Consider the following 288,358-nt stretch of genomic DNA (forward strand, 5'->3'; position numbering starts at 1 on the left):
AATGGGAGAGAAACGTAGATCAGCTGCCTCCTGCACATCTCCTACTGGGGATGTGCCCACAACCAAGGTACATGCCCTTGACCAGAATCAAACCTGGGACTCTTCAGTCCACAGGCTGACGCTCTATCCACTTAGCCAAACTAGTTAGGGCAAATATAAATGTTTTTAAGTGAGATATGAGCTTTCTTACTGTTCTTTATCTAAATAAGTTAAAGGTTGAACCAATGTAATCTAGAATCAGCAAGATGGGGGAAAAACATGGTAAACAAGGTTACTTGTCAGCAAAGAAGAATTCAAACTAAAGTCAGTTAGATAAAGAGAATCACCAAACCATCTGGAAAAGGCTTTATATTAGACTAGAAGCCTGGTGCATGAAAATTCATGCACTCAGGGGGGTGGAGGGGGGGGGTTGTTCCTCAGCTGGGTCTGGGACCTCTCGCAGTCTGGGACCCCTGAGGAGCCTAAGCTGGCAGTCTGACATCCCTTTGGCAACCCGGGAGCCCTCAGGGGATGTCTGACTAACGGCTTAGGCCCGCTCCCCAAGCCGTAAGTGGGATATCCTTAGTGCTACTGAGGAGGTGGGAAAGGCTCCTGCCATGGCTGCTGCATTGTCCAGCCATGAGTCAGCTTCTGGCTGAGCGGCGCTCCCTCTGTGGAAGCGCACTGACCACCAGGGGGCAGATCCTGCATTGAGTGTCTGCCCCCTGGTGGTCAGTGCACATCATAGCCACCGGTCGTTCCATCATTAGGGTCAATTTGCATATTACCCTTTTATTATATAGGATGTAAAATACAATTACGACTCAGTAAAAACTTCAATATTGAAAAGCAAATATGAGTGATCCTGTGATGCTGGTGGTCAGAAAAGATTGTGGGGGACAAAATTGGCCCCAGTCACTGCTGGATTACCCTATAGGCATAAATAAACATTAGGAAATTCCACTTTAATGAAGTCATCCAGCAGTTTATAATCAAGCAACCATGGAGAAAAACAAACTTGTTCTGCTATCATCATATTTATAAATGTTATGCTATTTTATTTTTAATATATATTTTTATTGATTTCAAAGAGGAAGGAGGAGAGAGAGAGAGAGAGGGAGAGAGAGAAAGAGAGAGAGAGAGAGAGAGAGAGAGAGAGAGAGAGAGAGAGAGCTCAATGATGGGAGAGAATGACTGATTGACTTCCTCCTACACACCCCCTACTGGGGATTGAGCCCACAACCCAGGCATGTGCCCTGACCGGGAATGGAACTGTGACCTTCTGGTTTATAGATCGACACTCAACCACTGAGCCATGCTGGCCAGACTGTTATTTTAAAAAATAATGTTGTATTTTTGTTCTTGTGCTTAAGGGCTAGGGGCTCTAAAAGTCTTATTCTGGCCCTGGCAAAAATTCAGGCGGATACGGAATGGAAATGAAGACATGTGCCAGGTAACTTCCCAGACTCCAGTATGTTCTGGACAAGACAGGGTTTCTTAGAGGAGGGTAGGCTTGCTTAAGGGTCTGGAAAGTTCTCAAACGGTGGCTTCTGGGGGCTGTGTGCACTCTTCAGCCACAGTAGAGGTGTGTCTTCACACACCTTTCCGAACAGCATGCCGTCATCTGGACATCAGCCCTCAGCTCCTGGGCAGCGGCTGGTTTAATGGAGGCCTGTGCCACTTACATGAGGAAGCATTTTAATTGCGGTTGGTTTTGTACCATTTACACTGTTGAAGGTGTTTGACTCCTGGCTCCTGAAGTACTGTCTTAAGAAACTGAATATGAAAATGTGCTCCAGACTGCTGTCAACCTGTGAATGATGGCAGCATCATATGATCAAAATAGGTATGATGACAGAGTCATTTGATCTACAAACAATCTTCTTAAGTCTGTAATGACAACAAAATGAACTGTCCTCAACTGAAAGGAGCCAATAACTCTCATTTTAAAATCTACAGAAACACACCTGTGTTTCCCACCACTGGAATAGGACTCTGACTTTTAAGTTTGCAAAATAGTGCAAGAAGCAGAAAATCCGTCTCTATCTTAAACTTCAGATCACTGGGCACTTGGAGACAGATCAAAAGAGCCCTTCGAGTCTCTATATTTCAGTTTTTGGTGCTTACCACGCACTCCTCACATAACAAGCTTAGTTCCATGAGTCACCTCCTGGACCAAAAGATAAGACTTCCTTTCCCCTCAAATCACATTTTCTCAAGTCATTTTCAATACTGAGGTATAAACGTTTTAATAGAATTATGCAAATTATGCCCTAACTCCAAATGTTTTCAGAACTAAATACCGCTTTGAAGAGTTGCTGTGTTTGCAATGTCCACATTAGGAAAGGGAAGCTCGGACTGCGCGCAATGAGGACACCCCAAACTGGGTTTTATTTATCCCCAAGGTTATTTTGTGCAAACTTAAAGCAACCTCTGCTTCTGAAAGGTCAGACTCGCTGGGATGAAAATGCTGACCGTTGGTCATTAGGGGATTATCCTCCTGGCAGAGTCGAAGCCCAGCTCAAATGCACCTCATTCCTGATTTGAACTGTCCGGATACTGGGACAAAAACACCGAGGGTACAAGCCAGGACAATAAACAGTGAGGCAAAGAAACTTACCTCACTCCTAAATCTGAGATGCAAACGTACATTTGATAAAAGGCCATGGCTCCGTGTGAAAGAAATTTTTTGTTTCCTAGTTTTTTGCTTGAAATAAAGGAAAACATTTTCTTTTAAATGATACTCAGGAAGAGATAACAGTAAACGATTTCTTCCAGTGTGACACAGGCTTGCCATGTCAGACCAGGTAAGACTCCTTGTTTAACGGAAGAAGAATAAGTAGATTCGTGGATGGAAGATATATTGTAGAGAGGCACACCGACTGTTCTGATTCTGCAATTCTTGAGCCTTCTGCAGAGGGGTAACAAAATCCATATTAGAAACAGCCACAGGCCCAGGTGCTGTCTTATGATTAAACTAACCCGTTACAACTAAATGGGTGACGAAAGCAGTGATTTAATTAATTAATTAATTTGTTTGTTTGTTTGTTTGTTTGTTTGTTTGTTTGCTTTAGTAATGTAGCAGCAAGGAGAGGATGTTTCCGTTTAAAGCAGAGTGTCCCTGTTCTGCACTAAAGGATGCAGATTTTAGGCCCCGAGGCATGGCTCCAAAGCAGCGTGGAGCCCCAGCCGCCCTCTGCACTGTCCTTTCCCTCAGCTGTTCCCTCTTCAAGGTGAAGCACCTCTTCTCCTAAAAGCGGTGCTTGAGGGTGGAGTGCCTGGCAAAGCGGCCTCAGGACAAGGGAAGGACGCAGAGAAGGGCAGCACAGGGAGCCGTTGCCAAGGGATGGTTTCTGAGGTCACAAGCTACGGATGACATTGATTGCCAGGCATTTCCTAAGAACGAGGCTTCAGCTGGAACTCCAACTCCAATCAACTTTCAAAAATTCACTTTTATATTTAAAAACACATGACAATGGAAAAACAAACAAACACCCAAACTCCAGTCATTTCTCTCTGCAAGCGTCATGCCTGCCTGCCCGGGCACCGTCCCTATAGTATGCCCTTCAAAGCAACCCTGTGCCTGCAGCTGGGAGGTGAGTTACCTGCCCAGGGGCTGTGTGCTGCCATCTGGCTCTGCGATGTGCACAGTCAGCTCACATCTCTGCCAAGGAGCTAAATTCTGGAACGTCGGCAGTCTCAAGTATGTAATCTGGATTTCCAAATAAAGTTCCTGCACTTCCAACTACCCCTGCCAGCAGGGGCTGGAGCAGGGGGGGGGGGGGGGGGGGGTTACTGTCACTCTCAGCTGCTGTGTAACTTCTCTTGCAGGTCGCTTGATATTCACCTGGCTTTAAAACTGACATCTCTAGGTCGGCAGAAGGGGAGAGTTTCTGTCTTGATTTATTTTTCTCGTTCATTTTCAATAATGATCAGAAGCCACCTCTACACAATTGCACTGCATTTGCTTCTAGGATTTCTTCTAATAGCACTGTTCAGTGGAATAACATTAATATTACGAAAATGGAATCAGTTTTTACCATTTAGCATGAAGCGGATGGTGTTCTTTTATTAAAAATTGCTGAAGGCTGCCATTTGTAGGTAATTAGGTAATCCGTGTGAGGTTTAACTTTCGCGTGTATGTCCCCCCAGAGGAAACTTTTTTTATAAGCAGAAAGTCAACTGTGAGAAATTAAATCAAACCAAAAACACACCTCCTAAACTAATTCTGATCGGAATACCAACGTCCTCTCTGCTGCGGATATATTTCTGAAGAAAACATGACTCCCCATTTTGGTCTGAAATGATCACAGGTTATGCAAAGAAAACGTATAGATGTTGGTAGGTTATTTTGGTTTTGTTTATTCACCACCACCCCACTCCCTAAACTAACAAGGACATCATAGGCAGATAAACTTCATGTTATTTTCCAAGCAATTTATGCAGCAGTTTTTTTAGATGGGGTCATATGACAGCTCTAAAGACGAATAACACAGCAGAATGCTGTTTTGGCTGGTACATGTGGGTATTAGTTTGCAGGCTTGAAGCTAACTGAATATCCATAGACTCTGGGTGGAGTCCAGAGAAGGCTCTGATCCTCTATCCGGTTCAAACTGGTTTGGTGCTAAAAGGGGACAACAAACAAACCCCTTGATTGGCTGCTTTTCTGAGCAGCATTACCTAGGGTGCAGTTGTGAGAGAAGGTCAGGAATGACGAGGAGACAGGACTGTGTCTCAGGAGAAAAAAGATCAATCATGACCATATAGGCTGACTATACTGTAAACCTGACCACACATGTATGTGATTTAAGTAAATCAGTTTCTGGTTTTGCAGTTTTCAGAATTTATAATTCAGCGCTGTAGATTTAGGATAAACCATTTTGCATTGTTCTTTATCATCTTCTAATATGCCATTTGATATGGGAACAACACTAGATATTAGCTCTTACGTTATTTTTCTTTCCTTCCTGCTAGAGTATAAATGCTAAGGAACTTTTGCTTTATTTACTCCTCTAGATCTAACTCAATGCCAGGGACAATAGTCAGTGCTCAATAAATGTATCTATATATCAGTATATAAAAGTCTAATATGCAAATTGTCAGGAGTTCGACCGGGAGACCAGGAGTTCGATCACTCGCTATGATGTGTGCTGACCACCAGGGGGCAGTGTGAAACATGGCAGGTGTCGGTGACATGACGAGAGCGGGAAGGGGGATGGTGGAGCCAGTGAGCAGGCAGTGCCAGGCCAAGGCGGGGTGCCAGGCAGGGCTGCCCAGGTGAGATGGGGCCAGACACTCCCTGAAGCCCTCCCTCTATCCCTCCCCGGCCAGCTGGCCCCAATTATACCTCTGCAGCCAAAAGAAGGCAGCAGAAGAATATGTCTGAAAAACTGTCATCAAAAAGTACTACCAATACTGGTAGGAACTGCCTTCACAACGAAAGTGTAGTAAATGAGGATGCAATTATTGAACATAGTTATGGTGGAATGACTGTTACGTGCTAATTTTGCCTATCACTAAATTTCTCCGATGAAAAACCATCTGATGGAAAATTTACTTGATGTTTCAGCAAAGGTAAAGTTTGTCCAAATGAAATAAATTTTCCAGAATACCTGGCATATTTTTAAAAATGAATAATAAATGAAGATTCTGACAGTAAAAATTTTATGGAAAACTAGAGGCCTGGTGCATGATAATTCGTGCACTCAGGGGGGGTCCCTCAGCCTGGCCTGCACCCTCTCACAATCTGGGACCCCTCGGGTAGGGTCCCTAGGCCTGGCCTGAGATCAGGGCCTACCAGGGCTTTCCTTCCCCATGCTGCAGGCAGCTGGTCCCACCCCCACCGCTGCCACTGCTTGCCATCTGTGCAGCACTGCCCCCTATCTCCTGCCACCGGTGGCCTCCCTCTGCAGGTGACAGGCTGGGGTACAATGGCTTGGCTGGCCTGGGCCTCCCTTTCTCTTTGCTGGGGGGCGGGTCCAGCCCTGCAAGGGGCTGTCTGCCTACCTGATCGCCCCTAACCACTTGCCTACCTACCTGATCACCCCTAACCGCTAGTCTGCCTACCTGATCACCCCTAACCACTCTGCCTGCCTGCCTCATTGCCCCTAACCACTTTCTTGGGGGCGGGGCCAGCCCTGCGAGGGGCTGTCTGCCTAACTGATCACCCCTAACCACTGGCCTGCCTACCTGATCACCCCTAATCACTCTGCCTGCCTGCCTGATTGCCCCTAACTGCTTGCTTTGGGGTGGGGCCAGCCCGGCAAGGGGCTGTCTGCCTACCTGATCTCCCCTAACCACTTGCCTGCCTACTTGATCACTCCTAACCTCTGGCCTGCCTACCTGATCTCCCCTAACCACTGGTCTGCCTACCTGATCACTGCTAACCGCTGGTCTGCCTACCTGATCACCTCTAACCCTTCTGCTTGCCTGCCTAATTGCCCCTAACCACTTGCTTGGGGGAGGGGCTAGCCCTTCAAGGAGCTGTCTGCCTACCTGATCACCCCTAACCACTTGCCTGCCTATCTGATCATCCTGAGCTGCTGGTCTACCTACCTGATCACCCCTAACCACTCTACCTGCCTGCCTGATTGCCCCTAACGCTTGCTTGGGGGCGGGGCCATCCCCGTGAGGGGCCTTCTGCCTACCTGATCTCCCCTAACTGCTGGTCTGCCTACCTGATCACCCCTAACCGCTGGTCTGCCTACCTGATCACTCCTAACCCCTCTGCCTGCCTGCCTGATTTCCCCTTACCGCTTGCTTGGGGGCAGGGCCAGCACTGACTTCTGGTTGGTCAGCCTCTGGTTGTTACTGGTCGTTACGACCCAGGGTTTTTATATATTAGGATATTCGTTCCATAAATAGTTCTTTTGCTTTTGCTTCAATGGGTGCAAATATCTCTTCATCATCAGGATATTGGCCATACTGTTTTAGAATACACGGTCAAGTTTATCGCCGTACTGGAACTTTACATCCTTCAGATGGTGTTTCTCGGAAGTTTGCTCAACTCTATATTATAGACACAGCTGAAGCAACAAGTAAAAGATTAGCAATGCCAGAAAACCAAGGTTGCTCAGAAAGACTCATGATCAACATCAACAACCTCATGCATGAAATAAACGAATTAACAAAATCATACAAGATACTACATGAGATAGAAAAGGAAGCCCAAGCTGAAGCAGCAGCGAAAGGTATTGCTCCCACGGAAGTAACAATGGTGATTAAATATAATCGTAATAGTGATCGAGGTAGATATAATTATCCCTGTGTAACCGAAGTTGCTATCATATTCAGAAATGAAGATGGAGAACCTCCTTTTGAAAGGGACCTGCTCATTCATTGTAAACCAGATCTCAATAATCTGAATGCCACTAAAATGAAACAAATCAGTATCCTATTTCCTACATTAGATGCAATGACGTATCCTATTCTTTTTCCACATGGTGAAAAAGGCTGGGAAACAGATATTGCATTAAGACTCAGAGAGGACAGTTTAATCTATAATAATACTAGATTCAACGATGATGCCGAAAAGGAAAATTTTCCCATCAAATTTCTTAAAAGTATTACTCCTTTGGGAATGCTGTGTCGTAAATTAGATTTGAAAGTAGGTGCAATCATCATGCTAGTGAGAAATCTTAATAGTAAATGGGGTCTTTGTAATGGTACTAGATTTATTATCAAAAGATTGTGATCTAACAAAACTGAAGCTGAAATATTAACAGAATCTGTGGAGGAGAGGTTGTTCTGATTCCAAGAATTGATTTGTCCCCATCTGACACTGGCCTCAGTGTTAGAATAAGTTTAATCAATTTATCAGTCATTGTTTTTATCAATGCTGTTTTTATATCATATTTTTGTTCTTTTTATATCACATCTTTGTTGTTGTTATATCATGTTGTTATTGTTTATTTATTAATCCATTTACATATTATTTTTATATACATTTTACTAATTTTCTTTCATCTCTGACACTTCTATTATAGAGAAAGGGTGAATAGCGATATTAAAATATTTCTTCTAATTAATTTTCTTTCAATGTACATGAATTCGTGCACTGGGCCACTAGTATTAAATAAATGTATATTTCTGATTAATCTCTTTTAGTTCTGTGTTCCATAAAGCTGATTGAAAATATGCTTATAGCTTCTGAAATATCATTACATTATTCCATACTCACTTTTTAGCAAAAGCAAAACCTCTACTTTTTTTAATTTAAGGTAAAATACAGACTGCTAATACCTAGAAAAATGTAATATTGCTTGAAATGAGTTGAGGCCTCTTTATTTGGAGAATTACTGGTTGGTTTTCAATTTAACTGCTATGGATTGCTTGTTTCTTGAGTGGAGGCCAGTATAACACAGGAATAGAATACACTTTTCAAAGTTCTCTTACAAATGCACCACCCAATGAGAGAAAGCTGAGAAAACATTACTTCAAAGTGATTTCAAGAAAGTGAAGTCAAATTTGTACACCAATGGTGTGCTGCTTTTATTTCACATAAGCACAGATAATAGAATGTTGATAGAGATATCTTGTTGCTGTTGGAAAAAAATGAAGAACAAATGTTCTCTTACAACTCCCAAACTTCAGGCACTATGTTCTGGGTTCTTGCAGTGGGCCTATGTCTGGGCTGATGAGCTTTCCAAAGAAGGCACATTCCTGGGCCCCACCCTGGAACTTCTGATTCATTAGGTAAAAGTGAGGTGCAGAAATCAGAAATATTTATAACCAGCCATGTAATTTGTATGCAAATTGTCTACAGACTTCACCTTGAGAAAAATAGAAAAAAACAAAACAAACAACAACAACACTAATATGGGGAAAATCCTGTAAGATCTAGGCTTCCTTTTGAGCTCAACTCTCACCAGATTGTACTTCAAGTATCTGGCTGTCAGATTAATACCCATATGTATTGATTATTAGAAAAGTAAAATGGCCAAGAGACTATTAGAACATGCTTATACAGTTCTAAAAATGTTTATCTTTTCTATTCTTCAATAGACGGAGGCTTCTGTTTAGGTTGATGCTACAAATGTTGCCAAAGTCAAGTGAAAAAAAAAACGAACAACTTTATAAAAATGCTTATTCTTCACTTGACAAACCACAAAATATTTTCTCACATATTATCTAATTTGATTCTTAGAGTAACTGTGAGGGAGTCAGGATAGGAGTGTGTTAATCTAATTTTGCACATGAGCAAATGTAGGTCCAAAGAGGTTTTCACTAACCCAAAGCCAGAGAAGTAGAAATAATCAGCAGAGTGGGCATTCTTCATGCCTAGTTTAGTGTTTGTTCACCTACCCTTTAAGGTCCCCTGTAGATATCAAAATATATTTTCTAATTGTCTTTCTTTCTTGACTCCTTCATTTCCATAGACATTGCCTGGGGATCTCTTAGCACAGTGACCATCTCATGATAACAGAAAGAAAGAAAGAAGAAAGAAAGAAAGAAAGAAAGAAAGAAAGAAAGAAAGAAAGAAAGAAAGAAAGAAAGAAAGAAAGAAAGGTTGGTTGAATGTTATTGTTGATATTAGTATTAAATGAGATAATGTGTGTGAAAAGTGCTTTGTAAGTTATACAACATTACATAATACATATACATATATTATTATTTTTTTTATTTTTAATATATTTTATTGATTTTTTACAGAGAGGAAGGGAGAGGGATAGAAAGCTAGAAACATCGATGAGAGAGAAACATCGACCAGCTGCCTCCTGCACACCCCCTACCGGGGATGTGCCCGCAACCAAGGTACATGCCCTTGACCAGAATCGAACCCGGGACCCTTCAGTCCGCAGGCCGACGCTCTATCCACTGAGCCAAACCGGTTTTGGTCATATATTATTGTATGCATATATGTATGTATTATCACCATCATTATTATTGCTTATCTTTTCTTAAGTATTAAGGCTTCAAAAGGGAAACTTGAAAGAAAAAAATGGAGGAAGAAATATATGTAGAAAAAAAATAATACTTAAAAAGAAAGCAAGAAGCTACTTAGGGTATGCTGAACTTTGAGTAATTGCTCAAATGTGATTGCAGTTGAATTGTGGGAGGAGATATATGACTTGCATCTAAAACATCACAAAAGGGTACGTAAGTATACATAGCTTATAATTTCTCATTTCCTTTTCTCAGAAAAATTCTTGAGTCTGCCTGAGATGTTGAGCACTTTAAAGGTTGAGCACTTTAGAACTACACAGGTTGAGGCCTGTGCTGTGAAGTATCCTGACTTGACCAGGTCTGAAAGTATCTTTCATTCATACATGTATGTATTTATTTATTCATTCGTTTGTTTTAAAGTGTTTTATTTTTTATTTTATCTTATTGGTTTTGCAAGAGAGAGAGAAGCATTGATCTGGTGTTATATCCTGAAAACAAGGAGGTATTTTTTTAGCAGGATCTTAGCCTGATTCACAGCCTGATAAGGCAGTGTAATGCAGACTGTCTCACTGCCTTGTTATTTTTGTCGCTTAATGTTTCTTGGTCTCTGCACTTCATCTCTTTGCCCAGAACTTCCTATTGCTAGTTGTAATCAAATTCCATCTTGAAAATGTCAGAAGAGCAGGAAGAGTGCAGTCATTCCAACAGCTGTTGCTCTGGCCTTTTCTGCTGTGTGACAGTGAGAGGTATAGTGAGACATTATGTTGAATTATCAGAGTCCTTTCCATCAAACAAACACTACCTAGTCCTGGCATAAATAAGTGGGGTGATTACTTGATCTAGTCAATTGTCCTGAACAGCAATGAAGTAAATATCAACTTATCACAAGGTCATGTCTATGTGTACATCTGAATACTTTGTGTAAAGGTCTGAGGGGCTTAAATGACCTTTTTTTTTTTTTTTTTTATTTTTCCTAAATGGATTTTATTTAATGATCAACTTTTTTTTTCTTTTTAAATTTCTTTATTGATTAAGGTGTCACATATTTGTCCTCATCCCCCCATTCCCATCCCCCCCCCCTCCCCACGCATGCCCCAACTCCCTGTTGAACTTAACCGTTGGATAGGATCATATGCATGCATACAAGTCCTTTGGTTGAACTCTCCCCCTCCCCCCACCCTCCCCTATCCTCCCTCTGAGGCCCGATAGTCCGATCGATGCCTCCTTGCTTCTGGTTCTGTTCTTGTTCCTCAGTCTATGTTGTTCATCATTTCCCCTAGATGAGCGAGATCATATGTCACTAGATATATACTTATGAGAACTGAATGTGAGAGAAGCAATAATAGTTATGCTGACAGGCAAATGAATCAGTCTGTAGTGAGTTTCTTTCTGGACCAACAGTTCTTTTGAGACCCAATTTCAATGTCCACCAGTTCCTTATGTGTACATGTCAGCACTGACCCCTCAGCTCTGGATGGTGGACAAATGGTGGTAACGGAGGTCCGACTCCCTCTGGTTTGGTCTCGGCCGGACCCAGGGGCACGGCTTCACCCGGACTAAGGGGCACGTGGCCTCACCCGGATCTAGGGACACATGGTCTCACCCGGACCCAGGGACACTTGGCCTCTCCCAGACCCAGGGGCACGTGGCCTCACCCGGGCCTCGGTGCACGAGGCCTCACCCGGATCCAGGGACACATGGTCTCACCCGGACCTAGGGATGCTTGGCCTCTCCCAGACCCAGGGGCACGTGGCCTCACCCGGGCCTAGGTGCACGAGGCCTCACCCGGATCCAGGGACACATGGTCTCACCCGGACCCAGGGACACTTGGCCTCTCCCAGACCCAGGGGCACTTGGCCTCACCCGGGCCTAGGTTAAATGACCTTTAATGACCCTTTTCTCATCTAGTTGAACTTAAAAGAAAAGAAACAAAAGAAATCATCACTGCTCACAGTTTCATAAAATCATACATCTTGCAACAAATTCAGATTCATATTATTATTCAGACCCTTCACACATTTGTAGTAGGATTGGCTCTAACTTAAACCAGAGTCTGGATCAGATAATACCTGGTATATTCACTCAACTTGTTAGGGGCACTGACTGTCAATGATTCAATGGTCCCAACCAAAACTGCCAATTCAACAACCTCATAAATCTTAGCCCGCTCTAGAAGCTCATCAATCTCCATTATCCAACCGCACCTGACATCACATACTTGATGGGTATGTTCAAACAGTATTTGGAAAACAAAATTCAACATGTTACTCTAGGAGTTCCCACTCTTAGTTATTTAAGGGAAATTTAAAAGTTGCTTTGAAATGAGTGTTCTTCCACCTTCTTGATCCTTGTGAGGAGTTTGAAAGCAAAAGGCATTTTTTCTGTGACATATCTTCCTAAGAGATATGGATACATACATTTAAGATGTTCAGAAGACACAAGAAACTTGGTCTCTTCCATTAACCTGGGCCTTTGAAAGAGAAAAACATCAAAATATTTTACATCCTTTACAGACCCATCAACCTTCGAGACAAGCACTTTCCATTCTCTCCTCTTCCTTCCTTTGCTTTACTCCCACATCTGAATAATCTATAGGATGAAAGGCATCTGTCCACAGTAAGACCTCTATACCATAGACCAGGAGCTCACAAACTTGACCTCATTTGGAATGTTCAATCCCTAGAGGTATTCTTTACTCATCTTGCAGATAACGAAATGAGGGTCAGAAAAGGTAGGTAATTGGCTTAAGGCAATAAAAGAGCAGACAAAAATATTTCTGTATTTGTGCATCTGCACATGTATGATTTGTTGTACAAAGATACTAAGTTTCTCTTTGATTCAGAGTACTCACTAGTTAGTTGACCATGAGCAAGTCACTTAACTTTCTAAAAGTTCATTTTCTTTGATTGAAAAATGGAAATGACAATTCTTATCCCTTACAGTTCATAGAATTGTTGACGTGAAATGAGGTAATTTATAAATTGAGCTTTTTTTATACATACAAGCACTAAGATGTTTTCAAGTCAGAGATGTGCATTAGTTAGGGTTAGGTTTGGCTACACAACAGAAAAATCCAAAATGATTGTGACATACCTGAGAAAAAAATTGATTTCTCTCTCATATGAAAGATGATCTGAGATAAGCTGTCCAAGCAAAACATAGCAGGCTCCCAATGCCCAGCACCCATGTCGCTCAGTCATGCTGCTTCCTTTCTGAGTACATCACCTCATGTGACCAGATGGCCCCAGCCACATGGACTATGCTCAGCAGATAAAAAGGAAAGCCAAAAGAAAGATGTACCTCCTCCCTCAAAGGTTTTTTTCCCAGAAGTGGCACACATTTCTTTATTCTGTTTTCCCATAATCTTAGACTATCCAATAAAGCATATAGAGATATGTAACTTATGCTGATAAAGTGAGAAGAATAAGGCTAATTTAGATGCCATGTGTCATTTTTTTCCTCTGAGAGCATAAATGATGCTTTTAGAGTATTTCTAAGGAAGATACTAATCAGATATTACCCTCATTTAACAGGTTGCATATATGAAACACAGAGTGGCTCTAGGGCTTGTTTAAAGTCACACAATTGGTATATGAATAAAATATCAATAAAGACATTTTATAGTTGTACCTTCAACATAATATTCTGTGCAAAACACTAGACATCAAGTATAAAATTCACCCAAACAGCCAAGTGTTGGAAGACAAAGAATCCAAACATCCCGAAGTATGACTTGAATTTGGCTTTGAGAAAACATAACTAAAACCAGGGTTCTTTTCATCGATCCAGAATGCTATAGCTCAAGATCCAGTACTTGAAAACTTGGAAGGAAAGGAGTAATAAAAAATCTAGCTAGGCACTCCCTCACCTCTGCCTTTTATTTTCATTTTCTGTTTAACAACAACAACATAAAAAAAAAGTAGTTCCTAGTTACTGACTCTGCTACAAGCCCTGCTCCTTTCTGTAGAAGGTTAGCAACTTGACCAATGATTACCACTACAAAATGCTTCCTCACGATTGTGAGATATGACAAGGTCACATAGCTCAATCATGGTTATAACAAATTATTTTAAAAGTAAAGTGTATACATTATACTGTAGAGTAAAACACTGTGCATGGAATTTAGTCTAAAACACAAACTCCAAGACAATGGCATCTAGGCTACACCATGTGGACAGCAGGGGAACCTCACTCTCCTCTCACTGAGATGCCTTCAATATTAACTAGAGTACCATCTCCATGACTGCCTCCCATACCTCATCCGGGCCTCTACTCAAATGTCACCTCATTAGCTTTGATTTTCACCCACCCACTCTCTCTCCCTCACCTGTTTCAATTTTCCTCCTGGAACTTATTTACTACCTGGCACTTGCTATGTGTGTTTCTCTCTTTCTTGTCTGTCCCCAAATTAAATGTGGCCTCCACATTTGGCCTGTCTAAGCAGCAGAGGAACTAAGCAACATTCAGAGCTGCTGCAGGAGAGCGGAGCGCCAGGCTTGGAGGCATGCAGCTAGGAGCACCGCCCACAGGCTGCTCCGGAGAAGCCTCCAGGGCCACGGCCACAGGGCAGGGCCAACCCCAGTCCAGGCTGACACTGGACACCGGAAGCTGTGCCCCTGCTGCCAAAGCTCCAGCTGTCACTGTCACCCTCTCCAGAAAAAGTATAAATAAAGTATTTCACAAGTTCCTGCTTCTCACCTCCCTCTTCTGATAAGGGGCACCTGATGGGCAGATCCTGCTCACAGGCTGCAGAAGAGCCTGCTGGTTTGTGGGGCTCTGGTTTCTAGCTTGAGAATTTGAGAGCATAAGCCCCCGGACAGGCTAATCATAAAGGGCTTGACCACCAGCCAACATGGCAAGCATCCTGAGGTATTCTCTCAATCATTACTTTGCTCATTACTAAATGATCTGTGCACATTTTCTTGCAAGAGATATGATTTTTTTTCTCTACCTTCAACTCTAGACCAGGTTGCTTGTGGAATGTGTGCCCGGCCCTATTCCAGGCCAGGTAAAGGCCTGAAGCAGGGTGATGATAACTATATTTGTTTGAGGAATAGTTCTGTGGAAAAAATGAGAAGATTCTTGAGGCAGAGGAGGGAATATACACCAAATAACCGATGAATAAATAATTAAAATTGCTTAGGTTGATATTAACAAAATTGAAATTTGAGAAGACATGGTCTAGTGTTCCTTAACAATAATCATCATTATCAGATAATTAGTCACTACATTGTCATCATTTATTGGAGAGGTCACCAATGCTACACTAACTGCTCTTGTGTAGAACGCTTACTTTTAACCTCTCATTTGACTCTCACAATAGCCCCATTAGGCAGAAATAAGCTTAGAGAGCTTAAATACCTGTCTAACTAGCAAGTGACACAATTCCAATATCCTAAACTCTTAGCTACAAAGTTATATACCTTCATTTCATCCTAAGGAGACATGGTATCAAGTAAAGACCCGGCAGACCCACAACATAACAATCTGCCTCAAATAATCTCGTTAAATGTGTATTTTTTAGTTTTGTTTGTCAAGTATCATTAAAATGGTCCCCTGGGTCTTCATTGCTAGGAATTTATCTTTATTTACAAAAACACACCTCAATGTGCAAAGGCATTAATTCCAGTTTTCTTTGTAAGAGAAAAAAGAAACCTGAATATTTCATGTTGTCAGGAACCTCATTGATAAATTGTGACATAGCTATACAATAGCTTGAATTTTTTAAAAGCATGGGGAAATCTTTAAGACAGACTTTTAAGTGAAGTATCGAGATGGAAATTAGAAGATACAGTGTGATCCTACTTAGAAAGCTATGCACACAGGTTTGTATGCTTGTAGGTGCATAAAGCATTTCCAGACGGATGCACAAACTAGCGGGAGGAGGGGAAAGGGATTTGTAAAGGGTGAGGGAGACCTTTCCCTTTCAGTGTATGCCTTTCCCTAGGCTTTCTGTTATCTTCTTTGTACACAGATAACTTTTATATTTCCTGAAAGTGTTTTCAATAAGTTCTGTGCCTTTGGAATATTGTTGAGCCTTTTGAAGAAGCTATTTTAAGCCTTCATATACTTCATCTTAAAATTAGGAAACTGTAGGGAAGTTTTATTGTTTTAACCTTCATAGCAAATGTTTTTATTAGGCTTGATTTTTTTTTCCAGTCTTTAGTTCTAAAGCAAATTGTATAGTGTTCCTATGCTGACACTTGCCATATATGGTCAGCATTTCCCTCTAAATACAAACAATAGCTAAACATGGTTAAAATGCTATGTATATTTTACCACAATTTTTAAAAATACAGAACTTCATAACATGAAGACTTGAATGAAAATGTAGTAACCGCAGCTAAGACTTGTGTGAGACTTGCCCCATGCAGGGCTCTGTGAAAAGCATGCTATCCACTTATCTCCCTAAATCTCCAGATTTCTGTCATCTTGGTGCTTTTCCTGCTCCTTTTCCAGAGGACTTTGAAGGAAATTGTTTGCCCAAGGGCGTGGCAGCTGGCAAGAGGTGAACTCAGGGGGAGTCCAGCAATTCTGAGCCCAGACACAGGAGCGCATGTGACATTCCCTTACTCTTCACTGGCTCTGGGACATAGAACTGTGATGTGCCCAAAGGAACCTGACTCACTCTGCCTTACACATACGTAGTATGATGTGAAGCTTAAAATCATAAAAAGTATTTAATACTAGGATCTAGGAAATTTAGGGTTATATATTCTAAAATATATAATATTTAATTTTGACAGCAGTATTTGGTATTCATGGTATGGTTACTAATTTATAAGTAGAATTATCCATATACCATAAGTAACTGGAGCACGCTGGATGATTCCATGTTCTGGCTATATAAGTGAGGAATATAAAACTTCTTTTGTTTTCCTCTTTATTACTGAAAATATTTCTGAGATATATTAGTATACCTTATTTTCTAAGTAGAATAGCAATAGGATCTTCTTCTGATGAAAGAATTTCTTATGCAATCACTATAAATGTTGTACCGATGATCACTGTTTAAAAATATGTTAAGCTGAATTTATATTGAAACTGTGCTGTGTCCCGGAAAATGTCCTTTCTTGGAACTAAATCATCAGTATGGGTTTGTTTTAGGTAATTGCCCCATGTTTTCTAAAAATAGAGTTTTCGAAATGATTCTGGCTGAATGGACTTCAGCTAATAGGGGTCTAGCCACACACTACTGCTTCAAACAGCTTCACAAATGCATAATTCTCAAATTGCTGGCTTGGAGAGAGCTCTGGAGTGAAATAGACTAAATGCAGGATAAACACTGAAAGTGCTGTGTGTAAAAGCTAGGAGACTGTACTTTTGCAGAGTACCCATGCCTGCCACCTCTCCCCCCCTCTCCTCCAGATATGCCCTTGGAGAAGAAAGGCAGGTGTGATTCTGGTCTCCTTGCCCCTTACACACCCATTTTAATTATCCATTTAAGCCCACTCATTAGAGAGAGAGAGAAAGAGAGAGTGTGTGTATGTGTGACTCTCCCTCAGTCAGTTAATCAAATTTCTTATCTAGTGTAGACATGCCTTTGGCAGCATTCCTGACAGGCCACAATTCAGTCTGAATGTTAATTATTTTGGTTATAAGGACCTCTATGTCATGAGACATTCTTTTTTTGTCAGAGAATTCTAATTGCTATAATCCTTCTGACACCCAAATAATCAACAATTGATCCTAGTTCTGGCACCCGGAGAAGCTCAGCTTATGAACACCCACTCTTCCACAAAACTCATTCTTCCCAAGGTTTTGCCTAAGACCTTTCTCTAACCCGTTAGGGAGTTATCAAAAATGACAAAGCCAGAGGCTGTAGTGTACAAGGCTCCTTATAACCTCTGGACAAAATAACTATTGGAATGTATTGCCTTGTCTTACATGATGGAGCATTCTTGACTGAATTTATTTTTAACATGGATGGAAATAATGCTTTTAAAAAAAAAATTTTTTTTAGAGAGAGAGAAAAGGAGAGGGAGAGAGGGAGATAGAAACATCAATGTGAGAGAGAAACATTGATTCACTGCCTCCTGCATGCCCCCTACCAAGAATCAAGCCCTTTACTCAGGCATGTGCCCTGACCGGGAATCAACAGGCAACCTTTTCGTGAACACGACAACACCCAACCAACTGAGCCACACTGGCCAGGGTTGAAGTAATGCGTTTTGCATTATGTAATTGAACAGTAAGAATGGACTGTTCTCAGGTCTCTACAGCCAATGGAGCTGTATTAGAAGCCACACAAAATTCATTTTGGAACAGACAACATTCCATTTCTCCTTGTAGAGTGCCTAGCAGAGTCCTCAACTCACAAGATGAATAAATGAAGACTGAATGGCATGCAAAAAAAAAAAAAAATCTACACACACAATTATCAACATACTAAAAGGCAGCAAGGTAACTAGAGCCCAAGATAATAAATGGGTAACAATTTGCATAATTCGGTCTTAGAATTTCTTTAGTTGTGACATATGTGTGATTCACTTGGTGATTCTGGATGTACTAGTAGGTTAGGAAATGCTCACCTCTCTTAAACCTGTAGCCTGGGCACATGTTTTGCCAATCCCCTAGGTGTTTGCACTGCTGGGTATTATTAACCAACTGGTTTATCAGGAGCTCTTTGTTTTTTGCACTGATGTGATTGGTTTTCTGAAGTGCCTGAACAAACAGGTTGTTTAGGCCATTGTACAGGGAAGCCTGGAGGTGGTTTTTGGAGAAGATAGAACTCTTTTCCAAAGAAGGACTATTACACGGTTGCAGTAACTGATGAGACTTGATTCTCTTGATACCCACATGTCAGTGAAGACACTGGAGGGTGGAGAAGCAACCCTTCAGATTTCTGTGAATGTTAGAGCATAACTCAAAGAACCAGTTTCCCCTGAACAAATTCTCAACCAGCCATTTCCAAACCACTCTTCTCCCTCATGTATCCCGAATAGAAGGGGAGTGGTTTATACTGGAACCTTTGGTGCTTATGATGAAGATACCAAAAATATTTTATTTGTGGCCAGTGAAATGAAGTAAGAAACCAGGCTGCCTGTGGGGAAAGCATCAGCCTTCGAATGATCAAAGTTGGAATCCATTCCTAGCTCTGCCATCATGTAGCTTCATGACCTCAGACTCTCTTTGAGTCTCAGTCCTTAATTATAAAGTACTGTTGTGACATTTAAATAACTTACAGACCAGCAACATTAGCATTACCTGAGAACTTGTTAGAAATGCAAATTCCCAGCCCACCCCAGACCTAATAAATGAGAGGGGAAAGGCAGGAGGCAGCAGCAATCTGTTTTGAACAAGGCTTCCAGGTGATTCTGATGCACAAAAAATCCTGAGGACCACTGTCCTGGCAAATGAAAGTCCCTCAGAAAGTGGCAGCTCTTACATACTTCATACTAGTCTAGTACTTTACAGCTTACAAAGTTGCTCTTTCACCCCAAATACCATCTACATTGCTCAAGTTTGCATTCCCTTTGAGTCAGTATTTGCACTTTGAAACCTTTTCCAGAGGAAATGATCAGAGATGTTTAGAAAGATTTACATAGTAGGTTATTCATTTATCATGCAAGTGGAAATTGGAAACTAGAGCTAAACAAAGAGTATGGGATTGGTTTAATAAATTCTGACACATCTACTTAATGGAAGACAGTGCAGCAATTAAAAATCATGTAGATCTTGTTTGTCAGAGCAAGCCCTGAGAATTACCTAGGATGCTTTCAAATGCAAATATTTGGTCCCCATCTCAGATCTATGAGTTAGAGTTTGTGAGTGCAGGACCTTAGAATCTTTATTTCTCACATGCTCCCAGGTGATTCTTACACACCCAAGAGTTTGAAAATTATGTTTTAGATCAATAATTAATAACATGGCAGATATTTCTGGTATGTTATTGAGTGGATAAAAGCATATCACAAAGCAAATATTTATAGTGTCTCAATAATATGGGCACCATAGACATATATGTATAAAGAAGACCAAAAACACATTTGTTAAAATGTTAAGTAATTGTTTCTGGATGGATGGAAAATGGAAATTCTGGTGGTGTCTTAAATTCTTCTGTTCTAAATTTTTTACATTTTTTGTAATGTGTGTAACTTCAATGAGAAAAGCAATGTTATTTTTAAAAGCCATATATACTGTATAATGCATGTGTCATTATATATGTGGCTTTGAAGTAGGGACTTCATATTTATACCTGTGGATAGAAAACTCTGGTGTAGATATATAAATTGTCAGCTATAAAAACAGTCACAGGCATATAAAGTACAGCATAAGGAATATAGTCAATAACATTGTAATAATTATGTAAGGTGTCACTTTGTAAGTTATATAAATGTCTGATCACTATGTTGTACACCCCAAACTAATATAATATTCTATATCAATTGTAATTGTAAAATTTTCAAAAGATTAAAAAAATCCATCTAATCTAAAAAAAATAATAAATAATATGATTATAGACACATGTGAACAAGAAGTAGAAGACTAAAAATAGTAAAATCAAGACATGAATAAAACAAATATTAGTCTACTTGTGTCTCAAAAAAGAACATTTAAGTCTGCTTGAGGAGTGGATGCCAAGATGAATTTGAGATTCAGCTGGAAACCATTCTCTGCTCTTCTGCCATCCCCAGATGTGCCCAAGAAATACAGAGCCAGTCTGTCATCCCTTAGGCAACGCAGATGGCCCGGCAAACTGCTGGCTCTGTATGTTCCTGATGGTCACAGGAGACAGAAAGAAAGGAAACCACAGGATATTAACCTGGCACAGAAGTTGTGGACCCTTCGATGAAGTTCTTTTATAATAGAAGAGTTGCCCATCTTACAGTGGTGATGAAGGTATGTCACTTTCTGAAGTCAGAGCCATGGTGCAAATTACAAATGAATGTCTTGACCAGATCCCTTGTTTTCCCAATGGTGGGTGCTGACAGGGAAGCAATGGGAGAATCTGCAGGAGACAGTCTCATGGAAAATGCTACCTCACCCCAACTGACCAGAGCAACTTGAAGTTCAAGAACTGCTTTCAGCAAGTGCATATTAACTCTCTATCCTAAGCCCACCACCACCTAAGCTGGGCCCTAGAGAAGAGATCGAGGACATAAAGGATGAGGCCCACCAGTGCAGCTCCAGGATCAAGAAGGGACCCTACACTTGGGGCTTAATGCTCTGCTGTCACCTCTTGAAATTCTTAATAATTTTATCTTTGAATTCGTGTTTTAGAAGTGAAGTCCAAAGGGACAACAGAGCATAGAGAGTCAGAAGGAGCTTGGCTATCCCCAATTGCCTCCCACCTCCCACTGGTTATTGGTCTCCTGCTCCCCACTGTCATCCAGTGTCCACAGTCATTGGGGAAGGCAGAGGCCTGGACACAGGTACAGCGAGGCTGGAAGTCAGGTGTGCATACCTCGTACACCATGTTGCTGGACAGGCCCCGGGGCACCTTGGCGGCTCTGAACTCACCCTGTAAGTATCCTTGTGCTCAAGGAAGCACAATGTTAAAAGCAGATAAAAACCATGTGACAGGTCAAGAGAGAGACAGAGGGAAAAAAGGGAAGTGATTTTTCCTGCTTTTTGAAGAGACCCTGTGGGGTTTTCATCTGGGAGTTGGTCCTGATGAGGACTTACAGGGGCAGGAGGAATCAAGCAACAAATATGGTATAAATGAAAAGGGAGGATTTATTGGAAGAAACTCCTCCCTTAATGAGCATTTCTGGTTTGTCTGAGAAAACTAATTCACCCAGGAAGGGTGTACCCCTTGAAAGCATCACACTATAGAGCAAATTGTGAGGTTGAGTAAGAAGAGCATTTTCCCAGAAGCGTCTCTAGTGATTACAGACCAGGACACAGCCCTGCTTAATTATATGAAGTACCAGCAATTATTCTAAATAGTCTCTCTCCCTATATATATATCCAGGACTAATAAAGAAAGTACTGGGAGTCCTGCAGACAAGTTCTTTGGCTTTTGCTAAACAATGTCAGAAAGAAAAACACAATTATAAAAATGCATTCAGTTCAACTTTCTTCCTAGAAATTATCTTTCCAACTACTTCTATTGTTCTCCTTTTGAGAAAAGAGCTAATTGTTTTAAATGAAAGTGTGTTTTTTAGAAAACATGCTCATACTTTGTTTATTAGCATTCTGGGGAGTAGAGGGCACACATTCACAAACAAATCACAATGCAAATGCTTATTAGTGCAGAATATACTCTATGCATGTTTATAAAAATCAATTATATTTTACAACCATTTCTAAATTACCCTCATAGAATTAAAAACCACTTTAGATACTCAACAAAGGGAGAAAGATCCATTAAACTGCTGAGTCCTGCTGATTGTCTCAGTGAGAGAAAACGAGAGCTTAGTAATTACATGTGGAAGAAAGAGTGTGTGTTCTAAGGTGGTTCCTTCAGACCTAAACCTTGGCCCAGTTTACTCCAAGTCACACGAGTCACATAGACCTCTTCCCTTCCTCTAACAAGAGAAATAGCCAGGATCCTCTTACTTATTTGCATGTCTCAGAGACACATATAAAATGTGTCCTGTACTGCAGAGAAAAGGGTGTAGGTAAGAGGGTGGTTTAAGACAGAGCTCAGCTTCCTGTCAGTGGTAAGACATATCTCCCTGGTGATATCTGTCTGGAAGACCAGTGGGATAGGATGTCCAGGAAGTTCTGTCCTTAGTCCTAAGCAATTGGGCCCCAACTTGAGGTGCATGTTTTAGTTTAAGAGGAGATAAATACATGAAGTCAAAGGCTTGTACCCACCTTGAGCCAATATATTTCCTTCTAGTCCATGCCTTAGATACCTGAGTCCCCAAATGTTCTTCCTAAATGTCTAAACCTGCTCCCAGAACTTGTATGGACCAATTTTTCCAGTCACAGCATCAGAGCTATTAACTGCATCCCTAGCCTGGTGATGGCCAAGGGCAGCTCCTTATAGGCCCCTGTGTTTGAGCTGGGACATCCATATACCTATGTGTGTGTGAGGACCCTGATGTTGCAAGCCTAAGCAGATACTAGAGAAGCAAAAGGGGCAGGCTACAGTTGGAGGGGTGGGACCTTCATTTGTACGCTTGCCCAAGTCTGCAAATGTTAGGGTTGGGTGTGCTTCCAGACCAGAAGCATAGGGTTCTGAAGAGCCATCTAGGCAGAAAACATCCTAAAGACAGAGAGAGTGAGGGACAGAAGGTTGACCTTATATTGGGGCCTCATTCTCTAGCTGAAAGGAAATTGTGAGGACTGCATAGGCTCCATCCCTTAAATTTATCATTTAGAGTGATGAGAAACTCCGCTGAGTTGAAAGTAAAACTTACTGAAGAGCATAGGAAATGCTCACTAAGCTATTCAAAGTTCCCTGGAGTTTTACATATAATTTAGCCTCCTGCGGAGTCCTCCTGTTGGCCTGGCTAACTGAGGCAGACAGAATCTTGTGCTAAGGACTAAGAGTACATCTTTTTTTTTTTCTTTGTATGTTGAAGATTTTATTTTTTGCACCCTTTAGAAGAATCAATTCCACTTAATAAACCTTTGTAAATGCCACAGAAGCCAAGGGGCACAGGGGTCAGCCATGCTTTTAAGAATTGACCCTCTTCAGATTGAGTCATGTTGGTAGATTCCTTGGAATTTACAAAGAGACAGTTCTATCAGATGAAACTTTGAAAAGCCAATCTTGTTCCTATTTTTAGACTTGGGCCTGTTTTTCTTTTTCTTTTCTTTCTTTCCTTCTTTTTTTTTTTTTCCTCTCATATATGAGTTGAACTTTTTCTCCATTTAAAACAAAACAAAATTCATCTTAAAGAATTAAAATGCAGGGAACAGCTTCTGTGGGAGGAAATCTTGACTTAGGGCCACACCACCTGAGACATAAGCATGCCTGACTCTGCCTGCTCAGGACAGACAAAAGGAGAAGCCAAACATTTCTCTGGACAGAAGTGCTGCCCACAGTGTTTTGCAGTTGTCAAGAGAGCAGGAAGTACAGACCAAAAAAAAAAAAAGTGAAATTACGGATGTTCGTAATGGCCCATCATAGATGGTAGACTTGCAAATGGAAAAGGCTGGTTTCAAGCATATCATTGACATACACAAGAAGTCTGCATGTGTCTAAGGATACCTCTCTGCCTGCCTGAAGCCTGAAAATTTGCTTGTCAATTGAACTGATAGCCACTGAGATAGGGGACCCCGCATACTAAGCTCTGGTTGCACTTCTCAGAAGCAGTGAGAAGGGCAGCCATAGGCATCGAGAAACAATGGTACAAAATGTCACCAGGGCACAGGTTACCTGCAGAGCACTAGAAACTAAAGGGCAGGGAAGTCCCAGAAAGGAGACACGAAGGCCTGAGACAACCAGGCCCCCTTCAGACTGGCTCACAGTCTGTGTAGTTTCAGTTCAGGTTTACTTGCTTTAAGTGGCTGAAAACTGAGGCTACCTATATAGAAGCAACAACAAACTCAAACATTTTCAGTCGATTAAAATTTTCACCATATTGAAATCGGCTCCTTTAATGGTTTCTTTTGAAAACTTTTGCAGGATTTGGGAGATACATCTCAGAGTCATTTATGTGATAATATAACTTTTATGTTAAAAGCCATTTGACTCCAAAAGTAATCTTTTATTATTTTTAATTGAAATTCACATGCCATAAAATTCACCCTAAAAAACTATAACATTCAGTAGTGTACAGTACATTCAAAAAATTGTATAACCGTCATCACTATCTAATTTCAGAAAAATTTTATCATCCCAAAAAAGAAACCTCATTATCTATTAGTCTTCATCCCATTCTCAATCTTCTCTCTGCCACTGAAACTACTCATCTACTTTTTATCACTATGGAGTTGCCTATTCTGGACATTTCATATAAAATAAAAATCATACAATTTGTGGCCTTTTGTGTCTAACTTCTCTCACTTAGAATAAAGTTTTCAAGGTTCATTCACATTGTGGAATAAACCAGTACTTCCTTTTTCTGCTGCATAATACTTCATTGTATACATATGCCATAATTTTATCCATTCATTAGTTGATGTAAATTTGGGTTATTTCCACTTTGCAGCTGCTATTAATATTCATCTGAGTTTTTGTGTGGACATATATTTTCAATTCTCCTGGGTATATGCCTAGGAGAATTGTTGGGTTATGAGTGTATCTATTTATGCCTTTTAAATCTTAAATAAAATGGAAGTTGGTGCTTCAAATGTTAACCTGAATCTTGAGTTTTCCACACTCCACCCAAGAGTTGTACAGTGTGAGTATAGATTTTAACTAATCTATTCTGTCTATTCCTTCTCCTCTTGGCCACCAAAAGTCTTACAACTCATAGAAACCATTGGTTGTTGAAACGAGCATAGGAGATAAAATTCTCTGTAGTACTTTCCCCAGCTTGCTCACTATGGAGCACTTTTATACAACAACTAGAGGCCCGGTGCACAAATTCGTACACTGGTGGGGTCTGGCTGGCCTGCCCCAATTGGGGCAAATCAGGACAGACCAGCAGGGGGGAGGGGCCAAGAGTGGTTGGCTGGGGGGGCAGGGCCGGCTGGCCAACTGCCCAAAGCCCCTCCTCCTGGCTGGCCCCTCCCCCTAGTTCAACTCCTGGTTGAACTCCCAGTCGAGGGGACAATTTGCATATTAGCCTTTTATTATATAGGAAATTTCTACTTTCAGAATCCTTCCTTCTAAAAAGTAGTATAAACTAATAACATCTGAAACATTCCATGTGGAAACATGACATTGTATCTGGTCTGGCTTTTTATGAATCTCTTCTTAGAACTATAAAGCCATGAAGACCAGAATAACACAATGACTTGGAAGATGAGCACAGTGACTTAGCAGGTGTAGGTGAACACATTTTTCCTGAAAGGATTCGTCACCCCTTCTAAATAAGGATCAAGAATGGAGAAATAAATAAACCATAAGATTGGTTAATATGATGTGCATCATATTTTTTACCCAGGTTGACAGCTGATCTGACTATACACCAACTTGTGGAAAGTGAAAAATTTAATCACATGGACCATTTAGTATCAGTTCATTTAAAAATAATACCCCAGTGTTATTTTTTTCTTTTCTTTTTTTTTCTTTTTATAACCCAGTGTTATTTTTGGTAGTTTTCTCTTCTCAAATTTGTTTTGCTTTTAGATGTAGCTATGATTTGAAGAACAGAATGTGTACTCAGAAATATGCTACATTGGTCAATTGTGCCATGAAAAGAGACCGAATTTGTTTTTGACTTTTTAATTTGACTGCTACAATTTGCATTTTTTACTTTCCATGTGTGCTTTTTTCCCCAGTAGATTTTTCAATTCTCTCACCCTGTTCCTTTGTGTTTTCTTCATTTTTGACCCCAGAATTCATGAATCACCATTTTGCCACTTGTGATTGTTTTCAAACTAATGTGTTTCACACATACATTTCAGGGATACATCCATCAGTAGAAAATTGCAAGTGCCAATAAAAATTGTCTCTCTAATTTGTTAATGCATGTCTGAAAAATACAGAATGTGTCAGATCAGTACAAAAAATAACTTAAAACAGAAGGCTTAGAAGTGGGAAGGAGAATAAATGTGCATAATAAGTAGTTTATTAACTCCCCCCATACACTACCCACATGGCACTGCCTGCTATGGGGATTGCCTAGGACCTATGCTTTAAGCATCCTGTAGAGTTCCAGGCCCCTGACTCTCAGAGTTCATGTTTGTCAGTGGTAATTCAAGCATCTAGCTTGTTCCTTTCCTGGCTACTCTTCTAAGAGATGCAATGTTGTAGCTTCATTCTAATCACCAGGTTCTTAGGAAAATCTCTTGAATGCTGTACAAGCCACTCAAATCCAATCTTTCACTAGAGATCACTGAAATATACAAGGCCCACAATTATGATTTGTATTTGGGGTCCTTGTGATTTGTATTAGCAGCAGTCTTCCAAAGTGTCAGAAAGAGTTCACTGCACACACAAAGGCACCAAAGATAGTAAGGGTTTGTGCTGCTTGCAGAGCCCACATGCACATGCTGTCCTGCAGAGTGGAGAATAGTGGCACAGCCTATGTGTGTCGTGTGTCTCAGTTCAGCTTCATAAGGCAATTACTTGGCATAGCACTGTCCTCCATGCAGAGGGAATTGCAAGAGTACCATATTCTTTTCTTTTTGATATATTTTTATTGATTCCAGAGAAGAAGGGAGAAGGAGAGAGAGACAGAAAAACCAATGATGAGAGAGAATCATTGATCTGCTGCCTCCTGCACGTCCCACACTGGGGATCGAGCCGCAACCCAGGCATGTGCCCTGACCAGGAATCGAACTGTGACCTCATGTTTCATAGGTTGATGCTCAACCACTGAGCCATGCTGGTCGTGCAAGAGTAACTTATTCTTAAGGAGCTCAGGAGATAAGCTATGGTAGAACAATAGAAAGACAAACACGTGCTGCCATGATAGGAAATGTGCGAACAAATGCTTAGAAAATGAGCTAATCATTATGTGGAAATAATCTCAGCAGACTTCATTATGGTGTTAATTACTAATCAGATCACTATAGGAACTCTAAGATTTAGTTTGGCAAAGTAGAAGGAGAATGCCTTTTGAGTTGTGGAGGAAGAATGAAAATAAAAGAGTAGAAAGCAAAAAGCTCCAGTAATGTCATTTGAAATTTAAAACTCACCTCTTCCACAAATCCCTTCTAGTTAAAGGTGGCCATGTGACCTGGTCCTGGCCAACAAGTCCGCAGAATTCTGCTGGGTGCCAGAGTGAGAAAGCTTTGCTTATCTCAATGCAAAGAGGCTGACACAGCCCGCGCCAACCTTCCCCACCTCACTCTTGCCTGGGAAGATAAGGTGTCTGATGCTGCAGCAGCATCTTCCAACACGAAGGAAAGGCCAGAGAATCACAAGATATTGGAGTTGGCATCTCTGGGTCCTTCCTTTTAATGTGGGAAAAACAACTCCTGTAGGTTACAAGTCAAGTTTTCTATTATTTGTAGCTGAGCATATTCCCAACTGATATTCTTAAGTAGATTATTGGCCAGAAAGAAGTTGCCCATATTTTAGTTGCATTTGGTAAAGCTAATTTTAAAATTAAAATGCTTATGATCATAGGATTACTTCATGACAAAATGATTGTTTTATATCTTACAAGTTTACTTAATAACAAACCCTATCTAATAAAAGAGTAATATGCAAATTAACCATCACTCCGCTATACCACAAGCCATGCCCACCAGCCACGCCCACCAGCCAATCAGGAGCAAATATGCAAATAAACCTAACCAAGATGGCTACGGCCACAGAGAGCAGGAGGGAGGCTTGGGTTTCCCCGGCAATGGAGGAAGCCAAGCTTTCTGCCTGCCCTTGCCGGCCTAGGCCTCCACTCAAGGCTACAAAGTTTCAATGATAGAAGATACATAAATCCAAACAGAAATGGCAGCAGCCACGGAGCTGGAAAGAGAGGGAGGCTAGGGTTGCCCCCGGCGATGGAGGAAGCCAAGCTTTCCGCACACCCTGGCCAGCCCAGGCCACCACTTAAGGCTACAAAGTTTCAATTACAGAAGATACATAAATCCCAAGAGAAATGTCTGCTGCCATGGAGCAAGCAGAAGGCTTGGCTCCACTCCAGGCTACAAAGTTTCAATTGTAGAAGATAAATAAACCCCAGACACCAGAGCCTCCATTTGGGTCACCAGGGGGTGTGGCCGGCCTGCAAACCACCACAGGCCCCTTGCCCAGGCCACCCCACACCTCAAGGGAACCCCCACCCTGATCCGGGACACCCTTCAGGGCAAACCAGCCAACCCCCACCCGTGCACCAGGCCTGTATCCTATCTAATAAAAGAGTAATATGCAGATTGACCATCACTCCAACACACAAGATGGCTGCCCCCATATGGTCAAAGATCCTGCCCCCATGTGGACACAAGATGGCCACTACAAGATGGCCAGCAGGGGAGGGCAGTTGGGAGGGACCAGGCTTGCAAGGGAGGGCAGTTGGGGGCAATCAAGCCTGCAGGGAAGGGAAGTTAGGGGTGACCAAGCTGGCAGAGGAGGGAAGTTGGGGGCGACCAGGCCTGCAGGGAAGGGCAATTGGGAGGAACCCAGGCCTGCAGGGGAGAGCAGTTGGGAGGGACCAGGTCTGCAGGGGAGGGCAGTTAGGGCTGACCAGGCCTGTAGGGGAGGGCAGTTAGGGGTGACCAAGCCTGCAGGGGAGGACAGTTAGGGGCAAACAGGCTGGCAGGGGAGCAGTTAAGCATCAATCAGGCTGGCAGGGGAGTGGTTGGGGGTGATCAGGCTGGCAGGCAGAAGCTGTTAGGGGCAATCAGGAAGGCAGGAAGGCAAGCAGTTGGGAGCCAGCAGTCCTGGATTGTGAGAGGGATGTCCAACTGCCCGTTTAGGCCCGATCCCGGTGGATCAGGCCTTAACAGGCAGTTGGACATCCCTTGAGGGTTCCCAGACTGGAGAGGGTGCAGACTGGGCTGAGGGACACCCCTCATGCATGAATTTCATGCACCGGGTCTCTAGTAATTATATATATATGGTGGAGCAAAAATAAGTTTACAATTGTTTGTATGGAAAATAATACAATAATAAATAATAATATAAGCATAAACTCTGTGTTTCTTGTACTCACAGCTGTAAACCTACGTTAGCCCCACCCTGTATATAATTTATATATACATATATGAATGTATGTATATCCATTTCATAATTTGTAGCTAAAAGCAGCCTTCCTGAGCTTTCCACCAATGTAGTGTATTAAGCCTCACTATCTCAGATGCACACATCTAAAATCCTCTGCAGGGCCAGCCATGAATTTAATAAGTCAGCTAGGATTTCATGGGACATATACAATTACAGTGTCATTTATTTTCTTTTAGTTTCTGTTCCAACTCTATGAAGTAATCTGTCTCTGCTGGCATTTTTTCATATTTAGAAGATGGTTGTATCAACTGCAAAATCTAATCTTTTTACAGTGCCTTCTCATATTTCATGAAATAAATGTGGTTTAAAAGTCCATAGTCCCTATGCCCTTCAAGAGTTGCTTTTTCACCAGCTTTTGTAACTGTCAGCAGAGTGATTGGACAGGGTAGGAACCGCAAATCTGGAAGGCAAGCAACTTTCCACAGACTACAAAACAGGAAGGGACCATCTGGGCTAGGGGATCCCATCACTGGTTGATCTTTAAGATCTTCTGGGGGGCTTCTTAAAATTTTCTCAGATTCATCCCCAGAAATCAGAAATCTTGATTCAATGGATCAGGAATGAAGGTCAGAAATACTTTTTTTTTTTTTTTTTTGGAATCTCTCCAAATACTCAGTCAGCTTTGGGAACTATTAAACCTAGTTAGCCTAGTGCTTCTCCATGTATGTACACAACACAACTAGGGATCTCATTATAAGGCAGTTTCTGTTTCAGTGACACTCAGCTTGGCCCGAGATTTTGCTGCCCTAACAAGCCCCCAGTGATGCTCATGCTGATGGCTCACGAACCACACTTTGAGTAAGAAGAATCGAAGTCAGCTTCCAACTTTTGTCCTACAGGCAAGAAAATGGGAGAATGAGAGTGTTTGTCCAGATCACATAGACATGCAGTGGTAACATGAGGACCCGAACCCAGCTCCTTCAAGTCCCAGTCCCGTGCTCCTCTGCAATGTTGCACTGACTCCGGGAAAGAGCCATCTGCCCCTGAGACCTGTTGGTGTTGATGAGGACCTGAGAATATGAAGCCAATTTGGTTCACTCTTGTTTTATGATGGAACCTTTAAATAGTTTGTGATCTCATTCTCCACCTATCTTCAACCTCTCTCTCCACCTCATATCCAACCAGTGGTGTGCTGGTGAATGTTTAACTACTGTATTTCTTGGTGGGGGGTGGGGGTGGGGGGACAAAAGCCCCAATTTGTAATGTTTGTTGATTACTGTGGAGTAAACACTCCTGGCATGGCCGATTTGAAGTTACCCGCCTGACAGTACTGAACATGGAGCTGGCAGAGATGCATGCAGCCAGCTCTCGTGAGCTAGTGAGACCCAGTTCCAGCATTCCATTCGTCCAGGTTTCCTCTAATCCAGAGGGGCTAAGGCCACAGGACAGGGCAGCAGCTGTGGTCCCAGCCAGGCTGCCAGGATTTGATAAAGCAGGTCCTCAAATGACATCGTTTCATTCAGCATTATCTTACCTTATAATAGAGAAACATGCAAATTGACCGCACCTCCGCTATGCCCATGATTGGGCCTGCCAGAGGCTGGGGGCGGGACTCCGGGTGGCCCATCCGGCCGTTGGGAAGACCAAGATGGCTGCGCCCAATCCTGTAAGTTCCGGGGATCCGCATGGCGATCGCCACCCCGGGGGCGTGTCCGGGGGCGATCGCCACCCGGGGGACGTTTCCGGGCCGAGCCCAGCGCTCCCCGGGTGTCCCGGGGGCGATCGCCACCCCGGGGGCGTGTCCGGGCCGAGCCCGGCGCTCCGTGGGTGTCCTGGGGGCGATCGCCACCCGGGGACATGTCCTGGCCGAGCCAGGCGCTCCCCGGGTGTCAGCATGGCGATCGCCACCCGGGGGGCTGTCCGGGCCGAGCCCGGCGCTCCGTGGGTGTCCCGGGGGCGATCGCCACCCGGGGGACATGTCCTGGCCGAGCCCGGCGCTCCCCGGGTGTCAGCATGGCGATCGCCACCCGGGGGCGTGTCCGGCGCTCCATGGGTGTCCCGGGGGCGATCGCCACCCGGGGGACATGCCCTGGCCGAGCCCGGCGCTCCCCGGGTGTCAGCATGGCGATCGCCACCCGGGGGGCTGTCCGGGCCGAGCCCGGCGCTCCATGGGTGTCCCGGGGGCGATCGCCACTCGGGGGACATGTCCTGGCCAAGCCCGGCGCTCCCCGGATGTCAGCATGGCGATCGCCACCCGGGGGGCGTGTCCGGGGTGAGCCCGGCGCTCCCCGGGTGTCAGCATGGCGATCGCCACCCGGGGGCGTGTCCGGCGCTCCGTGGGTGTCCCGGGGGCGATCGCCACCCGGGGGACATGCCCTGGCCGAGCCCGGCGCTCCCCGGGTGTCAGCATGGCGATTGCCACCCGAGGGGCGTGTCAGGGCCGAGCCTGGCGCTCCGTGGGTGTCCCGGGGGGCGATCGCCACCCCCGGGGCGTGTCCGGGCGGAGCCCGGCGCTCCCCATGTGTCAGCATGGCGATCGCCACCCGGGGGGCGTGTCCGGCCGAGCCCGGCGCTCCCCGGGTGTCAGCATGGCGATCGCCACCCGGGGGGCGTGTCCGGGCCGAGCCTGGCGCTCCGTGGGTGTCCCAGGGGCGATCGCCACCCCGGGGGACATGTCCTGGCCGAGCCCGGTGCTCCGTGGGTGTCCCGGGGGCGTGTCCGGGCCGAGCCCGGCGCTCCCCGGGTGTCAGCATGGCGATCGCCACCAGGGGGGCGTGTCCGGGGCGAGCCCGGCGCTCCCCGGGTGTCAGCATGGCGATCGCCACCCGGGGTGTGTGTCCGGCCGAGCCCGGCGCTCCCCGGGTGTCCGCCTGGCGATCGCCACCCGGGGGGCCTGTCTGGGCCTAGCCAGGCGCTCCGAGGGTGTCCCGGGGGCGATCGCCACCCGGGGGACATGTCCTGGCCGAGCCCGGTGCTCCGTGGGTGTCCCGGGGGCGATCGCCACCCCGGGGTCGTGTCCGGGCCGAGCCCGGCGCTCCCCGGGTGTCAGCATGGCGATCGCCACCCGGGGGGCGTGTCCTGGCCGAGCCCGGCGCTCCATGGGTGTCCCGGGGGCGATCGCCACCCGGGGGACATGTCCTGGCCGAGCCCGGTGCTCCCCGGGTGTCAGCATGGCGATCGCCACCCGGGGGGCGTGTCCGGCGCTCCGTGGGTGTCCTGGGGGCGATCGCCACCCGGGGGACATGTCCTGGCCGAGCCCGGCGCTTCCCGGGTGTCAGCATGGCGATCGCCACCCGGGGGCGTGTCCGGCGCTCCATGGGTGTCCCGGGGGCGATCGCCACCCGGGGGACATGCCCTGGCCGAGCCCGGCGCTCCCCGGGTGTCAGCATGGCGATCGCCACCGGGGGGCGTGTCCGGGGCGAGCCCGGCGCTCCCCGGGTGTCAGCATGGCGATCGCCACCAGGGGGGCGTGTCCGGGCCGAGCCTGGCGCTCCGTGGGTGTCCCGGGGGCGTTCGCCACCCCGGGGGCGTGTCCGGGCCGAGCCCGGCGCTCCCCGGGTGTCAGCATGGCGATCGCCACCCGGGGGGCGTGTCCTGGCCGAGCCCGGCGCTCCCCGGGTGTCAGCATGGCGATCGCCACCCGGGGGCGTGTCCGGCGCTCCGTGGGTGTCCTGGGGGCGATCGCCACCCGGGGGACATGCCCTGGCCGAGCCCGGCGCTCCCCGGGTGTCAGCATGGTGATCGCCACCCGGGGGGCGTGTCCGGGCCGAGCCCGGCGCTCCGTGGGTGTCTGCCTTGACAAAAGCTTTCCACATCTCTGTTTATTCTTTTGAATCCATAAAACGACCTTTAAAAAAGCATGGGGGCCAGCTAAGAAAGAATGCACTTTCTGGCCAGAGCACGCAGGATTCTTTTGCCCAACAGGTTAAAGGGAGCAGAGCTGGCACAGTGGGAATGGCCCTGGTGCCCTATGAGGAGACCGGGGGAATGGGGTTGCCGAAATTCCCTAAGCCTCTTGCCACCTTCTCCTTTGCAAACCACACCATCCAGATCCACCAGGACTGGAGGCAACTGGGAATCACAGCCGTGATTTGGGACATGGTAAGCAAATCTTGAGGGGCCTCTGAAAACACCTGCAACTGATTATAAGACTGGTCTTTATTTAAAAAGAAATAAAAGAACAGCTTTGTTGAGATATAACCCATATACTGTACATGTCACCTAAAGTGTACAATGAACTGGTTTTTTAAAGTAAATTCAGAGTGGTACAACCATCACCATGCTCAATTTTTAAATATCTTCGTGACCCATCCCCTCCAAAAAAAACTTCTACCCACTGGAATCACTTTCCTGATCATCTTCCCCAAAATAGATTGCACTTTAAAGGTGGGTAAAGGAAAGTTGAGGGAAGTTAAAACACTGCACAAAGGATATTGTAAGATGACAAAGCCCAAAGTGAAGATCATGTGTTTTCTTTAAAATATATATATATTTTTAAAATTTCAGAAAGGGAGAGGGAGAGAGAGATAGAAACATCAATGATAAGAATCACTGATCAGCCGAAACTGGTTTGGCTCAGTGGATAAAGCGTCGGTCTGTAGACTGGAAGGTCCCAGGTTCGATTCCGGTTAAGGGCATGTACATTGGTTGAGGGCACATACCCCGGTGGGGGGTGTGCAGGAAGCAGCTGGTAGATGTTTCTCTCTCATCGATGTTTCTAGCTCTCTATCCCTCTCCCTTCCTCTCTGTGAAAAATCAATAAAATATATTAAAAAAAAAAAAAAAAAAGAATCACTGATCAGCTGCCGCCCACAGGCCCCTTACTGGGGATTGAGCCCGAAACCCAGGCATGTGTGCCCCTGATCAGAATCAAACCTGGACTCTTCAGTCCACAGGCCGATGCTCTCTCCATTAAGCCAAACTGACCAGGGCCATGTGTTTTCTTCAAGTTCTGCGTGGTTGTAATGGTCCCCAAATCTATACTAATAAAAGGGTAATATGCTAATTAGAGTGGTTGTCTTCTGGACATCTTTCCAGACAAAGCCGCAGTGGCTACAGAGGCCAAGGCTCAGGCAGCCATAACCACCTGCAGTGGCAGCAGCATTGGGGTTATGGGGGTGGTGCCTCCAGAGGGAGGCCAGACGGGGGGCCAAGGCACAGGCAGTTTGGGGTGATCAGGCTGTTAGGGGAGGGCAAGGTAGGGGCAATCAGGCTGGCAGGAGATCAAGGTAGGGGCGAGCAGGCAGGCAGGCAGTGGGGTTAGGGACAATCAGGCAGGCAGGCAGGTGAGTGGTTAGGAGCCAGCGGTTCCAGATTGTGAGAGGGATGTCCGACTGCTGGAAATTGGACATCCCCTGAGGGGTTCCAGATTGAAGAGGGTGCAGATTGGGCTGAGGGGCACACACCCCCTACCCCCCCCTCCCACCAGTGCACGAATTTCGTGCACCGGGCCCCTAGTTTCATTATAACATTGAAAAGATGCCAAAGAAATCTAACTCTTGTTTATAGCAACTAGCCTATGGTAAATTGGTTTTACTATGTCGTTTTGCTTAAAGTTGCAGAGCTATAAACAACATTAAGTGAGGACTTACTGTACCTGGCTAAGTTTTAGGAGAAGGAATAACATGATTGCTTTTTAAACAAGTTAACCTCTGGTGCCACTGGTAAAGTGTATTGATTGTGTATTAACAATGAAAATGTCTTAGGAAAGCTAATACCAAGAAGAGAGGAAAGATAATAGGAAAAGAATCAACTTATAAAAGAACTGAAACAGCCCTAGCCCGGTTTGGCTTAGTGGATAGAGCATTGGCCTGTCCCAGGTTTGATTCCTGTCAAGGGCACATGCGCAGATTGTGGTCTTGATCCCCAGTATGGGAAGCACAGGAGGCAGCCAATCAATGATTCTCTCTCATCATTGATGTTTCTCTCTCTCTCCCTCCCTCTCCCTTCCTTTCGGAAATCAATAATATTTTTTAAAAAAGAACCGAAATATTTAGAGATGGAAAACAAGCAGAATAAATAAACTGACTAACCCAAAATTGGACAAGCCTAAAGATAAGTACTTTTATTTAATCAAAGTAGAACCCCAAAAATAATAAAAGAAAGCACTGGATCAATTTTCAGTTCAAGTCAACAGTATTGACTGAGTGCCTCCTGTGATTAGGACATTGTGCTAGGTTCTTGCAGCTTAGGTTTTCATTTCATGTGATCCTATTGGAATTTTGTTTTCTTTTTCCTAATAAAATCACTTCTGCTAGAAGTCTGACTACAGAAGACAAGACAAACAGTCTCCTACGCCATGCAGGGGGTACTACTGTACTTCATTTGCTACTAGCCACCAGATAATTTCTAAAATTTGGAAAAATAAAGACTGTGTATTAAAAGAGATTATATTATGCAGTTTATACAGTACTAGTGCAAGACTGTGTATTAAAAGAGATTATATTATGCAGTTTATACAGTACTAGTGCAAGACTACACTGTCATGCAGAACAGATACCATTGTACTGAATAATAACTAGTGCATATACCAAACATTTATGTTGTTTAACATAGCCATACAAAATAGTGCGACCGTCGGCAGGTATAGCTCAGCGGTAGAGCATCGACCCAGGAACCGCTGTTGTTTATTTTGGTTTTTGGTCATATGGCCTTGTTTCCTTTTAGGCTTGATTATTTTTAACTGGGTGGTACACATTAAATATGAAGACTTTTGGAAGATATTTGAAGCTCTTAATGATATCATCTTTCTCTAAGGATGCTTCTATCAAGTAGCTAGGCTTGAAGCACTAGCTATCTAAAATTACTATAAATCCAATTATGGATTAAAATGTTTCAGAGATAAGATTCAGTCTCTATGAAGACTTATCTAGTATTGGAATTGTCAATCATCTTAAGGAAAAGTAGACTCTAATATCAAGTTTAATTATCTGGCTTCTTTCGTCTTTCAGTTTTTGTCCCACAATGCCTTGCTGAATTGTTATTGCTCCAGAATAAAACCAGTAAGTTTTAAAATATTCTTCTGGCCCATCTGTGTAGCTTAGCTGGTTGAGTGTTGTCCCATGCACCAGGAGGTTGCTGGTTCGATTCTCTGTCAGGGCATATGCCGGGGTTTCAGGTTTGTTCCCCAGTAGGGGGCATGCAGGAGGCAACTGGTCAATGTTTCTTTCTCTCTCTCCTCTTCCTTACTGTCTCTGAAATCAATTAAAATATATATTTAATATATTATTCCGAATGCCCACAATTGCAAACAATTTAGTGTCAAGCACTACCTGAAAAAACAACAACATTTAATTTGATAGATTTTGTGTGATTTTCAAAACATCTTGAGCCATGTAATTAAAATGGGAAATTTGAATAGGCCTTAGTCTACTTTTCCACATCATTCTTCATAATTTTTAACAATTTCATATCTGGCAAACCTGAGACAATCTTTCATGAAATTTAAAGCCTTTGAGACTTTTATAGTATCACTGCCCACAGGAGATTTATTGTGCTCTGTTAACCTGCTATCTTGATCCTATATTTCTCCTTCCCAGACTCCTCTGTTATTTCCTCTCTTGGGCATCTCTCAGTTGTACGTAATTCTGCTAAGATATGGTGAAATAACTAGAAAAGACTAACTTCCTGAATACTTTAGAAATCATTAATCATTACCCTTTATTAATCCCCTGTTGGCATACACAAGGGTTCATTTTTTAATTTTTATGTTTAATACAGATGTCCTCCAGAGGAGTTGAAAGAGATTTCCAAGTCTTATATTACAAATTAGAATGTAGATAGACATTTTTAACCTGATAAGAAAGCAAAAATACAGAGGAAATAAATGACAGATCAATGTCCAAACTGGCAGTACTAGGCAGACCTGCTGATTTTTACCTTAGAATGTACCCATAAGCGGGTAAATATGTTTAAGTAAAATGACCAGCTAATTATATCATTCCCATTTTTTAAAGTTTTTTTTCTCATTGTTTCAGTTACTTGGATAGCATGACTTTTCCCCATTTTGCAAACATGGGCAGAAATGGTTCATATTTTCATTTTGTCTTTAATGCTAAACTGGGAACCTCCATCAATGAAGTTCAGTTCCCTCTCTCAATCCCAGGTTCCTACCACAGTGACTGGCAACTACAATCAATAATCATGTGAAGGCTGAACATTCCCTTAAATATTTTATTTATTTGGATTATAATTTGAAAATTTTATATAATCCTTGCAAGGTGACATAAAAGTTCTTTGTGGAAGGTGTAATCCTTGTTCATCGTGTTTTCTTACCCATAACCTTTCCGTGTGATATTTCTCTCTAGTACTCTCCTTCCTTCCTCCACCCTTCCCTTTCCTTCTATTCCTGTTCTAGAAATCCGGTTACCCTAATTATGAGCTATCTAACATAGAAGGAGAATTTTTTAAATGTATTTTTATTGATTTCAGGGAGGAAGGGGGGAGAGAGAGAGAGAGAGAGAGAGAGAGAGAGAGAGAGAGAGAGAAAGAAACATCAATGATAAAAAAGAATCATTGATCACTGCCTTCCTCACATCCCACACTGGGGATCAAGTCCACAACCCAGGCATGTGCCCTGACCATGAGTCAAACCGTGACCTCCTGGTTCACAGGTCAACACTCAACCACTGAAGCACACCGGCCGGCAAGAAGGAGAATTATTTTAATGAAGTATTAATTTTAATGCCTTGTCTTCATCCCAGAATTTGCAACAATGGCAGGATTCTTAATAGAGGCAGCGACCACCACATCTATTTCTATAAGGAGAATACTGAAGCCAAAGAGCAGCATCTAACATGGAGAAAGGCCAACAGGGCAGAATATTCCCCAAATACAAGTCATCAGAAGTATGGAAGGTGGAGGGGACTCTCAGAGCCTGGCATATTGTGTCAGTGTTTAAGTGCCAAATCATGCTTGTGGGTATCAGAGGTCACTTCTTTATTTGTAGCTAAGAAGTGAAGATTATTCTTATGTCTTTGCTATTGATGTAAACAAAATGTCACGGAGGGAGGCAGAGGAGGGACTGAGTAGGTTGGTAAAAAGTCACTCTCCCAGCCTCCTCTTCTTCCCAACTTGTGCCCAAGCTCAGCTTTGTGAGGTGCCCAAGGACGTGGACTTACTTCACAGCAGGTGCAAACATTCAAGATTACAGTGAGACCTTAAATAGTTCAGGGGGCCAATCTAAATTCTACAATCTGTCAACCTGACCTTGTCCTTTCCTCAGCTGTGTATGTGCTCCTGGAAAGGGAACTATTTCCATTACACAAAAGAAATTACAAAAATAATGTACCCAAACCCCATAGCATAATTATAATACTGCATATTTTTTTTTTTTTTGCTATGTTTTAACAATGTTAGAGCAGCATAAAATATTGGCCAGAGACAGGGATTGAAAAATATTTAATGTGAGCATTTATTTAGTTAGTTAATGTTATTTAGTTAATTCCATTGAAAATCTCTATGTCATTGGTGCTTTTAGGTACATCATCATTATATGTATGTTTGGAGATGACTTCTAAGACAGTAACCTATGGAAAAGAAGCCTTTGCACCCCGTTGTGACATTTGATATATACCTATATTCTGTAGATATTATACGACAACTGACTGCTGCTCTATCTGGTTTGTATGATGGAATAAGTTATTTTTAAAGGCACATCTGTTATTTGTAATTAAACCTAATTTGGGTTTCTTCTTTCCAGCTCATATCTACTCTAACCCTTGTTATATTTGTAATAGAAAAACAAATGGTTTGAAAGGCAAGACTGTCACTTGAGAATGTATGAATGCTCCCTGTGATCTATCATTCCTTTGACGATAGGAGATGTTCTCTCATTCTCAGAAGGTTCTCTCGGGAGGCCTGTCATTCACAGCTACCTGGACAGCATGGAGCAAGGCACCTACACTGTGACACAGACTATGTAGGAAAAAATAACTAGGATTGAGCATGCAATGCCAGCACTTAAAGCATCTCAGAATGTCAAAATGTTGTAGCAAAAAGTTTAAACCTAATTCTCAGTAGTCACTGTAGCGGTGCTTGTTTTGTTTTTTAAACCAAGTCATTATTGGTGCCCACTTCTGAGTAACACATAACTTACTGTAAATATCCGCAGGCTTAATCACATGGCCCGCCCTCCTTTGAATGTGCATTTCAGTAGGACAAGGGGTGTGTCTGCCGTGTTTACTACTGAGTCACTGTTGCCCTGACATTCTGTGAGCAATCAGTGACCAGTGACCAGGAAGATGACTGCATTCCGTCATTGTTGTGGTTTCAGAAACTAGGAAACACTGAAAACTTATTTTAGCTACAAATAAAACCAGAACATTTTACATTTCTTTTTCTTCTTGAAGATGTATATATGTGGGTGTAACTGTACTCTTACTTAAGGACACATACATCTAACAATTCAAATTGGTACGGTGAGACTCAAGAGAGGCGTCCTCTTAAGATATAAGTAGGAATACGTAGGAGTTACTAGATAAGTTCCATTGCCAAGGAAACCGGAGTGGGAAGTAGTTGAAAATCTGCCCACTGATTGCTTTGTAAGACCCTTAGTTTGCTCACTTCAATTAAAGGATGCCCTGTGGCCTTATCATCTCTTAGTCATGCTTCTTCAAATATAGTATTTTTAATAACTCATGGTTTTATATGATGACGGAATGAGAATTATAGATATAAAAATTAGATGTACAAAAATTATTTAGAATTCTTCTGCAGAAAAGATTTAATTATTCTCTCCTATCTATCTATTCACTAATTTGCTTGTTTGTTTAGATCAGTATAGACATGTAGATATTTATTTTATACTTTGAGTTATAATCCAATACTGCTTTATTCATTTTCTTGCTCAAATTGTTCCAGCTTTGGCTATTAGGAGCCTTTGACATATCCCCATATTTGTGGGGGGTTTTCTTACTTTCCAGCACTCTAAGATGTCTCAGGCTCATCTTGTATATTTCCTACCCAGTCCTAAAGTCAGCCATTTCTTCAAAACATCTTGGTTCCTTTTGTTGGAGAATGTTGTTAGAAACCTGTATCTCCTTGCTCCTGAGGTGTTGTTGTTTTAAGGGCTTCTCAGTTGACAAATCAAAGATATGAGTGTGTGTGCACGAACCAGTATATGTACACATATCTATAAATATTTCCATATGTATTTATTTGTATCTATATTAAGCTAAACATGAACACATGTGTCCAATTCAGTACCATATGGATCGTTCTGTTCCAGGGCCACATGGATCATTCTAACCTTTCCCTTTTGCTTGCCTGTAAACTTCCACTTCAACAGTGAGAAATCAGGCTCCCAACATCCACCATCCATTGACTTACTGTTCAATTCTGTTACACATGCACAGTGGTTTCAAAATTAACCCACACTCCCCTGAGATACTAGAGTACAGTGTTTATGTGCAGTTCCTTTGTCTTTAGTCTTACAGTCTCCATTTATTTCCAAAGTCACTTGGAGGTCAACAATCTTTCCTCCACTCCCTTTGCTAAGATTATTTTATCCATTTACAATACAGGTAAATTATTTTATCATAGCTGGCATTCCACCCTGAGATATCACAATCACCTAAATAATTTCTTAAAATTTACATACATTTTAAAAAATATATAATGTTAGCAGTTATTTATCTCTTTTAGTACCTCAGCCTGACTCCAAGGTAGGCTAACATACTTGTTCATAAACCTTCCCAAAGTCAGCAGGGACCATAATGATGCTTCTTGGACTTGGGACCAGGACTTTTTTTACTGTATTTTTTGGAAAATACTGTATTTCTTTATTGCAGTAAAATACTTATAAATTAAAATTTTTCATTTTAACCTCTTTAAGTGTACAATTCAGTGGCATTAATTACACTCACAATGTTATGAAACCATCACTAGTATCTGTTTCAAAAACTTTTTTTTTTAAATATATTTTATTGATTTTTTACAGAGAGGAAGAGAGAGGGATAGAGAGTCAGAAACATCGATGAGAGAGAAACATCGATCAGCTGCCTCCTGCACACCCCCTACTGGGGATGTGCCCGCAACCAAGGTACGTGCCCTTGACCGGAATCGAACCTGGGACCCTTGAGTCCTCAGGTCGACGCTCTATCCACTGAGCCAAACCGGTCTCGGCCTGTTTCAAAAACTTTTTCTCAGAACAGAAACTCTGTATCCATTAAAAAAAATAACTTCCTATTTTTTCCTCTTGTCAGCCCCTAGTAACCTCTGATCTAATTTCTGCCTCTATGAAGTTGCCTATCTTAGTCATTTTGTGTAAGTGGAATCATACAATATTGGTCTTTTTGTGTCTAACTGATTTTACTTAGCATAATATTTGTAATATTCATCCATGTTATAGCACTATCAGAACTTGATTCCCTTTTATGGCTGAATAATATTCTATTGTATGTATATACCATGTTTCATTTATTCATTCTTCCATTGATGGACATTAGGGTTATCCCCATCTACTAGCTATTCTACACAACAGGTTTTATAAGTGTAAGTCTTTTACAAAGAAAAGAAAGCTTGTTGGGAACTTTCCTGGAATTAAAAACTTGGCTGAAGTTTACTTAGCATTGGTGTGTGGCATTTGATGCCAAATGATAAGGAAATGTGCTGGAAATGAAGCACTTCATTTAGTGTCACTGGCATCTAGAGGCCCCAGACCAAAGTCTTACCTGAACAGGCAGCATTCTTTCTGAAAGCCTTGCTTCTGTTGTTTGTTTATTTGTTTATGATTGTTTTTCTACAACTCTTTTGAATGGTATACCCTTGTCTTATTCCCTTTTCTTTCTCCATTTCTTTAACTTTTTAAAAAATATTTTTTATTGATTTCAGAGATGAATGGAGAGGGAGAGAGAGCTAGAAGCATCAATGATGAGAGAGAATCATTGATTGGCTACTTCCTGCACACCTCCTACTGAGGGATTGAGTCCACAACCCCGGCATTTGCCCCAACAAGAATCGAACTGTGACCTCCTGGTTCATAGGTCGATGCTCAACCACTGAGCCACATCGGCCAGGCTCTTTCTCCATTTTTTCATGACTATACTGTTGTTAATAAACTTGGGTAATTCAGATTTCAATTGATGTATGTAAATTACTAATTAGCACACCAACTACAACCATAACTTATAAACCAACTTCTGCTAGCTGACATAATTATTATAGAAAGGGCATGTCTATTTACTTTTGAAAGACACCATCCACATTCACAGAGTTTCTTGAGATGATAGCTGAAAGTACATCAGTATACTGAAGAATCGAGCCAAGAAAGGAGGTAGAATGCAAAGATGCCAGAAAGGAAGATGTCAGGAGGCAAAACCTTACCTCCATCTTCTTAGGGTTTGTGGCCCAAAAGGGCCTGAGAATTCAACTGACACGAGAGGAAAAGGGCACAGATTTATTTTATTTAAGTTCCCTGGGACTCGGAGAGTCCTCCTAAGGAAACCAGAGAATACATGACAGAAACATGAGCTTGAGGAGTTGTGATTGATAGCATTTACCTTTGGAATTTGTGTGCCCCAAACCCAGCTTCTCTTTTCCCCTAAAATAGAAGCTCTCTTAGTTAGTAATATTACTATTCACCTAATCACCCAGGACAGACCCCACAACAGCTGCTCTTTCTCCCTCCCTACTACAAATCTGATAGATTTTGCCTCTGCCAGTATTTATGAAATTTTTCCCTACCCTCTATCCCTTTATGCCAGCTTGCACAGCTATAATGAAAACCCTCATCACTCTTTGCAATACCTCCTGGAGATTTAGACAGGAGGGACCCTTCCCCTGGGTGCTGTGCTATAGGGGACATGCTTCTCACAAACACAAAAACTTGTTGAAGGACACGGTGACTGTCATACCGGATGTGGTGCTCAGCATTGGCAATAGTCAACCTGCAATCCCAAACATCCACTCACATGACTAACACTGTTCAAGCCCCAGGGAAACACTTTTTATCTCCTCTCCACATCTCTTTTGCCCAAACAAAAGGCAGTATCTGAATGCCACTAAAGATGACAGTTGTGTCATCACCTATCTAAGAGAAAAACACAGTTTCCTTCACATTGCTGAGGAATTTAAGTGAGAAGGTACTTAGGTAAAAGGGCAGACTAGCTAATAAGTTAGCTGTTGTGGGCTGAAATGTGTCCCCCTTCTAAAATTTATATGGTGAACAACTCGTCCCCAGTGCCTAGAATTTGCTATATTTGGAGATAAAGTCTTTAAAGACATAATTAAATTAAAATAGGATAATGGGTGAGCCCCAATCCAATACAACTGTTGTCCTTATAAGAAGAGGCAATTTGGATACACACACACACACACACACACACACACACACACACACACGCATGTGATCATGTGAAGACATAGGAAGAAGACAGCCACCTAAAAGCCAACCAGAGGGGCCTTAGAAGGAACTAACAGTGCCTATACCTTAATCTTGGACTTCTATCCTCCAGAACTATGAGAAAATAATTTCTGTTGTCTAAGCCACCCAGGCTGTGGTACTTTATTATGGCAATTCTAGCAAGCCAATATACGTGCCATGGTTCTTCCTCTCAGAAGAGTAACAAAATAACGGTTCCCAGTAGTGCCATTTTCCTGCTTCTCCTTGCACCCATTTATGTTCTAATCTATGGTTCCTGTAGCCCCTTTAGGGTCTGGCCCTGGACCTGTATTTTAAAGGGCTCTGCCCTGGTCTTCCCTTGCCTGTGCCCTTCCTCACAGGCCTCATAGTACAGAGGGCCTAAATGTGCCTACCTGGAACCTGTGCATCCTTCCACTTCAGAATTCCCTGTTGTCCAAATAGCTCTGAGCCCATTAGCAGGGACTGAGCTGGCCTCCTTCCTGAATCTTTCCTCATGAACATGGACAGTGTCACAGTTATGCACACTCCTAAGCCTAAAAGATGGCCCAGAGCACTGTCTGTGGTGATGTGACCAGGGCTATAGATATAGACTGGTATGCCCATGTGTGAGTGTGCAAGGCCCACATGGTCCGGGAGGGAGCTGGGAGGTGGTAAGAGAAGGGGGTGAAGTGTGGGGCTGGAGGCTGCAGCTGAGGCCAGCCTTACCTGACCCGAGATCTTCTGCATGGTTCTCTGAGAAGTCTAGAAGTTCTTGAACCTGTGTTTCCAGGTCCTTAAGAGGATACACTAATCAAGATCAGGGACTAGGTTGTGTTTCATTTTGTGGTTTGTTAATATGATTTATAGCCTTTATATATTTAGATCTATGATGCATAGGTCTTCATATCTTGCTTCAAACCCCACAAATATTAGGAATGGACTTGGTGGCTCTGGAGGGACTCACAGATTAGAGCAATATTTGCCACTGCTGCACACAAAGACAGGAAAGATTTTTTTACTACTCTTAAATTAGTCTCTCTATATATGTAGCAAGCCAATATACTTGTCATACAGGATGTGGTGCTCAGCATTGACAATAGTCAGCCTGCACTCCCCAATGTGGTAGCCACTGACCATAGATGGCTATTGAGAACTTGGAATGTGGCTAGTCTGATTTAAGACACATTATAAGTATAAAACACACTGTATTTTAAGAATTTAACATAAAAAGAGAATGTAAACTACCTCAATAATTTTTATATATTAAACACATTTTGAAATGATAATATTTTCGATATATTGGGCTAAATGAAGTATATTGCTAAAATTAAATTTACCTGGTTCTCTTTACTTTTGTAAATTTATTTTTCAATCTCAGTGGCATAGAGTATTATATTAATCTCAAGTGTAGAGCATAGTGATTACACATTTTTATAACTTATGAAGTGATTCCCCCATAAGTCTAGTACCCACCTGACACCATACATAGTTATTACAATACTAGAGGCCCGGTGCACAGATTCATGCACATTGAAAGGAAATTAATTAGAAGGTGGATGGCAGGGTGGGACTGGGCAAGACAGGCTGGCCACGCCCTGGAGCCAACCTCCCACAGTCCCTTCCTGGCCAGCCGCACCTGGGGTGGCACCAAGACTCGAGGGTGTCTGCAGAATGAGTGGTGGTCCCTCCAGCAGGTGGGGTCTCTCGGCCTGGTCTGCAGGGATCAGGCCGAAACCAGCAGTCCAACATCCCCCGAGGGATCCCAGAGTGTGAGAGAGCACTCTGCAAAGTTGCTGTTGCTTGGCAGCTCCTGCATGAGCGTCTGCCTCCTGGTGGTCAGTGTGTGTCATACCTACCGGTGGGTGGGCCAATTGCTTAGCCTTTTTATATATATAGATTATTGACTCTATTCCCAATGCTATACTTTGTATCCCCATGATTATTTTGTAACTGCCAATTTGTACTTTTTCACCTTTTTCTCAAATCTCCCACCCTCCTCTTTCCTGGTGACCATCAATTTGTTCTTTGTATCTATGAGATTGTTTCTGTTTTATTTGTTCATCTTGTTTTTTATATTCCTCAGATAAGTGAGATTATATGGTATTTGTCTTTCTTGGTCTAACTTATTTTAATTAGCATAATACCTTCTAGGTCAATCCATGTTGTCACAAATGGTAAAATTTCATTATTTTATGGCTGAGTAATATCATATTATATATAGGTACTACAACTTCTTTATCCATTCATCTATCAATGGACACTTAGGTCACTTCCATATCTTGGCTGTTGTAAATAATACTCAAATGAACATAAGGTTGCATCTATTCTTTTAAATCAGTGTTTTGGATTTCTTCAGATAAATTCCTAACAAGTGGAACTTCTGGGTCATATAGTTCTATGTTTTTTGAGGAACATCCATATTGTTTTTCCATAGGGCTGTATTTGGATCTCTTCTGGATTTTATTAGATAGGAAGACAATATGTCCACATTATACTATTGTCCTTCTTTCCTGGACCCTTCAATTTATGTAGGACAAGATAAATTAAAATTACATACAAATATCTGAAGTATAAAAAATACACCTCCCCACCCCATTGGCCAAGTGCCATACTACATCCACCGGGAGATACAAAAATCCCTGTTTCTCAAGACTTTACGATTTAGTGTCAGGGACAGAACTGATAGATGTATGCAAAGATAAATGTAGAAGAAAGAATGGATGCTCTACAGCCTCATAACACATCCGCTTTTTAATGAGATGACCTAGGTGATGTGAAGGCTAACTCTCCTGCATCTTTCTCACGTCCATTTATTTACAGTTTCAGGAAAGACACACAAAGATACCACTGTGATATCTATGTAGCTATTACTGCGAAGAGCAGAGCCTGATCCAAGAAGAAGGGGAAAAAAGCAGTTTAATCATCTTGAGGACTGAGCCTCTTAACACTTCTGCAAGTTTTTCCTGCTAATGATGAAAAATCCAGTCTGAGGATGGCTGAAGGCAGGAAGTACGGTGGTCTTAGTGGACAGAGTGGCGGGACATGAGGTGGAGTTTAGATTCTTATGCCAGGCAGAATCTGGCCCATCCTGAAAGTGAAGGAGAAACATAAATCTCTGAGCAGTAAAGACACAGAATATACTTCTGAGCCTTGAGAGTGGTATCTATAGGAGGTGTGGAGTAGAACAACCCATTAGCTCTATATCAATTCACCTATTATTTTAAATGAGCTGTTGTGGCCTGGCCTGGGGATCCTCACTATTTGCAACATCGTTGCAATGTATGGGGTCATGAACCTCTGGATTCTTGTTAAAAAAATACAGAAATCTCCCAAGTATTGAGAAGAACAAACAAAGCAACATTGCCTTATTTCTGAAGAGAACAAAAGGTCAGCCAGAAGTCTTGTCCTAAAGTCAGTGTTATTTAGGTTCATTTTCATGTGCTATCCTCTAATGGTGAAATTAGCATGGTACAGTCATTCATCCTGGAGCTGTGCCTCCAACATGTATTGATTGAAGCCTATGTGCCAGGCCTTATGCTAAGTTCTTTATTCATGTTATTTGATTTATCCTTTACAGTCCTCTAAAGTAGGTATTACCACCACCCACCCCCCTTTTCAGATGTGGAAATTGAAGCTCAGAGGGTTGGCTGATTTTATCAGAAACACACAGCAAGTAAGCAGAACCAGAGGTAGAACTCAGATCTGTCTGAACCCAAAGCCAGGGCACTCGACCACTGCCCTGTGTGCTCTATGGATAAATCCATCCTTAACCCCTTTTTATTTGGTCTCCGTCTTGTAGAAACAGGTCCCATTTAATTCAATGACTGGCTCGGGTAACAGTGTGTTTAATCTGTGCTATTTATTCAAATTGCTCCCACCCCTTCCATGAGAATCTTGTTCCAACACTCAAATAGGATATTTTCTGCATCCTTTTCAAATGTATCATTTTCCATATTCAAAATCTCGCAATAGCACTCGGCAGTAAGTTCTAGAAAGAAGATGAGTGACAGGTTCTGGATGTAGCAGAGTTGAGAGGGGCATCAGCAAAACCGATAACTTGTAGGCTGATGAGTGCACAGGAAGAACTCTCCCACCTGTAGTGGCAGCCAGGACTTTGAGACCTAAAGGTGATTTCTTGACTAATGAATTTGATTCCTTTCTCCTTTTTTTTTTTTTTTACCACCGAATCACAAACATAAAAAAAGTTTCATTTGTGAGTCCTCAGAGATTTATAATCTCTTCCTGGGTGTCTTTCGGTGACAAATATCAGAATCATCAACAATGTGTTTTCTAGGTCAGAACAACACCCCGTATCCAATTAGTCCCAATTAAGGAATTCCATTCAGTCCAACTGAGGCTCCATCAGGCAAGTAAGGGACCTTGCAGAGGAAATGAATGGGGAAGGAGGATAGAACAATCACTGCATACTTCCTTGGATCCCTCTTTTGAGGTGCGGCCCTTCTAGCCAATCTGCATAAAATCATGAGGCTGTGGGAGCTCTGAATAGAGATGTTTTCACCATATCACAGCATTACAACATGTCAATAAAAGGCAAAAAGAAACAACCAAAATTCTATTGAACCACAGATGTATAAATAGAAGTGTCCCCAGATGCCTTGCTTTGTAACATTTTTCATATGCATTAGAAAAACAAACAAAACACATAATGTTCTTGTGCAGCATTCCCTAGGTGGTTCCAAATTGATGTTTGATTACGTACTTACATACATATGTAAATATAATGCATATCAACACACACACAAGACATTTACCATTTGTTAGACGCTGTCCTAAGTGCTAGAAACACATTACTCCAGTGAAAGCTTATAACCACATTCTAGCATATAAGTGGTGCCCCTACACATGAGACAACTGAGGCAGAGGCCAGTGTCAAGGGCAGTTGGGAAGTAGGGAGGCAGGGTTCAAGTGTGACTCACTCTTAACCATCACACTGTACTGATGACAGCTCTTGTGAAAAAAAAAAAGACCAACTCTTTGATAAAATCTCTGCTGCCAAGAAGTTTGGCCTTCTGATTTCATCTTTTTTACTGACCAAATGAGATTACTTCTTTAATCCAAATGATCTTGCATGAGTGACCACATAGAAAGTAGGCAACAGGATGAATGATTCCAGGAAAACACTCTTGCCCAAATTATCTTCAATACATATCTTGGGCTGATGTCCAAAATTCCACTGTTATAACCTCAGTTCTGTGTGGTAATACTCTTCATCCCCATCCTTTTTTCCCGTAAGAATACAAAAGAACAAGTGCTGCCCATTCGGCATGGCTCCTTGGTTGAGCATCAACCTATGACCCAGGAGATCACAGTTCAATTTCTGGTTAGGGCACATGCCCGGGTTATGAGTTCCATCCCCAGTGTGGAGTGTGCAGGAGCAGCCAATTAATGATTCTCTCTCATCGGTGGTGTTTCTATCTCTTTCTCCCTCTCCCTTCCTCTCTAAGTCAATAAAAATATATATTTTAAAAAGAACAAATGTTATAAATCTGATCCCCAAACAAGAACTAAAGAATTATCACTTGAAAAATCAAACATGTACTTCAAACTACTTATGTTGATAATAAGTTGCATCTGATTAATACCCAGGGGAAAGTTGCCACTCTGGTGGGACTAGCACTTCCTATAGTCCTTCTTTCCACTTTTGGATATTTTTCTTTCCTCCCCTTTATACCACAGATTCCACAACCATTTGGAATTTCTAACTCCCCCTCTGCTATTTCTGCCTTTCTTTTCCCCATCATCCAGGGTCCATGTGGCCATAGATTCACAGGCCTCAGAGAGAAGCTTATTATACTGCAGTCCTCTGTGTGCTCAAAGATCCAGTGGTGTAGACCTTTTTGGTGTGGACAGAATCTAAGCAAAAGAGAGAAGTAACTAAGAGAGAAGCTTTTAAAATGCCTTTTCTATCACCCTAAAGTGGCAGATAATCCTTTAGAGGAGTTCAAATTTCAACTCTATCTTTTACCAACTCTGTGCCTTTAAATGATCTCAGCCCTGTGTTCACATTTTCAAAATGAAAACAATAATTCCTAGCTCTTCAAGTGACATTCAATGAGATAATCATGTCAGTGCTTAATACGTGGTATTTCTAGGAACAGTAACAGCTCCAAAGGACTGAATACTTGCTCAAAGGAGAGGCTTTGCTCATAGAGGCTAAGCAAGAAGCTGAGGCTAGGGTCCCCTCTGCAGAGGACAAGAGAAGACAGCATACCCAGTCAGACACAGTAGGAAGGGGAGAGAGTTTACTGACAGGAAGTCCTGAGCTTCCCACTGTCTGGCATAGTTTTTGAGAAGAGAGCAACTGGCTTTGAGGACATCCTATCTAATAAAAGAGAAACATGCAAATTGACCATACCTCTGCTATACCCACAAGCCACGCCCACCAGCCAATCAGGAGTGAGTATGCAAATTAACCCAACCAAAATTATGGTTAATTTGCATATCCAGGTGCAGAGCAAAGACTGAAGACAGTGTAGAAGGAAGCCAAGCACTGCAGAAGGGAGCGAAGCTGTGGAGAAGCAAGCAGGGCAGCGGAGAAGGGAGGGAAGCAGGCGGGGCAGCAGAAATGGCCGCAGGAAGCCCTATTCTTGCAGGAATAGGACCGAGGAAGCCCTATTCTTACAGGAATCTTCCTGCAATGGGCCTCTAGTCATACATAAGATTTCATCTGGTGAGGAATCTGCTTTCCCTCTGAACTGGAAAGGGCAACCTAAAATTGGGTCAGATGCCCTTATTTCATAAATAAGGGACTCTGCCCCAAGAATGCCTCCTTTCCCAGTGAGCTAGTGGCTGAGCCAAGACCAGTACTGATGTTTCTGATTTCATCAGGGCCCCAGTCTTCTCCAAGGCCCTGCGAAAGTGGGGGTTGGGTGAAAATGGGGTCATGACAAGCTGTATCCATCTGCTTTCCCTCATCAGCAGCAACCTCCCCAGGCAACTTGCAAGGTGAAGCTAAAGGTTACACAGGCAGCATAACAGAAAATACAAGCCTTCAAAAGAAGGGAGAGAGAGCAGGTGGCAGCAGGTGCAGGGAAATTAAGGGCACTGCAGAGCCCTGACACGTAATGATCATGTAGGTGTCTGCTTTCTCTCTGCTATGGAACACTATGAGAAATCATTAATAGATGGTGTGTGCAAATGGTGATGGAAAAGAGAATAGTTTTTGCCTAACAGACTTAAGCAAATGGGAGGCAAGGGGCTTTTGCTTTCCAGTCTGAATTTAAAACATATATTAAGAGCAAATATGTAAGGGGTACCTCTGCTCTTCATAAAGGGGGCAAAAGGTCAAAGATGGTATCAGAGCAAATATCCCTAAGTAAACTTAGCTTCCAAGAATGGTGTTCTTTATATTTAGCCCCACACCCCTCCTCAACTTCAATCCTTGAAGATAAGTTTTACATTTTAAGACTAGAGATAGTTCATTCAAAGAGTCTCTTTATGTTTAGAATAATGGGTTTCTATTCTTAGATTATCTGACTTGGACTCAGGGGGACAGACAATATTAGATTCATTTCATCTAGAGTGTGTTTCAGTGTTTTGAATTTTGCTATATTTATTTTAAACATGTTGTATTTAGTCCATTATTTTTTTAACTAGAGGCCTGGTGCACAAAATTCATGCACGGGGGGGGGGGGTCCCCCTCAGTCCAGCCTGCACCCTTTCGCAATCCAGAACCACTGGCTCCTAACTGCTCACCTGCCTGCCTGCCTAGTTGCCCCTAAGTGCTCTGCCCAGCCGGACTGATTGCCCTAACTGCCTAACTGCTCTCCCCTGCCAAGCTGATCCCTCTAACTGCTCTCCCCTGCCGGCCTGATCACCCTAACTGCTCTCCCCTGCCGGCCTTATCACCCTAACTGCTCTCCCTGCCAGCCTGATCACCCCTAACTGCCTCTACCTTGGCCCCACCACCATAGCTTTGTCCAGAAGGACATCCAGAAGACGTCCAGTCTAATTAGTATATTACCCTTTTATTAGTATAGATGGTCAAAAATAAAAATTTACATTTCAGATCCTGGCGTTATAAGAGACATTAGATCAGGAAGTTTAGGGCACATACTCCTAAGTAACACTGAATCAAGAGGAGCTGCCTAACTCCCTGTGATTTGTGCCCGTGGAGGCAGCAGTGGAAGCCAGGGGTGGGAGGAGAGGGAGATTCAGGCGTTACTTCTGCAGCTTCCTCCCCACCAGGTTGCTGTGGATTTGCCACTTCTCACACAGAAGCCCATAGCTCCCATGGGGCAGCCTTCTCCAAGCAGCTCCACTCTGTGGGTTCCCACCCTGGGGTCCCACTCTTTCTAGCACCAGGGTTCTACACCATCCTGTGTGGTTTCCTTAGGCTCTGGCCATACTTGATTGAACTCTCCTGAAATACCCGGTGGGCTGCGGAGGCTCTTTTCCACCAGGACCCTGAATGATAGTTGTGTGAGCACCTGGTTCCATACTTAGAGGCTCAGCAGATGGGGATGATGTTCACAGACTCTGTAATCAGGGTCAGCTTTCGACAGTGTGTTGGGTGGCCCTGTTTCTTGCTCCGAAGGGGAAATAACCTGTAAAAAGGTGATTCTGTATCTATCACTACAAATTGTTTTGGAAGTGAAATGCATGAATGAATTCAGTCAAATACCCACTATATAAAAACCACTTTCATCAGGCTAGACATGACCTCATAAGCTGAACAGACCTGGAAAAATCAGCAGCCCTGGTACCATGGATCAGGTTGGCTTCCTGGGGGATGGAATCAGCCCAAGCTTCTGGGGGAGGAACATGTATTCTAACGATTGGTTAGTGGGCTTGTGGTGGTTCTCAATGTGCTGGACTCAGCATTGCCTGGGAACAAGTAAGAAATGCAGACTCCCTGGCCCCACCCCAGGCCTGCAGAACCAGAAAATCGGAGTTGGAGCCCAGCAATCTGTGTTTTAGCAGGAACTCCAAGAGATTCTGATGTACACTGAAGTTTCAGAACCACTGGACCTGGGTAGTTACTAGGAGTAAGCAAAAGCCAACAGGCAGGAGTCTAGGTAAGCTGGTGGCCCAGCCAGCAGTAAAGGCTTGCTTGGGGGACTCTGTCAATAGGGAGTGGAATCAGTTCAGAGCAGGATCCATTTCCCACATGCAATGAAAGTACCATCGAGGCAGCACCCAATATCACAGGGGCTGAGGGCAAAGTGGATTAGAAAGCAGAGACCTGGACTGAAAATAAATGCAGGGCCCTTGTGAGAACCGGGACTCTCGGCAGCCTGGTTCTGCCTTCAGCCTGAAATAGCCCGAAGCCCCATTATCCACACTGGACTCAAGATCAGGACTAGGGAAGCATGGGGAGTGACTCAATGCCTTGGACTTGAGTGTTACCTCCCTCCCTCCGTGGACACTTCGTATATAATGCAGTCACCCAGGGCTTTCTACATCCCTCTTGCTTCAGAGCCACAGTACAGCTGTTTTTTTCTGGTGACAACAGGAAGTTTGGCTGTGGGAAGGGGATGAGTGCAGTGATCTCCAGGCAGGACCACCACCCCTCCATGCCAGCCACATGCTGGCCAGCAGGCTTTCTGACTCAGTTCATCACTTTCACACTAACTAATGTATGTATTCCTGTGGTTTTCAGGCCTCAGCGTGTGGCAGCATACATTGTTGAGGTATTACTCTGTGTTCTCTGCTTTTTCCCCTTCCTTTGTTCCTAGTAGTTAGCCAGGCTCCTGGCATGGCCTCACTGTTGTGGGGCTGAGAACAAAAGCAACATCTGTCTGACATCTGGGAAAGCTGACGTTTATTGAAGGGCAGGGGGAGAGAGAGCAGAGAAGACGGGGAGTGGGCACAATGGGCATGGGCTGTGGCTTCATAAGCAATGAGATGGGAGGAAGAGAATGTGGCAGAGTGAGGGAACCCACAGCAGCATCTTCTCTAGCAGTGCCAGGAGGTGGCAGGACCCCGAGGGGAAGGCCCAACATGCACAGAGCGACCACTGTACCTGCAGGCCTTGGGGTTCTTGGTTTCTCGAGAGAGTTCTTTACCCCCTCCCCCCAAATATGGACAGGAATCAAAGCTCTGGACCTGAAGGACACTTTATTCCAGGGCAGTAGGAGATTCATATAAACCAGAGGCTTCTCCTGGGCAGAAAAATCACCTGTTGAAAAGTATCCTACTGACTGAGTAGTAGCTCCGGGGAGGAGCTCAGACATCTGCACCATAACAGATGCAGGACTCCACTCAGGAACATTGGAAAAGGTGAAGCAAAGTCCAGGAGGGTCTTTTCCTTGCAAATAAGCATAATAGAAACTTTATTTCTAAAAATAAGCAATCCTAGCCCTAACCGGTTTGGCTCAGTGGATAGTGTCAGCCTGCGGACTCAATGGTCCCAGGTTCGATTCCAGTCAAGGGCATGTACCTTGGTTGCGGGCACATACCCAGTAGGGAGTGTGCAGGAGGCAGCTGATTGATGTTTTTCTCTCATCAATGTTTCTAACTCTCTATCCCTCTCCCTTCCTCTCTTTAAAAAAAAAAATCAATAAAATATATTTTAAAAAATAAAAATAAGCAATCCTAGTTTTTTGCATCTTTAAAGCCCAGCAATTCCTGTCCCAAGGAGCAACCCTGAGAAAAATTTTTCTGTCGCTCTCTGAACCCATGATTTCTCTCCCTGCCCTTTATGAAAAAATCTTATAGCTGGTGAAAATTAAAGCAGATCCATCAATTTCACAGGGCATACAAACCATTAATCAATGACTCAATATCCAGGTGCATCATGCTGCTACCCTGTCCGCATTAGAAATGTTTCCTCCAAGTGAGTTTTTAGTGTGTACTCTTGCAAACGTAACTACTAAGTGGGGCAGTATTGGGGTGAGTCAGTTGTCAACATGCCACTTTGCTTGGCAGATGTGAATCCACACCTCCCTCCCTCCGTGGACACTTCGTATATAATGCAGTCACCATCCGGCTTTGTGGTTGCATCATCTTTATGTAATAGTATTTGTTTCCATAGAAGAGATCATAATAATACACTGTCACCCCACAGGTTACCTCTAAGGCTTGTCAGGATCCATGAGCCTTCAGCCTAAATGGGGGAAACACTGACGATCTGTAACAGTAGTCGGCACACTCGAGCCAGAGATCAAATCTGGCCCACCACCTGTTTGTGTACATACAGACTTTTTTTTTTTGAGCCAAAAGTGGCTTTTTACCTTTTTTAAGTGTTGAGAAAATATTTTAAAGAAATATTTTGTAAACATTAACATTATATGAAAATAAAATGCCAGTGTCCATAAAAAGTGTTATTGGTACCTACCCACCCTCATTTGCTTCTGTGTTATTGTCTCTGGTGGTCTTCTCAGTATAACAGATCTGAGAAGCTGGGACAGAGATCACGTGGCCTGTACTAATAAAACCAAAAATATTTACTCTATGGCTCTTTACAAGAAATGTTTTTGTTTGTTTACTGTTGTTGTTCTTTTACCAATTCCTGATCTACAAATTTGGAGTTTGCATGTTTTAAAGTTTCTGAATGAGGACAACATAACAATGGGAAGTCTAACAAAGACCTTTGGAGAGTTTGACCTTTTATTTATAGGATGCACAGCAGGGTTTGTGTGTCTGAGGTCAGTATGTAAATAGGTACAGCAAGGGAGATTCTTGTCTTTTGGAGTGTTAATATTTGGTGTGTTTCCAATAGTATAGTGGTTACCAGAGGGAAAAGAGAGTGGGGAGGAAAAAGAGGGTAAAGTGGGTCAAATATATGGTGATGGAAAGAGACTTGACTTTGGGTAGTGAACACACAAATGTACAGATGATATATCATAGAATTTTACAGTTAAAACCTATATAATCTTATTAACCAATGTCACCCCAATAGATTTAATAAAATTAAAAAATATTTGGTGTGCTTTCTTTTTTTCATATGCAACATATTTCTTACCTAACTGGTATCATAACATAACGTACAGGTATATGTAGACTCCATAAGTGCAACAGTGTATCTATCTTTTAGTAATTTAATTAAATGAATAGTTTTCATGCCAATAAATATCCCTTGAAAACATGTTTAAATGGCTGTATATATGAGAAGAAGCATCTTAAGTTCTCTATTCAGTAAGACAATTTCTATAAAAGACTAATCAGGATAATTACTTTGTCCACTGAACATCTCTTCCTTGGAGTAGAAACCACAAATGGGCACCTGCAGAGGTCAGGCAGGTAATGTAAATGTGAGAAGGAGGTCAGCTCAAAGAATAATGCACTCTCTTGAAATGTATAACCTTCTCAGTGCATATTTCATTTCTTTACTTTTTATGGAGACATATAAAAAATTCATGTTTCTCAGTTATAAGAAAAGCAACAGCACAAGGTAGATGATAAATGGCAACTGAAATTGAACTCAGTAACAGTTAAGACAATAGATAGTGATACAGATTGTGACATATTGGATACTATATTTTTCACCCTAAAGCATAGATGTCATGTGGCAATATCCAGCATTTCTAGATTATGCAGCATTATCAAAAGTATTATCAAAAGAGTTGGACATGTTTAGTTTTGTAATTTCTGTGTTTTAAATGCAAATAGCAATATTAAAATATTTCCTCTAATTAATTCCCTTTTAATGTGCACAGATTTCATGCACCAGGTCACTAGTTTATTATAAGTTGAGATGAATTATAATACTAAACAGTTAAAAAAAAAAGGGTGGCTTTGGGGATTTAAAAAATGGCAGTGAAGTGGGACAACTATCTATATATCTAATCTAATAATAGACAAATATTCAAATTGACCGCACCTTCGCTACACCTAAGCCACGCCCACCAGCCAAGCCACGCCCACCAACCAATCAGGATGAGTATGCAAATTACCCCAACAAAGATGGCGGCTAATTTGCATATCAAGACAGCGTCCAAAGAAGCCAAGAGCTGCAGAAGGGAGTAAAGCTTCGAAGAAGCAAGCAAGCCAGGGAAGAGGAGAAGGGCGGGGTGGAGGCGGGGCCAGGGGCGAAGGGAAACTCAGGCGGGCTGGAGGAGAAGGTGAGGCGGGGGACAAGGGAGGAACGGAGGCGGGGTAGAGTGCAGCAGGAAATCCTATTGCAGGATTTTTCCTGCAACGGGAAAGCTAGTATATATATATAAAGAGCCAGGGTCTGTAACGTCCAAAACAACCGAAGGGACAACCAAACACTATGCTGCGCACGCAGCAGGCTCGGTTGGGCAGGGACTGGTGAGCGGGCTGAACTGCTGACCTCTCAGAGAAAGAGAGGCAGGGCTGATCAGCAGCTGCCACGGCTGTTGGTGAGGCCCAGAGAGAAAAGCAGGGTCTGATCTGCAGCCTCCGTGGCAGCTGCTGATCAGTCCCTGCCTCTTTCTCTCTCTGGGCCTTGCCAGCAGCCGCACCTCTCTCTCTCTCCAAGAGGTCAGCAGTTCAGTTGGCTTGCCAGCAGCCTGGGGCAGCTGCTGATCAGCCTTCTCTCTCTGATCAGGCCTGGTGATAGGCCTAGAGACTCTGACTGGCATAGAAACCGATCAATCAGAACCTAATCTGGGTGAACTGAGAAGGCAGAACCTAAAGTGGGGCTGAGGAGGAGTTTTAAGGGCAACAGCTGTTTGGTGTAAGGTGTAAGAAAGTGGTTCAATTTTTTAATGACTGGTTTGGCAGTATATTGCATATGGCTGGCTATCAGTCCAGATATAGGGATTATGTATTTTTGTCTGTCAAGAGCATCTCCTCCTGCTGAGAAAGGCTCCCTCCTCCCCCATTTAAGCAATCCTATCCTATATAATCTATCTATACAAATAAAAGGGTAATGTGCTAATTAGACCAGGTCAACCGGCCATCTTCCAGACATCGGACTTCCTTCCGGACAAAGCCATGGTGGTGGGGGCCGAGGCAGAGGCAGTTTAGGGGCGATCAGGCCAGCAGGGGAAGGCAGTTGGGGGCGAGATTAGGCTGGCAGGGGAGGGCAGTTGGGGGTGAGATCAGGCCAGCAGGGGAGGGCAGTTGGGGGTGAGATCAGGCCAGCAGGGGAGGGCAGTTGGGGGTGAGATCAGGCCAGCAGGGGAGGGCAGTTAGGGGCGATCAGGCAAGCAGGCAGAGGCAGTTAGGGGCAATCAGGCAGGCAGGCAGAGAGATTATGGGTGATCAGGCAGGCAGACAGAGGGGTTAGGGGCAATCAGGCAGGCAGAAGCAGTTAGGGGTGATCAGGCAGGCAGGCAGGTGAGCGGGTAGAGCCAGCTGTCCCAGATTGTGAGAGGGATGTCTGACTGCCTGTGGGATCAGGCCTAAACCGGCAGTTGGACATCCCCCAAGGGGTCCCCGATTGGAGAGAGTGCAGGCTGGGCTGAGGGACCTCCCCCACCCCCATGCATGAATTTCGTGCACCGGGCCACTAGTATGCAATAAGAATACTGATTACTATATTGAATTGCCCATTTGAAGCATTCTTCAAGCCTTTAAAATTATTAAGATAAGGGAAATGGATAGTACTACATTTCTTCTGAATTTCTCTAGAGTCCATGGAAAGAGACTGGATTTTAAAAAAAGGAAGGGTTAAAAACAGCTCAAAATAATAAAGCTTGGATTATCGGATCATCAATGCTCATTTCACATTTTCTGTTTTTTTCTGTCTAAGGATTACTGGTTTGATGTCCCTATTCCCTCGTACATTGTAAACTCCATAAGAACAGGAGCCATGCTGTTTAGTCAACACTTTTTGTGTGATACCTAGCATACTACGGCTTATAGTAGATGCACAATAAAATTGTGTGACTGTTTAAAGAGGTAGAGGCAGGTAATGAGCATTTCAAGGTAGGATGTGTATCTGTTGGTATTATTAATAGTTACTGTTTATCAAGCAACTCCTAAGAGAATTTCCTTCATTTTACACATAAAAAAATTAAGCCTCAAATAAATGAAGTAAGAGTTGTAGCTAAGGATTGTGCTTTTATTTAAACTCTGATTTCAAAGCCCATGGTGTGGTTTCTATTATTCCTCACATGTTCAGTTTTAGAGACTCGGGGTCTTTTCAGGTAGCTATGGATCTCCTCAGAGTGACTCAATCATAGAGGAAACCCAGAGCGTCTACAACACCTTCTTGAGTCCATAGGAAATCCTTGTAAGAAGATCCCTAGCATTTGGATGCATCTATGTATGAAAATACCTTTTCTTGTAGGGAGTTTCTCCTTTCCAGTCATAGGGTCATACCTGGAAGTAGGGAGACCTACCCACACGTGTCCTACCAGAGGCTAAGGGGCAAGTTGCCTTTACTCTCAGAAGGCCTTAGTGGTTCTGCCAACCAAACTCTGAGGACACCAACGTTAATTTTCTCTGCAGCAATTCTTACTGAGAGAACTTATTTTGCCCAGGGATTATTTCTGTAGTAGAGTCATATTGACCTTGAGAGTGCTTTTGGATTCAACTTAAAAACCCCCTTTAAAAGCCAATGTGACACAGAAGGAACTTGGTTAGTTCTGTCACACTTTATTATGTATGTATATATTCATACATTCATTCAACAAACAGGTGTATAGCCTCGACTACCTGTAAGACACTGTGTCAGGAGCTCCATTTAAATGTAATCATTTTATCTCTCCAATCACTACAATAAAACTAGGAAGGTTGAAACATGCCACTTTGCAGTAAACACTCAAGTTGTTTTCATCTTTGGAAACCTTGAATCCTGCTTGACTGTAAGAAGCAGTTTCTTTCTTGTAGAAACATTGGGACAAAGCTTAGTCATAGACACACATATACCTTAAACTTGAATGTGACTCATCACCATCCAAATTTATCTGTAAGTGTCATATGAAGTCACACTAGTTCAAAAACATCCCCACGTTATCCAAAATACAATCTAGTAATTAAAATGTAATTTATTGTCTCTTCGATTTCTGGGGTTTCTTAGATCCTTAGATCTCATTATATTAAAAAATTTTTGCTTCTCTCCTGCCCTGCTCATCAGAATGCAGGCACTGATATAAAGAAAAGAAAATGCCAACCTCCAGCAGATTTTAAATGAGGTATTTTTGCTGGAGCCACTTTAAACAAAGACCAATTTCCCCTGACCTTTTCGCCCAGCTGTCCTCCTGAGATGGCAACTTGGACTCCAGCTGATGATTCATTATAGATTCAAGTCCAGGTATAGAACACACTCAAGCAAGGGATCAAAGCTCATTATGGTTATACCTGCAAAAGAAAGTTACTGCAGTTCAAGGTCTATTGGAAAGGTTATAATTTGCCCATAAAAAATTAGCTTTGGGCTAAAATATGGCATATGAGTTTCTAGTCCAGAAGTACCTTAAAATCAGAAAACTCAGTTAGGTACTCCTAAATTAAATGACTGTTAATTGGCAGAGAATTGAATTTTGATGTTTTAAAACTTCTTGCCAAAAGCTTAAGAGACACGTTAATGTTTGAAAATATAGTGTAGTAATTAAAGTAAGAAATCTGAAAGTCAAAAATTCATATTTGGCTTCCTGCCATCACCCCTTCCCACCTCCCTAACTTTGGAAGACACTTCTTAAATACCTCTTTCTGCCTTAATGTTTCTCTAAATGAAAAACGGCAATATTTACCTTTTCCTAGAAAGTGTCAGGGAGCCAAATTAATAGCTCTAATCCTCTTTTCAAGTTCAATAATACACTCTTCTAAGGAGGGAGGCCAGCACAGTCTCCCATCTCCCAGGTCCTCAACGGTCACTGAGCAAGGCACACCCACCCCTTGGGAAAACAGGAAGCCGCCATGCTACTCCCAGTCTGTCTGGAGAAAGAGAGGATGTTTTCCTTCTGCGAATTCCCAGCAAAGAGGGGTTTGCGCCACAGAGAGAATAAAGAATTTAAGGGTTTTACCAGCCCAAGTTTGGAATTTAGCTACCGCTTTCTAGATGTGTGGACTGTCTTCTGGCTTGTGAAGTCGGGACTGCTCTTTGTGAGGAATGAACAAGCTAGCAGATGTGAGGTGCACAGGGCAAGTGGACAATCAATGGCAGGTACAACAGGGAGCACCCAGTGAAGAGTCCACCCCGGTAACAATCCACCTGCCAGACTTGCAGGTCATCCTAGCCCTTGGGGAGGCCTCCCGAGCCAGGAAAATCAAGTTCATGCAGGCAGTGGACTTTCCCCTTATGCAGAGAAGCAAAAGGAGTGATTTGGTTTGGGGAAAATATACTCAGACATTGCTTTGGGGAGGATGCACCAGGAATGAAGGGTATTTTTCATATCCTGGGAAGATAATATCAAGCTTTCTCAACCAGTAGCATGACTTCCCTGTTCCTAAATTATTTGTTTCAATAGTGATTTCTAATATAAATTTGTTTACTTAATGGGCATACAATCTGCAATTCTTGGTTTCTTATTAATACTCTAAGGAACAATAATAGTCAAAGTTTGGAAAGCTTATTAAGACTAATACTCAAATGAGGTTAAATGCATTAAGGAGCCTTAGTAAAGAATATGCAGCATCGATCCCATTCATCATCTTGGCTTTTGCAGAGGGTCCATTAGGGCACAGCTTGTTGTCAATGCAAATTAGTCCCCAATGTGCAGCTCGCTTCCATCTTAAAACGAGGTGGCAGGAAACTGAAGCTGAAATAGTCTAGAAATTGCTGAATAATTATAGCCTTTTTTCTTCTTTCCACGTTTTATATAGTTTACTTACTTAAGAGTTTTAATATTTAGTGTCTTGTGTGCAAACAGCACTTTTCCAAATTGGTTAAAGGATATAATAAAACATTTTTTTCATATAGCTCAAAATATTACTTTATTTTCCTTCCTAGTGGCCCAATGAAGATAAATGATAGACCCCAGGACAAGTTAGATATAAATAAAGTTTACTTTATTACTGAATCCTCATGGTCCAACATGTTGTTTATCAAGAAAACTTCTGGACTATTCATGTATATTATAAGAACCCATATCTCTCACTAATTAATTATAAGTTTATTCCCTAATGAGCAACCCATCCAAATATTATTAAGCATTTTCTGCTACAGAGCACTCAATAAGGTTTGTTTTTCTTTCTCAGTAGATTTTTTAAATTGAGGTGCAATCTATGGAACACAAAATTAGTCATTGTAGAGTGTACAATTCAGTGGCATTTAGTATATTCACTTGTTATCACCTCTACCTAATTCCAAAACATTCTCATCACCCCTAAAGAAAACCCCTGTACACGTTAAGCAGTTATGCCCTATCCCCTGACCCTCACCCACCCAGTCCCTAGCCTCTGGTGACCACCAAGATTTTAGTGTTTTAAGGCTGCTTTTGGCCAATTAAAATAAGAATGTTCCTTGTCTTTATCATAAAAACAATAGTAGTGACCTGGAGCACCTAGTAAATATAGAGATTCCTGAGGGATATCCAGTTCAGTCATTCTGGACAGTCATTCTGACTATCAGCCTGGAGACCATTTCTCCAGACCTCTGAGCATACTAGGGAGTTTCTCTGCCCCTATTACCTACCTTCAGCCTAACAGGGTGATAGAGATGTAAAGAGAAAGCCCCTTTAAGAAGTTTCCTCTGAATCTTGGAGGGAAGATGGGGAAGGTTGGGTGGGTGGGAGGTAATCAACCAAAGATCTTGTATGCATATATGCATAACCCATGGACCCAGACAGTGAGGTGGTAAGGACCTGGGGGTAGGGCAGTGGCGGCGGGAGGGGGTTGATGGGGGGAAAAAGGGGATATATGTAATACTTTCAACAAAAAGTTTTTTGTTTGTTTGTTTTTAAGAAATTTCCTCTGATGGAAATAGCAAGACAGGGTGCAGGGGGAAGTCAGGTTGGGTCAGGGAGGGTTTGGAGGAGGGTAGTATGTCTATATGCTGGAGTAGAGATGTGTGTAGTGAGGAAGCTTCTGCTGAAGTGTCACACTGTCACACGGAGAAGGAAGAAGAGAGGAAAGGAGAGAGGGAGGGAGGGAGGGAGGCAGGAAGGAAAGGAGGGAGAAAATAAGGGAGGGAGGGAGGATGGAGGCATTCAGGGTACCTGTGATCAACTTTGGGCAGGAGAGCTGCCTGCTCATTTGTATCAGGAGGAAGAAGGAGAAGGCAGGTGCAAACGCAAGCAGTTTGTGGATGTGGAGGTAGGAAGGTAAGGTGTTTCTTAATTGATGTCTTCAGCTTTCTCTCCGCAGCATAATGCAGGAGTTATTGCTGAGAGTGGGTGGGAGTGTGTGTGGTTCTTTAGAGGAGAGTGAAAAAGGTATGAAGTTGCAGAAAATGAGGGCAAGCTCTCTGGAGAAGCTGAGTAAGTGTGCAAGGCTGTGCTGAGAGTGCAGCTGAGGGTGTAAGTGTGAGTGCACAGTAATTCCAATTGCACTGGTTGTGGAATTTTCTAGGTAGGCTCATCTCCTCAGTGTGGTCGAGGCAAAGCAAATGTGGAAGCCCATCCTTGGTTCAGGCTCACCAGGAAGAGAGAGGACTGAGGGTGGGAAGACATTTGTAAAAAAAAGTTTAGACTCTCTCAAGAGCACATTGAACTTATGAATTAAAGCTTTTCGTCATGGGTGAAAATGATAGGAAGCAATTAAGTGTTTTCCCCATCCTCACCTAAAGCTCTTTCTCTAAATCACTCCCTACCCAGCCCCATGACACATATTTCTTTCCCATGGGGTACATTTGTAATGGGCTTTTTAAAAATGACTTATGAAAAGACAATTTACATAAGAACTAATGCAATTTGATAACAAAAATGTGAAAAACTGCTTCAGCCTCACTAACAAAGAAATGAAAACATATTTTCTAAAATACAACTAGCTTTATTTGTTTCTTAAAAAGGAGATGTGTTGTTTTTACATGCCCAGCCTCCCTCTCCCCATTTTACAACTGACAACTGACTCTGCTTCCCTATCCATAGACCCGAGGGCTTCCAGGTCCCTGCTGCAGGGTTCCATGTGGAGAGACTTCCATGCCGGGAACACCCTCTGTCCTTCCTCCTACCACCTCTCTCTCCTCCTGACGCAGGGGAATGAGGGACTTATCTGATAAAACTGAGCTTTCCCACTTTAGACTCTTTTTCTCTCTTGCCTGTTTTTATGAGCCAACCTACCTGCTCTCAGTCTCAAGGCCGGTGGCTCAGTTGGTTGGGGCAGCCTCCAGTACCCCAAAAGGCTATGATTTGAATCCCAGTCAAGGCACAGTCCTAGGTTGTGGTCCGGCGCATATGGGATTTAACTGATGTTTCTCTCTCACTCTTCCTCCCTTCCTCTCACTCTAAAATCAATGGGTGAGGATGAAAAATAAAATAAATAATAAAATGTATTTTCTCCATAAGGCATGTCACAGACTTCTTCCACTTCAGAACACCAGGCAGCACTTTAGCACCAAGCATCAGGGATATTTCAAACAGCAAAATCAACAAAAAGCACAAAAATGTAAAATATGTGTCACTAAGTAGACTGCAAAACAGACAATTGTTCACAGCATGAGAGCTGAAATGAGAATGCAGAGCCTTGCCTCCATCAGCTGGGAGCACGCATGTTGGGCAACTCAGTTTTTTTCGCTGCTCTGTCCATGAATCACTGCAAAAGTGCTGCAAACGTTGATTTTGGAGTCACAAATAAATTTTAGTGAGTAGGCAAATCCACAAATACAGAATTCACAAATAAGGAGGATTCATTTTTGTTATACTTTCTGCAATTTGTTAAGACTTCTGTGTCTATCCACACAAACATTTCCTCCAGCAGAATTCCTCTGCTGTCTGGTGGAGTTGGACTAGCTACATGGATTTTTGTGGGTCTAGCTAAAGGAAAGTTCAGAGTGTTTTATTCATCCCAGTTATCAATAAAAATTTTTTTTCAATTAAACATACTAGGAGATTGGATAACCTTTCTATTTTATTCATGAAAAATTATCTTTAAAAGTCATTATAATATGAGAAGAAAAATCAAGAGTATGAAGCTAAAATATAGAAAGAAAGTACTATAGAGATGTGTCAGTTAATTAATATTACATTGTTTTCTGGATTCTGTTATGTTTGTGATACTTGTATTTTTAAATTATAATTTGTTGAGAATTCTTTTCTAATTCTAAATAAGTATTTTCATAATCACTTTCATATGCTGATTCTTAAAGAAGATCTACAGAATTGTATAATCCTAAGGTTCCACGAAACCTGAATCCATTTCTGATGTGAAAGATGCCTTTAAAAAGTATCTTTACTGCAACGTTTCTAGAAGGGTAAGTAGAAAGGATTCTAATACCTTTATCTCCTGCAACCTTTACTCTGCAAACAGGTTATGAAATAACATATCAGAGAAGTCACCACCCATGATATACCAGTGAACCAGACCTAGGCAGAGACTTCAGCAAAACTAAGTGCAGGTGGTATCACTGGGCTCCAGCTAGGTGCTTGCCCTGAGGACCCAGCATTCCAAACTAACATCACTCTGTTCTTTACTCTCTCTAAACAATCTGGAAGGTAATTTTACAATTGATTTTTAAAAAAAGGAATAAACACACTTCTTTAAAATATGCTCTCTGCATGAAAACAATGAGTCACAGTTGCCCAGAAGCTGTTATTTACATAGATAAGTAGGTAAGTGGCTGGATAGATAGATGGTTGGATGGATAAGTTTAGATAGGTAGGTAGATAGATAGATAGATAGATAGATAGATAGATAGATGATGATAGATAGATAGATAGATAGATAGATGATAGAAAGATAGATAGATAGATAGATAGATAGATAGATAGATGATAGACAGGCACTAGAGAGAACTTGGACAGATGTTGAATGTCTTTGTCCTATATGGAAATCAACATTTTTCCAAATGTGTCCTGATGCCACAGCCCTCCTGACTGTACTCTGTGTGCCTCAAATACTCCACCTGCCGTATCCAATTTTAGGTGCTAGAGAAATGCCTTTATATGCTGTGGGAATACAAACAATTGCTATTAACCTTTACTTGCTTCATTAAGTTACAAAAAACCTACCGGACTGAGTAACAGTCCCAGAATTTACTGTCACTCTACTCACACAAGTAAAAGCTTTCAGAGAAGACAGGGGAAAATATTCCTTGGGAGGAGCGTGGATGGGGAGAAGTGAAGAACAAGGGGAAATGACAATGGCTAGAGAAATAGCTTCCTCTGAGGAAGAGTGGTGAATACAGAACAGCAATGGCTAAGCTTGGAGAACCCTTGGGAAGATGTTGATTGATGAACCAACCCGGGAGAGCAACCACTGTCAGCCTAACCTCAGAGACCCGGGCCTCAGTGGGTTCCATCTGAACTAAACATGAAGCCCCAGAAGGAATAGCTCAACCCTGTGTCATCATCCAGAGAATTTCTAGAGGCTGAAGCAGGAGACAGTACAGAGTGAGCTGTTTCAGTGCCTTTTGATCCAGGATACTTTGGCTAAATCAACCACTGTGTGGCCTCAGAATCTATTGTTCTTTCTACTCTCTAGTCTACTTGGCACCTTCCTATCGGTGACTAAGGAAAAATCAGAAAAAGTGGCAAGGTCTATCTATCAGTATGATTCTACCCCAGGAAGAATTGTAGTAGCGCTCTCATCACTCCTGTGCTCAAAAGCACATGGACCAGGGTTCCTAGAACTGGGAGAGTGTGGTGGAGATAGGGCCACCTTGAGAAGAGCAGTGAACTTTCATTAAGGAACATTGTCAGCACAACTTGACCTCACAGGGAGGGAGCCAGCTTTATTTTCTTCTCTCTGCTCAGTTTCCTTCAGGGGCTCCCCATTGACTAGATCCAGGCAGAAGCCAGCAGGTGAGGGAACATATTCATGTAATTCATGTTGTGGGCCTCGTAGGGCACAGAGTAAATACAAAAGGGTAGAGGGTGGGTCTGAAGGAATAACTCATGACATTCAACACACTGGCCTCTATGACAAGCTACAAGAGAAGGCAGCCTAAGATTGAAGCTATCACCATAGAAGTCAGAAGACAAAGTACCGAAGTGACATAATAAGCAACCATGGAGTCTTCCCTATCACTGCACTTTCTGCTCTATAAGACAACAAGTTTCCATGTAGGACAAGCTTTTTAATTCACAGTGTAACAGTGGGGAATTGTAGCCCACCCTTCTATTCCATTGACATTGTTTCCGTAAATAGTGACTCTGACTAATATGTAGCTTGTAGACAAATGGCATGTTTGTATAAGAATCCTAAGAACTAACTTCAGAAGGTATAGACTCTGACCTTCAATCATCCCAGTTTTGGGAGATTTGCTGAACTTCAACTGTATAACCAGGATGACATAGAACCAGGATAACAAAGACCAGGATGATGCACAATAGACCATCACTTGGCCAGTTTTGAGGTCCTTATCAGAATGGGCTGTGCTGGTCTGCATGTGGAGAACTTTTCAATCCCTTCCCCTTTATTTCTTTGTTCTGCTTTCCCCCCACCTCCTTATAAAAATGTCTGCTTTCACTGAGATGCTGAGAAGGACTTTGTGACAAGAGTCCCCCATTTTCTTAGGTGTCTGGCACTTTAATGAGCCACTTTCCTTTTTCACCAGCATCTGTCTCATGAGTTTGGCTTGCATGGCAGCAGGTAGCCAAACTTTGGTTCCAGTTCCAATATGAGCTGTAACCTGCAGCAGAAACTATCTTGACTCATTGCTTTTTCAAACTACAAGTGATAACATATTAGTTAGTTGTGAAACCAGTTTAGTAGGTTAAAACCAACACATTAAAAATAAAGGCAAAAAAAAACAAAACAGAAAGATTAGAGTAGAACATATGAGAGCATTATACAATAAAAAAATAAGTATCTTTATATGAAACTTTTAATCCTGTGTGTACACCTACACATGTACACTTATACAAGGCATGTTCATTTATTTCTGCGAGTCACAGTGAAGAAAAAAAAATGAAGGTCACTAACAAAGAATGCTCCCCCTCAGAAACTTTTTCATATGGATATTATGCATTCCGGAAATCTTCCTAGTATTGAAAGCCTGCAGGACATCTCAATAGTACAGCAGTCCTTATGGTCACAGTTTCTACAATTCTCTGTCTGTGGAAAAAAGGCCACATGATTCAAGAGACTATAGTTATCTCTATAATAATAAAATCTTTCTCAATTATTTTTATTCTTTAATATCCAATGTATTTTCAAAGTTGTGCCCCTTTCTATGCAAACAAATGCCCCACTCCTAAAGTGCAGATACTAAAGGATGATTTTAGTTCCAAGTTAACAGTAACTGATTTATCCTGTTTCTGAAATTCTAAGAGGACTTTTTAGTGTTTCCATCACAGGGCATATCACAGGCCCTTGTAAAATTCCTTCTGCCATCCCAGCTTGCTATATTAGCAGGAATTTACCCTGACAGTTCCAGCAAATACAAGCAGCCCTCTGATAGCTGGCAGTAAACACGGTAAGTAGAATTTTGAGCTCATTTTTGAAAGATTATATTTGTAGGGCTTTCCCACCTCTCTTCACCTTATTGTTAGATAATAATACTTTGGTCTGGTGACTTAAAGTATTTAAAATTAAGGAGTTTAGAGAAGTTGTATAAGTGTTAATGCCCTTAGTAACCAAAATGAATGAAGACATTTAATTCCCTCAGCTAACAAATTATCCTTAGGAAGGTAGTTGTTGTTCCATTTTGAGGGGGGTAGCTAAAAGTGACCTTTAGAATTCAGTCTCTTTTTATATTTCAACTCTGCCATCTTTAGTACATTGGCTTTTTATTAAATCATCTTGTGACTTAGTGGTTACAGAATAGGTGATGTAGATACAAGCAAGTTGTCCTCTCTTAGCTACTTTCAAGACAAGAAGAAAGGTTTAGCCCTACTGGTGTGGGTTAGTTGTTGAGTGTCAACCTATGAACCAGGAGTTCACAGTTCAATTCCTGGTCAGAGCACACACAGGTTGTGGGCTCAATCTCCAGTGGGGGGCGTGCAGGAGGCAGCTGATCAATGATTCTCTCTCATCATTGATGTTTCTATCTCTCCTCCCTTCCTCTCTGAAATAAATAAAAATATTTTTTAAGAAGAATAAGAAAGGTTTAGAGTCAAAGGCCCTTCTCATAAATCTCTATATTTTTAACCAGGAAGAAAATCTGTTCTAGAATTCCTCCCACCACAACAGATTCCCTTACATCTTTTCTGTTGGAAGTTGGTTACAGTAGACCAAATACTAGCAAATGGGGAAACAAATTACCATGACTGGCTAAGACTTACAAGATGTGATGCCCTAGAGATCACCACCTTGCCTTGAGATTTAGGAATCTGCATGAAGTCATAATTCTGTTGGTTTGCAATGAGGAAATGGTTGTTGGACAAGTACCCTTCACAATACCTTTCTCCTCTCATTGTGCTAGCAAAACTGGACTGCCTCATCAGAGCGGGCTAAATTACTTTTGTGAAATTAGCTCATTCAGAAGGCTCTTGGGAAAACAGATCACCATGTGCTTTCTTCACATTGGGTAAAATTTTAAAAGCTGAGGAAGCAGAGACAAATGACCTGACACTCTTAAATGTTAGCTTCAAAAAAAAAAAAAACTTTAACTAAAGAGTGTTTATGCCAAATGCCTACTAGAGTGAGACCAATGCTGTACAAACCTCTAAGCCTTCAGGCACATGAGTCAATTAGAACAAATAGCTGAGGACATCTCAGGTTTTTTAAAATTTTCTGCACATCTATATTCTACAAAAGCTTAAGAACAATTAGAGTGGCTTTGTTGTGTGTCCATGTGTACATCCATGTTAAAAATATATGTACAGTAAAGACTAAATTAATCATTTGCTTGGTTGGCATAAATCTAAAAATGTTATCCACTAGATTACTTCATAATTTAGAATGAAATACCATAAATTTCTGGAGAAATTCAAAACTTCTCATTTGCAAAGTAAAAAATCTTGTTTAAATGCTCTTATTCAAACAAGCAAGTTCCTTTTTTTTTTTTTTTTTTTGGTGGGTTAAATCTATTTTTTTTAACTGAAAGCCAATTTGATTAGTGTCCCACTAAAATGTTCACATTACCAGTTTTTTAGTGTAAATAGAACTATCCAGCAGTCATTCCTGCATTGCCAAAAACTCAGAGAAGTTGCTATATGACAAACTATTAACATAACTCATTTAATGTTTGAACTTGCCTGGGACTAAGATGTTCAAGTTTATAGACCCTAGTGGTGGTAAGGACCAATAGAATTGATTGCTTACTTTAGGGGGCACTGTGCAAGACATCTTCTAGACAGGTTCTCATTTAATTCTCACAAATCCGGAAAGTAGGCCTTATTTTCAAATTTTACATATAACTTCTTAGAAATATTAAGTAGTATTTCACAGTTACCAAAATAATATTTTTTAACTGTCAAGTATTTTGAAGTCATTATTATAAAGCTGTTAGGTTGAACCAAACATTTTACATTTGCTGAAGTCTGTGAAGGTTAGAGTTATGATTTACTTTATTTAGAATATTCAAGTTCTTTGGTCACAAACAAGGAAAAGAGATTCTGGTTAACCCAAGTAAAACTGAAACTTATTGGAAGGGTATGCAGAAGCTCACAGAATCAAAATTTTACCAACTGGATCATTGGAAGAATATGAAATAAAAAAAAATTCCAAGCCATCTAAGTAGCAGGAACTAATGGGCCAGTTTCTTCAGGAAAACACCCTAGAGATGATCAGCTCTGCTCAGTTCCTGTTGGTATGGCTCACAGTTTGAATTTCTGTGAGGTTGAATTTGTTTGGCCCATCTTGGATCACATGCCTTCCTATTTTGTAGGGGAAGGGCAGGGACTTTTATTATTAACACAAAATAGAGGAAGAGAAGTTCCTTAAGGGAAAAGGAAGGTGGTATTTTCAGAAGATGGAGGAGGGGATGCTGGGCTGGCAAAAAACACAAAATGTCCACAATAATACATGACAGAGCTGGAGTTTAACCCTCAAACTACTCCAAATATTTTGTTTTTAACAATCTTCCTATATTTTTTTCTATAACTCATTAGTAAAATAATCTCAGTGGAGCAAAATGAGATAAATATATGATAATGATCACAGAGGGCTTGGCACTGCTATGTACAATTTCAGTGATAATACCAGCACTCACAGCAAGGTCTTCAGGGGTCCAATGGCAGGTCTTGCTGATGGCTTTGTCATCTTGTCTGTTGGTCTCCATTGTTCCATGGCCTACTTGTTAGGAAGCTCTGTTAGCAGCCAGACTGGTCTAGTTAAGCAAACCTGGGATTCCTGAGTTGTTTCAGTTGTCAGTTCAATTGCAGAAGTGTATACTTCCTATTTCCAACAGGCTGACCTCAGAAAGTTACCATTATTGCTTCTCTAATGGCATCCAGCAGTTTCATTCTGGTTTACTGTTTCAGTATCAGCTCTGGGAAACAAATGTCAACTTACAGTTTTTAAATTTCCAAGTTCTTTTCTAAAGGAAAGATTTATTTTTCCATAAAATTTCCATGGTTTTATGAATGCATAAAGAGACAGCTAAGGTTATAAAAATCTTGCTTTTTAAGTTAAAAGTGTGTTTCACGTTGTAAAGTAGCCACCTGAAAGTCCCTTTGATATGTTTAAATTCTCACCACTCAATATCTTTATTCTTTGAAGTTGTAATGCGTATTGTTTTGAGATGCCTGCAGGCTTTATTGGCACTATGAAACTAGGCTTCTTTTCTTCTCTTGAAATAGTATACGTGTTTTAGTCCAACTTGGTGCTGGTGAGTAAAATCAAGCAACTAAGTGTTAGTAAAACAAAGGAAGGGAGGGAAGAAGGGAGGGAAGAAGGACAAAGACTCGAAAAGAGAAGAAAAGAAAAAAGAAAATAAATAATGTAAGAATAATTCTCACTACTACCATTTTCATTGCAAGTACGACCAGTGTTTTTAAAAATTGTTTTCTTTAAGTAGAAAAGGTGAAATCAAGTAGAACAGGACCTTTCCATTTTGACAATCAAAATCAAAAGGAAAAAACAACAACAACTGGCCAGATCACAGAAGAGTTGAAAAAATCTGAAGTTCATTAGGAGTACTTGTAGGGAAAGGCAAATAATGTGGGACTCAGATTCAAGTGTGTGTTTAGATATTAACTACAAAGCAATAACTGCCTGATCTTACGTAAGCAACTTAATGTCTATAATGTTTAATTCTTCATTTATAAATTAAGGCTGGTTGAAGTATGGAAAATAAGTGAAGTATGTAAAGAGTTACACACACAGTACCCATTCAATAATGATATCTTTATCTTACAAAGCCATTAATACATCATCTTCATTACTTATTAAATAAAAAATGAGAGTATTTGTACATAGCTTCCTGCCATAAACTGGAATTTAAGTAAACTCGTGAATGTAATAAATAACTCAATAATGTGTATTTGTTTTATTGTGTTTGAGTCCAAAGGGCAAGAGTGGGCTCTATTTTTTTAAGAGATTATTTCTACCTGGTCTTTATTATAACTACTATCCACATGATTAAATAATAATAATAATAATAATAATAATAATAATAATAATAAGCAAACCAAGACTCATTTTTTTAAGAAAAAGATGACTTAGTTCTTTAAAATAAAAACAAACCGAAGTAACAGTAATTATATTATTTACTGGGCATCTAACTCAGTGGGTATAGAATAAGGTTTGTGATTCTGTTTCTAACAAGCTTCCAATAGGTGCTGATGCTACTGGTCCATGAACCACTCTTTGAGTAGCTGACTCTGAAAGGGTTCTGGGCATAACAGTGTATCTGGTCTGAATGCTCCCATATTACAGGGGACACAAATTGGATAAAAATGTTTCATAAACTCAGTCCCCATTCCACCCACCAACCCAATCTTGTTTTTCATGTTTATAAGCTAAAGCTCATTTCCTTCCTGCTGACTTGCTCTCTAAAGTCCACCTCCTTCTGGTAAATTGCTACTTATCCTCTGAAGTTTATCTCCAAAGCTAGGTCTTCTGGGACTAGACCTGCCCAGTGCATGCAGGTGGCCAGGTCCCTAAACAAACCTCTGTAGGCTGAATGGGACATTTCTGCTCCCACTGGCTCCTCTGCCCATCCTTATTTGACTCAGCTGCTCAGTACCCATCAAAAGGTCCTTGATGCCCTAACCGGTTTGGCTCAGTGGATGGATTGGCCTGCAGACTGAAGGGTCCCAGGTTCGATTCCGGTCAAGGGCATGTACCTTGGTTGTGGGCACATCCCCAGTAGGGGGTGTGCAGGAGGCAGCTGATTGATGTTTCTCTCTCATCGATGTTTCTAACTCTCTATCCCTCTCCCTTCCTCTCTGTGAAAAATCAATAAAATATATTTAAAAACAAACAAACAAACAAAAAAAAAAACAAAGGGCCCTTGAGAGAACTTTATCTCCAGCAGAATGCCCTTTTAGGCATATTCTTCTCATCAGACACTTCCCCAGATTCTGCAGATCTTTAGGACACTAGTCTACCCGGACAAGAGGGGTCAATGGCTTTTTTGCCCTTGAACTTTAGCAAGATCTTTTGAGCTCCTTGAGGGGCAGATACTATAAAAAATACAAGGTGATATACAAATACCAAAATAACACAGTAGCATTTAATAATAAGAGTTGTTTTCTTTATTAAAAAATATTTCTGTGCCACTGATCCTCTTTTCCATCTGGCAAAGGCAAATGCAAACTCTGTGCCAGGAAGGTAAAATAAGTGAGTGAAGGCGGTCAGTTAGGGTCAGCGTCCTGGCAAGCCCATGACTCATCTGAGCAGGGCAGTATCCAGCCACAGTCCCACATTGGAATGACACCCAGGGCTGCCAGATCGCTCGAATGCCAGAAACTAGGATTTTTACATGAAATCTCCCACATCCACAAATCCAATTTTTGGTTGTTGCTGTTGTTTAAATACTGTGAAAGCCAAACCAAACAAATCTAAGGGCCAGATGCAGCTGGTTGGGGGAAGACAGAGTGGAACATATGATTTTTTGCATTAGATTTAAAGTAACTCTGTGTTTAAGATAATTTTCACTTCTAGCCTGTTGAAATCAATCAGGGCCAAGTGTATGCTTACCAGTGCCTGACATCGTCTTTGCTCAGCAACGGCTTCACTCTTCAGCTGAAATGTGGCAATAATGTTGAGCTTGCTCAAGGCGCTCTGAGTTCCCATATATTTAAACTTACAGACATAGCCAGGAACACCCAGAAGCATCTGGAAAGTCTGATTCTGGAGTATTGTTTTTCCTGGGCTTCTTTTCAGAAAAGAGCTGCCATGAAACATGAGGATTCAAGAGAGCTGGGTGAGCACATCTGGCTCTGACCAATGTCTATATGGACCGAGCAGCATCTGATTCTGATTCGGAGGTGCAGCAACTTCTCCGGTCTGGCAGGTGATGGAAAAGGCTCTAGATTTTTAGGTTTAAAATGCCAAAAAGAAATCTATGAAACTTGCCCAGGTCGAACAGCATGTGGGAAGGAGAAAATTATGAGTGTGCCAGCAAAACATTCCATATCACCTTTAACCAATAGTATCCTGCAAATCAAATTCTACACCTATAAAAATATTATAAAAATATTATACTTAATATAATACATTGTCTTTATTGCTCCCATTTCTGCATTCTCCCTTCTCATTTTATTTTTTTTTTTTCAGATGGGAGAACAAGCACCAATATATCTGAAATAATAGCTTCGTGTCTCATGTTTTATACACCTTGGAATCCTCCTTGCAACTCAATAGAACTTCAATTAATATTTGTCGATTGAACAAATAGATGAATACATTATAATCACAGAGGCTAGGACAATGACCTTTTCACTCTGTCCTATGTACTAGACAACAAATCAGAGGTGCCCACTTATTGCTCAGTTAACAGTGAATAACAACGAATAAACAAGAGGCTTAGTAGCTTCTTCTGATGACTAATATGGGCAATGTAAAATTTCCACTATAACAAGTATTATGAGAACATACACTAGAAGGATTTGATCTAATCAGAGATATCAGTGAAGGCTGCCTTGGGGAAGAGATAAAGGATTTATAGGACTGTTTATTAGGGTTGAAAAAGTGTAGAAAGAACATTCTGCACCAGGAGTCAGCAAAATATGACCAATGGTTCAAATCCAGCTCAACACATGCTTTTATAAATAAAATTTGATTGGTTCACAGCCACACCCATTTATTTACATATTGTTTAAGGCTGCCGTGGCACTAAGATGGCAGATTCAAGTAGTTGGCTGGAACATATGCCATATGGTTTGCAAAGTCTAAAATATTTACCACTTTATCATTTAAAGAAAAATATTTTATTGGCCTGTATTCTAAGCAGAAGAAACAGGATATGTAAAAAGCCCTGTGGCCAGAAAGAGGACAAAATGGGGACTACTTGAGAAGGCTTATATATTCAAAGTGGGGAGAGTAAGGTGAAAGATGGTGAGACCTGGTAAACATGATGAGAGATGAAGGTAGAGAGAGAGGCAGGCCCAAATCATTGAGATTTGTATTAAGGAGTTTTAGCTTTATCCTAGAAGAAATCTGAATTTTAGGCTTGATGAAGACACGAAGGAGGTGGCAGAGTTGACATGGTTAGTTCATAGGAGAAGACCACTGTAGCCACACTATGAAGAATGGATTGAAGGAAGGCAAAATGGGATTCAAATGCACACTTAGGAAACTGTTGAAGGAGACCAACATTTGGGGGTAGGAAAAATACTTTAAGAACCAAAATTTCAAAGACTTACCATAATAAAGGAGAATTCCATGCTCACGTCACAGCACAGTGTGGGCTGACAGTTGACCATCAGTGTTCTCGCCTTTCCAAGCAGCATTTGTGGGAAGAGGGCCAGGCTGTGGTGGAAGGTTTATATGGGCCAAGCCTGGAAGGGACACACATCCCTTCCACTTACATTCTTGGACAAAGCTCAGTCACATAACCACATCTAATTGCCATGGAAAGTGGTCTAACTATATGCCCAGAAAGAAGAGAAAAGCCTGGATATTGATGAGCATCTTAATCTCTGAAAAAGCTGAGTCTGTGCTGTGCAAACAAGAAACAGCAATGAGAGAGACTATCTCAGTGAGTTTCCCAGGGAGTGTCAGTGGACGAAGAGCAATCAAACCTTACAATGACACTTCTTCCTCCCAGGTCAGCACAGTGTCTCAGGCCAACCAGTCAGTCACAGTGGAGCTTTTGTCCACAGTCCCACCCTTCTCCCTGTCTTCATTTCAATGCCCAAAGCCCACACTGGGAGAGGGGCATGGAAAGAAGGGGCTCCTGTTTCTCCAAGTCAGATCAGATAAACCCACTCTCAGCAAAAACTCTGGGGTCCAGAGAAAGCCACTATCAAAGAATAGTCTTTGCAAGGGACAATAATGGCTCCTGGCCTAAGCCTTTATTGCCTATCAAAAAGGATCAATATTGTTGCTGATTTTAAAAAGCAAATATCCACAGTAGAGTTGCTTCATTATAACATGGTTCATTGATACTTAGATGTATCTATTCTGAGGTCAATCATATATATTAGTATATAGTATATAGTATATAGTATATAGTATATAGTATATAGTATATAGTATATAGTATATAGTATATAGTATATAGTATATAGTATATAGTATATAGTATATAGTATATAGTATATAGTATATAGTATATAGTATATAGCATATAGTATATATATATGAGCTTGATAGTATATTTTTGGCTTCAAACAACATTTTTCAAACTGCAGGTCACTGTCCATTAGTGGGTCACAGATCAACTTACTGAATTACAGCCATCATTTAAAAAAATTAAAATAGATATTTAAAAAAAACAAAAACATCAGAGCAGCCTGGCCAGTGTGGCTCAGTGGTTGAGTGTCAACCTATGAACCAGGAGGTCATGGTTCGATTTCCAGTCAGGGCACATGCCCGAGTTTTGGGGACATGCAAGAGGCAGCCAATCAATGATTCTCATCTTTGATATTTCTTTTTTAAAAAAATATTTTTTATTAATTTTTTACAAAGAGGAAGGGAGAGGGATAGAAAGTTAGAAACACCAATGAGAGAGAAACATCGATCAGCTGCCTCTTGTACACCCCCCACTGGGGATGTGCCTGCAACCAAGGTACATGCCCTTGACCAGAATCAAACCTGGGACCCTTCAGTCCACAGGCCGACATTCTATCCACTGAGCCAAACCAGTTAGGGCTCATCATTGAGATTTCTATCTTTCTCTCCCTCTATCTTTCCCTCTAAAATTAATAAAAATATGGTATTTTTATAAAAACATCAGAGCACATCACACACAGTAAGAAAATCTATTAGTTAGTGAAACCTTTCTTCAGATACACCACATATACTGGATCACAATGAGAAATATGTGTTTCTTATTGTGGGTTTTGGTCAAAAAGCCTCATAAGATAAATTGATACTCCTGTTACTAAATGCCAGTCTTAAAGTAGAGTTTCCAGGTAGTTTTTTTATCCATAGATAATCTATGCATTGCCTCGATTGATCTGCTCTAATTTTTATGTTTGTTAAGATCAATGTTGTATTTTTGAAGATGAACACTTTGTGACATTCACTTCTTATTTGCTCAGAAAACAAAATAAGCATATTCAGTGCATAATCAATAACTACATGTAGTGAAAGATAGCTCCCAAATCTAAAAAACAAAACAAAAGAAAATCAATTGGAAAAAAAATTAACAACAGACACAAACCAATTGACAAAAAGAACCCATCACCAAATTCTATTTCCACTGACAGAAATTTAAAAGCCAGACCTGCTATTTCTATATCTGAGTAATAGTTTCCAAATAGTACCCTGATGACAGTCAATTTGGTTTTGGGGAAACAAAACAAATTCCTATTCAGTTAAACAACTTAGTTCCTGCACCTTATCCATTGTTCATCTTAAGTGATTTTAATACACACACACACACACACACACACACACACACACACACACTCACACACAGCTTACAGGTACACATAAATGATTAAAGCTAAGCAACCAGAGACTTGATCTTGCCAGTCATTGCTGGGATCCAATTCACTTGAGCCCACCAAGATCACAAGAGTCATCAAAATTTTTGTTTGTTCAGTCATTAGAATAAATACTAAGTAGCTAGTTTACCATCAGGAAACATCTCTCACTGTTGTTTTATGATTACTCTACCATAACAGAGGAAGAAAGTGTGGATCGTACTGTTTGAAGCATCCCGTTTGCAAAGGCATGGCTGAGGTGAGCCTGTATATATTTTTCAAATATGTGATTGCCTCAGGCAATACTACACTGAAGGGTTTTAGGGCTGGAAGGAATGTGCAGGCCCCATAATTTGAACTTTTCATCTTACTGATGAGAAAAAATGTGGTGAAGTGACCTGCTGGGGTTCAACCCAAATTTTCGTCCATCAATCAAGTGTACTTTGTTATTGTAGGAAGTGAAGCCCTGAGTTTTATAGGGTCTTCGATTCTAATTTTCTGGGAGATGGAAAAAAGAAATCTAAGCAGCTGTGACTCTGCCTCTCATCAGGCCTGCTGTTTGGGGGCAGACTGAGCAGACATCCCACTTCATGCTGCAGACTTCCCATTTCACAAGCAAGGCAGCTCAGCAGGTGACCCAAACAGATGGCCCCTGATACTTTATTTCCTCGCTCATCCAAGGGCAATCTGAATCTCCACTCCTGCACTGTCAGGAGAAGCTGTCCTTGCCTTGTATGCACTGTTTGCATACAGGCATGTGCTTTCATTTATTCATGAAGCATTCACAACATACTGAGCACATGCTGTGTGCCAGGCATAGTGCTAGGCCCTTCAGCGAGAACAATCATAGCAAAGGGCATCGTAGAATAAGTGACACCCTAAAGGCACTTACCTAAAGTTAAAATTAAATTACATGTATTGCATCCACATATTATGTAGGTCTTGCAACTACATTCAAAGACTTTGTAGATTCACACAAAAACGATCACCAGCCAACTGAATTTTCACCAGCTTCTCCCATGTTTTCCAGTCACAAAGATGTCATCGGAAGCAACTGGAAAGACTTTAAAAACCTGGCTTGGTGCCCCCTTTTCCTATTTACTAGCTGAATGACCTTGAGCAAATTTCCTAATCTCCCTGATCACGAATTGCTCTTCCCTTCAGCAAGCCTGATAGAATCTATCTTATAGCTTTGTCAGAAGGACTAAGATGATGCATGAGTGGAGAGTGGCTAAAAAGCAAGTGACTTCCTCTCTCTGGGCTCACTGTCTTTGCTTATAAAATTAGGACAGTAGAATCCATTTCATGCAATTGCTGTGAAAATTAAATAAGAAAATGACACATTCAATACTAAATACATTCATGTTGTTCTATGAACATATCATATGAACTATAAAATGTTAGATAAAAGTAAAATACTATTAACTGTTACAGTTAAGCTCAGTAAAAAAAAAAAGAGAGAGAGAGAGTATTGGACCACAGTGATTCCAAGGTGGTACCTTTATATCTCAAGCTTTTAGGCTCAATGCTATTTTGAAAGTTCAAATAAATGGTTCGCTTTGGCTGTACTGCCATATTCCTCACAAGCTGAACGGATGTTTTGGAAACCCTCCTCTCATCTTCTCCTTCTTTTTAGATCACTTCTCAAAACATAATTCTTTTAAGGACCAGCTCTAAATATTTATGTTAGTCCTGCGTGTATATAGAAAAAGAAAGGAAATGACGCCAAATGTTTCCATGTTGGTATATGCTTATTCTCATACTCTTTAAACAGTCAGAATAATATTTCCCATCCTTGAAACATCACGTCCTCAAGATTAGTTAGGGAATCTGGAAACTGAAGGATTATCTAGGTAGAGGAGAATTACCTACCAAAATTTAACATTACAAAAAGAAGACGCAATACTGTTTTCTTTGGGTTTGAATGAACCCACTATTTATGGGTGCTGAAAAATTCCTGCTCCATTGGAAATTGAATGTTAAGATATCTCTAGACCCACTTTTTGGTTCAATTCAGGTAAAAAATCCATTGACTATTTTATTTCATTCATTCAAGTTACTATTTTCAAAACAACCAGGTGTTTCGTTGTTAGAATTTACTCAGTTTCTGTTTATACAATAGTTTGCATGTGGAGACAAAACTTAATGTCTCATTTGGTGGGAGAAAATGAATCTGACTAAAATATGAGCCTTTTTCTAATCCAGACTTGCTCAGTCTATAGTAAGCAAGAGTGTGTGTGAAGCATAGGCATTTAGCTTAAATCTGCATGAAGAAAATGACTATCCATTCTTTTAAAGTATTGGTGTTATAATTTTTGAAATTTAAAAAAAGGAGGAAGGGAGAAGAGGAGGAAGTGGAGGAGAAAAATCATCTTGTTGCAAAATATGGAAAGATGCAAATGAGAATCAGGTGAAATTTTCAGCGAAAGTAATCCTAATATGCACTTCTGTGCCTATTGCATGTTTAGAAGACAATTACCTGGGGTTTCCCATTTCCTAGGGAAAAGTTATATTCTGACTTAGCTGTTCTGGAAACTCCTGCGTCTATTGTGTAATATTGATGAACCTGAGTTTGGAGCTGCTAGCACTGTACATCTCTGTATGAATAATAGGACACACATAAATGATTAAAACAAGGCAGCCAGAAACCCGATCTTGCCGGTCCTCTCTGGGATCAAATTCATTTATCAGCCCACCAAGGTCACTGACCTCGATTACCCAGAGCCCAGCTACTAACATGATTCATTGATCCATTCTCTCATTTCACTCATTTAATTGGGAGTGGGGTAAGTGAAAATATTTTCAATGAATTGATGTGTAAACAATTGTACTTAGCCTGTTGTATCCTCTAAAACAGTTATTAATGGTAATGAGAAGCATCTATATATGCCACAACAGAGAGGAATAAACAAAGAAATCATAGCTTTTCTTATTCATTTTCCTCATATGATATAACTCGGTATCCCAAGTTTAGTCCTCTCTCTACAATTCTTCATACTATTCTAACTCAAAAGGTATGTAGATATGTGAACTGAAAGAATAGCAGATGTAAAGATTTAATTGGGTTTCTGTAGAGAAAATACTTAAGAAATTATTAAAAATGTGTTTCCTTTTATAGTCATCAATGGACGCTGAGTAAAAACATGGAGTTAGAAATAAATGTGCTGTAATGCACCTCTATTAGTATATAGTATTTCCTCCATACAGAATCTGACATATTTAGCAAGTAAAAAGCCAGAATGCTCTATTAAATTTAAATTTCAGTTAAACAACAAGTAATTATGTTAGTATACTATAGGTATTTCCATGTAATATTTGGGACATATTTATATTAAGAAATTATTCATTATTTATCTGAAATTCAAATTTACCTGGGCATCCTGAATTTTACCTGGCAATCATAATATCAATACTATAGACACAAATAACCTCCATTGCATAGATAATAGTAAAATAACTGACAGGTTTTAAGTATTCACTGCCTTTCTTTTGAATATAATTTAGATTTTAAATTTATATCATTTGATTTTTAATCATGACTGTGCTTGACAACTGGCTAGCATAATTCCTGAAAATTTAACAATCAGCTTTTGCACATCTCTCACATTATACTTGCTTATAATAGTTCCACACCAGAGAGCTAGACTATGAACTCACAATGATAGCATAGATTTTAAAGTGTACCTCAGTTCATAATATTACTATGATTTAAAAATAGCTTTTAAACACAGCTTTGTTAAATTTCACGTGAAGTAAATTTCAGTGCACTGAACTCTCCCAACTCTTCTGTCACCCCCAACTCCCACCGCTGGGGAAATTTCTGTGTAGCAAGGAAGAATACATTTTTAGACTTCCTCTTTTCCATTTTTAGGGATTTCTGTGATAGCCAGCCCTCTTTAGTAATGGGTGGTTTTAATGAAAAAGCTCTAACTTCAAAGCTTCTGTCTTTTTTTATTTTTTTATTTTTTGGTGGGATTGGAGGATAAAGACCTAAAGAGAAGGTCCTTTTGTTTTTGTGTTTAGCTGAGCACATTCATCAGATATTGGCAATGAAAAGATAAGCCTGGAATTTTGTTTAGGATCAAGGTAAAAATTCTACTCTGATCCACAAAGTATTGGGATTAAGAATGTGTAGACTTGCAGTGGAGAGAAAATAAGGTTAAGATGAGCTCTAGAGAACAGGCAGGCTACTGAGGAGGCCCAAACAACATTTTACCTAATTTTTAAAAATTAAATAAGTAAGCCCAGCCTGTGTGGCTCTGTGGCTGAGTGTCGACCTATGAACCAGGAGGTCAGGGTTTGATTACCTGTCAGGGCACATTGCTGGGGTTCGGGATGTGCAGCAGGTAGCCAATCAATGACTCTCTCTCATCATTGATGTTTCTATCTCTCTCTCCCTCTCCATTCCTCTCTGAAATCAATAAAAATATATTTTAAAAATTAAATAAGTAAATAAATAAAACAGGTGTCCTTCCCTTTAGTCAAACATTACGCTTAAAAGAGATTTTCAAAATCAATTTTCTTTTTTATATTTGAGGCATTCTTATTTTATGGCAAAAAAAAAATATTGGTGTGAATTATCACTCCATATTCATTCCTTTTTATTAGACTTGGTTTTATTTTAGGTTTTCTTCAAATGAGGAAGCCACAGTACAAATTCCACTTCATATTATAAATGTATGTATAATCTAGTTTAATTCTCAGTGAACACCTGCCCTAAATGTTAGCTTCAGTGTCCTGGGAAAACATAAAAATATATACTAAATGCAGTATTAAATACAGTAGTTTCTATTTTATGTCAGAGCCTATAACTAATAAAGACATCTACATGAAAAGTAACAAATTTGGATACCAATACTAATAGGCAGTTACAAAGTTCTATAATATAGTTCCTTTTGTTAATTTTCTCATTGCCAAAATTTATCACAAACAAGAACAGTTATGTTTAAAGTCTCTTCTAATTTGAATAGTAACACACTAAAGTATTCCTATAGGAACTTCATAGTTGTTTACCAGCTTTACTATAAACTATTTTACTAGTATAACAGGTTCTAACAACTTGATTGAACTATTACTGATTAGCTCATGAGTGCATTCTAAAATTATTTTTAAAGATTGCATCATTTTTCAAGCTTTCTGTATTACTTAGGACACTAAGTGGTAGAAATTAATCTTGCTAGACTTTATAAAAATAAATTAAATGTATTCCATTTTTCTCAGTGAAATAGATGTAAAAATCAAAAAGAAAGATGATAAATTTATTCCAAATAGACATGTAAAACTAATTCAAAGCTATAAATAAAATGTTTTATAGATAGTGTGGAAGAAATAAAATGATAAAAATACAAGAGAAAATGAAAAGAAATGATTGTATCATGTATAATACAGTATTACTGTTGCTGTTGTTATTTGCTCCTAATAAAAAAGAAATTATTGTATTTGGGACTTTGTCTCATCTATATATATAAAAGCCTCATATGCTAAGTGTCTGACCATTTGATCGTTTGACCAGTCTCTATGACATGTACTAACCACCAGGGGGCAGACGTTCTGACAGGTAGGTTAGCTTGATGCTGGGGTCCGGCCAATCAGGACTGAGCGAGATGGGCCAGACATGCCCTGGAACCCTCCTGCGGCAGTCTCTCCCTGGCCTGTCAACCTCCTGTGGTCCCTCCCTGGCCAGGGCATGAATCCGTGCACCAGGCCTCTAGTTCTTATATAACACAGGATTGTGATGGTTGCTACTGTTATTTTTGGCTTCTATTAATTTTTATTTAAACCTACTATAGAGGTTGTGACATTTCCAATCACACAATAATGAAAAGGTCACCAAATGATAACCAAGGATCCCAAGTTTGCCACCCAGCTGTGTGACTTTGGCAAGTCACCTTGCCTTTCTGGGTCTCATTTGTCTCCACTGGAAAATAGAAAATTGAAACATATAAAAGTCTTACTTGAAAATCCTATAACTCTGAACTCAAGCATTAAAACAGAAGAGCAGGTACCTTAAATGACTCAATGACTTGAATACAGTTAGAATGGTGAATGGTAAGACTGAAGCAGCGCTTTTGTAGTTCTGTTTCTTTAGATGAAAGCCCCATTATGTTTTCCTTCAATCAAAACTTGTTAGGAACTCAGGATATTAATACATGCTAATTGAATGCAGTAGTTAGGATGAAAAGTTTCATATCTTGAAGAAAGTTATCATGAGTGTCATTTTAACACGAGGAATGGATGTGTTACCCAGTCACAAGTGCTAGAAATTACACCCTTTATCAGTTTGATTTTAAGATAATATATCAACTTAAAACTCTGCAAGAGGGCATGTGGTTTTTCAAAATTTCTTCAGGAAGTACCCTAGAAAACATTTTTTAAATTGGTCCTCTAAATAGTCCTACCTTGTTTGGTGCTTTATTCCCAATCCCAACCATAATGCAAATCCTCAATAAGTCATGAGGAAAAGAGCTGGGGAATAACAGGGACCTTGGAGAAATCTCCCAGATGAGTAAATCCTTATTTAATCTTTGCCACCTATTAGACAAGCTGCGCCCAAAAGACCATAGCCATGTTGATATTCACTGAGACTCCTGTGTTTGAGACAATACACTCTCCTACCATGGTTTTCACCACCACAGTTCAGGCGGACACTGATGAGGAAGAGGGTCCTTGACTAAGCATGCCATCCAGTCCTTAGTAATGATGTCCTAAAGGTCCACATAGGCAAGGTGTGGCAGGTGAGAGGTCTGGAGCTCAGTTTTTTTAACTCCCAGTGGAAGGAAGGAAGGAAGGAAGGAAGGAAGGAAGGAAGGAAGGAAGGGAGAGAGGGAGGAAGGGAGGGAGAGAAAACAAAAATAGGGCTTTGTGAGATAAATTGAAATGCTGGGTAAATGTGAGGCAATTAGGAAAATAGTTCTCTTTTCCTTTGAAATTACATAGATGAATTCCGGGGGTTCATAAATTCCAGAGAAGTTTTTTAATGTGGGTGTGTTTGTACAATTATAATCTAAAAAGTAGATGTTACCAGTTATGTTAACAGGTTTTCTTTGATGGTGAACTAGTCATTGAAAGCAATTAAAAAAAAAAAAAAAGGTGCTTTGTAACCCAGTATTTTTCCAGCTAAAACTCCTTTAGAATTAAAGATTTTTTTTTTTCTGCTTTAGAAGTTCTATGTTACTCAAGTCTAGGGAATAAAAAGCAAAAAAGTCTTAATTCAATGGTGAACATCTTTAAAAATTTAATTTCCTCAATGCAGTGCATTCTTAGTCACAATAGCCTAGTGGTATTATCCTTTGGAAACAGAAAAATATTCCCCAACAATTCCTGTTTAGGAACTTATCTTGTATGAAAAATCACACAAATATATAAAGATATGTGTTCAAGAATGTACACTGCAAAACAAAACAAAAACAGGAAAATTGAGGGGGGAGGAGAGCTCAATGATAGGGTGTTGGATTAGAGAACTTTTATATGCAGCAATATGATGCTGTTTAAAAGAATAAGGCAGAACTGTTTTAACTGAAAGCAAAATATGTTAAAGCATTTTTTTTAAAAAAAGTAGTGAAAGCAGTAGATGCCAAGCCTATCACCTTAACTCTGATTCCTGATCAAAATGACAGAGATGGCAAATGGAACCCCTGATGGATGCGTAAGCCAGGGACCCAACGGGAGGCAAGGGCACACTCCAGGAGCGTCTATTCATGAGGTATGGGCAGGGGTGGGACAGCCACAAAGAGGACTTAGGTGCCCCTGGGCTAGTCATAGCAGGTGTTACAGGTTGTAACAGGAATAAGAGGAGGGAACTGAATTCAGTGGGGGAGTGTGGAAAAGGTCACCTTCAGAGGACCTGTGACCTTTGGCCTTTGGTGGTTTGATACAGCCAGCCCAAGGCCACCCTGCATGGAGGAAGCAAGGAAATACAGAAACTGGCCTCATTGTGCTCCTTCCCTCTGACCTCCTGTAGGGGCTTCCCAATGGGCCAACCCAGCTGGAAACCAGAGAACAAGTGAGCCTGTGACAGTCATGTGTCAGGTCTGCCTCCAGGGCAGAGAGGCGTGCAGAGGGTGAGGAGTGCTGGGGTGCGGGGTAGGGTTGGGGATAGAAGGTATCTGGCACAGTGAGCAGAGCACACACTACTCCATATAATTTCTTTTATCCCACTTCTTACTGCCAATTACCACACTAAAAAAATATACCTTATCGCTATGGAAAATTGTCCACTTTATTTTAGTTAGCTTCAGATATAATGAGGCCAAATAATAATAATAATAATAATAATAATAATAGTAAATCAAACTTTCTCAACAAACACATTAGTGAAGCATTCTTTAGGCACATTCTGAAAAATCTGAAAATAAAATATTTGTGAAGATCATTCATTCATTGCCTTTTGGATGTGACTATAGGAAGAAAAGATAATGTAGCTAGGGAAGGACCATGATGAAAGTTTTTAAAATGCATTTGAACGGCCTGTGTTACCATAGTTTGGAAAGTGAGTACTTATTTGGTTTGGTTTTTCAATTGGATTGGATGGATAGGAAAAACAGAGTACGGCAGTTAATTACCTGCAATGGAACAGCGTTGCCATTTCTTGATTCTGAAACACACTGTAAATCTGTAGATTTGAAAATGTATCATCACCCACAAGTTGGTCACTATACGTAGATATTATTCAACAAATACTTATCAATCACTCACTTGGTGCCTGGCCTTATTCTTGGGGCTATTGATACCACCATCTGTAAGACAGGCTTTGTCACAATACTGATGAAAGCTTTGTTCAGACAAATCTTGCACAGAAGTCCATTATATTTACATAAAAGGTAGAAGATGAATAATGAGAAGAGCAGAGATGCTCAAGTTTCATTAAGTGTAGGGAGCCTGGAGCCCTGTGCTTCCCATTCCCTCTGTCCTTTGGAGCACAGTTCATTAGTACGAAATCACTGTCCTTATAAGCTTCACACAGTATTATCATCTCAGAGTTAGGGGATCGCAGTGTCTACTGGAAGTATTAGGCTCTAGTAAATCTCACAGATATTTACCCATAATTCACATTTAAAGTTTTTAGTGAGTTATTTACATTATTAAGTTTTAGGGTACCCTAGTTTTATCATCCATCCATCCATTCAATAAATGAGTGCCTTGCATATGGAAAGAGCTGAGACTACAGTGGTGAAAAGACAAGAGTCCTAGCCACAAAGATAGGTTTTAAACCCCTAATAACACAATCAATTATTTAATGGCAATTATGATGAGTGCCATGAAGGGAAGTACAGGATGCTTTTCAGAGTGTGGGGTTGTGAAGACTTCCTTTAAGAAGTGAAATTTCTGCATTGGCCAGCATGGCTCAGTGGTTGAACGTTGACCTATGAACCAGGAGATCCTGATTCAATTTCAGGTCAGGATGCATAACCAGGTTGCAGGCTTGATCCCCAGTGGAGGCATGCAGGAGGCAGTCGATCAATGATTCTCTCTCATCATTGATGTTTCGATCTCTCTCTCCTTCTCCCTTCCCCTCTGAAATCAATAAAATAAATAAATAAATAAATAAAAAATAAATAAATAAATAAATAAAAGAAGTGACATTCCTGCAGATCACTGTTTGATTTGTAGGAATTAATTAGTCCAGGGATTGCAAACTCAAATTCCTTCAGGGCAGCAGGCAGGTAACACACAGGTATGCATCTGGCAGAGACAAGACTGTTGGAAACATTAAGGCCCTAGGCAGACGGGAGGAAGTTGACTGGCCTTAAGGTATTCAAATTCACACTTTAATCATCTCTGGGCCAGCCAAAGTCTGCAGCCAAAGACAGCAGAAGGCCTGGCAGGCTGCTCCTGCTCCAATGATTCAGACAGTGGGAAGACAGGTGCAATGGCCCTGAGGCAGGACGGAGCCTTCTGTTATAATGAACTGAAAGAAAGCATGTATTGTGGAGTGTAGGCTCAAGGAGACAGTGGCTGGGAGAGGAGCCAGTCACTCAAGACCTCATGGGCACGTGAGGGCTTGAGTGTTTATCCCATGTACCCTTGGATGCATTGAAGATTGTTAAGCAGGGAAGTGAATTCATTAGACTTGCATTTTTAAAAGCTCACTTGGAAGGATTGAAAGTAGACAGGAAGATGTTGTGGTGGTTTCCCGTCTCTCTTATAATTTTTCATCTACATTATTTAAATAACTCTGTTTGTCTTCATGAAATCTTATCCCTGTATTCCTCACTCTAGATGAACAAGCTGGATGCTTCCTTCTTAGTCCTTCCTGATTATGACAATGAAAGTGTCTTAGCCCTGGAATGAAAACCTGAAGTAAAAACTCAACAGCTCATACACAGAATCTTCTATCTGCCAGCTGATATGACTTTGGTTCACTTACTGAAACCAAGATGGGCAAGACAGTCCCTATTCTCAAGAAATTCACATGACTGGAGAGAGAGATACTTAAGCCAACAAATATTAAGTGCTGTGGTGCCAAATCTAAGTATTATGGGAACATAAAAACATGAGCCTAACCTGCCAGAGGTGGAAAATCAGGTGAGGCTTTACCTGCAAATCCAAAAACTGTTGTTAGATTGCTGATTTGGTTTAGTATTTTACAACTCAATTCTTAGAGATGATCTCAAGCCAAGTTTTGACAATTAACAGACAAATAAATGTATAAGATTATATTACTTGTGTATATAAATAACTTTCATTGTTAGTTTGTCCTTTCTTGGTGGCATTATTTTGGTTCTTAAATAACCAAGAAGTTAAGTGCTGTGAGTCAGCAAGTCTCCATAATGTTTATTTAAAGGTGAAAACTTGGTTAGGAAAAAAATTGAGGAAGCAAGACACATTTGCTTCTCCTTTAAAAAAAAAATAGAAATGACAAGCTTTCGCAACTTTTGTACACAGTTCGACATGATATATTTGTGTTTTGTTGTTATTGTACAAGACAAATTGGATGAGTGTTCTGATGTTAAAATTAACTCAATTTTTTTTTCAACTTATTTTTTTCATTGGTATAGTTAGGCTCAAAATTAATTTTCTCCTTTTTTCTTTCCCTATGACTGTGTGAAAAACATGTTCATATGACATTAATGCTACAAATAAAATATTAGAAGTAAACACCATTTCCTTCATGAAAATCACCTTTCTGGACATAATAATCATTTCTCTTTATGATGTCCCTAAATCTAGATTCAAAACTCTCTAGACTTATATTAAGATTCTATTTTATGGGTATTTCATCTTTGGGTAATTGACACAAAATCTTGTGGTGTTGGAAAATCAACTTTCATGCCGAGATTTCTGCTCATGTTCAGGGGAAGGGCTCTACCCTACAATCTCTAGGGTACTTTGCATACTGAACTGATGACATGGATGTTTTTCTAACACAAGCATTTGCATTCACACTCCCATGAATAACATGAAGTGCAGCTGTGGGATGGCAGATCAGTCCAGAAGTCAAACAAGGTTGCTATCATCATGCTGACTGATTCATTTTCACCATGTTGCTCCGATGTCTCAGACACAAGCCCCAACATCTGCCACACTGCTTTTTCCCTCCAAGCGACAAAAAGAAAAGAAAAGAAAATGGCGGTTGTCAACAGCCCACTTTTTACCCTGATTTATACAGTCCTTAGCAACCAGAGTATCTACACTGGGACACATTGCAATGATTGTCATAACTTTGAAACCAAATCTCTAATCTTTTCCAGAAAGATGTGTCAATCCTTTGAGTATAAAAAGCATTAAAATCTGAAATTGAGAGGCAAAATATAGCATATCCAACTAAAAATTCTTTGAGCCAGACCATTGATAGCGTATGGAGTTATAAGTGATAATAATAATAGTGACTACTGTATGCAAAGTGTTAAGACTTTTAAATACATTATTCCATTTAATTCTTGCAACCATAAATGGTAATATAAGGGGACTGTGTTGTTTTGATGTTCAACATATTTTTTCTTCACATATACTAAAAGTTTAAAAGGCTTAATGAAATGTGGGGGTTAGTACAGTGTCTATCAGATAGCAAACATTCAATGTATTCATTTATTCAAAAAAGTATTCATGAATAAGTGTCAAAGCTGTTTTTCAACTGGTATTTCTTCTGATGGCTCTTTAGATGTCTTTAAAGCAAAAAAGCAAATTTGGAGAAGCACTACTAAGATGAAAGTTCTCCTTCCTACCCTCAGAGGCCTACACATTTAGTACAACAAAACATCATTAGGAAAGTAAAACATGGGAAGCAGATGTGGTAGATAGAGTGGGAAGAAGCATAGCCCTGGACTGATTCACACACCTACCTCCTACTCATGAGTCCTAGCTAGCAGCTGGCGGTCAGGTATCAGATAGTGGGACGAGAACATGTTCCCCCAACAAGATCCAGATAGATGCTAGGATCACATTCCAGTGGATCAGGATGGAGACCCCGAAGGTACCCAGCCAGTGTATGTGGGTGACTATGGAGGGTGTGACTCAGGGCATCCAGGTGTTAGGAGCTCACCACAAACACACCATGTCCAACCTGGAGAGGGCTGAGGCTGCCAGGGTATTCCCTGCTCTGGAAAGACTAAGATCAGTGTTTCTCTGAACCTGGACATCTAACTGGTAAAGTTAAACTCCTTAGTTTGACACCAAGGACTCTCAAGATCTTGCTCTAGCAAAACTTAACTTCAGATGTGTGCTCTACATCAACGCCAAAAGGTCCAGTCCATTTATGGTCCAGAAAGCGCTCCGCCCTTTCACGGGGCCATTCACTTACTCTCACTATTCTAACTACCTGGGTGCCCCGTCTCCACTCACCCTCCATTACTTGCCCAAACCTTTGCCTCCTTTAGAGCTCAGTGCCACAGAATACTCCTTGACCCACCCACTTGCAAGTCAGACATGATCGAATGGTCCTCAGAAATCTCACAGTGCTTTCTTTGTATTTCACATTTACCACTTCATACCATACTTTGAATTACTATTTGTACCTGAGGCTTAATCTCCTTTATTAGGGTAGAGGTCCCTTGGAGAGTGATCAAGTCTTCTACAGTTTTGTACTAACCACAGTACCTGGGCTCAGTGCCTTAAATGAAGCAGTTATCCAATAAATGCCTATTGAGTTGATCACTATCTAAATTACTGCCTTGCCTATTCTATTGAGAGTGAATTAATAACCATAATTCAATGGTTCATATATACGTGCAAGTTATTGCCAAAGAATAACTAAAGTGGAGAAAGCAGATTATTATACTACAAAGCATAAATGGTGACATGCGTATGTTTAAATTAATGAAAACTATATCCTCGTAATATTGCCTTACTAAAAGGTAACAAAAATCTATGTATTATTAATCATAGCACAGATTTTCTGAAAATCTCAAAGGAATAAGAGGAACGAGGTGAATAAAGGCTTGGAGACAGTAATTGCAGGCTTCCTCTGAGAGTTCATGTGCTGAGAGACAAGAAAGGCTGATCTCCTCCTGTCGTAGAAATATGTCCATATTATCCTATCATGAAATGCATTGTTTCATGACTATAGTCATCCTTGCTTTACTGAGAGCAAAGAGTGAGAAATTATGAAGAGGCCTGCCATGTACTTCACCCCTCTCCTGGGACCCCACAGGAGCCATGAGGGGAACTGCTCCCTCCCTCTACCTAGGCATTTCCTTACCGGCTAGGCTGCTCTGCCACACTGCCTACTTTCAAAGGAGAGGAACACTAACCAAGGCACAGGGATGTTTGGAAGCAGACCAGTGGGAATTCACTGTGTCATCAGCCTAGCTAACCATGAGGTCTCACTAGTTAGTTTCAATTTAGCTGGTTTTTGTGATCTGGCTTAAGTACCTCGTATGACTATGCAAAACTGATTTCCGTTCTGGAAATGAACATTTAGTTCTCATCTGATGTATTGGTAAAATCCCCATGGTTTTGGCCCTCGGCAGTGTCGGTTGCCCTTGAGAGTATATATCCTGCTGCACAAGTAATGCTGGCTAAGCTCCCATAGCTACCGAACAACCAGAGGCTCAGAAAGGGAAGCCTTCACACTGCTGCTAGAGAGAGCACAGAGCAGTGCTGGAGCTTTTCAAGTGCCTTCAGGTGCTCACGTTCTATGACAACCAACTGCACTGAAAGAGGTTGCCTTGGGAAGGACCTGGGGCAGTTGGCCCTGGCTGACGATGAGATACAGCAGGGCCCTGAAGGAGAGGTAAACAGATCATTACTTTCTATTAGGGAACCTTTGCTCATTGAGTAAAGGCCAGGGATTCAGAGCATAAATGAAAACACAGGCAATTTAAATGAGATAATCTAAAGTATAACTTTAATTAAATTAACTAAATCGAATCCCATGTACTTTCATTCTAAAACTCTATTCCCATTAACTCCAATTACTTCCCTTTGTGTCTTTGGCTTCAAATGGATGTCAGCAATGACCACATTCAATTTCTGCCCCCTTCCCACCCCCCAGCTTTCATGGTAAAGGTGCAGCAGCCAAATGTTAAGTGCCTTTAGTTCAACAGAAGAGCAGACACTAGCTAGGACACCATGGAAATGCATGCACTTAACAAGATTGGGTTTCTTTTGTTCTTTTTGCCCAATTGGTTTTCTTGCCCCCTCCCATCCAGAAAGGTTTATACATGTTTATTCCTCATATTTTGCAAAAGGTTAGCAACTTAGCTCTCATAAATTCTTTACATTTATTTTTCACCAACCTCCAACTCATAAAACTCAGTCCATCAGATTGACGGGAGCGACGTCAGACAGAAAGGGCACATTACAGCCCTCCTCTCAGCTGACCAGGCAGGTGTGCAGTGAACCTCCCTCCCATCAAATGGAACCTGGTGGAATCATCATCTCAGGTAGTCACTGTTCTTAAAAGCCACACCAGCATTATTCTTGCCCGCTATCACTCTCACAAATGTTATTAACCTTGCTTATGAAAGGAGATAAACATATGAGGCAAAATGGAAATTTCACAGCTTTGACTGGCTCTCTGGACGTAGATTTGCTCCAGAGTAAAGTCCCAAAAATCAATTGAATGTAACCTAACTGCAAAAACATCACAGGTGGTTTTGTTACACTTTTTGGACTTTATAGGCACTAAATTCTCCAAAGCTTTGAGGTTAGAAATTTTATGGACAAATTGAAAAAACAAGCTTTCTATAGCAATTTTGCTGACTGAATTTCCTGATGAATTCTGCTTCTAAACAGTATAAAAATATGAATTCAGGGACTGTTACTACTTCACCATTGTGTAATGGAAGACCTATCTTGTTGAGGTGATGAATCCTGGAATTCTATTCCTTTCATTTAAATTGTGAAATACAGTCAAATTTCCAGAAAAATCTGAAGCTGAGAATAATACTTACATAAACTATTCAGCTTTACGATGTTGTCAAACCAAGTTTTCTTGTTGGTGTTAGTGGTTGATTTTAATAGAATTGACTTTTATGTCACAACATAAAGCTAGTAATGGTTCTCAACATTGACTACACTTGGAATCACCTGGAAGCTTTAAAAAGTATCATGCTCAGGCATTACCCTAGACCAGTGGTCGGCAAACCGCGGCTCGCGAGCCACATGCAGCTCTTTGGCCCTTGAGTGTGGCTCTTCCACAAAATACCACGTGCGGGCACGTACAGTGCAATTGAAACTTTGTGGCCCATGCGCAGAGTTGGTTTTCAGCCTGGGCGAGTCTATTTTGAAAAAGTGGCGTTAGAACACTCAAGGGGCCAAAGAGTCGCATGTGGCTCGTGAGCCACAGTTTGCCGACCACTGCCCTAGACCAATTGAATCATAGTCTTTCCTGGGATGGAGCCTGGGTGTTGGAATATTTCAAAGCTCCCTTGATGACTCTAATATGCAGTAAGAGTGGAAAACCACCACGCTGCAGCCTGAAATGCAATTTTAAGAGGTGTTATGTGTGGAAACATAAAAATGTATAATTAACTAAACTAAACTCCTAATTAACAACACTGACCTCTATCCTAGGCACTTCAAATAAATTCCTACGTATCCAAGTCTCCTAATTGCCATTTTGGGGGCAAAAAGAAAGCGAGAGCATTTTATATGTGTAGACTGTGTGATTGTAGCACAGTAGGCCTAGCGCAAAGGGATCTCTTAAGAGCACTTTTCTGAAGAATGCTGGGATTTGATGATAGGGAAGCCTGGCAGGTGGTCCCAGGGGTAGAGGAGGAGGGAGAGGGGGAGAGGGGTGCCTTTGTAGGTTCATGTTCCACCAAAGTTTTTCATTAAATCACAGGAAGAAACAAGCCTTCCTTTAGCCTTGCAGGAGTAAGTCTTTAAAGAGATAAGTGAGGCCTTCTATACCAAAAAGACACTATTATCTTTATCCAGTATCCTCCTTCCGTTGTCCACAGAGCTCAACTAATCAGTGAGAATTAGGACACTGGTGAAGTGACTGAGGCCTTCCCTTGACCTGGGCTGACTCTACTTTTGGAATCTCTACTGTGGCCAGCAGGGTTCATGGTCCTAAATGAGGTCCTCATCTGCTTCCAGGAAAGAATCGAATCAAACCCACAGGATTTAGCTGAGGAGCTACTGTTATTTTATGTTTCCAGGAAATTCTTTTTAGAATTAATCTGATACATCACTACACTATTAAAGTTGATTTTGAGAATGCTAGGATAGATGAAGGTCAAGTAACGTTAGTGATTGTATATAACTTCTCATTATTATGGCATTTTTTGTGTAGCTTCTCAAGATGGGAAATGGGTCCTACTTAGGCCCAAGGTTCAGAAGGCAATGGCTCTTACTCTCTAGGCCATGTCAAAATCTCCTATTGAATTTGAATATGCATTTTAAAGACATACACACACCAGGTCAAGTAGCAGATAGTCCTCAGACCCCAGAGATGGGAGATGAGCACAGGGACCCTGTTTGTGCATTTGGAGCACAAGGACAATAACTACAGAAAGTATCGGTTATCTCTGACAATGGTCTCCTGAAAATGAATAGGATCATTTTAGGCAGGACTTTATTAATTAACTAGGGTCCCAGTGCACGAATTCATGCACCTTGAAAGGAACTGTGGGCTGCGAGGCTGCAGTGGGCACAGGGGCGGGTCTCGGCCCACCCTGCGCACCCCTGCCCGGCCCCTCCCACCACGGCCCCTGGTCCCCTGTGTACTGGCAGCCCTGCTCCCGCTGCTGCTCCCACACACTGATGGTGCAGAATGACTGGGGCCGGTGCTGTCAGCAGGTGCGAGTGGGGCCAGCACCAGCAGCAGATGTGAGCGCGAGGTGGAACCGCGGTGTGTGGGAGCAAAGAATTTTCAGTAATCACCAGTGGCTCGCCTGATGACATCGACCAGTGCCCTGCCTTGGTCTGGAGCCCCCGCTCACCTGCTCCACCATCCCACCACAGCCAATGCCCACCATGTTCCGCACACACACCCTGGTGGTCAGTGCACATCATAGTGACCGGTTGTTCAGTTGTTCAATTGTTCGGGTTGTTCCACCATTTGGTCTATTTGCATATTAGTCTTTTATTATATAGGATGAGAACAATATGAATATGTTTCTGAGACATTACAGCCCAGCTTCAGTCTCTAAAGGAATGTCTATGAGGCCCTCCCATCACCACTGCAAATTCCTTTCCCCATGCTCCAACTCCCACCTTCCTCCAATCAAGTATTCTACGTCAGCCTCCTTGGCTATAGGACAGGGAGATATAGCAATATCCAGTGTGGTTAACATTTTGATCCTTAACTTTTCATTAATCTACGTATTGGTCACAAACACGTTGTTTAGAGATCTTGCAATTTGCATTTTAAAACCTATGTCTACATATAAACCAGTTTAACTTAATGGAGAGTATTATTATTGCTTTTATTATTGTTATCATTTTTTTTTATGGAGAAAAGAGGAATACAGTTTTGAGTGGCTTTAATATAAGGGCACTGATAGAAATATTTGTGGATTGATTGCTTGTCAAATTAGAGATCTGACTAAATGTTTCACGTGGCATCCAACAGGACATGCTATAGACCAGGAGACTTCAGATAAAGGACATTATTGTGTAAAAGGTCAGAATAGTGAAGAAAAAAATAGTGGTGGTGAAGAAAATGTTCATGAAGGAAACAATTCTGTGTGAGGTAGAGAGACATAAATAGGACACTAAGGGAGTTCCATAAACAAAGAAGCCTGCCTTTCATAATGGAAAGGTAATAGAATGGGGTCCATGAGAGCTACTCAAGGGTCACTTCCCTTGGCCGATCCCTGGTCTGAGGGAAATAGATTTGGATAGGCAGAGAAATGGAGTGAAGATAGTAGTAGAGTTAGAGATAGAGATAGAGGTGTGAGAGGAGAGAGAGAGAGAGAGAGAGAATGGTAGATGAAGCTTTCTAGAGAGAGATAGCTAAATTCACTGAGCTCTTGCTATGGGCACTGTCAGTTACACGATGCAGGCTACTTGCACTTTAAGATAAGGCACAAAAAAGTTATGTAATTTGCCCAAAACCCTACTGAGCTGAAATTCTGAAATTCTAATAAGCTAGGCAATCTGGCTCCAGAGACCGCATACTTAACTGCTCTAGTTTAGATCTAAAAAAAAAAAAAAAAAAAAAAAAAAAAAAAAGATGGCTCACAAAGTAGAATGCCCTATTTTATATGCATCTTATTGTACCACAGCCATCAAATTCATAATCATACCTAGGGAACAAATAAATGGAGACAGTTTAAAAGTAGAGATAGCCCTGGCTGGTGTGGCTCAGTTGTGCATTGTCCTGTGCACCAAAAGGGTGCCAGTTCAATTCCCAGTCAGGGCACAAGCCCAGGTTTCTGGCTTGATCCCCAGTAGAGGGTGTGCAGGAGGCAGCTGATGGATGTTCCACTCTCATATTGATGCTTCTCTCTCTCTCTCTCTCTCTCTCTCTCTCTCTCTCTCTCTCTCTCTCTCTCTCCTTCTCTCTAAAATATAAAAGTCACTATGAAAGTCTTTAAAATAATTTTTAAAAATAGAGATAGACTAGTTTGTAAGTGTGCAGATTGGAGGAATCTGGCAGCTATTAATTCAACAAAACAAAATAAAACACAACCAAAAGGCTGCTTACCACATCCTAATAATTGATCATGAGAGAACAGATATCAAAACCTGAAGTGACAATGCTTTGTTTACCCAGCCATCTACAAGAGAGTTAAAACTGGCACTGATCTATTTATGAGTGTTTGCTAATTAATTTTACAACAAATGGATTCTAACAGAACTTGCTCTTTCACTCTAAATAAGTTATTCACGGGTGTTGATTTATGTTATTTTTTCCCCTTAACATTTCATTATAGAAGTTTTCAAACAGACAGCAAAGTTGAAGGAATTTTCCAGTGAAAGTTCGATATACTCAGCACCTAGATTTTTCATGCCCTTTACAGCATATTCTTTAGGAACAGCTTTCTTGATTGATCTCAGCTTCGTCTCTGAGTCACCTCACAGTGCCCAGCATGATGTTTGCTATTAGTTGAGTCATTTGGATGAGTACTGATCATTCACTGTGCCTCAGGCTGGAATAAGTGATGAACAACTAATCAAGACCAGAATCCAAAGAAGCAAAACAAAGAGGCCTTTATTGTTGTGCGTGTTATTACTGGTAAACTCTCTGTGCAAACTTATGATCAACAGTCACCTGGTGATAAAAGTTTTGAAAAAATATCAAAGCTATAACATTTGCATTTTAAGCTAAAATTTCTGAGAGTTCTTTTTGTCCCTTATTTTCACTCTTTCTCTTGCTTTTCACCCATAGTGGATAATGAAATGAGATGGAACTCACATGGTGCATAAAGGGACATTTACTCTCACATGCACTGGCCAAATAATACTAAGTGCACTTGAACTTCTTTTCCAACAATACTCAACCCTGCAGCAGCCATTTGAACATGAAGACCACACTTACAGACATCTTAACCTTTCTCTCTTTAGAAAACAAGTATCATCAACTGAGATCACTGGAAATACTGCAAGGACGACACACACTTAAATAAATCACAGCTGTGAGAGCCATTGTCTACCTTTCAATGTGATTATTGGCTGGGTATAGCTAAGGGTTGTTATGAGTTGAATTGTTTCCCACTGAAAAGATGTGTTGAAATCCTCACCCTCAGAATCTCAGAATGTGTCTTATTTGGAAATAGGGTCTCTGCAAATTTAAACACAGTATGATGAGGGCATTAGAGTGAGCCTTATAAATTCGATGTGACGTGTCCTTATTTTTTTTTAAAAAAAAGGGGAAATTTGTACATAAAGACAGACACACACATAGGGAGAACAGCATGGGAAGATGAAGGTAGAAGCTAGGAGAGAGGCATGGAACAAATTCTCTCTCACAGTCCTCAGATGGAACCAACCCCTTAATCTCATACTTTTAACCTCCAGAACTCTGAGACAATAAATTTCTCTTTTTTAAACCACCCTATTTGTAGTATTTTTTTATTGCAGCCCTAGCAAATCAATACAGGGGTGTTGGCAGGAGCTCAGAGACCATGGCTTTGAAAAATACAACAAACAAATAAATAAATGAAATGAAAATGTATGCAAGACTGAAAGCAGTGATGAGGAAACTCCATACAATTTCCCACAGTGGCTGCACCAAAATGCATTTCTACAAACAGTGCAGGAGGGTTCCCTTTTCTTCACATCCTCCCCAACACTTGTTTTTTGTTGATTTATTGATGATAGCCATTCTGACAGGTATGAGGTGATATTTCATTGTGTTTTAATTTGCATTTCTCTGATGACTAGTGACACTCAGCATCTTTTCATATGTCCATTGGCCATTTGTATGTCCTCTAAGGAGAAGTGTCCATTCAGGTCTTTTGTCTATTATTTTAATTGGATTGTTTGGTGGGTTGTTTTTGTTTTTTGTGGGGAGGGTTTGGTATAGTCACATTATTGCAAAACTTCCTGGTGTAGGACTGGCTTTGAGGCATGTACTCGCCAATCCCCATCTCTCTCTCTCTCTCTCTCTCTCTCTCTCTCTCACACACACACACACACACACACACACACACACAATCTGTGACAACTCCTCTGGCTTCTATGCAAAGGCTACAGGTTATCCTGCACTGGAGTTGTATGGGTGTGAGTAGTGGGAGAGAAACAAGTTTCACATATAAAGACTGGATTATCGTCCCATTCTTTATAGAAAATATTATAAAATCGTTATCTTTTGTAGAAGCGGTTGAAGACTATGCAGCCAAAAATTATTGGGAAAAGAATATTATAGAAGTGTGTCAAGCTAATAAAAACACTGTGTTGTTCTTATGGATTTTGTAATACATATGACATTTGCCAGCTTTTTAAGATTTATAATTCTTATTATGTTTTTTCTCATTATAGATATTCACTTTTATACCTAGTTTGGTATTTCTTATTTGTATATTTTTCTTAAATAAGACCTATGCCAGTTGTATAAGCACTCAAAATTCTTGCAAAGAAACTAAGTATTTTAACTCCTAGTCTGACAATCCTTGCAGCCTCTCAGATCTATCCAGCCCATTGATGGGAGAATCAAAAGTTACCATGGAGAATCTGACCAGTAGTAATTTCCACTAAGAGTAGGTCTTTTTTTGTCTAATGACTTATCCATGTTGAGCATTTTGATGCCAAGAAAAAAAATTAAGCAATTCCCCTTTCCCCACCCCAAACCTCTACCCCAGTAGTTTTCCTTTACACATACACCTCTTCATTTCCTGATTCTGGTCTGGGCTTGAAGCAAAGGTGCCTGAATCCTGGCAGAAAAGCTGTTATTACAATAGTTTTGATTTAACAGGAGCAGGAAATACCAACAACCTTATGTGAGCTATTCCCCAATGAAGATCCAACCTGAATGCATAAATGTGGGGCCCTTGCATAATTCAGGTGAGGCTCAGATGAGACAGGGACATCTGGAAACACCTTCCCTCCTAATCTTTAGAGGCCACTGCGTAGATATGGATTCTGCAACATGAAATGCTGAAATAAGGAACTGGAATAACATTTTTTAATGCAAGCCCCTGAGAAATAACAAATAACATTTCTATTGGGAATATTATTTCAAATACTAACTTTAATTGTCAAACAGAGAAAAAAATATGTAAGATTACCAACAAAAACAGAAGATTTAGTCTGTTGAGAAAAAGGATTATTAGATTCACTGCCCAGTCCTTGCAAAATTAAGCATTTTCATTTTAATACTCCAAGGTAAAACAAAATAAGAGTTCCTTTCCCCAGGACATTATATGGAAGAAATAAAGAAGAGAGAGAGAGAGAGAGAGAGGTGCAAACTGCCCGATCCTCCCACAAAGACCATAAGCCAATTCAGAAAACCCATAAAGCACATACGTTTCAAAACATTATGCATCTTTCTTTCAATGAAACATGTTACTAACAAAGGGATGTTATCAATATCTACACTGTAAAGTTTGAAACTTCATCCTACTCTTCAATATTACCTTAAATCCTTATCTCGGGTGTTTATGATAATTTTCTCTTCCTTCACCTTGGACACTTTTGCCATTTTCTTTTAGTTTGCAGTATTTACATAATTGTTTTGTAGTCCTGTTTACTATGCTAGTAATAGCATTCAAATGGAACACACATTTTAGAATTGGGTTGGCCTTGTTGTGACCTGCCTGATGAATCACTCTTGGTCTACCGGCCTGTGGTTTCCCAGCACTGACACAACACTATTTTTCCCCATTAATTGGAGAAGCCTGTTTATGCAGATTCAAATACATGTCTGGGCTGGGCTGTTTGAACTACTTTGGGAAAGAGCACTAACAAAAGGCATCTGGGTAGCTAGCTAGCTCCCTCCGTGAAGTCTAGACGGGAGGGAAGCATGTGGCATGAGATTTTCAAAACAATTCCCTCTGCAGGAGGGTTGAGTTTGTGTGTTTTTCTTGTATGGTTGGTTCTAAGCATAATTCCATGACTTTTATTTGCTTATCTCCCCAATATTTTGTTGTGAATGCATCTACTATGAGGATGGTCACAAAACAGAAACAGCGCACTGGGCAGAAGGATGCTTGGAGGCTCTAAGAGACCACGCTATTATACATCTCCCACAAAGTCCTTCACTCAGAGTAAGAACTCGGTTCTGTGTCTGTCCACAGACGGTTAAATGAATGGACACACGAAGAAAGGAGCAGAAATAGGACATGTAGCTAAACTTTATGGGGAATGAGGCCCTGCCAATCTCAGAGTCTTACTTAGACAAGAACCTGCTAATCTTAGTGGCATCTTGGCTTGATGTGTGTCCTGGCACTGATGGAGCCCCACCAAGCAACCCAGGTCATGCCCATTCTTCATTGTATTACAGCTAAATTAATATGGATATCTCTGACCATTTATTCTCCTGAAATCTCTATTATCTATTTTATAGGTGATACTCGTACCTGGCCACTGTTGCTCCCCCTCACCCACTACCTACCTTTTATCCTAAATTAAAAGGATTAGGGAGGAGCCTTAAAACCAGTTTTTCTCTTCATTAGAAATGCTTATGAAAATGAGACCAGGAAATGAGGGCAGGGAAATGGTAAAGAGAAGAGGTTGGAAAGCAAATATGATGTGGCTGTGGCTTTCAGGTTGTCATAGAGCGACTTCTCTCTAGAAGCCAGGTTAATTGAAAATACAAGAGGTAAAGTATATACAAGTCATTTACCTTCTTCACTAAACCTAAAATGTTACCTATCAGTCCAGCTCAACTTCACCATAATCCCAATCCTACTATAACTAACACTCCAAAGCTAGTGATAGAGGGTAGGGGGAAAATGGAATACAAGCAATAACAAATGAACCTCTGTATTATAAATGAGTAACAAAATCACACTGCAAGTGGTGGGAAAGAAATTAGTTAACTCAAATAACTTTTAAAAATAGTATTTGCTCTATATACTAAAATGCAATAGACAATAAGAACTGTACACAAATATATACTCAAGTAAACCGTGTCTCTCATGGGTATGGGTTAACAATTCTGAAACTATTATATGTGTATCTTAGGATTGAGCAAGAAGTAAATCTACTATGGATAATGAAAGCAAGATTTCTCAGTACCAAAAAGAAAAAAAAGGAGTTACACACTAGGAAAGGGAAAGGCTAGGTAAAATGTATCGTATGGTATTGGCCCAGAAACAGAGGTATCAGTATGAACTCATGGATTTGAATGTGTGTGTGTGTGTGTGTGCGCGTGCACACACACACAAAAATGAGCTACTTTTAGAAGTGATGACCTAGAGCCTGCCCCCCCCTCACCCCCTCTGTTTTGAAGTGCTGATCTGGGGTCCTTAGAGAGAGAGGGAAGATATATTTTGTCAGTGTTTGTAAGGGAAGTAGATATTAGACTTACACTGAGATACCAGGCTCACTATGTTATTCCAAATGGGGCCAGTGAGGACATTACTGACCCAAAGCACAGAATTGGAGCTGAGCTGCATAATGGGGGAGGGAAGTAAGAAAATGCCAGTTATACCTACGGACCTCTGTTTCCAAGATGTCTCAATACAGGAACCATGTTCTAGGTACTGCAAACTCCATTTCCTCCATTTCAACTCTCATAAAATAGTCACAAATCCAGAGACTCCTGTTTAATTTTGGAATATACTCTTGATCTATAAAATTTGTTTAAAGGCAGAAGTTCTATTTAAAATTTGTGGAAGAGAAAACCTAAACTTGTAGATCATTTTTAAGCCATTTTTTAATTAACAACGTATGATCAAAATGGAAAGCACAACAATTCAAAAGCAGCTCTGAGGGATTCTTCACACAGACTGAAGAAACTGACAAACAACCAAGTTACTTTCTCCAGAGAACTTTCCCATCGATTAGTCACTTGCACGACTTCTACTAGACATTAGTCAAAGAGAGTGGATGCCACATAGAATGAATCACTCCCCACTGAGGGAAGTCTCTGAGGGGTACTGACAAGCAATCCACTTCTGTTTCCAAGGAAGGATTTCTTTATGCTTGAGTTTAAGGAGAGAGGATGACCATAACACTTCACTTCAAAACAAGATTTGAATCAGATCAGCAGGTACCCGAAGGCTTGTGTTGATAGAGAGTGTGAAAGCAGCTGCTGTCTATCATGTGAGCCCTGTGATGTTTCTGACATAGGATTTCCCTGTTTCTCTTTTACCACTGACTGTGTTGTCTTACCTCTGTCTGTGAAAATCTCATGCCCTACGGAATCTCCCTGTCCTATAACCTCTCTTTATCTGACCACCAGTCCCAAGAGATCAAAAAGGTTTAAATCAGACTTCAGTGTGTTTGCTTCCTTTGCCTGATTAAGCTGAAAAGTTTACAAGAGCAAAATAATGGAAATTCAAAACATGTAATTACCCATAAACTATAGAGTCAAAGGCCTAGCCAGGAGCTAAAATGATTGTGCATAGCCCTGTTTTCCATCTCAAAGGTATGGACCTAGGAAGGGCATCACTGCTACTGTCCCTTCAGTGCAGATGGGAATTCAGGTTTTTAAAATGTATTGAATAATTTATCTTAATTTAATAAACTGACATTAACTGAATATTGGATAATTGCTAAACCTAAACTCTAGGATTTATTTATCCAACAAATCATCCACAGTGATTGTTTAATATGCATGAGGGAAATCGAAACAAGTAATAAGGTACATAACCTTAAGAATGGAAAGAGAACATGTAAACAAAATGAACAAATAATCTCACATCACAAAGTGTGAGAAGGGTGGGGAAATAGCTTAAAGAAGAGAGCTTTTAACCCTGGGGGTGTCAGATTCCTAAAGAGAAGGTCTTGCAGAAACTGACATCTGAGGGGATTCTGAAGGAGAAATCTGAGGTCACCAGACAGCCTTTCGAGTAAGGGAAAGTGGAGGGGGTTGAGGGGACTAGGGCTTTCTTGGAAGCAAAGGATACAGCTGGTACAAATGGAGGCACGAAATAGTATGTTATCCTATAAAACACAATCAGTATTATCAGAGAAGTAGATGGGCAAGATGATAGGAGGCAAGCAGGTGCCTGGCACAATGGGAACAGATACCACTGGAGGTCATCAGCTGCCCAGGCCACCTGTATTATACCTACTGTCACAAGAGCCATGGTCAAAATTGCATTATGGATAGATGTCTCTGGGTACAAACAAAATGAGAGAAACTATAGTGACAGCATGAAGTTTATACAGTCTGGTTAGAAATGTTTCTCCCCGATATTGTTTTAATCAATTAAGTCATATTTAAGAGCACTAGCCTTTCTTTTCTTCTGATCCTTCAAACCCCATGCCAACTGTCAATAATGTCAGCAGCAATGGCATGGAATATGTGTGGGGGGGGGGGGGGGGTAGGTGGTTAAGACTGTCACCACCATCAGCTAGTCCACATAAACATTGCATCTAAGTAAAGGCATTGTGTTTGCTCTAAATGGCAGCTTCAAGACAAGACGAAGTGCCCCATTCCAGCTTCCTGCAGCTCTTAGAAGACCCTCCAATATGCAAATTCTATAGCATCCACTGAATATCAGCAAAGGATTCACAGATGATCCTTGGTGTTCTTTTCCAGGCTTTAGAGGTCTCACAATGCCTTCTTGTGTAAGGCTCTATGGGAAACCTCTGTCAGCACCCCACTGGTGTACAAATGGTGGGGAGAGGCCTCTGCAGGTGAGGCCTGGGGAGAGTCTCCATTTCTCACTGATTAGTACCATTGCTCCTGGAATTGACAACAGATGGTTTGCCATTGGCTAAATCCTCAGCTGAATTTCCCAAGAGTCTTTTCAAGCCTGAGCTACCATAAATTATATTCTATCTGAAAAGGCAAAAGCCTGGAACTGCTCCATAAACATAAACAGTGTTGATGATCATCTACAAAACCAATGAATTTCCTATAGTACTTTCAAAACATAAAACTAATAGCTACTCATAAATACCTTCTGTTGTTTTATACATTTTAAATAACTTTGGTTAGGTATAATATGATTACTTCAGTTAACATTTTTGATACTATAAATACCATGTGCCTGTTTTTTCTCTTCTTTCCTTTTTTTTTTCACTTTTTTTTTCACTTAGCTGTTACCAAGTGGTAGATTATCCATAAGAAATTAAAACTAATGTTTTATTTTTGAAAAAATTATTATCAATTAGTCAGGGTAGACAGATCCTCTTCCTTTTTCTCACCATATTCATAGGGTTGCCAGATTTACCAAATAGAAATATATCAAAGACCAAGTTAAATTAGAATTTTAGATAAATTACAAATAATATTCCAGTATAAATATATTCCATATAATATTTGGGACATACTTATATTAAAAGTATTTTTGTTATTTATCTGAAATTCAAGTTTAACTGGGAATTCTGCATTTTATTTGGCAAGCCATTCAAGAAGACTTGTGTTTTATTTCATTATATTTTGGTTAGAATAGCTAGCCTGGAAAAACAAATAACTAAGACCATAAAAAATATAATAAGCTGCCCTCCTCATTATTTTGGGGAATATGTGTGATTTCTAAAATCTTATCCTTGCATTTTCTGTATTTTACATAGGAATGTACATTGCTTTTCAAATCAAACAATACTATAATTTAAATAGAAAAAATATATATTCAATTTGTTAGTGTCCTTGTTGCTTACTCACATGGCACATCGCAAAACTAATTTTTGCTGGTTATGTTACTCCAAGTTTTAACCCACCCAGGTCTTCACTGGGCTGATATCAGTCTCTCTCTTTTAAATTAAGGGCCCCTTTGTAATCAACTGACTAATTCAATCCCATGATCTAAGTGGTCACCACACATTACAAAGTTCTCTGAAACAAGACCTGCTGTAGAAGATGAAATAGGAAGTGTATCTGCCAATGAATGAATGAATTAATGAATGAAGTTCCATTGGTTTTTTTATAGGCATTCCTTTAGATGGAGCAATGTTGGCTTCACAGCCAGCAAGAAGAAGTACAAGCAATTTTTTAAAAATATTTTTTATTGATTTCAGAGAGGAAGAGAGAGGGAGAGAGAGAAATAGAAACATCAATGATGAGAAAGAATAATTGATCGGCTGCCTCCTGCAGGCCCCACACTGGGGATAGAGCCACAACCTGGGCATGTGCCCTGACCAGGAATCAAACCATGACCTCCTGGTTCAAAAGTTGACGTTCAACCACTGAGCCATGCTGGCTGGGCAAAAAATACAAGCAACTTAAACATGCCTCTTAGTCATTCCTCAACATGCTCTGAAGAATCAGTCCCTTTTGAGAACTATGGACTCTTCCAAGGTGAGGTAACTACATTGGTGTTGGCACTCTGAGGGAGAGGTTTTGTCAGCCATATACATATCAGAAAGAGAGCCTCAGAAGGGTGTGGGGCAGGCTCCAACTGAACCATGAACTGAGATAGTTCCAATGGCTCTTATGTCATCACTAATAAGAAATTTGCTTTTACAGGAAACTGTCACTAGCACAACATAAGCTCTGGCTTTTACTTTAAAGAAAAGATGCCAGCTTCTAAGCTCATCCTTTAATTGCCTTGTACATAATAGAAGAGGTTATTAGTGTAGTGAACAAGCCAGAACAGGGATGTGGAAGCCAACGGTTCTCTATTCCGACCATGGAAAGTTCACTGAGAGCTGTGGTCTGAAGCCAAGCAGAGGGTAGGAGATTGGAGATTTTCCTTTTCCTTTGGCCCACAGCAAAGTATGTTGCCTTCTTTCTTTTGCAAAGCAACCACCAGGTACTTCTCAGAGAAATGCTACCAAGATGCTTTAGCCTGGGACAAGAGTGAGTCATGGCTTGTACAACTCGATGGTGCTGCCAACCGCCTCTGCTCTCCCTCACAGTTTTTGTTTTCTTGGTATGATAATTAGTTGTTGGCATTATGAATGTGTCTTCTGAGGAAAAAGAAATGTGGGCACCTGTTATTTCTGGAATGAGTGTTCTATGCATCCCATTGAGGTAAACTATCTATTCAGAGTGCAAGTACTGGCCAACATGAAGTTACCTAATCCAGAGCTTCACTGCCCTCATGCTGTTTTTACCTGGGAATGTAAATTCTAGCTAGTATCTTCTGCCTTCTGCTGACTTACACAGGAAGCAAACTCTCTTCAGAGAAAGCATGAGTTCTAGAGTTTCCAAAACCTTGAAAGTTATCATCTAGTGGTTCTCAGTCTCAGCTGTTCATTTGAATCACCTTAGGAGCTTTAAAAGAAAAAGGAAAACAAAACAAACAAACAAGCAAACAAAAACAAAAACAAAAACAGTGCCAGGGCCCTACCCCAGAGCAGGTTAGATAGAATCTTTGAGAGTGGGGCCATCCAAGGCATTGGTGTCTTTCAAAGCTCCCCAAAATGTTTCTAATGGATGGCCAAGGTTGAGAATCACTGATCTCATTCATCAAAACTCTTCTCAATGAAACTGAGACCCAGAGAGGATGACAGACTGTCCCAAGGTCCCATAGCTTGTTAGTTAGAGCGCCCTAATCTGTTTGTCTTCTTCTAGACTATGAAACCCTTGAGCACCTCAACCATGATGCTGACATTTAAATCCACATTGCCTACTACAATGAATAGTTGATGAGGAGAGAAATCCAGGAAGAAAAGGAAAGACCAGAACCTGTTCTTCCTTTTGTCCCAGTCTCTTATTAAGAAAAATTGTCATTAAGATAAACTGCTATGAACTTTTTAGCTCTAAAAATTGGATTATTAAATATCAGATTTCCAAATCTTATGACCCATTTATTGCTGAAAAAATTCTGAGTCATATTGCCTCCAAAATTCCAAACCAAATGACTTTACCCTAATTAACCCAGCTGTTTGAAGCTAAGTGTTTGACCTTGTTCAATACCCGTGCCTGACTAAATTCCAATTTTGTAGAGTCTCATTTATTTCCCCAGTTAAACTTGACATTCTTGAATTACTAGGCCCCTCAAAATAGCATGTTTTCCTTCAGTATCAAGACTCCAGAGTGAAGAAAAGAATTATGGGAAGTCTGTGCTGTGATTAAGGAGATATGGGCCTAGAGCCATAGGCCTAAGAGTTGCTGAGGCCTCACATAGAGTTCCAGAGTGATCTGTGGCTTTGCAGGTTCTATCCATTGCCAGCTATACATCCTCCACCTGCCAGCCAGGTGGAGATCCAATCAATGTGGTGTGGTGTAAGGGCTCAGAATTGGGGCACAGATGTTAGGGGCCCTAGAACAGTGCAGCAGATATTGTGGTGTTGATCCAACTCCTCACCCTCGAACTTTAGTGCACACTGACCAGCCTTCCAAATGCCCGCATCTCCACACGGCATTCCTTTACCTAAGGGCATTTTCTGAACCCAAAACCCACCTGCCCACCTGTGCAGCTGATTGAAAGTGCCGGAGAATGAACAACACCTCACTGTGGCCTTCAACCCAAAACTGACAGGAAGTGGGGTTTTCAGCTCCCATCCCCTCAGGTGCAGTGACTAAAGCATGTATTGAGCTTTTCTTAGGGACGGACTAAGGACTGGTTGCCCAACTGTTACCTGCCTTGCCAATGTACCCTTTAATAGCTACCTTCCCTTCTTGCTCCTTTTCCCACTTCCTTGCTGGTGTTTCCTCAGCTTATCCCTCAAATAATGAAATCCTTGTGTCAAGGTCTGATTCTGGGGGAACCCAAAGAGGACACAGTGGCCTTGAGGACACACCTTACCCCCTCATCTCCAAGTGCTCTTCTGACCCATGCTCCTCTCTGGCCATAGGAATTTCCTTTGCAACTCTTACTCATTGCTGTCCCTCTGCCTGGAACACTCTTCTTCCTTCTATTTGTTCAGCTCACTCCCCTGCATCCTCAAGCTCTCAGCTGAAATGTCACTTCCTATAGGGAAGCCTTTTCTGATACCCAGTCTAGGATCATGTTCTTGTTATGTGCTGCCAGATACAGTGCTTCGTAGTACTTCCTATGTACTTCCCCAAGTCCACCTCACTCCCCAACCACCAGCAGCACTGGCCTTTATGCTCCTTCAGGACAGAAACCCAATTTATCTTGCTCCCCATTGCATCCCTATTACCCAGCCCAATGCCTGAACATAGTAGGTACTTACTAAGTCATTGTTAAATACAATGCATACTTGCTTACGAAATATTAGAGTTGAAGAATTAGAGGATTTTGGAATAGATGTGAAAATAAAGCCTTCCAACCAGACTCTTGGTTCCACCTCAAATGGTTTCCACCCAAGATATGGCTTTTCTCCTCCACCCTTGTCCTTGAAGCCTTCAGAGAAGGGTGTGTATAGGTTCAATTTCTCTTCAGCTGAGAGCAGCTTTATCTTTTCATCCTAGTGTGGGCTGTCATCCTTTTAGCATGAAAATTATAAAAAATCGTAAAGCACTGTGTTAAAAAAAAAAAAATCCAGCCCAGTACTTATAAAAACTTGGAGATGAAACTTGAAAAAAAATGTTTGGTAGCAAGCATTGTACGTGAGCAATGTTTGGAAGGCACACTATTTATCAGCTGTTAAAATCAATGCATACTTCCTAGGTGTGGGCCTTTCCGACATTTCCTTTGCACTTGGTGGCCTTATGAGTTTTATCGCAAAAATTCCTAGATCCTCTAGGGATGGGGCCAAGCGAAGGAAGCCATTTCCAATCTTTCCAACCAACACCTGTCCTAAAGTAAAGCCCAAATTTCTTAGCTTGAGTCCCAACTTTGCCTACCTTTCTCTCCAGGCTCATCTTTCTCCATATTCTGCCTCTGGCTTTCCTTGTACATTTATTTGCAGGCATAGTATTGTTTCACATCTCTTTGCTGTGACCCCTGCCACCACCCAACCACAGACTCCTCCCTCTCTCCCCCACCCTTCCGTCAATTTTGCTTGAGGCTCCCATTCATCTTCTGAGACTGGACTCAGGCCTCGGGGCAGTCTTCTCAGAACTTTCGGACTGGAAGTTCCACTTTTGGCTTCCGTGGCCAGCTGAGTTTTCTCCCAGCACATTTACGTATTAAATATTGGTTTGCTGTGCCCCACGCACCTATTCCACCCCCAACCATTTCACAAGCTTTGTCTCCTCAATGCCAAGCACAGGGCCTGTTACTGAGCAGGCATTCAATAAATGTTTGCTTGAATATACTTGTTGAGGTAAGAAATGTGCAAGCCTGTAGAGAACCTGCATGAGTTTACTTGAGCCAAAACTGATGACTACTGTTGGGAAACAAGATCTCATGTGATCTGAAGACTAACAGTTTTGCAGTTTCTTTTATGAATTTGAGATTAAGGGGGGAAGTAGGAAGAGAAAATGAAAGTGGGAGGAAGCGTTAGATTACAGTATAGTTAACAAGACTGTGTGATCTCTTGGGGGTGATGATTCTTCCTTCAAAGCTGTGTTAACTAGATGCACAAGAAAAACAGACAGGACTTGCTTAAGGCAAAGATAAACCTTTTACTAAAAAGTTATATGCCTGGGGTATGACTACCATGACCTGCCCAGTTAGGAACTTATGAACAGATCGCCCTGTGAGGTTACTGTCTACAGAGCCCCTTTTTTGTCCACATGCTAAACGTATGATGATTTTGTGTGCAATCTAGCCCTTGTCTGACCAATAATAGGTTAAGTAAAATGCTGGTAACTGATTTACTACCAAATTATAATTAAAAAAAGTTTTTTCCATGTGCAGTTATTTACATATTATTCAATAAATTTGCACAGATTGGAAAAAGGCAACGACTTGGCTTTAAAAAAAAAAAAAAGTTCCTATAATGTGCACAAGTCTCTCATTTTTTAGCTCCGTGATCACAGACAACAGTCCTGGTGTGAAACTCCAGGGGAAGGGCAAGTAGTCCAGGCACTGACTGCAAATAGTAACTCGCTAGTCCTCAGGCTTCTCCCATATGCGAATGTGTGGCACATATGACTGCACATTGATAATTGCTAGGAAGTCCGTTTTCTATTTTAATCAAACTGAATAGGAGTAGTCCTTTGTTAAAGATGAATGAAATCTGCAGTTAAGCATTGCAATTCATTTCCGAGGGCGGGGTTGTCCAAGAAGCCTTGCTCGGTTCCGCCCTGGCGCCTGCCGCCTAGGCCAGTGTCCTCGCCAGGCCAGGAAAGGGCGGAGTCCCCAGCACTGGAGCCAGCGCAGGATGCACAGCCCCTGGGGACAGGAGACTGCCACACCACTACCCTTGTGCCAGGCTTCCAGCACAGCTGAGGTCTCCCAAGGTTGGGTTCTTGGGGCTCGGGCTTGTTCGGATCTCTGGCACACTCCTCACATCGCCTACAAACCACAATACTGCTGTTTATTGAGCTGTTGTCCTGTAATGTGCTGCATATTTGCATAATACATGCCCTCCTCGCCCCGTGGAGTAACTGCTATAATTTTAATATGAATTTCCCATACCTGGTGAGTAGCAGTTTGGGGTTAACCCCTGAGGGTAGGGGTGTTGAAGATTGTCTGCACTCATGATCATCAATCTATTAAAACTGTGATAATATTTAGAGAATCTACATTTTTCATATATATTGGTTCATTTTTTCTCCTTTTAAGAAAAAGATATCCTTTTACTGATGAGAAATTGAGAGAGAGAGATTAAGTGAAGGATGAAGAAATGCACCTCCAGTAACTATGTAGTGGTGGTGGGGAAAAAACCCATTTCCTGTCTTCTGAACTCTGCCCATTTACTTACACACACACACACACACACACACACACACACAGAAACACTTTACTTTTGAAAAAAAGATATATGAGGAAAGAGCTCGTGAGGAGCCAGGTGTGTAATTTATATGACATCAGTTCTTTATAAACATTCCAGGCACCGTGAGAAATAAATTATATGATCACTCACTGATAATTTAACTACAAACTAGGAGGTCTGGTAGGTCCCAAAATTGGCTCACAGGAAGGATGACTGAGTTCTGCCCTGGTTTCTAGCCTACATTGTTCTAATATATAGATTACAATTATGAAAAGACAAATGTCTTTGCAATTTTTGCTCCACAAATAAAAGCATTCAAACAAAAGTCTCTGCTAGTACCAGGAATGTTGCTTCAAATGAAGACAATTGTTTCTTGCTCTGAGGTATGATATGTTGTCTCTAGATATCTGAAGATCTCAAATGTCCACTTAGCCTGAAGGCCCGGCTATTATTGCATTCTATTAGCAGGAGTGAGGCTGAGAAAGGTTTTGAAGATAGCCCTTGCAAAAGGTCTCATGAGACTTGACAAGGGGGTAAAGTGCATAAGGATGAATAAACTCTGCAATCAAAAGTGTCACCTTAACAAGGCTAGTTCATACCACTTGCCCTAGGGTGATAGCTATTCTTCCTGGATTACTGTCACATTGATTAATGATGCCAGTTAAAAGCCAAACATACTGAGTATTGACCTCCATGAAAGATTGCAAAACTATGCAAATCTAATAGGGGGAATTGGGAAGAGGGCATGACACTGACAAGAGTTTCCTTGTTACTCTGGTAGTTAAGGGTTTGCATTAGAATGAGGTCAGGTCATGACAATTTCTGTTTTAATTTATCAATAGGCAATCACAAATGACTGCCATCATCACCAACTTCCTAGGAGCCAGTATTAGAGAAACTGCCAATCCTACTGGAATGATTTAGATTTTCCCCAAACAAGAATATAATATTATGTAGAAAAATTAGTCAATATTTAGCTTAAGCATTTTCTGACAGTAGATAATTTATATCCACATAGAGTGAAATATAAATTTGCTTTGACCAAAAGATTCATCATGTGTCATTTGCTGTTATAAATCTACTAGAGTCATTGAAAATCTGAAAATTTCAATTTGTTGCCTACACAATAGCCTTCATGTACCATAAACTAGCTCAGGGCCTTTGCCTCTGATTCCCCTCTGGAATACTTCCCCAAGTTATCCCTCCACGGGCTCCTTCAGGCATTCACTCAGTCACCTTCTCAGAGAGGCCTTCCCTGACCACTTTTTTACTACACTTCATCTTAGCCAAAAGGCCGAGAAGCGATGACCACTTTTTTAAAATTGAAGCCTTGACAAAGTGATCCAAACCATGTACAAAGGGTACCCATGGTGAGTGATAAAATACTTCCCAGGAATTGGTCTCCTAATTGATGCTGCTTTCCAATATAAAGAATTCTTCTATTTTTTTTGGAGATCAAAGCAATTTGAATATGATCCTAAGGCAAAGAACATTACCAGAGTGATGAAAACCAATACTTGGTTTCAATTTAAAGAACCATTAAGCTCATCATCTGATTTCAATACCAATGAGGAAAAACTACATTTAGGAGGAGTGGAAATGTTTTATCATAAGAATTCAAATTTGCTTATTTTCAGTATTGTTCATGCTCTGAAAGAAATCTATAGTTATTAATAAATTCATAGAATTAAAGTTTAAAAAAAATAAGCCTTCTCTCTACCAACCCTGGAATTCCCATGACCCTTTCTCATTTTCTTTTTTTTTCCATAATTTATTTTATTTTATACCAATTTATTTTGTTTCTTGCCTATCTGCCCCCACTAAAATATAAGCACCATGAGATGGGGGAGTTTTCTTTTTCCCCCACTGCTAAAATCTTTGCTCTTAGATGAATCCCTAGTATATAGTAGTCATTTAGTAAATGTGTGGGTGGGTGGATGGATGGATGGATGGATGGATGGATGGATGGATGGATGGTTGAACAGATAGATGAACAGATGGGTAGATGTATGGATAATCATTGAACTCATGAATTTTTTCAGTTGGCTGGAATCTGACCCAGAGAATACAGGTCCAGAAGTAAATAAAGGACAAGCTGACTTCTCAGCTCTTCTCTTTATGCTTGTGGCAGTTTTTAAATCTGCTTTACAAGCCAACACTACCATTTCAATCCTGAAATCCTGTGTTGATAATAACACTACCTGTTAATTTTCTTTACTTATTCAGGATAGCCATGTGGTATTAATCTTTAGAAGCAATCCTAAAAGAATGCTGTTTTATGATTTGGTTAAAAGAAGAGATTAAAGGAATTAGTAAAGATGTGTGTCTAAGTCAGGGAGGAGGGTGTCTCAAGTCTTTATGTGTGGTTGAACATAGTATCTGCCTAATGGGGCAGACTCTGTATGTAGGTTAACAGCCCAATTGTCAGTGGCATTTTTTATGAACTTAAGAATTATTCCAATTTACCTGCTCTAAATGGACTAGAGGCTAGTTCCTATATCTGTTCTTTTCTATATGTATCAGGGTCACTGTGGCCACCAATGTCCTCACTCAAAGGGGGATTCCTGATTGGTCCTGTTGGGTCCTACTTTGATCTCAGGGTCCTGCTTGATACTCTTCCTCCTCATAAGATGTCCATGCCCCCTCACCTCTGTTGGGGGTGAGGTATAAAATGGAGCTACAGGAGTTTAGCACCTGAAGATGGTAGGTAATTCACAGGCAATGAGCAGGAGGGAAAATAGCAGGCCATCATTCAAAGGCTCTGTGGAGTCCTCATTAGATGATAACCTGCGCCAGATCTGCTTCTTCTCAGCTCCCTGACTGTACAGGTTGAAGGTTCTTCTTTTGCTCCCTGCCCCATTCCTTCTCTTCTCTCTCCAGTTTCAAAGATTCATCAGCGCTCTCCTCTCTTTTCTCCAGATCCAGTTTTATTAAAAGAGTGAGATAAAACTCTGTTCCATGTACCATAAAAGACTCCAGCCTAGGATGAAGTGTTCTATTAGCCTTTGTTTTTGCTTCACTGTAGTTGGAAGAGAAAGAAATTACCACAGGGAAGAATACATCTAGAAAATGCACAAATTAATATTTCAAGATGTAACCCTTTAACGTGCTGAATGAAATCCTCCACATCTTTGACTCTAAGACCCACTTCTTCCTTGAGACCTTCTCACTCTACTATAATAGGTACAGATAATTCTAACAGTGGTGATTCTAATAGGTGATTCCTCATAATCACTCTGTCTACACCACTCATTTGTCTCTCTTGATCACACTCGGCCTTAGTATAATTTTTGTTTTGTTGTATTTTAATAAATTTTTAATTTAGTTTTGTTTAGTTTTTCTAACATATTATCAGATCCTTCAAAGCAAGGAAAGTTTCTAAAGATATTTTACAAGCTACTGTGCCTTATACCAATATATATTCACCAATAATCTGCTGATGGATTGATTAAGTCCCAGTCTGGAAGTATCTATGAGGTACACATGGCTAAGAGAGGAGGGAAATTAGTGGTATTCCAAAGCTCTGAGATAGGGGAACCCTCCTATCCTGAGTATTGTCACTAGAGGTCATGACCCAAAATGCAAGATAAGAATTACACTATCTAAAGGAACAAAGTGACAAAAGGGATGTTTACATTGACAGTGGTGATGATGACAATGATAATGGTGGTAAATATTTGACTATTAACTATGCCCCAGATACTGTTCTATGTCCTTTACATGTATAAACTAACTTAATCCTTACAACAAATAGTCTACGTGTTCTATATTCCTGTAGAAAACATTTGTGTATGATACAAAAGAATGGGTTCAAAGTGAAAGAGCAAAATAGAAAGTGAAAAAGATAAAGTTTCCAGTTAGTGTCATTTTCCATTAAAAGTCTTAATACTCACCCCAGGGGAAACAGCACATTGTGTAATATTAAAAGGGCATTTGCATTTTGTAGTGCTCTAAAGCTCTCCATTGCCAAGAAAGAGGATTTCCACTCAATTAGATGAAGCAGAAGATAATGCAGTTTGAGTCCCAAGATGTACAAGATTCGAAGAAACTGTGTGTAGGGAAAAACTAATTGAAGACAAGCAGGACTGTACTGTGATATATGTTAGCACTGGAATAGTGTCTGTTACGAGTAGTCAAGGTATTTCTCTTCCTTTGTTCCTTCATATGGCTGTCTTGAATGGTATAACTCATTTATAGTAGAAATGAATTACGCATCCTCAAATTGGAAGTGGCTAGCTAAGTCTAGAGGGTTTGATTATTGAGTTGTGCATGGTCTACTGTCAGCACTGTGTTTACTTAGAATGTAAATTAAATTCCTGATCTGGGACAAGCCAGTGGAGAGGCAGCAGGATGAATTCGTTGTGGTAGGGGAAAATAAAACACAGTGTATCCTCAAAAAACATATTAAATATGTAAATTTGGATAGGAAAAACACTATCATTATTGTTGACTAGGGGCCCAGTGCATGAATTTGTGCACCTTGAAAGGAACTGTGAGCCACAAGGCTGCGGTAGGCACAGGGGCAGGTCTCAGCCCATCCTCCACATCCCCACCTGGCCCCTCCCACCACGGCCCTCTGCCCCCTGTCTGTCGGCAGCCCCGCTCCTGCCGCCACTGCTCCCACGCGCTGATGGCACTGGCCCAGCTTGTACCCCCTGAAAATGCAGAGTGATTGGGGCAGGCGCCACCAGCAGGTATGAGCAGCAGCTGCTGCCCTGATTGCCCCTCAGGAGCAGGGGGAAGTGGAGAAGCCCTCAGGGTCAATCAGGGCTGGCAGCTGCTGCTCGCATCTGCTGATGGTGCCAAGCCATTGGGACCAGCGCCAGGTACCGGCAGTAGGTGCGAACTGTGGCTCTGGCGCCAGTAGTGGGTGAGAGCGGGGCCATTGCCGGCAGCGGGTGTGAGAGGTGGCTGGCAGCCCCAATCTCCCCTCAGGAGCAGGGGAGGTAGAGAAGCCCTCAGGGGCGACAAGCGCTGGCAGCCACCACTCACACCCGCTAAAGACGCCGAGTGATTGGGGCCAACACTGGGCACCTGCAGTGGGTGCAAGCAGTGGCTCCAGTGCTGGCAGCAGGTGCAAGCACTGGGTGGGACTGTTTTTGCATGGGAGAAAGAATTTTCAGTAACCACCAGAGGCTTGCCCCGATGACAGCGACCAGTGCCCCACCTTGGTCTGGCACCCCCACTTACCTGCTTTACCATCCCACTGCTCCGACGCCCACCATGTTTTGCACACGCCCCCTGGTGGTCAGCACACATCATGGCAACCGGTTGTTTGGTTGTTACGCCGTTCGGTTTATTTGCATATTAGCCTTTTATTATATAAGATTACTAAATGTTGTTATTTAATCTGATTATTTTCATGGCAATTCTAATTTAAGGAGTTATAGGACTCAATCAAGTGAGAAAAAACTAAAGGAAGTATTATAAAATTCTCAACCTGGTTTGGTTGTTGATTTCTTTTTAGAGCCAGGGTAAATATAATTACCTCTAGGTAGTTCATTTTATTCTCTACTTGAAACATAGTAATAAAATTATGGTCAGTTTTGGTGTTTAGTTTTCTGATGAGGTCTTCCTAACTGGATCATTTGACAAAGCCATGGACTCAGTAGGAGAAAGTCAATGTGCCCAAATCCACATGAGCCCCTGTGCCTTCACTGTCACTCATTATACCTTCACATAGTCACACTGCTTGTCATGGGAAAAACAGATGAAGGAGCATGAAGAGAGCAGCATGCAGTTGATGCTCAATAAATAGTTATAGAATGAATGTTGGTTGAAATTACAGACTTGAATGTTACTTTTGGCAGCAGTTATCATAAATGTCATCCCTTTTAAGCTAAATTTGGTTCTTCCATATTGCAAAATATATCTGAGGATGAAAAGATAGGAGTCTGAATGGTACTAAAACTAGTCATTTACACATGTAACATATGAATTGCTCCCTGACACTTAATTATAATAAATATCACCATCGTGGGACATTCAATAACATAACCAGCCACACACCCCCAACCCCCCCCCCCCCCCCCACACACACACACACACACACTCTGTTGGGGGTGAGGTAGAAAATGGACCTACAGGAGTAGGGTGCCAAATCCAGGGAGCACCCCAGCCTGCACTGCTCAGGGACCCAGACCTGAGAAAACCACAGCCTGTTTGAAATTGACTCCCCAGAGCCCAGCAACTTTTTTCTTCCTCCCTCTTTGTTGTGCAGAACTTGAAAGAAAATGCCATTATATATCCCCTGAGGCAACAGAGAACTTAAAAAGAGCCTCAAAAGGCTAAATCCAGCCTACGGACAACTTTTTTGACTCATAGAGAGTTTTGGTTTTGCAGCTTCTCTAAAATGTCAGAAGCTCTGGCATCACTGGACTGACATTTCCGTGTGGCAATAATTGGTTGGAGCTGAGTAGCAGCCGCCCTTTTCAGAAGGCCCCATTCAACTCAGTCCCTGGCAGTGCCGAACTCTCCAGTCATTTCCTTTACCCCCTTGGCCCTTAACAAGTTTTAAGTTTTGGCCCAAACACAGGAGGTGAGAGTGTGAAGCTTATAAGAGTGAGAGAAACCTCAAAAATACCAATTAATGCATCTATCAGCTTCTTTCATATTTGCACTCATAACTTCCTTCTCTTTCTACTTTCCATAGCAACAAGCAAATAATTGCATAGAACTCATGGGTCAGACGCTATTTCACAATTCATATATTACCTCATATCAATCTGCACAACAGCCCTATGAGGCAAGTATTATTTTAATTTCTGTTTCCAGATGGGGAAACTAAGGGTTGGAGGTTAAGTAAATTGCCCAAGATCACATTGCTAGTAAGCAGTGGAGTGAGAAACTGAACCCAAGTAGTCTGACTCCAGTGTGCTTCCATGCTCTGCATCTACTCAGTTAAAAATGTTATTCTTCACAACATCTGTCTATGAAAGGCACTTAGATTCCCAAAGTTGGACTGGTTTTGCCGATGGGTTTCCAGATACCTTATGCCTGTGGTTAGCAAACTGCGGCTCGCGAGCCACATGCGGCTCTTTGGCTCCTTGAGTGTGGCTCTTCCACAAAATACCACGGCCTGGGCGAGTCTATTTTGAAGAAGTGGCATTAGAAGAAGTTTAAGTTTAAAAAATTTGTCTCTCAAAAGAAATTTCAATTGTTGTACTGTTGATATTTGGCTCTGCTGACTAATGAGTTTGCTGACCACTGCCCTATGCTTCTTAACACTCATCCAACAGCCCTGAAATTGACTGTCAACCTTTCTGCAAAACAAGGAGAGTATCCTTTTCACCATTATGAGGTACATTAGCATTTAACCCATGTTTGTTGAATAAGATAATAAAATATATGCTTTTTAAACTTTGTATTGTTACCCTTTTGAACTAACTTATTGTCAGTCAAAATCTGGCCAATTACCTCCTACTAAATGATCAGAGTGCCTCTGGACTCCCATCTTTCCAATGCAATGTTCTCCTCTGCAAACGCAGAAACAATCGCTTTTGCTCAGAGATATTGTGAGTAGTGAATGAGTTATTTGTAAAGTGCCTAACCCAGTGTCTGGCATGTAGAAAGCACTCACAACATAGTGCCTACTGTTGTAAATGGTACTAGAATATTTCATTCAGCATCTTTTTTTAAAGTTACCTCCAGACACAAATCTGAAATTCCTACCTCCAACCTGCATGTGACTCCTTTCTCAGCTTTCCCTTGTGTTTCTCCATCTGGCATAAAGTACAGAGTGCCAGAAGCCACAGAATAAGTAGGTCTCAGCCCCAAGAGCAGAAACTGTATTTGAAGGCTTGGAGTGTGAGGTGAAGGGGGCACATTGCTCTTATATTAACAACTACCAGCATATATTATGGAATTTAACTCAAAATTTTCATGAATTTTTCAAAAAAGAAAACACAATTATTTAAGAAAATTGTTACATGCAGGTGGCTGTTTTGGGTTAATACCCTAAGACCCCTTTGGAAACTAGGTCCACTGCCCTCTGAAAGTACTAACACTGGGCAGGACATTCAAAACTCTTCCCGCCTTCCACACTCTGCGTGCTCTTTCACAGTCACTGGATTCAATGAGAACCTTCTCTATGAATGTTTTCAGGTAGCAATAACAATAGCCAGCCTTTACTGCTATCCTGGAGTGTGCCACGCACCCTGTTAAATAATTTAATTTACACATAGAATGATTTCTCATTATTCTAAGAACTCAGAGACATAGGTACAACTATTGTCACCTCTTTAAATATGGGAAACAAACTTGGCTTACATAATGTGTCTCAGGTCACATAGCCAGGAAGTGGTGGACACATTCAAACCCAGGCATCATCATTCTTGGCCATTAGACCACACTGCTTCTAATGCAGTAACCCGCTGTTCTATTAGTTTTCTGGTATTGGTTTAAATATGCATATTGAATCCTTGAGATGAAGAGGTGAAACTCATGTCCTTTATTTAGATTGTCTCTCCTTTTTCATCCAAACAGTAGTAATAAACACCTAGTCAATTAAATAAACACAGCTTAGCACATAGACTCTTACAAATAGAGGGGAAGGTTTACTTTAGATCCTTTCTTTTTCCTTAAGATTTCATGTTTGTTTATTATATAGTGTATCTTCAATAAGGCATTAATTTGTATTACATTTTAAAAACCTTTCAATGGTCCACTTCATTATAAAAATAGCACATACTGGGTAAAAATAAGAGCATTCTACTTTAAGTACACCTTCAGCCCTTCCAGAAGAGCTAAAATACTGGTACTCTGTTTAACCAAAGCTGAGAAGGAATTCTAGGCAGAGCTATCTAGTAAAACCCTATATTAAAAATTAAAAATAGAAATAAAAAACGATAGGCTAGATAAGGACTAAGTATTTTTACATTTAAATAAACAGGAGAATTTTAGAAGAACATACTGGTCTTCCCCTATCGTGTTCAACAGCTTCCATCCAAAATGTCAAGTCTGTACTTCAGTGACAAGATAGTGTGCAAGGAAAAGCCAAATTGAATGAGAAACACATTCACTAAAATGTGTTTAATCACTTACAATGTCTGCCTTTTCATAATTCAAATCACTTTGGTTGCACATAACTTTCCAAAGTAGCCAGCTTCTCTTCAGAATGTTATTCTATTTTTAACTAAAAATTATGTTTTCCAACTCATCTGGAAATGCCTAAACTTTTCATCCAACTCCTTACAGATAGGTCTCTTTACTTTAGGAAATGATGGAAAGGTTAATGTAAATCTAATTACTCAAATTTAATCAAATTCTTCATCTCTACCAGAATCAGGTCTGGATGAGTTTATCTCTTTTGATTATGAAGCTTACTTATAAGGAGAGGCTATTTGACTGATTTTGTAACTAATAATGGGGACAATCATCAAAATGAGCAGCTGTAACTCCTCATGCAAATTTGTTACATAGGCGTTATAAAACTAAGCTTTTCATTTCATGGTGTACATAGAGATAAAGCCAAAGGTCATGCTTATAGAAAACAAGACTCTGGTACCAGCTACCAATTTCCCTCTAACATCTTCTCAATCAATACTAATCACAATAGCCTGTTCCATCATGTGCACAGCCTGGTGACATGGTGACAGGAGCAGCCCTCCCATACCACAGTTCATTTGTGCTGTACATAGAAAAGTAGTTAATGAACATCTTATGGACAAGTCAAGTTAAAAATGTGATCTTCTGGCCCCACTTAAGGAATTATATTGAACCTGATCTGAAAGGTTGAGTGTTGAAAAAAAAGACAGAGAAATCAGTAAAAATACCAAAAAAAATGCATTTTATAAAAAGACTATAAAATTCATTACCACCTAGTTTCTTCTTCATTTCTCAAATTCATTCAGAAGGCAATCCAGTTCATCCTATATAATAAAAGGCTAACATACAAATTGTCCCCTCGACCAGGCCCCACCCCCGATTGACCTCCCCCACCCTGATCAGGGGCATGGCCGGCCAGCCAACCTCCCATCCTCCCCCCCCCCACCCCCCTGGCCTGCCCGGCGCAATTTGTGCACAAATTCATGCACCAGGCCTCTAGTAAATAATAATGGCCTTTGTATCCCAGCCTGTGTGGCTCAATGGTTGAGCATCAACCTATAAACCTGGAGGTCATGGTTAAATTCCTGGTCAGGTCACACGCCTGTGTTGCAGGCTTGATCCCCAGTGTGAGGTGTGCAGGAGGCAACCAATCAATGATTCTTTCTCATCATTGATGTTTCTATCTCTCTCTCCTTCCTCTCTGTAATCAATAATAAAAAAATGACCTTTGTACAATGCTCTGCTGACCTGCTCTCTTCATTCCCAGTGACGGTGTACATGTGTGATTGTGTATGGAATTGTGTATCTCTATGTTTGTCAGGTCTCCATCAAGGAGATTTATATAATGTCAAAATATTGCTACAACATTGGAAATATCCAGACTGAAGAGATAAAATATCGGTATAATAAGGACAGTCGGGTCAAAAAAGAGCTCAAAAGAATATATTTTCTTCAAAGTAAACTATCTTTGCAGGTTCTAAATCCTTTGTGTGATTTAAACAAGAGAATGGAAATGAATGCATAAGTATGAAATCTGGGAAAGCTGTAAAATTCACTGTTTATGTTCAATGAATTATCACTAATATTCAAATGAGCAATTACTAACAAATTGATTTGTCCCCTTGGGCTACATGTTGTCACGTTGCCACAAGAAAGAGGATTTCTTTGTGTCTTTGTGTCAAAAGAGACCATGTCATAAATATGTTCTGTAACATTTTATAATATAGAGCCAATGAGACAAAAGACAAAGAGAGAAAGGTGTGTATGTGGGTTCCAGTGTGGGTAAGTAGGCCCAGGTAAAAAGCAAGTAGCAGAAATACAAGTAGGCAGGATGAATTTTTAATCAGCTGTTACAGCTTCTCTTGAGCTGAGGAGCTAAATTTTGTAATTCTATATAAAACTAGAGGCCCAGTACATGAATTCATGCACCATTGGGGTCTGGCCGGCCTGCCCCTGGTCAAACTCCTGGTCGAGGGGACAATTTGCATATTAGCTTTCTATTATATAGGATGTTTTAGGTAATAGAGATAAATAAAATTCCAGTTTATTTGGTAATCTGGCTAAAATCATAGCCTAGAATAAAGATGAATGTCTTAAATATGAATTAAATGCTACTATCAAATTGGATTTGCCAAGACAAATGCAGGTCTTTTTATTGGTTTGTTATCTTTCTTGTTAGTGTGATGACTAGCATATATTTGACATTCAATAAACAGTGTGAAGTCAGTTAACACTGGAAATATATATATATATATATATATATATATATATATATTTTTGCCTTTTGCCAGTTAGGAGATAGTTGTTAAATACTGACTCTATAAGGAAGCTGTATATTTATAAAATGAAGGGTTATTTTTTAACATAGTGAGAATGGAAACAAATTACCAATGTGTAGCACTTACTTAGTCTCATCTACAAAAGGGAAGACATACCATTGCTACTTGCATCTTTTCTGAAAAATGTCATGAATTCATTCCGGTATTGATTCTTTTTATTTGTACATAATTCTTTCTTTGAAAGAAAAAATATGATGAATTGATATTTTAGGTTTGGTTTTTCTTTTGTAACTTTTCTTGATATATACATGAATTAAATCTAATTTGGTTAAACCAAAGGATAAAAAAAAAAACCTTTCAGATGTATAAAAAGAAACCCAGGATCCCCAATGAGCTTCCCTAATTCCTAATTACATCCATCACTCCCACTGTGGCTTGTTTTTTTAAGCATATGATCAAGTCACAGTCATCCAGGCTAAAGAGGAACATAAAACATTTCTTATGATGTGGTCTATTTGTGTCCCTTTTTCCTTAGGGACATTTGCCACTAGACAGATATTTTATTATTTATTATCTCGTATGTTTTCCAGGTTGCAAGAAAAAAAAAAAGCTTATATTCCACTCAACAACTAAATGTAAAAACACTTTAGTCTAAGGAAAGATAAACTTTCTATAAAAGTATTGTATATGTCTCTTGTTTTCATAAAACCAAAATGTAAAGTTATTCATTGCTTCACAAGGCTCTTTCATGTATAACCTGGTACTGACAATTGCCTTATGAGGTAGATGGGATGCATTTTATTATTATTTTACAGATGAAAAAACTGAGGCTCAGTAAACTGAAGGAACTTGTTCAAGGTCACATAATTAGAAAAGGGAGTTTCATGACCAGATCTTCCAAATCAATTTAGCATTCTCTCAGTCCTACCTAGCTACTTCTTTTTTCTCTTTGTGTTAAAGTTTAAACAATATCATTGAGAGATAAAGTGAATATACTACAAAAAAAATAAAATAAAGGATCAAGGGATTATTTTTAACAGAGTTTTCCATAAAAACAACTTATCATCCCAGGGTAGCAATGTCATTGAAGCTTAAAGAAGAAATGGTAAGGATTGAGGGTCAGTTGCTCTTACTAGAGCTCAGCACATTGGTTATGATGGAAGTTTACTTGACTGTTTAAAATTATCAAAGATATTTAATGATTTCTACAAATGGTCTGGTGCCAGGTCTATGTAGCTCTACATAGTTTTTTATTTAATTGATTTGAAAAGCATTCATTGAGCATCTAGCATGGCCCCAGCACTCCACTGCATGCTGGGGCTACAAAAATGAATAAGGGTGTTTAATGAGAAAAAAAAAGTAAGTCAATAAATTAATTAAATTAAAACAAGTTCAATGTGCAAATAGGATGTTGTCAGAGTCCAGGGGTAATTTTCTTTTTCGCCATCAGCAGTAGTCTGTGTTTCTTTGTAAGTATTAACAAACCTGGTAACGGAGGCACTGAGTGAATAGTAGTCACTCTGGGCCTATGTGCAGGCAGCTTTATTTATGAAAATGGAGGTAAGAGTGAGATGAGAGATGCCTTTTTTTCCTGAGTAGCCAACACACTGTACTTAACACATTACTCTGTGATTGCAATGACCAAAATATAGTCCAAAATAAGAGGCTACCTGATTTGGTCAGAGCCCCTGCCCTATGCTTCTTCTTCATCTGCCAACCTCTGACCTCTACCTCCATGGGCCTCCCCATCCACTCTAAGCCACCTTGCCACCCCCCTGAGCTAAGATAGGGTTAATGCTTATACATACCACACACACACACACAAACACACACACACACACACACACACGTTATTCTTATCCCAGTATGTTTCTTCTCTAGGCTGTGACTTTCTTAGTGACAAAAACTACTGATGTTTACATCCACAGGATCTTCCATAGGACTTAGCATAGAATAGGTGACAGTAGCAGCATTTCCAAGGGGTGGCATATAGTGAGGAGGAGGAATATAATTTAATTATAACCTCCTCCCTCATCGTTTCTATTAACCATCCCTTCTTCACCCCGAATGAACATGCAGTACTTAAAACCAGTATGCTTGCTAGGTCCATGTGGAATCAGGACAAGGCCCTAGCACCGGCTTCCTACCAGATGCTTAAAGAGCCACTCTTACCAATCACTCAAGCTCAATAAATCTTAAAGGCAACATGTGAAACTGGAAAGAATTTGAATGCCCCTGATTTTTTTTTTAAATCAGGTTTATTGAACTATAATTTACATACAAAAAAATTATTTTTTTTGAAGTTTGATGACCTCTGACAAATGGATAGTTTATATAACCTCCACCATATTTGTTATGGAGAACATTTCTATTATCCTCAAAAATTCTCAATTTAACTATCAGAATTTTAAGTGAATTCTTTAGAAAAACCACAAAACCTTTCAATGTTGCAGATTAACAGACCCTTGTATCTTGGACAACTTAACATATTTCTCCAAAATGAATAGTTTCTTTTCCCTTAGTCATAATGCCATCGTTTGGTTGTATTGTACTTTTCTTTTGGAAACCTCAAAGCATTTAGCAAATAAGAATTCACTGCTGTGTTTTTTTAAAAAAAAAACAAAAAAAAAAAACAATAAACAACAAGAAATACCTGGTTCAACTATAGATATTTATATTCCAATTTAATGAAATCAATACATCTCTTCCCCAGTTAACCTGTAGGTTTCTCTTCTTACCAGAGACTGTTGTATAAATATTTTAACAATGTTAGGTAGCTTGTTTTTAATGAGCTGGCTGTTGTTTTTATCAAGTAGGCATTGTGCTTTCCCTTTATTTATTGATTATATTCCATTGTGGTGACTGTGAAAAGGCTGTACATCCTGGGAACACTTGCTACATTTGGATTGGATTGGATGGACAAATGGAATGACACAGCAAATAAGTGAATGACTAAATGAATGAATGAGTCAATGAAGGAATGAATGAGTGGTTGCCTCCATTTTATGGATGAGGCACTTCTGAGAGGCAGTGAGGTCAGGGGACTGGCAGAAAGCCACACACTGATGTCCTGGGGGCAGTGCCAGATCAGATGCCAAGTTTGTTTCCTTTGCTCTCTCCATTTAGCTATCAACATTAATTTTTAAATGTCCCCGTAAAATATCAACATTAAAAAGGAAAAATGGAAAAATAGGATAGGCACAAATGAAGTAGCTTTTCAAAAAATGAATTTAGTGTGCAAATATAACCCACGTAAGGATTTTAGGGGCAGATTTTCACGTGATAAGAAGAATGCTTTACTCTCTTATTCACCAGTCCTCCTTTGAATGGACTCAGTACACTTTGGGGTGATGCTCTTTGTGTTTCTTCATAAGACAGTTTTGTATATGTCTATCGTGTTCTTGTTTTAACAGGCTTTCTTAGTGAAAAGGACACAGTTGCCTTTACTGATGCTACTATTCTGACAAGTAGGGAGAGGGTGCTCGAAGAGGCTCCACATAGAGAGAGAGCGTCCATTGTCATGCCTATGCTTGCACTTTCATTTTTCTCCATATGCGGACAGGTCAGGAATAAATGGGATGAAATTTCCATCAAGAGGCTTTTCTCCAGGAGTAGGTATCAAAAGAATTTGAATGAGCACGAAATAAAAGCGATCTGCATTTTATATGAAATTCTGATGTCAATGGTTCCTTACAACAACAACAAAAAAAAGCTATTAAAGTAGCCCTCCCGCCCGTGGGGAGTCAAGTGCTTTTCAGCGCGTCCTGAGCTGATGCCCTCTCTCCATCCGCTCCTCAGATATTCATGAATCACTGTGTCTTCCAGCATCGCTCTCTCTCTCCCTGTGCCTTTCTGGCGCGGTTCTCCCTCCCTCCCTCCCTCTGGCATCTGCTTTTTCTTACTCCTTCTCTCAGCTGCTTAACTACAGCTCCCAGTGGAACTTGCACAATTAAAAACAGCTCTCCTCCCGAGCAGCATCCAGAAGCGCATCACCTGGAGCAGGGCGACTGGCTCACTGCACCCGCCCGCCCGCAGAGCAACCAGGTAGCTGGGGGCGCGGCAGGGGCGGGGGGTCCCTCTCCCGCTCTCTGCAGCAGCCACCGCATCCCCTCGGAATCCGCTGCACGCCAGGGTCCCGCAGCAATGATGCGTGTGTTTCGTAACAATGATGGGAAGAGAGAAGCCTCTGCCGGTGGCCATTGAGAGCGGGGAGAGGGTGCTGCAGTCGCCACTGCTGTAGAATGTGTGAGTGACAACCTGCGCCCCGCTGGAGTCTCCATCCCGCTCCGTCTCCATTCGGTCTCCAGGAGGGAACTCGGGAACCAGATGCACTAAACCCAGCGAGTGCCACCCTGGATCTGTAACTGTGAACTTCCCACTGTGGAAAATGGTAAACAAAGACATGAATGGATTCCCGGTCAAGAAATGCTCAGCCTTCCAATTTTTTAAGAAGCGGGTAAGGACAGGTCTTGCTTGTTTCTTTTGTGTTCTGCTCTTCTCTCAAACGCCTTTGGTTGCTGGCCTGCGGTAAGCCTAAGGTTTTGGTGCCCGGCCCTGAAGGAAAGCCCCGCTACTGGTGGCAGTGGTCCAGCAGGGACTTACACCTGCCTTGATGCACATTTGGGGGAGTCAGGTGGGATGCCCTGAAAGAGTTGCTTTTGGGGGGAGGGGGTTGGACTGGGATGTCTTAAGGAGGATTTGAGTTGGGAATGGGAATTTCTCAATCAAAGCCCCAAGAATACAGGCAGCTTCCAAGTGACTTGGCCTGGATACGGGGATGGCTAGTAATTTAGTCAGGCACTAATCCAGCAGCTCTCTCTCTTATCTTTGAAGGGTTCAACTTTTTCCACCCCTTTCATTCACTCAGTCTCAAGTGCTGCAGTATCTTCATGCTCAGAAGCAGCAGCTTCTGGCTTCCCAAATCCATTCAGCCAGGAACTCGCTGAGTGTGTATCCACGGTCAAAATAACGGGACTGGAATGACCTTTTACAGAAAGGCTGGGATCCAGCATTTAAAAACCTCTACCTCAAGTTGCCTTAGTATTGTTTAGTATGACTGCCTATCTCAGAGAGAGCAGTGGGCGGCCTGAATTGAAGGGGTGACATCAGGTTATGCTGCTGTATGCATTTATGTCTTAAATTCCTTGTTCGTCCATTCATAGCATTAATGTTACATTGGTTATAAAGGAGAGAAAAAAAAGATTTTTCATAATAAACTCAGTTCATTGTCACGGTCCCACTGGCGCTCTGCATACATCTACAAATGTATACACTCGTGGGAGGTACCAAATGGATAACTGTTAATGGACTGATGAATGACACTCTTATGGAGCGTTTCTTAAGCAACAGAAGCTTCCTTCAGCCCCCAGCTGCCCGGCCTATTTGATACCCAGGGCAATTCCATCCAAATGACTCTCTCCATTCATTGGTACTTCATTCAGGTTCTTTCTATGCTGCTCTGACACAGTCCTCCCCTTAACCCACCAGCAGAACCCAGTGCATTACGGACTGGGCTGGACTACCTCCCTGCACTCAATGGACACAGGCTGGAAACAGCAGGTCAGGCCCGGCCAGAGGGCCAGCACAGGCTCCCACATGCCTTTGACTGAGCTCTGCTCAGTAAATCAAAATCTTCCTTCAGGTCCATGGCCAAAATGTATGTGTTAAAACCAAAGCAAACACCACCCTGTCCCGGCTGCTGCTCAGGGACAGGAGCCTGAGTGCAGGCGAGGTCGGCCTCTCTGGTGCTGACAGCAAGCAGAATCAAAGCAAGGCAGTGCAACTTCTCAGAGCTCCGGTGTTTCCTGGTTTTCCCTGTAGCCCAAATAGTTCTTCCCAAGGAAAGGGCCCTTTGTGAAAAGCAAGCTCCAACGGCAAACAAATGTTTTGCTGATAAAAACTGTCATAGCCCGTAGTTCAGTACTTAAACTCTTTACTCTTTTAATTAATGAATGTATTTGGTGGTATTTTTTTTGGGGGGGGGAGGTAATTTAAAACTCCTCAGTAGGGATCTTTAATTGACCAAGTGTGTGTCAAGTAGATTTTCTTTAAATTTGATTCATTGTTTTATTGATTTATTGGTTTCTTCTTCTATGTGCCCTGACTGGACATTGAACCCACAACCTTGGCAAATCCAGACAATGCTTTTACCAACTGAGCTACCTGGCCAGGGCTGTCAAGTAGATTTTTAAAAGTTGTTTCTTTTTTTCCTATTAAAATGTTCTAATTGATATACTAATTTACCATTGCCCCTTCTCCCCCTTAAAAGCATAATTTTACCAATAGCCTTCAGTTGGTGCCTCTGTAGACCTTGAATTTTTGCAAAGAACTAGCCAGGGTACCGATGTCTTATCTGAGTACATGAGAAAGAAGTTTACAGCAAGATCTGACAGGCAGCTTCGTCTGCCTTGAACCTGTGTCTATCGTTTGCTAGAGATAGGATCAGGAATCCCTCCCCCTGCTTTTCTCACTCCTCAAGGATGGCAAACTAAGCAAAATATACTTTGTGTCCAGTCATGACAATCCCAGGGATAAATTCCTCGATTTTTGTCAACTGGTTCAGTTTGAGCCATTACTTTGTTTTTGGCTTTGCTTTTTTGTTTGTTTGCTTTGGTTTTTAATTATGCAAATAATATGTAAATAGCTGTTAAGACAATACTAATCTTCCTCCCAATCTTTCTTCCTTCCCCAGAGGTAACTGCTGTTACCATGTTGGTGCCTTGCTTTCCAGACCTTGTCTGTGAACTTACATACTCACATTCTAGGATGCCTTTGTTCTCAGCTAAGAAGAATCCATTTTTCCTACATTTTATTGTTAAAGTTACACACATGTCTGCATATTTTATTTTTAACCTAGCTGGACAGTCTTACAGAATGAACCCTTTGTTCAGTGCCCACATAAAACCGTGAATGGATCTTGGGGGTAGGGGAGGGGGAAACCATAGCTTTTTTAGGACTTGCTAAAAAGACTGAGGTTTGAACCTAAATTTTGATTACAGAAAGCTTAGGTAGTGCTTCCTATGCCTCTGAGACATTCCAGAGGGAACATCAGAAGCTCACCAAAAGAGAATATGGATTATCTGCCCCTGTCATTCATTTAGGAGAGTAAGTGAAGCTACCATTCATTTACTGAGTGCTTATTATGTTTTAGACATCATGGGCCAAGTGTTTTGCATGTATTATTTATTTAATCTTCACAGTAACCCTATGAAGTAGGAAAAAAATATTAAATGTGAAGAGTGTGGCTTAGTAACTTTAAACAACCAGAGCAAGATCATGTAGCTAAAAAGTAGCAGAGCTAACATTTATTTTTTATATATAAATTATATTTATTTTTCATGTATTTTTAATTGTTATAGTATTGAAGATATCTCCCATTTATTCCCCCCTCCCCCCCTCCTCCCAGCCCTACCCAGCCCCAGGTCTTCACTACCCTATTGCCGTGTCCATGGGCTATGCATATAAGTATATAAGTTCTTTGGTTTATCTCTTCTCGTCCCCTCAACTCCACATCGAGGTTTGTCAGTCTGTTCCATGCCTCCCTGCTTTGGATCTTATTTTATTGGTCAATTCATTTTGTTCATTAGATTCCACAAATAAGTGAGATCATGTAAGGTGAGGATGTGGAGAAAAGGGAACACTAGTTCATTGCTGGTGGGAATGCAGATTGGTGCAGCCACTATGGAAAATAGTATGGAGTCTCCTCAAAAAATTAAAAATGGAACTTCTAGAAATATACCCTAAAAACAAAACAAAACACCAATCAGAAAGAATATATGTACACCTATGTTCATAGCAGCATTATTTACAATAGCTAAGATTTGGAAACAGCCCAAGTGCCCATCAGTAGATGAATGGATAAAAAAGCTATGGAATACTATGCAGCTGTATAAAAAGAGAGATCTCTTACCCTTTGGGACAGCATGGATGGGCCTGGAAAATATTATGCTAAGTGAAATAAGACAAACTGAGAAAGAGCTAACATTTAAACCTTGTTTAACATTTAAATCTTGTTTTTCCCCTAATTAAAATTCTTGTGCCACTACCTGGCTTATCAGACCTGTGAAGGCAGACAAGCCTCTGGACACTCCTTTGCAGCCCTAGTAGTGACAGAGACAATGACCATGACCCGGCAGCTCCGGGGAACCGGGCATACCGGGACACAGTCTGAAGAAATGCAGTCCTGGTACTTCTTCCCCCACAGCCTTGTGCTTTCCACCTTCATGTCTTAAAAGCTCAACTAAATCATCTTCTTTTCATATAGTAAGAATTGCTAAAGTCAATAAGTTCTACTTTCATTCTCTAATGCATTAATAAGTTAGCACTGGATACCTATGGATTATGTTTTATTCCTAGAGTCTTTAAAAAATCATTTCAGATGAATGGGAAAATGTCCTTAACAATTTTAGTCTCACAATCCAAGCACTTTAAAAGTTATCAGTTGTGCTACAAATAATTTATTTTCATGGGTTTAAAGATTTGTTTGTGATTCTGATTCTTGCATTGTGACTCAGAAAAGACAAACAAATGACATTATCTTCAACTTGATCATCCATTTTGTAAACACAGTAGGTAAAAAAGACTTCTATAGCCATAAATACATTAGCTTTTGTAAAATGTCAAAGGGCATCTAGCCACATAGAATTTTGGATTTGGAATGAACCTTAGAAATCCTCTCATTGGACCCCCCTTCCAGATCTGGTGTGCTTTGCTCTTCATTCTGCTCTCAAAAAACGCCTCATGCATTTTTTTTTTAACAAAAAGAAGGAAGAAAGTACAGTTCTTGTTTTCATAGAGCTAATTGCATAGTGACCACAACTTTGGCAAGACAATTCTGTCTTGAGGTGGTATTTTATGATTTTTTGAACAATTCTTTGTATTATTCTTTAATAACAATAAATTTTATAATAATAACAATCACTTATATAATACTAATATTCCTAGGCACTGTTCTAAGAGGCTTTAGTATGTTATATATTTAAATTCTCACAAACAAACAAAACAAAACCTACAAAGGTAGATACTATTGTCCTGATTTCACAGATGTATCAGGTGGAGGAACTAGCCCTAATTCACACAGCTAGTTAGTGGCAGAGTCAGGGTTTGAATCAAAGCGCCCAGCTCCAGAGACCATATTCTTAACCACTGTCTATCCTGCCTGTTGACGTTACACAATCCTGCCTGGTCGGGGGCGGGGGGAAGTGAAAAGGTATGACTGCCTCCCGCTTCCTCCTTTCTCTAAACATGATGGGGAAGCAAGCAAAGGTTTTCAGCCTGGTTATGACGTTCACTCTAACAGAGCTGAGAAAGGAAATAAAGTTCTCTGAAGGGCTTACTTTCCATACCTGTTCCATGAACAGTAGCATGCCTTTGCATTTTAGTTTTCCTTTCTGTTCTATCATGTCTGCTTTAAAGCATCTGAATTGGAATGATAACAAAGGTCCTTTACTTATGTGAAACCCTCCATGTCTTTTCAGAGGCTGTAGAATTTACTGAGTGTTTACGGAGGGTCAGTCACTGTTCAGAGCACTTTACTAGTGTAACCCTCATAAATCGCTGCATTACGCCCATCCTACAGCCAAAGAAACTGAGGATCAGAGAGGTTAAGTAACTGATCCAAGATCATAGTGCTAGGGAGAGCCAGAATTCATAGAGCCAGAATTCAAACTCCGGCGGTCAGCTTTGGCACCACCAACCTTCACATTGGCATCATGGGAGTGAACGTCTGTGATGCTAACACAGGAGCTGGGTTGGCGCTCGACACTGGAAAACACCTGTGAAGATGATCCAGAGGGGATTGAGGGTGGAGGTGGCTGGTAGCTACAGCTATAGAGAGATACATTTCCCAAGGGACTCCTGAGGGCAGTAACAATGCTTCCCAACAAATCAGAAGTCTGTCTTGGAGTTCTCCAAGATATAGTTGATCATACTTTCTGGAACCATGGTGGCCACTGCAATAGCTTCTACTGTGCTTTCTTCAGAAGTAGCTAAAACCTGAGCTGAGTCCCTCCTGTACGTGCTCCAACAGCACAGCACACCTGTGGGAGCTACAGGTGAGTCAACAGTCCTGAGATTGCAGTGCAGTGTGACTGGGCCATATGTTTGCTGCCGGAGTCCTTAAGGACAGAGATCCCCTGTCCCCCTGTTCACTGTATCCCATACATGTCAAACCCCATTTGTTGAATGAAAGTATGAATTAAGTGAATGAATGAATTATTGTATTAATTTGTCCCTAAGTCATTGTCTTATCTTCCTTCTTGAAACAAATAAATGGCTTAGGAATCTAATGCATTTTTAGTTCTCTCTATGTTTGGATGTGGATTATATATAAAGAAAGACTTTGAAAAATAAAATAAATCTGGTTCAAAGACAAATGTCACTACCCTTAATAGCTGGCAGGTAGTTAGGGGACCTTGACCTTAGCTTGTTTGCTCATCCAACACCCATACCACAACCTCACTATAATGTGTTTCCTGTTAGGCCAAACAAGACAGACATAATATTGATTCATTCATCTCTTTTTGTTTTATATTAATACAAATCATTGACTTCAATACTATACAGCTCTGCATTATGTATTCTAGCTAGAGTTCTAAAAACATCTTTCCAATGATTATTTTCAACATGGTCTTAGGAGCCACCGAGTGTGAAGAGAGTTTGAACTCCAGATGCTTTTTCCACTTCCACCACTAAGCCTCGGAGGGTTTGGATGCGCAGAGCAGGGTGACCTTGTCTGGCTAGGGTTGGCTTTGCTGGGGAACACTGGTGAGAAGCCATTCTCAGGTAGTAGATATTCTGTCACCTATGCAGTTCTCAAGAAAGCTCTCTGAGTTAGGCTCTCATTCTGCTGTAGTACCTGGGAAATGTTTTGAATGAAAATTGTAGCAGAGTTCTTTGAAAGTCCTATGTTGTTGTTTTTTAAGAACTGGTGCTGAAGTATTGGTTCCATATATAACACAGGAGTAAGAAATAGCCTGAGCTCACCCATATTTGATGCTCTGTCAATGCTTACTAAAACAAAGCAAATCTAAAATGGAGGAAGGTGGGGAGAGCCATTGAAATACATGTCCCCAACTGGAGATTTCTGATTAGAAAAGCATAAGTGTTAGAATTGTAATTAGACATGGGTCAATAGAAAAGTTTAATTAGAAATTTAGGTCAAGCTACAGGAAGATGTGAAGGCATATTTTAAAGTATGGTGTTTTCTTTAAATGCAGACCAGTTAATTTTTTTAGAAGCAAGCTCAAAAAGTTAAATAGTAAATATCAGCATTCTTAACACCGGCAGATCAGGCCAGAACTCCAGACTTACCAGTGGAATGCTGTTTCCTGCCTGACTAAAGACTCGGTTCCTAGCTTGTCAGCTTGTCTGAGTGTGGAATTGCTGGCTCCACACCAACACGGGGATGAGGACTATTATTCCTTCCATGGGGATTAAGAAAGTTAAGTTCACAGGGCAAAAGGAATAAGCACTTGGATCTCTCTAAGTCCTTCCTATTGGGAAGGCAAACTGCTCTGGCCCTTAGCCTTAGGGCACCCTCCTGGCCCCAAAATTAGAAGGGCATTTGTAGCTGCCTACTCTTGCCCTTGGTCTAAGAGCAGGCATACCCAGCAAGTGGCCAGGCTTCTTTGGCAGACTGACCACACAGTGCAGCTGGCAAATTTTAGAAGATGATGTGTAGAAGGAAGAGGAGAAGGAGGCAGGAGGAGGACAAAAGCAAACAGCCAGTCACATTGGGGACCACGTTGGCTTCCTCGTGCAACTGCTCCGACATTTGGAGAAAGGATGACTGTTAGAGTTTGTTTACTTTCACACCTATTTATTCACAACATTCTATAACAATTTCATAAGTATTTACAGTAGAAAAAAATAAAAATCAAGGCTGTAACTAGGGCAGTAGGAGAATCTTCCCCTTGGTAGTGCAGGATGCCAAAATTCCTCTGTTTGCTTTCCAGAGCCTGCTGTGACAGTTTCCTGGGAAGAGTCCACTTAGCTATTTTTAGAGCATTGGGGTCACCTTGGTTTCTTTTCCCTTCCTAGGTCAGGCCATTCACCCAAAATGCCATTTGCTTGGGGAATGACTGATCATATGGTTCTTTCTTTTTTCTCTTCCTCTCTTCTTTTTAATATCTCCCCTCCCCATTCTCTGTCTCTCTCTCTGTCTCTCTGTCTCTCTGTCTCTCTCTCTTTCTCCCCCACCCCCCCCCCCCCCCCATCTCTGGAGGATAAGCTCACATTAAGGCAAAGAGAGAAAACCCTGAAGTGAAATACTCCTAGACTCGTACTCCTTAGAAAACAGAGAGCTTGTGTTTTTCTAACCCAGTGGCTTCAGGAACATCTTACCACCTGAGTCTGTTAGAGTGAAATCACCCAATATAGAACACCTTGGCCATTCAAAGATTTTTGTTTCTAGGAATAGCAAGGTGAAAAGGTTCCCAAAACTGTTAAAACATTTTAAGACTCAAGTCTTTATAGGAGCAACATTAAAATATGCCAAGGGGGAGGGGAGGATGTTCATTAGCTAAAAATATTTTTTTCAATGTTTATTAGTCACAAATATAATCTTTTCTGAAAAAGACCATATTTCCTTTGAACCTGGAATCTTTTTGGACCAGTACTAATTTTGTTTATATATAGAAAAAAAATCATAGGAAAGAAAACTGTGAGTATTGCTCAGGCGATGTGGTTCAGTGGTTGTATGTTGACCTATGAACCGAGAGGTCAGGCTACATGCCTGGGTTGTGGGCTCGGTCTCCAATAGGGAGGATGAAGGAGGCAGCTGATCGATGGTTCTCTGTCATCATTGATGTTTCTTCCCACCCCACCCCCTTCCTCCTCTGAAATAAATAAAAAGATATTTAAAAAAAATAAAAATAATAAAAAAATAAAGTTTGGGGGGAAGGGGTCAAAAGTTATACTCAGATTTTTTACCCTGCCTTCCTTGTTCAAGGGTCAAATGCATATAAATTTGGGGGTGGACACAATTTAACTATTAACAGAGGTTTATCCTTGCCATTGAAGCCTCTGAAATGGAGCATCCCCAAGAGAATGGGCTCTAGGTAGTATTTTTTACTTTGTTAAAAATTTCAAAGTTCTGGGAAACATTATTGCAGAAAATCTGTAACACTGCAGAATATCAGGTAAGACAAGCAAGGAAATGTTAAAAATGGTAATGTGGTTCAAGTGGAAATGAATAGTAATTGGGAAAAAATTGCTGCTCAATGTTATATAATGAAGCTTTAGGAGCTACATTGATGAGATGTCTAATGTAGCACTTAAAAGCTTGCAACTAACTAATAACAATCTGTAAATGAAGTTCTTTAAAGAGTATCAATAGAGAACATCCAAAAAAAATTTGCTTTATCCTTTAACTACTTGACCTCAAAGATTAACTGTTACATAATAAGAAGTAGGAGCCGGCACTTACTGTATTCAGGCCTTAGTTATCAGTTTTGATGAAGTAGTCATATCTTATTTGTCTATTAGGCTGCTTTTACGTAAAAGGGCCCACACCTTAAATCAGGCAGTCAAGAGTAACCCTTGAGACCTGACCTCATTCAGATGGAATTTCAGAATGTGTAATTTTTTTCATCTGATATCTTGACAGTTAGTTCTTGTGTGATACACTTTATTCTTTTCCAAAAGATAGAGCAATGAAAATTTATAACAGTGCCTTCCTTCCTCAAGTCATTAACTTTTAAATAGCAGGCTCAGAATTAGTGTTGAAACTCCACCCCTTCCTTTTTTTTTTTTTTTTTTTTTTTGTAGCATGAACAGCCAACATGAATTGAACACCTACATGTGACAGGCATTATGATAGGAATGGGGGTATGAGAAATTACATTTTTCTTTATTCTCCCAAGCTACCTCATCCCTAAGAACTTGGATCACATCTCCTTGTTATACACTCTTTATAGGTCCTTGTACTTTTTTTTTTTTTTTTATGGCACCAGTCAATCTATAATCACATATTGCTATAGGCCTTTAATTAATGTCTTTAACATTAATCAATATCCTTTTAAACTATGATCTCTTTGAGGACAGGAGCTTTTCTGTACATTTACACCCCAGGGTCAAGCTCCTGAAGGTCATCAATAAATTCTTGTTGAAACAAATAAAAAGAGGAAATTATGAAAATCTGATCTAAGAGGGAGAGTGAAAGGGAGTTGATATAAAATCCCACATAAAAATTAAAAATCCTTTAAATTTTGTTCTGTTTTGTTTTAAACAGGGGCATCTGCTCAGACTCCATGTAGGAACAACCTTTGTATTCTAAATGAGAATGAGACCTCTATTGAAGCCATTGTTTTCTATCATTTACTGTCCCTCATGAAAAGATCCACATAATAAATTCCTCTTTTCTGAAGGAAATTACATTTAGCATGATATAATCCCACACATCTGTCTCAGTTGCCAGGAAACTCAAAGCTAAATTTAAAGGGAAATTTAGTGAACGAATTAGACACATCATTAGAAATAACTCTCAGTTGCTGAATTTGGCTTTAATCTTATGTTATTAACTCTGTTGTTAATGTGTATCTCATTGTAAACTGCTTCTGATGTTTTTAAAAATAATGTAAAAGGCATTTAGTTAAAAAAGCAAAGAGCAACTATGAAGGTCTAGTTGCAAATATTAAAAGTAGTTCATCATTATACTAAGGCATTACTATGACTATGAACAGTACACATAAAAAAAAAGTAATTCTAAAATACGAAGGGCTTCTCTACTAACTTTTCTTCTTGAAAATGCTTATTTCAGTCCAAATGAAATTTACTGCAGCAGAGCTAACTTTTAAACTATAGACTTATTATCTCAGATATACAACATAAGCCACTTGGACTCAAAGTAAAAAGTATAGGAATGCTTTTAGTTTGTCCCACCAAAATCTAGTAGATTTTTCCAAATTGTATCAACTGTACTAAATTTATGTTATCTATTGTTTCATGACAAAATACTCAAAACTTAGTGGTGAAAAATCCACTCCCCCCCCCCCTCAGGATTCCCTTTTATTGCGTGCCTCCCTGGGGGCCACTCCCATCATGGAAACTCAGTGTGGTTTCTGGGGCACAAGACTCCAGACTCTCCCACCTCCGGGCTATTGGATAGTTTCCTTTCAGGCTTCTGCTCTATCCTGCCACCAATATGGGAGTGTCTGAGGCTCAACCCCTGGCTAATGAGCCCCATTCCCCCACCATCTCTTTCTCCCTTTTTCCTCTTACTCTGGCTCTCCACCTTTCTCACTTTCCCAGACACTCTGCCTCCTCTCCTGCAACACACAAGCTCATACATTCCCACACTTTAAATACAATCCATACAACTTCCATAAATTCATCAGTTCTCTGGATGCCAGATGCCTATTCCCAGTTGTCTACTTAATTTTCCCCTTCAGATGTCTCACAGACACCTTGAACCCATCACGTCCAAAATTGAGCACTGTTCTTCCTCCCTACCTAGCATTGTTCTTTCTCCAGCTTCCCCCAGCTCAATAAATAAAATGGAGCCAGAAACCTACAAATATCTTTCTTTCTTTTCTTCCAACATCAATGCAATCCATCGACCCATCTTACTGAGTTTATCCCTAAAACAGTTTAAAAATATATATATATCCCCTTCTATTGATCTCCAGGGCCTTAGTGCAAGCCATCATTGTCTTTTTATTTATATTTTTTAATTGATTTTAGAGAGGAAGGGAGAGGGAGAGAGACAGAGAAACATCAATGCTGACAGAGAATCATTGGTCAGCTGCCTCCTGCACACCCCACACTGGGTATCAAGCCCGCAACCTGGGCATGTGCCCTGACCAGGAATTGAACTGGGACCTCTTGGTTCATAGGTCGATGCTCAACTATTGAGCCACACCAGCTGGGCCCATCATTGTCTTTTGACTGAACTTTTTATTATTGAGCCACACCAGCTGGGCCCATCATTGTCTTTTGACTGAACTTTTTATTATAGAGCCTCTTTACTCTTCTCTGCACATCTATGCTTTCCTGCCTTTCACCTCCTTGACTTGCCCACGAAAAAATCACAGCACTTAGCCAGATGGACAAGCTCCCCACAGTAGGAGGGTTTCCTGTGAAAGCAGGCAGTGAGAGTGGAAGGGGCCTCATCGAGAGAAGTGGCAAACTTGACTGCGAGGCCAGGTTCCTTCTTTGTGGCAGTGAACTTGTTTACTGTCTCCAAGAGCTACTATTTTGTGGCTATCTGGCCTCCTTGGCCTTCTTTTTTTTTTTTTTAAATACATTTTATTGATTTTTTACAGAGAGGAAGGGAGAGGGATAGAGAGTTAGAAACATCGATGAGAGAGAAACATCGATCAGCTGCCTCCTGCACACCCCCTACCGGGGATGTGCCCGCAACCAAGGCACATGCCCTTGACCGGAATCGAACCCGGGACCCTTGAGTCCGCAGGCTGACGCTCTATCCAACGAGCCAAACCAGCCAGGGCTCCTTGGCCTTCTTGATATATTTTCTTTTCCTGAATAAAAGAAACATTTGGTTTTGTGAAGAATTGAGATATTGAGACCTTCTTGAGAATAGCTAATATTATGCTTTCATTTAAATTATATTGTTCATCCCCATCTACCTCAGGGGAGGGGAAAAAAGAAAGTCACAGGGATTGGAAAAGCTACCAGAGGCTCTAAAACCCTGTCAGAAGGAAGTAGCCTATTTCTTTCTTTGCACCAAAGTAAACAGACATGTCCAAACATTGACTATTCCAGATTGAAAATCTTTTTTTCGATTGGGACACTTGCCTCCCTCGGGTGGCTTACTAAGCCAGAGTATAATAATGTTAGGGACCATACTTTTTATACGTTTTACTTTATGCCAATTGACCACTTTGAATAGTTTTCAAAGCCTTCCCCATTCTGGACACATCCAGCATACTTTATCTTCTCCCCTACACTCTTTGGCACAACTCCCCACCTGGGCCTCCATCTCTTCACTCTAACCATCTTCTGCCTGAAAAGTCCTCCTTTTGTTCACCTCTTACCCTGACCCCACACTGACCCCACACTGAACTAAATTTTACATATTTTCCAGAGCCAGCTGTACTTCCATGTGATCCACGATGCTTACCCAGCTACTATGAATTGCTCAGACTGCTTTCTTCAAATACCTCTTCACCTTTTAGCAAATGCTGACTTACAGTAGTAATTACCCCTTATTTGATTATAATCTGCTAGCACAAGTGGCATTTTCATAGCACTTCATTTAGAAAATGTTTGATGATTTTTTTTTTCTCCCTTGTGTCACAACTCAGGAATGCAAGTGTCCTTAACCTTACTTTACTAACAGGGGTACTGGGTATCAGAAAGATTAAGCCACTTCCCCATGGCCACACAGATAGAAAGGCCCACGTCAATTAATGACATGTGAGATTCTCTTTCCATTACATCACATCACTTCTCTGGCAACTATTGTGGTTTTCACCATGCATTCAATGCTCACAATATTGTAGGAACTTCAGAGACTTGAAATGGAGTTCTTCGGTTTCATGCTAGCATTGTCAGAGTCTCGGGTTTAGAAGTAGAAGGGGATCTGCTTTTAACTCTTACTTCCATTTACTTACTAACGGTCTGCATTGTCATTTCCTAGCTCAGTAGACCTTTATCCTTCCCTGGAGATGTGCCTCCACCTCCTAACTGGCCAAGTGCTGCCAATCTTGCCCCATGGAATCCTCCAAACTGCAGTGTAGAAGAGCTTCCTAAACTATAACTTGGAGCTTGGTATCCCTGCACTTACAACACTTCAATGGTACATCACAATCTCAAAATAAAGCCTTAACTCCTTAGCATTGCATATAAAGCTTACTAAGACGTAGTCCTTGCAGTCCTCCAATCCTCTCTCAGACCCCTCATCCCTTTCCCTGCCTTCTTCTTCCCCTTCTTCACCCAATGAATTCCATTCTCCAGATGTGCTGAATAGTTTACCTTTCCCCAACTGTGCCATCCTGCCACCAGTCCAGGAGCTAAACCTGGGGTTTACAGACCCTTTACAGACTTGGATGAGAAAAATGGACCTGTGTTTTTTATCACTAATAGAAATCACAGATATTTTCATTCACATGACAGTTGTTGAAGATATCACAACATATTGGGTACCCTTGTCATTACTGAGATATTTTTGTAGTTATTAGCTCTCATATAAACCTTGTTATCTGATGCATTAACAATGAATCACTTATAGTACTAAGAGTATTTATATAATACTAAAAATATTTTTTAAAGTTTTTTTGCTGCCTGGTTGGCATGGCTCAGTGGTTGAGCATCGACCTATGAATCAGGAGTTCATGGTTCCATTCCCAGTCGAGGCACTTGCCCAGGTTGCAGGCTCCATCCCAGATGTGGGGTATATAGGAGGCAGTCAACCAATGATTCTCTCTCATCATTGATGTTTCTATCTCTCTCTCCTTCTCCCTTCCTCTCTGAAATCAATGAAAAATATTTTAAAAAATATTTTGCTAACTGTATTTTAATGTAATTGATTGCCTTCATCACTCTATGATTTTACTTTATTCATTAAAAACTTGTTCTAAGAAGGGATCCTTAAGTTTCACCAATCTGTCAGAAGGAGTCAAGGCTCCAAAACATCCTTAAAATGTTCTTCTGACCTCAAATCCATACTCTTGACTTGGCCCATATCCACTCATTCTTCAGGGCTTGGTTAAGCACACCATTAAGAGTCCTATTGTTTGATCTTCCAAGACTGAAAACTCTTTCTTTCTGTTTCTTTAGCAGTGAACTTTCCTCCGGTATGACACTGATATCACTATGTTATGGCTACTTTTCCTTCATTGGACTCTATTACAGACACAAACTCCTTGAGGCCAGTCCTGTGGCTTATCCTTGCAGTATCCACAGTGCCCAACACATAGTGAGTGCTCTGCGAACCTCTGTTCAATGTGGACTGTTCTCACCCCATTGTAGTGTTGTGGCTCCTCCTGAACTATTCATCCATACAAATATTTATCGAGACTCTACTAAGTCCCATGGACTTTCTAGGCACGGAACATAGAACAGAATAATATAGACAGAAATACCTGCCCTAGATGTTTATATTCTCAAGAAGTGAGCTAGTCAATAAACAAAATGTAAAGCACTCCAATCACAAAAGAACAAGCACTGTATGATTCCACTTATATGAGGTACATAGAGTAGTCACATTCATGAAGACAAAAAGTAGAAAGGTGGTTGCCAGGGGCTGGAGGGAGTGGGAGATGAGGAGTTAGAGTTTAATGGGTACAAAGTTTCAGTTTGGGGAGATGAGAGTTCTGGAGATGGATGTTGGCATGGCTGACCAACAATGTGAATGTACAAAACTACACACATAAAAATGGTTAAAATGATAAATTTGATGTTGTATATTTCACCACAATTTCTTTTTTAAAAAAGCAAAACACATAGGTGGGAAATGTGCTGCAGAAAAATAAAGATGGGAAGGGAGGAGAGCAAGGGCTGAGAGGAAGGAGGCTAGGCTGGCCTCGGTGCTACAAAGATTTCTTGCTCAGGACCTGAGCTACATACACAACCATGTGTGTGGAAGAAGATTCAGAAAGACCCCCAACCTTCAGTCTGATTATCGGTGGGTACAAAAGTACAGCTTTTGATATGTCCTGTGCATTGCTAAGGCACTTCCTTGAAAATCAGTCAATGAGTGAAATCCTCAAGAGAAACATTGCATCTCACACTGTTACTCAGACCTACCATTTATCTTTCCTTGTCCACATTTTGGTTTGACATAAGCACTTCTCTGCTGTGCGTCATCAAAGAATTATGAGACCATTTGAGGAGGTGAAGATGACGAGTTTTTGAAAATCAGATAATTATACCTGATTTATATCTCTAATGGCTCCATAAATCACCTTAATATCTATGCTTCCCTGAGCCTGGTTTTACACTATTTACTTTTCTTAACTCATAAAATGTAATCAATATGGATTCCAAGTCTAATTATAATCCTTTAGTAAGTGGCCTGACTTCTGTTTTGCCAACATTTTAAATATAAGTTTTTATTAAAGCAAATGTTATCAAATCTCAAGATTTAAAGTTTGATCTACATGATATCAAAACAACTGGTTATAAAGTAAAACTTCTATGCAATCAATGCTGTTTTGGATTTACATTGTCAACTGTACAGCCTAGCTGAATTTTTTTTTAAGTGGAGTATGAGCAATACGTAAAAATAGATCTAATGCTCTTATTTGCCTCTTACCTAAGGTTCTACCATTTAGGGACACTATAACCAACAAAGCCTCATGAAATATTAAGTCTAATGCTCCTTTGTAATCTTATCTTAGTTAACTGTCACTTTTTATATATATGTACATAGATAGATAGATAGATAGATAGATAGGTAGATGATAGATAGATAGATAGATAGATAGATAGATAGATAGATAGATAGATGATAGATAGATAGATAGATAGATGACAGATATTGATTTCAGAGAAGAAGGGAGAAAGAGATAAAAACATCAATGATTAGAGAATCATTGATCAACTGGGGATCGAACCCAAAACCCAGGCATATGCCCTGACTGGGAATCAAACCGTGACCTCCTGGTTCATAGGTCAATACTCAACCACTGAGCCACTCCGGCCGGGCATTCAATGTAACTTTTTAAGATTTTTTAAATTTACAAATACCTCTCAATTAAATTGTAAGACTTTTATAACTTACTAAAAACCAGCAAATTATAAAACATCTTACATTGTCTAGATCTTAAAGTATAGATTTCTGCAGCCTAATTCTTCAAAAATGCAAATATGCTCTTCTTCCCACCTTCTTCTGAGACAGACAAAAAGACTGGAATTTACCTGAGATCACAGCCTAGAAACAAGGGAGTCACTAATTATGCAAACAAGATATGACTGAGAGAAGAAGCTTCCTAATCATGGTGCTACCATTCCATTTCCCTCTTTTGGTCCTTTTTAAAAAAATTCTGTCTGATGGGAACCCTTTGACATTTCTGTCATTGTAAAGATGTATTGGTATAAAAAAAAAAAAAGGAAATATTTAAGTGGCTGCTAAATCAGAACCCTTGACCAAATACTAGGTGACGTGCTTCTGGTTTCAAGGTTAGTTATGTCTAGCATTGAACACTTTTTAAAGCCATTTATTTCATTTTGGATCCCTTTCATCTTTTTTCCCACTTGCATGTGTTTACTACTTAATATGTTTGTAAAATGATCCCTTCTTCTATAACATGGGACCTATTCCTGGGTTTCATTTTCATAATGAAATCCATTGTGCAGAGCAATGAACTCTTTAAGGTTTAATTTTTTTTTAAGTAACTTAGTTTCTCTGAGTCTCACTTTCCTCATCTGTAAAATGGCAGAAGTTCTTTTCTAAGTACAATTTCTGTGAAATGATATGCTCCCCTGCTGTAATTTGTAAGCAATGCATATACCCACTACTCTCCTACAGTAAGGACCCGATACATTCTCATCAGCTCCAAAAAGCCCCTAACAGAGCAGGCACCACCTACCTCTCCTCACTCCAAACCATCTCCCACAGGCTGAGCCGCAGATAAACATTTAATATGCAGTGACAGATGTGCAACTGGCCTGTTCACAGAATTCATTACAAACCCTTAAGCTGGAGCCCGTGGCCATAGCAACAGGACCTCAGTCAGGACCTTTCCCACCTTCTCATCTTCTTTTTCCCTGCATGTTCCCTGCAACCATTCATGTGCCCATTCAAATATATTTACTGAGGACTGGCCATCTGCTGAGCACTGTGAGGTATGCTAGAAGCAATGATGCGCCAAACCCCATTAAGTCCCAGGGAAGGAACTTCTTGTGACTCAGGAGGGAAGAAGATAGTTTATGAGAGGTGGCACATAAGACCACGGGACTCAAGCAGAGAGACTGAACACAGGGGACAAGTTTAGAGAGTAAAGTAGAAAAATTCAACAGGAACTTCTAGACCTCCTTAAAAAGTTCTGTCATTGGCTTAAGCAAAATGAGAAGACACATTTATTGAAAGGAACTGCAATACCGTGTAATTTTTCTCCCCCCAAGTTGTTGCTTCTACAGTTCCTTCAGCGTGAGCCACACTCTTCATCTTTCCAACTTATAGCCAGTGTTTAGAACACCAACTTCAAATGCCTTCTCTGCCATGGAACATCTCCTCTCCCTAAACCAAGTGGAGCTTTTACTGCAGTCATTTATATCCTCAGCTCGTTTAAGTACTAGATATAGAAGGCCCGATATGGAAGCCACTAGCTCTGTGTGGCTATGAGCACACAACATGTGTGAAATTATTGACTGAAGTGTGGCTAGTCTGAATTGAGATGTGCTATATGTGTACCAAAGTTTAAGGACTTAGTATAAAAAAAATAAATACAAAAAAACTCATTGATAATTTTATATTGATTACATTTTGAAATGAAAATGTTTTAGATACATTTGGGTTAAACAAATGGTATTATTAAAATTAATTTCCTCTTTATTTTATGTGCCTAGTAGAACATGGAAAAATACGAATGTGGTTCACATTATATTTCTATTGGAAACACTCTTTAGACTATACACTTCCTGAATGGTGAGTGTTTATTCAATTATGCATGTTTATCCCCCTAAGGAACACACTAACTTGTCCCATAGTAAAGACTCAGTAAATAATGTTTAAATTTATTGCTGTTCTCTCGAGGTTTTTGAAAAAGTACTTCACAATTTTAGTACACTACTTTCTAACTGAAATGTGTAGCCAGAACTCCACAGTGAAGACAAGGGGTGGGGGAGGGGCACACATTTTCCATCGGCCCTAAGAAGGTTAATGTATGGAACATGTGGTGTGACCATGGCAAACACAGGGGCTCTGACTGCTGATTCAGGAGGTTTCTCTGTTTCCAGAACATGAACTTTTATTGCAGTCTGTGGAAGGAACATTAGGACAGGAGGATCCTTGTGGTTTCTCGCTGTATCTGTGGAAAAAATCTGAGATTAGGTTTAAATTAAACTGACATTAAAAGAGCCTTTGTAGTTACTGTGTGTGTTTTAACATCTGTTGCTATAGCTAAACTGACAGTGATTATTACAAATTATGGTTCACGAGTGATTGAATAAAATGTGGTTTCCTGCTAATGGACGTTTTCTAGTGTTGACTTGGTCCTCTTTAATGATGAGACATAGACCAAAGAAAAATTATTAAATGTACAGAAAGCATAACACAGAGGAAAAATTATGGGATACCAAGCATTTCTGGTTTGAGAAAAAAAGCATTTAGGACTTCCCAGTACCACATCTGTAATTTTATGGATTATTTTGTTTTGGCTGACTTCTCTGTGGGGTTCATGGAGGCTCCCCCATGGTGACCCTTCATACACCTTCTCCTTTATGTTAAGGGGCCTCTGAGGATGAACAAACATGTTTCTAATCATGAGATGGTTGGGACAACTCATTGCCAATTAGCAAACCTTATTCTGAGGATATTATGTTTTATACCTAGAAAAGATGTTTAGTTTTAAACTTTTCTCCAGACTTATTTTCTGTTACTCTCACAGAAGAGCCTTTTGCTTCAAACAAACCTGTCTCCTCATTAACTATTGAAATGCCTGCTGCTTATCTATGTTCATCTGTACCTTCACCCTGCTACTGACCGAGGGTTCTCTCTGAAAGTCTCACAGTCAGACTCCCTTCAAAATGTTGTCAGATTGCTACTGAAGATTAAGTATGGAAAGGATTCTCACACTAGTCCCTCTCATAGAGCAACTAGTCCCTCTCAGACAGGAGGCTGCTCCCATGCTGGGCACCTAGTTTTGGTACAATTGTTTGTGGCCAATATGACAAAGTCATGTTATTGTTTTTTCCTCACAAAGAGAAGATGGGGTGGCAGACACCCAGAACTAATAAGTTCCTCTCTATTATCCCAAGTGTCATACCTATTTATGTGAGTGCTGTTTCTGTTCATTCCTAAACTCAAAAAACTTTTTTAAAAGAAATGATTTATTTAATTACATCCATCACACTGTATATGATGGGAGCTAGGATTGAAATGGATTTGCCAGTTTGTTCTTGAGATCCAGCACATTCTTTGGAGAGGCAACGGGAGGTAGTAGATAGGACTCTGAAGGGAGTCAGAGCTAGATTCTGCATCTCACTTGCTATGTGACTTTAGGCAAGTCAAGCAACTTCTCTGAGCATCAGTATTTTTCATCTATAAAATGGTGATGATGTTGGCTTTGTGGTGTATTCAGCATAGGAGGTGACAATTGCACAGTGTCCTGGACACAGCAGACCTTCAAAAATAGAAAGCTGCTTTTAATGCATCGGGACATTATTGTTGGATACAATGGTAGAAATTTGATTTCATTTTTACTTAAATAAGAGTTCTTATTTTATTGAATACTGAACATTTATGAATCTAGTATGGAGTAGAAACATCAAGCTCTGGTTCTATAAACCTCAGAAATTATATCATTCAGAAATGTATGACATTGTACATGGTCATTGATTATATATGGCATCAAGCAGCCAAAGAAAACAAAACAAAATATCTTCCTAGTCAATTATTTGGATTTTAGTGTATTTGGTAGCCAATAGGACAACGTTGTGGCAAATCAATGTAGCCTTTAATAATAATGTACATTTGTGTAAATCTTTACAGTTTACAAAGTGTTTCCACAAACATTATTTTAATTAATCACAATAACTTTTCTGTTTGGGAGATAGTTGTCTAATGATTATAATGATCATAATAACAATTATTAGGGGAAAAAATAGTAATATCACCTGGTAGAGGAGAGATTGAATATATAAGAACGCACAAACCAAGGAGGCCAGAGTTCTTGATTCTAATCCTCAATAGGGATAAAAGGAGGGAAGTAAGAAGATAATATCAATTAGGTGCAAAGTAACTGTCACACATTTTATCTCATTCTTGCAATAGCCCTGTCAGTTACACAATATTTCCATTTAGTAAATAAGGACCTTGATGCTCAGGAAGTTTAGTAACATGACTAAGGTTACAGCAAGTGTTCCAGCCAGAATTCAAATCCCATCCTTCCAAATGCCAACAATCATGTGTTTTGTTTTGTTTTCACTATAACCATATATTTTTTTATGCTTCTACAAACTCCTAACAAGTAATACGCTTTAAGAATGTATGAGCATATAAACAAAAGGATTTGCATTGACAGTACAACACAGTGTCCCAGATAAACCCCAAATGGAAATCTTTATCTATGGAATTGGGAGAGGGTTGCTCAATAAGTATTCAAAATGACATGCATGTGCCCTTTTGATTTTTAATTGAAGGAAAAAGGAGGTACTGCACAGGAATAAGAAGGGAATTGGGAGAAGCGGGTATAGGCCCTTGAGAATGGAGAGGGTGAAGAGATGGGAGAGAATTCCAGCATCTGTTTCCCTGTCCACATCAAGGGATTGACTGTGCAGAGGTCGAGGAGGGATGTCAGGACGAGACACTGAAGCATAGTGCTCTCCACGGGCTTTGAAACGCTGCTCGAGAATTGTGCCACTTGGGTTCTGGTGATGACCAAATGAGACAGAGAGCTGGGCAGAGGGGTGTTTTCCACCCCCAACTATCTGACCCCAGCATTGCCCCTTTATGCCAGCATTGACACTGAGCAGTGAAGACATCACAAGGATGCCAGATAGTCACCAGCAAAGGTGGCTATGAGAAGCCAAGAACCATAAGCAGGGCTGGAGGCACAGATGGGGTTAAAGAACACACACACACACACACTGAATTTATGTCTGGGAACACTCTGAAGGGAGACTTGTGACTAAGAGACATAAATTGGCTGTTACCTTGAAACTGACCTTGTTTGCACCAACAGGCTCCTGAGAGCTGAGACATAGTCAAATGAATCAGATTAGTAAATAGTCACTTTGGAAAATACTGGCAACTTTGCCTGTGGGGTAGAAAAAGAGTATCTTTCATTGTGAGGAAAGAGAGGAAACCAGGGCTACAAAAACCCCTCCCTGACTTGAGGGAAGAGGAGGAGAGACGGTGAGCAGGAAAAGCAAGAACTCTGCAAGGCCCAGAGCAGTGGCTTTAAAGTTGGGGTCCCTGGAATAGCCGCATCAGCTTCACCTGGGAACTCAGAGTAATGCAAAGCCTGGTCCCCACCGTAGGTCTACTGGAGATAGGGGTGCAGAAATCTGTGCTTTAACAAGCTCTGCGTGTGATTTGTTGCAGACTTAAGTTTGCAAACCACTAGCCTAGAGGAAGTTGAGAGAACAGGGGTAGGGGTGGGGCGAGGGGGGGGGAATCTGTGATGTTGAAGGGAGCCCTGGCCTTGGTATTGCCCTTAGGACTGGGGAATTAGGGGCCCCTCTGAGCCCAGGTTCTGTAATGCCTGCTTGGTTGGCCTTCTCTGCCAGTGGGGAGCAGAGTGCTTGCAGCCCAGGCCCACACCCACCAAAGCACTAATCCCCTGCTGATCATGTCCCAGGATCCACCTGGCATTTCCTCTGCCAATGACCTCAAGCCCTCTTCCAGAGCCCACCCTCCTAAGGTTGACCTCTGGGTGATGTCTGAGGGCAGAGGTGGGGTTGGAGCTGGGGCCCCTCACCGAGAGTGGAGATAGATGTCCTGACTTGGGGTCTCAGGCAGCCCCAGGCATTATCACTGACATCTAAGAAGTGTCCAGGACTAATCGTTTATTCACAGTTTTATTTAGAGGCAACCTAGGTGATCCCAGTTCAAATTATTCATTTGTTCAGAAGAAATAGGACTTTTTTTTTCTCTTAGAAATCTCCTAGTCTTGGAGAGGAAAGCAAGAAATTCTATGATCATTGACTTTGATAAAATTTTAGTTAGTATATTTCTGGTTGCCTATTTATATGTTGTAAGTTGAATTGATCACTTAATTGATATTCTAAAATATGCTTTCTTTTTAAGAAGCCACTATATGTAGAATTATACAATCGTTCTGAAAACTTGGGTTAGCTAAAAAATTAATATCAATTGAACTTTAATTTCAGAATAACTTTAGGGATTTTAAGATATATTTGTTAAAAATTTCTTCATTTCCAGGAAAATGAGAAATATCAAATAATTAAGAGCACCTTGGAGATTTTAGGAAAGTAGTGAAAATGTATTTGATTATAAGGTTTATTGTTTCTTTACAGATTGATATGAAATAATACCTTTCCCCTTTTAAAAATTTATTTTTAAAATATCAGAGTCTACATCCTACCGAACTCATATAATTGCATATAACTTAATGAAATAAAAGAAAGCAGAAACAAGATTATGTTAACCAGTATTAGAACACATATAAAATCCTTCAAGGTAACTAGACAGAGGGACTTAAAACAGGTATAATTTTCATCTAAGAACTAATGATTAGATTTAAAAGGTGTCTCATTTTAAATGAGGAAATCCATTATATTCATCTCCAGTGGCAAGGGATGATTATTACATTGTAATTATATTTTATATTGGCTCTATATTTCAGCCAAAGTTGCTGAAGAGTTGGAAAAATAATTATAGCAAGCAATTGCATGAAGTGTACCTTGGGGAAGGTAAAATTTAAGAAAGAAGCCCTCCATGAGTATGTGCTTGCATGATGGCACCCAGAATTGGGTGTATAAGGCACTCTTAAAGTATATATTTCAAAGGCATAGTTGGCTGATTTCTAAAGTCACCTGCCAGCTTTGAAGTCATTTTCATAAGATTTACTCAGTAGTTTTGAGAGACGTAGACAATAGCATTAGGCACTACAACATAATGCCATTTGTTCATTTCAAAGATAGACTTTTTAAAAATTCAGTTCTAGATTCTATGCATACCTAGCCTTGAATTTATTTATTTATTTTGCCACAATCTCCCCCAAAATTACATCACTAAAGCCATTGGACTCAGAGATGCCAACTAATAGATATAAAGAAAGACTCCAAGATCCAGATCTATAAGAACAATTTGAGTTCAAGCAATGTGACAGGTTTTTTAAATAGCCATGTGCAATCTATATCACACAGTCTTCTCTGTCATTTCCACAAAAACAGCCCCAATTCCATCTCTTCTTTCCCCAAATCAGATGTTTAGTTGGTATGCATAGTAAGTCATAATGGTTTTAAAATATTGAAATATTTCCATATAACCATTATGGAATGGTTAATAAATAGCTATTGTCTAGAACCCTCTAAGTGCCCCCTTCCCCAACCAACTCATCTGTTTCTGTCAGTCCCAAAGGACTCTTCAAAAACCCCACACTCCAGCAAGCAAAGGGGTAATGCTTGGCACCACCGGGACCCTAAGGGACAACCCCATCCCCACCCCAAGTCAACATCTGTGCTGTGCTATTCAGCCTGTAAAATATTTTGAATTAGTATCCTATTTAATAAAAGAGTAATATGCAGATTGACTATCACTCCAACACACAAGATGGCTGCCCCCATGTGGTCAAAGATCCTGCCCCCATGTGGACACAAGATGGCCAGCACAAGATGGCCAGCAGGTGAGGACAGTTGGGAGGGACCAGGCCTGCAAGGGAAGGCAGTTGGGGGCAATCAAGCCCACAGGGGAGGGCAGTTAGGGGTGACCAGGCTGGCAGAGGAGGGAAGTTGGGGGTGAACGGACCTGCAGGGAAGGGCAGTTGGGGGGGACCAGGCCTGCAGGGGAGGGCAGTTAGGGGCAAAAACGCTGGCAGGGGAACAGTTAGGCATCAATCAGGCTGGCAGGGGAGTGGTTAGGGGTGATCACGCTGGCAGGCAGAAGCGGTTAGAGGCAATCAGGAAGGCAGGCAGGTGAGCAGTTGGGAGTGAGCAGTCCTGGATTGTGAGAGGGATGTCCGACTGCCCGTTTTGGCCCCATCCCACCAGGATCAGGCCTAAACGGGCAGTCAGACATCCCTCGAGGGGTCCCAGATTGGAGAGGGTGCAGGCTGGCCTGAGGGACACTCCCCACCCCTGCTGTGCACGAATTTCATGCACCGGGCCTCTAGTATCTATCTAAAAGCAACTTTATCTTTCCTGTGTAATTTCATTCTTTGCATCCAACTGCACTTTGGTCCACACTTACAAATACACATTCTGGAATCTGGGTTTAATATGTTTCTGCCTCTCACTTCTGCTTCTCAGTAGGTGGAACTGATGTCTCAGGCTCTTCCACATGAAAAGAGATGTGCTGCTGGTGGCACACCTCTAGAGCTTGCAATCCTGAGTGAGAGAGAGAGAGAGAGAAGAGAGAGAGAGATAGAGAGAGCACTCTACCTCCAGCTTCAAAATAAATTTTGAAAAATCACAGAGAAGGATTCTGTTTGGCCCCATTTGGGTCGCATGCCAACCTTTGAACCAATCCCCATAACTAGAAGCATGGGGTTCTATAATTGACTTGTCTGAATCATACACCTATCCTGGTAGGTATCCATGGACTGTCCTTGGCAGGTCACCAAGATCATCGTATTTGGAATGAGTAGTTTCCAAATGAGAAAGTAGAGGTGGGATGGGAGTGGGGCTGCTTTTACCATAAGAGGAAAGGGTGCCAGGATGACAAGCAATGAATGTACCCAACACTAGACTTTCTAAGCAAGGCTGAGTGTTTACATTCTTGCTTACAAGATTACAGAGAACTTACTGAACATCTGTTGATTCCAAATTTGTATGTGAGCTCAATACCTGACTTGTCTTATAGTAAAAGATTGGCACAGCATGCTGATCAGAAGTTTCTACAAACCACCTTTTCATTCACAATGTTGTATATAAATCTTTCCTCATAAAGCTGAAGGGTCTGCTATTTCCTTTTGGGGTAATGTAATGCAATAAATGCATATTTCTAAACTGTATACCCCATTCCCGTTGTTTTTTCTTTCACAAGTCAGCCCATGAGGCACAATATTGATATCCATTGGCAGGTCACACCATATCTGGAGGGGGTGAGGTCACCAGGGATAATGTTGCCAGGACCTTTCTTTGATTCTGACCCTGTAGCTTTAATGTTATTATTATTATTATTTTGCACATTACAAAAATACATCTGTCCTGAAAAATATCTTCTTGCCTTTCTGCTTACACAGACTCACAGTAACAATCATTTTTCTCTATCCCAATTGTCCAGAGGTCACAGTGAGTTTTCCAATCTCAGCAATTTCTGTGGGCTCTTCAAACATCTGCAATTCATTCTCAATATATTCTCCCATCTTCCACATTTTTAGAACCTCACACAATTCTTGGACACAGTAGGTACTTAGTAAATAGCTGTTCATTCGCTTTGACTCTCTTCTTGTTTTCACGGAACAATTAAGTCTTGCCATTTTCTTTTATAAAATATGAAGTGGGGGAAAAAATAGAATCCCAAAATAGAAACCTAAATTACCAAGGCAGCACGGGCATCATTTGGAGGAAAATTGGTTTTGCATAAAATTGAAGCGGAGTGTGCTGTGCAGCCTCCTGTATAAGAGGACTCAGCGGAGAAGCAGAAACAGCAGGGACTAGTAATAAGCCCCCAATTTGGATGTTAATCATCTTCCATTTCATTTAACACTTTCAATTTAATTAAGAAAGTACACAGTTCAAATAATAAGACTTGCATTCAGTTTTTTTCACTGCAACTTAAATGGATTTTCTAACCACTGTCCTTAACACCATAAAATTATTTTAACGGCCTTGTGGGTTTGGGGATTTTTTTTTTTTCCAGTTTACCTAACAGAAGTGACACAAAGTTATGGAAGTATGTGAATGGGTAAAGCAAATGCTATCAGTCACTTGTTCATTCAATAAACCTGGGCTGAGTGCTGAACACTGTGGAAGTAGGAGCATCCAAATCATATTCACAGAACTCCAGTGAATAAATAGCCTTGAATTTGTGACATAGCTACAAAGGACTGCAGAGCTCACCGGCTCCCAGCCCTTCACTTCTCAGATAAGGGCTCTGAGGTTCAAATGGGTTAAGTGACTTGCTCCAGGTAGTGGCAAAGCTAGAACCAGAATTCAATTATCTTAACCCAGTTCATTTTCATTCTGTATAAAATTATTTTTATATCTTAAATAGTTTTTTGTTCAGTAAATTGTGAGGAAATCCAAATCACTTATAGAGTAACTGCTTAACCTCAGAATAACACAGAATAACAATATTATACTTGTATCTTAGTAATCTAAAATATACCTAGATTACTACAGTATAGAAATTAACAGCTGCATGAAATAATAAAGCCATGACTCTATATTAGATTTGGGGGAGAGGGGAAGAATGGAAAAAGGAAGGAGATGGTCTCTGAAGGACCAACAAGGAGTGTGGAATAACACTTCAACTCTGTATTATATACAGAGATAACCCCTTCCCCATGCCCTCTCCTGGGCCTGCCAGGGATCGCCTACTCATCCTCCTGGCTCCCCAGACTCCAAGACCCTGATTATTTTTATGCTCCATTCAACCTTCCTCGGCCTTCATCTGGGTCACATAGAGCTTGAAAGCAAAATTTAAAAAAAAAAGTAAAGCCTCTGGTAAACCTTCACATTTTGCAAGCTCCTCTGGGTTTAGAAATGCATGAGAAGATGGGCATTCTTAAATCCCCCTTTGTACACAGTGCTCCTTCCTATATTCTAGGTTCCCTTTCCCCTGGATTTGCTGTAATTCATCCAGAATACAGCAAATCTGTTCAGACCACTCTCAAGTTTAAAATTCTTAAGGGTTCCCTTCCTATGAGTTAAGGATAACATTTCAAGCATTCAAGCACTCCAGTCCCTTTTCTATCTGACCTCCTTGCCTCTTTGGCTTTCTGTCTTGCCATAGAAGCTTAACCCCAAGGTTGGCTCCACTCAAGCCCTCCCTATGAGCATGCCTTTAAACATGCTATCTCCTGTCACCAAAACCCATCCCCATCCCAGCCCGATTCTACTTGTCCCCAAAGATGAATTCATACTAGCTTTAACACTGTTTCACCATTGTTGATTTCCTTGTTGCTTCTTAAGGACGATTGCTTCTTATTGTTTATTCCTTGTGTCTTGCATAGTACCTAGCTTTAAACCAATCAACAAAAATGTCTTCACCACTTACTATATTCTAGGGGCTGTGCTAAGCAATGGGTAAGAGTGAGCTTCTGTCCTTGGGAGCTGCAACTCCAAGTGAGGCAGACAGGACATGGAGAGAGGATAGGTTATAAAGAGAAAACAGACAGAAGAAACTTTGTAAATGTCCCATTAATGAAATATGACAGAAAATAATGTCTTTGTCTTTGTGACACTCACGTTCTACTAGAGGATATAGACAAGTAAAGCAGAGCGAATGTGTGTTTTCATTTAAATAAATACCACAAAAAGGTCAAGAGGTGGTGAGACAATGGAAGACTGTCCCAAATGTGTGATTCTTAGCAGGAGTTCCAGATGGACAAGTGGCTCAGAGGGAAGAGTCTGTAGACAATCAAGGATGTAGGAGAGCAGTCTTTAAGACAATGCCAATTAAATTATTTTGTAGAGGATTTGGATGCACTGCGGACATAATGGGAGATGAGACTTCAAATCCTAGAAAACTTGGTATCCCAGACCAAGGAATTTAGGTTTTACCACTTTGAGAGGTTCGTCAATGTGTATAGCACCCAATAGTGGTGAAATCAAGTCAGTGGGTTGCCATCGGCAATTTAAAGGAATAGACTAGAATAGAAAATGTCAGTGCATTTCATGTAGAAAGGGTAAATTTTGGGATGGAACCAATTGTTTGATGGAACCTTTATACTTACTATAAATGCATATGTGCACAGGTAATTCTTACAGGACATCAGTCCTGATCAAAAAGTTTTGAAAGCCACTGCCGCTGTTGACAGGGAACCACTAAAGAGCTGGGACTTTTGCATTTAGAAAGATGTCATGATTTTAGTAAGAACAGAGTAAAGGACAAGGCCATTTCAAGGATGGCTTTAGGAATCCAGATAAAAGATGGTAAAACACTGATACTTGGATAAAGAAAAGGATGTAGACTAGAGAGCTAAATGATCAATAGACTTGATGATTCATTGCTTCTTTCCATTCTCACTACTACTATTCTTGCTTGGCCCTTACCATTTCTTTTATAATCAACTAGAGGCCCGATACATGAAATTCATGCAAGGGGCTCAGCCCTCACAGCTGTGGCAGCTTGCCTCAACCCTTGCAGCACCGCATTCGTCTGGAAGGACGTCTGGAAGGTTGTTTGGCTGTCTGGACTAATTAGCATATTATGCTTTTATTATTATAGATTCCTGAGTTAGCCAGCTAGATATGTTCTTGACCATCTTAAATTCATCCTTCATTCTGCATTGAAAGACACATCTGACAATCTCACTCTCCTGCATACACTTCACTGACCACTAACTGCCTCGTGACCCAACCTTTCTGTGGAGTTTCAGTTCTCGCCTCTCCTCCTTCAGCTCATTTTCTTCACATATTAGGAGTCATGCTATGAAGTATCCCCAGGCACCAGTGAGAGAGGAATTTGCTTCCAGGTGCCTTCTCCTGAATTACATTAATGTTATCACTAACCTGCTGACAGGTACCCTCTGAAAAGGAGTAGCTGTGGAGGTCCATGTTTATAATCAATTGAATTAGTCAAATAATTTCACTGGAAAACTTGCTTGACTATATCTCAATTGAAAGTTACTGTGGCATCATATAAACTAAGTCAGTGTTCTGCAATAAATATGCCCCTTTGGAAACTGCAGAAGTTGTGTCCAACATCTAGTTGGATTTTAGGGCAAAGACAGCTAGGTTTCCACTCCCGGAAAACAAAAGGGATGATGAGACTAGCAGGCACTGCCTTAAGAGTTCACAAATAAGTACCTGAACACTACAATTGTTCTGCATCAGTTGATATCATTATCAGCGAACCCATTTTAAATCAAGGAGAATATCTGTTTACTATTACAAAGTAGGAAAAAAAAATGCACTTGGAAAATCCCTAAGAGCTGGCCCATCTCTTTAATCACATCTGGCTATTTTGTAGTCTGAGGGAGCATTGCTTTGAGCTATCTTTTTTTTTTTTTTTTCAAATAAATTAATAAAATCAGAGCCAACTGGATTTAGCAGAGAAATTAGATGAATATTTTGCATGCACTGTTCAGTAAGAGTAGCTGTATGGTTGACAGAGGGCCTTGCTTTCTCACCCCAGTGTCTAGAGAGGTAGTTGCTTCTAGTCTGGCTCAGGAGACCAGGCTCCTATAGAGCCAGGGTGAAGGAATTTTTGATTTGTTCCGGGTAAGGAGGATGTCTCGCCCCAGTCTATGTTTGTATACAATGCTCTCCACAACGGTTGTCTAGCTCTGAACAAAGCCATGGCCCAGGTGGCCAAGGAGCCAGGCCATGGCTTGTATCCGGGCATTCATTTTGCTCACACACACAGCTGCTACAGCTTTCCGAGAGCCACTGTGACTTGTCTCTGAGGGATGCCGAAGGCACTCACAGTCAGTTACTCCCTCCAGCAGAGCAATTCTCCGCCTGAAGGAACACAATAGGCCAGTTGTAGCTTGAATTCCCTCAGGGGCAGAGAGCGGCTCCCCACTCAGCAGTTTTGGAGGGCACCCGGCCTGACTAAGGCCAGAGGAGAGCCCGGTGAGTTTACTGACAACCAGCCTCTCTCAAGATCAAGTAAACATCATAAACCCTTCATTCATCGGCCTATAAAAACCACTTGGGAGGCTACAAAGCCAGCAAAATGTGTGAAGGGGTAGCAGAGAACGGACACACTGAAGCCAGTATGAGGACTTAGCCAAAACAGATAAAACATTTCAAGACAAAGCATGCAATTAATGCCAGCAACAGTGCTGTTACAGAATGTATGACTATTTTTGTAACACCTTTCTCCCTGATGCTTCTGGAGAAATGGAGTATTTCTACACTTTCCCTGCCACATTCTCTGTGGAAAGAAAGGGAATATCATCTTCCAATATTCAAAAGGCTCAGAATGGGTTTATTCATTGAAGGTCATTCAAATCTTGGGCCTTTCTAATAAAAGATTGTCTTGCCCACCCACACCTTGCCCCCAGTGGAATGTGGTAGGGAAACAAAACACATACCACTCTTTGAAGGCTTGAGTTAAATGCATATTGCAGTAAGTTTAAGTGAAATATAGATTATAATAGAAATATGAGCTTAATACCTAGCCATATACTTCACAAGTAGATCCAGGCAAGCCATTTTTTTTTAATTTGTTTTGTTTGTTTTTCCCCTGGGAGATTTAAGTAGAATATAGCTATTTGTTTCAAGTCTCCAATTCATATTTGCAGCTTGAATCTTTCCCCTGAAATCCAGACTTGATGATCCAGTTGCCTACTGGCTAGCTCACTTAGATGTCTTATAGACTTATCACTGCTCAGGTCTTTACTGAAAAGCCACCTTCTCAGGAAGAACTTCCTTTCTTATCCAATTAAAATTGCACCTTCCCACCCCAAATGATACTGATCACTTGTCTCTGCTTTGTTTTCTTCCTTACATATTATAGTTTACTTATTTTATTAAATAAATAATGTATTCTCTTAATAAATAAACGTACTCTCTTAGCTCTAAGTCAAGCTCCATGTGGGATGTTTTGTTAACTGTTGTATTGTAGATGCCTAGATTATGCCTGACACATAGTTGGTCTTCCAAAATGAATGGTGAATGAATGAATAAAAGTTAAAATGTTGAAAACATTAGATTGTTTTTTGTTGTGCCTTTGTTTTTAGTTAGAAGATGTCAAATCATTTTATGTCTACTTCATAGAATTCTACTTCATACTTGTTCTACTTAATAGAATAAGTTTTTGACAGTGACCCATGAAGGTGTGGGGTAAATTTGACTAGGGTTTTGTCTGGCCAACATTGTTTGTTTGCTTGGGGTTTTCATTTGTTTGTTTTGTTTTATAATTTAAATTTAAATGTCCTTAGCAAACTGGGACATTTGCTACAGTCCTCACCACTCCCTGTTTTTATACCCTGGTCATAGGGCTTTATGAACTTTCTGTTCCTGCCAGCATCTGAAAGCATTCAGTTTGACAATTATACCCTAGTAGAAATTAATTCAATGTTTGCTTTAACCAAGAGGTGTAGTTTTGACCACATAATTTACAGTGTGACTTTGGGCAACTTACTAACATCTTTGGGTCTCTTCTGACTCTAAAATTGTAGTAAAACAAATCAGTTGGTTGCTTGATAGCTTTGCTCAAGGTCATATAAACTATTTGGGGAATTCTTAGCTGGATACCAAATAAAATGGCAATTCCTATGTGATTCTTAATCCCTCTGATTTCGAATATCCAACAGATCATTTAAATTTATTGATCATTTGTATACTTTGAAGTGGGATATAATGTACATAAATTCCTGTCTTTTGATAAAACCACCCTATAACCTAATGAAGGTTAGATTCAGTCATGTAAACATTATTCCATTAAAATGAATAATTATAAAATGATATTGTATGAGATTTACTTAAAATATAGTGGTCCCGGCCAGCCAGCATGGCTCAGTAGTTGAGCATCGGCCTATGAACCAGGATGTCAGGGTTCAATTCCTGGTCAGGGCATATGCCCTGGTTTCGGGCTGGTGTTCCAGTGTGAAGCTTGCAGGAGGCAGCCAATCAATGATTCTCTCTCATCATTGAAGTTTTTATCTCTCCCTCTCCTTTCCTCTCTGAAATCAATAAAAATATTATATATATATATATATATATATATATATATATATATATATATATTAGTGGTCCATAAATATAAGATTTACATTTCAATATACCTAGACTCTTAATCAGTCAGGTCATAGAAATTTGTTTGAAGATAAATCTGTTTAAAGTTCTATTCATAGTAACCCCAAAGTTAAATCTATTTGACAAAAGAGACATTGAAAATAAGCCAGAATAAAAGATTGTTTTTAAAATACAATGTTAGCAACTAATCAGGAACAATTACCAAACATTAAGCACAAAACCTTCTAAATAAAAATAATAAAAACATTTTTATCTCTGATAAAATTTAGCACTTTTTAGATTGATCAAAAACATAATTGATACTAACAACAGAAAGAGATTCTACTGTAGTCTCAAACTTTTAGAGTTTCATTTAGACTTTTATTAATGAATCAAATAAATACTCTGACTACACTTATTAACATGCTTATGGGGCCCTAGAGTGCAAGAAATACTGATGAAACCTCTCAAAAAGCAACTTCTTTTATAATAAAATTTTTGCAATAATGAAATATAGGTTAACTCATTTAGCAGCAATTATATCTTACGCTACACAGTTAGTACTTTCTCTAGTTAGAATAACTACTATAATCTACCTTAGAGATTTATGAACTCCCATTTTATCAGTATAATTATAACAGTGAGAGTCAAAATAAAATAGTCATCATCTACTGAACTCTATGCACCAGACAAAACACTTGGGCGTTTGATAAAATCATAAAATCTTCACAACCACCAGGAAGAAAACACTATTTCCCCAGTCTTACAGATGGGGAGACAGACTCAGCGAGATAAAACAACCAGCCAAAAAACATACACTCCTAGAAAGTCATTGGTCAGCCTGATAGAGAAGTTGTGAGCCTGAATTCTCCTTTCATGAATACCCATGCACCGTATTTCCCACTGAAGCCCAATTAAACATCAAAGGAGGTCAAGTGCCTTTGTTTATTCTTCTCTTTTGCACACTGTAGGTACGAAGATGGATCAAAAGTCCAATGGTCAGTGTGGACAAGCATCAGAATCCCAGCCTGAAGTACACAGGCCCCTCCGTGGTGCACACCCCCCACGGGGAGCCCGACTTTGAGCCTTCCTTGTGTCAGATGTGCCTAGGAGACCATGCTTTCCAAAGAGGGGTTCTCCCTCAGGAGAAGGAGTCGTGTTCATGGGAAACTCAACCCAGGTGTGAAGTAAGTTTATTTTTGCTCTGGATTCATTCTCCTAAAAGAATTCTAGGCCTTTGTTTTGTGCTTTTTTTTGGGGGGGGGTTGAGGGGGGGAGGTGTTGTTGTTGTTGTTGTTATTGTTTGTATCTATGCTGTAGTATGCCAAAAGAAAAAATTTTAAGGTACATTCAGCTTCAGAGAATATAGAATTTAGCTTTTTTTTTTTTTTTTTAGCCCATTGTACTAATTTTTTTTTAATATGTTGTATTTTTTTAGAGCAGTTTTAGGTCCACAGCAAAATAAGATGGAGATTTCCTGTACATCTCTGCTTCCATACATGCAAAGGCTCCCCCTCTATTAACAGCCCCCACTAGAGTGGAGTATTTGTTACAATTGATGAACCATTAGCACTTATGTTTACATCATCACTCAAAGTCTTTAGTTTCACTTTTAGTGTTGTATGTTCTCTGGTTTTTGAACCAATTTATAATGGCATGTATCTATTATCAGAGTACAGTTTCACTACCCTAAAAATCCTCTGTGCTCCACCTACTTAGCCCTCTCTCCCCAGAACTCCTGGAAATAACTGATTCTTTTTATTGTTTTCATAGTTTTGCCTTTTCCAATTGCCATATAGTTGGAATCATATAGTATCTGGTACTATTTTATGTCATTATAAGACTGATACAGCAATGTTTTGGTCCATTAAAAAGTCTCATTAGTTGTTTGCTCACACAGAGACCAATGCTTGTATGGTGTGAGAAATATATCATAACAGTCATCTACAGGTGTTCTAAAATTTTGAAAATTTACAGTTATATTTTTAACTTGTAACTCAATTAGTCTCAAATTTATTTTGACTTTTTAAATTATTATATTAAATGTTTAATTTATGTTATTCCCACCTTATTGACATAAAAACACATTAATAAGACAAAACATGTTATTATAAAGTAGAATTAATTATAAGTGATCTTCCAATATGTAATTTTAAATCAGTGCATCATAAGATGATAAATATTAATAGCTCTGTCTCCTTTTTAAAAATGGTGTTTTCCAGAGATAAATCATGTTAGCTGCTAAACAAACAAACAAAAAAAGATCATAAACTCTGGAATCTGAGATACGCACTGAGATACGCACTGTCTCAGAACGCACTGTTCTTTTCTGAAAAAGTGACACCTGAGATACGCACTGTCTTTTGACCCTGAGATAGGCACTGTCTCAGAATCTGTTCTTTTCTGAAAAAGTGACACCTGCCTGTCTATTTCTAGGGTTATTGGAAAGATCAAATGAGATAATGCATATGAAATAGCTCATAATCTATAAAGTGCCACACTAATATGAACCATTAGTACTATGTTTGCTGATTTATATATTAGCTAAGTCTGTGAATCTGTAACACTAAATTAGACTTCCACAACTAGGTGAGCACTTTGCTGATTGATGAACATTTGTCATGTGCATTTATTGTTCAGCTATTCTCTGGCTTAATGCCAGGTTGGCCATAAAAGGCCATAAGTAGATTCTAAAGGCAAGGGTTACCAAACTTTTTCTGTAAAGGGCCAGATAGTATATATTTTAGGCTTTGCAGGCCATACAGTCTCTGTCACTTACATTCAGCTCTGTTCTTGTAGGAAAAGCAGCCATGGGTAATACACAAATGAATGGGCCTGGTTGTGTTCTAATAAAACCTTTATTTACAAAAACATGTGCCTGGCCCACCAGCAATAGTTTGCAGACTCTTAGAGTTGAAAAAAGTTTGCCAACTCTTTAGATTCTAAAGAACTATTCATGACAGATACAGAGAGAGGGCTCTGCAGATCATATAGAGCAGAAATGCCTAGGATTAAATGTTTACTTAAGGGCTTACTACATGCCCCCTTTGTTAGGGGCTGGGGATAAATGAATGAATAAATGGAATTCCACACAAGAGGAAACAATAAACAAAGAGCTGGAAAGAATTTAAAGCAACACTGTGATTCATTCTTTTACTTTATCTGGGATAACAGGTGAATCATTCTCCAATTTACAATGGATTACCTGGTTCTGGCTTTGCTGGACATTTTTTTTTCTTAAAGTCACCACAAATCAAGAAGACAGTTCTATTCCAACAGTTTGAAAATGAATCTATATTTTGTGTGAGTGTAGGGATTAAACCATGAAATATTTCCTTGAGAAGGTACCTCTCCCCTTTTAGGAAGTGGAGTTGTGTGATGAGATGATGGAGAAGCTGTTAGATGCAGAGGCCTGATAATAAGAACGCCAACCTGTTCCCTTGACAACTCCTGATGTGGATTATTTTAAGAAAGTCATTAATTCATCCTTCCCTCTCAATGTTCCCTCCTATGAAAACATGTTATTCATGCTGCCATCAAGTTTTTTTCCAGGAGTTTTTTTTTTTTTTTTTTTTTTTTGGCAATTTGCAGATGAGATGGGATTTTTAAAATCTCTTGTAATGTAAACATATGTGTAAATAGTGCTAGACTCAGGCAACATTCTGGGGCCAGCTCAACCTCAAGGTCAATTATGAACTTGGGAAAGTCACAAAACCTTTCAAATATCAGATGACAGGCCTAACCTAATTAACTTTTTAAATCTGAAATCCTACAGTTTGAATTTGATAACCTAAGTGACAATGAACTCTGTATTGGATGTGTCAAGATAAAACATTGAAAATGAAGTGAGAATAATTTAAATAATGAAGAAAGCAAATAAAGTGCTAGTCTTTTATGAGTAATTGTGGAATCTCTTTTCCTGACTCTATAAATAGTACATTTTAAATGCTACCTTTCATGGCCAACAATCTCTGAGTTACATTGCAGTTAGCTTGTGCCAGGCCTTGCCAATGGTCTAGTTAGTGGCCTTTAAATGTGTTTCACCCATGGAAGAAAGTAGAATACACGTGTTGCCAACACATTACCCAGAAGAATAGTGATATTGCAATGTTACTAGTTGTTACTAAAGAGGACTATTTGTGAATTAAGCAGACCTTTCTGGAAATAAAACTGAAAATACATGCTAGTGGAATTCAAGTTGTAGCATTTCAGTCTGAAATCAACATTTAGGCCATAAAGAGATGGAAACCAAGCTAGTTTTTCAATGGGTGCATGCCAACTAAACACATTCACAAACTCTTCTGCACCATATCTCTCACAGCACTTACAATATTCATATCAACAAAGTTGGAAGGGGAGGAAAGGAATGTTTTAGAGTAGAAGTGGGGAGGAAATCTGTTAGGCAAAGCATAGGATTGGATCAAAGTGTCAGCCTGAACATACAATGTCATCTCTCCTTCCTGCCTTAAATGACAGAAAATACACACACACACACACACACACACACACACACACACACACACACACACCGTATTTTAATTTATAATAGTGCTAGAAGAAAAAGTATGCTCTTGTATGGATAAGGAATAACTAAGACTTTTGATAGGATTATGAGATTGATGAGGAAACCACAGTCCAAAATGATCACATCAAGGAACTGCTGCAACAGATGGGGACATTGCAAGCATATGTATTCAAAAGGACCTTGAAATTGGAAAATAAAGATGTTCCTGGGAGGCCTAATAAAAAGGAAAGTAGTTTTAGCAATATAAATTTCAGACAATGTGCTATGTAAGACAAAACATTTTTAAAGGAACAAAGAGGAATATTTAACATTGATAAAAGATATCTACTAAGAAGATAAAGCACTCACAAACCTTTATGCACTTAACAGCATAACATGGAAATCTTTAAAGCAGCAGCTTATAGAAAATACAAAGAGAAATTGGCAAATTCATATCACAGAGGGACATTTTTATCATAATTCTCCCAGAAATTGTCAGTTCAAAAGTGAAAATATGTAAGGGTAGAGGGTTTTAATAAAACAATTGACTAACTATGATTTATGTAGAGATTTGTTTCTAATAAATAAAGAATACACATTACTTTAAGCATGCATGGAACAGTTACAAAAACTGACCAAGAATTAGATCACAAAGAATATCTCATCAAATTCCAAAATACAGAAATCACACAGACCATACACACTAGCTGATTACAATTTGATAAAATTAGAAACTAACAACAATATAAGGGCCAATCATCATCCCCAGACAATCCATCCACCTGGAATCCATGAACACCCTTCCTGGCAACTCCAGACTTACATAGAAAATAAAAGAGGAGTTTAAAAACTAATTTAAGTGCTTACATCACCACCAGGAAAATGCAAATTGAAACAATGAAATCCCACTTGTTTTTAATCCATCAGATTGTCAAAGGTTGTATTGGTAAAAGTATGGGCCAAAACACTGTTGGTGAAGAAGTTTTTTTGGCAATGTTCCTCTATTTAAAATTTTCAAATCTCATACCTTGTAATTTAGCAAATCTAGTTCTCTGTACTTATTTATGTGGTAATGAGGATGGGTACACTGATATCCATTGCAATATTGGAAATTCTAAAAAAAAAAAAAAAAAGGTAACATCCATGGGTAACATAACTGTAACTCATAGGGAATTATTAATTATGGCATATTCATATATGAAATACTATGGAATTATAGCATATTCATACGAATTCATACTATATGGCTAACTAAATCATAAACTCATAGGGGATTATTAACTATGATATAGTCATATGATGAAATATCATTAAAAATGAAATCTTGCCCTAGCTGGTTTGAATAGAATGTTGGGCTGTGGACTGAAGGGTCCAGGGTTCAATTCTAGTCAAGGGCACATGCCCAGGTTGTGGGCTCGATCCCCAGCAAGGGGTATGCAGGAGGCAGCCGATCAATGATTCTCTCTCATCATTGATGTTTCTATCTCTTTCTCCCTCTCCCTTCCTTTCTGAAATCAATAAAATATATTTTTTTAAAATGAAATCCTTACGTACTGACATATCCCAAAGGCATATTAAGTCAGGAAAGCAGTTAAGAATGAATATATATCTAGCATTATCATAGTTATATTTTTAAGACTTTATATTTCTCTCTCCATGTCTGTATTGAATGCTTGTGTGTATGTAAGTGCAAATACTAAAAAGATCTAGAAGTATGTACATCAAACTGAAGTGGTGCTTACCATTGTCAAGACATTACATTGAGCGGTGATGAGGTGGGAGAGAGTAGTCAAGGACTTTAGCTTTGTCTATATTGGTTGAAATTTTCAAGATCATATTAATGTACTACCTATGGGTTTGGAGAAAGTCCACCAGTAGACTCACTTGTAGAAAATGAGTATTTACAACTCAATCCTATTGGTAGAAAGTCAGGTACCATCATAAAGATGGTTTCACAGCATGAAACCATTCCATCACCACAGCACAAGGCTCCTACAAGAAAATGGAAAACACACAATATTTATGCTCTCAGAGCACCTTGCTTATACTTCTTTTTGTCAATTATTTTGCCCTGCCCTGTGTCCATTTATTCTCTAAGCTCCCAGCACTCATTAAATGTAACATGTTTGCCCTGGCCAGTGTGGCTCAGTTGGTTGGTCGTGATCCCATGCACCGAAAGGTTCCAGGTTCCCAGTCAGGGCACATGCCCAGGTTGCGGGCTTGATCCTCCATAGAAGACATGCAGGAGGCAGCCAATCAATATCTTACTCTCACATCAATGTTTCTTTCTCTCCCTCTCCCTTCCTCTCTCTCTACAAATCAATTTTTTAAAATATTTTAATCTATCTTTTAAAAGGAACAACTAATGTGTTTATTTTCCTATCTACTCCCAGGGCCTTACATACATGTTATAGAGTTATGTGCCCTATTTTTCTCCTTGCCTTTGTTAACTCAAATTGAAATTTTCTTCATGCAAATTTTTTCTTAACATGAAAAGGAGAGAGTGAGGGAACTCTGCAGCCCATGCTGGCTGTAAATCTTATGCATTTCAGAGGCACGCCTGATTTTCATTAAGATGGCCCTCTCATATGGAATAGATTTGGCTGAGTGAGGATTTCCTCAGACTGCTCTGTCTTTCAATTCAAGACAGCTCAAAAGGTGCTGAGTCAGCAGCCAACGGCTGAAGCCAGGGTAGCGTGTGCTTTTTTTTAAGGCTTAGTGAAGCTGGGCCTCTGGAAGGAGCCGTCACACTTGGAGAAGTTATTACCATGTTCCTACTAATAGCAAGATTAACATGCAGTCTTTGACATGATTAAATATAAGGTTGCTTCCTTTCCTTCCTCTTCAACAAATCACCAAAGACAATAATAGAAGGCTCTTTTAACTAAATAACTTCACACCATTCTGGGAGGGAGTGTGCCTCCCATCGCTTGTTGTGTTTCAGATGCCATACCTCCATCCGTTAGCTCCCACAGTCCATGGAGGTGTGCCGTGACCTTTGATTTCATCTCAAAATTGAGCTGTGCCTTTGAAGCCCAGGAAGCTCGTGGTGAAATGGTCAGCTGAGGAATAGTTTCCATACTGACTTACTTTCATATTGCCTTGAGTTTATCTGATCTTTCTTAAGAAGAGGCTGTAAAATATATACTTAAATCAGGCTTTATAGATTTCTGGTTTCTTTCAATTTACATAGTGAAAATGTTTTGTTGTTTTTTTAAAAAAAGGGCTACAGGGAATAAAATAATATTGCTTCAAATAGCCCTCTTCCCCATTTTCTGCTCTTGACATGATGTATTAGGGTCTCTGGGGGATGTCTGCTGATTTCTAAGCTTATCACCCACAATCATCCTTATTCTGCACTAAATTTTAAGTCATGTAATCATTGAGGAAGCACTCACTGCATAAAATGAAAGATTAGACTACTAAAGAAGGGATAAGAAAATGCCCTTTTCTTTTGTTCTGCATACTTAGAATGTGATGGAGGGGAGGACATGCTACCCAGGACAAAGACTGGGTTCTGCACCTAGGTCAGCACTGGTGGGTCATGTGACCTTACACTTGTTACTTGATCTCCTGGGGCTCACCTGCATATTGTGTCAAGTAGCACAATGCTGCCCATCTCACTTGGCTGATGAGAGAGGATGGGGATCAAATGAGAGAGATCATGTGAAAGCTCTTAAAAATAATAACTGTAAGTAGCATTTGAAATATTATTAGTTTGGCAAATATACTTAAGGGTACTAAAATCTGAAAAGACTTAAAGCAAGTAAATCAGCCTTAAGCAAATCATTCACTACATGTCCCAGCTTTCTTAATTACAATACTACTAATAATAATCTATAATAATAAAAGCGTAATATGCAGATCAACCAAATGACCGAACAGCAGAAAGACTGTCTGACGACCTTCTGGACGACCATGCTATGACACCCCCTGGTGCCAGGCCAGCCAAGGCGGGTGCGATGCAAATGATCGGGGCCTGGCCATTGCCCCATGATAGCCCTGCAGAGGGAGGCCCAGGGTACCCAGTGGCAGCGCTGCGGCGAGTGGCCAGGGCCTACCTCTTTGGGGCAACTGACTGCAGGGCTCCCAGACTGTGAGAGGGCACAGGCCAGGCTGAGGGGCGCCCCCACCCCCTAGTTCATGAATTTCGTGCACTGGGTCTCTAGTAATAATAACAATAATACTATCTGGAAGATATGTCTTAGGAAACATTAAAATGACTTAGTAAGTTGCCCTTTTAGGGTAGTGAAAATCCCTATAATTACTCTTTCCATTATTTATCTGAATATTATCATTCTAATACTGAGGCAGAATTAGAAGGAAAAAAAAAGATAGTTTTACCCAGAAAAACTTAGAATTCTTTTCCCTCGAAAGGCAGCATTTAAAAAGATGTTTGTTTCAGGTAGGGGTATATAAAGTAGAGGAAACTTTTCTGGTTTCTCCTTGCAGTTTTCAATATGTTTTCCTTTGTTCTATAGAGATTTGAAATGTCCTAAGTAACTTTCAATTCAAGCAATTCTTCTTGGCTAATAGGTGGAATTATTATAATGGCATTACTGTATTGAGATGTTTAAAAACAAACAATTTTGTTTTCTTTCCATACCAACTGGTTTTATTTTTTTGGAGCCTTTTTGCTTTTCCCTACATTCACTTCTTTTATACATGATTATTGTCATAGTGTATATATGATATTGAAGCTGCCTTTTTTTCACTTAACATTTATTAGAAACATTTGTATGTTGTAACATATATTTAATTATCATTATGGTTGACATTGCATTAAATTGATATCATTTTATGCAACCACATACCTACTGTTAGTATTTTCATTTTATTATTTTTTTCTCTTTTTGATAAGTCTGCAAGTGATTTTTCTCTCTCAATTTGAATAACCTTATGATAAATTGAACCTTAGTATAAATTCCCAGTAGTGGAGTACAGTTTAAAGATAATTATGGATTTTGCCAAAATATTTTTGAGACTAATTTAGAGTCAACTCAATAAAAAATACCACCAGCATTATCTAAATAAATCTACTGCACTAGCACTTCATCCTTTGAAGGTCGGGGAATGTTTTTATTTTTGTGAGTTTAATTAAATGATGAGATATGCATTTCTTTGATTACCAAAAATGTTTAGAAATTTATCCATTTTTTAATTTGCTACTTGTAATTTCTAATGGGAATTGTTTCATTCTATTCTTGCCTCTTTATCTGTTGGAATTTTGCATTTATTTTGTCAATTTAAATGAATTCTTTCAATGTAGATTTAAATTTTCTTTTAATCCTATCTGTGGCAGAATTTTTTTTTTTCCTAATCAGAGTTCTTGGTTATTACACACTCAAAAATGAACCAGGTCTGCTTTCTGTACTGTTAGAGAGGGAATGTCAATGTTAGCTTAAAGCTGAAATCAGCACACTTCTTCCCCAAAAAAGGTCCTATTGCCAAAAGAAAGGTTGCATGTGAAAGAATGCCAGGTCCTGGGTGGTTATGGCTTTCTGTCTGTGCCACATGCACATTTGATCTGGCCAGACAGCTTGATAACCAGGAAGCTGGCTCCTCTTCCAGGAGTATTTCCATGTTTCCCGTCTGTTTCCAGGCCTCATAGTGCCAGGAGGCCCCCTCTCTCTGATTTAATGCTGCCTTCTCCTCCAGAGGAAAGAAAGGGCCTAGAATCAGGAGGGGAGCTCTGCCAGGATGCAGGGCACAGGAGGGGGCAGCATGGACTCCAAGTCACTCTTTCTCCCCTGTAGGCACTAACCAAAGGATTGCTTTATCCACAACTTGGCAAACACTTCTGCTGTCTTTAAAGACATGATTCAAATCACAAAGATTAAATTTTGGCGTCAGGACTTTAGGGTAAAACAAGTTTGTGTCTGCACTCATAGTTTGCTTCATTTTTTATTACCTAAGCTCTCCTATGAGTTACATCCCACCATATGCCTCTTTCCCAGGTGGTAACTCTAGAAGGAGATAAGGGACTCCATCCAGGCTATTTAGGATATAAAATATTCCAAGAAAGTTGCTCCCTGTCCTCTCCTGGAAATCTCTAACCCTTGGTTACCCTTACCCTTGGGTTGGAGCATACTGTGTTGGCTCTTGTTGTATGTAACCAAATCTTTCCTGCTTCTAATTAAACTTATTCCTTTTAGTATAGTGTTTCCCAGAAACCATATGGCTATTTTCCACTAAAATATCCCTTCTTAGTAGTTTTGAGACTTTGAAATTTTTAAAAGAAGAATTTTTACAAACTACTAAAAATTTACAAGCAAGAACAGAATTTAAGGAATAAAATGAAGTTTAATTGTATGTCATTTGACTTTTGGGCATTATTTCTCGTTTTCTCAAAGTTTACAATTATATGTATTTCCTTGGATTGCTTATTGAAATGATAGAATTTATTCTATTAAGTAGCATCCCTATGGTGTAAACTACTCTCTAAAGAACACAGTAAACAAAAACATAAAGAATTTCAGGAAAATATTTATGATTATTTCTTAAAACAGTATAACTTAATTCTAAAATTTGCTTTTGGGGGCCTGAAAAGACTCTTCTTATAAAATTCTCTTAAGAAAAAGGAGTAAAAATGATTACCATCACTTTGATATCTCCTAGTCACATGGAGTAAATTGCTTCTTGTTCATTCTGCTTACAGAGAGCACCTTGGGAAAACACCTAAATGTGCCAAGATACACATTTGTCCATGGTGTTCAGGATAAATAAATCATTCCATTTCCACTCGTCACTGATGTTAGATCCCCTTGTCCTTGTGAGCTAGTAAATCAATCAATTTAGTTCTAGGCAAGATTCTAACAAAGCTCAGACATTATCTCTTGAGAGACTCATCATGGCCAGCAAAAGTCCACCAATACCATGTGACTCAGCTGTCATTTCATCAGAGGCTTAAACTCTTCTTGTTGACCCTGAACAGCAGACATTGGTAAAATATATATATATATATATATATATATATATATATATATATATACTCCCTTTGAAGTCAAGCCAAACTCCACAGCTTGCTATCTATAATTTTGGTTTATTTTTCCTATGTCCATCAGTCTTGTTAACTATAAACACACAATTCTATTCTCAATTCCCTCTTCCCTTTCACCCTGGTAAGTTGTTTTCCTGTTGAGTTTATCTTAAAATGACCATTTCACTTAAATCAATCTCTCTCTCTCTCTCTCTCTCTCTCTCTCTCTCAAATCAATAAATCCAAAATAAATTTTTAAAGAAATATGTATAGTTTTAAAAAATAAAATAAAATGACCATTTCAAAAGATTCACCTATATTTCTACGGGGGGCGGGAGTGGGGGGAAAGGAGGAATGCAAGAATTCAACACCTCTGGCCAAGTTAGATAAGAAGCAGACAGGTGACTCCCTTGTTATGTAACTCAGGATGAAGGGGTTATGAGTCTTTGTAGTTAGAAAATGTTTAGTGCATTAACTTGGTGGTACTATAAAAAGAAAAGAAAAAAAAAAGAATTTCATGTATCAGCAACACTGAGATATTTTTAAAACAATCTGATATCAGCATGAAGGCAGACCTTCCAGGTAGTAACCACCTATACAAAATGGTGATGGGGCATCAGATTGCCAAATCCCTTCCCAGCCCACCACGGAGCCTGGGTTTGTTCTCTCAGCTAGTTTCTATGGCTGTAGGTATCCCATTCAGTACTTCCAAGAGACAGGAAATACTGATAAGGAACCAGGCAATTATGATACATGATACATGCTACCACGGGGAAACTATAACTACACATAAGAGAGGTCCATATTTTGAGGTTGATGAAGGCTTCGGAAGAATAGAGAAACTAAACTAAGATGTGAAGGGTGAAACTGACGAACATAATAGGGCCAGAGTTATGGATGCATGGAACAGAATAACAGGTCTCAATGGGGGGAGGGAGGGCAAGAAGAGATTAACCAAAGAACATATATGCATATATGGACACAGACAATAGTATGGGAAAGGCCTGGGGGGTGGGGTAGAGAGGGGCAAAAAGGGAGAAAATGGAAGACATCTGTAATACTGTCAACAATAAAAAAATAATATTTTTTAAAGTGAAGGATGAGTAAATTAGTGAAGTAGGGAAAGGTGAAGAGAGGCCCAGACAGATGGGACAAATAATCAAAATCTGAAGACTGAAGTGACAGTAAATTTGAAGGAAGGAAAGCAATGCCAAATTGAGGAACCAGTGTTTAGATCATTAAGGTTTATGCAAGGCATTTAAGTAATTTATATGCTGTCCTCAGGAAACAAAGATCCATTGAAATGTTTTAGTCACAACAGTGTTATCATTAGGCATAAGGAATAGATAGGAAAGGGCCAAATTCCAGAAATTCTTCCATTGGAGATTTATGGCTTTGGCTTTTGGTTTATGGCTCTGACTCTGTTAATAAATGAATATGCTTCAGATTTAATGCAATAAGCTTAATTCTTGTTTTGCAAAGAGAAACAAGGATCTAAATTTCAGAAAGGGTAACATTAACTGAAGAGCTCACGTTACTGAGATGGGGGAAAAACGTTATTCAAAAGAGAAGTCTGAAACCATAAGTAAACTGTGTCATTTGCCAAGTTCATCATCATTTATGAGTGAAGAGAAAAGTTAAAATTAAAATGTAGAAGAATTGAAGCGCTTTAAAGAAGGTAGTGTGGTTGGGAGGGAGAGGAGAACAAGGGGAAGAGGGAAGAAACACTTTGGGTGGGATACAAAAGTGATTACAGGCTAAGTGTCTCAGAGGGGCAATGCCCACCTGAGTCAGAGCCAGGGAGCTCTCCCTGCTAGGATTGAGTATATGAGTAAGCACACAGCTGTGAAAGTGGAGGAGAGCAGGTGTTTCTTACATGCCTCTACATGGCTGTCATGAGTCTTTGTATGGGAAGGTGACATTACTGACCATGAATGCTAAGTGTATTTCTTAGCATTAAAGACTGAATTTTTACTTCTCTGTTTATACTCTCTTGACCAATTTCATGGAAGACTAACAGAACAAGTTTTCAATAGACTTGGAGGGTTAATCTAACTGACCTTCCCTGGACTTGAACAAGAAGCCTTAGCATTTTAGCACAATGCTCTAATCAACTATGCTAATCAGACTCATGCTTTGCCATACATACGAAGAAAAGTAATAACAGAATTTGAAGAAGTGTTTTTCTTAAGTGGTTTTTTAGCCACCAAAGAATCAAAAGTTCCAATTTTCTTCATAATTGAAATCATAGCAGCTGTGAGAACTCAACTGTTTATCAAGACACAAGCAGAAGTCGTAGGCTTTATTTCATGGATTAAGTCTAAAGGCTGTATGTACTTTAACAAGGTCTCATAATGGATTGGTAATGCTTATTGTGGGTGATAATATTTATTTAGGCCAGTCAGAACTACCAAGTACAAAAGATGTTTAAAGCAAAAATGGCATAGGCTATTTTGCAAATGCACAGGCTGAAATTATCTATAATTTCAGTGAATGGCATAAATTGTATGACACAGAGTTGGCTCTGGCTTTCATTTTCATGGAAAAGACAGCTTGCAAATCAGGGACGTGACTCATGGGTCGCAGGCATGGTGCATCAATCTAGCACCTGCTTTCCCAATCAGTCAGGTTACACTCATATCCAGACACAAATGCCCATATTATTAACCTTAGCCACTGCAATTATTGAGAGGATGTGCAAATTTAAGCTAGTAGGGTTCATTTCCTCCTCATGGCACATACATGCACTTAATTCATAAAAGCAGTGCTATTTCTTTCTGTTGAGTATCTCAGACATGAATGACATTTGGGGTTTTATGTTTGTGGCTTTGTGTGGACCATAGATAGGTAAATTTTACAGAAGGCCACAGCAGATGTGACTTTGAACTGAGGCCATGTGACTAGCTACAGCATGCTACCCTAACCTCACGTTGGGGAAATCCAAGCTTCGAAATTACCACAACGGATGTTTCATCAAAAGAGGGATTTTCCCCTCTGCTCTGGAACACATTACTTACTTCCCCTTCCTCTACTTTACAGTTCAAAAATATCTCAAAACAGTTAATAATTTATCCTGTCATGGGTGACTATATGAGGAAGAGAGGAAGGATAGGGGATGAGGGCGAGTTTGAGCACTGGGGTACGAAGGGGCAGTAAGAACAAGACTTCCAGAACACTCTGGTCAGCCCATCTTGTCTCTGAGCACGCTACTTGCTAAAAACCAATAGTGATATCTGGCCCACAATGTATCAAGCATGGCTTTTGTGTCAGCTCTCAGTTTGAAGCGCAGCTCTGACACTTACCAGCTATATCCATGAGTTTCCTCATCTATAAAACGGATAATAATACAAATTAAAAGGGTTGCTGTGAGGTTCAAACAAGAGAGTGTATGGACATTTACTTCATTTGTCTCTGCTTCCATCTGCCCTCAAACCCAAGCCTAAAAGAAATCAAAGAGGCCTACACAATGAAAATTATATGGTGATTCTGAACCGTGTGTAATGTAGCCAATCTACTACCTCTCTTTGCCTTGTAATTTGAGTCCATTGGATACAACACATTAATCATAAGCCTATGTTCTGTGTCTTTCTGTTCAGCAGAGGAACTAGAGATTGCAAAGCAAGTACATTATTAAATGAGTTTGTGTCAGTATACCTTGCAGGACAAGTGAGCTTTTTACCAGTCAAGGTATTTGTCAACTTGTTTCTAGTCTCAGTTGTTATGTCTCATTTCTGAATCTCCCAAGCTAAACCAGTGGGAAAATTGGAAGGAAGGTCTTCAAGTTTACATTTCTCTAGGGCAAAATTTTTAAGATTCTCATCCCTAATTCTAAAGGTTAGATCTTTTTGGAATATCTACTATTGACAAAACCACACAGATTATTTACCCAACCCTCACTGTGACCTAGAATGTTCTTGCCAAAAAAGAATTCCATTGGGCCCTAGCTGGTTTGGCTCCATGGATAGAGCATCAGCCTATGGACTGAAGGGTCCCAGATTCTATTTCAGTCAAGGGCGCATTCCTGGGTTGTGGGCTCGATCCTCAGTGTGGGGCGTGCAGGAAGCAGCCAATCAATGATTCTCTCTCGTCATTGATGTTTCTATCTCTCTCTCCCTCTCCCTTTCTCTCTGAAATCAATAAATATATATATACTAGAGGACCGTTACACAATATTTGTGCAAGGATAGGCCTTCCTTCCCCTGGCTTCACTCCCAGCTGCCCGGGAGCCAGCAAGTCCCCGCTCCTCGGCCCACCCGGGAGCCGGCAAGTCCTCGCTTCTGTCCGGAGCACCGCTCCTGTAGCTCCCTCTGCCACCCCCCTCCCCCTCATAGCAAGCGTCCTGCCCCTCCCTGCCTGCATATGCAAATCAACCTCCATCTTTGTTGGGTTAATTTGCATACTCACTCTGATTGGCTGTGGGCGTAGCGGAGTGATGGTTAATTTGCATGTTTCTCTTTTATTAGGTAGGATTTTTAAAAATTCCATTGGCATTCCAATTCCATTTGTCCCATCCCTGCACTCCCCACATCCACACACATGCCACATGCCCCCCTGCCCTATAGAAGGACAGATTCCCTATATAATCTCCTATCTTTAATTCTGGGAGATAATTGCTGACTAGAAGACTAAACTATGGGGATCTAAAGCCACAACTCCTAGAATTTTTATTGTTGTTCAGAGTTTTCTCAAAGTCCATTTTATTATTTTAAACTTTAATCTCATCAATACTTGATTTTCCTTCATCTATAAAGATAAAAATGCAATAGAGTTTTAAAAATATAAATAACAATTATTTGTGTATGAATGACCAGCATCTTGAGCTTTCTGAATGTAGGCAAGATAATATATAGATCAGAAAATCACTAGCAATTTAATTTCTTTGAAGACTTTACTTTAAAACTGCAAATTACAATAAAAATAACAAGGCTATAACTTGATATATAATGAATTATTTCAGTTATACTTGTATAGTTTACTTTTAATATGCCTCCATTCAGGCAATTTAGAAATAAAACAATCATTAGTACATTGAAGCTGGCATAATATTCTCTATTATTCACGTTAATCCATGATTCTGTATTTTCTATACCAGAAGGCAAAAGCTAAATAGGGAAACCTATCAACGACAACACTTTTAAGTATTTTATTTAGAAGCATGAGAATCTTTTTAAGGTTTTTTAATCACTAGTTCAAATACCCATTCAAACTGTCACTGTATAGCCCAGTTCCCACTCAAGAACAGATTAATGTTTTGAAGATTTTAAAAATTTCTAAATGTTTGAAGAGTTATAAAGCAACATTGGATACATTTCACATGGTGACATTGGTCAAAATAGCTTCCCCACTGGCCCAGACCACCTATCTCCCTCACTCTTTCTTCTTTCAAAGTTCCATTTCAACACTGATTAAAATGGACAGACATCTGGACCAACAGTGCATCCCACAGCCACCATGTTCCTCAAACTGCTCTTCTTCTTCAATTCTGATTCCTCAGTACCATTCCCATGGCAATCACTTCAGCTCCTTCCATCCCTCTCACAGTTTTAATACCACTCATCTTTGGGTCTATCCTTTTTCTCACTCAGCAACACCATTAATTCCCTTGCTTCCGCTTTATACAACACCCTCTGGGACTTTTGTCAATAAACCATTAAATCATTAAATTTTCCTCAAAACCCTCCCTCTGCCCTCTCACTTTGTTATACGAGATCATAACATGTGCCATATATTAAATAGAGCTTGTGAGCCAAGTATGCTTTGAAAATGCCAGGTTAGTTAGACTTCTCAGAGCCTTCACTTGGGTAATATGCTCTGTGAATCCCCAAGAAGACAGAGCCTGAGCTGGTTCCCAGATACATTGGACCAAAAAGCTCTTTTAAAAGAACATCTTCAGGAAAGTGCTGCCTTAGTTGATATTTGGGTTTCTACTAGTGTGACATCTGCCACACGCTCAAGCAGAAATGGCTGGAGGCCAAGAGCTTGGCAGGTACTCTCTAACTTAGCCCTTGAGAACTTCACCACTTTTACTCAACCACAGCCTTTTTTTAAATTTTATGTTTTATTTCTTTATTATTAAATTTAATATGATATCATTGGTCAACATGAACATATAGGTTTCAGGTGTGGGTTTCTATGTTACAAGATCTATATATTGCATGATGTACCCACCACCCAAAGTCAAATCTCCTGTCACAAAATATTAGGACTCCCTTCTCTCTCCACCCCCTTCCCTCTGCCAATAACCACACTGCTGTTTGTGTTCATGAGTTTCAGTTTTATATCACACATATGAGTAAAGTCATATAGTTCTTAGCTTTTTCTGACTTATTTCACTTAGCAAAATGTTCTCGTGGTCTATCCATGTTGCTGCAAACGATACTATTTTATCCTTTCAAACTAAAAAAAGTTTCTGCACAGCAAGAGAAACTGACAACAAAACAAAGAGGCAGCTAACCAGATAGGAGATGACATTTGCAAACAGTAGTTCCGACAAAGGTTAAGTTCCAAATATATAAAGAACTCATAAAACTCAACACCAAACAAACAAACAAACCAATCAAAAAGTGGACAGAGGACCTGAAAATACTATAGCTTTTATTATCATCTACCAACCTCCATTCAAGACACTTCTTCCTACCTTTTAATCACTGGCGCCTGATGCTATAATTTTCCTTTCTATTCTTTCACAAGCAATCATTATGGGCAAATTCAATATTTACATTCATAATTCAGCTAACACTAACAATAATAGTAGTAGTAATTATATCATGTGTAATGTCTGCTGTGCACCAATAAGTATCTTTAACGCTTGACATGCATTATCTCATTAATCTCCATAACCACTGTAAGAAAGAGATATCAATGCTTCCAGTTTGCTGATGAAGAAAACACAGTTTTTAGCAAATCCAAGGATATACAGGACATTAAGTGGTAGAACCAAGATTCAGAGCCATATTTAAATGATCCAAAATATCTTTCCCTACTTTATAGTTATTCGAACTCTTTAGCTCCTCCATATCTCTCTAGCTTCACTTTTTCATCAACCTACAGGGCACCGTCATTTGTTGGGTCTTCTAATTATTGTAAACTTCTCTTTCTCCAAGATTTTAAACTTTGCAGTTAGTTCTTGACTAAAGTTTTCTGCCCTTTGATCTCACTCACAGCCACTGTCTGCCCTTCTCCTTCATCATGCCCTCCAGTCATTATCCTTGTCTGCTGCTCTTCATCATGTAAGATGCCACTATTATCTGTTGAAGCTGTAAGTCCGCTCTTCATCCACTGGCAGTTCCTGCAGCGTGTTTAATGTGCGGCAGACCCCACAAACTCTGAATAGTTTACAGATACGCCCACTTAATTTGCTAGCAGGATTATAAAACTCATTTATAATCATTTGAGAGGTCATCTTTGAGCACAGCTTTCCTCTCCAATGATCTGATGCCATCCATTAACATGATCTCCCAGAAGCAGCTTCAAATCCCTTGTTCCTCAGTAACCCTTTCTCTTGGTGCCCAGCATATATTCTGTAAAATCCCAAACTTGTGGGATATTAGGATTAGAAGGGTCCACAAAATTTATATAGGCTCACCCCTTCATTTTACAAATAAAAAACTGCGGCCTGGAGGAGCCTATAAACAGAAATTGCTGGAAGATTAGATAAAAGTCATAGAACTTGCTTATGTCCTTTTAAACAGGAATTTATTTCAAGAATATATTCCTGACTATTTCTTCTCTACCAGGTTGTAGATTCAGGTCTGTTAGTGAACACTCTGTACACATATATTTCTCTTGATCACTCATTAGTTGAGGAACTTGTGTGTTATCAGAGGGAAGTAGGGCCGACTGCTTTTCATAGCAGCACAATGAGGTCCTTTCTGTTGGGTGGGACACTTTGTCCAGATTTCCTTTGCACCAGATGGTTGTCCCCCAAAGGCCCTAAAGCTCCTGGGATCATTAAGATTCCAGATGTGTCTGCTACTGTCGATCTGGGGTAATGTGACTGCAGCTCTCTTCTTGCCAAGTATGTGTTCAGCTGTGAGATGGTACTCAGATATGTTGTTTGGCTTGCTTCTAATATATTTGCTAATTTTCCATTTTAATTTCTGAACCGCAAAATAGGCATTATGCAGTATTTAAAGGTACTTAGAGATTAAGTAGTTAAAAACATTCCGCCTGACTTGTGGGTTCTAGAAATGTATTGGGGAACATCTAAGACAGTCCAATTCCCAGGTCCCAGAGTACCAAGGCGTCTCCTTTCTTAATACATTGAACTTGTTCTGAATCCAATTATACTGTTTCCATTTTGCAAAATAACTCATTTTGTGTGTTCGTCAGTAGGATGTGCTTTGATATTAGAAAAAAAATGTTTTTACTTTAATGTGCTCCAGATTTGGAGAGCCTTATTAAGGCCTGTCTGCCTTATTTCCCAGTTGTACTAATTAAAAGTACTAATTATTTCCATGCTAGTATCCCAGGACCATCTTTTGATGCATGAAAGTTTTGAGGGAATTTTTTTAAAAAACGACTTTGGGAATCAAGTGAAAATATTAATATTATGAAGTCCTAATTAAAAACAAACAAGTTTTTAGGTCAGTGCATTTGACTTCCAACCCTACTTCTTTGGTCTCAGGTCTGTTCTGGATTTCTGCCATGTGGGAAGTAGTTAGTTGCCAGAATCCCCCTACTTTATATAGCAGTTAGTGTAATTAATGCTGAAAAGGGACTTACCTCACTTCTGATGCTAATAGGCTTATGAGAAGCAGGGTTTGTTTGTTTTCTTTTAATCTAACTTTTGTCATGTATGAAGAAGTTAAACCGGATTTCCAAGATCCTCCCCCCATCTACAGTCCATGATTCTCTAAGACCTACAGTCGGTCATTGTCCTAATTCATAAATCAACCCATTTCTCACTCTCATGAGAAACAATCCAGGTGTGCTTAGGCAGGAAGTCGGTTATTTACTTTTCTATGCAAAAGGTGGGAGAATGGAAGAAAGATTATCTTTCCAGCTGGAAAGCAGTCCTTTCCCAGAGATACAGATAAGCACTTTTTTAAAAATTTCTGGACTCCAGAAAAATCCTACTCTTAAAAAATTATAAAGTCACATAAACTGAGGGAGCCATCATAGTGGAGAGTGAGATTTTTATTCACACTTTTATTTGTATAAAATGTTGTGAATTATGTGAATTTTTTACAGTGTATTATTCTCAATGGCAAGTTTATTCTCATTTAGATCCTCTGGAATTACAAACACATAACTCATTTACTCCCTTCAGTATACCTTTGCTTGAGAGAGGAGAATATTTTGGTGGCAAGCTATTTCAGTGGAGTCAGACTATGCAATAGAACAACAACAAAAAAAAGCTAGTAGAAAACAAAACTGGAAAAACACCTAACAAAAAGTATATATAAATGAAATTGAGTTTATTTTATGAAAATAAGGCCAATGAAAATGAATTCCACCAGTGGAATGAATTCACTCAACAGTGAAGTTATTTATAAATAAACTAATAACAGTGTTGGATGCTTGCTGTGAGTGCTTTGTTGTTCAGCTGTAATGTTGGTGGAGAGTGTAGGGAAGCTGAAAATAGCAGCAGTGGCTTCTAACTCAGTCCCATTAGCACTTGGGAGTTAATAGCCTCCTGATTTTTGAAAAGGGGAGAATTGGAACTCTACTGGTAGAGAACCATTTTATTCTGCAATTAATATAATTATCTAAAAATCTAACATTCAATACTTGGAATAAGGGTATTTCAGATATTTGAGTTGCTGGCAAGCTACCCCCAAGTAGTCATTTGTTAATGACTATTTCAAGTCACTTATCTAGGGCTATTGATAGAAACAAAAAATTTTTAAGGATAAAGCAATAGAAGCAATTATAGGAAGTGAAAGTACCCAATAGTATGTAAAATGTGTTGGAACTGAGTCATATGTAATTTTTTAAAACTACTTCACTATTAAACTCTAGTTCCTGGAATCTTTCTAACTCACAATCTATTTTGGGACAAACCTGCCAGTACTATGACCCTTTCACTATACATTAACATTTATACAGAAAAGTTGGAGGCTAATGGAATAATCAGATAAGACTGACTGAGGAGCCGCACACATGTGGTGTGGCCCTGTGCTAACACTGAGCATAGGGCCTCCAAGTGAAGGCTGACCTAAAGTCTCCCTGTTTCAAAGTTGTTTCCTAATGCTGTGTTTGGAAAGATGAGTTGATTAGAAATACCTACATAGTTTGTAGTTTAAAACTTGATTTTGTTTTTTTATTTAAAATACCTATTTTTCTACTTCCTTCCTGTCAATACTTGTCTAAATGTTTTTTATAATGAACTTTATTTTAAGTAATTCCTTTATTGTCTTTTTTTTTATTCTTTTATTTTACAAAAAAGGGCCTGAGGCTATAATTTCACCTTGATCTTAATTGCTTTCTCTCTTTTGTTTACTGGGTTCAGCTAACTTGGTTGCAGAGTTTACATTAAGACCCTTACTCCAAGATTTCCTACAGGGACCTTAATCTTAGACCTAGAAGAAATATGAAAGTTTACATTGCACATCCCTCACCTTTAAACAGAGCCACCTAAAGAGGATGCCACACAAAGGTTATTTTTCATGGCTCTAGAAAAGGTTGCACAACCTCAACCTGCATCTCATTTTGACATCTAAGTGCTATTGCTCTGTCTCTAACCAAAGCCTTCATACTCCAAGCGTGTTCTGTTTCCCTTGTTTTATATTCAATGCAGATAGCCAACCACTTCCTTATAAAAAAACTCTCCATATACTCAAAAAAATGTATTCAATAACCATCTAGCCTTCCCTTCAAGAAAATGAATATCAGTCCCGTTTATCTCTCCTCATCAGTCTTATTTTCCAACACTTGAATCATTTTGCCATCTTTGTGGTTGCCTTCTAAATAATTTCCAACTTCTCCAACCAGCCTTTAACCATGGAATTCAGGAGTTCACATTTCAGAATAATACTAAATTGATATTACCTAATAGTTCCTTCATATCATACTCTCATTCTATATTTATTTATTTTTACATTGGTCTTTTTAAGTGTCCAAGTATTAAAAACAATTTTTTGTCTAGATTTGGATTTTTTTATGTAACTGATTAGTTTTGGATAATGGTGTCTGTCTATACAGAGCTGACATTTTAATGCAACACTGATACATACCTAAGTTTTCTTTAAGAAGCATTTATAGAAATTAGAATTGTAGCTAAAATAGTTTTATTATTTCTTCATTTAATATTTTGTCTAATATCTTTCCTCTATTTAATCTTGGATGAATTTTCCAGCAAGTTTCTGGCCAAAAAAAGAAAAAAAGAATCAGAAACTAGCTGCATAATACTAATACAATAACTATGCCAATTTAGTTTGGCATCAGTGTGATTATGAACAAATTTAGAGTGTTAGGAATGTTTTGGACTATTTCTGCATCCAGGTTTATTGTTTTCCTTTTTCTTTTCTTTTTGTTGTTTTTTTTTTTTTTTTTGAAAGCAGGCTGAAAATAATTACAACATATGGAAGTATGTAACTTGTAGTTTATTAATTTCATTAACCCCTCTGAAGATTCAGGCCTTCAGAAAAGATAACCCTATCTGGCATTCCAGTAGTGGTCTTGGGAAGTTCAACAAAGTGCTGCCCTGGCATGTGGATTTTTATTTACCTTGGGAAAGAACCAGGTCCATGGGGAAACTGGGCAATAGAAACAATGATTAAGGCCCATAAGACGTAAAGGAAAATATTCACAGGGGAATTTTGACACTCCCTGTTCCCCTTTTCCCAGTGCTATATAATGAACCTGTCATGCACTCTTACTAGAGAGCCTTATCTTTGCACAGTCCGGAGAAACTTGAGAACACCAAACTAGAAGACTGAAGGTAGGGAATGCATGCATTCAAGTTCATCAATAATTCTATGCTGAAAGAATATGAGACTACAGCCACCAAATGCCTATCATTTATTTTTTTATAGTAACACTTTATATCAGAAATTTTCCCAATCAAGATAAGTGGAGAGAACCAAGATGGCGGCAAAGTTAAACAACTAAACTGCACCGCGCACAACAATTTCAAAAATACAACTAAAAGACAAAGCGTCTACCACCCAGAACCACAGGAAAGCTGGCTGAATGGTAGATTTACAACTAAGAAGGAAAAATAAATTTTCCCAATCATTAGGACATTCATCCCTCCACTCCACTCCATTTCTTAGATTTGGGCAAATCTGTTCTGTTTGCAAAAGAGATAGGTGATAGGTAGATAGATAGATAGATAGATAGATAGATAGATAGATAGATATGTTAGATAATTTTCAAATTATGACAATAATATAAAAATATTATTAAAATTTAAAAAGTAGGAATCAAAAGAAAAGCATCCATATTATCACTACAGTGGAACAATAAACATTGCTTCATGCATTGACTTGTCTGTCCTTCTATACACAATTGAAATACAATTTTATATTGTGATTTATTTTATTTAACATAATATAGATAACATTTTTCTTACTACTAAAAATATTTAAGGGACACCATGTGAATAGTGGCTATGCCATTCTTTATCCAATCATTTCCCCACTAAATGTTAAGTTGCTTCCAGTGTTTTGTCATTTTGATTAATGTCAAGACAACTTCTGTGCATTTAGATTTATGAATTATTTATGTGGGATAAATTATCTAAAATAAGATAAATGGGATAAAACTATTGAGCATCTTAAAATATACTACAATTGCTTTCAGAAAATGTTTCCAAAATTAAAATATAGTGATCAATCTATGAGAATACATGTTTTACTAAACCCTTGCCAAAACTGAATATTGCCATTTAAAAATTAGTTCCATATGTTATGATAAATACTAGAGGCTCAGTGCATGAATTCGTGCATGGGTAGGGTCTGCCAGCCAGGCCCCAATTGGGGCAGATCAGGGCTGGGCCTGTCAGGAGGAGGAGATGGCGGGAGGTGGGCTGGCCGGCCTGCCCTGATCAGGGCCCAATCAGGGCCAGGCCGGCTGGAGGGAGGGGCTGTGGGTGATTGGCTGGTGGGCCCCGCACCCAATTGGGGCTGGGGGGCCGATTGGGGGAGGGGCTGTGGGCAGTGGGCCAGCCGGGCCCTACCCCAAATGAGGTTGGGGGTGCAGATGGGGGGGTGAGGCAGCGGCCTGGGGGAGGGGCCATGGGTGGTGTCCCCGCCGGCCCCGCCCCCTATTGGGGTTGGGGTGGTGATCAGGGGCAGGGCTGGCCAAGGGGAGGGGCTGTGGGCTTACCATGGTGGGGTGGGCTAATCGGGGGCAGGGCTGGCCAGGGAGAAGAGCCGGGGGTGGGGGTCGTTTGGCTGTCTGGCTCCACCCTTGATTGGGATGGGAGAGTCCCATCAGGGGTGGGCCTGCCAGGGGGAGGGCCGCAGGAGGTTGGCTGGCCGGCCCCACCCCCTTATTGGCCTGTTCACTGGCCACAGTGGGCATCATAGCGACCAGTCATTCCGGTTGTTACAGCATTATGATCTCTAGCTTTTTATATATATAGATAATTTTCTTTTTAAGCATGAATATCCTAACAAAGTATCATCATTGCTAACTCTATTTTTCCATATGGGGAAAAAGTCAAATATGTATTATTTAAAAATATACGGACAAAGCACTTTCCATTTAGGTTTTTCACAGGTAGCTTGGCTTATTTGAGGAGTGTGGTGATAAACCAGTGCACGGTCTTCAGTTATGATCTGCCACAATAATCTCTGAGGCCGATTTTCCGTAGCATTAACGGTTAGTCTGTCTCATCTTGAGGAGCTACATAAACTGATGTGTTCTGAGCTGCTAATCTTCCAGCCCCACTCAGCAGCTATATTGCAAGGTCATCCTGTTCATTAGCATCACAAACTCTTATGCCCTGAACTAAATGTCATTTTGCATTAGAATTTTTAGTGGCTTTAATTGGGAAACAAGGTGTTGACAAAAGAAGTGATGAGCTCAAGAAAGAAATTAGAAAGATCCTAAGTAAGCCTTTTCCTTTCTTTTTACCTAGTTCCCTATTCCTGACCCTGAGGGTTCATTCTTATGATCCTCTGCAGAGGATAAAACCCAGAGATGTATGTGTAAGCGAGTGCATGTGTACACACACACACACAAGAAATTATTGTAGATATATACAGTATTTGTGTATATATGCATGAGTATTTTCCGGAAGAACCATGAAAAAATGTTGTTGTTGATTACTAGGGTGTGGGACTGGGGACAGATCTTCTCTACTCCAGGAACTTCATCAGATAATCAGAAATTACCTTTCCCCTCAGTAATCAGTTTAGTTAAATGATATAATAAATGTACCTGGCCCATTATAAACACTCTATAAAAATATTATTAGTAATTATTATGCTGAAATTCGATGTGATTAAATGCTTGAGATTTTAGGTCTAGGACAAACTTTAATACCAGATTACAGTAGTATTTATTCCTTTTTAAAAACTACTAAGGCTTCTCTAGCCAGTTTGGCTAGTAGATAGAGTGTTGGCCCAAGGACTAAAGGGTCCCAGGTTCGATTCCGGTCAAGAGCATGTAGCTTGGTTGCAGTGTTTCTCTCACATTGATGTTTCTCTCTCTCTCTCTCTCTCTCTCTCTCTCTCTCTCTCTCTCTCTCTTTTCTCTCTCTCTGTCTCCCCCCTCCCTTCCACTCTCTCTAAAACTCAATGGAAGAAATATCCTTGGAAAAAAGAAAAAGAAAATATATCCTCAGGTGAGGATTAACAACAACAAAAATAAATAAAATAAAATAAAAACCGCTAAAGGTAGAATCATTCATTCCTCAGTAGCAGTTTCTTGCCTTTAAAAATCTAGAATGTTTGTTTAACCCTTGGCCAAACTGTGGATTTACGATTATATTTCATAAACATTGTAGGATCTCTATAAGAAGTGATAAGATACAAACTCAATTTATGTTAAAACTTTCTAAAGCCCATTGAAAAATAAATAGAAAAGAAAATATAGGCCGGAAAAAAAAGGTGAAAGTAAAAACCACATGTGGAAAATGCTTGCAAAGGCAAACAACTAATGCAGGATCTTCTGGAACACTCACAGCCTCACACTGTTATTCTGCTTACTTCCCAGAAGTTAAGAGCTCAAGTGATCTGGCTGGGATCAGAACCTGCACCTCTGGAAGTTGAAATTCAGTACTTAGTAAAAGTATTCACTTCTCCACATGTTGTATAGAAGTTTTTTCTTATTCCCTGGACATTCTCCCACTTATTTCTCCATGGGTCTAATGACCTACCCACTGAATACCAAAGAGATGTTGGATAAGGAATCATTGTCAAGACATATGATTAACTTGGCTAAATGCTAACACAGTTTCGCAATGAAAACCTCCCATCTCTGCCATTCAAAACTTTGTAAAAGATGTATTCATGGTGTTTTTGCTTATGCAAAAAATACATTTCATAATGGCCAGGTATTGTTTTCAACATGTGTTTCATATCAGATACAAGGAAGGTCAAATGAAATCTAAAAAAAATGTTGGCCGGATCTGCTAGGAGTGTCTTCCAGCACATCTGGGAACCTCTGTAAAAAAGTTAACTCAACATTCTGGACTCTTGGGATGGCCAGATTATTAACTGGTTTTGCAGAAGCACTCTGTGCAAGCCAAGGCATATAAGAAATATTTTTAGACCTGTAGACCATTAAATACTGTACAGTTAGCCTACTGCATGAGACAAACAGCAGGTATTTAAATGGAGATGTCTAGTTCTATTTGCAGAAGAAAAAAGAAACTATGCATTTTTTGGCAATTGCACTTGGCTAAAGTGTTATTGGAAGATTGAGTATCAGACATTTTTATTAAAAGAAAACTAAACATCAAGAATTATAGCAGAGAGTAAATTATAATCACATTGGCCTTGAATCTCACATAGCTTCTGTGTAAGGAAACTGTGGGACATTTCTCCTAGAACCTCACATAAAATTCAGATTCAAACTTCTATTTTTTTTTCCCCTCCTCTTGTCAAATACCCTTTTGGAGGTAAGCTCAAGGAGAATACTAAGGAATATTTTGTTCTGTGCAATGAGAGATATTTTAACATTTCTCTTTCCCCCATAAAACCAATGAGTGAGTGTTTGTTGATCGTCAAACTTAGGTCTGGGAATCATTTCTTATATTACCCTTACATGGTACAATGACTATAAAATAGCTACATTTCTTTTTTTCCCTGTAGCCAGTGGATAAATACCACTTAATCCATATTACTTCTGTTTGGCAGAAGCTGGTTTAAGCAAGAGATCCCTGAGGGCCTTAAGATTGTACTGATACTCAGGCCCCTCTCCCCTCTCCTGGCTCTTGTGTTTCAGTTTCTCCTTGTAATGTGTGGCCATGATTGAGAACCACTGGAAAGCAATGCATCTTAGATCTAGGCATGGACTAGTCATGTATAAATCCAAATGATTTATTGAATTGAGCCTGAATCTAAGCAAAGAGTTTTAAAGATTATTTTTTTCCAGCCACATATTGGGAGACAATGATCTGAAAGATGAAATTGGCCAATCATTAATAATCTTTTCTACTGAATATATTTGGTAGCAGAGTATAGCTTAAACAATGTTCTACATCTTCATGCAAAAAACAAAAACAAAAACAAAAAACAAAAAATGTTGGAAGGGGATTGAATGGCAATGTCAGGAGCTTAACAGCAGGCCAGACACCAGCTTTACTGCTAAGTTGGGCAATAGTTTCTTCCACTCCCAAACATTTATGGAGATATTAACTACTCTGAGTTAATCCCACTCTAAATCACTAACCCCAAGAAATCAGGAGGGTTAAAACACAAAAGGAAGAGAAGACATGTATGTGTCACACCACAACATTTTGGCCTATGACTATCTCCTTTACTTTTAATAGTTCAAATTAAGTAGGACTTATAATCTTTATTTTTAATTATTTAGGGATTAATAATGCAATTATTCAGCAAATGTTTATTTTTTTAAATTTCTTTATTGATTAAGGTGTCACATATTTGTCCTCATCCCCCCATTCCCATCCCACCCCTCTCCCCACGCATGCCCCAATCCCCTGTTGAACTTAACCGTTGGATAGGCTTATATGCATGCATACAGGTCCTTTGGTTGAACTCTCCCCCTCCCCCCCACCCTCCCCCTACCCTCCCCTATCCTCCCTCTGAGGCCCGATAGTCCGATCGATGCCTCCTTGATTCTGGTTCTGTTCTTGTTCCTCAGTCTATGTTGTTCATCATTTCCTCTAGATGAATGAGATCAAATGTCACTAGATATATACTAATAAGAACTGAATGTGAGACGAGCAATAATATTTATGCTGACAGGCAAATGAATCAATCTGTAGCGAGCTTCCCCCTGGACCAACAGTTCTTTTGAGACCCAATTTCGATGTCCAGTAGTTCCTTATGTGTACATGTCAGCACTGACCCCTCAGCTCTGGATGGTGGACAAATGGTGGTAATGGAGGTCCGACTCCCTCTGGTTTGGTCTCGGCCGAACCCAGGGGCACGGCGTCACCCGGACTAAGGGGCACGTGGCCTCACCCATACCCAAGGGGCGCGTGGTCTCACCCGGGCCTGGGACCCAGCCTCACCCGGATGGATCCAGGGGCGCACGGCCTCACCCGGACCCAGGATCTGGCTTCACCCGTACCCAGGGACGCTTGGCCTCTCCCAGACCCAGGGGCACGTGGCCTCACCCGGGCTTAGTTGCACAAGGCCTCACCCGGATCCAGGGACACATGGTCTCACCCGGACCCAGGGACGCTTGGCCTCTCCCCAACCCAGGGCCACTTGGGCTCACCCGGACCTAGATGCACGAGGCCTCACCCGGATCCAGGGACACATGGTATCACCCGGACCCAGGGACGCTTGGCCTCTCCCCGACCCAGGGCCACTTGGGCTCACCCGGGCCTAGGTGCACGAGGCCTCACCCGGATCCAGGGACACATGGTCTCACCCGGACCCAGGGACGCTTGGCCTCTCCCCGACCCAGGGCCACTTGGGCTCACCCGGGCCTAGGTGCACGAGGCCTCACCCGGATCCAGGGACACATGGTCTCACCCGGACCCAGGGATGCTTGGTCTCTCCCAGACCCAGGGCCACTTGGGCTCACCCGGGCCTAGGTGCACGAGGCCTCACCCAGATCCAGGGACACATGGTCTCACCCGGATCCAGGGACGCTTGGCCTCTCCCCGACCCAGGGCCACTTGGGCTCACCCGGGCCTAGGTGCACGAGGACTCACCCGGATCCAGGGACACATGGTCTCACCCGGACCCAGGGACGCTTGGCCTCTCCCAGACCCAGGGCCACTTGGGCTCACCCGGGCCTAGGTGCACGAGGCCTCACCCGGATCCAGGGACACATGGTCTCACCCTGACCCAGGGATGCTTGGCCTCTCCCAGACCCAGGGCCACTTGGGCTCACCCGGGCCTAGGTGCATGAGGCCTCACCCGGATCCTGGGACACATGGTCTCACCCGGACCCAGGGATGCTTGGCCTCTCCCAGACCCAGGGCCACTTGGGCTCACCCGGGCCTAGGTGCACGAGGCCTCACCCGGATCCAGGGACACATGGTCTCACCCGGACCCAGGGACGCTTGGCCTCTCCCCGACCCAGGGCCACTTGGGCTCACCCGGGCCTAGGTGCACGAGGCCTCACCCAGATCCTGGGACACATGGTCTCACCCGGACCCAGGGACGCTTGGCCTCTCCCAGACCCAGGGCCACTTGGGCTCACCCGGGCCTAGGTGCACGAGGCCTCATCCGGATCCAGGGACGCATGGTCTCACCCGGACCCAGGGACGCTTGGCCTCTCCCAGACCCAGGGCCACTTGGGCTCACCCGGACCTAGATGCACGAGGCCTCACCCGAATCCAGGGACACATGGTATCACCCGGACCCAGGGACGCTTGGCCTCTCCCAGACCCAGGGCCACTTGGGCTCACCCGGGCCTAGGTGCCCAAGGCCTCACCCGGATCCAGGGACACATGGTCTCATCCGGACCCAGGGACGCTTGGCCTCTCCCAGACCCAGGGCCACTTGGGCTCACCCGGGCCTAGGTGCACGAGGCCTCATCCGGATCCAGGGACGCATGGTCTCACCCGGACCCAGGGACGCTTGGCCTCTCCCAGACCCAGGGGCACGTGGCCTCACCCGGGCCTAGGTGCCCGAGGCCTCACCCGGATCCAGGGACACATGGTCTTACCCGGATCCAGGGACGCTTGGCCTCTCCCAGAGCCAGGGCCACTTGGGCTCACCCGGGCCTAGGTGCACGCGGCCTCACCCGGATTCAGGGACACATGGTCTCGCCTGGACCCAGGGGTGTGTGGGCTCTCCCACACCCAGGGGCGCTTGGCCTCGCCCGGGCACGGGATCCAGCGTCATCCGGGTCCAGGGGCACTTGGCCTCACCCGGACCCGGAGTCCGGCCTCACCTGGACCCAGGGGCATGTGGCCTCACCTAGACCCAGGGACGTGAGGCCTCACTTATACCCAGAGGCGTGTGACCACACCCGAGCCCAGAGGCGCGCAACCCCGCCCGCACCCGGGTCTCAGCGGGGCCCCGTCTTCCCGATCCCAATTCCTGCCGGTCAATCCCCCCTCAGCAATTCCCCTGGCCATCCTTCCGGAGCTCCAGTATGGCTGCTGCAGAACTCGTCGGGCGGCGGCTCGGCGAAGCTCCGGTGCACCCGGTGCATGGCGGTGGGCCAGTCTGGCGTCGCTGCGTCGGCCCTTGGGTCTGCATCGGTGGCCGGTCGCCGAGCATGTGCACCTGGCCGCTTCCGGGGCGTTGAGATTCTTGACGGACTCAGAGGTCAGCAAGCGCGGAGTCTCCCACCCCATGTCTCATAGGGGCTCGTCTGTCTGTGCTTGGCTGCCAGTGGAGCCGTCCCCTCAGCCGGAGACCGCTGGGGGAACTGCGCCGAGCACGTTCCAGGCCGCTGTTGTATCGCCTGAGCCATAGTTCTTTTGTGTCGCCTGAGCTGTAGTTCTTAAAGTGTGGTCTTTGGGTCACCGGCATCAGCATCATCCCACATCCCCCTCTTTTATTCTAGTTGTAGAGCATCTACTCAGCCAGCCCTATGGTGGTCTTGGATAGTGTCTGCTCTGCTCTCTTGTCGTAGTCTCAAAGTTGTTGTGGTAGGCAACAATCAGGCTTCCGCCCTATGCCTCCATCTTGGTCCTCCTTTGTATAGTTAAGTCTTGATTGTTGTTGGTGTCACTGGGGGGGCTCTCTTTGTCTATAAAGGAAGAGTTGCTGTGCAGGAGACACGTTTATGGGCCGGGTCTTGGTGCAGCAAAGCTTTGGCGCTCACTGAATATTCCCGTTGAATGTGTCCCTTATGCACGTGGTTGAAATCTCTCAGCAAATGTTTATTGAATGCTTACTATATGGAAAGCACCCCTTTAGAATTCATGAAATTTACAGGAGACCATGAAAATGAATAAGACAATTATATACAAAGGGGTGTTAAGTGCCATGGAGAGACATAAAGCAGGAAGGGGTGGAGAATTTCCATTTTAAGCAGAATATCAGGGAAGGATTCACTGAGAAGGTGACATTTGAGCAGATACCTGAAGGAGATGAGAGTTATGAGCTATCTGAGCAAAGAAAGTTCTGGCCCGAGTGCTCAGCAAGCACTATGCCTGGAAAGAAGTCTTTTTTACTTTTGTCAATCTTATTTGCATATGGTAATTCCATTAACAAAGCAAACTTTTTCTTTTTAAAAAAATACTTTTTATTGATTTCAGAGAGGAAGGGAGAGGGAGAGAGAGAAAGAAAAACATCAATGATGAGAGAGAATCATTGATCGGCTGCTTCCTACAAGCCCCCTACTGGGGATTGAGCCTGCAACCCGTGTATGTGCCCTTGACTGAAACCAAACCCAGGACCCTTCAGGCCACAGGCTGACACTCTATCCACTGAACCAAACCAGCTAGGGTGGAGAGCAAACTTTTTCTATCAAAAGATTATATCTCTTCTAGCCTCCATTCTAAGTCATTATACTTCTATTAACATTTTTTATTTTATGACCAGAGATAATAAATAACTCATCAATTATTGACCCCTGAAGGGGCTAACCTTAACCCTATCCAATTTTGCCAATTTTTCCAATAAAGAGACTAAGGCTAAAAAAAAAGATTACTATGTAACTTGACTAGTACCGAATAGAAGTGTAGGTCTGCCATATTATTATATTGCAGGTCTGTCTGACTCCAAAGCCATGCTCTAAAGAGATATCTAATTATTTCCATCAACTTTGTTCTAAAAGAAATGTAAGAAAGCATCTCTTAACTACAGTTGATGTACTATAAACAGCATAAGTCATTTCTGACTATCTCTGTGGGCTTCTGAAAGTCATTTCACCTCTTTCAGAATTCGTTTTCCTATTTATTAAACAAGGAGGCTGAACTAAGTCATTTGTTAAATTCGTTCTACCCACAAAATACTATTCTTCTGTGCTATATTAACTTTGGCCACTTTAATCTTTTGAGTTATATCAAAGCAATGATATAGCCAATAAATGTGTACTGATTACCTTTTCTGAGCCATGCACAATCTAAAACTACCATGTCACAAAACAATTTTTAAGAATTTAATTCTATGCTTTGATATAAAATATACTATAATCATTTGACCTGAATTCCAGGCAAACTAACTCTGTGTGCCTAATTTGCTTTGTGTTTTAACTTTCATGTGCAGACATGTGATCACTGATTCTGGTGATATTATTGAATATGTAAGAAGATGGATTCCCTTACAACATCTAAAATGACCACCCATCACCTCACTGCCTACTCATGTCACTATTTACTGCCTCCATAGCACTCATCTCACCGCCAGCATTAGAAATAAGTTCTGTAAGGGCAGGGACCATCCATCTGGTTCTCCTCTATGCCTGCGGCTTCTAGCACTGTGCCCACTATACAACAGGTTACCCACAAATATTTTTTAATGAAATGTATAACTGAATCAATTTCAAAATTGAGAAAAATTCCAGGTTTTAAGGAACCAGTACCAGTTTCAACTGGCATCTTGAAATATAACAGTTGAACTTAGACTCTGACCTTCATTCCATCACTAACAAGGTACCTTGCTCTCTAGTCTTCAGCGGAGAGCTGAGAAAAGATCTTTGTCAGCTCCCCAATTGCTGTTTCTCTGAACTATACTACTGAGGTAGAATACAGAAAACATTTGCTTTGATAAAGTTTAACCTGGATATCTTGACTTTATGTAGGCCAGAGGTTGAAACTGAAACACTTGCTGGGCCAGGCAGGAATTAGAAATAAGTAAAGTGGGTTGGGTGGCAAATTGCCTTAAGCAATTCATAGTCACAAGGACCAAACTGAAAAATATCAAGAACCAGTAAGAGTGCAAGTGAAATAAAGCCGCAAAACGGAGAACATTTGCCTAGTGGCTTGGGATCGCAGTCTCCTCAGGGGCCAGGAATGGTTCCTATGCTCCATGTTATATGGATGTAATTCATGTTAAGCAACTAAATGAGGATAAATCATTAGCTCGCAGGGACCAAAACTTAAGACCTATGATCTCCGATGAGATTCCTTCCCTAACCCACCAGACTCCTGCTGTCCTGTTTAAACAGTCCGCTTTATGAGGGTGGAGGTTAGTGATGCCAGATACACAGACTGGGGAATGTTTGCTGTAGTGGAATAGTGTGGATAGAGTCTCACCCTGCCATGCATGAAAGGCAGATTGTAGCCCAGAGGTAGGGGCTAGAGAACCCTACATGCCCATGACTGTGAGTGAAGCCACACCACTAAGCACCCAAAGGTGATACGGCCTGGGGAGGTCAGCGATGCAGCCAGCGCTCCCGAAAGGACTGCAGGCCCAGAATAGTGTGGATGGGCCCACGTGTGCACGACAGGCCTGCCGTGCTAACCTAGGTACAGTACAGGGTGGTTCCTTTAGCTGCCAGAGGCTATGGACAGCTGTGGCCGCATTTGACCATCCTCCTAGCCACCCAGTTCCAAAGCTCAGAGATTTGGGGACTCCTCCATCCTCCTTCATTTTCAGTCATTTGTTAAATCTTATCAAATCATTCCAGCTATCCTTCCCACCATCCCTTTCATTCCATTTTCACAGTCCCCACCATGCTCTCAACAATTTTCCCCTGATGGTACAAGCAGCCTCCTAATGTCTTCAGCTTTGTTATTTTTTGACTGGTCTTTCATAGAAACTGCTAAATTCCCCCAAAGTAAAGGATGCATTGACATTCAAAGCCTTCCACCACCTGGCTTCTACCTAGTTTCTTTCTTTTTTTCTTTCTTTTTTAAATATATTTTTATTGATTTCAGAGAGGAAAGGAGAGGGAGAGATAGCTAGAAACATCCATGATGAGAGACAATCATTGATCGGCTGCCTCCTGCACGCCCCCCACTGGGAATTGAGCCCAAAACCTGGGCATGTGCCCTTGACCAGAATTGAACCTGAGACCCTTCAGTCCACAGGCCAATGCTCTATCCACTGAACCAAACCAGCTAGAGCTGGCTTCCACCTAGTTTCTAATCATTTCTCCCATGAGCCTCCTATTCCCAGGAAATTATTCAATCAGCAGTTGCTTAAACATCCCTTTTAGGTTTTGCTTCCAGACCTTTGTTTGCATTGTCCCTCCCGCCTTGGATACCTCTTTGCTGCCTGCATACCAATCCAAACACTGTTAAGAGTTTTAAAAACTGATTCAAGTCCTCCCTCTACTTTGAAACCTTGGTCAATGACTTTGCCCACAGTATTGATTCCTCCTTTCAATGCTGACAAAATTTAATAGCTATACTTCTATTCTTCATACTAGGTTTAGAGTTACTTAATATCAGGTTCCACATCGCTATCTATATGTCAATGTCTGGCTCCCTAATCAGAATGTAAAGTCCCAGCAATCAACAAGTTTCCCTTGTGTCCTTATAATAACCAGGGCAGCGTTTGGGAAGTAAACAAATGCTCCTGAAATACTTGTTGGGGCCATCCAAGACAAACAATCAAGGAGGACTTTTCTTTCTCCTGAATACACAGAGCTGGATTCAAATTAGTATTTGCGGGATCACTTTACATCCTGTAATAGTGTTCAGGGGACATTTTCTAAAGCCTCATTAAAGCAGTTTGAGAAGCAAAATTACATTTTCCTACATATAAAGAGTTTTTGCTTGCTTTTGAACATCAGGTAACCTGAGATGGGAGGGAACCAACTGCCTGGGCTAATAAGAGACAAGCATTTTGAGAATTTCTGTTTGTATTTTAAGAAGGACTAATGACTTTAGCATTTACTGCTAAAATGATTTATGGAAAGTCATATACAAATTATTATGATTAACTCAAAAGTAAATCAGGAAGAAGTCCATATGTTCTGACTTATTTTCCTATATCAGCATTTAAATGTGGATAGGCATTTATATTTATTGATTTTGGATCAATGTTCTTTAAATCAGGGTAAGAGGTAACAGAGAAAGATGGTCATAACTGTTTCCTTTCTAGCAATCTTACCAATATTGCAACTTGCCATCAATTATAGGCATTTTGTAGAATTAATACTTTGGCTCATTTCTCATATCAGTGGAGTTTGTAATGATTTATTCCCAGAGCTTATCCAAAATTTCTGGATATCTCACATCTCCCTACATGTGCTATTCTGATATACCCTCCTTTAATATTATAATCCTTCTCTCCTTATTCAATTGCCCCTATCTTTCTAATGACTTCATGTTATAATAATTTACAAAAGCACTTCTGGATTTCAAAACTATAGGGATTAAGCAATCAACAGTGACCCTCCAGAGATGACCCTTTTCCTTTCAACTTCACACTCCAACACTTTCAGTTCTACCAAGCAAGGAAATTTTATCTCCTTTCTCTCCAAGGATGCATTGGAAATAAGTTGAAAAACAATACCACTTCTATTAGAAAAATGACTTTTTATGATGGCTCCTCCAAAAAAAAAAACCTATAAGGATTTACATAAGTCAGAAGTTCTATTGACTTTGTAGAACTCACAATGTTAAAGGATCTTTTTTATTCATTAGTTTCAAATAGTTCTGTATGCAAAACAGTGAAAGTACTTATTTTCTTTTTCAGACTGCACATGCTGTTATTTATTAAATAAATAAACTTTAATGACCCTCATTAAACTTTAATAAATCTAATTATTGTTGAAGTTGTTAGTTGTAATAATGGCATGATGGTTATGCCAAAAAAAATATCTTCTGTTAGAAATACATTCCTAAAGAAATTACAGATGAAATGTCATGATTCTGGAATTTGCTTTAAAATGTTCCAGTCTATAAAAGAGAGGAGAGATGAAATAAGATTGAAAAATGTTGATAGTTGTTAAAACTAGATGATAGCTACATAGAGATATATTATATTGTTTACTTTTGTGTATACTTAAATGTTTCATATAATGAAATGTTTGAACACTCCATAATGTTCTACTGTTCTTGTTATATTATTACCTTTTCACCCCTCTCTATCACACTTCCAAGGTGTATATCCTACTGTATATCCTTTCCTAGGGAAAGAAGGAAAGAACCAAAGAGCCCACTGTGGATTCAGCCAGGGGTCAAAGGTCAAATTCAAGATGCTAGTCACTTCTTCAGCCACAGGGGTCTGTGAAGACTGAGCAGGATTGACATCTGATAATGAATTTTCTCACTTATGTGAAGCACCTAAAACTACAGGAGTCAGTTTTAGGGCATTGTTCATAAGTTGTTGCAGTATATACAGTAATTAATGGGTTTATATAAATTTGTGCTGAAAATTCACTATGTGTACTTTATAGATAATTTGCTGTGGGTACTTTGGAGCTTGGGGATCATGGAGAATTGTGTATTCTATCTATATATATAAAACCCTAATATGCAAATAGACTGAACAGTGGAACAACCAAACAACCAGTTGCTATGATGTGCACTGACCACCAGGGGGTGTGTATAGAACATGGTGGGAGTTGGCAGCAGGTGGCAGAGCACAGAACATGGTGGGCATTGGCCATGGTGGGATAGTGGAGCAGGTGAGTGGGGGCATCAGACCAAGGCAGGGCACCAGTCACTATCATCGAGGCGAGCCTCTGGTGGTTACTGAAAATTCTTTGCTCCTGTATGCTGTGTTCTCGCCCGGCACTCACACCCGCTGCCGGCACTGGAGCCGCCGCTCGCACCCTCTGCCAGCACCTGGCATCTGCCCTAGTCACTCAGCACCATCAGTAGGTGTGAGCGGCGGCTGATGGCCTCGATCTCCCCTCAGGGCTTCTCCACCTCCCCCTGCTCCTGAGGGGCAATTGGGGCAGCAGCCACCGCTTGTACCCACTGATGGCACCGGCCCCACTTGCACCCACTGCTGGTGCCGGCCCCAATCGTACCGCACCGTCAGCAGGTACAAGTGGGGCCGGTGCCATCAGCGCATGGGAGCGGCAGCGATGGGAGTGAGGCTGCTGGCAGACAGGGAACCGGGGCCACAGCGGGAGGAGCCAGGCAGGGGCATGGAGGATGGGCCAAGACCCATCCCTGTGCCCACTGCAGCCTCACAGCCTATAGTTCCTTTTAAGGTGCACAAATTCGTGCACTGGGCCCCTAGTTATACTGTAAAAACCCAAAGAGCAAGAATAAATTCTTGATGGCCTTGAATTTAACAGAAGCAGCTTCAACCTGTAGAAAATATTTCAAACAAATAGTGATAAAGAATCATTCATAAGTAAATTAGATTTGGAAGAATGACATCTGTTTGATACGAGGACACAAGGTAATTAGAGCTCAATGCAGAAAAAAATGCTTATATGTAGCAGTTTTCCTAAATAAGTCTATAGTTATAAAATCAATTAGGACTTTTTGGATAAAAAATATTAAAAAGTAGCTAAATAATAGAGAATTATTTATAATTCTTAGAAAACTTTTAATTATTCACATCTGGAAATAATGCTTATAGTATTCCCCAAGAGTTGTCTCTCGAAACCAGTTCCTTATTTTACTGGCTGTTATCTGGCCTTTGCCTGGGAACTCCCAGGGGATTAGCTCACATGCCAGAGAGGATAACTTCTGGGGCAGTGTGATCTCAGTAACAAGACAAAATCATTTCATAAGGAACAACAAAAGGGAAAAGGGCTGCTAACCTGGGAATGGAAGACTAAGGTGACACAGAATAGCTACTTTCAAATATTTGCGATATCCTATATAAGAAAAGCCTAATATGCAAATCGAATGGTGGAAAAAACAGAGGAATGACCGGTCGCTATGATGTGCACTGACCACCAGGGGACAGACGCTCAATGCAGGAGCTGCTCCCTGGTGGTCAGTGCGCTCCCACAGGGGGAGCACCACTCAGCCAGAAGCTGAGCTCATGGCTGGTGAGCACAGTGGGAGTGGCGGGAGCCTCTCCTGCCTCTGTGGCAGTGCTAAGGAGCAGCAAGCTGAGCGGTAAGGAATAGTGAGCAGGCGGGTGGTAAGGAGTGAGGGTTCCTGGACTGCGAGAGGGATGTCTGCCTGCCGACTTAGGCCCGCTCCTGCAGGTGGACATCCCCCGAGGGGTCCCAGACTGCAAGAGGGCGCAGCGCAGGCCAGCTGAAAGACCTCCCACACCCCCAGTGCACAAAATTTCATGCACTGGGCCTCTAGGTCTGTTCCATGCAGAATCAGTTTGTTTTTCTATGTCAGAATGCAGGAAGTTTCAAGGATCCAGATTTCAGTTAAACTAACAAAGAGCTTTCTAACAATATGGAGCAACAACTTAGTAGAATACATACATACTTTAAAGAAATTTATACTTAGGCTACTTAGTGAAGTTGGAGAAATATTTTGCAGCTTGCTCACAATGTCCTCCACAGAATGGTGTTAGTCCACACATGAATTTTTTCTTTTTCTTGAGATTTACATTGTGGTGATATTTTTCACCACAGTTTTACTTCTAAAATTATGTTTTCTATAAATTAATAACATTTTACATTACCATAAAATTCCACTAATAATCCCACACATTTTTATGCACGAAATACTTTATGTGCATATCTAATATTTTATCAGATATAGATTTTTAAAATTGTAAGAACACTTAACATGAAATCTATCCTCTTACCAAATTTGCAAGTGGACAATGCAAATTTAATAGTGTTAACTATAGGCACAATGTTGTTCAGCAGACTTCTAGAACTTAATCATCTTGTATAACTGAAACTTTATGCTTATTGACTAGCAACTCCTCACTTCCTCCTCCCAATCCCTGCTTCTCTGAATTTGACTACTTTAGACACCTCTTATAAGCAGTATCTGTCCTTCTGTGTCTGGCTTATTTCACTTAGCAAAATGTCCTCAGGTTTCATCCATGTGGATGTGGATGGTAGAGTTTCCTTTTTTAAGGCAGAATAATATTTCATTGTATGTATCTACTATATTACTTTTATCCATTCATGTGTCCATGGACATTTAAGTTTTTTCTTCACTTTAGCTATTGTGAATAATGCTGCAGTGAACCTGGGAGTGCAAATAACTCTTCAATATTCTGATTTCCACACATTCTTTGACATCAGGTCACAACAAGAGAAAGGGTTTGTGCCAAATTATAAACCGATGCACTGCTTCCCTCAACAATAAAGACTTGTTATGGAAAAACAAGTCAATGGAACTGAACAATATATATAGTGACATTTTTTAGTCCTTTGCAATGAAAAGAATTTATCCAATAAATAATAAATACTAGAGACTTCAACAGTAATCAAATTATCTCACTATAAAGTAGATTTAAATGGAATGTCCTTTTGAACAGTAAGACTTATATTTCCCTGATTGAGAATATGTTTGAAAAAGCACACATCACAATAGTAGAAAGTTGAAAAAGAAAGGATAATTGCTGCTCCCTGGAACTTACTGTAAGAAATCTATTAGTTGGATGTGCACTAGGCAGACCTTTATAAATAAATAATATGTATTACATATACACATGTGCTACTATTTAAAAATATAGATTCTGGCCCTAGCCAGTTTGGATCAGTGGAAAGAGCATCAGCCTACGGACTGAAGGGTCCCGAGTTTGATTCTGGTCAAGGGCATGTACCTCTGTTGCAGGCTCAATCCCCGGCCCTCATCAGGGCATGTGGGAAGGCAATCAATCGATGTGTCTCTCTCACATTGATGTTTCTCTCTCTGTCTCTGTCTCTCTCTCTCTCTCCCTTCCACTCTCTCTAAAACTCAATGGGAAAATATCCTCAGGTGAGGATTAAAATCCTATCTAATAAAAGAGTAATATGCAAATTGACCAAACCTCCACTACACCCACAAGCCACGCTGACCAGCCAATCAGGAGCGAGTATGCAAATTAACTCAACCAAGATGGCTGCGGCCACAGAGCAAGCAGGAGGCTTGGGCTTCCCTGGCGATGGAGGAAGGCAAGCTTTCTGCCCACCCTGGCCAGCACTGGCCTCCGCTCAAGGCTACAAAATTTCAATTATAGAAGATAAATAAATCCCAGATACCAGGGCCTCTGCTTGGGTCACTGAGGGGTGTGGCCAGCCTGCAAACCACCACAGGCCCCTTGCCCAGGCCACACCATGCCCCAAGGGAACCCCCACCCTGATCTGGGACACCCTTCAGGGCAAACCAGCTGGCCCCCATCTGTGCACTAAGCCTCTATTCTATCTAATAAAAGAGTAATATGCAAATTTACCATCACTCCAACACACAAGATGGCTGCCCCCATGTGGACACAAGATGGCCACCACAAGATGGTCAGCAGGGGAGGGCAGTTGGGAGGGACCAGGCCAGCAGAGGAGGGAAGTTGGGGGTGACCGGGCCTGCAGGGAAGGGCAGTTTGGGGCAATCAGGCTGGCAGGGGAGCAGTTAGGCATCAATCAGGCTGGCAGGGGAGTGGTTAGGGGGTGATCAGGCTGGCAGGCAGAAGCGGTTAGAGGCAATCAGGAAGGCAGGCAGGTGAGCAGTTGGGAGCCAGCAGTCCTGGATTGTGAGAGGGATGTCCTACTGGGATCAGGCCTAAACGGGCAGTTGGACATCCCTCGAGGGGTCCCAGATTGGAGAGGGTGCAGGCTGGGCTGAGGGACACCCTTCCCAAACCCCGTGCATGAATTTCGTGCACCAGGCCTCTAATATATATATGATGTTATGATTATAAAAGAAGAATTTATTTTAAAGTGCTACTGAATTAAAATTAGTTCTTCCTTAATATATATTTTTCCAAGCATATAGAGTAAAAGTACCATTTTTGTTAGGTAGAAATCCAAAACACTTTTTTGTATGTGATGAGTGTTCTTACACTAATACGTTTGTTAATTATTCAGGGCCTCTGCATACAGCAGATTGCACAAAGCACAGGGGTAGAAGGGTGTGCGTTGGGACTGAACCCCAGCCCCATGTGCTTACCCAGCCATGAGCCCTGGCAGTGAAACTGCGTCAGGCCTAGGGTGACCAACCATCCCGGTAGGCCCAGGACTAAAAACCCTATATCCTGGGAAACACGTCAGTCCTGGTCAACCTGGGGTGGTTGGTCACCTATTTGGGGTAGAGATGAGCCATGTGTGTTAGAGTCAACCTTGGAATCTTGCCTGTGGAACTGTACTCCCGACACAGCAGAAATCGTGAAGCCATTTTTACATTACTTCTTTTCTCCTTATGTTTTCAAGGTAAAAGAACCATGTACTCACGCCAACATCCTGACCAAGCCTGATCCAAGAACCTTCTGGACTAACGATGACTCAGGTATTATTGGGAAAATGCTCTCTGGTCCTGCGATGCCCAGAAAGTGTTCTGTAGTAAAGTGCTGCACGAAGACAAGGCTTAAGGGCAATTTTTGGTTTTGCTTGTTTGTACCTAGTCCATCACTTGAATATACTTCACAGTTAATTTTTTTTTAATGATACAGGACCCTTTATGACATCTTTTTCAGTAGCTAAAGCATATATACCATCAGGTGCAGCTTTCTGGATTTTGAAGTATATTCAAGTGTTGCGGGGAGAGGACAGAGAAATGAGTTTGGCCCTAACTGGTTTGGCTCAGTGGATAGAGTATCGGCTTGTGGACTGAAAGGTCCCAGGTTTGATTCCAGTCAAGGGCATGTACCTTGGTTGTGGGCACATCCCCAGTAGGAGGTGTGCAGGAGGCGGCTGATCAATGTTTCTCTCTCATTGATGTTTCTGACTCTCTGTCCCTCTCCCTTCCTCTCTGTAAAAAAATCAATAAAATATATTTTTTTTAAAAGAAAAGAAAAGAAATTAGTTTGTTTCCTGGAGTGGGTGACAGAGGAACAGGATAAGGAGGGCAAGTAAACCCATCCCAGTTTGTCTTCCAGGGAAAGGAAGGGATTAAAATTCCTAAGGTAAGTCACACTTCAGAATGCTTCGTGTAGGGCAGGTATGACTTATTCTATCAATCCAGGTGTACAAATCTAATCAGAATCAGAGGAATGCCACTTTCTAAGATCAGAGAATATGCTTCAGGTTATATAATCATACTCAGATAAAGGGTAGGATATGTTCTTATAGGAAATAGAAGATATCTTTTCATTCCTTTTCACAAACACATTGAGCCATAGGCCTAATTATACCAAGTAAAGACATTGAACATGAAGAGGGGAGGTTGAGCAAAAAGATCTAAAATAATTGAGAGAGTGCTACTAGTGCTTTCACCTTTTCTAATTAAATGGAGAGCCAGTGCTGACACCTATTATTTGCAGTAAGCCTCCTAGCTTTACAAAGTACATTCACAAAAAAATCTAATTTAGTGTTTATGGCAGGCCCGTGAGAGAGGAGAGCAGCCTGTCCTTCCTCTCCCTGAGTGAGAGATGAGATCAGAAGCTGAAAGGGGTTAGCCGACTTCTTTAAAGCTCCTAACCAGAAAATATGAGGCTGAGGAGTGAGACTAAGAGCCTGTGTGCCCAGTTCTTTATTTCACTTCCTAGGAAGAAGCAGCTCTCTTGTGAGAAGCAGCGTGGGCTAAATCTGTGCTTTAATCTTTTCTTCATAAAAGAGAGTCAGAAGAGAACATGCTTATTAGCAGAAGTGAGAGGGGTTCAGGAGAGGAGTAAAAAACTCTCTGATGCCTTCTTTTCAAAGACCAGGCTTATGGTCTAAAGTTATTATCAATTTCGTCTGTCAACAGAATTGTTCTGTCTTGTTTTATGTCTTTTGAAGAAAGATGAATAAACATGAAAGTGAATCGGCTTATTCAATGCCATCATTTTGGTCCATTAGTGGAACAACCACAAAATCAATAAGCCATCCACTGGCTAAGACTGCTATTAAGAGCCACAGCACAAATATTGTGAAGAAGCTGTGGAGAATAAAACGTTACAATTAAAAAATAAATGATTCTCAAAGTTCCATAACGGAAAAGGAATGGGAGGGGAATCTGTACAGGACAGGTCCGGAAAAATGATGCTCGGCCACTTCTCAGAGCTGGAGAAATGTTACAAGAAACACTAGTGCAGAACATGAAGAGAAATGGAAACAGGAATACTCATCTAAAAAACTTTTTAAAAATTATTTTTGTGTCATCAATGGGGTTATATAGTGTCCCTCCTACAGCAGCTCATCTAATGAAGAGCCTCCTAGACTAGGATCTATGCCTAGTGACTCTTTTAGTGAGGGTAGGGGCTAGTGTGATTCAATGAATTACTAAGACGGGAGTATTAAAATCTCTACTTTTCGTGGTAGAATTATCTTTTGGGTTTTTTTTAATTCAGTCAATTTTTGCTTCATATATTTTGAAGTTCTGATATTAAGCACATATATACTTCTATAATTGCCATGATTTGTCCCTCTTTATCTTAGTACAAATCTTTGTTTGAAGTCTACTTTTTCTGATATTAATATCAGAAGCCAGTCTTCTTACGCCTACTTTCGCATGATATCTTTTCTATCCATTTATTTCAACCTATCTGTGTCTTGTAGTTAAAGTGCTTCTCTTACAGACCTCATACACTTAGGTTTTCCTTTAAATTCTGACAATCTCTGTTTGTTTGTTTTTATTTGGAATGTTTAGACCACTTATACTTAATGTGATAGTTGACCTCATTAGATAAAAACTATGCCATCATGTTATTTATTTTCCTCATATCCCTTCTCTTCTTTATTTGCTTGTTCTTCCTTTCCTGACTTCGCTAAGATTATTTGAATATTTTTAAGAAATCAATATTAATTTATCTATTGACTTAGTGGTGGCTCTAGGGATTACAATTAATAACTTTTTAAGTTTTCAAAGGCTACTGTAGAAATAAGATTCAGCATAGGTCCATTTCCTCACTCCCCCTCCCACCCTTTACATTATGGTTTTCAAAAATGTTGCTTCTACATATGAAATAAAGCCTATAGTATAGTGTGTTTCAAGAAAAACAAGAGGAAAAACATATTTTATATTTACTCTGATGTTTACCACTTATGATGCTTTTCATTTTTTCTTGAAGATCCAAGTTTCCCAAAGGGATAATTTTCTTTTAGTGTGGAAAAACTTCATTTAGCATTTCTTATAATGCAATGATTCTCTGGCAATGTTTATATCTTAGTTCTCTTTTCTCTTAATGATATGCATTTGTAAATAAAATATATCTTTCTTTCTTGAAAGATATGTTTTCTAGATCTGAAATTCTGAATATTCTTTTTTTCTTTCATGCTTTTCTGATCCCTATAGTTTCTAAGGAGAAGTCAGTGATTATTTAAATTATTGTTACCCTGAATGTAATGTGTTGTCATTCATTGGATGTTTTAATTTTTTCCAATCTTGTGGTTTTTATCAGTTTGACTGTAATGTGTTTAGACTATGATCTATGATTTTAAGATATATATCCTTCAGATTTAAGAAATTAAAACATTCTTCTAATCTATTAGTAGTTTTCTTAAGAATTTGAATCTGAGGGATGCAATTGTTTCTGCTGTGGTTTCTACACAGCAGTGTGCCCTTTCTTCTTCAGCATATCAGCACTCTAACTAAAACTTTTCCTAAATGCCTTCCATTCTGTTCAGTTCAAACACAAGCTAAAGCAACTCCACAGCCATCCTTCTGCAACATGCAAATTTATGAGCCTGTAAATGCATTCGTTACAAAGGCAATATTCTAGTCACAGTATGAATTTTACTATGGTAACCTTTTTAATCCTGAACTAATTGTGATAAAATGATTCCATAATTTTCCATGGAAAATACATTTCAGTGAATGGAATATTTCCAGTCAAAGCCAACATCATCAGAAAGCATTTTACTTATTTAACCTAGTATTATGGTCTCTTGATACATAGCTTAAGGAGATTAAATATTAGAGGTAACTTGTCCACTTTGCTTATTTAAAAATAGAATTTAAATTTTAAAAATATTTTTGTTTTAATGTAAGGAATTACTGAAGTTTTAGCTCACCCTGAAATCTGGGTGAAATTATTTTCATACTCACTCTCTTTTTGCATCAATTACCAGGGAACAGGCCTGGCATGCTCAGTAGCCATATGCAGATATTGATAGTTGGAGAAACAAAAGTAATATTTAAAAAGCTTTTTCAAAACATAATATAAAAGTAGCATATGTTTATCATAGGAAATAAATGGAAAGTAGAAAAAAAAAGAAAAGTAATCACCCATAATCCTACCACCCATACTTTTTTCATTGGACTTGAGTCTCTCATGCATTCCCAGCATTTGTTCTGAGAAACGCAAACAGGCTGCACAAGTTTAGCTATTATCTTTGTTTTTAGGCTTTAAAATTTAAGTTGTTTTTGCACGCCTTTTTTTTTTTTTTCTATGCTGGCCCTACAGTGGCCTATAACATCCTCTTAAATTAGAATTTCAAGGTAGGATGGGTTTCCCCATACTTTCAGAATGTGTGTTTTTCCCAGTACTATTATTGGCGACACAGATCATATTCTTTGCTTAGCGGAAGTCAGGTAATGAAATGGTTAAGCAATAAGGCTGCTTTTGCACTCATTTTGCCCGGTGAAAATGTAAGTCCCTGATGTCCTCCCTGGGCTTTTACGTGAAGTCTCCTTTTAACAAGAACATGCAGTTGCAGCACTGTGATGCTCAAAATGTCCAGATTTCTTTCAAGAAAGAAAAGTAAACAGAATGAATAATTCTTGTGCAAAATTTTCCCCAGAGATAAAATTTAGTTTTCGCTTATATTTTCAAGATTATGCATTATTTCTTGATATTTTCTAATGATTCACCATATTTTAAAATTCAGCCCAAATTTCTGGAGATGCAGAAATCATTACAAAGTGGTATATTCATATTTATTCAGGAGCAGTAATAGTTTATGTACCAAATGGAGAAATAAATGATTTGGTTTGAAAACAGATGGGCCACAGAAGTATTTGATTATTTCAGAGAATATAAAATTAGAACATTGAGTTAATATAAAAAAAGGAAGGACTTCATTTATAGATTTTTTAAGTGAAGAAACATAGTTTCTAATTTATTTTCAATAAAGCAAAAACACTCTCATATTTACACCTAGTAAACAGTTGCTTTATCCCTCAAAGTATGGCATTATCTAACCAAAAAGAAAAATATGATAAATGGTAAACATGATCTGTTTACATGGAAACTTTCCATCTGATATATGGTGGCCTGTGTAGATTCTGTCACTTGCTATTAGAGATAAATCACTTACTTAAACATCTATGGATACATGAAAATCTTTTAAGCAGACTGACCTCTTTTACTGAGGTCCTAACTACTAAAAAAGTTGGCTATCTCAGTAATAAAAGTCATCTTACCCGCAGTGAGGAGTTCCAAAGATCGCCTAATGCTGTGAGTGGGAGCAGAATGGGCATGGCCTTCAGAAAGGACAGGGCACAATCAGAGGAACTCCGTACTCATGCTGCTTTTGACTTTCCTTATTTCCCCAGCTCACTTTTCAAAATTGAACTTGGTATTCATTCCCTCTGTCCAAGTTCAGGTAGCCAGTCATCCTCGGCGCCCTGAACCACATCTCCTTCGGTCAACTGAGCTCACCTCAGAGCTGACCGCTGGCCACTTGGCCATGCTTCCCAGTGAGCTCTGGGTGGAGCAGCAGGACCTGCTCAACAGTGTGCCATCTGCTGTGATAAGTGCCTTGAACTCTCGTGTAAGGGCACCTGAGTTGGCTATCCACTTCAATGCTTGCTACCTGTGTGTGTGTCTTTGGACACATGATTTCACCCTTCTGTGCTTCCATTTCTTTCACCTGCAACAGTAGAATATTAGTAATAGATCCTAGAGGTTTGTGAGGGTTAAAGAAGATAATGCTGGGAAAAGTACTTAGAACTATACGTAGCATATAGTTTACTGGTCAATTTATGTTAGCGCTTCTTACTTGGAGAAAGAATTATGTCATTTATACAAACCTGAATGGATCCCCTGCTCTATTATAGGGACTACAAACTGTGGGTTGAAAGAATAATATGTTTTCTTTTGCCATTGCTGTTACTATTTTGTACTTTGCTAGATCTATAACATGTTTTTTTCTCCCTGAACCACAGAGCTCATCATTCACTATCTTCTGTTGTCTCAGGCCCCAGACTGATAAGCTTCCTGAAAATAGACATATGGCTGGCCATAATATCCTCAAACTAGAGAGAACCTGAGATATCACTTAGTCCTTCAGATAAAATATTGCTTTCATAAGCAAAGATCTGTCAAGTTTTGCGTGACTTGAACCATTACAATGATTTAGAGGGTTCTAAGTTCATGGACTGGTATTTATTCCAGTGAGCGGCAAAATGTCATTTCAAAACCCCTCTGTTTAAAGATGCTGAGTCATGCTCATATAGCATTTAAGTATGTTCGACAGCAAAGTTCGACAAATCCGATACTCGTGATTGTCCTACTGCCAAGCGTGTGAACGTGTGACTAACTTACTCAGGTTAGCTCAGCAGAGAAGCCCCCTGCTTTATTCCCTTGGATTGTGTACATTTAAAGTGTAGTTTTCTGAAGCTTTACAGTGAGAGCAAACTCTGTTTCTGCCTTTGTTGAACTCTCAATTTTCTCTTCCTCTTTGTTATGACCGAAATTACTGTTATTTCTGCTGTTTTACTTAAGGCTAAACTAACAGTGTTTCACAATGGCTGGGCTTTCTGATTCCCCAGGGCTCTTTTAAAATATTTTCACACAGTATTTCCTTTTCCCCTTTTATCCAAATCATTCATTTCATGTCTGAGATCTTTAATTTCCAGAGTACATATTATTATGGTTACAGTGGTACCAGTGAGCCAGGCCAGTAAGCCAGGACAAGCGGAATAGGGAAACTGAGACATTTAAACAGCAGTTTGCAGCCATCCAGTAAATCCTATCTTTCATAAACCAGGGACACTTAAGAGTGAATGGTTTGTACTTCTCTCTAACCAGAGGGTAAGCAGCTTAAATCATCCCACTTAGAAAGATAGATAGCAGACATCCAATTAGTGCCATTTGCCAACCACACCCAAGGACAGATGAAGAGAATAAACCTTATGTTGGTGCATCAGCAAAAAGCTGATGAATATTCTATTGAGATCCCCTCCTAAGACCAACCCTAAACTCCCAGCCTTTAAAACCCCTCTCAAAACAAAGATCCCACTGCTCACTCTCCCTCCCATGAGCATACTCTCCCCTCTCCCCACCTTCTTCCCCCACAGGCATGCATCTCCTAAACCTAAGGGACCCCACAAGGCTTGCAACCAGGACAGTAATGGGCAATGGTAGTTTGTCCCAGACAAACTCCCCAAACCTGTCCCCAAGGCCCCTTTTCTCTAACTTCTTAGTGAGCCAAAGCAGCCCAGCCTCAGCTCATTTCCCCAGCCCTTCCTTGTTTCACTATCTCCAGCTTTAATAAATAATAAATCTCTAAAATTCATCTGGGCTTGTGTTGTGAAATTTTTCCTACGTGACGTCAAGAACCCCACACTTGGCCCTACGCAGACCTGTTCAGGGCCAGGTCCCCTTTCTGGTAACACTAGGAACATTTCTCACTTAAAAAATGCCAGGAGCCCGGCCAGCATGGCTCAGTGGTTGAGCATCAACCTATGAACCAGGAGGTCATGGTTCGATTCCCAGGCACATGACCAGGTTGCAGGTTTGACTCCCCATTGTGGGGCATGCAGGAGGCAGCCATCAATGAATCTTTCTCATCATTGATGTTTCTATCTTCCTCTCCCTTCCTCTCTGAAATCAATAAAAATTTTAAAAATAAAACTAAAAAATACAAGAAAAGTAGATTAAATGCAACTTCATACTTTTAGCAGTTATTTTTCCCATATTTTAATAAACCTTTTCTCCTTTTATTAGTTTGCATCAGACTATTAATAGCAGATTTTTAAAATATAGTGAGTTTTAGTTGCAGCTAATGTTAAAATGTCCTAATGTGTTTTATTTTAAATGTGCTGAAGGATATGCAGCCTTTAACAGATTTCTTTTTGCCTAAAAAGAGTGTCCCTTGATACATGCTACATAGTACATAAGACAATATTTCAGTTTATACGTCTATCATAGGAAAAATAAATAAATCCAAAAAATAATTAACATTTGGATTTTTGCTCTTAATAACTGAAGCATTTTACCTAGTCATATATGAACAGTTTTCAAACTCTGAAGAAAAATTGTTTTATATCTTTAAAATTATCCGTAACAAGGAGAATAGGCCAATGACAAGTAATGAAAACAGGCTATCCCGGGAATGAAGTGGCCCACAGAGGAGGCAGGGGCAGGATGGAGAGTGAGGGATTGAGCATGGAGGTGTGGGATGGATGGGGGCAGGAGAAATGCAGGGAAATAGAGTTAGTGTGAACCTGGGAGGCTCCAAGATGGGAACAGAATTAGAATTTAGGGCCGGGTGCCCCTTATAAAACTCATTTATAAAATAAATGTTGAAGCCAATCAACTCTAAGGTTCTTATTCTGAAATTTCTTTATACTATGAAGTAGACATTGACTTTAAAAAGAAAATTAGAAGGATTTGGGGGAAAAAATGGTTTAGGGTGGGCTAGGGCCCTTGAAATAGACTTCAATGAGCAATGTCACTCTGGGATTCCGTGACCCTCTCTTCTCAGAAATACAAGGCAATCAACTCTTTTCCACTGATTAAAATTTCCACTCTTAGAGAAAAAATTTTATATTAATAATTTAGCTGCACTGCTCTTACAGGTCTTTAATCACATAACATACAGTTTTCAAATTATTCTTCTATCTCTAATCTCATCTGATCTTTCCAAATGCCCTGTGGGTTTTGGATTAGCAAAATGGTTGTTAAACCTCAGGATACTTGAAGATATTAAGTGATCTGCCCAAAGCTACTTATTGAGTTACAAAATCTAAGACAGAACTGAAGTCAGATTTCCTGGAAACTCCTCCAGTTCTCTTTCTACAGCTTCAAAAAGGTACAGGGAAGCTTTGCAGTGAAAGTAGCTTTAATGTGGGCACCATTGTTTTGGGAAAGAGCAATGTTTTAAATTTAACTTAAAGGGTAAGATTTAAACTGAGATGTGATCTTGCCTTTAGGTGGGGAGCTGGGAAAAGGAGAACATTAAGGCAAATGCAGGGTTTGTTTTACAAGAGTGAGAAATAACATGTCCTTTTCTGTTCAGTGCTCTGCTAGGTTCTATAGAGGAGATAATTGAAAACTCAGGGAGCTAAACCAGCCAGACACAGGTAGACTAACTATGAATAAAACAGTGTACGCCAGTGATGGCGAGCCTATGACTCGTGTGTCAGCACTGACACGCGTAGCCATTTCTGATGACACGCGACCGCTGAGGCGGCCGCATGCCGAGGATGAAACATTTGCGAAATAATGTTTTTTCCTCCAAGTGACACACTACCCGAGTTATGCTCAGTTTTTTGGCAAAGTTTGACACACCAAGCTCAAAAGGTTGCCCATCACTGGTGTAAGCATAAGTTAAAATAATGACAGCTGCCTACAGATTCATGAGAGATTTTCATTTGGAACAGGGAGGGAGGCAGATTATTTTTCTGGTTAAAAGCAGAACTTTTGGTGACAGAAAAACCTAGATTTGCATTCTGGTTTTGCCTTTACTAGTTAGGTTGTGTCACAAAACTGTTTACCTCTTTAAGCCTCATAAGAATGCATAAGGGGACTGTTATGAGGGAGATGACCAGACCTCGGGTCTTGTTTTCTTGAGGGAAAGATTTTAATTAAGAGACAAAGTGTAGAAAAGCAAGCAAGAATTTATTGATGGCAGCAAAACTATACTTAGGAGAATGAAACAATGAAGGGCATAGAAGCAACAGGAGAGCCTAGGCTGAGCTGCCTTAGCTCACTGGGAAGTCAGAGAATAGGGGCCTTGGAAGACAGGTTGGGGGTTAGCCTGGGACAGACCAGCTGCCACTGCCCATTGCTTCCCTGGTTGCAAGCATCATGGGGCGGGAGATGGGGAGAAGGGAATGGCAAGGGCATGTGTGCTGGGACTTTCACTTTCAGGGTTTTAAAGGCTGGGCGTTTAGGGCAAGTCTTAGGGACAGATCAGTAGAATATTCATCAGCTTTATGCTGATGAACCAAAATGAGATATATTCACTTAAATTTGTCTGTCCTTGGGTGTGGTTGGCAAATGGCATTTAATTGGATTTCTGTTCTCTGTCTCCCAGAGTGGGGTGATTTAAGCTATTTACCCTCTGGTTGGGAAAGAGAGGTACAAACCATTTACTCTGAGTGCCCTTGATTTAGGGAAGATAGGACTTACTAGGTGGCTGCAAATTGCTGTTTAACTTAGTGTTTCTATTCTGCTTGTCCTGGAATTTTCCTAACTTCTTACTATTCTATAATAGGGACAGTAGCAGTTTTTATAAGGTCATTATGAGGATTAAATGAGACATTGCATAAAAAGCACTAAAGCATAGTGTCTGCCACTTAATATAATAATTGAGTGTTAGCTATTATAATAGATGCACTAAATTGTGGCACTTATCAGTATTGAAACCAGATAATCAATGGGTATTAAGCAGAGACAGGGTTGAACCATATATGAGCATTTATTCCAATACTACCAGTGGTATGGGAGAGCAGCAGGTCATCCACAAAAATCTCTAGCTCCCCATAAGCCAGCTGCTTATATTGGGAAGGACAAAGATTACATGGAGAAGCAGGAATCACAAACATGGGAAGTAGGCAACAAGAGCTCCGGTGGAGCTGAGGCAGGACTCCATTTTTGGGCAACAAGGTTGTTAATCTTTCCACGATATTAGGTAGTTCTTGACTAGGGATGGACTGCATTCCAAGGTTGACTCCCAGGGGCAAGGTTGACTCCCAGGTCCCAAGGGCATACAACTCCCAGCCAGGTTAGAATGTGCTTTCTCTAATCAGAACAAAACAATCACAGTGAACAGAGCATTATTAGTATTTATTTTATTTCTTGTAACTCATAGTTAGTCCCCAATTTTCTATTTCTGCCCCCAACAACTGATGCTAGTTGACAATGATAGAGATTGCCTTGGAAGTGCATGTGATTTTAGTGAAAAAAATCAAGAGAGCTCAAATGGTTATCAGGAATATTCATAGTTCCTAAGGTCCTTTTGTTACGGGACAGGAACCTGCCCAGAGTGGGTCTGCCTTTGGGTAGTGGTATTGTGTGGGTTGTTGACTTCATGCAGAAAAAGAGTTCATAACATGAGTCCAGGTGATTTTGAGAGTACATTTATTAAAGCTGGGGACAGTGAAAACAGGAAAACTTCGCACAGAAGAAGCAACAGGAGAGAGCGTAGGCTGGGCTGCCTGGCTCACTGAGAAGTCAGAGAAAATAGAGTTCAGGGGGTTAGCATGAGACAGCTGCTGTTGTTGCTCAGTGCTCCCCTGGTTGTGAGTTTCATGGGGCCCCTTAGAGCTAAGGAGATGCACACCTGTGGGGAAGAAGAGATAGAAGGGAAAGGCGCTGGTGTGCTCCTGGGAAGAAGCACACACACTGGGTCCTTCATTTGGAAGGTTTTAAAGGCTGGGATCTTAGGGGAGGATCTTAATAGAATATTCATCAGCTTTTCCAGGTGTGTGCTTTCAGGGTCCTGGTCTCCACTGATTGGTCAGCGCCAGGGCCGGGTGTCATTAGTCATTGTAGCTTGTCCTGGTTTTGCTGCTTCTCTGGGCCTGGAGCTGAAATACAACTGAGGCCTCCATGTTAAATCAAGGGAGGAAAGGTCAGGAGGTCTGAACTGTATGATCAGCGATATGGAAGGTCAGGGGGTCTCACCACATGATCAGCGATATGCCAGGAAAAGCAAGGCCACTCAGGGGGTGAAGTCCAGCGCCCGTTTTGCTCATTGCTGGGTACCTGGAGCTTTCTGCCCTGGTGACCTTCTATATTTAGCTATAAATTGCTCAGCCAATTTGTTCAGCTATCTGCCTCAGTTTCTCTATTCCACTTGGCAAGGGATTTTTCTACCTTTTTCCTATACTGCCTCATTTTTAACACTAATAGAATCCGTTGACAATTCTATGAAAAGTATGAAGTGAGGCTGGCGGTGCTATTCGAATAAAAAAAACAACTTTCCTGTATATACAATATTTTAAAACTTTAAAACAGAGAAAACAGACATTTGGTGTGCTGGCTACAAACTGAACTGTCTTCATACACATGAGTATATGAATACAATAGAGCTAAGGTGTAGGGTGGTTCGGTTATTGTTAGAAATGGCAGTGAGTCCACAATTATCCAGTCACATGCCTTCACCCACTCTCTTTGTGAGACAAATTATCAAAAAGCCGCCTGTGAAAATCAGAAAGGATTGCTCTGTAAGGAAAAATAATTGGTTCATATGTGGAAGATGAGATGTTAGATCCAGCAGCACCATGTTCTGACAAGGCTACCTGTGCTTGACACTACTCCTAGAAGTGGTCTAGTTATGATTCCTTTAAGTAAATGTGCTTTCTAATATTTTAAAAACATTAATATTTTAATGTGTAATATACAGTGCATGCTGTATATAATGTGAATATATGCATGATATAATGTGTGTGATATGAATTCTAATTCTCTGTAACTTTTAAGAAAAAAAGATAGAGCAGTCCTGGGGAGCCCTACAAGATCCCTGTCAACCTTTAGAAACCAATAATCCTAAAGAGAATTTCCCACAAAAGTTGTCTAGTGCTAAGACAATGCCTTCCATCCATTTTTACTCAACATTTTCACATATATTAAATGGATGGTCAGGTAGTGTGGTTAAGGCATCACAGAAATCTTTCTTTAAATTTTTGCTTGATAAACTGATGCAGTGCCCAGTTTTCTTAGGGTTGCAAATAATATTGCAAATTACTAGCTAGAAAGAGAGTGGGAAGGCAAGGAAAAGCAACAAAACCTAAATATCAAAGCTAGCCAGGAATGTTTTAAAAATAGTAAAATGTACCCAAATCTTCTAAGCACTAAGAAAGAAGTAAATGAAGATGTAGAATACTCAGGAAATAAAACTCCAAGTGTTTAGTATCATGCCAGTGGGTTATTGCATTTTCATACCTCTGTGTGAGATGAAGTTTGTGTGTCATGCCCTTTGCTGTGGGTGACACCAGCAAGTCACATATAATTACAGCTGCAATACTATAGCCCCTTCCTGAAACATAGCTGAGGGATAGTGGGAAGGCATATTCTCTCAGTGGGATGAACTTGAGAGCAGTTCACCTGCTTGTTCATTTTGCTTGGAAGGAGAAGTGGCCAGACACGTGATTACATACCAGTTCATGGGCTGCAGCCAGTGGTTTGGCTGGATGGTCAGGCAATTGGAAGTGGAAAGAACATGATTAGAAATTGGGGGACAATGAAGTCTGGGGAAGAGGTATGTGGATAAACCTCTCTGAATGGACAAGAAATGCGAGGATATGTGTCCCATGGGAATGCTTGTCAAAGAGCGACCTCAGCAGAGGAAGGTTTTAGTGATCAAGTGGATAGGATGACCCACCCCATCAGCGCTGAATGGGCTAATGAATGAAGTGGCTATGGTGGCAATGATGGATGTTATGCATGGGCTCAGAAACACGCACTTCCAGTAACCGGGGCTGGTCTGGAGAAGTCCACTGCTTAGTGCCCAGTCTGCCAGCAGCGGAGACCAACATTGAGCCCCTAATATCACACCGTTCCCAGAGTGATCAGCCAACAGGTTAATTACATTCAACCCTCCTGTCATGGAAGGGGCAGCTTTTTATTTTTAATCTGGATACAGATTTGCCTTCCCTGTGTGCAATGCTTTTGCCAAAACAACTTGTTCATGGACTTCTAGAATGCCTGATCCACCACCATGATATTCCATGCAGCATTGCTTCTGATCAAGGAACTAACTTCACAGTGAATGAAGTAAGGCCATGGGCCCCAGGCTACTATTCTGAAGCAACTTGGCTTGATACAATAGTGGAATGCCTTTCAAAGACTCAGTTAGAGTGCCAGCTAGGTGACAATATATCTTGCAGGGCTGGGGCAAGGTTTTCCATCAAGTTGATTATAGTCTAAATTAGCATCCATATTTGGTGCTGTTTCTCCCATAGCTGGGATTTACAGGTCCAAAAGTCAAGGTGTAGAAATAGGAGTGGCACCACTCACTATTAGCGCTCGTGACCTATAAGCAACATTTTTGCTTCCTGTCTCTCCAATCTTATGCTCTGCTGGGCTAGAGGTCTTAGTTTAAAGGGAGGAATTTTTCCACTGGGAGACTCAACAATGATTCCACTGAGCTAGAAATTACTCCAGCTTTGGGCTCTCTGTGACCCTTAAATCAACAGACAAAGAAGGGAGGGAGTGTGCTGGCTGGGATGATTGATCCTGGCCACCCATAACTTGGATTGCCACTCCACAATGTAGGTAAGGAAAAGTATGTTTGGAATACAAGAGACCTCTTAGGGTGTCTCTTAATATTACCATGTCTGTGAATAAAGTCAATGGAAAGCTACAACAACCCAACCCAGGCAGGACTACTAATGGCCCAGACCCTGTCTGGAATGAAAGCTTGGGTCACTCCATTAGGTAAAGAACCATGACCATTGAGGTGCTTGCTGAGGACAAATAGATAGTAGAAGAAGACAGTTAAAAATATCAGCTACATGACTAATTAGAGAATCAAGGATTATAATTATCATGAATCTTTCTTCCTTACTTGTTATGAATATGTTTGTGTGTATGAAGTAAATGTCTTTATTTTCTTCCCTCTCTTATCCTCTTGTCATGTAACATAAAGTATATTAACTTTATATCACAGTATAAAGATATAAAGAATTAAGAATTAGGAACTTTACAGCATAGTATTTAAGTTACAGGATATCAGGGAGAAGAGTAAACATCCCTCAAGGACTCTGCATCCTCTTCTGGGATAAAGGTTAATAGGTTTTCAACCTAATAGTCATTCTGCTATGGGTTTAAAACTGCACACCAGGCACTGCACAATAGGGGCCCTTTAGTCAATGTCTTACCATTGTGCAGAGAAGGATATTTACAAAATAAATAAAGTAGAAGGGTTTTGTATCAAATGTTCATTCAGGCTTTCTGACAATGTGAAAGTTATGGAAGAACTTTACAATTTCAAGATTGAAATAAAACACTGTGATGTGGCCATGTTAATGCCGTGTCCTCAGGCTAGATGAGAAGTTTGTGGGGAAAGTTGGTTGAAGAACAGAAGTCAAACAGGTTATGGTAGCATTCTTTTCTATTAAACTCAGATGGTATCATTAATGAAGAGGGTTTTCCCTCCCTTTATTCTTATGTATCTGCAAATACAGTGTGACATTTTGCTGTCATCACCTGCCGAGGGTACATGTGCTTCTACAGCTATGCAGGATAATCCTAGAAAGCTGGGAGGGGACCTGGCAGAGCACCAGGCTGCCTCCCTGACTGAGCTAGAACACTCTTGGGAGGATAGCTTGCTATCACTTTCTTTAAACTCTAAAAAAAGGCAATTCTCCTTGGTCAACTGCCAATGTCTCATAAATACGATCATCCCACACCTGCAAAACTGAGGAGGTTCATAAACAGAATAGGCCAGAGGGCCTTCAGCTAAAAACAGAAGTAAGGAATCATGGTACCCAATGGGCTTCTCGTTTTAAGAATTTATCTTTATAGACAGCAAAGAATTGGGGGTAAAGGAGAATGTAAAAAAGGAGAGAAAAAGAGGATATGTCTTTTTGACTCATTGGAACATTATCTGTGGTTCTTGAAACAAGAGACTAACCTGACATTTTAAGCAAGCTGGATGAATGAAAGCCTTGATGGCCATCCTTCCAATGGTTTGATTCTCTGAACCTGACAAAGTGTCCATTCAGTGGTATCTGTGAAAAATATCAGCATCTACTTTAGTTTTCTTGAAAAATTGTTATTCAATATGATTGTTTAATGATCCCTTTGGACCAAAAGAATAGTCTTAATTTAAAAATCTTCACTGTATATCATAAAATCTTGTCCCTCAGATTTCTGAAGCAATTGATAGCATAATATGTAATAAAATAGCTAAAAATCCAAGGTTTTTTTTTTGTTTGCTTTGATTTTGTTTTGCTTTTTAAAAATAATATATATATATTTTTTATTTCAGAGAGGAAGGGAGAGGGAGAGAGAGATAGAAATCAATGATGAGAGAGAATCATTGATCAGCTGCCTCTTGCACGCTCCACACTGGGGATTGAGCCTGAAACCTGGGCATGTGCCATGACCTGGAATCAAACTATGACCTCCTGGTTCATAGGTTGATCCTCAACCACTGAGCAACACTGTCCAGGCTGTTTTGCTTTTTATAGTGAGTTATAAAATGACTGTTAGGGAAATGTACCCTTGATTATGTGAAGGAAGGAAAACTAAAGTTGATTGAGAAGCAGTAATGTGCCCAGAAATATATATGGGGGATATCATTAAATCATTTTACTTATTAAGCACTTCCTATTGTCCAGACACTCTTCTGGGCGTAGGAATGCTATGGAGAATAAGACAGGTCCCATCCCTAGAGACTACTTTCTAGTTTGGGGAGACAAACAGTAAACCCAAGAAGCATGTCAGATAATAGGACTATTATGCAGAGGGTTGAAATAGGGTGAATGACAAAGGACAGCCAGTTGCTTACACTAGGTTCCACTGTGTAAGTGGTGTTTCTCTGAGATCTGAATGGCAGGTAGGATCCAGCCATGTGAGTATCAGGAGGAAAGCATTCCAGGTGGAGTCACAGCACAGACAACGTCCCCAAGGCAGACACAAGCTTGTGCTGCTAAAGGAACAGAGTCAGGATGGCACCAGCCTGGAGGACAAAGGGGAGAGGGAAAAGAGCGGGAGTGGAGAGGGATGTGGTTGGAGGATGCTGGGTAGGTGAGAAACATGGATTGTACTGTCCAGTATTTAGGAACTCAAGGTCCAGGGAAGCACCTGAGATTCAAATAACAAAGAGCACAAAATCTCTGCCTAAAGCTACAGTGAGGGGAGGCAGAGTGGGATCCAGAGGATTAGCTGGTGTGGAGCATGATGACAGGAAGCCATGGGATGTGGTTCTGAGTTATCCGAAGTTCCTTTTAGATTTCTCTTTTCCCAGACATCACAGAACTGCACACCATTAGAGCTGCAAGAGAACTTCCAGCTCATTCCTCACTTGAAAAAGTGAATATTCTAAATGGTTAAACATGCCTAAGCTTGCATGTTAATGGCATGAAAGCACAACAGCCTTAGGAAAAGTAGAACTTTCTGTAAGCTTACCTTTTGGGAAAGCGCTGTTCAATTTAACCAAATAGATATAGACCATGCCCGAGTGTGGCAATACTGATTATCTTAGGCATTCTTGTTAGGTCCAAGCCTTAGTACAGCACCTGGCACAAAGGAGGTGCTCCATAGAAGTCTGAATGATTAAAAGTAACAGGCCATGACCCAAGGGAACTTGTTTCTCTTTCTATAACCGAAGAATAAGCTGAGTGACCTAGAAAAGGCATCTTCTGTGTTAGTTGGCCTTCTCTGACCTTCTTCCAATAAGTTTACCCTCTCTGTCTGTCCATATTTACACCTACTATTTCCCATCCACCATGAGCAATTGAAAATCCTTTTGGGTTAGCTTTTGGCTTCCTCTCTGCTTTTCCATCCAACACTTAAGCCTCTACTTCAAACACCTGGTAAACAAGTGTTTATTCTGTTATCATTTAGTTCTTTGATCTAGCCCTTTCTGGAGCATTGTCTGTGGGGAGACCAAGGGAGGAGTGGGAAGTCTGGAAAACAAAGTGGGTTATCTTTTCAGGCCTTAATGGAATTCCCATCATTCAGGACTATTCGTGGCCCATCCTTGGCCCAGCAGAGTCAGGGGTGTTTATGTGCTTTAAACACAGCACATACCATTGTTATTTTGACTTGTTGATGTGTTCTGTTGTAGTGGCATGTGTAGGGTGAGGGTAAGGAACATAGGCATACCTTCTCTGTGAGATTCCAGTTTGAGCATGTTACTTACCAGATTCTTTTTTTCCCCTAAATTCTTTATTTCAACTATTTTTCACAATTTATACTAAGTAGTAGATTAAAAGATTAAGGTTTAGAGAATATCTTGTCTAGGCTCACAGGTAATGAGCCTCAGTTGTAGCCGACCAAAGTGTACCTTCAGCCTATTGCTGACACTCCTGAACTTGCCGTGGGAGGTGACTTAAACATTTATGTAGCTTATGTTCAGGGTTGAAATCAAAAGGAAGCTCCCTAAACTGCTTTACATTAAAATGATGCCAATCAACCTGCTGCCAGCCATCTCGCTGCTTTCCCTGCTGCTGACTACTATTACATTTATCTTATTTTGTTGCTGTAATTTGTAGGCAGGGTTTTCTGGAAACAGACCTTAGGAGACACCTGAGCTTCTCTTGCAAGATTGATTATAGGGTCAGAAATGAGAGAGATTTGGGGGGAGATTTATACTGAGCCGATTAAAGCTGTTAGTTTGGTCACAGATGTCTGCCAGAAGTCCAGGCTCCTGATTTTCCATTATTGGCACTTTGTGAATAAAGTGGGGGTGCAAAAGAGCCCTTTATACTGTCTTTGTGTAGGTTGCAATTTTAATATGTGTGTCCCAAGGATTCAGCAAAGAAATGCCAAGCCCTGCGCTGCCTGACTGCCAAGGCTGGGCCGCAGGACTAGCAGGAGAAATAAGTGGGCGTGTGGGTTGGCCCTGGACAGTGAAGGGAGAGGCTTCTCAGCCCAAAGCTCTCTGCCTTTCTTTGCCATAATCTGACATTTTATCATTACAAAGTAATTTTCTAAAAATTTATCTTTATTGTTGAAAGTATTATAGATGTCCCCTTTGTTTTTTCCCATTGACCCCTTCCACCCCACACACACCCCCTCCCAGGCCTTCACCAGACGCAAGGTAATTTTTTTGAATTGAAAGGAAAGGTATTTTAAAATGCAAATGCCTAACAATAAATAAATGCCTAACAACAAATGCCTAACACTAAAGCTATGTTGATAATATATAAGGCTTTTAGTAAGGCCATAGTCCTCTTGTGTTTAGAAAGTCAGAGATAATATTGAATTTTTGACTTTAACATTTTTTCCAGTTGCTCTTGTATTATTTTTCATAATCATATGGAAAGTTCCCTGGGTGTCATTTTCCAGGTCAATCCCGAGAGCCAAATATAAAGCTGTCAAACATGTGCGATTCTTTGCCCTTCATATTATGTTCTAGTTGACAGTTATGATTTTTATTTATTGTTCATGGGATTATGCCACATCAGACATTACAACATTCCAAAGATAGAGATAAGGCGAGTCGTCAGCCCACTGATTTATTGCTAGCTAGATTCCCATTCTTCCTAAGTCAAGAGCAACCACTGGCCTCCCTTCTTTAATTTGTGCTCTGACTGAAATAAAACATTTACTACAAACCATGTCCCCATCCTCCCACCCACTTTCCTGTGGCCTGACTTTCTAGAAAGAATGGGTACAGACCATTGGTGCTATCACTGCGAAAAGATTGCTAATCTCTGCGCTAGGCCTTGACTATGCTTGTCTAAGCTTTCATTCATTTTCCAACCACATAAATTTCCCCGCTCCAACTTTCAACACTCCCTTATATGTCTGTGTATGTAAATTTGCTCATTTTTAATGAGATAGGAGGTGTTTTTTTTAAAGCAAATAGCCTTAGTAGGAGGAGTAATAGTTATCAACTACATTTTGGTTTGAATTAACTCTCTGCAACACATCGCTAGGTGTCACTTTAAAAGTGTTGGCGGAGGGATTTTCCTTGGTTTTTAGACACTACGGCTCAATCTCACCTTGTAGGCAAATTCCCCACCTGCCCGTCACCCTGTGAGCTCATGCTTACCATTGTGTCTCCTGCATGTTGTACAGTGTCTGATGCATAGTTCTAGAAGAAATCTGGTGATAAATGGATGAATAAACTCCAACCATGACTAGAGCTGTATCAGGTGTCTATGCAGGCTAAAAATCGGCAGTGCTTTTTAATTTCACTTGAAAGTGCTATGTTCCTACTTCACTAGTAGTGGCCACGTACATTGTGCTTGTGTGTAAGGTCTGGGTAAGGACCATATTTCCAAATTATTCCCGAGCTGCTGCACAGCACCTTGGAGTTTGGTACTCAGACTATTGCTTCTGCTTAGAACAACTTTCCTCTTTTGTACCAAGCTGGGCTTTCCAGCACCAGCCCAGATATCTTTCCTTTGTGGAGACTCTCCTCAACAATTCCATGCCTGCTGCTTCAACCCAGAAGAACATTCCTCTGTTCTACTCTGGCCGGCTCAGACGTCTGTGTTTAACACGCATAATGTCTCGTTAGAATGAGAGCTTCTGTAGAGTCAGATAACTGGATTGCTGACATTTGTGTCCCTTGATCTTCATATTTGTACTTAATAAGTGCTTGTGAAATGCTTGCATGAATGAGCGGAAGGGAGACAAGGAGAGAAGGAGGGAGGCAGGGAGGAAGAAAGAAGGATCCAGTAAACATCTCCCTTGGCAATTAGCAGAGAGCAGGGCTCTGAGGCAGGTGGCATTAGTGGGAAAGAGGGTGAGAGGCAACAGTTCAGAGTTTGGGGGACCATATTGTGTGCCCGTGCTATGCGCGGGTTGTGGGAGAAGCATCAGAGTCAACTAAAGTGACAAAAAAAAGGGGGGTACAGAAAGAAGTTAAATTTGGTCCTAAAAGCAAGTTTTGCTAGTTAACAATTTGCCTGTCATTTGCCCAACTCAGAAAACAAAACAAACAAAACAAAAAAACAATAATTGCATAATCCTTAATAGTTAAAAAAAATGTTATTAGGGAAAACGACATAAGGCTTCCATGCTAGATAGCTACATGTACATTATTTAACAAAACCATTTCCAAGGTTCTTATGTATATAGTCCTGTCTATTCAAAATCACTGTTTTGGAAAAAATAAGTTCTATGTAGAGGTGCCTATTCAGGCTAATAGAAAGCATGTAGTTTTGTGGGTTTAAGTAACTCTTAACTCTATTATTCTAGATAATGTGTTCTTCGCTTAGTTACCTACATTCTTATCTCCTCTATGCATGTCAATTTTGACAATTATGATTACAGAAGGTAATAATCACTATAGAAACTGTGTTCTATAAATAGACATTTAATTACCATTGCTAGTTACTTATCTATACTAGCTATCCTGAATAAATCCATTTGTCATCATTTTCTGTTTGATGAATACTGTAAAAAAATGTACTTAGTGGCAACCTTCAACAAAAACCAGTCCATTTAGTTGCTCTCTAGAGTAATAATTATATTTTCTGGCATTCTATGTGCTTTCTTTGGTGATGCTCCAGGGAAAGCATTCTATAAGCATCAACTAATGAATCAATAAGCATAAGAACCTAAACTACACAGGATTGTTCTAGAATATATGGCACTTTGAGCCATACAAAACAATTATATGCCCTGTTATCAACAGAAGATATTGTATCTAGGGAGAAGACTAATACAGCTGACACATTTAGGCAGTCCAATACTTAAGTCCTTATAAAAATATTTTTTTAATTTTTCCTCTAATATATTAAGAAATATCAGTAATTTGTGTTCTAAGCCTTTAAATTAAATAGAAAGGCCCACATCTTTTTTTATTTATAAGCGAACATTTATTTGGTTAATCACAGATGTATAAAAAGTAGTTCCTAGAAGAAATGGGTTTAGAAAACAAGTAATAGAGGTAAAGAAAGGGCCCCAGGAGCTTGGGAGTGAGAAGGGAGAAGGGAGAAGGGACAGGCACAGGCGTGCTTGCGGGAGGCAGAGCACATTGGGTCCTCCATCCTACGTGTTCGAAGGATGAAGCTTTTTAGGGAAGGTCCCAGGAGAAGATCTCAATAGAATATTCAGCAGTTTTCCAGGTGTGTCCTTTCAGGGTTGTGGTCTCCACGGATTGGTTGGCACCAGGGCAGGGTCATTATTCAATGTAGCTGGTCCTGAGGTCAGCCATGGGGGTCACTGGCTTGGTTTTGCTGCTTTTCTGGACCTGGAGCTTCCCATCCTGACTGGCCAAGTCAGGGTGTGGGGTGCAGCTGAATGCTGGGGCCGGCTGCCAGTCATCCTCCGGCAGCGGTTGGCTTCCACCGTGCTGCAGCATCTGAGGGCCTCGGGCCTCCTTGTCGGAGCCCCCACTCGCCACGCTCCCCATCACGAGGAACAGCCACTGCCTGAGCCTGGCCGGTGGCTGTGGCCCACCTCTGCAGCTGAGTGAGGCTGTGGCTGTGCATCTCACACCATGAAGGTCTGCATGGAGGTGGCCTGCAAGCCCAAGAAGGAACTCAGGAAGTACCAGCATCGGAAAGGGCCACATCTTAATAGAGTTTCCGTTTTTTTTATTTTATAGTCCATCAAGAAACATAAAGTAGAAGAGCCAAAACGATTTTCTGAAGTATTCAAGTACATATGCACGAGAAAATGTCTTGGTGAATCACTTCCATTTGAGAGTTTTGACTGCAGTTTGCCCAGGGTGAGGCCTAAATGTGAGCGGACTGGCTGAGGGGAGTGGGCAGGTAATTAGCCGATCTCCTATCAAGTCCTCTATATCTTCTATGACTGCACTAGGTGTCGTAAAGCCATTTTTCTGGGACTGATTAAACCTCAGGAGAGAAGTGGGTTTGTTTGGAAAGCCTGCATTTCGGAGCGGTCCTCCCAGAGAACACGATCGCCCTCTAGGCTGCATTGACTAGCTGAGTTTTGTGACGCAACCCTGGCCACCTCGCCACCGGGGCGTAAGAGGGAAAGGGGCCGGATTCCCCCGCGGTGGGAGGACTCTCTGGACCAAAGAAAGAAGCTGGCGACGGGAAGGAAGAAACTGATCCAGCGCTTCCATAGCGGCCACGGGGCAGCCGAAAGCCTGCGCCGTTCACAGGCGCCTCGCAGTTCCCTGGCCTCCCGCCCCCCCTGCTCCGCACGCCCGCCGCCCGTGTGTCACCTTCCTGTTCGGAAGTCTTAGTAGGTTGCCGGGACAGAACAGGGGGCGCCTGCTCCACCCGTCAGGTATCCGGTTGGAAGGAAAACCAGTCTCAACAACTTGATTCTCTCCCTTAAATGATAAGTTTAGCAGACCACTCGTCTCCAACGGCTGAACGTTAGGGTGGGAGGCGGGGGAGACACTTCAGACGTCCCTGTTCTGTTCCAGCCACAAATCATATGGCGGTGCCTTTTCTCCATTCCACTTCAGAGTCCCCTGACTTACATTCCATCTTCTTCCTGGAATGCATGCTGGAGCGCCAGGGCTTCTTTGAGAAAATGAACCCTATGCATACGTTTTCATTTTCTGGACTGATTTGTGATGATAATCAGTCAAGTTACATTTTGTGTGTGTGTGTGTGTGTGTCTTGCTGAGGGTGTAATAAACCCAGGACGCTGAAGACTGTAATTTTCTGAGTGATGTTGCAATGGAGGGAATAAATGGCCCTGTGCTGAACTTTGCAGCTTGCTCCCTTCCTGTATGTAAATTGCCTTTATATAAAGTGGGGCTGATAACACAGCAGGGACGGGCGCCTCTGGCTCCTGGTGCTCCCCTGTCATCTGCAGCCTCCAGCCTTATCAGGCACACTGCAGGAGGCTGCTCCAGCCCTAACTGAGCGCTACCTACCTCCAGCCCCCAGAAAGTAACCTCCAGCCTTCATATCCTAGGCAACCTGAAGAATGAAATAGGAGACTGTAAAATCCCCTTTGAAAGGTTCGTCTGCTTTTGTTACTGTAATCTGGACGGCGTGGATAAAACAAAGATGCTACAAGAGGATTTGGAGTTACTTGGCTTGGGGGAGGCCCAGGAGGTGGTACTTAGGGGAGAGTCTCTGAAGGAAGGTTTCTTAATTTTTATTTTTATTTTTTTTAAGCAAGCAAGCAAAATCTTTGTGCAGGCTGCTGTTTCTAGGCAGTCTTTGCAAAATTTGCATCTCAAAGGGGGAAGGAATGGTGTGGGATCGGGGCTGGGTTGAGCTAGGGCTAGGCTAATTGAAGTGGTACTTGGGGGGGGGGGGGTATTGGCAGTAACAAATCATACTATATGAAGGATGCATGCAAGATGAAGCAGTAATGGCTCAGTGACTGTGATTTGGAGTTTCCTAAACCTGGCTTTAGATTGGAGCATCAATTTCAGGCAATAGTGCTTTTTTTTAAGAGTGGATGCTGAGCCAAATTCCTCAGCCCGTCTCCAGGAGAAAGGATGTGTGTTCCCTTCTCCCAGTGCAGGGCTGTGGTAACTGAGCAAACCAAGAAGCAGTTGAGGCCACAGATCATATTAGGGCAAATGAGGTGGTTGTGCTGCCTGCAAAGCGAAGCCCTACCCAAGACCAAAGAAAACCCTCTCCCATGCTATTCTTGGTTTGACAGCTGGTATTTCGGAGTGTCTGACCTAGCAAGCAGGCAACTCTGAAATGGCAGGGCCCTTGGCAGCAAGGGGTCATGGCAGGGCAGCCACCGCAGACAGCACCAGCGAAGCACCAGGTACCCGGGCCCTGCAAATCTTGGTAACTTGCAGAGCCTCCTCTTCGCTCCGGGCCAGGTGGCGGCCCTGGCGGCGCCCCAGCCGACTCTGGCGCGACTGCTCGCGCCGGCGGTCAGACTGCAAGTCCAGGTACCTCCCTGCGGCGGGGTGACAGGAAGGCACCGCGCAGATGCTGCGCAGAGCTTCCCTCTCTCCTATGCTTTCTGGAGCCGAGGCTCCCGGCTAGTCTTTCAGGAGCTAACGGTTCCCAGTTTATCTGGGACTCGAGAGAAAGAGCCAGGTGGTACAACTAAGAAAACCGTGCGCCAGCGCTTGAAGTAACCTGGGGGAGAAGGGGACCAACTCAGGGAATTTACGACAATGGGATGTGACCTTGCCTAGTTTTCAGGTGCGAGAGCGGGAGAGCCGGGCGAGCCCACGATGCCCCCGCGTGTACATCCCGCGCCGCCCTCGCTGTCCCGGGGTCACGCCAGGTCGGTGCCCTGCGCGGAGCCGCTGCCCCCTAACTTGCCACTTCCTCACGTGTCCTGGGCATGGCGGGGATTAAACATGCAAGGGGGAAAATTACATGCGGAACGGACAGAATGTTCTCAGAGATTACTTTAGGGGGGAAAAAGTGAAATGCCGATTGTACTTTTTTTTTTTCCTTTTAGTGCAGAGACGAGTTTTATTTCCGCCCCCTCCCCTGCACATTCCTGACCTCTCCCTCCCCCCTTCCCGCTTTCTTTCCTTCCTTCCTCCTCGTCCAAGTTCTGGGATTTTTTCAGCCTTGCTCGGCTTGGGCCAAAAGCACAAAAAAGGCGTTTTCGGAAGCGGCCCGGCCGTGCACAAGGGCCATTTGTTTGTTTTGGGTCTGGGGCAGGAAATCTTGCCGGGCCTGAGTCACGGCGGCTCCTTCAAGGAAACGTCAGTGTTCTCCGGTCGCCCTCGCCGGCTGCGCGCCCGGCCGCCGCTTTCCATGGGGGAGATGCAGGGCGCGCTGGCCCGGGCCCGTCTCGAGTCCCTGCTCCGGCCCCGCCACAAAAAGAGGGCCGAGGCGCAGAAAAGGAGCGAGTCCTTCCTCCTGACCGGACTGGGTAAGCGCCGCCGCGGCCCGCGGGGACCCGTCCCTCCCCGACTAGTGGCTTTGGCTCCAGCGCGCGGGGCTGCTGTTGGTGATGCTGCGGGTGCGGGTGGAGGGATGGGGACGGCGGGAGCGGGGAGAACCAGCCGGGCGCCTGGCCCCTCGCCGACCGCGGAGATAAGGGCGCGCGGGGCCGCCCTCCCCCGGCGCGGCCACCCTGTGCCCGAGAGATAACCCTGCTGCTGGCGTGCGGCCGCCGGGAGAGGGCAGACGAGGCTGCCGCGTGCGTCTGGGGAGAGGGTCGGCGCCTGGGCCGGGGTGAATCCGAGATGAGGGTCTGATAAGCCAGAGCGGGCACAAAGCCACCCGGGGGCCGCGCACCGGGCGGAAAGCGCCTGGGAGCCGCGACTGATGTTCTGGCTGGCGGAGTCAGGGAGGGTGGAAAATTACCCCAGGCGCTCCCCCTGCTCCCCCCTCCCACCCTCCTGCGCCGGCGGTTTCCCTCTCTCGGGCCCCGGAGCGAAAGAGGTAGATAACCGCCTCGCGCCGGGCCCTCCCCCGACGGCCCCGGAGGCCCCGGCGGCCGGCGCCCAGCACCCCCGACCCGGCTCGCCCTCCCGCCAGGGCGGAACCGCTTGCCGCCTGGCCGCCTAGCCGCCTGCAGAGCCGCGGGGCCGCCGGGGCCGGGGGCGGGGCCGGGGGCGGGGCCGGGGGCGGGGCCTGGCGGCGAGACCGCCTCCCTGTGGCGCGGGCCCCGCCCCCGCGGAGGCGCAGTGCTTATAAGAGCGGCGGCTCGGCCGGAGCGAGCTGTCGGTTCTGCCGGTCCCTTCGCCACCGCTTCTCTGCGCCGCCTCGGTGTCTTCTTGTCCCCACTTTGCGGCGATGACAGTGAAAACCGAGGCTGCTAGGGGCACCCTCACTTACTCCAGAATGAGGGGAATGGTAGCAATTCTCATCGGTGAGTGCCGGAATCACTGGATTTCTAACCTAGGATCTGCCAAGTGGAAATTTTTTGAAGATCCCGCATCAGATTAGTGCGGGTGGCGTCGGTTGTTACCAAACCATCTAAACGTTTATTTCTCTTTAATTTGCAGCTTTCATGAAGCAGAGGAGGATGGGCCTGAACGACTTTATTCAGAAGATTGCCAATAACTCCTATGCATGCAAACAGTAAGTTGGGGGAATTTGGGGCACACAAAAATTAGTATAGTGTCAGTTCACCAGCACGAAGACATTCTCATCACTGTGTTGATCAGGAAACCTAAGACTTCCCCGGGGATGGGGATCCCCTTTCAAGTTCTAATTTACTTATAACATTTTAAACATTAAATTAATTTGTGGATTTGGCTTGTTCTAAAGCTGTAAGATAAAATTTTCGTGTTTGCCTAATTCACCTCTGTCTCCATGAAGAACAACCCTCATCTCTTTATTTAACTGGGTTTATTATTTTCTTTGGCTCATTTCTTTAACTGAGTAATTTATTTGGGTGTCTAGTTTAAACTGAATTCTCCGGGAAAGTTTGAGCCAGAAACTCACTATTTGTGCTGGTGCGCCCCTTTGTGGTGAGTTAGGAGGTTCTAAGTTGTTCTTTTTTTTTTTTTGTAGCCCTGAAGTTCAGTCCATTTTGAAAATCTCCCAACCTCAGGAGCCTGAGCTTATGAATGCCAACCCTTCTCCTCCAGTAAGTATTCTCCATTTGTAACGTCTGTGGAGGAATCTTGTAAATGAGTCAGCATTCCTACATTGATGAATTAAAATGGCATTTCTAGAAATTAGTATTAAGGCAGGAATGCCTCTTTAGTTCACGCGTAACAAGTGACATAAGCACTTAAGAACTGAGTCAGTGGAGTATTTTAAATGGCATATTTCATAAAAGATTTATCTGCTGACAATAATAACATTGTGTAATTTCCATACTCTAGTTTGAGAAATTAACATGAATGAAAAGTAGTTTTGAGTGTTTGTAGATGTACGGGGACTTGCTTTGGTCATTTGCAGATGTAACATCTTTGACAGTGCCTATGCTTTATTAGCGATGTCTTCCTTTGAAACCAAGATATTAAAAGAAAGCATTTTATTTTTCAGCCAAGTCCTTCTCAGCAAATCAACCTTGGTCCATCATCCAATCCTCATGCTAAACCATCTGACTTCCACTTCTTGAAAGTGATCGGAAAGGGCAGTTTTGGAAAGGTAATTTCAAATCTGACGTCCCCATTACCTAGATAGCCGTCCCTGCACTGATTTTACATTCTCCCTGGATGCAGATGGCAAAATGATTTTTTAATTGACATTTCAGGTTCTTCTAGCAAGACACAAAGCAGAAGAAGCATTCTACGCAGTCAAAGTTTTACAGAAGAAAGCGATCCTGAAAAAGAAGGAGGTACGGGAAGGGCTTGATGGGTTGCGCGGTTGGAGGTAGACTTTCATTGAGCAGTTTCACCTTGGAATTTCGGTGCCACATGGAAATTTGCCACTAAATCTTGATTGCCCTTTTCCTAGGAAAAGCATATTATGTCGGAGCGGAATGTTCTACTGAAGAATGTGAAGCACCCTTTCCTGGTGGGCCTTCACTTCTCTTTCCAGACTGCTGACAAATTGTACTTTGTCCTCGACTACATTAATGGTGGAGAGGTGAGCGGAGGGAAGATGAGCTTAACTTGTCTGTGCACAATTTTTTAAAAGATGCGTAGGGGAGGAAAGTTACCAGAATTAGCATTTCCTTGAACCATCCAGGTTTCAAATAGTTAATAAGTAGACTATTTAGGGCCACTTCCTGCAATTGTTCTCTTCAGCTATATATGTCGAGACTAATTAAATGCATTGTTATCGGGCTTTGGCAAGCGCAGACTGACTTTGTTCTGTCTCCCGCAGTTGTTCTACCATCTCCAGAGGGAGCGCTGCTTCCTGGAACCGCGGGCCCGTTTCTATGCTGCTGAAATAGCCAGTGCCTTGGGTTACCTGCACTCTATGAACATCGTCTATAGGTGAGCCGAAGTTCTCTGAAGGCAGCCTTCATGGGTATAAGGGAGACACAGAAGGCCTAGCCTTGGACAGGGCCTTAAAATAATGTGTTTATGTACAACTTGGTCACCTAAAACCAGATCTCCCCCAGCATGTGAGCTGTCTTGACTCCGGGCCACCAGGGAATTAGCCAACTAGGATTGGACCTAATCCAGGATAGATTAGCAGAACAAGGACTCCCTTTTTTTATTCATGATACAACTGCAGTGAATGTAAAATGCCTTAATACCCCTAACAATTCGCTTCACTGAGGATTTCCTATGGAGTGAAATTAACTTGTGCAACTACTTTCCTGTTCATTTCTTTACAGAGACTTAAAACCAGAGAATATTCTGCTGGACTCCCAGGGACACATTGTCCTTACTGACTTCGGGCTCTGCAAGGAGAACATCGAACACAACGGCACGACATCCACCTTCTGTGGCACACCTGAGGTAGGAGCATCCTCGATTTGCTGCCTGGCCTGCCCCCTCCTTCCCAGAGAGAAAGTGCAGTAATGCTTTTAACCACAGAAAGAGTCAACTGTTCTCTGAGATTTCTTAGTCCAATTCAGTGCAAGTAAAATACACTTGCTGTTTGAAGCAGCATGAGATGTTCCAAGACCGTATGCTGCTTTAATGAAAACTAGATGTTTGCAAGATCCAGGTCAAAAAAGATTTCTAAATCCCCGAGTAAGATACTGTTGGGTGGCCAGTCAGCTTTAAAGTCCAGTAGTTTTATCAGGAAGCCATCTAAAGAAATAGATTCTCCAAGTGGATCCAGGGTCTCTCAGCTCTTTCAAAGCGCATGCTTGGCCTTGGGATTGCCTGGTTTCACTGGCTCTAAACTCTCTTCTCCTGATCTGTCTTTCAGTATCTCGCACCCGAGGTGCTTCATAAGCAGCCATACGACAGGACTGTGGACTGGTGGTGCCTGGGGGCCGTCTTATATGAGATGCTCTATGGCCTGGTGAGTAGCACATTGAGAATCATGGAATATTGCCCCGGTAGATAATGCTCCCTAGAGTGTAGTCTTCTTACAATCCAGACTCTTCTGGGCACATAGGCCCCATTGCAGACCTGCTCATTGTGTCTTGCCCTTTATCAGTAAGCTTATCAAATGCCGGTAAGAGGCATATTGGTTATTTTATAAGTGTTTGAGGGTGAACTCTTACCTAGTAGATTTTTCTTTTGTAAATTCACATTTTAGTAGATATGACCACACTTAACCTATGTGAGAGTGACAAACATGACTTTATCAGCGTCTGTCCCCTGGTACGAGTTGCCAAAGAGACACTTAAAAATCCAAGGCCAACAAATATCAAGAAAAAGACATTGTCCAATCCAAGTTCATATATATTGCAGCTTAAAAATCTTTTTCTCTACTTGATAATATGTGCTGTACAAAGCTTCCAGGGAAATATTAAGTGATTGTCTCCCTTCTCTCAGCCTCCTTTTTACAGCCGAAACACAGCTGAGATGTACGACAACATTCTGAACAAGCCCCTCCAGTTGAAGCCAAATATCACAAATTCTGCAAGACACCTCCTGGAGGGCCTCCTGCAGAAGGACCGGACAAAGCGGCTGGGTGCCAAGGACGACTTTGTGAGTGCTGCTTCCTGTTCTCCTGGTTGGCTGGGAAGTGCCCTTCTCGAATGCCGCCTGTTTAAATTAACCTGGTGTTTCTTCTCAACAGATGGAGATTAAGAACCATGTCTTCTTCTCTGTAATTAACTGGGATGATCTCATTAATAAGAAGGTTACTCCTCCTTTTAACCCAAATGTGGTGAGTATCTGTCTTCTAAATATAGGGGGGGCCCAAAGGTCATTTCTTTAAAGTCCGATTTGGTGGTGGTGGTGGTGGAGAGGGAGGGCCCTCAAGGAATAAATTGGCAGATATTTTATTCATGGACCATTATTTTACCTACAGAAAAAGTAGAATATTTGTCCCAACCAAGCTCACGGGATTTTTTTCAACACACTTATCAATTAAAGTACCCAAAAAAAGGGTAACATTATCCTCATCATTTAAACTCTGCGTGGCCTCTGGGGGTTGTACTTGAAATGGGTGATTATTATGGGAGTTTCCGTATTGTGCCCTAAAGACTTGAGCACCAGAATTTGAAGCCTAAATAAGGATTTCCCAGCCCTGCATCCAGTGTGAATTCATAACCCTGAATGTGGTTTGCCCTTCCTGCTGCAGAGTGGACCCAGCGACCTGCGGCACTTCGACCCCGAGTTTACTGAAGAGCCCGTCCCCAACTCCATCGGCCGGTCCCCCGACAGCATCCTCCTCACCGCCAGCGTCAAGGAGGCCGCCGAGGCCTTCCTGGGCTTTTCCTATGCACCTCCCGTGGACTCCTTCCTCTGAACAGTCGGAGGGTGGGTTCTGGAGGGTTTGCTGTGGGTTTTGCAATGTTTTCGTTAGCCTCTTGGCGGAGCCGCCGACTGGCAGGACCTCTTCACAGAGAATTTGCACATCTCCGGGAGTTTGTGCACCTTGGCGATCTTACTGCACACTGTTTGCTGGAAGCTTTTCGAAGAGCACATCCTCTCCTCTCAGTGAGCTCACGAGGTTTTCATTCTTATTCTTCCTTCCAACGTGGTGCTATCTGAAATTCGCGTCCGCGTGCCGCCACAGCCGGGCGCAGCGGTCCTGGCAGAAGGACGCTGCCCTAAGGGGGGTCTCACCTGTGAGGGTCTGTCTGGGCTGTGACAACGAATCTTACGACATGTGCCTTTTCTGATGAGATTGTGTTCGCTCCAAAGCTTTCCCTAGCGCAGCGTTTCAGTTCTTTCTTCTTCCTCGTGGATTGCTGTGCGAACAGTGGTCTGAGTGTGGTATGCCTGAGCACAGATGGATTTAGTTATAAGCATCAATGTGACACTTGCAGGACACTACAATGTGGGACATTGTTTGTTTCTTCCATATTTGGAAGATAAATTTATGCGTAGACTGTTTTGTTTTTTTTTTGTAAGATATAGTTAATTAAAATTTATTGAAATGGTCTTGCAATGACTTGTATCCAGATGCTTAAGGAAAGCATTGCTGCTACAGATATTTCTATTTTTAGAAAGGGTTTTTATGGACCAATGCCCCAGTTGTCGGTCAAGCCTGGTGTTTTCATTGTTTAAAATGTCACCTGAAAATGGGCATTATTTATGGGGTATTTTTTTTTTTTTTGCATTCCTCGTAATTGTATGTATTGTATAAAGTCTGTACATTGGGTTATAACACTAGTATATTTAAACTTACAGGCTTATTTGTAATGTAAACCACCATTTTAATGTACTGTAATTAACATGGTTATAATATGTACAATTCTTCCCCCCTTCCCATCACACAACTTTTGTGTGTGTGTGATAAACCAGTTTTGGTTTGCAATAAAACCTTAAAAAGTATTTACATAAATTGTGTCATGCGTGTTCTTTTAATATAGTATTTTGGTCTGGCGGGGGGCGGGGGGCGAGGGGGAGCGGGCGGGGAGGGTTAGAGGACAATAATGGGTTCATTTAAAATCTAAAACCAGGGAAATGCTACTGTAATTGCTTTCAATAGCAGTAGCTACTGACCCCGGGGGAGTAGAGGGTGGTCTTAAATCCAATTTATATTCCAGGTCTTAGCATTTTATGAAGCCAGTTATTCATAAATCCATCCAAACAAATCCCTTTCAAGTTACCAGCCTCACAAGGACAGCCATGATGTAATGTTCCCTATATTTATTGCGTGCCCTATGACGTTGACAGCTGTTTGCTCGGACATTTAGCTTGTCTGAAGTAACAGGTAACGCTTTCAACAAATATTTGAGCGCCTACTCTGGGCCAAAGCTCTGTTCTGAGTGCTGCGGATATAGCAGTGAGCAAAGCAAACCAATCCCTGGCTTGATAGAAAAGGCAGACTTTTTCAGAGGCGCAGTTTATTGAAAGGGGGGGTCAATAGCATAGTCTGCACGGGTAGGAGAATGCCACTGAAGAGGGTGAGGATGTTTGTCATGAACGGAGATGTTCCCCAAAAGCCGAGCTGGCAGGACTTGTAGTTTAGAGAGTACCCAGAGCGGAACCGAGCCCAGTGCTGGCTCAGAGAACGATCCCCAAGGAGCAGCACATTCCTGGCATGGACCAGAAGCCTTGAGCCTGTGCGCAGCCGGCACTGCACGGACCCAGCATACTCTGGGGCCGGGGTGCAGAGGTCCCTCCTAGAGCTCCTCCTGCTGGAATATTTACAGTGGAAGAGGGGAAAGGAGCACAGTAGCACGATACTAGATCATCCTCTTGTGTCCAAATTGTTTGGGCTTTATACTTCTTTAGGCCTTTTCACACAAATTCCTAGCGAACAGGGAGTCAGCTCCCCAACAGTTGATCTTGCTGCTGCTTTCGCCTCTAAGCCTACTGCACCCCCTCTACCCTGACCTCTCAGTCTGCAGAGGTATTTCCCCATGGAAAGTTGTCATCGTTTTCCCTTTGATTGTGCCTCTTCTATCTCAATCCCACCCCCACCCCCACCCCCACCCCCAAGGCTTTCTCAGGGCTGAACAGGTGTTTGGAGATTACTTAGTCCTTGTCCCTCATAATCCATTGAAGAAATGGGATCAAAGTGACTCAGCGACTTCTTGCAGAAAGTGGCTTCCAGTCAAAGGTCCGAATTTTATTTGCTGCTCTACCTACCATCAGTAGCTACATATGAAATCCCCAGCAACCACAAATGCCAAAATCAACTACAGCGACAGAGGATCTAAAACCTGCATTCTCCTAGTCAAGACTGATGCTAACTCTGACAGGGAGATTATTTGCATGTCTCCCCCTCATTCTCATTATAAATAACAGTTATGAATTCTTCCTTGAACAAAAAGTACTTAAATCATATTTTAATTTGAACACAGTTCTTGCTGGCTGGGAATCCATAATCTGATTATAAATAACTCAAAGGGGCCAGTCATGCATTATGAAGCTTATTGATCTTTATAAGGGTAGGAATTTGGTTTATTGGGTTACAGTCAATTACTGTATAAGATCTGCATCTCATTGTTCGAGAACGGAAAGGAGCCAGAGGAATCCCAAGTGTTGTCACACAAGTGGGAGGAGATTAGATCAAACAAGTGGGTGATACAGGAACCAGGCAAGAACAGGGAAGTCGAAAAAGGACAAGAGATCAATAAAAAGAGGGCAAATATTTACTATGCACTGATGTCAAATGATTCAAGTAACGTCAAAAAGCATTCGCACAGAGGTTTCTTTCACCTAGAGGAGTGGTGCACATTCTTGCCAGCATTCTAAACTACATTTGAGCACGATGGTTGCAAAAGGGGGCAAATTCTCTCCAAAACTCTCCAGCTTTGGGTCTGTTCAGATGTGGGTATGGGGGAAATCACTGCGCTCAAATTCCCACAAGTTAAAACGGGACTCGAAACCACTGCTTCCATGAAAAATAAGTCAAACACTGTGCTTAGAGAAGTTGCCATCTACCTGGGGAGACATAGCACCGACCCATGGAATATGACAAGTGGTGAGTGAGGGCTTTAGAGGACTTCAGAAGTCCAAGGTTCTCTGTGGGGTTGGCCCATTGGAGCTGGCTTCACAGCAGGATGCCAACGATTCTTTTAACCAATTCTGCTTCTAGGGAGTTTAATGGGATTCAGGCCCTGAGACTTAGACATAAGTAACAACCTATACTATTGAACTCTTACAATGCCAGACATTGTCCCAAGTATTTTATACTCTCTTTAATCTTCAGAACAACCCTGCGATGTCAATAGTGACGGAACCAGCACAGAAAGGTGATTGGCTGGTTAGTAGTGGTGCGATTAGAAGTCAAATCGTGACAGTCTGGCCCCAAAGCCTAGGCTCGTAACCATTATGTTATTCTGCCTGACAGGTGACAACAGAATATAGAAGCAAAAAATTGTGTGCTTGGTAGTCATTAGCATAATGATGTTAACTTAAGATGGTGTTAATCAGAGCAACATTTCTATTAAGAAAAACACACTTCTCTAAATTATTTAAGCCCAAATTAAGAAATTATGTAAATGTTTTTCTCATATGGCATGGAAATAGTTAATCAATCATCAAAGCCAACCATTAATTACTATTGCTTGGACTTTACTAGGGGCTTATACGTGATCTCTCCTGGTCTCCTTTGGACACTACATGCTTGCTATGTAAGCATATGTTTAATTTGTGTTTTCTCTGCTTTCCACATTTTTCTGGGAGGGCTTTGGCAACAAGACTAGGAGCAATCCTTGACGTTTACTTGTGTTTACTTATAACATTGTGTTCAGAGATACGTTTGTGTATTTGGAGATCTTGGAAACCATGGATTCCAATGGGCAGGGTTCTTGATTTCCTCTTTTCTGTGTTGCCTGTTCTGTGCTCCACCTAGGGTACCATGGCAGGCATGATGATGCTGCTGAAACAATAATACATGAGGTACAGACTGTTCGTAAGAACATGTACATGCAGACAATCACTTCTTGTGAACAGTAGACCATAAAGACATAGTGTCACTTTATGTATACACATAAAACAGATAAGTGGCTGACAATTTGTTTAGATATCCAGATGACTTAAACACAATTCTGCTCAATCTTAATTTATTGCCACTTTAGATAAACTCTCTTTTTTAAGTTAAAGTATAGTTGAAGTACAATATCATATTAGCTTTCGGTGTACAACATAGTAATTTGACGTTTATATTTCTTACAATGTGGTCACCACAATAAGTGTAGCCACCATCTGTCACCATACAGTTATTAGATAATATGGACAATTTTCCCTAGGCTGTATTTTACATCCCCGTGACATATTGGGTTTTTTAAAACAACTATAGAGGTTGGTACCTCCTATTCCCTTTCACCTTTTTAAACCCATCCTCCCACCTGCCTCCCCTCTAGCAGCCCTCAGTTTGTTCTCTGTATTATGAATCTGTTTCTGTTTTGTTTTATTTCACTATTTCTTTTTGTTTTATAGATTCCACGTATAAGTGAAATCATATAGTATTTGTCTTTCTCTATCTGACTTATTTCACTTAGCATAATACTGTCTAGGTCCATCCATGTTGTCACAAATGGCAAGATTTCAATCTTTTTTATGGCTGAGCAATATTTCATTCTGTGTGGTGTGTGTGTGTGTGTGTGTGTGTGTGTATCCCAACTTCTTACCCACTCATTTCATTTATCAATGGGCACTTAGGCTGCTTCCACATCTTGACTATTATAAATAATGCTTCAATGACATAAGGGTGCATATATCTTTTTGAATTAGTGTTTTTGTTTCCTTCAGATAAATACTCAGAAGTGGGAACCTCTATTAAAGTTTATTTAATTAGATTAATTGAAGTTAAGCTGGAGACAATTTGGGGTTCAAATTGAAAATAATGATTATATTTGCCTCTAAAAGATCATAAAAAAGAGACACAGAAATGATCTAATGCTTTAAATAAATTACATGCTACCTAATAATAATGGGCAATTTTCAAATCAAACATATTTGAAGACTTTTTAAAAATGTAACAAACAAAAATTAAAATAATTAGAGAAAAAGAAAGAATGTAAAAGAAATGATGTTTCATTTATACATGGATAACATGCTCAAGGCAAAATAAATAAATAAAAACATGACAGCTCAAAATGAGTAATAATTTTACAATTGCCTCATTCAGCCCAGCCCATCCTAATTTCCCTTCTCTGGAGATAACCAATAGTAAGCTTTTTTTGGTGTATCCTCTTAGAGATTTGGTATGCATATACAAACATAAAGGCTTCCAATAACACAGAATTAGAATTTTAAAGAAGAGAGTAGAGGAGGTGTTTTTGATTGCTGTTTGATTTTTTTGGTATCATAATTGTTTATATTTTTTTTAAAGTTTAACATCTCACTTGTGTGATTCTAGTGTTTAAAAATATTTGGTGCAATATAGTTCATACTGCATGTCAAATTTTTCATCTGCTACGAATGAAGACACAGCAATCTGGTTTCATGTTGCAGATTAAACAAAGAGGTAGACTCACCGAGACACAATACTAGCTTTCAAGGTGGCCCTTTGCAACTGTGTGTGCTTTTTGCCTTGCCCTCGGTCTTTAGATCCTAACAATTCAGCAATGTCACTCTAGCTACACACTTTCTAAAACAGCTAGAAACCATCTTGATTCTTCCATCACTAACTAAATAGTGGTTATGCCTAGGGCCCACATAAAAGTTTTCACAAAAATTACCTGATTCAGAGATAATACTTTCCATTTCTTACCACCCTTCAGTAATTCTCCCTAACAACCATCTTGTCCTTTCCCATTTCATAGAACCAAAAAACAAACAAAACAAAACAAAACAAACAAAACAAACAAACAAAAAAACACAAACAAAAAAAAAAATCAAGGTAGGAAAGATCATTAGGTTCAGAGGTGATAAACTCAGTGCCTTCAGGAGCCAGGCTTATAAATCATATTAGAATAAGACAATAAGAGCCATGTTCAATGTATTTTCTCTTAAAAGCATTGAAATTAAAGTAATAATTAAGATAAAAAACAGAAACCACTGTGTTGGCCAAGTAAACTGAGTCTATGGCCAGAAACACCTATACATTTTCTAGTCTAATCTAATATGCAATTATGTAAATTTTAATGAGCTGCCTTGTCTTTTGTATTCGTGACCTTTTGTATTTGTTACCTATGAGCAACACAACAAAAAACAAAGACCACAAACACTAGGAATTGAGAGCTCTGCTTCTCCCAACTATGCACCAGAGAGGAAGGAATGGGCTTACAAGAGCACTAGTTTTCATTAGATGACACAAAGTCCAGCCATCCAGGTAGATAGAGATTCTAATCATATTCACGCACCTAGTGGTTCCAAATCCCATCTGAATTCCAAAACCAGTTTTGGAAAGGAAGTAGGCTCTTTAGTGTATCATCTAGGAGCATTTTAAGAGGCCCCCTTTTTAACAGACCACTCACTCACAAGGAAAAATAGATCACACATTATCCTGTCTAATAAAGAGGGAATATGCTAATTGACCATCACATCCTCACAAGATGGCAGCACCCAAAGCCACAAGATGGCAGTGCCCAGTCCCCTCAGGCCTGCCTCATCCAGCCAGAGTCCCCCAGTCCCCTCAGCCCCACCTCATCTATCCAGAGTTCCCCAGACCCCTCAACTCCACAGGGGAAGGCAGTTGGGGGCGATCAGGCCAGCAGGGGAGGGCAGTTGGGGATGATCATGCTGGCAGGGGAGCAGTTAGGGGGCGATCAGGCTGGCAGGCAGGTGATTAGGGGCAATCAGGCAGGCAGGCAGGCAAGTGGTTAGAAGCCAGCAGTCCCGGATTGTGAGAGGGATGTCCCAGATTGAAGAGGGTGCAGGCTGAGCTGAGGGACACCCCCCCCTCATGCACGAATTTTGTGCACTGAGCCTCTAGTTTATAATAATCTGAAGAATTTTCCGTCTTCCATAAAAGGGCAAGGAATCAGCTTGGCTAAGCTATTCTGAGTTACAATGAACAGGAAGCCAAGAAAAGAGATGTTGAGTAAATTAAATTTCTTTCAGTTTTCTTAAATTCATGTCATAAAGTAAAAGTGAATTGTATTACTCTACTCACCAACTAAAACAGAGTAGCATAGTGCTACAATAGCCTGACATTACATGTCAATCTTAAAAGAGAAAAGGGGTGAATGATACTCTCATAAAAGCTTTCTTCTTTATGTTTTCATCGTTGTGAATAGCAGTATCATCAAATCCATGGGGGAAAAAATCTAGGGTTGTTGAGGGCATACTTGGATGTAAACCAGAAGATTTGGGTTCAGGTTCTACCTGTGTCATCTTGCTAAGCCCTCTTTTTCATTGGGGATGCTAGTAACTGTTCTGCTTTCTCCACAGGGCAATGCAAAGCTCTAATAAGAGAGACATTGTATGAGAATGGGCTTTGCTGGCTGGGAAGTGATCAACTACTTTCAGAACCTTCCTAGAAAACACCCTGCCTCCAAAGGTATCAATTTACACAGTTATATTAGTTTGCACAGTCCTTCAAGACTTAAGGTCTCTAGGAGTTAAGACTTTTCTAACAGATTGTCCTACTGTGAATTTCGTCACCTAGAAGTCAGTTCTTAAACACACCTCAATACATATGTTTATTTGAATGGACTTTGAAAATTATTTTCATTTAAAATCAGAAAGCCTTTTCAAGGAATTAAATCTTCAGATGCAGAGGTTAAGAACTGTTCTCCATTTTGCCAATCCTTAACATGTTTAAATCTTATATGTGAACAATGAACAGATAATTGAAAATATAGTGTATATTACTAAATAAAGAATATCCAAATAATCATTTCACTATTCTTTCAGTTGTTTTTTGTTGTTTTTAAATGAAAACCACTTAGAGAGAGAGTGAGAGAAAAAAATAACCTGCATTCACAGAACACTTCACACTACCTCTTATTAGCTCATTTTATCATACCAGACAGATAAGGTAAATGGGGTAAATTATTTCTATTCAATTTTACATATGCTAAAACTGAGGCTCTGAGAAGTTTACATGAACAGGCCCATGGAGTAAGTGGAAGAGTCGGACATGAGCCCACTGCTTCTGACAACAGAGACTTTCTCTTTCCACAGCTCCTTTGAGCATCATGGCATCGTTACTGAGCAGAAGAGTCTCCAGGAATGGATAGGCCAGCTGTCTCAGTCCCCCTTCCACAGAGGTTGCCCTTTTATGAGTCAGACACTTGAAACTGAAGAGAGAAACCAAGGTCACCAGTAAATAACTTCGGAATATGCAGCTCAAATGTGAATGGGTCATTTTATAGCTCCATTAAAATTTGTTACAAATCTCGTGAGAGGCAATTTCTGGTGTTTAATGTTTAATGGTGTCTGAGGTCTGTGTTTATGGAATAGTTATACAATACTCTACATTCCTCATAGAGCTGATGTGAGAATCAAGTGAAAGAAGTTTTTACATATAAGGAATCACTGTCCCAACTTTTATTGCCTGACCAGAGACCCTTTAGCAATGTGTGAAATAACATCAACCTCAGTCTGCAGCGCCACCCAGTGGTATAATAATGCTTGATCTTCGTATGTATCTTCTTGTTTTCAGATGGTAAATATTATCTGTATTACATATCTGTTACACAGGCCTTGTGCTCACACTCAGTATATTTCTTTCAAATTTTTTATTTATATGATTTTGTGACTGAATTTTATGTTCATAAATCATAACAACAAAAAAGAGCCAAATTTCAGAGCATAAATCCATACTTTTTTTTTTAAACTGATTTCAGAGAGGAAGGGAGAGGGAGAGAGAGAAACATCAATGATGAGAGCGAATCATTGATCAGCTTCCTCCTGCAGCCCCCTACTGGGGATTGAGCCCGCCACCCAGGCATGTGCCCTTGACTGGAATCGAACCCAGGGACCCTTCAGTCTGCAGGCCGACGCTCTATCCACTGAGTCAAACCAGGTAGGGCCCCATATTTTAATGTATAATGAATGTTTCAGCCTGAATAGCTGTCAGTGTGGTTTTTTTTTTTTTATAAACCAGCTGTTATTTAACACAGGAGGAAAAGCTGTGAATGTTGTTGGAGAGGTCTGTTTCTGTCTTGATTTGCCCATAAGTTGTGCTTAAAATTGCTAAGTCCACACCTGCCTAGTGCTAGAGAGACAACAATGAGCAAAAAGCAATGTGGTCCCTGCGTTCATGAAGTTTGCAAATCTAGTCAGAGAGATACATAGTAATTAACTACACAAATGTTATTTCCTCACTTAGCTTGGGAAATGAGAATACTTGTTCTTGGTTTTTGTTTGTTGTTGTTTTTCAAAAAAAGCAAGAAGCTAATTTGTCCTCATATATATCTGGGTTTTGGGGGCTGTGGGTTTACAATTGAAAGGCTTGAAGCTGTTTGTTTAAACCTGACAATTAGCAGGAAGAAAGCAGTTTTCTCCATCTTGTAGCATAACTGTGTGAAACAGTGGACTTTGGAATCAGAAACACCAATGTTTGAATCCTGTGATCTCTTACTATTCTTGTGGCCTTCAGCAAATAATTTTATTTCCCTGATACTCACTTTTTATTTTCTTCTAATATAGAAATAATAATAATAATACCTACATTGAAGGGGAAAGCCATGACTGTTACAGCACATGGTATATAATAGGTGATTAATAAATATATTGCCTAAAGCATCATAATATCAAAAGTCAGATAATTTAGCATCATGATATCAAAAGTCAGATGATTTCCAATGCATCACTCATATTTACTGAACCTTGAAGTTTAAAATAATAAGAAAAATATGTAAAAGTGAATAAAAAATAAGAGAAAATTGTTAGTTTTGAGAACACAGTATATTGATAGCATTATTATCTTTGAATGCAAGTACAAGCTATTCACATTTCAAAGACATCCAATATCTATATCTAAATTTTCATTTACTAGGCCCAAGAGTTGGGCTAAAGTAGATGTTCTAAATTAAACTAGTTAGATGAGGGAAGGAGCAAAGCTTAGCTAGGGTAGTTCTCATGAGAGTTAAAAGGAGAAATGGACCTAAAATCCATGAGTCCTAACTCTCTGGGTTGTCTCTTTAGATACCATTGAAAAGAATGGATACTTCTGAATACCTAAACATTATTAACAGAAACGACTTCTCTATATTGTTGGAAGTCTTGCCATGAAAACAGTCTTTCAGATAATTCCCTCATTTATGAATAAAGGAAATGTATCAAAATGTTGTTCCAGTTATAAGAAAGTTTTCCCTCCTATTAAGCCCATACATACCCAAGAAAGGAGGGAAAGATTAAAGAGCTAACATTTGTTAAAACCTACATATGTGTTAAGCATTTGAGATACGTTGTCTTATTTAATCAGATAAGTAGTGTTGTCTCTGGATTATGGAGGAGACCCTGAGACTAGCGAGAATAGATAATTTATCCATAGAGCTCATGAAGGGCAGACACAGAATTTATTCAGGTCTTGCTGACCAAGAGACCCTCCTCTGTCCATCACTTCCCTGTCATAAGACTGACTGATGGAAGCGAACACACTCCTCCCTGACCTTGAATGTATTTCACTCTTCATGAGATCCAGTCACTAGCAGTCACAAATTTTTACTCTAAGTGGCACCAGGAAATTGAACACAGTTAATGTCCATCTCCCTATTTTTACAGAGGAAGCTAGGGAGATCAAGAGCTTTCTCAGAAATTATTACAATCAAAACAGGTCTGTGAAATTCAGTGCATTTTGTTTGTTAGTCTCTGCTTTGGGGAAACATTTTGAAGCTCATTCTGAACACACATTTTTGTAATTTTTCTGCATCATGGACTTCTGAGAAGGACCCAATGGTGGTTCCTCCTTGACTAAGGTTCTTATCATTTAATATGATACGGGAAAATTGGAAGCCAAAGCTAATCTGGGCAAGAGGCTGGTGTCACTAGACCTGGATATTAATTGTCCAGATGACTTTGTGGCTGAGTTGGCATTGCTGTGTGGCATTAGGAGGTTGAAAGTAGGTAATAAGGTTAGTGGAAGGACTATACTTGCAAGGAAATGTGCATACTGCAAAGTAAGAACTCTGCACAGGCACTTGCATTCGCATACATGTACTGAACTCTGACAGTAACTGGGACTTTTCAGAAGGGACCCATACTTGGCATCATTTCTGTGCCTGCTCAGCCTGTAATTCCTGACTGCATGTGGTCTTTCAAATGAAAATCCCCGTGAAATGGCTCATAAGAGAGGAGTCCTACATTTGCCATGTGAGCGCTGGGCAGGACCAGGCTGAGTGACCAATGTCCTGCATTCAAGGCTGTGCTTTGGAGAAAGACTTCTCACTGTGCTCTGGTATGTGAAGCCATGAGTTAAGCCAAGAAGCCCTGTTCTAGGGACCAAGGTCATAGTCAGAACCAGATAGACAGAAACCAAACCAGACCAGGCAAACGGGCCTTGGGACCTTGACAAACTGGTCAAGCTCTCACCTGTCTCAGAGCTTCCCTCTTGCTCTTTCTCTTCCTGAAAGTCTGCCTCACCTACTCTACCTTTTGATGAAGAGGTGTTCCCTCCACCCTATCCAGCAGCTCTCTAATAAATTATTCTGTCTTCCTTCTATACTTATATCCTTTATTACACCACACTCTGCAATTATTCATTTATGTCTCTTCTTAGAATACGTGCTCCCTGAGGGCAGAGACTTTATCAGATCTTTGTTAAATCCCTAGCCTCCACATACATGGCATATAGTCAGTGCTCAATAAATGTGGTGGGTTTTTTTGTTTTATTTTATTGTTTAAAGTATTACATAGAGTATTGCATATGTATCCTTTTCCCCCATTGACCTCCCCACCCAATGCCCCCCTCCACCCCCCGGCATATGCCCTTACCTGCCGCCCCAGTGTCTGTGTCCATTGGTTATGTTTATATGCATGCATACAAGTCCTTTGGTTGATCTCTTACCCCCACCCTCCAGCCCTCCCCTGCCTTCCCACTGAAGTTTGACAGTCTATTCGATGCTTCTTTGTCTCTGTATCTATTTTTGTTCATCAGTTTATAATGTTCATTATATTCAAAGAATGAGTGAGATCATCTGATATTTATCTTTCTCTGACTGGCTTATTTTACTTAGCATAATGCTCTCCAGGTCCATCCATGCTGTTGCAAATGGTAAGAGTTCCTTCTTTTTTACAGCAGCGTAGTATTCCATTGTCTAGATGTACCACAGTTTTTTAATCTACTCATCTGCTGATGGGCACTTAGGTTGTTTCCAAATCTTAGCTATGGTGAATTGTGCTGCTATGAACATAGGGGTGCATATGTCTTTTCTGATTGGTGTATCTGGTTTCTTGGTATATATGCCTAAAAGTGGGGTCAAATGGGAGTTCTATTTTTAGTTTTTTGAGGAAACTCCATACTGTTTTCCACAGTGGCTGCACCAGTCTGCATTCCCATCAGCAGTGCAAGAGGGTTCCTTTTTCTCCACATCCTCGCCAGCACTTGTCATTTGTTGATTTGTTGATGATAGCTATTCTGACAGGTGTGAGATGGCATCTTATTGTCGTTTTGTTTTGCATCTCTTGGATGATTAGTGACTTAGAGCATGTTTTCATATGTCTCTCGGCCTTCTGTATGTCAACTTTCGAAAGGTGTCTATTTAAGCCCTTTGCCCATTTCTTGATTGGATTGTTTATTTTCTTTTAAGATGCATGAGTTCCCTATAAATTTTGGAGATAAGGCCCTTATCAGATATAACATTGGCAAATATGTTTCCCATGCAGTTGCTTTCTTGTTGTTTTGTTGATGCTTAATAGATGTGTGTTGAATGAACAAATGAGTGCTTTTATTATACTCTCCAGACATTAAAAAAAAAAATCTCTGTACTAGAAATGCAAAGGTGGTGATACTTTAGATCAATGTCAAAAAAATAAATAAAAACTATACATAAACAAAATAAAGTAATTAATAGCTTAAAATTAAAACTTGAGACTAAAAAAAGGAGCTATCGCATGATATATGATAGAATCGAAATTCAAAATGATTATTGGTGGGGGGGGACAAGTAACATGAAAACTAGTAAAAAATAAAGTTTCAGAGAAAAGTACAAAGAATCAACTTCACAACTATAGAATTGAAAATGTCGGCCTTAGTACATGTGAAAATTAGACGATCTAATTGATTGCAATTCCAATATGAGTCAAGTGCAAATGAAGCTTCCAAAAATCAAATGTTCTCTTGGCTGATTAACAGACAGACTGTGTCCAAATAAAAAACAGTTCCATTTTTCTTACTGATGAGGCAGTATCAGGAGAAGTTTCAAGAAAACCCCTTCAGGTTAACATGAGTGAGATGGGAAAGGTACTGAAACCAGGTTCCATAAGCAAAAGCTGAGTGTCTAGCTGGGAAAGGAGGAGCCTGGGGTATTTAGCCTGAGAGGGGAGTGATGGAAAGCATGACAGCTGTCCACAAGTATTTTGTGCAGAAGAGTGATTAGCCTTATCTTGCTGTGTTGTGTGCAGGACAGAACTAGACCTGGGTGGAAATCAAAGGGAGGCTGACTTTGAAGCAACCTAGTGAGATCTTGATGTCTCGAGTGACTTTATTGTGGCTCCAAGTGTTAATCAGAGCAGTCAGAGTTCTCTGAAGATGCAAAGTCAACAGGTTCTGGGGCTGGGGTGGGGGGAGAGAGAGAGGGAGAAGAGAAATCTATTATAGGAATTGCCTCATTGACTCATATGATCATGGAGGCTGAGACACCCCACAATCTGCCATCTGCAAGCTGAGAGCCAGGAAAACCAGTGATGGAATTGAGGAGCACCAGTGTCCAAGGGCAGGAGAAGATGAATGTCCCCGTTGAAGCAAAGAGAGAAAATTCAACGCTCCTCCATCTTTTGGCCTTGTTCAGGTCCTCAGCAGCTTGCCTGATGCCTATCTCAGTGGTGAGGATAATCTTCTTTACCAGGTCTACAGATTTAAATACTAAAACCTTCCAAAAACACCCTCACAAATAGGCCCAGAAATAATGTTTTGCCAGCTATCTGGGCATCCATTAGCCAAGTCAAGTACTTACAATTGACTATCACGCACCGTAACTACCTTTGGGTGCAGATTACTTGGGAAATTCTTGTATCATGCAGGGACCTGGGCAGATAAGCCCTACATTTTCTTCCAGCTCTAAATATTTCATATTTTCAGTGCTCTTGTAGGGTTGTTGAGAATAAATAAAACCATTTGGAAGTGTTTAAAAGTGCTCTATAAACACACCCTATTATTTTTATCTACCATTAAAATTTTCTGCCTAAACTTCATTACTTAAACACAAGCTTTCTTGTCGTCTTTGAAACAACTAAGAAACAGATCAAGAATCAGATTTGACAAGAAGATGGAAAATTCCTTCACTTAACTCTAAGTAATCGTGGTATAGAGGTACCCATGTCTCTCACTTGCTTGGAGAGGCCCCACTCTTTTAAAGGCCTGATAGGAGCTCTGTTTCAGCCACTGATACTTCACAACAGAATTCTGGGAAAATTAGGGTAAAGAACCTCTGGGGAAAGCCCCATAGCATTTATTTTAAGCCAGTATCACATCAACTGCCAGATCAGCCTAGGCACATCCTGGAAAGAGACCTTCCCTCGGCCCTCCTCACTCCATTCCCCCGAGCCCACCCGCGTTCACACATAAGAGCGCATGTACTAGTATCTCATTGCACAGAAGAATTTCCCAACTATGTGAGCTGTGGGTTAGTAAACTCTGGAAAGCATTCTGGGGATAGATGAACATAAAATCCTTCCTTAGAAATAAGCAGGATAGGTTCTTCTCTGTCTGGGGCCATTTCCAGCAGCCATTGAGGACAGACTCATGTCTCTGCCCTCCGGAGCACCCAGGACACACCTATGACCAGCACCTACATCAGGGTGGCTCAGGTACAGGTTACACAAGCCTAGGATCACCCAGTTTGGACCGAATACATTTCTGTAGGTGCAAATCTGTGCTCACTGATGTGGCACTATCATTAGACTCAGGTGGAGGGCAGGTCCTCCCATGGGCTAGCATGTGAGTACATGGCAAGTTCATAACATTCTTTCTGGAGATAGTTCAGACCAGCCCTTGTGCTTGCCTGGAATTATAGGCCAACTGCACTGAGTTGCATCCAAATTCTAGATAGAAAAAAAACTAAAAAAACTGTGAGTGCTCTTAGCTGATGAGAACCAACTTCCAAATCCAAACCTGCAGCTGGCATTCCAGCAGCAAACTCCCAGGAATCTAGGATAGTTCCTTAGGTTTGGGGAGGGGCAGGGCTAGCAGATCCTGGACATGGTATAGGTTCCAGACCCACTGAAGAGATTGTGTGCTGTTCTCAAGCTCAGTTTTTCTGAGGCCTGATTGTGGATGGATTATTTCTGCTTCACGCTGACGCCTGTGGCTTTTGGCTTTTTCTATCTCATTTTCTCCTTGGAGCCCATCAGAAAATCTGGCGTCCCAGTTGTCTCTAAGTTTTGCCAACTCTTTAACTTCATGTCCTTTAAATCAGTCTTATTTTAAGGCATTTGACTAAGTGGATATGAGCATTGTATTTTCTTTGAAGTTAAAGCTTTTAAATCTTTATTGTGGCTATTCTGCCAGTTGCTCTAGTTTGCTTTTCCCCTACCTTCAAAAATAAGTTGAGGTTTGATTTTGAACTTTCCATGGCTGAGTAATAAAAATGTAAGCAGCATGAGAAACTGTACTGTCTCCATTGCAATTGGCACAAACATTGAGATCAAATAACCAGTTAGAATACTATTAGTTTAACTTTTTCAAAGGAAGCATATTCCTGGTCCATTATCCCAATGAGTAAAGTGGAGACATTTTCTAAGTTGCTTTTTGTCCAAGAGCTTTAATTGCTACGTAAATGTGGCATTGGGTTACATTTGTTGATGCTATTATCGTTCCTATTTTAAAAATGGAAAAGGGGAGAGGCTAAATGTCCTCTAGCTAAAGTGCAAGTGATCTCTCAATCCAGGGTTTGAGGTCACTGCTGGTCGCTCCCCATCTCCATTTTCCCAGCCAGGCCATTCCCCAGCTCCTGGCAGTAAATGAACTTTTGCCATTGGAGCAGAACCTGCAAAGGACAGCTGATGGGAGCACCCTATAGATAGGACCAGGTCTGAGCTTTCATCTTTCAGGACCACAGCTTGGCTTCTCATTCTAAGATGGCTCCTCACGGTAACAAAGAACACAGGGAAGAGAAAGCCTCTCTGAGAAAACCCGACATTCTCGCTCCCAAGGGTCATCCACACAACACCCCAGACCCAAACTTTTACTAGTCCCGCATTTTAGGTTGTGACAGCAACAGCAGCAACAACTACAAAAAGCCATGAACAAAATTGTCACCTTTGAGCTAAGCTTCAGCACTTTTTAAAAAAACATATTTTTATTGATTTCAGAGAGGAAGGAAGAGGGAGAGAGAGAGAGAGAAACATCCACGATGTGAGAGAATCATTCATGGATCGGCTCCCTCCTGCAAATCCCCCACTAGGGATCAAGCCTACAACCCGGGCATGTGCCCTTGACCAGAATCGAACCCAGGACCCTTCAGTTCGAAGGTCGATGCTCTATCTACTGAGCCAAACTGGCTAGGGCAGGTTCAGCACGTTTTTACTGCCCACTTCCCTCAGTGTCCCTTCCCAAAGGGGCTACAGATAATCTGTGGGTACTGGGTTGGAAAATAAAGACAACTTTTATTTTTAGTCTCTATAAAACACAACTGGAAATCGTCCGGAGAAGAAGCAAACAAGCAAATAACATTTATTACCTCCTGGAGTAAAAATATGTCAAATTTTCTCTCCAATTCAATATTTTGGATTAAAATATTTTATCCCTTCTCTTTACAATACTAATAAAAAATTAATCATATGCTTAAAATATTTATACCTACAGCATGGAAATACCAGAGTTATTTTTATTACCAATACACTAAAGGATATTCTACAAAACTACTGGTCTGAAATGGAATATGTCAAGGTCAAAAGAATTAGGGAAAGTATGAGGAACTGATCCAGTTCAGAATCATGCTGTTTATTTAGTTGTCATATCTCTTTACCTTTTAGTTATATAAATAATACACAAACATATTCTCTTTATAGAAAATTGGGGTTACAGGCAAAGTTAAATTCCATTTGATTATGGCTCTAATTAGTTTTTCCCCAAAAAAAGTAAAAAATGGTTGACACTCTTTGTGTGCATTCTTTCAGATAATTTTCTAAGCATTATATATATATATTTATGTAGAGCTACAAAAATATGTAACATTATTTAGTGAATTTTCCACATAAATATAGTGTGTGTAGCCACTTCCTTCACAGTAGGACATGAAGATTACTCTTTTGAATTCCAGTATAAAAATTATGGTAGGAATGTGTCAAGTTTTAGCTAACCTTTGATTTATGGATATTTCCGTTATTACATTTTTCTCTATTGCAAACGTTGCAATGGACATTCTTGTACAAGGTGTTCCTCTGTTTCTCTGAGGTAGAGCTTAGAAGGGGATTTGCAAGATATAAATAGTTGAAATTTTAATAGATAAGTCTAAAAATAGTACTTATTGAGAAACTACTATCTACCAGTTACTATTCTAAGTGCTTTGCATTTACAAAGTCTTAAACCTGTTTACAGATGAGAACACAGACATGGCAAGAGTGAGTAACTGGCCCAACATCACATAATTAGGAACTGACGGAGCCAGGATTTGTCTCCTGGGAATCTTCTTCTAGGCTCTGGCCCCTTTCTTATCCAAGACATTCTACTAATGTATACCATGGTCTTTTTTTTTTTTCTGACTTACGTGTGCTGGTGACTTAAAAATGGAAATCTACTTATTTGATTGGATTTACCAATCTTCTTAAATTATATGTGGAGATTTTTTGTTTGTTTTTCAGGTTGATAAGTTATCTTTCTAATCATGGCCAATCACTTTCTGGATTTGGCAAAGTAGGTCTCATAGCTCGGCAAAATAAAGGAAAGAGAAACTGTTCCATTGTCACCAGTGTGATATAGAAGGAGGGAAGGAGGTGAAAAGACTTCAGGTTAGAAACTTTACAGAGAAGGAAACCCAAGGCAAATTATCTGAGCAAATCTGTCCTCAGCGAAGAGCTTGGCCCACGCCTTTAAAACCAGGGACCTAACCTGTAAGATCTGAGCAAACTGATTTCCATCAAGCCTTCCTGTGTGTCCTCTGGGCAGTTCTTGGAAATGGAAAGATGAAAAAATCCTCTTTGTGTTGCTATTGTGGGCATCATTCTACTCTATTTTAACATTTTTAAAATAATCTCAAACTTAGAGAAAAGTTGCAAGTTCAGTACCAATACATTCTTTCCTGAGTAAGTTACTGATTTGCTGCCTCATCACCCCCAAATATTTTAGGATATATTTCCTACAAACAAAGCTATTATCCTACATAACTGCAATCAACCACCAAAAGTAAGAAATTAACATTGGTAACATTGCTATTGTCTAATCCTTGAACCTCAATTCAATTTTGACATTTGTCCCAATGTCCTTTATAGCAAAAGGATCCAGTTCAGAATCATGCTGTTTGTTTAGTTGTCACATCTCTGTAGTATCCTTCAATCTGGAACAGTTCCTCATACTTTCCCTAATTCTTATGACCTTGACATATTCCATTTCAGACCAGTAGTTTTGTAGAATATCCTTTAGTGTCAGTTTTTCTGATATTTTATCATGATGGCATTCAGATCACACATCTTTAGAAGGAATATCACAGAACTTATGTGCTCTCATTGCATTTTATTCGATGACACAATTGCATTGTCCTATTTCTAATGTTAACTTTGATCACTTGTTAAGGTGGGTGTGCCAGGCTTCTCCACTGTGAAATTACTTTGCATTAACTATCATTGTTAAGTATTTGATGTGTGTGGTGGGACTATGTAAATACACCATTCCTCATCAAACGTTTAGCTTATTCATTCATTCATTTCAGTATACAGTCATTGCTTTTTTTATTTAAGAGGTCCCAATGTTACTATATTTATTTATTCTGATGCTCAAATTGTCCCAAATTTGGATGTGGGAGTCCCTTTGAGCTGATTTCTATGTACTTTTGACATGCCCCCACATGTTTTGAGCATTTTCTTTACTTTCTGGCAAAAAAAAAAAAAGATAAATAAATTTAAAAAATGTTAAGTCAACCATTTCTCCAAGAAGTCCTTTAGGTGGAGGATGGTGTTCAGACACTAGATTAGGTGCTAGGTGTGCTCATTGCTTTGCTGGGCCCTGGGGTGTCACTACTCCCAGGACCTCTTTGAGCACAGAGCCAGGACTCTCTCTCTCTCTCTCTCTCTCTCTCTCTCTCTCTCTCTCTCTCTCCCCCCTAATCTAGATTAAAAAACAAATTGCACTGATATCACTAATTTCAATTCAGTTCATTCTTATTTTCTGCCTATCATAATTACCACTGCTTGCTCCAACAGTGAGAAACCTGCTCTCTTTGTCTTTCAAGCATTTACTCCTTTGATCAGTTCCCTGGACATAACCTACGTCCTATTGCTCCTGCCCCATCCTCCCCTGCATGGGTGCCCTACTCACCTTCATCAGGCTCTGACACCCAGACACCCTTCTAACCTCACACTGGCTCAACACTCACACCAATCTACCACTCCTCACATGGACAACCTGCACACACTGTCAGGCTGCGACACCTCTCCTATGCTCCCCACCCCAACCTGTGTGCACATCTACCTTGCTCGACCTCACCTGATGGTTTGGGGCCAATTTGTTCAGGTAGAGAAGAAGAATTTTAAGAGTAACTTTTGGTTTGCCTATTTTAACTGTGTGTGTGTGTGTGTGTGTGTGTGTGTGTGAGAGAGAGAGAGAGAGAGAGAGAGAGAGAGAGAGAAGCTCCATTTAACTTTATTACAGCTAAAAATGATCTCTGACATTTTGAATTAATTTAATTCTAGTAATTAATCTTATACCTTTTCTGGACTCGTAGACCTTTAAAATAACAATAATAACAATAGTAACAGGTTATCCAGAGTTCAGTCTATTTGTATTACTGTGGGTTTTTCAGAACCTTGCTTCCTGGTGTCTTTACGCTAATCATTAAGTTTTTCCATGAAGGTAACTTTATATCCTTTCATAGTCCTCTGTTCCCAGCATTTCCCAGGCAACAGTCCCGTTCAAGTATTTCTGAGTTCTACCCTCAGTTTGTTTTCCAGAATTCTCTTTTGTGTCCCACTGCATAAATGTTCTTGTGAAACCACACAGAAAAGTATACTTACAGAAAGTATACTTACAATGGTTCATGAAGCGTCTGATAAATGTAGGTCACTCCTTCCCCCGATTCACTGGGGAAGGTCAATCGTTCACTGTTTATAAGCTGGAGAGACAGTATGTTACATGTTGGTTGCCCTCTTGCTCCTCACAGAGAGGCCATCTTATTAGCTCAAACCAGTATATGCCAGGTTCCCCTGGTGTAAAGACATCTGGTTCTCTGGAGGCATCCCAGAGGACAGCTGTGGCTCGAGCCTCCCCATTCCCAACATAATGTCCTCATGGTCTTCTAATGACAAAAAAAAAAAAGACATTCCAGTAAAAAATATCAAGTGATTTGAATCTTTGCCATAACTATGAAAAGTAATTAGAATGGAATTGTTACTACTGGTTGCTAGGGAGAACTGAAAAGCACTGGGCAGGAGAAGAACTTTCACTGAATATGCTTTAGAAACACTTACTTACATCAACAATCAATTTTTCAATAAGGACGGGGAAAGGTGTCTATTCCTGTGTGTGGAGGGGGGCATAAGAAAGAATGGAAAGTGGGGAGACTTAATCGGGCCAGGACAGGATAAAGGAAATGCCTCCATGGGATGAGAAAGGTGCCTGGCCCTCGGGGGACCCTGAGGATAATTATGTGCCACCAGGTAAGGACAGTCACAGATCCTTCGAGCTAAAATTACTAGTCTTACTTTAAATTGGCCTCTTTGCCTCAAAGGGAGTTAAATTCAATTCAATTCTTCCAGTGCTTCCTGAGAACATGCTCCCCAAGGAATCCCTCCAGAGACCATTTAATGTTCCCAGGGCTTCCATCTATCATAGGCCAGTACATTTTCATGATCTTTTCTCAACTTGCAGCTCCTGAAAACTTTTCTTCATTCTCTTTAACAAGTTTTTAGTATTATTACATAGCAAAGTGGGATACATGAGATGATAACTATTCTAAGAGGGTTTAGCGGCTTGTGCCTTTAGACACAATGCTACAGCTTCAGCATAAGTGTTCTTTCATTTTCTTTTCATTCATAGGGCAGTGAATGTTAGGGTCACCGAAGGAGGTATGCATGAGGCTGAAAGTGGTAAAGTATTATAAATTTATTAGGTCATCTGGAAACCAGATAGGCTGAGCCCCAAAATGGCATCAGCACCCAGGGACCAGGGAGCCAGAGATTTTAAAGGACTCTAGGTGGGCTTTTTCAGTGGGGATTTCTCTGGGAGGGTCCAGATCCTGGGCAAGTCTGAAGGGGAAAGTTACTGTCTTAGCAAATGGAATGGGGTCTAAGCAAAAGGGAATATCAGTTGTGAAATGATCTAAAAGTCAGTTTCCCAGAGGAAGGGAAATCAATTCAATTATTTGATCAGACCTAACATTCCAGCCTTTTTGTTTTATGGAATAGGAACGGAGGTCATTTTTTCTGCTTGAGGGGGGACATCGAGATCATAAGGGGATGGAATTTGATTGTAGTCAGCCAGAACACTGTAAATATTCCTCATGGTTGGAGCAAAGGGTCACAGCAGCATGATTTTCCTGACTGATTGGTGATGGCTTGAAAGCTGTCCTGAAGTAAAGATGAAAAATGATGCAGAATACAAGAACCAAAAATGAAGATGAAGAATTGGAATGTTAATGGTCCTATGAAGGGAAGTAGCCAGGTATACCGATTTATATTTTTAGCCAGCAGTCCCATGAATTTGGTTGATGTTCTCTAATTTTTGTGACCTTTTCTGTTAATTTCTGGGCAGCATCCCTGACTAGGCCATACTGGTTGACATAAAAATAGCATTCTTCCTCCAGAAAGAGGCATAGACCCCCTTTCTCTGCAGTTAGGAGGTCTAGTCTTTTTCAGTTTTGGAGGGTGACAGCTGCCAGTGAATCTAACAGATCCTGAATTTGAACTAAATTTGAACTAAATTTTGGCAATGTCATCTAGACTTTCCTGTAGGGCCTGAGACAGGAGTTCAAAATATGATAGAGCAGTGGTTAAGCCTCCTCTGCCAGTCCCAGCACTGGCTGAGATACCGAGGGTTATGAGGAGAGGAATTCTGTAGACTTCCCTTTTGTGTCGGATATGATGGGGTTACAGGGACAGGTAAAGATTGGTTATTGGGTTGGGAGGGGGTGGGTTATGCCTACATTGGCTGAGAGATAGACTAGAGTACAGGTTCCTGTCCGATTGATCATCCCTGTTTTGAGTAGAACTCTGTCTCCTGCTAAGAAGGGATATAAAGAAAAACCCATGTACATGCAATTATAGTTAGTGCTTCATTAAGATGCTGGGTTGAGTTTGTATGTGATACCCAAGGCTGAGGAAATCTGTTGAGTGACTTGGGAGGTAAAAGCTGGTCCTGAGGCAGCCACGGCGTCACTTGTCTGGTTTTGCTGCTTTTCTGGGCCTGGAGTGGAAATACAACTGAGGCCTAGATATTATCTTTAGGGAGGAAAAGGTCAGGGGTCTAAGCTGTCTGACTAGTGATATGAAAGGGGAGGATAGGTTACCCTGGGGGCAAGGTTCTTGTTCTTGTTTTCCCAGTTTTGCCCCTTGCTAGACTTTTGAAGCTTTCTGCCCTGATGATGAGTTTCTGTACTTGGCCCATCCTCTTTGCTCTGGGGGTCTAACATTCTGGCTATCTGTCTAACATCCCACCCCCTCAAGGATTTTTGGCATTGAATTCTTTCAGGGGAAAGGGGGTGTAGGGTCTTTTCTATAGCTGCTTCCTGCTGAAAGGGGCTGATGCTTTTTTTTTTTTTTTTTTTTTTTTTTTTTACTTCAGAGCCAAAAATCTTTGCTCTTTGTCAGAGGGACAATGAGGCCTGGGCACAAAAGGAGGTTGTGATGGTGTCTATGGATGGTATTTCCTGAGTACAAGTAGGCCCATCCCGGGATTTGGCACCAAATGTTAGGGTCGCCAAAGGAGGTATGCACAAGGCCAAAAGTGGTAAAGAATTATAAGTTTATTAAGTCATCTGGAAACCAGGTGGGCTGAGCCCCAAGATGGCATCAGCACCCAGGGATGGGGAGTCAGAGATTGTAAAGGACTCCAGGTGGGCTTTTTTGGCAGGGAATTATCTGGGTGGGTCCAGATCTTGGGCAAGTCCAGAGGGGAAAGTTATTGGTCTTAGCAAATGAAATGTGGTCTAAGCGAAAGGGAATGTCAGTTGTGAAATGATCTAAAGGTCAGTTTTCAAGGGGGGGGGGGGAGGGGATATCGATTTGGTTATTTGATCAAACCTAACAGTGAATATCTCATCAAAACTAAACATTCACAGCTTTTGGCATGACTAATGATTTACATCTTGTTGTTCCAAAGGTATTGTTTATAAGACCTATCCTTTTTTGTTTATAAACCAACCTGTCAACTTTCACATTTTTATTTTCCAGTTAATTTATAAAATAATAAGGTCAGATACAATAAACAATTTTAAAAATTTAAGCCACCCTGCTGCACATATACATTACAGGAAGTCCAAATATATCTATTGACTGGAAGGCAGTGACCCTGTGCAAGAGCTCAAAATGTTTCTTTCTCAGCTAAATCTACAAAAGTCTAAAAGCAACACCCCCACATGTGGATTGGGAAAGAGTTGGATGTTTCCAGAAAAATGTATCAGGATAGTCTATCAATTGGGACAAGAGAAATAAAACATATTTGTATGTTGCCTTTTATGTACTAGACACTCCTATAGTGTTGACATTTCCAACTCACAATAACTATGAGAGATTATTTTTTAAATGAGAAAAGTCCAAGGTCATTTAACTAATACAGTAAATGCATGGCAATCCAGAATTAAACTCAGAAATATTTAGGTTGAGAAATTGTGCTCCTCCCATGCAGAAACAAAGTGCTCAAAGCAACTCTTCTTCCTTAAATGACACTATGACTACAAAATTTGCTGCTAAGCTGCTGCAGCTGCTGCTATCACTATTGTTAATATTGCTATGATTTGGTTAACTACACTGAGGAACTTGAGGTAGACCAGTTTCTCTGTCTCTCTACATAAGAATACACACACACACACACACACACACACACACACACATACACACACACACACAGACACACCTGGCAGCTCTAAACACAAACATAAGTTATTGGAAGATGCAGAAAGCTTATATCAAAGATTAGCCATCTTGACTTTGTAATATTCTTTTGAATGCCAATATTCATTGGCTTCAAATCTGATCACCTTTAATAAATTGTCAGAGACTACAGACACCAACATGAAATATACATGAAAGTAAAAATCAAGGAGAGAAATGAGGTATTTGGCACAAAGGGCAATTTTTGGAAGCTTGTAAATGAAGAAGCACAGACCAACCAAGCTATTTCTGTTAATCAGGTGTTCTTTCTTGTGAAAGCATTTGGCTGCTGAATCATCTTAGTAATGCTCTTTAAAAAATCAGAAATGTGCTGAGCTAGCACTACAGATGAACTGATGTGGTCGGACGTGGTTCTAATGTTTAGTTGACTCAGAGAGATTCTGTTTGGCCAGCTGTTACAAATGAGATTACTTTGTATGAAAACAGAGCAAATCTTGATACTCTAAGTCCCAATCCGCTTGATTAGCTAGAAATCTAGTCTTTTCTTAGGATTTACCTCCACAAACATTTGGAAGAGTGCCTGGGTCTTAGTGTGCCTGTGAATCAGTTTCCTTTGCCATCTGTTGGGGAAATGGATAACCCCAACTCACTTTTAAGGTCAGATTCCATAGGGCAAGATGATCGTTGTGGGAAATCCCCCATTGTCCTCAGCTTATTTTTAAAAAATCTGAACTACATGCAGTAAACTGCACAAATCTTTAGTGTACAGATTAGTGAATGCATGAATTTATTCTCTAAGATAACGCACCAAACCCAGGTTAAAGTACTCCATTTGTCTATGAGGTAATCATTTGAAGAAAGAGATAAAAGGAAGGATAGGCTTTGATGAGGTTTAGGATTGGAGAGTTTAGAGTTTTAGTGAAGTTCCTGGGATAACCAGGTGTCAACAGGAGTGCTCTTGAGAAAGAGAATGAGCCAGAGAAAACAGATGGAGGAGCCATGTGGTCCCCACATTTAGATAGCCTCGATTTCATGAATGCAAGAATTATTTTTAAGCACTGAATTAAAACCCATGTTTAATCTTTTATTTTTAATAATTATTTTTTAAGTATACAAGCACTACATGACCTTTTGGGTTGTTTCTATATGGGAGGTAATAATAACAATTGTGATATCTAATACAGAACATTCTCTGTGTAGGGCTGTGCTAAGTGCTTTGCAAGAGGCCCTTTTAAAGATAATTCTTTGAAGAAAAATTCACCAAAGATTTGGAGTTAGTTTGGAGCTGAGAGAGAAGCTTGAGTTTTAAAACTTTAAATTTCAATCATCCTTTTTTCTAGTTAAAAAAAAAAAAAAGCTTCAATCTAATAAACATAAATGTTTATCAGGAAACTGGAAGCGCAGGAGCCCACTCCATTGCAAAATATGTAATTTGTAGTAAGCAAGCATATTGGCACTCGTGTTAACTATTTAGTAAAGTTCTGTTTACAAAAATATATAATGACACAGAAAAAAAGCTTAATGACATCATGCTAAAATTGTCTAAATGCCTGGGTTTGAATTCTGGTACTGTCACTTTGCAACAGTGAGATTTTTTTACTAAGTTACTTAACCTCCCTCAGTTTTGTCATTAGTAAAATGGAGGTGATAGAAGGGTCAGGAGTCTTAACTGAGCTGATATGATGAAGTGCTCAGCCCTGTACCTGGCACATGGTAAGCACTCTATCAATGTCAGCCATTGTTATTACCATACCATCATCCGTGAGTACAACAAACACAAACTACTTATGAAAAAAAATAAAAGAATAAAATGCACAATTTGGAACAAGCCTAAGAACTACTACAAGCAGTGATGAAGAAATTTACAAGACTACAAGGTAAAACTTTACAATTTGAAAATAAGTAAATAAGTATCAGTTTATAGCTAAACTAAGCCTTAAATTTAGCGACATCTGCTGGGAGAAAGGTGAATTCTTCAACTCATTTACTAAAGACCTATGGATGAATTTAATTCAATAATTTATTGAGCACAAATGTGATATTAGATGCTTTTCTAGATTCTGTGACCATGGTGATTAATTCCTGTGATCAAGGTTAGAGACTATCAGTTCAGCTATAATCCACCTATGCCTGAGACAAAAAAAAAAAAAAAATGGGCAATATCACCACTGACCCTTCAATTCTGTTCAGAAAATGAGATCTATCACCAAGAAAAAATTAAATGGCAATACAAGGCTAATCTATAAATTAAAAATGAAAAATATAAGTGTTGGAAGAGATAGGATGAGACCAATTAATGGAACACTTGGAAATTCTTTCAAAGGAGTGAGTCAAATTTCTTTTAATGACAGGGGAGAGGGGGAGCTCTGAATGTTTTTGAGCAGAGAAGTGATAATAAAATTAGTGTGTTTGGAAAATTAACTTCTGATAACGTATAATATGGATTGATTTGAGGATGGATAAAGAAGAAAGAATGAACCCTTTGCACTTGCTTGCTTTTTTCTCAATTCCTTTATTCTACTCGGGATTTAATTTTTTAAATACTCCAGATTTTACAAAGCATGGCAGTAGAATAAAAAACTGGAGTTTCATACAAACTTATTTATTTGGATTTTTTTATATTTCAAATTATTGATACATTCAAAGAGTATAAAAAGAGCTGCTACCGATGCTAACCGTGTCGAGTCACACTCAACATCCGAGTGCAAAAAGTTAATAGCTGGGATGATAAGGATCTGGACTTGATTCCAAAATAAGTAGAATCAACAGTCAACTTGGCCAAAGTGATTGTATTGGACTTCTATCTTTTGAGACACACATAAATAAAATATGTGCATCTGTAAAAATGGACAAAGGAGTATATATGTGTGCCCATAACCAACATCTGCTCCCACACTCAATCTCAGTCACTCCTTTATGCATAACAGGCTGCTATAAAATCACACTATTAAGCACTTTTATCTCTACCTATTGAAAAATTATCCTTCTGAATATAAAATGAGTTCAAGACAGCTCAATTAAATATTGCCCAAATGGCAAGAAGCAACTCTATGTAGTTCCAATGTCATATGGAAAGGCAGGGTCAGAACAGAATCTTGATTCCCCCATACCACAAATGCCATGGACTGACTCATTTACTCAGCCTGCAGAGGCATGAATTCAAATGCTCAAGGAATGCTTAAATAAGGATTGATTTTGAAACTTACATCATTGACAATTTTCCAAAAGATACTTTTTTCTAAATATGCTTTTTTGCCCTAGTTATAAAGAAAGTATATTTTTATCTTTCCACAATTTATTAACTAGAAATACCTCAGGTTCATAATAGAGTGGACGTTATAACCAATTGTTCTAATTGGGACAATTTTGAGAGTGAAAGGAGGTGGGACAAATGCCAGACTGGATGGACTGCGAAGGCCTCAGACCTGTGGACAATCAGGATGTGTGCTTGTCACGACCACAATGAAATTCGCCTAGACTCCTCTGATTACATCTACCATGAAGTTCCGTATGCACATCCATCCCTCGCTGGTGTAACTCTCCTTCAAATCAGTTTGGCCTAGTGTTCTTCTGACTGCTTTCCTCTGACTTTTGAAGGTTTGCTACAATAAACAGCTTCCTGAGTTTAGGAAATCTCAAACTAGCCACTTGACCTTGTGCACAGCTCCAAATCTACCTCAATTGCAGAAAGGCAGTTTGTTCATTACTTTGATGCTCCTTCCTAAAAAAAATAAAATATAATAATCATGAGAATCAAAGGAGATCATCAGTGTGAAAGAATTTGAAAACTATAAATGGACATGAATAAAGAGACACTGTTAAGGGAAAGCAGAGAATACATGAGTCAGTGGGAGCAGATAGGGATTTTGTTTGCTGTGAGGTGGTTCATCCTGTCTGTTGAATGATAGGAGTGAGCTTCTCTGTGTCACTCAAACCAAAATTCTCCCTGGTGCTCTTAGGGGAGGATGCTAAATTATACTGTTCCAATTTGCAAGAGGCAGAGGCACATGGAACATATCTTGGTTTCCAAGGCTAGTGGATAAGGATGCATTAAGAAGAGAGGAAGAGCCCTACCGGTTTGGTTCAGTGGATAGAGCGTCGGCCTACAGACTGAAGGGTCCCAGGTTCAATTCCAGTCAAGGACATGTACCTTGGTTGTAGGCACATCCCCAGTATGTGCAGGAGGCAGCTGATCGATGTTTCTCTCTCATCGATGTTTCTAACTCTCTATTCCTCTCCCTTCCTCTACATAAAAAATCAAATATATATATACATATATATGAGAGAGAGAGAGAGAGAGAGAGAGAGAGAGAGAGCCCAGCCAGCATGGCTCAGTGGTTGCACATAGACCTATGAACCAAGAGGTCACGATTTGATTCCCAGTCAGGGCACATGGCCGGGGTTGTGGGCTCCATCCATAGTGTGAGGCGTGCAGGAGGCAGCTTATCAATGTTTCTCTCTCATCATTGATGTCTCTATCTCTCTCTCCCTCTCCTTTCCTCTCTGAAATCAATAAAAATATACTTTAGGAGAGAGAGAGAGAGAGAGAGAGAGAGAGAGAGAGAGAGAGAGAGAGAGAGAGAGAGAAAGCCCTGTGAGCAGCTGCACAGCCAGGGCTCGGAAGGATGCCTTCACTGAGCACAGCAGAACTCCAGTGGCCCAGTGGCAGGCCTCTCTCTCGGAGCCCAGCGGTGATGTCCCTTCAGAATCTGGTTGTCTGTTGCTTCCTGCCCCAGGGTTTTGCTTCAGCAGTTCCTCTTCTGGTAGCTTCTGCTCCTGTGGTTAATGACTAAACCTGCATTCTCAGCTGCAGCACATGTCTTGTTTGTTCTTGGATTCTGCGCCTCTTGCTTTCTGCTTACAGCAATTCTTTGTGTGTTTCTCTTCTGTGCTCCTGTGTTCACATCTGAAGGTATGCCATTCAGGAGCCTCAAGGAGGGTCTCTGACTGGCTGAGGGAGTCACCATCAATTGGAGAGCACTCCTGCTTGGGCAGAGCTCTGGTCCCAAACATTTTAGAGATTATTGGCTAGATAATAAATAGCTGTTTTATGTTAGATACTGATTCCTGGTATAAGGAGCATACAAAGCTGGTGATGTGTTAAAAATCTTCAGCTCTTTGCCCTACGTGTGCTCCTGTTTGATGGAACTCTAAACCATACCACTTCATGTTGCATTAATTCATTTTTCTTCAAGACTTCAATTATATTACTTTATCTCATTTATTCTCTATTTATAAGGCTTTCATATTTTGAGGTCTTCGCAATTTCACACTTATCACATAATTCATAGCACCTAAAATAATCAAATATATCATCTTTGAATATGAACACTCTCTATAAAGTAATGGTCATTATAATTATCTCTCATTTAATTGTCATATGTTTTACATATACTTATCTCTCTAATTATCACAGGTAGGTATGATAAACCTCATTTTGCAGAGGAAGAAAGTGAGTCTTAAAGAGATTGAATGACTTGTTTAAGGTCATAGGACTGGTCTACAGTGACAAGTGGGGAGTGTCTATACCCAGAAAAGCCTGTTCAAGTCTCAGGGTCTGAAGCCATGGCAACTGAAACCCAGACTCCAACAATGAAAATAGGTGCACCTTGTTAATCTTGATGTTTGTGCAAAGCAACCTGACAAGTTGGTAGAGCATGGTCCATTGCTCCAGAGCAAGCCACAAAATCATCAATCACTAACATTAGGAACATTCTGAGGGCCACATTCTCAGGGGTTGGCCAAGGGTTAATCTTGGTTCCTGGTTCTCTTGCAGGCATGTAAAGAGTAAGAAACCAGATCTGTGTTAACTCTCTCTCTCTTTTTATTTACATTATAAGTATAATGTGAATTAAAACAACAATAGATTTCTATGGAAGATATTTACAATTTATTAATTTTAAGCTACAATGAAATGATGGAGTATATGTAAAAACTAATAACCATATGTTATTATGTTAATTAAAACATAAGAACCATATGTTTGAAAATTTTTATCTAAAACACAACTGGAAAGTCAACATAAAAACTCAAATAGTAGCAGGAGATGATCTTTTAGAAATTATTGATGCATTAATAGCTTCTAGCATACAAGCAAAAAGTATACTTTTGAAAAATAAGTGTTATTACATTTAATCTATATAAATTTAACACAATATTTTAAGTTAAATTAATGTTATAAACAAAAAAAGGCAGGAAACAAAATTCAGTGTACATATAGCCTTTGAAATAATCAAAAGTACTAAGAAAACTTTGAAGAAAAAGAAATTGTGTTTATGAAAAATGTATAATTGATACTAAATAAATGACAGAGTACATAGATATTAATGCCAACTTATCTACATAGAAAAACACTTAGAAATATTAAGAAGATTTATCTCAACTGTAAATTACAAAGTCTGTTCCATCTATGACCCAAAATTAAATTTTAAAATCAATTCTTTTCCTGTGTAGGATATAGCCACACTATTTTAAAAAGAGAGAGTAACTATATCGAAAGAACACTGTAGCCTTTCAAATGATAAACTAACTGCAGAACTATTGTAACTATGAAACATTTTCTATTAAAATGAAATGCTGACCACAGTCAGGAATGTGATATTGATGAGCAGCAACATAAAGTTTTTTCTTAAAATTTATTTTAAGTCCCATTGTAATACAGCACATTTTCAGGGACCATTTCTTTGATGCATTTCTGAAAACTTCTTTTTAATATTACAGAATGTATGTAACTTTGCCAAAATTGGTCAGCGGTGAAGAATGTGGCCCCTCAAAATCAAAACTTATAAAAAATGACATGATGTCTACAATGTCACATGAATGTCTAATCTAGTAACCATTTCTGTAGTAAAAAGACATTGGAACTATCACAATGAATTTTCTTTCCATGAAAGGAATATGGGTGATAATTTTATAACACATTTTTTATATTCTAGTGACTTTGAGTTCCTCATTATTGCAAATAAAATTTAGATTTTATGTTAATTGACTTTATTTACATAAAACATGCAGAATGATTTCATTTTTTATAATTATTATCTTTTTCTCCACCCTCCCACTTCCACTCCCATGCCCATATCCATGGCAACACCAACTTAATGCCTTTTTTTTCTAAAGATTTTTTTTTTTTAATTTTTAGGGAGAGAGAAAGGCAGAAAGAGAGAGTGGGGATTGAGCCCACAACCTGGGTATGTGCCCTGTCCCAGAATGGAACCGCCAACCCCGCAATGCACAGGATGACTCCCAACCAACTAAGCCACACCAGCCAGGGCCAGCTTCATTCTTTGCTGGGCCTAATCATCCAAACAAAGCAAGGTAGGGTTTTCTTCAGCAAAATTCCTAGAAAATAAAGAAGCTCAAGAATATATTTGTGTTTGTTGAGAGCCGAAGAACATATCCCCTGAAATCAGAGCCTTGACTTTTTTTTTTCCCAAAAAAAATTGGCAATTGGGGATGAGAGAATACTGTTTCTTCTTTCTATCCTGATATAAAAAGCACTACAGATTATCCTGCAACAAAAATATTTAGCTCCTTTCCCTACCAAAAAAATACCATCAAAATGACAGAAAAGATATAATAATCTGATACATGAAGAAGGGTACCATCAATGGAAAAGAAATTTCTAAGAATTCCTAAAAGACAGATATCAGATGGGCTCTTACTGATGAAGCACTTAGTAAAGAGAAGCCACAAACTAAAATAGGTGTAGCTGTGAGAGACAGTTACAGAGACCGAAGCTATTTTTCCTAAGAGTGCCCTGGGGGAACCCACAGATCCCAGCCTCTGTGGGCAGGTTTAGGTACAGCCACACGGTCATGAATAAAACTGGCTAGGGTAGTCACCTCATCTCACTTGCCCACGATTCCAAGAGATCAAACATACAATAGGCAATGGCCAAATCATATTTTTTTTAAAGAATTCTGACCCACATCCTGCAGCAAGCTGCCCAAGATGCCAAACCCTTATTTATAGTAACTAGCCCAGAAAGCCAGCCAGCTAGAAGTCAAATTTGGAGGAAGTAGGAGTGCTATCTCTAGTAATAGTCCAGGAAGCTGAACAAGTTCTGTAACAAGTTGCCTTCAAATGGCCAGGACTGGAATAGTAACTGAGAGCTTCTCTAATTGTTGTTCCTGCTTTTAACTTAGGCCCAACCAGAGAAAGCCAAATGTACCTCCAACCAATCACAGAGGACGCCCCACTTCCAGTTAGCCTGCCTGCTACTTCTTCACTCCAAACAGCCCCCAACTGGGGCAGGCCTGAAGCCTTCTCTTTCTTCCGTTATAAAGCTTTCCCACGCCTCTGCCTGCCTTAAGTCCTGCCCAAGCACGCGTGACGGTGGCTGACTGCTTTGCAGCTCTGAATAAGTAGCCTTTGCTTGTCTCCTTTGGATGGTCTTTGTTATTTCCAGCTCTCCAAAATAAGCGGGTGCCTGCTTCACAGAGCTCTCACCAGAGGCTAAGAGTTACAGATGGAAGCCCAATTTAACTTCCAACTCTACCACGGGCCCAGTGGGAATAAAAATAAAGATAGCTTCATCCAGTAATGGATTGCAGAGAAGTCTTTTTTTGCCAAGTGTGAGGGCTTCATCCCACCTGCTTACTATCCACAAAGATGTCATAAAGGTGTTTCTGGCTGTCTGCCTAGCCTGTCCATCACACACACAGCTCTCCCATTAACACATGGCATGGTTTGTAGTTTCTCTTCCAATACTTCAGCTTGGGCAGTGTGGTGTGTGTATGAAGTATGAAACCTTGAGGATAACTTACTTGACATTTGAAGTGTGTTTTATGTTCTCCGATCAAGAATACACACTCCTTAAGTAGTTGAAACACTTTAATCAGGCTACCTCACTCCAGACACTGCTGCTACAGGCTTCGACTATTTCCATCTGCATTATAAGGATTGTTCATCAGCATAAAAGCTGTTGGAATTCTTTTTGTATTGTTAAAGTGAATAATCAAGTTATGTGATTTGCTTGCATGACCTGGGGTATAAGAATCTGATGAGGACAGCTGCCTAGCCCCTTCAGAACTCTCATTCCAGGGCTCCAAATAAGACCTGGTCACACCAGTTCATAAAAATCACCTGCCAGGACTACATTGGCGAACTCCTACCGCCAGAGTACTAGTATAGTCACAGTTAGTGAACCCTCTGTGCAAGGTCACTGAGCTTTCAAAAACAAGCTGTAGAGCTGTTACTGATTGGCTGGCTCCCATCTGTTTGCCTGGCACATTTTGACCCAAATCTTGCTTTCATGGTAACATATACTAATAGTAAGGTTGTATAGTGATCCTCTAATTCTCTCCTCCTGTTAGTCCCTGAAGACCACTGACACATCCCCAAAAGAACCTATCTCAATGGACAGAGTAGCTTAGGTCAGCTTAAACCAAGGGGAAAGGCTTGTTTTGGAAACATATCTATAAAACGTCTGAGAAAAATAAATGCCATTTATCAATAGTGATCAACAACTTTCTTACCTTATGAAAATTAGTAGGTAACCAAAGTCATCAGGCAGCTGAAGAAAATGCGTAGGATTCTTTCAGCATTTACTGTGAGGATTAAATCAGACAACATGTGTGACACGATTAGTGTAGTATCTGTCTTTTGGTGAGTTCTCTAAGTGGTAATTATTACTTCTAATAATTAAGTGTAATGTCTGTGAAATAGTCAACAGAGACCCCGAACTTTTATTTATTCAATAATTCTCACATAAATTCAACACATTTTTAAAAATTCCTCCTTTGTGGTAGGCCCCGGGGGTATAGCAGTGAATAACAGAAAGGCCCTGCCTTGCTTAGAGTGAAGACACACTGGCCAACAAACAGACAAGCAGGGAGAGTGATTCATGGTCCTAATTAACATAGAACTAGTTCAGGGATGGAAGTAATGGGACAAGGTAATTAGCATGGTTAGGGGAGGCCTTGCCTGGAAGTCACATTTGGGCAGGGGTGTGAATGGTGTGGGGGAGCACACCATTGCAGCACCTGGCGGGAGAGCACTTCGGGTGGATACACAGCAAGCGCAGAGGCTCTGAGGTGGGGCGAACTCAGAATGCTCAGGAAGAGCTAGAAGGCCAGTGAGGCCCAGGCACCGTGCGGAAGAAGGAATCTGGGAGGCAATGAGTGAGGTCATCCCTTGCCAATTTCTATAGGGCCTGGAATTCCGGTCAGGAGTATGAATTGCTTCCTAAATATGATGGGAGGACACTGAAGAGTTAGAGCAGAGAAAAACCATGATCTGGTTTACATTTTTAAAGGTCAATGGCCCTGGAGGAGGTTAAGAAAGATCAGATTAGTGATGTTATTTTGAAGGTAGAGCTGATGAGTTGTTTAGGGACTGAATTTGAGATGTGAGACAAAAAGAGAAATGAAAGACATCTCTAAGACTTTGGACCTGAGCAATAAGGTCAAAGATGGGTGTCATTTACGAAGATGGGACGAGAACAAAGTAGAGCTGGGGTAGAACCAGAGGCCGTGTGGTGATCCAAACACCAGGCTTGGATGTGTTGTGGGAGTTCTCTGCAATTAGTATAAAAGTCTCAATGCAAGAAAAGTGACCATTCTGACTTAACAAGAATAGGATTCAGAAAGAGACAATGAGGAAGTCAAATGACCAGAGAATTAGACCCTCAAGGACTGAGGCAGAAACATCTGGTAGCAGATTCATGACGTTTCTGATGATGAGGAGCATGGGTTATTATTTAACGGCACTGTGTGTTAATTGTAATTTATAAAATATGTATGTGACTGAGTCACAGATATTATGATGGCAGCATCCCCAACCCTCCTCCCCATGACCTTCTGAGGAGGACTCTGAGGGGCCTTTTGTACTCCTGGACTTTTTTTGACATTGATCCAGAAAATCGATGAAGAGAAAATTTGGAGCTAAGAAGAGAAAGGCAAATTTGTACTGTAAAGGGCACGAGTGTGCAGAATAAATCCTAAAGTAAAGAAAAGGGACATGATGGCTGATGGGAAAAGAGAAGCAGCATGGGAATGTCACAGTAGCCTACCCTCAATGAATTTCAGATCTGATTGAATGGAATGCTGAGCTCTTGGTCTTCTGTTTTCTAGAAGCTGTTCTTAGTGAGTATATGCTGCATCCCAAAAGCAGGACTCATTTTTTGTTATCTTTTTCAAATTTTGTCACCATAATAAACTGAGTTTATAGAAAAATGTAAAAATTCAAAATAAAACTAGTGCCGCTTATATAAAAAAAGAGGTTGTAAACTAAAAAATAAATATATTTAAGAGATTGATTACCTTCAAGTGAAGAAAATGAGACATCAGTAAAAGTTCACACTTTCATTATATTCTGCTACTGTAGGGCTATTGGAACAAACAAACAAAATGGGAACTATCTTAGCAATTAGGGATGTTCTCAGAAAGTAATCAGGAGTCTTTCATTCAGTTTTGCCTTAAGAAGAAAGTAATAATACTAGCTAATATTCATTGAGCAAAGGTTATATGCCAGGCAATGTTCTACGTTTGTCCATTTTGTGGACGAGAAGGCAAAGACCCAGAAAGTTCTAAATAACTTGCCAAGGTCATACAAATAGGAGACAGTGCAGCTGTGAAAGCCAGTATTCTTAGTCACGACACCAAATTGTAAAATTTGTTCAGGATATAGAAGAAACCCTCTTCTTCCATCCATGCCAATTTTAATAAAATTCATAAAACAGGCCGAAATAAAAGAAAAACAAAACCTTCATCAAAATTGCATTTTGTAAGATACTGAACTAACATTACCAATAGATGGCAATGTTGGTATGGGAAAGTCTGACCAGCACCCTGCAAATGATCCTCACAATTCTGGCACTGAAGCAACCAGCAGCTCTTCCTGGCTTTTTCAAAGAGGATTTGTGCTTCTGTTTGCATAGTGATGTTGCTGCTTTCTTCTTTTATAATTTCTCTCTAACCTTCCAACATTAAATTTGATTTGGAGCAAAGAAAAATTCTAGAAAACATTAAGGTTTCACAAGATTTCTGAAGCAACACTCTGCTTGGATAGAAATAGTACATACATGAAAATAGAAATTAAATATCTTTGTATGTCATTTCAAAAACTTAAAACATTCATTTTTATATTTTTTACTTGAGGAGAGAAGCAAAAAACACATTTTCCCATGATTGATGAACTATAAAATCATAGAATTTAAAAGCTAGAAGGCAATTAAATTTGAAGTTCTTCGTTATATTGCAGACTCACTGAGGTGCGACACTGTAAAGTAAGATAAATAAGATCAGTTAATAGAAAAGTCTTTAAATCATTTGTTTTCTGGAATGTAAATTTTTTATAACTATTTAGTTGCCCAATTTTTCCAAGATATTGATTGTATTTTTCAACCTATGTTTTCCACTAATAGTAGCAAAAATCACTTTTTAATGAGTGCATGTCAAACAGTCATGAATGCTGAATATTTCAGGGAGTCACTGTGCCAAAATTAAAGGAAACTTCGCTAAGCAGCTTTATTTTAGGGTTCAAGTACTAATTTATGTGGAATTATATGCTGTTAATGCCTGTCACAATATTAGTCATGAACAAGTTTAGACAAGAAATTTATCTTATTTTACTTAGAGTTAATTTCTTTGTAGCTAGTCATACCTATTTTGAGGTTAATCATTTTAAGGTTCTCATTACCTGTGATGGTATCACCAAATGATAAACAAGTATAGTGACTTCTCAGTTTCTGATACAGATAATAAGAACCAGTGAATGATCTTCCAAAGTGGATGGTGGAGAACTTAGGGCTGGGTGTGAACTGAATTTGTTTGTTCACTATTTCATTCATTCATTCATTCATTCATTCATTCAATAAATGTATACCAAGCATTTAGATACTAAGGCAAGACAGTGCGGGGGTGGGGGTGGGGGGAATTAAAGCCCTGCCATTAAGGAGCTTACATTCTGAGTAGTTTATATTGAAAGCTAATCTTTAAATTAACTGTATTAATTGCTTAAAGCAATACTCTTTAAATCTTCACAATAAAGTTATGAGGTTGGTACTAATTTACATCAAGGGAACAGTGAATTGGCTTAGTATCAGCACAGCAGGATATTGTGACCTTGAAAATGAGGAGTATGAAATTTCATTCTTAGGTGTAAAGAAATACCAATTGTGTATTTAGGAATTATCTATGGTTTAGATCAAACTGATTTATTCATCAAAAAATTTTATTGACTATCTAATATGTGCAGATACTATGCTATAAATTAGTGAAAAAAATGTAAAATTAGTCTCTGCCCATAAGGAACATATATTCTGGTGATAGCACTGTGCTTATTTTTTTTAAATATATTTTATTGATTTTTTTTACAGAGAGGAAGGGAGAGGGATAGAGAATTAGAAGCATCGATCAGCTGCCTCCTGCACACCCCCTACTGGGGATGTGCCTGCAAACAAGGTACATGCCCTTGACCGGAATCGAACCTGGGACCTTTCAGTCTGCAGGCCGACACTCTATCCATTGAGCCAAACTGGTTTTGGCACTGTGCTTATTTTTATTGCCTAATTTATTATCCCATCTACTGAGGAGACTCTGACACAGCCTTTCTCTACCTTTTATTAAAATTCTTAGGAGAAGAGAAATGTATATAAAAGCACACAATACTCAAAATTAAGATTCTAGGAGAAATTTTCCTTAACTTCAATAAATAACTTGGATTGAAATGCTCAGCACATTCTATGACACAGAAACTGAACAACCAAATATTTCCCAAACCATCTGTCCCTGGCCCAGAAATGTAAGGCCTGGTTGGAAGAGAAAACCAGGCATCCCTCCTTCTCCTCTGTGGTTGCTGCCTTTTAGACTCTGCCAAATTGCCATCCCCCTCCATCCTCCATGTCCATGCTCCTTTTAGTACCTTTCTCCTTATATCCATTTAGGGACTGCAACTGGAGGGAGACAACTGGATAAGAAGAAGGAAATGCCTTGAATCTGGGATGTGTAATTTCCATACCTAAAGTGTTGTAGACAGAGAGGGCCAGCTCTGGAGGGAATCATTTTTCATATTCTCTTTGTGATCAATGTCAGAAAATTGTTAGAAAGAGTAGAATAAAACCCATAGTTGCACAAAAGAAAGCTTGAAGATTGTAATTTGATAGTTGTTAGAATTTGGGCTAGATGTAACCTATGAAATAGTTACAGGTCTAAAGAGAAAATTTAGCCAGCGCCCAGTTGTCAGAAAGTGAAACCGAGGGCATCCATCCATCCCACGTAGCAAATTCTGGAACGGGATCATGGGACTATGGATACACAAGCAAAGAAATGAGAAAACAAGATATATCCATTTCCTATTAATGCATAACAACCAACCACAACATTTTAGTGACATACAACAGAAAATATTTTCATGGATCTGTGAATCAGCTAAGGATTGGTTGATCTAGTCTGGACTTGATTGAATATATTCCCCCATAGAGATGAATATTTTTTGGCGATACTCTAATCTACTATACACACAAACAAAAGCATGGAGTTTTTGAAAATGAATTATAGAACAAGGAAGAGACTCACAATATCAAAGATAAGAAAAAGAAGAAACCTCTAAAAAAGGATTTATTATAGAACCTAGAATAAAAATGGGAACTTTCAATGGTTCAAAATGCCATGGCCTAGGTGAAATAAAACCAGGAACTTATAGAGAGAAGGCTGAATTTATTTTTAAAAATGTATACAAGGACAATGAAAGTTGAAAGATAGCAAAACATTTTAAATGAGCTTAAAAATGCAGAAACAATTAAAAATGTACCTTGGAAGTAATAAGGAACAGTCTCGATATTGGATAAAATTCAACCAGTGATATGTAGGTAACTTTTTACAATGTAGAGAAGGTGGTAGAGAGTGGACATTCATGATATGAACTTAACAGTTCCCTGAAAAACATCCAAGCAGTTGGAACACACTTGCAGTTAAACAAGGCTGTTTTTATGGATGTGTTGCGGTAAGGGAGACAATGCACTGTGGAGAACTGTGGGAAGAGGGTGTGAGAATTCATGTAGGATTTGGGCTTGATAGTTTTGAAGAAAGTCTGATGAAGCAAGGTTTTGCTCTGAATTTGATGCTGTCACCAAAAACAAGGTTATTTTATGATTGGGTATTTATTTGTTTCTTAGGGCTGACATAGCAAAGTACCACAAACCGGGTGGCTTCAACAACAGAAATTTATTCCGCACAGCTCTGGAGGCTAGACGTTCAAATCAAGGTGTCAGCAGGGCCATGCTCCTTCTGAAGGCATGAGGGACGGCTCTGTAGAGACCTCTCTCCTGGCTTCTGGATAGTTCCTTGGCTTGTGGCTGCATAATACTAATCGTCACATGGCATTCTCCCCATGTAGTTGTGTCTGTGTCCAAATTTCCCCTCCCTCTAAGGATACCAGTCACATTGAATTAGGAATTCACCCCACTTCAGCACGACCCCATCTCAATTTAACTATTTCTACCAGTATGTGCAACAACCCATTTCCAAACAAGGTCACGTTCTGAGGTATTGGGGGCTAAGACTTCAATATATAAATGGGGGTGGGCACAATTCAACCCATAAGAGGAATCTTATGGAATCTTATCTAGAAAAAGGGAATAGACGGAAGCTGTGCTGTCATTGATAAAGAAGCAGCCACAACCACTAGCCAGGCTAGGGGGATGTTTGGTCATTTTTGTAATTTGGAGAACGTTTATGTTTTTGTCTGTGCTCAGGCATGAATGCGAAGTGGATTTATACGATCTCTGACCACAATAACATTAATGAACTATATTATGTCACAGTCACGGTCACAGATGGCCTTGTCTGGTGTTAACGTTCTGTGAAACTGTTCTTATTCAACAGAAAGGACAAAGCTTAGCTGTGATTGCCAGCCAAGAGTGTGAGCAAAACCAAGACCTAATTGATGGTATCAGGCCAGCTGCCTGCCACCAGGGGGCTGATTTTCTCATTCTTGGTTGTTCATATTGATCAAGGGCAGATGAAATTGGGTCACAGGACATTAACTTGTGATTTCCAGATCTCCATGGCCAAAATTTTGCTGATTAGGAGGTCTTGCAGAGAACATAGTCCCTATTTCTATATTTGAACTATTTTAAGACTTCGAATTTAGCTCTTACATAACTCTCCTTTGAGCAGTGTAAAGTTCTTTTTCATTCAAAAATAAAAGCCAACTTTATCCTAGTTTAATAATTGCCAGTAGAAAGCCTACCTAGTAACAGGAATTAATTTAAAAAGTCAAATTCATGGTGTAAAATAGCTGAAGATGTTACCACTTCTTTTAAAAAGTTTCTGTCTACTTATTGCCTCAAATAATAAAGATGTTTTATAGGCTCCCTGAAACTTAAAATTTCAGAGGTAGAATACGATTGGTCTGACTTGCAAGTTCAAAGGTGTCATTAAGAACCCAGCATCTCTTATTCTAACTGTGTAAATCTGGCTCCCCTTCGCGTTCACAAGGTTGTGGCAAATGATACCTGGATGGCCTGTTTCTTCATCCACACCCAGAAAGAAAACATGTCCAGTGTTTATAGTTATATTTTTTATTCTGGCTGTTTGATTCTTCCTTTCAAAGCAGGACTGTTTTGAATATCATACTGAGTCAGGCAGCTGCCGGTACCACGAGAAGGTCCACTTCAAAGGAAAACATTAAGAATTTACTATTTTAGCCAGGCCAGCATGGCTCAGTAGTTGAGCCTCAACCTATGAACCAGGAGGCCATGGTTCAATTCCTGGGCATGTAGGGGGTGGACTCAATCCCCAGAGGGGGTGTGCAGGAGGCAGCCAATCAATAATGTTTTTCTCTTATCGATGTTTTATTTTATTTTATTATTATTTTTGGTTGTTAATCCTCACCTGATGATATTTTCCCATTGATTTTTAGAGAAAATGGAAGGGAGGGGGAGAGACAGAGAGAGAAAAACATCAGAGAGACATCAATTGGTTGCCTCCCGCACATGCCCGGGGGATCAAACCTGCAACTGAGGTACGAGCCCTTGAACAGGAATCGAACCTGGTACCCTACGGTACAAAGGCTGACACTCTAACCACTGAACCAAACCAACTAGGGCTCATCAATGTTTCTACTTCTCTATCTCTCTCTTTTCCTCTCTCTCTAAAAAATCAATGACAACATATTTTTAAAAAATTAAAGACTTGAATATTTTATAACTCATCAGAGTCCCATCTTTCCAAAAAAACACTTCTTTCTGTCAACATAGAATTACTGAGCTCCAGTGCTCAATCTTTAATGAGCATGAGTGAAAGGAAGAGTTAGACTTTATCTTTCTTCTTCATCAATGCTGAATTTTAAACTAATCCACCCAAAAGTGCCATTATTTAAATTGCAAACACTATTTTAACAAGTTGAGCAGAATAACTTGTACATTTTACTTTTATTTTTATTGGAAACCTGATGAATGAGAGTTTATTTTCTTCCTTTTACATCCTAAGAAATTAGATTCTGACTGTGTGCTCCATGGCTTCAGGGAAATGGTTATTGCAGAACAGAAAATGAAAGGCACTCAGAATAAGGCCTCCCCTGCCCCACCAACCCTTCCTTCACTGAGGGTGAGGGAGCCAGAACTGCTCAGACAAAGATGCAGGGAATGTTAGTTCCAGAGCCTGGGGAGTGGGTAGTTTGGGGTTAATGATGGCTCAAAAGGACATAAGACATCTCTTATGAGGTGGCCCATAACTAATAGAGGAACTAGATATTGATGTCGAGGGGAATACATTTATTTTCTTTCTTGGTATTTCCTCCCATATGGAGAGACTTCCATAGGAGTCAAATATCTGACCTCTCTCCACCCATAGCTCTCAGTCCTCCCAGGAGAGGAGAAGCAACTGCTCAGATGAATAAGTTGGGAGAAAGAGCCAGGCCTGCACATGCCAAGTCTTCTCCATTTTTCTCTTATTCACTCTATTGTTGCTTTTCCAGGTTCTGCCCATGGAGGAGGACTGAAGTTGCCCAGAGCAGCCTCCTGCTCTAGGGTTTAGTGTTAGCAAACCACTTGGCAATTCTCCCCAACATAGTTTTAACAGTATCTAAAGCAGTGGTTCCCAACCTTTTTTTGGCCATGCCCCACCTAAACATCTCTAAAATCCTGATGTCCACCCTGTGACATATAATTCTTATTACTCAAAAAGTTAAATCCTATTCATGTGGAGGAAGCTAAAAAGGGCATTAACTTGGTCTAAACAAGCTTCCTAAGAACATGGCATCCATGAAAGAGAAAAATAAAAGAACAAAAGGACAGTTGAAGTACTGAGGAAGAAATCACTAAGAAATTGTTAAAAGATAATAATAATATGAAGTGATATGAAAAAAATAGCAAATAAAGTTTCAAAACATATAATAGAAAATAGAAATGCATAAATATGCCACGATATATACTTATATACTGCATATGAGGCCCCTGGAACCATAAGAAATGCAAAAAATTCACTGCTCATAACTCTTTCTCTAATTGCCCCCCTTAAAAATCAAATTGCCCTCCTGTGGGGCATGTGCCCCATGTTGGGAAGCACTGACCTAAAGTGATATTTTAATTTCCATCTGCACTATTCCTTCATCTATCTCTCAGTTTGTTTTTAACTCAAGCCTGGGAAGAAAGGGGGTGCTATGTATCAACCCCTTCAGATACCAATTAAGAATCATGGCCTTGGACACTGGGGTAGCAGATCCTCCTGTCCACTTTGAATAATCACTCAAGCATTCATTATTTTATTCAACACATTTTAGCAACTGCCCACATGCTAGACATAGTTTTTGGCAATGGGAATATGGCAGAAGACAAAAATCATGACTACAGAAGAATATAGGACTTTAACATAGACAATAAATACATTGAACTTGTTGATGATTTTTGCTTTCCTTTCCTTGGTTCAATCATCAATCAAATGGAGACTGCAACCAAGTTATCAAAAGAATGCTGAGACTCAGCAATGGAAGAATTAGTGAAGATCACCTAGAGCAAAGACATGTCTTTAGAGACCAAGGCTAAGATCATCCACATCCTCACATTCCCAATTACTATGTACAGATGTGAAAGTTGGACAGTGAAGAAGATTAATAGGAAAAAGATGTATTCATTTGAAATATGGTATTGGAGGAGGGCTCTACAGATACCCTGGACTGCCAGAAAGATGAACAAGAAGGTCCTAGAGCAAATTAAGCCTGAAACATCACTAAAGGCAAAAATGACAGAACTGAAGCTGTCCTATTTCAAGCATGTCATGAGAAGGCAGGGTTCTTTGGAAAAATAGAAAGCAGCAGAAATAGAGGTAGACCAAATATGAGATGGACTGACTCCATAAAAGAAGCCATAGATGTGAGTCCACAGGAGCTGAGCAGGGCTGTTAAGGACAGGACATTATGGACATCACTCATTTATAGGGTCACCAGGAGTCAGAGCTGACTTAACGGTACATAACACACACAATTCCAATTTCATCTTTCCTCAAAAGGTACATTTGAAAATTGGATCAGAGTGAGCAGAAATGTAATTTCCATGGGTGCAAGCAGAAAACAATTTCATTCTATTTCTTCATTGCCCTTTCAAACCTGCCTATGGAGGTATTTCTTTTCTGCCTGTTGGATAAAATCTAAGATAGACCCCACAAATCTTATAATAACTCTCAGGAAATAAAAAAGACCTCCCATTTGTAGTCTTGGTAACAGCTTTATTTCACTATCAAGATATCTAGTTCCATGTATATAGTAAGAACTCCAAACTTCATTATGTAGAAGCTTCTTCCTTAACTCAGCTCAGATCACCTTTGGACTGAAAACTTGCAATGGAACAGATGGGCATGATCAGTTTTCTTTATATTTCCTTGAGCTTCTTTTCTCTACCAGCTGATCTGAGGCTATAATTGAGGACGGGTTATGGAGGCGCCAACATGACTTTTTTCTTTGAGTGCACCTGTGAGGTCTTCAGAGCACCCCATGAGACCTCACATTGCCTGACATGGATGATACACTCCATAACTGAACTGTTCTGACAACTCTCACCCTCAGCATCAGACCCAGTGGGGTTCCTTTGCCCTGAAACTGATAGGGTTACCTCATTAGGTTGCTCTCCTGTGTAAGGCTCCTTCCACATCCATCCATTTACAATCCTCACTGTCCACTTGGTCCATGGTATACTCAAACATCCTGAGTATTGTGATGGGGGCAGGTGGTATACTCAAACATCCTTGAGTATACCACCTGCCCCCATCACAACCCTCTTTCCTTTCCTGTCTTCACATGTGGTTTCAGCTTAGTCTTTCTGCTTTGGATTCATAGGTATGGCTCAAACACATCCCCAAACTCTAGGAAGCACCCACAAAGCTTTCCAACTGTGTCTCTGAAGCCAAAGCAGAAAGACTGAAGCCCTTCTCACTAGGCTTGAGGAAAGAGGAAGCAGCTCTTTCCCTTTCCCAATGAAAAGAGCCTCAGCTTGCCAGCCTTTTTTCAAAGGAACTCCCTCTTTAACATTCACCTCTTACATCCTTTGGTGAATGTTAGAATAGGATGTTAGGGTAGGTCAGGAAAACAGCCCCTTTCAACAGTACCTCCTTTGGGAATGTGAGAACACTTCCACCTATTATTTTCAACTCAACCTTTTGAGGCTATAGTCAGAATTGAGAGCAAAAGTGTCCTATATTAAACACCTTTTACAAACACAAAAGGCAGGGTTCAGAGTACCCTATTCTCTCAAGCCCAGACTCCTTTTAGAATAAAGGGGTTCGGATTCTGGTTCAAAATGTTGGATGAGCATATGTATTACAAGTAAAGAAATGCAGAGGGGAAAGCAACCCCAATGGGTGGATTGAAGATTTTGACTGATTTCTGGAATGCAGAAAAAAGATTGGGGCGTACTGTATTGAATGACAAGACAAGCCATCCGTAAGGAGACAGCTGCCACCTATGTGGCAGCCTTCTCCTGACATAGGTGGCAGCTGTCTCCTCTGTAAGCTCCAGGGAGGCACTAAGCTTAGCTCGGGCCTATTCAGAACAGAAGTGGGGGGCTGGCATGTATTGGAAGGCTTTCTACAGAACAGTGATGCTGGTGGCTGATTTCCCATCTGTCTTCACCCTTAACAGGCAGCCGGCCACTATTGTCTTCCGTCATAGGGAGGAAAAACTGGGAGATGTGGTAGCTGAAGAAAAAGGGACCTATTACACGGCAGTTCAGTTAGGGCTCCAAGAGTAAACACTGTCACATCTGAGTAAAGCCTTAGCCTTTTTTTGTCAACAAAATTGGCATATGTGTTCCCTGAAGGGCTCCCACCTGAAAGTAAACCCTGTCATTCTCTCTCTCTCTCTCTCTCTCTCTCTCTCTCTCTCTCTCTCTCTCTCTGACACACACACACACACACACACACACACACACACTTCACAGACAGTGTGCCAGTTTCAGATGCTCTTTGGGAGAAGAGATCTATGCAGGGGCTTTGGAAACCATGCCAACCACCCCATTCATTAGTGTAGCCTTTCATGTAGAAGCAGGAAAAGAGAACCAAGAGCCATTAGACCATCACCAAGAGATGTGGGCAAGCACCAGAGGCAATACGTGGTGGAAGCTGAAAGGACCCTGGCCTCTCACAATCTTGTAGAGAGATGTGCTTGATCTGGGGAGTAGCTGAACACATGATGGGGCTGGGCTCCAACAGAGAAGTCCTGATTTCTGTTGCTCTTCATAAAAGTGAGTATGACAAGTGGTCTTGAGTGTGAAAAACAAACATTTGGGCCTAGAGTACTAAGAAGTCTGAGTTTGGAAGCCAGTTATTTAGGAACCTCCTGGGAAATGCCAGCTGTCCACATCTGAAAACTTTGAAGGTGCTTGCTACTGTGAGAAATTGAATTTGGCCTCCCAGCGGAGGCAGGCAGAACACTTGATTACATAGAAAATATCAGGCTCTGCCCCTGAGTGGCGTGAACTATCCATCTCAGCTAGCTTGTTGCCAGGTAACCAAGAGCGATTTCCCAAAATTAATCATCTAAAGAGAAGGACCAAGAAGAATAAACAGAATGACTAATTATGAAGGAATCAAAGTTGGCCCAGGAAACCCAAGAAAATTAAAAAATAGAGAAGATATTGTGCCCACCACACTCCCCAGTAACATCTGCTCACCTACCTGCCTTTAGAGAAGGAATGAACGTCACAACAGACTCGCCTGAACAATAATAGATCTCATCCAGCACCAAACTTGGCTGGTAATTCAAAGACAACAGGAAGAACCAGGCACAGATGTGGCATTTCTTTTGGAAGGAGCCCAAATCTGTCAAACTCAGCTTTTAAAAATGTCTCTTTCACCCTCATTTGAGTGCATTTTGTTTTCATATTAACAACTGGTTTCTGAACAATGTATATGTTCATTCCCCAGCCAGTCACACTACATAACTCCATAAATTCCAGGCTTATTTACCATAAGTCATCTTGACCTGATAATTTTTCCTTCCTTGGATTTAAGAGTCACTGAAGAAGATCCTCAATTTTTTTTTTCCAAAAGGGTAAATAGTAGGTCATTTTCTGCGGTATGCATGTCTCAAAATGCCTTTATTTTGCTTTCATGTTGGAATGATGGTGTGGGTTGTTATATAACTCTAGGTTTTCTCTAGGTTCTCTCTCTCTCTCTCTCTCTCTCTCTCTCTCTCTCTCTCTCTCTCTCCCCTTCCCTCCCTCTCCTATGTCCCCTCAGTGAGGCAAAGTCCTGCTATTAACCTTTGCCTTTCCAACTACCATCCGCCCTCGCACATCAGATTCTGTTGTCCTTTATCTATTAAAGGTTATTGTTCCAGCTATTGCCCCCTTTCTCTCCTGAGTCACTTTAATTTTTGCTCTTCTCTCCTAGGTCACTACCACCAGCATATAAACATGTACAGGGACCAAAATTCTGCCACCATGAAGCTGCCCTTTTGGGATATTGATTTTAAGCTCTTTATTAAGAAACTAGAGGCCCGGTGCACGAAATTCGTGCACGGAGGGGGGTTGTCCCTCAGCCCAGCCTGTACCCTCTCCAATCTGGTACCCCTCAAGGGATGTCCAACTGCCCGTTTAGGCCCGATCTCTGAGATAGTCAGACATCCCTCTCACAATCCAAGACTGCTGGCTCCCAACTGCTTGCCTGCCTGCCTTCCTGATTGCCCCTAACTGCTTCTGCCTGCCAGCCTGATCACCCCCTAACCACTCTGCTGCCAGCATGTTTGCCCCCAACTTCCCTCCTCTGCCAGCCTGGTCACCCCTAACTGCCCTCTCCTGCAGGGTTGATCACCTCCAACTGCCCTTCCTTGCAGGCCTGGTCCTTCTCAACTGCCCTCCCTTGCAGGCCGGGTGCCTCCCAACTGCCATCTCCTGCTGGCCATCTTGTGGTGGCCATCTTGTGTCCACATAGGGGCAGGATCTTTGATCACATGGGGGCAGCTATATTGTGTGTTGCAGTGATGATCAATCTGCATAGTACTCTTTTATTAGATAGGATAGAGGCCTGGTACAGGGGTGGGGGCCAGCTAGTTTGCCCTGAAGGGTGTCCCTGATCAGGGTGGGGTTCCCTTGGGGCGGGGGCGGCCAGAGCGAGGGGCCTGTGGTGGTTTGCAGGCAGGCCACGCCCCCTGGCAATGCAAGCAGAGGCCCTGGTATCTGGAATTTATTTTCCTTCTACAATTGAAACTTTGTAGCCTGGAGCGGAGCCAAGCCTGGGGCTCTGGCAGCCATTTGTGTTGGGGTTATAATTGAAACTTTGTTGCCTTAAGCGGGTGGGCCCAGCCAGGGTGTGCGGAAAGCTTTGCTTCCCCTGTTGCCGGCAGCAACCCTGGCCTGCCCTCTCAAGCTCCATTCTGCCGCCATTTGTTTGAATTTGTTTACCTTCTATAATTGAAACTTTGTAGCTTGAGTGGAGGCTTAGGCCTGCAACGGCTGGCAGAAAGCTTGGCTTCCTCCGTTACCTAGGAAACCTTGCTCTCTGTGGCTGTAGCCATCTTGGTTTGGGTTAATTTGCATAGTCGCTCTGATTGGGTGGTGGGTGTGGCTTGTGGGCGTGTCGGAGGTATGGTCAATTTGCATATTTCTCTATTATTAGATTAGACAAAAGACTCAGAAGGAAACTTTGACCATTCCCTCTTTCCTGCCCAAAGGATTCAGACAGAGAAACCTGCTTCAGGAAGGAGAGTTTAAAATGTTTCCTTAGCCTAGTTTGAATTAAGTACAGCAAATGAGAGGGCCGGGGGCAGGCCCCTGTTTGCCGGACACCTCCTGTGTCTCATTGTTTTTGAGTTGCTTAGCAAGGATTTTCCTGCCTTGTGTGTTCTGTGTCTCTTTTTCTCAACTATTACCCTTTCTCACTTCTGAAATCTAATACCCCATCTCGCCCCTCCCCTTTTTCCTTTGTCCAAAAATGTCTTATATAGCTAATGTTGCCTCACTGTCTTTGGAGTATTTATGGAATGATCACACCTATGTGAATTCCCCTGTTAATCTGATTATAAACCCAGCCAGAAAAAAACTTAGAAGGTGGGAGGAAAAGTATTCATATTTTTTAGCCCCTGCACATGTAATAACTTTTCACATGTTAAATAATCTATCTCCTGGTCCTGCATCCATGTCCAACATATCTCATTCACTCTATTTAACTGAATAGAAAAACTCTTCCAGTATGTCAACTATTTTTCAATAAAACTGGAAAAAATTAATTTTTAAAAACCCACACCTCCATAGCATTGTCTATAGTTTCTAACTCTGGTTTGTCTCTTCCCATTCTCTTTTGAACCAACTCCGAATGGCTTCTACCCCAACATTCCACCAAAATCGTTCTTGCCAAGGTCACAATGTTCCCATGCTGTTAAATACAATGGGGAGGAGGGAGGATTATCAGTCCTCATCTTTCTTGACTCATTAACAAATAAAATATAGTTTTAACATTGTTGACCACTCCCCTTTCTTTGAAATACATCCTTCATTAGACATCCAGCACATCACAGTATTGTGATTTTTCTCCTACTTCACCGGCCTCTTATTCTCAGGAAGAACAGGCAAATGAAGAGGAAATCTTCCAGAGCATAGATTAAAGGAAAAAATATCTGGTCATGAATATGTATATAGAGGGTGGGGTGACTAAGAGATCTGGGATGCAGCAGCCAGAAGCTAGGAGGGCCCCTCCATGATCCCCACCTCCTCCACCTCCTGGTGTTTATGCTCTGGTATAATCCCCTCTCCTTGAGTGTGGGCTGAACTTGTGCTTTCTTCTAGTGAATTGACTATAGAAAATGTGATGGGATGCCACTTTTCTGATTATGTTACATTATGTACGATCCTTTCTTGCTCGAAGACTAGTGCTAGGGATTCTCTTTCCCCAGAGGGCTTTGAAGAAGAGAGCAGCCACGTGGGAATCCATGTGGCAAGTATCTGAGGGTGGCTTCTATCCAACAACCAATAAAACAGGGGCTCTCAGTCCTATAGCTGCAAGGAAATGAATTCTGCCAAGCTTGAAACTAAGTTTTCCCCAGCCAACCTCCAGATGAGACTGCAGACCCATTGAATCCTTGATTTTAGCCTTTGAGACCCTGAGCAGAAGACTCAGCTAAGCTGTGCCCAGATTCATGACCCATGGAAACCATAAGGTAGTAAATGTGTTTTGCTTTAAGCTGCTTTTTGTAGTAATTCATTGTGCAGCAATAGATAACAGATACAATGAGAGGTCAACCCCAAATCTGGACAATGGGAGTTCCAGAAATAGAAACTAGTAAAGGGAAGAAAAGAGTAAATTAAATAATACAAGGATATTTCTAAAATATAAAGAAATTTAACAACTCAAATTGAAAACTGCAGAGAGTGGTTAATGGATAGGGAGACATAATATTGACACCAAGATAAAATTTCAGAATACCAGATTTTGAAAGAGGGGGAAGAAGACCACGATTTCTCTAAAAGGAATGAAAATTAGGTGGCCATCCTATTATTGAGTGGCCTCCAAGTTCTAAGGAAAGGTTGTTTTAACCTAGAGTTATATATCTACCCATTACACCATTACTCCAACATGAAGGAAAAATAAAGGTATTCTCAGATATGCATAGCTCAGAAGGTTTTCTACTATTTATCCTCCTGAAAAAAAAAAAAAAAACATTGAGTGTGTTTAGGAAAACTTAAAAAATGAATTCAAGAAAGAAGAAAGTATGACGTCAAGGGAAAGGAGACTACCCATGGTGAAGACTATGCAGTGGACCTGGAAAGCAACCTGTTCAAATTAAAACAAGACGTCAAAGAAGGTCAGTGGATTCACCTTGAGAAATATCACTAAGAAGCTAGATGACCTTAGTGAAAAGATAAACGCATATGCTTCTTTTAGGAAAATACAAAGGCAATTACAAACTAAAAAAAAAAAATCTATAAGGAAGTCTAGGTTAAAATATGAAGCAATCTAAAATGTGGTATAATTCTGAGCAATGGATAGAATGGAAAACTATAAATTATTTTATTTTAGCATTTGGGCTTTTTCTTTTTTAGTGTTGTGATTGCCATAATTGTCTAGTTATTAATTTAATAAAGGGGAAAGACCAAAGGGAAGTCAGACATTGTTAAACCCTCCCTTCCTCCCTCTGGTACTGTTACAGAGAACCGGAATAATCAAGCAATGCTCGGAGAGTTTGGAGTTACATTTATTACACGCAGGTCCAGAGGAAAATGTCTCTCAAATTCTGGGCCCCAACATGGATGAATGTTCCCTATTTATGTTTTTACCTTTTTTGTCTCCCAAATATGGGGTGTTTCCGGCCCCCTTTGCAAGTTCTTAAAGAGCCCCTATGTGCTGGGGCCTTGAGACCTCAACCAAAGGCCTGGCCTGGTGCCAGCACTGATAATTTCGTCCGGAGAAGGTTTAATGGCCTCTCTGAAGTGGGAGTAGTCTCATTTTCCTTATAATTTAAGCAACCAAGCATTTAGAGAAGCCTAATAGCAGGGTTAAAATTTCAAACAGCAGTTTTTATATAAGATGGATGCTTCAGCCGAAACTGGTTTGGCTCAGTGGATAGAGCATCAGCCTGCGGACTGAAGGGTCCCAGGTTTGATTCCCGTCAAGGGCATGTACCTTGGTTGCAGGCACATCCCCTGTGGGGGGTGTGCAGGAGGCGGCTGATGGATGTTTCTCTCTCATCGATGTTTCTAGCTCTCTATCCCTCTCCCTTCCTCTCTGTGAAAGATCAATAAAATATATTTTAAAAAAAAAAAAAAAGATGGATGCTTCAGTACCTGATTGAGTGTATGAGTAAAGGCATAGAACAAAGGGAGGGCGGGCAGGCAGACACATGCACACCAGAGTGAAAATGGCACAGGGTAGAGGCTTGCCTGTCTGTCTAACCTGAGAAAAAGATCATTGGCTAGAGGGGTGGAGCTGCTGCAAGCCCACAAAATCTTGGAAAGTTAATTGGTTAGTTTGAAGAAACTCTTGCTTAAAATCCCCAGAGTTACCTCTCTCTTGTTCTCTCATGCTCCATGACCTGTTCTCTCCCCACAGCCATGTGGCCTTAGCAGCCAAATGGCCCATGGGGGTGTGGACTCCACACGCAGGATGCTGGACTGGACTCTATTTCTTTTTCTTTTTTTTAACCATCATTAATGATTTGTTCCAGTCTTTTTTCTTGGCACATTTCCGTCTTTATACATAAGACACAGATATTTTACAAAGTAAGGGTCATATTCTATGCACTGCTTGATTTATTCAACTTATGATATATTCTGAAATTTTGTTATTAAATATTCTTTGAAAACATAATTAGTAGCAGCATTCCACGCCTAAACTTCTGCCTTCGTTTTCTCACTTATAAACCAGGTCTCAGCAATCCTATCCAGAGGGCGAGGGTGAGGGGGGGGGTACCATCCCTGCATGGTCACTGGGCTAGCCCTGCCACCACACCTCTGAGTCTCAGGTCAACACCTGTACAAGGATCATGGGGGGATCCAGGGGGCACTTCTGGGGAAGCCCCTGCACAGCACAGGGTGAGCATTCGGCACCCTATTGTCCCCACCCTCCAGCCTCCTGGCCAGTCTGCTGTTCCCAGGACAACGAGGGAAGCCCAGTGAGTGACGAGGTCCCCCACAGCCTCTCCCTTGTCGCTCAGGGCTATGCGACCAGTCCTCCCTCCTGGGGCCTCGGGCCAGCCTGCTCCATGTCCCTGCATGTCATACCCAGCCTGGCCATGCTGAGTACTTCACATACAGCCTCTGCTCTCTTCGCCCCACCCGCCCTGGATGGCTGCCATTCTCCCAGCCTCACTGCTGCCCATCCTGACAGCCACGACTGACCCCCTGTGGGTGGGACACCTGGGCTCAGGAGTGAGGTTTCTGCTAGGAATACTGTGGGCCGTTGGACTCTACTTTAATATAGAGCAGAAACTAAGGGCAGGGGTCTTTTTCTGGCCCTGCTGAAAACACGGTTGGACTTTTTCCATGGTGAGACTGAGGGAAATTGGAAACCCAGGGGTTTATTTCCACCCAAATAAATATTACTCATCCTCCCAAGGGAGTCTCCGGAAATTCTCTTCCCCACGACATCGCAAGAACTCCACTCCCGCTGATAACAGCGTTACAGCTTTTGGTGGCATATGAGTACATTTCTTTCTTTCTGTATCCCATCGTATTACTTCGTTTAGTTCTCTGGTGAATAAGACATTCAATAAGACATTCACAATCGTCCTGTTGTAAATGAGGTATAGCGAATACCAGTTGTTATAAACAACCTATAGACAAAACATACATTCACTAATTGAAGCTGGAGGCGCTAAAAACATAAATGCTATAAATATTGAGAATGGAAAAATAAGTTTAGTTTTAAAAGCTGGGAGGTGCTGTGGTGAGAATTGCAAGCATGTGGAAAAACAGCCATAATGAACGGGGAAGAGAAAAGAGGGCTGGCGGGTGTGTGCAAGCGAAGGCGCCGGTAGAAAGAGAAATCCCTGCAGCACTCCGTTCGCCCCGTCTTTGTGTGAGAGGGACAGGTTGGGGCATCTCTCTCTAATTCCCAGAAGGACTGGGTAGGGGAGAGGAGCAGGCTTTCTGGGTGACCCTAGAATCAATCCATTCCTCTGAGATTCTGCCAGCCTTGCTCCAAAAGCTCAAGATATTGTGAATTTGTGAATGTGTGTTGGGGGGTGGGGGGGCGGGGGGGGGGGGGCATAGGGAAGTATTTGCTTCTTTTAGGCCTGGAAATCACACAAAAAATCCATTCCCTTCGCGGTTCTGGAGGAGGGCTCTCCAAAACCTCCCTCCCCTGCAGTTGCTGGGGTCTTTTCAACTCACTCCACTCCTCTTCCTCTTAGGCAGCTTAATTCCCCTCAATCAGCCCCGGCCTAGGCAAGACAAAAGCCAGGAGGAGGGGTGTCTCTGGGCGCCTGGCAACCGCTCCTCCCTGCAGCGCCACACAAAAGCGCGGGGGCTGCTGGCAACACAAAGGCCTGGCTACCTTCTGGGATAGGGGACGCACACGCCCCTAGCAGCAAGATTGAAACGCAAAGGGATATTTTCAAAGAATGATCTTACATCATTCTTCTCTTCCTCCATCTGAAAACTATTTCCTATCCTGTCGTCCCTCCAAGAGGACCAAGTCCAAGTTTCCCAGGAGGTTAGTTCCCCCCAAGCAGCTTACCAGTTAGAGAAGGGTCTTCCCCAGAAGTCCTGTCTTACACTTGCATGCACCCCAGGCTCAGAACTCTCTTCGTTTGCTGGACCTGGGTTACTCCCCTCAAGTTTGGGGAAGCAGTGTTTGGCGAGAAAGAAAGTCGAGTCCATTTTTGACAAAAATAGATCTGGTTTTGGGTCAGGAGACTGTGCCCTCTTCTTCCTCACTAGTCTTCCTCCCGGTTTTAGGACATTGGTAGGGTGGAGTAAAAGGGAAAGCTAGAGGAGGCAGCTCAGCTTAGTTTCTTATTGTTCGGAGTGTTCCCACTCCCTGAACCCTCCCTGGTTCCCCACAATCACCCAGCACTGTGACCAGCCTGAGCTTCCTCCACACCATAAGAAAAGCAAACAGGGCCTCTGGCTTCCCTAAACCCTCAGTGGTTGCTCTGAATCTTCCCGCCATGAGACTAAGCAGGACTCCTTGTCTGCACTGGAGCCCCTGAGAGCCTCCTGCATGTTGCAGTGACTTCACTTGGGTTCCAGGCCACGCCTTCAAGGACCTTGTCTTTTTGATAGGGTACCAGACCAGAGGGTACTCTCTGTGCCTCAGCATCCAGCTCCCAGGAGGCCTGGGGAACGGTGCCCACACCCAGCTCCCCAAAGCCTGCAGGAGGTCATCAAGGCTTTTTGTAGTGGTGGTAAATTCCCACTTATCACAGCAAGCAGGCTGTGGGCCACTGAAGTCAACCCATCCATGTCATGCTCCTAAACGCATTGAAGTGACCAATAGCTTCCTGGCCCCTCCCACCCTCTTTTCTTCACCTGCTTCAATGGATAAGAGAGCAATTGGGATGCGGGAGGGATACACAGAGTCCAACGAGGGTGAGTAAGCAGCAGGGTGAGACACACAGCTTTGCAGGGGCCCAGGCCCGTTTTAAATGAGTGAGTTCCAAGCTATACGTGTCTAAATCTCCTGGGCCAGCTCCTTCTGTACCAAAGACTCTAATCTGAGAATAAATACAGACGCAGCCTTTTCGACATCCTTCAATTGGGCATTTAGCGAATAGATGGGCCTGCAGTATCCTCTGGTTTTCAGTGGATCCTAAATCTTCTTCTAAAGTTCTTAGACATTCTGGGGCAATGTCTGAAGAAAGGTAGTTCTGAGCAGAGTCCCTATTGTGCCTCCTCCCCCCATTAATATGTTGAAGTCCCAATTCCAGGATTTCAGAATGTGACCTTATTGGAAATTAAATCTTCACAGATGTAATTAGCTAAGAAGAGGTCATACTGGAGTAGGGTGGACCCCCCAATCTAATAGGACTGGTATCCATTTTAAAAAGAGGACATTTGGACACAGACACACACAGAGAACTCCAGGTATAGGTTGTAATTTTGCTGCCACAAGCCAAGGACGCCTGGAAGCTGGAAGAGGTACCCAAGCCCCTTTAAGTGCACCAGATAGCCATTGTGACTGAGGTCCTGGCACTTCCCTGGGTTAGGTATTTGGGATGCTCACCAACTGTGGAATCACAAAGCCCTATACCTCCTCCCCAACTCTCAAAGCCCCACATGGGAAGGGTTGCTTCTCATTCTTCAGCTCTGTACTGGATTGAATAGTGTCCCTCCCCCAAATTTATGTCCTTTCTGCAACCTCAGAATGTGATCTTATTTGGAAATAGGGTTTTTGCACGTGTAATTATTTAAGATGATGTCATACTGGAGTGGGATGGGTCCTGATTCTATATTACTGGCATCATCCTTATAAGAAGAGCAGAAAGGCTACAGACATAAAAGGCGAACGCCAAGTGACAATGAAGGAAAAGGTTGACGTGATGTGTTTACAAGCCAAGGAATGCCAAGAATGGCCAGCAACCACCAGACACTAGAAAAGGCAAGGAAGAGTTCTTCCCTGGAGTCTTTAGAGAGAGCATGTTGACATCTTGATTTCAGGTTTATAGCTTCCAGAACTATGAGAGAATACATTCCTATAGTTTTAAGACACCTGGTTTGTAATACCTTGTTACAGCAGCCTTCAGAAACTAATATAAGCCCCAAGCACTGTCCCACCTTCCCGCCGGCTATTGGATAGTTCAGCACAATCCCCTCCATCAGCCTGGACTTTGGTAAAACCAAAGGCAGGAGGCAGCTTGTTTTCTCAGGGTCAGCCCACTGCCGCCTTCAGTCTGCTGCTCACCAGCCCGAGGCAGGGCATCCAAGCCTTGCTTCCCTGTGGGAAACCAGGTGGGAATGGGCCAGGGGTGAAGGACACACTCATTATCTCCATAGATTGTTTATGTGGATTTCATCCAATACTTGATGGGAGAAAAATGTTCTTGGGTCAGTTTTTCTATTTGAATTTTTTCATCACCAGATATATTTGAACCCTACCTATCTGGTGTTACCGCGCACCAGTGAAGGGTTCCGAGTCAGAAATAAGCACACAGTATGGCTCAGCCACTCAAAAGAGCTATCACAGGTCTGTGCATGCTATTCACAGGAGAGAGACAGCGTTACTCCT

General features: G+C 41.0%; 1 protein-coding gene and 1 non-coding gene across 5 annotated transcripts; one reads left to right on the forward strand and one right to left on the reverse strand.

Moving 5' to 3' along the window:
- Positions 1-112,452: 112,452 nt before the first annotated feature.
- MIR9341 (microRNA mir-9341) lies at positions 112,453-112,536 on the reverse strand. Its single transcript, NR_129184.2, is given in 1 exon segment — positions 112,453-112,536. It is a non-coding gene; the product is annotated as a microRNA mir-9341 (primary transcript).
- Positions 112,537-126,922: 14,386 nt separating this feature from the next.
- Positions 126,923-232,895, forward strand: SGK1 (serum/glucocorticoid regulated kinase 1). Of its 4 annotated transcripts, XM_054721990.1 has the most exons (14): positions 126,923-127,006; positions 160,122-160,337; positions 201,264-201,339; positions 227,589-227,664; positions 228,100-228,175; positions 228,580-228,684; positions 228,791-228,874; positions 228,994-229,125; positions 229,366-229,478; positions 229,826-229,949; positions 230,368-230,463; positions 230,943-231,098; positions 231,190-231,279; positions 231,697-232,895. In XM_054721990.1, the coding sequence occupies exons 1-14, from the start codon at positions 126,938-126,940 to the stop codon at positions 231,862-231,864; spliced, it is 1,581 nt and encodes a 526-aa protein (XP_054577965.1). In that variant the 5' UTR covers positions 126,923-126,937; the 3' UTR covers positions 231,865-232,895. The 4 variants fall into 4 exon arrangements, with proteins under 4 accessions (XP_054577965.1, XP_054577966.1, XP_008160476.2 ...); XM_054721991.1 differs by lacking the exon at positions 126,923-127,006 and having other exon boundaries at positions 160,252-160,332; XM_008162254.3 differs by lacking the exons at positions 126,923-127,006; positions 160,122-160,337; positions 201,264-201,339 and adding an exon at positions 226,355-226,507.
- Positions 232,896-288,358: the final 55,463 nt, after the last annotated feature.

This window comes from Eptesicus fuscus, chromosome 10, assembly GCF_027574615.1.
Source record: "Eptesicus fuscus isolate TK198812 chromosome 10, DD_ASM_mEF_20220401, whole genome shotgun sequence".
NCBI classification, from domain to species: domain Eukaryota; kingdom Metazoa; phylum Chordata; class Mammalia; order Chiroptera; family Vespertilionidae; genus Eptesicus; species Eptesicus fuscus.

What these genes read in the sequence shown, in the direction of transcription:
- SGK1 (XM_054721990.1), top strand. Translation starts at nt 126,938, where the DNA reads ATGGTAAACAAAGACATGAATGGATTCCCGGTCAAGAAATGCTCAGCC. An exon ending in GAAAGGGCAGTTTTGGAAAG is followed by an intron (nt 228,685 to 228,790) that starts GTAATTTCAAAT and finishes TTGACATTTCAG; the next exon opens with GTTCTTCTAGCAAGACACAA. An exon ending in ATGAGATGCTCTATGGCCTG is followed by an intron (nt 230,464 to 230,942) that starts GTGAGTAGCACA and finishes CCCTTCTCTCAG; the next exon opens with CCTCCTTTTTACAGCCGAAA.